Source organism: Miniopterus natalensis, chromosome 13 (assembly GCF_054644295.1).
Source record: "Miniopterus natalensis isolate mMinNat1 chromosome 13, mMinNat1.hap1, whole genome shotgun sequence".
NCBI lineage: Eukaryota > Metazoa > Chordata > Mammalia > Chiroptera > Miniopteridae > Miniopterus > Miniopterus natalensis.
The window spans coordinates 65,538,664-65,819,062 of NC_142093.1; positions in this window are offsets into that span (position 1 = coordinate 65,538,664).

The following is a 280,399-nucleotide window of genomic DNA, read 5'->3' on the forward strand; positions in this document are numbered from 1 at the left end:
GGACCTAGGGTTAGTGTTATGTTGAGGGCTAGGGTTTGAGATCCGGTTAGGGTTCCGAATCGACTTAGGGTTACGGTTATATTGAGCGCTAGGGTTAGAGATCCGGATAGGGTTCCGATTGGACGTAGAGTTAGGGTTATGTGTAGGGCTAGGGTTAGAGATCCGGTTAGGGTTCCGATTGGACCTAAGGTTAGGGTTATGTTGAGGGGTAGGGTTAGAGATCCGGTTACGGTTCCGATTGGCCCTAGGCTGAGGGTTATGTTGAGGGCTAATGTTAGAGATCCGGTTGGGTTTCCGATTGGACCTAGGGTTAGGGTTATGTTGAGGGCTAGGGTTAGAGATCCGGTTACGGTTCCGATTGGACGTAGGGTTAGGGCTATGTTGAGGCCTAGGGTTAGAGATCCGGTTAGGGTTCCGATTGGACCTAGGGTTAGGTTTATGTGTAGGGCTAGGGTTCGAGATCCGGTTAGGATTACGACTAGACCTAGGGTTAGAGTTTTGTTGAGGTCTAGGTTTAGAGATCCGGTTAGGGATACGATTGGACCTAGGGTTAGGGTTATGTGTAGGGCTAGGGTTAGAGATCCAGTTAGGGTTCCGATTGCACCTAGGGTTAGGGTTATTTTGAGGGCTAGGTTTAGAGATCCGGTTAGGGTTCCGATTGGACCTAGGGTTAGGGTTATGTTGAGGGCTAGGGTTAGAGATCCGGTTGGGGTTCCGATTGGAGCTAGGGTTAGGGTTATGTTGAGGGCTAGGGTTAGAGATCTGGATAGGGTTCCGATTGGACCTAGGGTTAGGGTTATATTGAGGGCTAGGGTTAGAGATCCGGTTGGGTTTCCGATTGGACCTAGGGTTAGGGTTATGATCAGAGCTAGGGTTAGAGATCCGGATAGGGTTCCGATTGGACCTAGGTTTAGGGTTATGTTGAGGGCAAGGGTTTGAGATCCGGTTAGGGTTCCGAATCGACCTAGGGTTACGGTTATGTGGAGGGCTAGGGTTAGAGATCCGGTTAGTGTTCCGATTGGACCTAGGGTTAGGGTTATGTGTAGGGCTAGGGTTAGAGATCCAGTTAGGGTTCCGATTGCACCTAGGGTTAGGGTTATGTTGAGGGGTAGGGTTAGAGATCCGGTTAGGGTTCCGATTGGAGCTAGGGTTAGGGTTATGTTGAGGGCTAGGGTTAGAGATCCGGTTAGGGTTCCGATTGGACCTAGGGTTAGGGTTATGTTGAGGGCTAGGGTTAGATATCCGGTTAGGGTTCGGATTGGAGCTAGGGTTAGGGTTATGTTGAGGGCTAGGGTTAGAGATCCTGTTAGGGTTCCGATTGGAGCTAGGGTTAGGGTTATGTTGAGGGCTAGGGTTAGAGCTACGGTTAGGGTTACGATTGGACCTAGGGTTAGGGTTATGATGAGGGCTACGGTTAGAGATCCGGTTAGGGTTACGATTGGACCTAGGGTTAGGGTTATGTTGAGGGCTAGGGTTAGAGAACCGGTTAGGGTTCCGAATCGACCTAGGGTTAGGGATATGTTGAGGGTTAGGTTTAGAGATCTGGTTAGGGTTCCGATTGGACCTAGGGTTAGGGTTATGTGTAGGGCTAGGGTTAGAGATTCGGTTAGGGTTCTTATTGGACCTAGGGTTAGGGTTATGTTGAGGGCTAGGGTTAGAGATCCGGTTAGGGTTCCGATTGGACCTAGGGTTAGGGTTATATTGAGGGCTAGGGTTAGAAATCCGGTTAGGGTTCAGATTGGACCTAGGGTTAGGGTTATGTTGAGGGCTTGGGTTAAAGATCCGGTTATGGTTCCGATTGGAGCTAGGGTTAGGGTTATGTTGAGGGTTACGGTTAGAGATCCGGTTAGGGTTACGATTGGACCTAGGGTTAGGGTTATGATGAGGGCTAGGGTTAGAGATCCGGATAGGGTTCCAATTGGACCTAGGGTTAGGGTTATGTTGAGGGCTAGGGTTTGAGATCCGGTTAGGGTTCCGAATCGACCTAGGGTTACGGTTATGTTGAGGGCTAGGGTTAGAGATCCGGTTAGGGTTCCGATTAGACCTAGGGTTAGGGTTATGTGTAGGGCTAGGGTTAGAGATCCTGTTAGGGTTCCGATTGCACCTAGGGTTAGGGTTATGTTGAGGGGTAGGGTAAGAGATCCGGTTAGGGTTCCGTTTGGACCTAGGGTTAGGGTTATGTCGAGGGCTAGGGTTAGAGATCTGGTTTGGGTTCCGATTGGAGCTAGGGTTATGGTTATGTTGAGAGCTAGGATTAGAGATCCGGTTAGGGTTCCGATTGGACCTAGGGTTAGGGTTATGTTGAGGGCTAGGGTTAGAGAACCAGTTAGGGTTCCGATTGGAACTAGAGTTAGGGCTATGTTGAGGGCTAGGTTTAGAGATCCGGTTAGGGTTCCGAATCGACCTAGGGTTAGGGATATGTTGAGGGTTGGGTTTAGAGATCTGGTTAGGGTTCCGATTGGACCTAGGGTTAGGGTTATGTTGAAGGCTGGTTAGAGAACCGGTTAGGGTTCCGAATCGACCTAGGGTTAGGGATATGTTGAGGGTTAGGTTTAGAGATCTGGTTAGGGTTCCGATTGGACCTAGGGTTAGGGTTATGTGTAGGGCTAGGGTTAGAGATTCGGTTAGGGTTCCGATTGGACCTAGGGTTAGGGTTATGTTGATGGCTAGGGTTAGAGATCCGGTTAGGTTTCCGATTGGACCTAGGGTTAGGGTTATATTGAGGGCTAGGGTTAGAGATCCGGTTAGGGTTCCGATTGGACCTAGGGTTAGGGTTATGTTCAGGGCTAGGGTTAGAGATCCGGTTATGGTTCCGATTGGAGCTAGGGTTAGAGTTATGATGAGGGCTAGGGTTAGAGATCCGGATAGGGTTCCGATTGGACCTAGGGTTAGTGTTATGTTGAGGGCTAGGGTTTGAGATCCGGTTAGGGTTCCGAATCGACCTAGGGTTACGGTTATGTTGAGGGCTAGGGTTAGAGATCCGTTTAGGGTTCCGATTGGACCTAGGGTTAGGGTTATGTTCAGGGCTAGGGTTAGAGATCCGGTTAGGGTTACGATTGGACCTAGGGTTAGGATTATGATGAGGGCTAGGGTTAGAGATCCGGTTAGGGTTACGATTGGACCTAGGGTTAGGGTTATGTTCAGGGCTAGGGTTAGAGATCCAGATACGGTTCCGATTTGACGTAGGGTTAGGGTTAGGTGGAGGGCTAGGGTTAGAGATCCGGTTAGTGTTCCGATTGGACCTAGGGTTAGGGTTATGTGTAGGGCTAGGGTTAGAGATCCAGTTAGGGTTCCGATTGCACCTAGGGTTAGGGTTATGTTGAGGGGTAGGGTAAGAGATCTGGTTAGGGTTCCGATTGGACCTAGGGTTAGGGTTATTTTGAGGGCTAGGGTTAGAGATCCGGTTAGGGTTCCGATTGGACCTAGGGTTAGGGTTATGTTGAGGGCTAGGGTTAGAGATCCGGTTAGGGTTCCGATTGGAGCTAGGGTTAGGGTTATGTTGAGGGCTAGGGTTAGAGATCCGGTTAGGGTTACGATTGGACCTAGGGTTAGGGTTATGTGTAGGGCTAGGTTTAGAGATTCGCTTAGGGTTCCGATTGGACCTAGGGTTAGGGTTATGTATAGGGCTAGGTTTAGAGATCCGGTTAGGGTTACGATTAGACCTATTGTTAGGGTTATGTTCAGGGCTAGGTTTAGAGATCCGGTTAGGGTTACGATTGGACCTAGGGTTAGGGGTATGTTGAGGGCTAGGGTTAGAGAACCGGTTAGGGTTCCTATTGGACCTAGGGTTAGGGCTATGTTGAGGGCTAGGGTTACAGATCCGGTTAGGGTTCCGATTGGACCTAGGGTTAGGGTTATGTTGAGGGCTAGGGTTAGAGATCCGGTTAGGGTTACGATTGGACCCAGGGTTAGGGTTATGATGAGGGCTAGGGTTAGAGATCCGGATAGGGTTCCGATTGGACCTAGGGTTAGTGTTATGTTGAGGGCTAGGGTTTGAGATCCGGTTAAGGTTCCGAATCGACTTAGGGTTACGGTTATATTGAGCGCTAGGGTTAGAGATCCGGATAGGGTTCCGATTGGACGTAGAGTTAGGGTTATGTGTAGGGCTAGGGTTAGAGATCCGGTTAGGGTTCCGATTGGACCTAGGGTTAGGGTTATGTTGAGGGGTAGGGTTAGAGATCCGGTTACGGTTCCGATTGGCCCTAGGCTTAGGGTTATGTTGAGGGCTAATGTTAGAGATCCGGTTGGGTTTCCGATTGGACCTAGGTTTAGGGTTATGTTGAGGGCTAGGGTTAGAGATCCGGTTACGGTTCCGATTGGACGTAGGGTTAGGGCTATGTTGAGGCCTAGGGTTAGAGATCCGGTTAGGGTTCCGATTGGACCTAGGGTTAGGGTTATGTGTAGGGCTAGGGTTCGAGATCCGGTTAGGATTACGACTAGACCTAGGGTTAGAGTTTTGTTGAGGTCTAGGTTTAGAGATCCGGTTAGGGATACGATTGGACCTAGGGTTAGGGTTATGTGTAGGGCTAGGGTTAGAGATCCAGTTAGGGTTCCGATTGCACCTAGGGTTAGGGTTATTTTGAGGGCTAGGTTTAGAGATCCGGTTAGGGTTCCGATTGGACCTAGGGTTAGGGTTATGTTGAGGGCTAGGGTTAGAGATCCGGTTGGGGTTCCGATTGGAGCTAGGGTTAGGGTTATGTTGAGGGTTAGGGTTAGAGATCTGGATAGGGTTCCGATTGGACCTAGGGTTAGGGTTATATTGAGGGCTAGGGTTAGAGATCCGGTTGGGTTTCCGATTGGACCTAGGTTTAGGGTTATGTTGAGGGCAAGGGTTTGAGATCCGGTTAGGGTTCCGAATCGACCTAGGGTTACGGTTATGTGGAGGGCTAGGGTTAGAGATCCGGTTAGTGTTCCGATTGGACCTAGGGTTAGGGTTATGTGTAGGGCTAGGGTTAGAGATCCAGTTAGGGTTCCGATTGCACCTAGGGTTAGGGTTATGTTGAGGGGTAGGGTTAGAGATCCGGTTAGGGTTCCGATTGGAGCTAGGGTTAGGGTTATGTTGAGGGCTAGGGTTAGAGATCCGGTTAGGGTTCCGATTGGACCTAGGGTTAGGGTTATGTTGAGGGCTAGGGTTAGAGATCCGGTTAGGGTTCGGATTGGAGCTAGGGTTAGGGTTATGTTGAGGGCTAGGGTTAGAGATCCTGTTAGGGTTCCGATTGGAGCTAGGGTTAGGGTTATGTTGAGGGCTAGGGTTAGAGCTACGGTTAGGGTTACGATTGGACCTAGGGTTAGGGTTATGATGAGGGCTACGGTTAGAGATCCGGTTAGGGTTACGATTGGACCTAGGGTTAGGGTTATGTTGAGGGCTAGGGTTAGAGAACCGGTTAGGGTTCCGAATCGACCTAGGGTTAGGGATATGTTGAGGGTTAGGTTTAGAGATCTGGTTAGGGTTCCGATTGGACCTAGGGTTAGGGTTATGTGTAGGGCTAGGGTTAGAGATTCGCTTAGGGTTCCGATTGGACCTAGGGTTAGGGTTATGTATAGGGCTAGGTTTAGAGATCCGGTTAGGGTTACGATTAGACCTATTGTTAGGGTTATGTTCAGGGCTAGGGCTAGAGATCCTGTTAGGGTTACGATTGGACCTAGGGTTAGGGTTATGTTGAGGGCTAGGGTTAGAGATACGGTTAGGGTTACGATTGGACCTAGGGTTAGGGTTATGTTGAGGGCTAGGGTTAGAGAACCGGTTAGGGTTCCTATTGGACCTAGGGTTAGGGCTATGTTGAGGGCTAGGGTTAGAGATCCGGTTAGGGTTCCGATTGGACCTAGGGTTACGGTTATGTTGAGGGCTAGGGTTAGAGATCCGGTTAGGGTTACGATTGGACCTAGGGTTAGGGTTATGTTGAGGGCTAGGGTTAGAGAACCGGTTAGGGTTCCGAATCGACCTAGGGTTAGGGATATGATGAGGGTTAGGTTTAGAGATCTGGTTCGGGTTCCAATTGGACCTAGCGTTAGGGTTATGTGTAGGGCTAGGGTTAGAGATTCGGTTAGGGTTCTTATTGGACCTAGGGTTAGGGTTATGTTGAGGGCTAGGGTTAGAGATCCGGTTAGGGTTCCGATTGGACCTAGGGTTAGTGTTATATTGAGGGCTAGGGTTAGAGATCCGGTTAGGGTTCAGATTGGACCTAGGGTTAGCGTTATGTTGAGGGCTTGGGTTAGAGATCCGGTTATGGTTCCGATTGGAGCTAGGGTTAGGGTTATGTTGAGGGTTACGGTTAGAGATCCGGTTAGGGTTACGATTGGACCTAGGGTTAGGGTTATGATGAGGGCTAGGGTTAGAGATCCGGATAGGGTTCCGATTGGACCTAGGGTTAGGGTTATGTTGAGGGCTAGGGTTTGAGATCCGGTTAGGGTTCCGAATCGACCTAGGGTTACGGTTATGTTGAGGGCTAGGGTTAGAGTTCCGGTTAGGGTTCCGATTAGACCTAGGGTTAGGGTTATGTGTAGGGCTAGGGTTAGAGATCCTGTTAGGGTCCCGATTGCACCTAGGGTTAGGGTTATGTTGAGGGGTAGGGTAAGAGATCCGGTTAGGGTTCCGATTGGACCTAGGGTTAGGGTTATGTTGAGGGCTAGGGTTAGAGATCCGGTTAGGGTTCCGATTGGACCTAGGGTTAGGGTTATGTTGAGGGCTAGGGTTAGAGAACCAGTTAGAGTTCCGATTGGAACTAGGGTTAGGGCTATGTTGAGGGCTAGGGTTAGAGATCCGGTTAGGGTTCCGATTGGACCTAGGGTTAGGGTTATGTGTAGGGCTAGGGTTAGAGAACCAGTTAGGGTTCCGATTGCACCTAGGGTTAGGGTTATGTTGAGGGGTAGGGTAAGAGATCCGGTTAGGGTTCCGATTGGACCTAGGGTTAGGGTTATGTTGAGGGCTAGGGTTAGAGATCCGGATAGGGTTCGATTGGACCTAGGGTTAGGGTTATGATGAGGTCTAGGGTTAGAGATCCGGATAGGGTTCCGATTGGACCTAGGGTTAGGGTTATGTTGAGGGCTAGGGTTTGAGATCCGGTTAGGGTTCCGAATCGACCTAGAGTTACGGTTATGTGGAGGGCTAGGGTTAGACATCCGGTTAGTGTTCCGATTGGACCTAGGGTTAGGGTTATGTGTAGGGCTAGGGTTAGAGATCCAGTTAGGGTTCCGATTGCACCTAGGGTTAGGGTTATGTGTAGGGCTAGGGTTAGAGATCCGGTTAGGGTTCCGATTGGAGCTAGGGTTAGGGTTATGTTGAGGGCTAGGGTTAGAGATCCGGTTAGGGTTACGATTGGACCTAGGGTTAGGGTTATGTGTAGGGCTAGGGTTAGAGATTCGCTTAGGGTTCCGATTGGACCTAGGGTTAGGGTTATGTATAGGGCTAGGTTTAGAGATACGGTTAGGGTTACGATTAGACCTATTGTTAGGGTTATGTTCAGGGCTAGGTTTAGAGATCCGGTTAGGGTTACGATTGGACCTAGGGTTAGGGGTATGTTGAGGGCTAGGGTTAGAGAACCGGTTAGGGTTCCTATTGGACCTAGGGTTAGGGCTATGTTGAGGGCTAGGATTACAGATCAGGTTAGGGTTCCGATTGGACCTAGGGTTAGGGTTATGTTGAGGGCTAGGGTTAGAGATCCGGTTAGGGTTACGATTGGACCCAGGGTTAGGGTTATGATGAGGGCTAGGGTTAGAGATCCGGATAGGGTTCCGATTGGACCTAGGGTTAGTGTTATGTTGAGGGCTAGGGTTTGAGATCCGGTTAGGGTTCCGAATCGACTTAGGGTTACGGTTATATTGAGCGCTAGGGTTAGAGATCCGGATAGGGTTCCGATTGGACGTAGAGTTAGGGTTATGTGTAGGGCTAGGGTTAGAGATCCGGTTAGGGTTCCGATTGGACCTAGGGTTAGGGTTATGTTGAGGGGTAGGGTTAGAGATCCGGTTACGGTTCCGATTGGCCCTAGGCTTAGGGTTATGTTGAGGGCTAATGTTAGAGATCCGGTTGGGTTTCCGATTGGACCTAGGGTTAGGGTTATGTTGAGGGCTAGGGTTAGAGATCCGGTTACGGTTCCGATTGGACCTAGGGTTAGGGTTATGTGTAGGGCTAGGGTTCGAGATCCGGTTAGGATTACGACTAGACCTAGGGTTAGAGTTTTGTTGAGGTCTAGGTTTAGAGATCCGGTTAGGGATACGATTGGACCTAGGGTTAGGGTTATGTGTAGGGCTAGGGTTAGAGATCCAGTTAGGGTTCCGATTGCACCTAGGGTTAGGGTTATTTTGAGGGCTAGGTTTAGAGATCCGGTTAGGGTTCCGATTGGACCTAGGGTTAGGGTTATGTGGAGGGCTAGGGTTAGAGATCCGGTTGGGGTTCCGATTGGAGCTAGGGTTAGGGTTATGTTGAGGGCTAGGGTTAGAGATCTAGATAGGGTTCCGATTGGACCTAGGGTTAGGGTTATATTGAGGGCTAGGGTTAGAGATCCGGTTGGGTTTCCGATTGGACCTAGGGTTAGGGTTATGATCAGAGCTAGGGTTAGAGATCTGGATAGGGTTCCGATTGGACCTAGGTTTAGGGTTATGTTGAGGGCAAGGGTTTGAGATCCGGTTAGGGTTCCGATTGGACCTAGGGTTAGGGTTATGTTGAGGGCTAGGGTTAGAGATCCGGATAGGGTTCGATTGGACCTAGGGTTAGGGTTATGATGAGGTCTAGGATTAGAGATCCGGATAGGGTTCCGATTGGACCTAGGGTTAGGGTTATTTTGAGGGCTAGGGTTTGAGATCCGGTTAGGGTTCCGAATCGACCTAGAGTTACGGTTATGTGGAGGGCTAGGGTTAGAGATCCTGTTAGTGTTCCGATTGGACCTAGGGTTAGGGTTATGTGTAGGGCTAGGGTTAGAGATCCAGTTAGGGTTCCGATTGCACCTAGGGTTAGGGTTATGTTGAGGGCTAGGGTTAGAGATCCGGTTGGGTTTCCGATTGGACCTAGGGTTAGGGTTATGATGAGGGCTAGCGTTCGAGATCCGGATAGGGTTCCGATTGGACCTAGGGTTAGGGTTATGTTGAGGGCAAGGGTTTGAGATCCGGTTAGGGTTCCGATTGGAGCTAGGGTTAGGGTTATGTTGAGGGCTAGGGTTAGAGCTACGGTTAGGGTTACGATTGGACCTAGGGTGAGGGTTATGATGAGGGCTACGGTTAGAGATCCGGTTAGGGTTACGATTGGACCTAGGGTTAGGATTATGTGTAGGGCTAGGTTTAGCGATTCGCTTAGGGTTCCGATTGGACCTAGGGTTAGGGTTATGTGTAGGGCTAGGGTTAGAGATTCGCTTAGGGTTCCGATTGGACCTAGGGTTAGGGTTATGTATAGGGCTAGGTTTAGAGATCCGGTTAGGGTTACGATTAGACCTATTGTTAGGGTTATGTTCAGGGCTAGGGCTAGAGATCCTGTTAGGGTTACGATTGGACCTAGGGTTAGGGTTATGTTGAGGGCTAGGGTTAGAGATACGGTTAGGGTTACGATTGGACCTAGGGTTAGGGTTATGTTGAGGGCTAGGGTTAGAGAACCGGTTAGGGTTCCTATTGGACCTAGGGTTAGGGCTATGTTGAGGGCTAGGGTTAGAGATCCGGTTAGGGTTCCGATTGGACCTAGGGTTACGGTTATGTTGAGGGCTAGGGTTAGAGATCCGGTTAGGGTTACGATTGGACCTAGGGTTAGGGTTATGTTGAGGGCTAGGGTTAGAGAACCGGTTAGGGTTCCGAATCGACCTAGGGTTAGGGATATGTTGAGGGTTAGGTTTAGAGATCTGGTTCGGGTTCCAATTGGACCTAGCGTTAGGGTTATGTGTAGGGCTAGGGTTAGAGATTCGGTTAGGGTTCTTATTGGACCTAGGGTTAGGGTTATGTTGAGGGCTAGGGTTAGAGATCCGGTTAGGGTTCCGATTGGACCTAGGGTTAGTGTTATATTGAGGGCTAGGGTTAGAGATCCGGTTAGGGTTCAGATTGGACCTAGGGTTAGGGTTATGTTGAGGGCTTGGGTTAGAGATCCGGTTATGGTTCCGATTGGAGCTAGGGTTAGGGTTATGTTGAGGGTTACGGTTAGAGATCCGGTTAGGGTTACGATTGGACCTAGGGTTAGGGTTATGATGAGGGCTAGGGTTAGAGATCCGGATAGGGTTCCGATTGGACCTAGGGTTAGGGTTATGTTGAGGGCTAGGGTTTGAGATCCGGTTAGGGTTCCGAATCGACCTAGGGTTACGGTTATGTTGAGGGCTAGGGTTAGAGATCTGGTTAGGGTTCCGATTAGACCTAGGGTTAGGGTTATGTGTAGGGCTAGGGTTAGAGATCCTGTTAGGGTCCCGATTGCACCTAGGGTTAGGGTTATGTTGAGGGGTAGGGTAAGAGATCCGGTTAGGGTTCCGTTCGGACCTAGGGTTAGGGTTATGTTGAGGGCTAGGGTTAGAGATCCGGTTAGGGTTCCGATTGGACCTAGGGTTAGGGTTATGTTGAGGGCTAGGGTTAGAGAACCAGTTAGGGTTCCGATTGGAAATAGGGTTAGGGCTATGTTGAGGGCTAGGGTTAGAGATCCGGTTAGGGTTCCGATTGGACCTAGGGTTAGGGTTATGTGTAGGGCTAGGGTTAGAGAACCAGTTAGGGTTCCGATTGCACCTAGGGTTAGGGTTATGTTGAGGGGTAGGGTAAGAGATCCGGTTAGGGTTCCGATTGGACCTAGGGTTAGGGTTATGTTGACGGCTAGGGTTAGAGATCCGGATAGGGTTCGATTGGACCTAGGGTTAGGGTTATGATGAGGTCTAGGGTTAGAGATCCGGATAGGGTTCCGATTGGACCTAGGGTTAGGGTTATGTTGAGGGCTAGGGTTTGAGATCCGGTTAGGGTTCCGAATCGACCTAGAGTTACGGTTATGTGGAGGGCTAGGGTTAGACATCCGGTTAGTGTTCCGATTGGACCTAGGGTTAGGGTTATGTGTAGGGCTAGGGTTAGAGATCCAGTTAGGGTTCCGATTGCACCTAGGGTTAGGGTTATGTTGAGGGCTAGGGTTAGAGATCCGGTTGGCTTTCCGATTGGACCTAGGGTTAGGGTTATGATGAGGGCTAGCGTTAGAGATCCGGATAGGGTTCCGATTGGACCTAGGGTTAGGGTTATGTTGAGGGCAAGGGTTTGAGATCCGGTTAGGGTTCCGAATCGACCTAGGGTTACGGTTATGTGGAGGGCTAGGGTTAGAGATCCGGTTAGTGTTCCGATTGGACCTAGGGTTAGGGTTATGTGTAGGGCTAGGGTTAGAGATCCATTTAGGGTTCCGATTGCACCTAGGGTTAGGGTTATGTTGAGGGGTAGGGTAAGAGATCCGGTTAGGGTTCCGATTGGACCTAGGGTTAGGGTTATGTTGAGGGCTAGGGTTAGAGATCCGGTTAGGGTTCCGATTGGACCTAGGGTTAGGGTTATGTTGAGGGCTAGGGTTAGAGCTACGGTTAGGGTTACGATTGGACCTAGGGTTAGGGTTATGATGAGGGCTACGGTTAGAGATCCGGTTAGGGTTACGATTGGACCTAGGGTTAGGGTTATGTGTAGGGCTAGGTTTAGCGATTCGCTTAGGGTTCCGATTGGACCTAGGGTTAGGGTATGTGTAGGGCTAGGGTTAGAGATTCGCTTAGGGTTCCGATTGGACCTAGGGTTAGGGTTATGTATAGGGCTAGGTTTAGAGATCCGGTTAGGGTTACGATTAGACCTATTGTTAGGGTTATGTTCAGGGCTAGGGTTAGAGATCCTGTTAGGGTTACGATTGGACCTAGGGTTAGGGTTATGTTGAGGGCAAGGGTTAGAGATACGGTTAGGGTTACGATTGGACCTAGGGTTAGGGTTATGTTGAGGGCTAGGGTTAGAGAACCGGTTAGGGTTCCTATTGGACCTAGGGTTAGGGCTATGTTGAGGGCTAGGGTTAGAGATCCGGTTAGGGTTCAGATTGGACCTAGGGTTAGGGTTATGTTGAGGGCTAGGGTTAGAGATCCGGTTAGGGTTACGATTGGACCTAGGGTTAGGGTTATGTTGAGGGCTAGGGTTAGAGAACCGGTTAGGTTTCCGATCGACCTAGGGTTAGGGATATGTTGAGGGTTAGGTTTAGAGATCTGGTTCGGGTTCCGATTGGACCTAGGGTTAGGGTTATGTGTAGGGCTAGGGTTAGAGATTCGGTTAGGGTTCTCATTGGACCTAGGGTTAGGGTTATGTTGAGGGCTAGGGTTAGAGATCCGGTTAGGGTTCCGATTGGACCTAGGGTTAGGGTTATATTGAGAGCTAGGGTTAGAGATCCGGTTAGGGTTCCGATTGGACCTAGGGTTAGGGTTATGTTGAGGGCTAGGGTTAGAGATCCGGTTAGGGTTCCGATTGGACCTAGGGTTAGGGTTATGTTGAGGGCTAGGGTTAGAGATCCGGTTAGGGTTCCGATTGGAGCTAGGGTTAGGGTTATGTTGAGGGCTAGGGTTAGAGCTTCGGTTAGGGTTACGATTGGACCTAGGGTTAGGGTTATGATGAGGGCTACGGTTAGAGATCCGGTTAGGGTTACGATTGGACCTAGGGTTAGGGTTATGTTGAGGGCTAGGGTTAGAGATCCGGCTATGGTTCCAATTGGACCTAGGGTTAGGGTTATGTGTAGGGCTAGGGTTCGAGATCCGGTTAGGGTTACGATTAGACCTAGGGTTAGAGTTATGTTGAGGTCTAGGTTTAGAGATCCGGTTAGGGATACGATTGGACCTAGGGTTAGGGTTATGTTGAGGGCTAGGGTTAGAGATCTGGATAGGGTTCCGATTGGACCTAGGGTTAGGGTTATATTGAGGGCTACTGTTAGAGATCCTGTTAGGGTTACGATTGGACCTAGGGTTAGGGTTATGTTGAGGGCAAGGGTTAGAGATACGGTTAGGGTTACGATTGGACCTAGGGTTAGGGTTATGTTGAGGGCTAGGGTTAGAGAACCGGTTAGGGTTCCTATTGGACCTAGGGTTAGGGCTATGTTGAGGGCTAGGGTTAGAGATCCGGTTAGGGTTCCGATTGGACCTAGGGTTAGGGTTATGTTGAGGGCTAGGGTTAGAGATCCGGTTAGGGTTACGATTGGACCTAGGGTTAGGGTTATGTTGAGGGCTAGGGTTAGAGAACCGGTTAGGGTTCCGAATCGACCTAGGGTTAGGGATATGTTGAGGGTTAGGTTTAGAGATCTGGTTCGGGTTCCGATTGGACCTAGGGTTAGGGTTATGTGTAGGGCTAGGGTTAGAGATTCGGTTAGGGTTCTTATTGGACCTAGGGTTAGGGTTATGTTGAGGGCTAGGGTTAGAGATCCGGTTAGGGTTCCGATTGGACCTAGGGTTAGGGTTATATTGAGAGCTAGGGTTAGAGATCCGGTTAGGGTTCCGATTGGACCTAGGGTTAGGGTTATGTTGAGGGCTAGGGTTAGAGATCCGGTTAGGGTTCCGATTGGACCTAGGGTTAGGGTTATGTTGAGGGCTAGGGTTAGAGATCCGGTTAGGGTTCCGATTGGAGCTAGGGTTAGGGTTATGTTGAGGGCTAGGGTTAGAGCTACGGTTAGGGTTACGATTGGACCTAGGGTTAGGGTTATGATGAGGGCTACGGTTAGAGATCCGGTTAGGGTTACGATTGGACCTAGGGTTAGGGTTATGTTGAGGGCTGGGGTTAGAGATCCGGCTATGGTTCCGATTGGACCTAGGGTTAGGGTTATGTGTAGGGCTAGGGTTCGAGATCCGGTTAGGGTTACGATTAGACCTAGGGTTAGAGTTATGTTGAGGTCTAGGTTTAGAGATACGGTTAGGGATACGATTGGACCTAGGGTTAGGGTTATGTTGAGGGCTAGGGTTAGAGATCTGGATAGGGTTCCGATTGGACCTAGGGTTAGGGTTATATTGAGGGCTAGCGTTAGAGATCCGGTTAGGGTTCCGATTGGACCTAGGGTTAGGGTTATGTTGAGGGCTAGGGTTAGAGATCCGGTTATGGTTCCGATTGGACCTAGGGTTAGGGTTATGATGAGGGCTAGGGTTAGAGATCCGGATAGGGTTCCGATTGGACCTAGGGTTAGGGTTATGTTGAGGGCTAGGGTTTGAGATCCTGTTAGGGTTCCGAATCGACCTAGAGTTAGGGTTATGTTGAGGGCTAGGGTTAGAGATCCGGTTGGGGTTCCGATTGGAGCTAGGGTTAGGGTTATGTATAGGGCTAGGTTTAGAGATCCGTTTAGGGTTACGATTAGACCTATTGTTAGGGTTATGTTCAGGGCTAGGGTTAGAGATCTGTTTACGGTTACGATTGGACCTAGGGTTAGGGTTATGTTGAGGGCTAGGGTTAGAGATACGGTTAGGGTTACGATTGGACCTAGGGTTAGGGTTATGTTGTGGGCTAGGGTTAGAGAACTGGTTAGGGTTCCTATTGGACCTAGGGTTAGGGCTATGTTGAGTTCTAGGATTAGAGATCCGGTTAGTGTTCCGATTGGACCTAGGGTTAGGGTTATGTTGAGGGCTAGGGTTAGAGATCCGGTTAGGGTTCCGATTGGACCTAGGGTTAGGGTTATGTTCAGGGCTAGGGTTAGAGATCCGGGTGGGTTTCCGATTGGACCTAGGGTTAGGGTTATGATGAGGGCTAGGGTTAGAGATCCGGATAGGGTTCCGATTGGACCTAGGGTTAGGGTTATGTTGAGGGCAAGGGTTTGAGATCCGGTTAGGGTTCCGAATCGACCTAGGGTTACGGTTATGTGGAGGGCTAGGGTTAGAGATCCGGTTAGTGTTCCGATTGGACCTAGGGTTAGGGTTATGTGTAGGGCTAGGGTTAGAGATCCAGTTAGGGTTCCGATTGCACCTAGGGTTAGGGTTATGTTGAGGGGTAGGGTAAGAGATCCGGTTAGGGTTCCGATTGGACCTAGGGTTAGGGTTATGTTGAGGGCTAGGGTTAGAGATCCGGTTAGGGTTCCGATTGGACCTAGGGTTAGGGTTATGTTGAGGGCTAGGGTTAGAGATCCGGTTAGGGTTCCGATTGGAGCTAGGGTTAGGGTTATGTTGAGGGCTAGGGTTAGAGCTACGGTTAGGGTTTCGATTGGACCTAGGGTTAGGGTTATGATGAGGGCTACGGTTAGAGATCCGGTTAGGGTTCCGATTGGACCTAGGGTTAGGGTTATGTGTAGGGCTAGGGTTAGAGATTCGCTTAGGGTTCCGATTGGACCTAGGGTTAGGGTTATGTATAGGGCTAGGTTTAGAGATCCGGTTAGGGTTACGATTAGACCTATTGTTAGGGTTATGTTCAGGGCTAGGGCTAGAGATCCTGTTAGGGTTACGATTGGACCTAGGGTTAGGGTTATGTTGAGGGCTAGGGTTAGAGATACGGTTAGGGTTACGATTGGACCTAGGGTTAGGGTTATGTTGAGGGCTAGGGTTAGAGAACCGGTTAGGGTTCCTATTGGACCTAGGGTTAGGGCTATGTTGAGGGCTAGGGTTAGAGATCCGGTTAGGGTTCCGATTGGACCTAGGGTTAGGGTTATGTTGAGGGCTAGGGTTAGAGATCCGGTTAGGGTTACGATTGGACCTAGGGTTAGGGTTATGATGAGGGCTACGGTTAGAGATCCGGTTAGGGTTACGATTGGACCTAGGGTTAGGGTTATGTTGAGGGCTGGGGTTAGAGATCCGGCTATGGTTCCGATTGGACCTAGGGTTAGGGTTATGTGTAGGGCTAGGGTTCGAGATCCGGTTAGGGTTACGATTAGACCTAGGGTTAGAGTTATGTTGAGGTCTAGGTTTAGAGATACGGTTAGGGATACGATTGGACCTAGGGTTAGGGTTATGTTGAGGGCTAGGGTTAGAGATCTGGATAGGGTTCCAATTGGACCTAGGGTTAGGGTTATATTGAGGGCTAGCGTTAGAGATCCGGTTAGGGTTCCGATTGGACCTAGGGTTAGGGTTATGTTGAGGGCTAGGGTTAGAGATCCGGTTATGGTTCCGATTGGACCTAGGGTTAGGGTTATGATGAGGGCTAGGGTTAGAGATCCGGATAGGGTTCCGATTGGACCTAGGGTTAGGGTTATGTTGAGGGCTAGGGTTTGAGATCCTGTTAGGGTTCCGAATCGACCTAGAGTTAGGGTTATGTTGAGGGCTAGGGTTAGAGATCCGGTTGGGGTTCCGATTGGAGCTAGGGTTAGGGTTATGTATAGGGCTAGGTTTAGAGATCCGTTTAGGGTTACGATTAGACCTATTGTTAGGGTTATGTTCAGGGCTAGGGTTAGAGATCTGTTTACGGTTACGATTGGACATAGGGTTAGGGTTATGTTGAGGGCTAGGGTTAGAGATACGGTTAGGGTTACGATTGGACCTAGGGTTAGGGTTATGTTGTGGGCTAGGGTTAGAGAACTGGTTAGGGTTCCTATTGGACCTAGGGTTAGGGCTATGTTGAGTTCTAGGATTAGAGATCCGGTTAGTGTTCCGATTGGACCTAGGGTTAGGGTTATGTTGAGGGCTAGGGTTAGAGATCCGGTTAGGGTTCCGATTGGACCTAGGGTTAGGGTTATGTTCAGGGCTAGGGTTAGAGATCCGGGTGGGTTTCCGATTGGACCTAGGGTTAGGGTTATGATGAGGGCTAGGGTTAGAGATCCGGATAGGGTTCCGATTGGACCTAGGGTTAGGGTTATGTTGAGGGCAAGGGTTTGAGATCCGGTTAGGGTTCCGAATCGACCTAGGGTTACGGTTATGTGGAGGGCTAGGGTTAGAGATCCGGTTAGTGTTCCGATTGGACCTAGGGTTAGGGTTATGTGTAGGGCTAGGGTTAGAGATCCAGTTAGGGTTCCGATTGCACCTAGGGTTAGGGTTATGTTGAGGGGTAGGGTAAGAGATCCGGTTAGGGTTCCGATTGGACCTAGGGTTAGGGTTATGTTGAGGGCTAGGGTTAGAGATCCGGTTAGGGTTCCGATTGGACCTAGGGTTAGGGTTATGTTGAGGGCTAGGGTTAGAGATCCGGTTAGGGTTCCGATTGGAGCTAGGGTTAGGGTTATGTTGAGGGCTAGGGTTAGAGCTACGGTTAGGGTTTCGATTGGACCTAGGGTTAGGGTTATGATGAGGGCTACGGTTAGAGATCCGGTTAGGGTTCCGATTGGACCTAGGGTTAGGGTTATGTGTAGGGCTAGGGTTAGAGATTCGCTTAGGGTTCCGATTGGACCTAGGGTTAGGGTTATGTTGAGGGCTAGGGTTAGAGAACCGGTTAGGGTTCCGAATCGACCTAGGGTTAGGGATATGTTGAGGGTTAGGTTTAGAGATCTGGTTCGGGTTCCAATTGGACCTAGGGTTAGGGTTATGTGTAGGGCTAGGGTTAGAGATTCTGTTAGGGTTCTTATTGGACCTAGGGTTAGGGTTATGTTGAGGGCTAGGGTTAGAGATCCGGTTAGGGTTCCGATTGGACCTAGGGTTAGTGTTATATTGAGGGCTAGGGTTAGAGATCCGGTTAGGGTTCCGATTGGACCTAGGGTTACGGTTATGATGAGGGCTAGGGTTAGAGATCCGGATAGGGTTCCGATTGGACCTAGGGTTAGGGTTATGTTGAGGGCTAGGGTTTGAGATCCGGTTAGGGTTCCGAATCGACCTAGGGTTACGGTTATGTTGAGGGCTAGGGTTAGAGATCCGGTTAGGGTTCCGATTAGACCTAGGGTTAGGGTTATGTGTAGGGCTAGGGTTAGAGATCCTGTTAGGGTTCCGATTGCACCTAGGGTTAGGGTTATGTTGAGGGGTAGGGTAAGAGATCCGGTTAGGGTTCCGTTTGGACCTAGGGTTAGGGTTATGTTGAGGGCTAGGGTTAGAGGTCCGGTTAGGGTTCCGATTGGACCTAGGGTTAGGGTTATGTTGAGGGCTAGGATTAGAGAACCAGTTAGGGTTCCGATTGGAACTAGGGTTAGGGCTATGTTGAGGGCTAGGGTTAGAGATCCGGTTAGGGTTCCGATTGGACCTAGGGTTAGGGTTATGTGTAGGGCTAGGGTTAGAGATCCAGTTAGGGTTCCGATTGCACCTAGGGTTAGGGTTATGTTGAGGGGTAGGGTAAGAGATCCGGTTAGGGTTCCGATTGGACCTAGGGTTAGGGTGATGTTGAATGCTAGGGTTAGAGATCCGGATAGGGTTCGATTGGACCTAGGGTTAGGGTTATGATGAGGTCTAGGGTTAGAGATCCGGATAGGGTTCCGATTGGACCTAGGGTTAGGGTTATGTTGAGGGCTAGGGTTTGAGATCCGGTTAGGGTTCCGAATCGACCTAGAGTTACGGTTATGTGGAGGGCTAGGGTTAGAGATCCGGTTAGTGTTCCGATTGGACCTAGGGTTAGGGTTATGTGTAGGGCTAGGGTTAGAGATCCAGTTAGGGTTCCGATTGCACCTAGGGTTAGGGTTATGTTGAGGGCTAGGGTTAGAGATCCGGTTGGGTTTCCGATTGGACCTAGGGTTAGGGTTATGATGAGGGCTAGCGTTAGAGATCCGGATAGGGTTCCGATTGGACCTAGGGTTAGGGTTATGTTGAGGGCAAGGGTTTGAGATCCGGTTAGGGTTCCGAATCGACCTAGGGTTACGGTTATGTGGAGGGCTAGGGTTAGAGATCCGGTTAGTGTTCCGATTGGACCTAGGGTTAGGGTTATGTGTAGGGCTAGGGTTAGAGATCCATTTAGGGTTCCGATTGCACCTAGGGTTAGGGTTATGTTGAGGGGTAGGGTAAGAGATCCGGTTAGGGTTCCGATTGGACCTAGGGTTAGGGTTATGTTGAGGGCTAGGGTTAGAGATCCGGCTAGGGTTCCGATTGGACCTTGGGTTAGGGTTATGTTGAGGGCTAGGGTTAGAGATCCGGTTAGGGTTCCGATTGGAGCTAGGGTTAGGGTTATGTTGAGGGCTAGGGTTAGAGCTACGGTTAGGGTTACGATTGGACCTAGGGTGAAGGTTATGATGAGGGCTACGGTTAGAGATCCGGTTAGGGTTACGATTGGACCTAGGGTTAGGGTTATGTGTAGGGCTAGGTTTAGCGATTCGCTTAGGGTTCCGATTGGACCTAGGGTTAGGGTTATGTGTAGGGCTAGGGTTAGAGATTCGCTTAGGGTTCCGATTGGACCTAGGGTTAGGGTTATGTATAATGCTAGGTTTAGAGATCCGGTTAGGGTTACGATTAGACCTATTGTTAGGGTTATGTTCAGGGCTAGGGCTAGAGATCCTGTTAGGGTTACGATTGGACCTAGGGTTAGGGTTATGTTGAGGGCAAGGGTTAGAGATACGGTTAGGGTTACGATTGGACCTAGGGTTAGGGTTATGTTGAGGGCTAGGGTTAGAGAACCGGTTAGGGTTCCTATTGGACCTAGGGTTAGGGCTATGTTGAGGGCTAGGGTTAGAGATCCGGTTAGGGTTCCGATTGGACCTAGGGTTACGGTTATGTTGAGGGCTAGGGTTAGAGATCCGGTTAGGGTTACGATTGGACCTAGGGTTAGGGTTATGTTGAGGGCTAGGGTTAGAGAACCGGTTAGGGTTCCGAATCGACCTAGGGTTAGGGATATGTTGAGGGTTAGGTTTAGAGATCTGGTTCGGGTTCCAATTGGACCTAGGGTTAGGGTTATGTGTAGGGCTAGGGTTAGAGATTCGGTTAGGGTTCTTATTGGACCTAGGGTTAGGGTTATGTTGAGGGCTAGGGTTAGAGATCCGGTTAGGGTTCCGATTGGACCTAGGGTTAGTGTTATATTGAGGGCTAGGGTTAGAGATCCGGTTGGGGTTCCGATTGGACCTAGGGTTAGGGTTATGTTGAGGGCTTGGGTTAGAGATCCGGTTATGGTTCCGATTGGAGCTAGGGTTAGGGTTATGTTGAGGGTTACGGTTAGAGATCCGGTTAGGGTTACGATTGGACCTAGGGTTAGGGTTATGATGAGGGCTAGGGTTAGAGATCCGGATAGGGTTCCGATTGGACCTAGGGTTAGGGTTATGTGTAGGGCTAGGGTTAGAGATCCTGTTAGGGTTCCGATTGCACCTAGGGTTAGGGTTATGTTGAGGGGTAGGGTAAGAGATCCGGTTAGGGTTCCGTTTGGACCTAGGGTTAGGGTTATGTTGAGGGCTAGGGTTAGAGATCCGGTTAGGGTTCCGATTGGACCTAGGGTTAGGGTTATGTTGAGGGCTAGGGTTAGAGAACCAGTTAGGGTTCCGATTGGAACTAGGGTTAGGGCTATGTTGAGGGCTAGGGTTAGAGATCCGGTTAGGGTTCCGATTGGACCTAGGGTTAGGGTTATGTGTAGGGCTAGGGTTAGAGATCCAGTTAGGGTTCCGATTGCATTTAGGGTTAGGGTTATGTTGAGGGGTAGGGTAAGAGATCCGGTTAGGGTTCCGATTGGACCTAGGGTTAAGGTTATGTTGAGGGCTAGGGTTAGAGATCCGGATAGGGTTCGATTGGACCTAGGGTTAGGGTTATGTTGAGGGCTAGGGTTTGAGATCCGGTTAGGGTTCCGAATCGACCTAGAGTTACGGTTATGTGGAGGGCTAGGGTTAGACATCCGGTTAGTGTTCCGATTGGACCTAGGGTTAGGGTTATGTGTAGGGCTAGGGTTAGAGATCCAGTTAGGGTTCCGATTGCACCTAGGGTTAGGGTTATGTTGAGGGCTAGGGTTAGAGATCCGGTTGGGTTTCCGATTGGACCTAGGGTTAGGGTTATGATGAGGGCTAGCGTTAGAGATCCGTATAGGGTTCCGATTGGACCTAGGGTTAGGGTTATGTTGAGGGCAAGGGTTTGAGATCCGGTTAGGGTTCCGAATCGACCTAGGGTTACGGTTATGTGGAGGGCTAAGGTTAGAGATCCGGTTAGTGTTCCGATTGGACCTAGGGTTAGGGTTATGTGTAGGGCTAGGGTTAGAGATCCATTTAGGGTTCCGATTGCACCTAGGGTTAGGGTTATGTTGAGGGGTAGGGTAAGAGATCCGGTTAGGGTTCCGATTGGACCTAGGGTTAGGGTTATGTTGAGGGCTAGGGTTAGAGATCCGGTTAGGGTTCCGATTGGACCTAGGGTTAGGGTTATGTTGAGGGCTAGGGTTAGAGATCCGGTTAGGGTTCCGATTGGAGCTAGGGTTAGGGTTATGTTGAGGGCTAGGGTTAGAGCTACGGTTAGGGTTACGATTGGACCTAGGGTTAGGGTTATGATGAGGGCTACGGTTAGAGATCCGGTTAGGGTTACGATTGGACCTAGGGTTAGGGTTATGTGTAGGGCTAGGTTTAGCGATTCGCTTAGGGTTCCGATTGGACCTAGGGTTAGGGTTATGTGTAGGGCTAGAGTTAGAGATTCGCTTAGGGTTCCGATTGGACCTAGGGTTAGGGTTATGTATAGGGCTAGGTTTAGAGATTCGGTTAGGGTTACGATTAGACCTATTGTTAGGGTTATGTTCAGGGCTAGGGTTAGAGATCCTGTTATGGTTCCGATTGGACCTAGGGTTAGGGTTATGATGAGGGCTAGGGTTAGAGATCCGGATAGGGTTCCGATTGGACCTAGGGTTAGGGTTATGTTGAGGGCTAGGGTTAGAGATCCGGTTAGGGTTCCGATTGGACCTAGGGTTAGGGTTATGTTGAGGGCTAGGGTTAGAGATCCGGTTAGGGTTACGATTGGACCTAGGGTTAGGGTTATGTTGAGGGCTAGGGTTAGAGATCCGGTTAGGGTTCCGATTGGACCTAGGGTTAGGGTTATGTTGAGGGCTAGGGTTAGAGATCCGGATAGGGTTCGATTGGACCTAGGGTTAGGGTTATGATGAGGTCTAGGGTTAGAGATCCGGATAGGGTTCCGATTGGACCTAGGGTTAGGGTTATGTTGAGGGCTAGGGGTTGAGATCCGGTTAGGGTTCCGAATCGACCTAGAGTTACGGTTATGTGGAGGGCTAGGGTTAGACATCCGGTTAGTGTTCCGATTGGACCTAGGGTTAGGGTTATGTGTAGGGCTAGGGTTAGAGATCCAGTTAGGGTTCCGATTGCACCTAGGGTTAGGGTTATGTTGAGGGCTAGGGTTAGAGATCCGGTTGGGTTTCCGATTGGACCTAGGGTTAGGGTTATGATGAGGGCTAGCGTTAGAGATCCGTATAGGGTTCCGATTGGACCTAGGGTTAGGGTTATGTTGAGGGCAAGGGTTTGAGATCCGGTTAGGGTTCCGATTGGACCTAGGGTTTGCGTTATGTGTAGGGCTAATGTTAGAGATTCGCTTAGGGTTCCGATTGGACCTAGGGTTAGGGTTATGTATAGGGCTAGGTTTAGAGATCCGGTTAGGGTTACGATTAGACCTATTGTTAGGGTTATGTTCAGGGCTAGGGTTAGAGATCCGTTTACGGTTACGATTGGACCTAGGGTTAGGGTTATGTTGAGGGCTAGGGTTAGAGATACGGTTAGGGTTACGATTGGACCTCGGGTTAGGGTTATGTTGTGGGCTAGGGTTAGAGAACTGGTTAGGGTCCTATTGGACCTAGGGTTAGGGCTATGTTGAGTTCTAGGATTAGAGATCCGGTTAGGGTTCCGATTGGACCTAGGGTTAGGGTTATGTTGAGGGCTAGGGTTAGAGATCCGGTTAGGGTTCCGATTGGACCTAGGGTTAGGGTTATGTTCAGGGCTAGGGTTAGAGATCCGGTTAGGGTTACGATTGGACCTAGGGTTAGGATTATGATGAGGGCTAGGGTTAGAGATCCGGTTAGGGTTACGATTGGACCTAGGGTTAGGCTTATGTTCAGGGCTAGGGTTAGAGATCCGGATAGGGTTCCGATTTGACCTAGGGTTAGGGTTATGTGTAGGGCTAGGGTTAGAGATTCGGTTAGGGTTCCGATTGGACCTAGGGTTAGGGTTATGTTGAGGGCTAGGGTTAGAGATCCGGTTAGGTTTCCGATTGGACCTAGGGTTAGGGTTATATTGAGGGCTAGGGTTAGAGATCCGGTTAGGGTTCCGATTGGACCTAGGGTTAGGGTTATGTTGAGGGCTAGGTTTAGAGATACGGTTAGGGTTCCGAATCGACCTAGGGTTAGGGATATGTTGAGGGTTAGGTTTAGAGATCTGGTTAGGGTTCCGATTGGACCTAGGGTTAGGGTTATGTTGAAGGCTAGGGTTAGAGAACCGGTTAGGGTTCCGAATCGACCTAGGGTTAGGGATATGTTGAGGGTTAGGTTTAGAGATCTGGTTAGGGTTCCGATTGGACCTAGGGTTAGGGTTATGTTGAGGGCTAGGGTTAGACATCCGGTAAGGGTTACGATTGGACCTGGGGTTAGGGTTATGTTGAGGGCTAGGGTTAGAGATCCAGTTAGGTTTCCGATTGGAAATAGGGTTATGGTTATGTTGAGGGCAAGGGTTAGAGATCCGGTTAGGGTTACGATTGGACCTAGGGTTAGGGTTATGTTGAGGGCTAGGGTGAGAGAACCGGTTAGGGTTCCGATTGGACCTAGGGTTAGGGCTATGTTGAGGGCTAGGATTAGAGATCCGGTTAGGGTTCCGATTGGACCTAGGGTTAGGGTTATGTTGAGGGCTAGGGTTAGAGATCCGGTTAGGGTTACGATTGGTCCTAGGGTTAGGGATATGTTGAGGGCTAGTGTTAGAGAACCGGTTAGGGTTCCGATTGGACCTAGGGTTAGGACTATGTTGAGGGCTAGGATTAGAGATCCGGTTAGGGTTCCGATTGGACCTAGGGTTAGGGTTATGTTGAGGGCTAGGGTTAGAGATCCGGTTAGGGTTACGATTGGACCTAGAGTTAGGGTTATGTTGAGGGCTAGGGTTAGAGAACCGGTTAGGGTTCCGAATCGACCTAGGGTTAGGGGTACGTTGAGGGTTAGGTTTAGAGATCTGGTTAGGGTTCCGATTGGACCTAGGGTTAGGGTTATGTGTAGGGCTAGGGTTAGAGATCCGGTTAGGGTTCCAATTGGACCTAGGGTTAGGGTTATATTGAGGGCTAGGGTTAGAGTTCCGGTTAGTGATCCGATTGGACCTAGGGTTAGGGTTATGTTGAGGGCTAGGGTTAGAGATCCGGTTAGGGTTCCGATTGGAGCTAGGGTTAGGGTTATGTTGAGGGCTAGGGTGAGAGATCCGGTTAGGGTTACGATTGGACCTATGGTTAGGGTTATGATGAGGGCTAGGGTTAGAGATCCGGATAGGGTTCCGATTGGACCTAGGGTTAGGGTTATGTTGAGGGCTAGGGTTTGAGATCCGCTTAGGTTTCCGAATCGACCTAGGGTTACGGTTATGCTGAGGGCTAGGGTTAGAGATCCGGTTAGGCGTCCGATTGGACCTAGGGTTAGGGTTATGTGTAGGGCTAGGGTTAGAGATCCGGTTAGGGTTACGATTGGACCTAGGGTTAGGGTTATGTTGAGGGCAAGGTTTAGAGAACCAGTTAGGGTTCCGATTCGACCTAGGGTTAAGGTTATGTTGAGGGCTAGGTTTAGAGATCCGGTTAGGGTTCCGATTGGACCTAGGGTTAGGGTTATGTTGAGGGATAGGGTTAGAGATCCGGTTAAGGTTACGATGGGACCTAGGGTTAGGGTTATGTTTAGGGCTAGGGTTAGAGAACCGGTTAGGGTTTCGAATCGACCTAGGGTTAGTGATATGTTGAGGGTTAGGTTTAGAGATCTGGTTAGGGTTCCGATTGGACCTAGGGTTAGGGTTATTTGTAGGGCTAGGGGTAGAGATTCGCTTAGGGTTCCGATTGGACCTAGGGTTATTGTTATGTTGAGGGGTCGGGTAAGTGATCCGGTTAGGGTTCCGATTGGACCTAGGGTTAGGGTTATGTTGAGGGCTAGGGTTAGAGATCCGGTTAGGGTTCCGATTGGACCTAGGGTTAGGGTTATATTGAGGGCTAGGGTTAGAGATCCGGTTAGGGTTCCAATTGGACCTAGGGTTAGGGTTATGTTGAGGGCTAGGGTTAGAGATCCGGTTAGGATTACGACTAGACCTAGGGTTAGAGTTTTGTTGAGGTCTAGGTTTAGAGATCCGGTTAGGGATACGATTGGACCTAGGGTTAGGGTTATGTGTAGGGCTAGGGTTAGAGATCCAGTTAGGGTTCCGATTGCACCTAGGGTTAGGGTTATTTTGAGGGCTAGGTTTAGAGATCCGGTTAGGGTTCCGATTGGACCTAGGGTTAGGGTTATGTTGAGGGCTAGGGTTAGCGATCCGGTTGGGGTTCCGATTGGAGCTAGGGTTAGGGTTATGTTGAGGGCTAGGGTTAGAGATCTAGATAGGGTTCCGATTGGACCTAGGGTTAGGGTTATATTGAGGGCTAGGGTTAGAGATCCGGTTGGGTTTCCGATTGGACCTAGGGTTAGGGTTATGATCAGAGCTAGGGTTAGAGATCCGGATAGGGTTCCGATTGGACCTAGGTTTAGGGTTATGTTGAGGGCAAGGGTTTGAGATCCGGTTAGGGTTCCGATTGGACCTAGGGTTAGGGTTATGTTGAGGGCTAGGGTTAGAGATCCGGATAGGGTTCGATTGGACCTAGGGTTAGGGTTATGATGAGGTCTAGGATTAGAGATCCGGATAGGGTTCCGATTGGACCTAGGGTTAGGGTTATGTTGAGGGCTAGGGTTTGAGATCCGGTTAGGGTTCCGAATCGACCTAGAGTTACGGTTATGTGGAGGGCTAGGGTTAGAGATCCTGTTAGTGTTCCGATTGGACCTAGGGTTAGGGTTATGTGTAGGGCTAGGGTTAGAGATCCAGTTAGGGTTCCGATTGCACCTAGGGTTAGGGTTATGTTGAGGGCTAGGGTTAGAGATCCGGTTGGGTTTCCGATTGGACCTAGGGTTAGGGTTATGATGAGGGCTAGCGTTCGAGATCCGGATAGGGTTCCGATTGGACCTAGGGTTAGGGTTATGTTGAGGGCAAGGGTTTGAGATCCGGTTAGGGTTCCGATTGGAGCTAGGGTTAGGGTTATGTTGAGGGCTAGGGTTAGAGCTACGGTTAGGGTTACGATTGGACCTAGGGTGAGGGTTATGATGAGGGCTACGGTTAGAGATCCGGTTAGGGTTACGATTGGACCTAGGGTTAGGATTATGTGTAGGGCTAGGTTTAGCGATTCGCTTAGGGTTCCGATTGGACCTAGGGTTAGGGTTATGTGTAGGGCTAGGGTTAGAGATTCGCTTAGGGTTCCGATTGGACCTAGGGTTAGGGTTATGTATAGGGCTAGGTTTAGAGATCCGGTTAGGGTTACGATTAGACCTATTGTTAGGGTTATGTTCAGGGCTAGGGCTAGAGATCCTGTTAGGGTTACGATTGGACCTAAGGTTAGGGTTATGTTGAGGGCTAGGGTTAGAGATACGGTTAGGGTTACGATTGGACCTAGGGTTAGGGTTATGTTGAGGGCTAGGGTTAGAGAACCGGTTAGGGTTCCTATTGGACCTAGGGTTAGGGCTATGTTGAGGGCTAGGGTTAGAGATCCGGTTAGGGTTCCGATTGGACCTAGGGTTACGGTTATGTTGAGGGCTAGGGTTAGAGATCCGGTTAGGGTTACGATTGGACCTAGGGTTAGGGTTATGTTGAGGGCTAGGGTTAGAGAACCGGTTAGGGTTCCGAATCGACCTAGGGTTAGGGATATGTTGAGGGTTAGGTTTAGAGATCTGGTTCGGGTTCCAATTGGACCTAGCGTTAGGGTTATGTGTAGGGCTAGGGTTAGAGATTCGGTTAGGGTTCTTATTGGACCTAGGGTTAGGGTTATGTTGAGGGCTAGGGTTAGAGATCCGGTTAGGGTTCCGATTGGACCTAGGGTTAGGGTTTTGTTGAGGGCTAGGGTTAGAGATCCGGTTAGGGTTCCGATTGGACCTAGGGTTAGGGTTATGTTGAGGGCGAGGGGTAGAGATCCGGTTAAAGGACCGATTGGACCTAGGGTTAGGGTTATGTTGAGGGCTAGCGTTAGAGATCCGGTTAGGGTTCCGATTGAACCTTGGGTTAGGGTTATTATGAGGGCTAGGGTTAGAGATCCGGTTAGGGTTCCGATTGGACCCAGGGTTAGGGTTATTTTGAGGGCTAGGGTTAGAGATCCGGTTAGGGTTCCGTTAGGACCTCGGGTTACGGTTATGTTGAGGGCTAGGGTTAGAGATCCGGTTACCGTTCCGATTGGACCTAGGGTTAGGGTTTTGTTGAGGGCTAGGGTTAGATATCCGCTTAGGGTTCCGATTGGAGCTAGGGTTAGGGTTATGTTGAGGGCTAGTGTTAGATATCCGGTTTGGGTTCCGATTGCACCTAGGGTTAGGGTTATGTTGAGGGCTAGGGTTAGAGATCCGGTTAGGGTTCCGATTGGACCTAGGGTTAGGGTTATGTTGAGGGCGAGGGGTAGAGATCCTGATAGGGTTCCGATTGGACCTAGGGTTATGGTTTTGTTGAGGGTTAGGGTTAGATATCCGGTTAGGGTTCCGATTGGACCTAGGGTTAGGGTTATGTTGAGTGCTAGGGTTTGATATCCGGTTAGGGTTCCGATTGGACCTAGGGTTAGGGTTTTGTTGAGGGCTAGGGTTAGAGATCCGGTTAGGGTTCCGATTGGACCTAGGTTTAGGGTTATGTTGAGGGCTAGGGTTAGAGATCCGGTTAGGGTTCCGATTGGACCTAGGGTTAGGGTTATGTTGAGGGCTAGGGTTAGAGATCCGGTTAGGGTTCTGATTGAACCTAGGGTTAAGGTTATGTTGAGGGCTAGGGTTAGAGATCCAGTTAGGGTTCCGTTTGGACCTAGGGTTAGGGTTATGTTGAGGGCTAGGGTTAGAGATCCGGTTAGGGTTCCGATTGGACCTAGGGTTAGGGTTATGTTGAGGGCTAGGTATACAGACCGGTTAGGGTTCCGATTGGACCTAGGGTTAGGGTTATGTTGAGGGCTAGGGTTAGAGATCCGGTTAGGGTTCCGATTGGACCTCAGGTTAGGGTTATGTTGAGCGCTAGGGTTAGAATTCCGCTTACGGTACCGATTGGACCTAGGGATAGGGTTATGTTGAGGGCTAGGTATACAGGTCCGGTTAGGGTTCCGATTGGACCTAGGGTTAGGGTTATGTTGAGGGCTAGGGTTAGAGATCCGGTAGGGATCCGATTGGACCTAGGGTTAGGGTTATGTTGAGGGACAGGGTTAGATATCCATTTAGGGTTCCGATTGGAACTAGGGTTAGTGATATGTTGAGGGCTAGGTTTAGAGATCCGGTTAGGGTTCCGATTGTACCTAGTGTTAGGGTTATGTTGAGGGCTAGGGTTAGAGATCCGGTTAGGGTTCCGATTGGACCTCAGGTTAGGGTTATGTTGAGCGCTAGGGTTAGAAATCCGCTTACGGTACCGATTGGACCTAGGGATAGGGTTATGTTGAGGGCTAGGTATACAGATCGGTTAGGGTTCCGATTGGACCTAGGGTTAGGGTCATGTTGAGGGCTAGGGTTAGAGATCCGGTTACGGTTCCGATTGGACCTAGGGTTAGGGTTATGTTGAGGGCTAGGGTTAGAGATCCGATTACGGTTCCGATTGGACCTAGGGTTAGGGTTCTGTTGACGGCGAGGGTTAGAGATCCTCTTAGGGTTCCGATTGGAACTAGGGTTAGTGATATGTTGAGGGCTAGGGTTAGAGATCCGGTTAGGGTTCCGATTGGACCTAGGGTTAGGATTATGTTGAGGGCGAGGGGTAGAGATCCCGTTAGGGGACCGATTGGACTTAGGGTTAGGGTTATGTTGAGGGCTAGCGTTAGAGATCCGGTTAGGGTTCCGATTGAACCTAGGGTTAGGGTTATTATGAGGGCTACGGTTAGAGATCCGGTTAGGGTTCCGATTGGACCTAGGGTTAGGGTTATGTTGAGGGCTAGGGTTAGATATCCGGTTAGGGTTCCGATTGGACCTAGGGTTAGGATTATGTTGAGGTCTAGCGTTAGAGATCCGGTTAGGGCTCCGATTGGTCCTAGGGTTAGGGTTATGTTGAGGGCTGGGGTTAGACATCTGGTTAGGGTTCCGATTGGACCCAGGGTTAGGGTTATGTTGAGGGCTAGGGTTAGAGATCCGGTTAGGGTTCCGATTGGACCTAGGGTTAGGGTTATGTTGAGGGCTAGGATTAGAGATCCTGTTCGGGTTCCGATTGGACCTAGGGTTAGGGTTATATTGAGGGCTAGGATTAGAGATCCTGTTAGGGTTCCGATTGGACCTAGGGTTAGGGTTATGTTGAGGGCGAGGGTTAGAGATCCGGTTAGGGTTCCGATTTGACCTAGGGTTAGCGTTATGTTGAGGGACAGGGTTAGATATCCGTTTAGGGTTCCGATTGTTACTAGGGTTAGTGATATGTTGAGGGCTAGGGTTAGAGATCCGGTTAGGTTTCCGATCGGATCTAGGGTTAAGGTTATGTTGAGGGCTAGGGTTAGAGATCCAGTTAGGGTTCCGGTTCGACCTAGGGTTAGGGTTATGTTGAGGGCTAGGATTAGAGATCCGGTTAGGGCTCCGGTTGGACCTAGGGTTAGGGTTATGTTGAGGGCTAGGTATAGATATCCTCTTAGGGTTCCGATTGGACCTAGGGTTAGGGTTATGTTGAGGGCTAGGGTTAGAGATCCGTTTAGGGTTCCGATTGGACCTAGGGTTAGGGTTATGTTGAGGGCGAGGGGTAGAGATCCGGTTAGGGTACCGATTGGACCTAGGGTTAGGGTTATGTTGAGGGCTAGTTATACAGATCCGGTTAGGGTTCCGATTGGACCTAGGGTTAGGGTTATGTTGAGGGCTAGGGTTAGAGATCCGGTTAGGGTTCCGATTGGACCTAGGGTTAGGGTTATGTTGAGGGCGAGGGGTAGAAATCCGGTTAGGGTACCGATTGGACCTAGGGTTAGGGTTATGTTGAGGACTAGGGTTCGAGATCCGGTTAGGGTTCCGATTGGACCTAGGGTTAGCCTTATGTTGAGGGACAGGGTTAGATATCCGTTTAGGGTTCTGATTGGAACTAGGGTTAGTGATATGTTGAGGGCTAGGGTTAGAGATCCGGTTAGGGTTCCGGTTGGACCTAGGGTTAGGGTTATGTTGAGGGCTAGGGATAGATATCCTCTTAGGGTTCCGATTGGACCTGGGGTTAGGTTTATGTTGAGGGCGAGGGTTAGAGATCCGGTTAGGGTTCCGATTGAACCTCGGGTTAGGGTTATGTTGAGGGCGAGGGTTAGAGATCCGGTTAGGGTTCCGATTGGACCTAGGGTTAGGGTTATGTTGAGGGCTAGGGTTAGAGATCCGGTTACGGTTCCGATTGGACCTAGGGTTAGGGTTCTGTTGAGGGCGAGGGTTAGAGATCCTGTTAGGGTTCCGGTTGGACCTAGGGTTAGGGTTATGTTGAGGGCTAGGGTTAGAGATCCGGTTAGGGTTCCGATTGGACCTAGGGTTAGCGTTATGTTGAGGGACAGGGTTAGATATCCGTTTAGGGTTCCGATTGGAACTAGGGTTAGTGATATGTTGAGGGCTAGGTTTAGAGATACGGTTAGGGTTCCGATTGGACCTAGGGTTAGGGTTATGTTGAGGGCTAGGGTTAGAGATCCGGTTAGGGTTCCGGTTGAACCTAGGGTTAGGGTTATGTTGAGGGCTAGGATTAGAGATCCGGTTATGGTTCCGGTTGGACCTAGGGTTAGGGTTATGTCGAGGGCGAGGGTTAGAGATCCGGATAGGGTTCCGATTGAACCTCGGGTTAGGGTTATGTTGAGGGCTAAGGTTAGAGATCGGGTTAGGGTTCCGATTGAACCTAGGGTTAGGGTTATGTTGAGGGCTAGGGTTAGAGATCTGGTTAGGGTTCCGATTGGACCTAGGGTTACGGTTATGTTGAGGGCTAGGGTTAGAGATCCGTTTAGGTTTCCGATTGGACCTAGGGTTAGGGTTATGTTGAGGGCTAGGGTTAGAGCTCCGGTTAGGGTACCGATTGTACCTAGGGTTAGGGTTATGTTGAGGGCTAGGTATACAGATCCGGTTAGGGTTCCGATTGGACCTAGGGTTAGGGTTATGTTGAGGGCTAGGGTTAGAGATCCGCTTACGGTTCCGATTGGACCTAGGGTTAGGGTTATGTTGAGGGCTAGGGTTAGAGATCCGATTACGGTTCCGATTGGACCTAGGGTTAGGGTTCTGTTGACGGCGAGGGTTAGAGATCATCTTAGGGTTCCGATTGGAACTAGGGTTAGTGATATGTTGAGGGCTAGGGTTAGAGATCCGGTTAGGGTTCCGATTGGACCTAGGGTTAGGATTATGTTGAGGGCGAGGGGTAGAGATCCCGTTAGTGGACCGATTGGACTTAGGGTTAGGGTTATGTTGAGGGCTAGCGTTAGAGATCCGGTTAGGGTTCCGATTGAACCTAGGGTTAGGGTTATTATGAGGGCTAGGGTTAGAGATCCGGTTAGGGTTCCGATTGGACCTACGGTTAGGGTTATGTTGAGAGCTAGGGTTAGATATCCGGTTAGGGTTCCGATTGGACCTAGGGTTAGGATTATGTTGAGGGCTAGCGTTAGAGATCCGGTTAGGGCTCCGATTGGTCCTAGGGTTAGGGTTATGTTGAGGGCTGGGGTTAGACATCTGGTTAGGGTTCCGATTGGACCCAGGGTTAGGGTTATGTTGAGGGCTAGGGTTAGAGATCCGGTTAGGGTTCCGATTGGACCTAGGGTTAGGGTTATGTTGAGGGCTAGGATTAGAGATCCTGTTAGGGTTCCGATTGGACCTAGGGTTAGGGTTATATTGAGGGCTAGGATTAGAGATCCTGTTAGGGTTCCGATTGGACCTAGGGTTAGGGTTATGTTGAGGGCGAGGGTTAGAGATCCGGTTAGGGTTCCGATTTGACCTAGGGTTAGCGTTATGTTGAGGGACAGGGTTAGATATCCGGTTAGGGTTCCGATTGGAGCTAGGGTTAGGGTTATGTTGAGGGCTACTGTTAGATATCCGGTTAGGGTTCCGATTGCACCTAGGGTTAGGGTTATGTTGAGGGCTAGGGTTAGAGATCCGGTTAGGGTTCCGATTGGACCTAGGGTTAGGGTTATGTTGAGGGCGAGGGGTAGAGATCCTGTTAGGGTTCCGATTGGACCTAGTGTTAGGGTTTGGTTGAGGGTTAGGGTTAGATATCCGGTTAGGGTTCCGATTGGACCTAGGGTTAGGGTTATGTGGAGTGCTAGGGTTTGATATCCGGTTAGGGTTCCGATTGGACCTAGGGTTAGGGTTTTGTTGAGTGCTAGGGTTAGAGATCCGGTTAGGGTTCCGATTGGACCTAGGTTTAGGGTTATGTTGAGGGCTAGGGTTAGAGATCCGGTTAGGGTTCCGATTGGACCTAGGGTTAGGGTTATGTTGAGGGCTAGGGTTAGAGATCCGGTTAGGGTTCTGATTGAACCTAGGGTTACGGTTATGTTGAGGGCTAGGGTTAGAGATCCGGTTAGGGTTCCGTTTGGACCTAGGGTTAGGGTTATGTTGAGGGCTAGGGTTAGAGATACGGTAACGGTTCCGATTGGACCTAGGGTTAGGGTTATGTTGAGGGCTAGGGTTAGAGATCCGGTTAGGGATCCGATTGGACCTAGGGTTAGGGTTATGTTGAGGGCTAGGGTTAGAGATCCGGTTAGGGTTCCGATTGGACCTAGGGTTAGGGTTATGTTGAGGGCTAGGGTGAGAGATCCGATTACGGTTCCGATTGGACCTAGGGTTAGGGTTCTGTTGACGGCGAGGGTTAGAGATCCTGTTAGGGTTCCGATTGGACCTAGGGTTAGCGTTATGTTGAGGGACAGCGTTAGATATCCGTTTAGGGTTCCGATTGGAACTAGGGTTAGTGATATGTTGAGGGCTAGGGTTAGAGATCCGGTTAGGGTTCCGCTTGGACCTAGGGTTAGGGTTATGTTGAGGGCGAGGGGTAGAGATCCGGTTAGGGTTCCGATTGAACCTAGGGTTAGGGTTATTATGAGGGCTAGGGTTAGAGATCCGGTTAGGGTTCCGATTGGACCTAGGGTTAGGTTTATGTTGAGGGCTAGGGTTAGATATCCGGTTAGGGTTCCGATTGGACCTAGGGTTAGGATTATGTTGAGGGCTAGCGTTAGAGATCCGGTTAGGGTTCCGATTGGTCCTAGGGTTAGGGTTATTTTGAGGGCTGGGGTTAGACATCTGGTTAGGGTTCCGATTGGACCCAGGGTTAGGGTTATGTTGAGTGCTAGGGTTAGATATCCGGTTAGAGTTCCGATTGGACCTAGGGTTAGGGTTTTGTTGAGGGCTAGGGTTAGAGATCCGGTTAGGGTTCCGATTGGAGCTAGGGTTAGGGTTATGTTCAGGGCTAGTGTTAGATATCCGGTTAGGGTTCCGATTGCACCCAGGGTTAGGGTTATGTTGAGGGCTAGGGTTAGAGATCCGGTTAGGGTTCCGATTGGACCTAGGGTTAGGGTTATGTTGAGGGCGAGGGGTAGAGATCCTGTTAGGGTTCCGATTGGACCTAGGGTTAGGGTTTTGTTGAGGGTTAGGGTTAGATATCCGGTTAGGGTTCCGATTGGACCTAGGGTTAGGGTTATGTTGAGTGCTAGGGTTAGATATCCGGTTAGCGTTCCGATTGGACCTAGGGTTAGGGTTTTGTTGTGGGCTAGGGTTAGAGATCCGGTTAGGGTTCCGTTTGGACCTAGGGTTAGGGTTATGTTGAGGGCTAGGGTTAGAGATCCGGTTAGTGTTCCGATTGGACCTAGGGTTAGCGTTATGTTGAGGGACAGGGTTAGATATCCGTTTAGGGTTCCGATTGGAACTAGGGTTAGTGATATGTTGAGGGCTAGGTTTAGAGATCCGGTTAGGGTTCCGATTGGACCTAGGGTTAGGGTTATGTTGAGGGCTGGGGTTAGAGATCTGGTTAGGGTTCCGATTGGACCCAGGGTTAGGGTTATGTTGACGGCTAGGGTTAGAGATCCGGTTAGGGTTCCGATTGGACCCAGGGTTAGGGTTATGTTGAGGGCTAGGGTTAGAGATCCGGTTAAGGTTCCGTCAGGACCTAGGGTTACGGTTATGTTGAGGGCTAGGGTTAGAGATCCGGTTACCGTTCCGATTGGACCTAGGGTTAGGGTTCTGTTGAGGGCTAGGCTTAGATATCCGGTTAGGGTTCCGATTGGAGCTAGGGTTAAGGTTATGTTGAGGGCTACTGTTAGATATCCGGTTAGGGTTCCGATTGCACCTAGGGTTAGGGTTATGTTGAGGGCTAGGGTTAGAGATCCGGTTAGGGTTCCGATTGGACCTAGGGTTAGGGTTATGTTGAGGGCGAGGGGTAGAGATCCTGTTAGGGTTCCGATTGGACCTAGGGTTAGGGTTTGGTTGAGGGTTAGGGTTAGATATCCGGTTAGGGTTCCGATTGGACCTAGGGTTAGGGTTATGTTGAGTGCTAGGGTTTGATATCCGGTTAGGGTTCCGATTGGACCTAGGGTTAGGGTTTTGTTGAGGGCTAGGGTTAGAGATCCGGTTAGGGTTCCGATTGGACCTAGGTTTAGGGTTATGTTGAGGGCTAGGGTTAGAGATCCGGTTAGGGTTCCGATTGGACCTAGGGTTAGGGTTATGTTGAGGGCTAGGGTTAGAGATCCGGTTAGGGTTCTGATTGAACCTAGGGTTACGGTTATGTTGAGGGCTAGGGTTAGAGATCCGGTTAGGGTTCCGTTTGGACCTAGGGTTAGGGTTATGTTGAGGGCTAGGGTTAGAGATCCGGTTAGGGATCCGATTGGACCTAGGGTTAGGGTTATGTTGAGGGCTAGGGTTAGAGATCCGGTTAGGGTTCCGATTGGACCTAGGGTTAGGGTTATGTTGAGGGCTAGGGTGAGAGATCCTGTTAGGGTTCCGATTGGACCTAGGGTTAGGGTTCTGTTGACGGCGAGGGTTAGAGATCCTGTTAGGGTTCCGATTGGACCTAGGGTTAGGGTTATGTTGAGTGCTAGGGTTTGATATCCGGTTAGGGTTCCGATTGGACCTAAGGTTAGGGTTTTGTTGAGGGCTAGGGTTAGAGATCCGGTTAGGGTTCCGATTGGACCTAGGTTTAGGGTTATGTTGAGGGCTAGGGTTAGAGATCCGGTTAGGGTTCCGATTGGACCTAGGGTTAGGGTTATGTTGAGGGCTAGGGTTAGAGATCCGGTTAGGGTTCTGATTGAACCTAGGGTTACGGTTATGTTGAGGGCTAGGGTTAGAGATCCGGTTAGGGTTCCGTTTGGACCTAGGGTTAGGGTTATGTTGAGGGCTAGGGTTAGAGATCCGGTTACGGTTCCGATTGGACCTAGGGTTAGGGTTATGTTGAGGGCTAGGGTTAGAGATCCGGTTAGGGATCCGATTGGACCTAGGGTTAGGGTTATGTTGAGGGCTAGGTTTAGAGATCCGGTTAGGGTTCCGATTGGACCTAGGGTTAGGGTTATGTTGAGGGCTAGGGTGAGAGATCCTCTTAGGGTTCCGATTGGACCTAGGGTTAGGGTTCTGTTGACGGCGAGGGTTAGAGATCCTGTTAGGGTTCCGATTGGACCTAGGGTTAGCGTTATGTTGAGGGACAGGGTTAGATATCCGTTTAGGGTTCCGATTGGAACTAGGGTTAGTGATATGTTGAGGGCTAGGGTTAGAGATCCGGTTAGGGTTCCGCTTGGACCTAGGGTTAGGGTTATGTTGAGGGCGAGGGGTAGAGATCCGGTTAGGGTTCCGATTGAACCTAGGGTTAGGGTTATTATGAGGGCTAGGGTTAGAGATCCGGTTAGGGTTCCGATTGGACCTAGGGTTAGGGTTATGTTGAGGGCTAGGGTTAGATATCCGGTTAGTGTTCCGATTGGACCTAGGGTTAGGATTATGTTGAGGGCTTGCGTTAGAGATCCGGTTAGGGCTCCGGTTGGACCTAGGGTTAGGGTTATGTTGAGGGCTAGGGATAGATATCCTCTTAGGGTTCCGATTGGACCTAGGGTTAGGGTTATGTTGAGGGCTAGGGTTAGAGATCCGTTTAGGGTTCCGATTGGACCTAGGGTTAGGGTTATGTTGAGGGCGAGTGGTAGAGATCCGGTTAGGGTACCGATTGGACCTAGGGTTAGGGTTATGTTGAGAGCTAGGTATACAGATCAGGTTAGGGTTCCGATTGGACCTAGGGTTAGGGTTATGTTGAGGGCTAGGGTTAGAGATCCGGTTAGGGTTCCGATTGGACTTCAGGTTAGGTTTATGTTGAGCGCTAGGGATAGAGATCCGGTTAGGGTTCTGGTTGGACCTAGGGTTAGGGTAATGTTGAGGGCTACTGTTAGAGATCCGGTTACGGTTCCGATTGAACCTAGGGTTAGGTTTATGTTGAGGGCTAGGGTTAGAGATCCGGTTAGGGTTCTGGTTGGACCTAGGTTTAGGGTAATGTTGAGGGCTAGGATTAGAGATCCGGTTAGGATTCCGGTTGGACCTAGGGTTAGGGTTATGCTGAGGGATAGGGATAGATATCCTCTTAGGGTTCCGATTGGACCTAGGGTTAGGGTTATGTTGAGGGCTAGGGTTAGAGATCCGTTTAGGGTTCCGATTGGACCTAGGGTTGGGGTTATGTTGAGGGTGAGCGGTAGAGATCCGGTTAGGGTACCGATTGGACCTAGGGTTAGGGTTATGTTGAGGGCTAGATATACAGATCCGGTTAGGGTTCCGATTGGACCTCGGGTTAGGGTTATGTTGAGGGCTAGGGTTAGAGATCCAGTTAGGGTTCCGATTGAACCTAGGCTTAGGTTTATGTTGAGGGCTAGGGTTAGATATCTGGTTAGGGTTCCTATTGGACCTAGGGTTACCGTTAAGTTGAGGGCTAGGGTTAGAGATCCGTTTAGGTTTCTGAGTGGACCTAGGGTTAGGGTTATGTTGTGGGCTAGAGTTAGAGATCCGGTTAGGGTACCGATTGGACCTAGGTTTAGGGTTAAGTTGAGGGCTAGGGTTAGAGATCCGGATAGGGTTCCGATTGGACCTAGGGTTAGGGTTATGTTGAGGGCTAGGGTTAGAGATCCGGTTAGGGTTCCGTTTGGACCTGGGGTTACGGTTATGTTGAGGGCTAGGGTTAGAGCTCCGGTTACGGTTCCGATTGGACCTAGGGTTAGGGTTCTGTTGAGGGCTAGGGTTAGATATCCGGTTAGGGTTCCGATTGGAGCTAGGGTTAGGGTTATGTTGAGGGCTAGTGTTAGATATCCGGTTAGGGTTCCGATTGCACCCAGGGTTAGGGTTATTTTTAGGGCTAGGGTTAGAGATCCGGTTAGGGTTCCGATTGGACCTAGGGTTAGGGTTTTGTTGAGGGCGAGGGGTAGAGATCCTGTTAGGGTTCCGATTGGACCTAGGGTTAGGGTTCTGTTGAGGGCTAGGGTTAGATATCCGGTTAGGGTTCCGATTGGAGCTAGGGTTAGGGTTATGTTGAGGGCTAGGGTTAGATATCCGGTTAGGGTTCCGATTGGAGCTAGGGTTAGGGTTATGTTGAGGGCTAGGGTTAGAGATCCGGTTAGGGTTCCGATTGGACCTAGGGTTAGTGATATGTTGAGGGCTAGGTTAGGAGATCCGGTTAGGGTTCCGATTGGACCTAGGGTTAGGGTTATGTTGAGGGCTAGGGTTAGAGATCCGGTTAGGGTTCCGATTGGACCTCAGGTTAGGGTTATGTTGAGCGCTAGGGTTAGAAATCCGCTTACGGTACCAATTGGACCTAGGGATAGGGTTATGTTGAGGGCTAGGTATACAGATCCGGTTAGGGTTCCGATTGGACCTAGGGTTAGGGTTATGTTGAGGGCTAGGGTTAGAGATCCGGTAGGGATCCGATTGGACCTAGGGTTAGGGTTATGTTGAGGGCTAGGGTTAGAGATCCGGTTAGGGTTCCGATTGGACCTAGGGTTAGGGTTATGTTGAGGGCGAGGGGTAGACAACCTGTTAGGGTTCCGATTGGACCTAGGGTTAGGGTTTTGTTGAGGGTTAGGGTTAGATATCCGGTTAGGGTTCCGATTGGACCTAGGGTTAGGGTTATGTTGAGTGCTAGGGTTAGATATCCGGTTAGGGTTCCGATTGGACTTAGGGTTAGGGTTTTGTTGAGGGCTAGGGTTAGAGATCCGGTTAGGGTTCCGATTGGACCTAGGGTTAGGGTTATGTTGAGGGCGAGGGGTAGAGATCCGGTTAGGGGACCGATTGGACCTAGGGTTAGGGTTATGTTGAGGGCTAGCGTTAGAGATCCGGTTAGGGTTCCGATTGAACCTCGGGTTAGGGTTATTATGAGGGCTAGGGTTAGAGATCCGGTTAGGGTTCCGATTGGACCTAGGGTTAGGGTTATGTTTAGGGCTAGGGTTAGATGTCCGGTTAGGGTTCCGATTGGACCTAGGGTTAGCATTATGTTGAGGGCTAGCGTTAGAGATCCGGTTAGGGTTCCGATTGGTCCTAGGGTTAGGGTTATGTTGAGGGCTGGGGTTAGACATCTGGTTAGGGTTCCGATTGGACCCAGGGTTAGGGTTATGTTGAGGGCTAGGGTTAGAGATCCGGTTAGGGTTCCGATTGGACCCAGGGTTAGGGTTATGTTGAGGGCTAGGGTTAGAGATCCGGTTAGGGTTCCGTTAGGACCTAGGGTTACGGTTATGTTGAGGGCTAGGGTTAGAGATCCAGTTACCGTTCCGATTGGACCTAGGGTTAGGGTTCTGTTGAGGGCTAGGGTTAGATATCCGCTTAGGGTTCCGATTGGAGCTAGGGTTAGGGTTATGTTGAGGGCTAGTGTTAGATATCCGGTTAGGGTTCCGATTGCACCTAGGGTTAGGGTTATGTTGAGGGCTAGGGTTAGAGATCCGGTTAGGGTTCCGATTGGACCTAGGGTTAGGGTTATGTTGAGAGCTAGGGTTAGAGATCCGGTTAGGGTTCTGATTGAACCTAGGGTTAAGGTTATGTTGAGGGCTAGGGTTAGAGATCCGGTTAGGGTTCCGTTTGGACCTAGGGTTAGGGTTATGTTGAGGGCTAGGGTTAGAGATCCGGTTACGGTTCCGATTGGACCTAGGGTTAGGGTTCTGTTGAGGGGGAAGATTAGAGATCCTGTTAGGTTTCCGATTGGACCTAGGGTTAGGGTTATGTTGAGGGCTAGGGTTAGAGATCCGGTTAGGGTTCCGATTGGACCTAGGGTTAGGGTTATGTTGAGGGCTAGGTATACAGACCGGTTAGGGTTCCGATTGGACCTAGGGTTAGGGTTATGTTGAGGGCTAGGGTTAGAGATCCGGTTAGGGTTCCGATTGGACCTCAGGTTAGGGTTATGTTGAGCGCTAGGGTTAGAAATCCGCTTACGGTACCGATTGGACCTAGGGATAGGGTTATGTTGAGGGCTAGGTATATAGATCCGGTTAGGGTTCCGATTGGACCTAGGGTTAGGGTTATGTTGAGGGCTAGGGTTAGAGATCCGGTAGGGATCCGATTGGACCTAGGGTTAGGGTTATGTTGAGGGACAGGGTTAGATATCCATTTAGGGTTCCAATTGGAACTAGGGTTAGTGATATGTTGAGGGCTAGGTTTAGAGATCCGGTTAGGGTTCCGATTGGACCTAGTGTTAGGGTTATGTTGAGGGCTAGGGTTAGAGATACGGTTAGGGTTCCGATTGGACCTCAGGTTAGGGTTATGTTGAGCGCTAGGGTTAGAAATCCGCTTACGGTACCGATTGCACCTAGGGATAGGGTTATGTTGAGGGCTAGGTATACAGATCCGGTTAGGGTTCCGATTGGACCTAGGGTTAGGGTTATGTTGAGGGCTAGGGTTAGAGATCCGGTTACGGTTCCGATTGGACCTAGGGTTAGGGTTATGTTGAGGGCTAGGGTTAGAGATCCTCTTAGGGTTCCGATTAGAACTAGGGTTAGTGATATGTTGAGGGCTAGGGTTAGAGATCCGGTTAGGGTTCCGATTGGACCTAGGGTTAGGATTATGTTGAGGGCGAGGGGTCGAGATCCCGTTAGGGGACCGATTGGACTTAGGGTTAGGGTTATGTTGAGGGCTAGCGTTAGAGATCCGGTTAGGGTTCCGATTGAACCTAGGGTTAGGGTTATTATGAGGGCTAGGGTTAGAGATCCGGTTAGGGTTCCGATTGGACCTAGGGTTAGGGTTATGTTGAGTGCTAGGGTTAGATATCCGGTTAGGGTTCCGATTGGACCTAGGGTTAGGGTTATGTTGAGGGCTAGCGTTAGAGATCCGGTTAGGGCTCCGATTGGTCCTAGGGTTAGGGTTATGTTGAGGGCTGGGGTTAGACATCTGGTTAGGGTTCCGATTGGACCCAGGGTTACGGTTATGTTGAGGGGTAGGGTTAGAGATCCGGTTAGGGTTCCGATTGGACCTAGGGTTAGGGTTATGTTGAGGGCTAGGATTAGAGATCCTGTTAGGGTTCCGATTGGACCTAGGGTTAGGGTTCTGTTGAGGGCTAGGGTTAGATATCCGGTTAGGGTTCCGATTGGAGCTAGGGTTAGGGTTATGTTGAGGGCTAGGGTTAGATATCCGGTTAGGGTTCCGATTGGAGCTAGGGTTAGGGTTATGTTGAGGGCTAGGGTTAGAGATCCGGTTAGGGTTCCGATTGGACCTAGGGTTAGCGTTATGTTGAGGGACAGGGTTAGATATCCGTTTAGGGTTCCGATTGGAACTAGGGTTAGTGATATGTTGAGGGCTAGGTTGAGAGATCCGGTTAGGGTTCCGATTGGACCTAGGGTTAGGGTTATGTTGAGGGCTAGGGTTAGAGATCCGGTTAGGGTTCCGATTGGACCTCAGGTTAGGGTTATGTTGAGCGCTAGGGTTAGAAATCCGCTTACGGTACCAATTGGACCTAGGGATAGGGTTATGTTGAGGGCTAGGTATACAGATCCGGTTAGGGTTCCGATTGGACCTAGGGTTAGGGTTATGTTGAAGGCTAGGGTTAGAGATCCGGTAGGGATCCGATTGGACCTAGGGTTAGGGTTATGTTGAGGGCTAGGGTTAGATTTCCGGTTAGGGTTCCGATTGGACCTAGGGTTAGGGTTATGTTGAGGGCGAGGGGTAGACAACCTGTTAGGGTTCCGATTGGACCTAGGGTTAGGGTTTTGTTGAGGGTTAGGGTTAGATATCCGGTTAGGGTTCCGAATGGACCTAGGGTTAGGGTTATGTTGAGTGCTAGGGTTAGATATCCGGTTAGGGTTCCGATTGGACCTAGGGTTAGGGTTTTGTTGAGGGCTAGGGTTAGAGATCCGGTTAGGGTTCCGATTGGACCTAGGGTTAGGGTTATGTTGAGGGCGAGGGGTAGAGATCCGGTTAGGGGACCGATTGGACCTAGGGTTAGGGTTATGTTGAGGGCTAGCGTTAGAGATCCGGTTAGGGTTCCGATTGAACCTCGGGTTAGGGTTATTATGAGGGCTAGGGTTAGAGATCCGGTTAGGGTTCCGATTGGACCTAGGGTTAGGATTATGTTGAGGGCTAGCGTTAGAGATCCGGTTAGGGTTCCGATTGGTCCTAGGGTTAGGGTTATGTTGAGGGCTGGGGTTAGACATCTGGTTAGGGTTCCGATTGGACCCAGGGTTAGGGTTATGTTGAGGGCTAGGGTTAGAGATCCGGTTAGGGTTCCGATTGGACCCAGGGTTAGGGTTATGTTGAGGGCTAGGGTTAGAGATCCGGTTAGGGTTCCGTTAGGACCTAGGGTTACGGTTATGTTGAGGGCTAGGGTTAGAGATCCGGTTACCGTTCCGATTGGACCTAGGGTTAGGGTTCTGTTGAGGGCTAGGGTTAGATATCCGCTTAGGGTTCCGATTGGAGCTAGGGTTAGGGTTATGTTGAGGGTTAGTGTTAGATATCCGGTTAGGGTTCCGATTGCACCTAGGGTTAGGGTTATGTTGAGGGCTAGGGTTAGAGATCCGGTTAGGGTTCCGATTGGACCTAGGGTTAGGGTTATGTTGAGGGCTAGGGTTAGAGATCCGGTTAGGGTTCTGATTGAACCTAGGGTTAAGGTTATGTTGAGGGCTAGGGTTAGAGATCCGGTTAGGGTTCCGTTTGGACCTAGGGTTAGGGTTATGTTGAGGGCTAGGGTTAGAGATCCGGTTACGGTTCCGATTGGACCTAGGGTTAGGGTTCTGTTGAGGGGGAAGATTAGAGATCCTGTTAGGTTTCCGATTGGACCTAGGGTTAGGGTTATGTTGAGGGCTAGGGTTAGAGATCCGGTTAGGGTTCCGATTGGACCTAGGGTTAGGGTTATGTTGAGGGCTAGGTATACAGACCGGTTAGGGTTCCGATTGGACCTAGGGTTAGGGTTATGTTGAGGGCTAGGGTTAGAGATCCGGTTAGGGTTCCGATTGGACCTCAGGTTAGGGTTATGTTGAGCGCTAGGGTTAGAAATCCGCTTACGGTACCGATTGGACCTAGGGATAGGGTTATGTTGAGGGCTAGGTATACAGATCCGGTTAGGGTTCCGATTGGACCTAGGGTTAGGGTTATGTTGAGGGCTCGGGTTAGAGATCCGGTAGGGATCCGATTGGACCTAGGGTTAGGGTTATGTTGAGGGACAGGGTTAGATATCCATTTAGGGTTCCGATTGGAACTAGGGTTAGTGATATGTTGAGGGCTAGGTTTAGAGATCCGGTTAGGTTTCCGATTGGACCTAGTGTTAGGGTTATGTTGAGGGCTAGGGTTAGAGATCCGGTTAGGGTTCCGATTGGACCTCAGGTTAGGGTTATGTTGAGCGCTAGGGTTAGAAATCCGCTTACGGTACCGATTGGACCTAGGGATAGGGTTATGTTGAGGGCTAGGTATACAGATCCGGTTAGGGTTCCGATTGGACCTAGGGTTAGGGTTATGTTGAGGGCTAGGGTTAGAGATCCGGTTACGGTTCCGATTGGACCTAGGGTTAGGGTTATGTTGAGGGCTAGGTTTAGAGATCCTCTTAGGGTTCCGATTGGAACTAGGGTTAGTGATATGTTGAGGGCTAGGGTTAGAGATCCGGTTAGGGTTCCGATTGGACCTAGGGTTAGGATTATGTTGAGGGCGAGGGGTAAAGATCCCGTTAGGGGACCGATTGGACTTAGGGTTAGGGTTATGTTGAGGGCTAGCGTTAGAGATCCGGTTAGGGTTCCGATTGAACCTAGGGTTAGGGTTATTATGAGGGCTAGGGTTAGAGATCCGGTTAGGGTTCCGATTGGACCTAGGGTTAGGGTTATGTTGAGAGCTAGGGTTAGATATCCGGTTAGGGTTCCGATTGGACCTAGGGTTAGGATTATGTTGAGGGCTAGCGTTAGAGATCCGGTTAGGGCTCCGATTGGTCCTAGGGTTAGGGTTATGTTGAGGGCTGGGGTTAGACATCTGGTTAGGGTTCCGATTGGACCCAGGGTTAGGGTTATGTTGAGGGCTAGGGTTAGAGATCCGGTTAGGGTTCCGATTGGACCTAGGGTTAGGGTTATGTTGAGGGCTAGGATTAGAGATCCTGTTAGGGTTCCGATTGGACCTAGGGTTAGGGTTATATTGAGGGCTAGGATTAGAGATCCTGTTAGGGTTCCGATTGGACCTAGGGTTAGGGTTATGTTGAGGGCGAGGGTTAGAGATCCGGTTAGGGTTCCGATTTGACTTAGGGTTAGCGTTATGTTGAGGGACAGGGTTAGATATCCGTTTAGGGTTCCGATTGGAACTAGGGTTAGTGATATGTTGAGGGCTAGGCTTAGAGATCCGGTTAGGGTTCGAATCGGATCTAGGGTTAAGTTATGTTGAGGGCTAGGGTTAGAGATCCAGTTAGGGTTCCGGTTCGACCTAGGGTTAGGGTTATGTTGAGGGCTAGGATTAGAGATCCGGTTAGGGCTCCGGTTGGACCTAGGGTTAGGGTTATGTTGAGGGCTAGGGATAGATATCCTCTTAGGGTTCCGATTGGACCTAGGGTTAGGGTTATGTTGAGGGCTAGGGTTAGAGATCCGTTTAGGGTTCCGATTGGACCTAGGGTTAGGGTTATGTTGAGGGCGAGGGGTAGAGATCCGGTTAGGGTACCGACTGGACCTAGGGTTAGGGTTATGTTGAGGGCTAGATATACAGATCAGGTTAGGGTTCCGATTGGACCTAGGGATAGGGTTATGTTGAGGGCTACTGTTAGAGATCCGGTTACGGTTCCGATTGAACCTAGGGTTAGGTTTATGATGAGGGCTAGGGTTAGAGATCCGGTTAGGGTTCTGGTTGGACCTAGGGTTAGGGTAATGTTGAGGGCTAGGATTAGAGATCCGGTTAGGATTCCGGTTGGACCTAGGGTTAGGGTTATGCTGAGGGATAGGGATAGATATCCTCTTAGGGTTCCGATTGGACCTAGGGTTAGGATTATGTTGAGGGCTAGGGTTAGAGATCCGTTTAGGGTTCCGATTGGACCTAGGGTTGGGGTTATGTTGAGGGTGAGCGGTAGAGATCCGGTTAGGGTACCGATTGGACCTAGGGTTAGGTTTATGTTGAGGGCTAGGTATACAGATCCGGTTAGGGTTCCGATTGGACCTCGGGTTAGGGTTATGTTGAGGGCTAGGGTTAGAGATCCGGTTAGGGTTCCGATTGAATCTAGGGTTAGGTTTATGTTGAGGGCTAGGGTTAGATATCTGGTTAGGGTTCCGATTGGACCTAGGGTTAGGGTTATGTTGAGGGCGAGGGGTAGAAATCCGGTTAGGGTACCGATTGGACCTAGGGTTAGGGTTATGTTGAGGACTAGGGTTCGAGATCCGGTTAGGGTTCCGATTGGACCTAGGGTTAGCCTTATGTTGAGGGACAGGGTTAGATATCCGTTTAGGGTTCTGATTAGAACTAGGGTTAGTGATATGTTGAGGGCTAGGGTTAGAGATCCGGTTAGGGTTCCGATTGGACCTAGGGTTAGGGTTATGTTGAGGGCTAGGATTAGAGATCCGGTTAGGGTTCCGGTTGGACCTAAGGTTAGGGTTATGTTGAGGGCTAGGGATAGATATCCTCTTAGGGTTCCGATTGGACCTGGGGTTAGGGTTATGTTGAGGGCGAGGGTTAGAGATCCGGTTAGGGTTCCGATTGGACCTCGGGTTAGGGTTATGTTGAGGGCGAGGGTTAGAGATCCGGTTAGGGTTCCGATTGGACCTAGGGTTAGGGTTATGTTGAGGGCTAGGGTTAGAGATCCGGTTACGGTTCCGATTGGACCTAGGGTTAGGGTTCTGTTGAGGGCGAGGGTTAGAGATCCTGTTAGGGTTCCGGTTGGACCTAGGGTTAGGGTTATGTTGAGGGCTAGGGTTAGAGATCCGGTTAGGGTTCCGATTGGACCTAGGGTTAGCGTTATGTTGAGGGACAGGGTTAGATATCCGTTTAGGGTTCCGATTGGAACTAGGGTTAGTGATATGTTGAGGGCTAGGTTTAGAGATCCGGTTAGGGTTCCGATTGGACCTAGGGTTAGGGTTATGTTGAGGGCTAGGGTTAGAGATCCGGTTAGGGTTCCGGTTGAACCTAGGGTTAGGGTTATGTTGAGGGCTAGGATTAGAGATCCGGTTAGGGTTCCGGTTGGACCTAGGGTTAGGGTTATGTTGAGGGCTAGGAATAGATATCCTCTTAGGGTTCCGATTGGACCTAGGGTTAGGGTTATGTTGAGGGCGAGGGTTAGAGATCCGGTTAGGGTTCCGATTGAACCTCGGGTTAGGGTTATGTTGAGGGCTAAGGTTAGAGATCGGGTTAGGGTTCCGATTGAACCTAGGGTTAGGGTTATGTTGAGGGCTAGGGTTAGAGATCTGGTTAGGGTTCCGATTGGACCTAGGGTTACGGTTATGTTGAGGGCTAGGGTTAGAGATCCGTTTAGGTTTCCGATTGGACCTAGGGTTAGGGTTATGTTGAGGGCTAGGGTTAGAGCTCCGGTTAGGGTACCGATTGTACCTAGGGTTAGGGTTATGTTGAGGGCTAGGTATACAGATCCGGTTAGGGTTCCGATTGGACCTAGGGTTAGGGTTATGTTGAGGGCTAGGGTTAGAGATCTGGTTAGGGTTCCGATTGGACCTAGGGTTACGGTTATGTTGAGGGCTAGGGTTAGAGATCCGTTTAGGTTTCCGATTGGACCTAGGGTTAGGGTTATGTTGAGGGCTAGGGTTAGAGCTCCGGTTAGGGTACCGATTGTACCTAGGGTTAGGGTTATGTTGAGGGCTAGGTATACAGATCCGGTTAGGGTTCCGATTGGACCTAGGGTTAGGGTTATGTTGAGGGCTAGGGTTAGAGATCCGATTACGGTACCGATTGGACCTAGGGTTAGGGTTCTGTTGACGGCGAGGGTTAGAGATCCTCTTAGGGTTCCGATTGGAACTAGGGTTAGTGATATGTTGAGGGCTAGGGTTAGAGATCCGGTTAGGGTTCCGATTGGACCTAGGGTTAGGATTATGTTGAGGGCGAGGGGTAGAGATCCCGTTAGGGGACCGATTGGACTTAGGGTTAGGGTTATGTTGAGGGCTAGCGTTAGAGATCCGGTTAGGGTTCCGATTGAACCTAGGGTTAGGGTTATTATGAGGGCTAGGGTTAGAGATCCGGTTAGGGTTCCGATTGGACCTAGGGTTAGGGTTATGTTGAGGGCTAGGGGTAGATATCCGGTTAGGGTTCCGATTGGACCTAGGGTTAGGATTATGTTAAGGGCTAGCGTTAGAGATCCGGTTAGGGCTCCGATTGGTCCTAGGGTTAGGGTTATGTTGAGGGCTGGGGTTAGACATCTGGTTAGGGTTCCGATTGGACCCATGGTTAGGGTTATGTTGAGGGCTAGGGTTAGAGATCCGGTTAGGGTTCCGATTGGACCTAGGGTTAGGGTTATGTTGAGGGCTAGGATTAGAGATCCTGTTAGGGTTCCGATTGGACCTAGGGTTAGGGTTATATTGAGGGCTAGGATTAGAGATCCTGTTAGGGTTCCGATTGGACCTAGGGTTAGGGTTATGTTGAGGGCGAGGCTTAGAGATCCGGTTAGGGTTCCGATTTGACCTAGGGTTAGCGTTATGTTGAGGGACAGGGTTAGATATCCGGTTAGGTTTCCGATTGGAGCTAGGGTTAGGGTTATGTTGAGGGCTACTGTTAGATATCCGGTTAGGGTTCCGATTGGACCTAGGGTTAGGGTTCTGTTGAGGGCTAGGGTTAGAGATCCGGTTAGGGTTCCGATTGGACCTAGGGTTAGGGTTATGTTGAGGGCGAGGGGTAGAGATTCTGTTAGGGTTCCGATTGGACCTAGGGTTAGGGTTTGGTTGAGGGTTAGGGTTAGATATCCGGTTAGGGTTCCGATTGGACCTAGGGTTAGGGTTATGTGGAGTGCTAGGGTTTGATATCCGGTTAGGGTTCCGATTGGACCTAGGGTTAGGGTTTTGTTGAGGGCTGGGGTTAGAGATCCGGTTAGGGTTCCGATTGGACCTAGGTTTAGGGTTATGTTGAGGGCTAGGGTTAGAGATCCGGTTAGGGTTCCGATTGGACCTAGGGTTAGGGTTATGTTGAGGGCTAGGGTTAGAGATCCGGTTAGGGTTCTGATTGAACCTAGGGTTACGGTTATGTTGAGGGCTAGGGTTAGAGATCCGGTTAGGGTTCCGTTTGGACCTAGGGTTAGGGTTATGTTGAGGGCTAGGGTTAGAGATCCGGTTACGGTTCCGATTGGACCTAGGTTTAGGGTTATGTTGAGGGCTAGGGTTAGAGATCCGGTTAGGGATCCGATTGGACCTAGGGTTAGGGTTATGTTGAGGGCTAGGGTTAGAGATCCGGTTAGGGTTCCGATTGGACCTAGGGTTAGGGTTATGTTGAGGGCTAGGGTGAGAGATCCGATTACGGTTCCGATTGGACCTAGGGTTAGGGTTCTGTTGACGGCGAGGGTTAGAGATCCTGTTAGGGTTCCGATTGGACCTAGGGTTAGCGTTATGTTGAGGGACAGGGTTAGATATCCGTTTAGGGTTCCGATTGGAACTAGGGTTAGTGATATGTTGAGGGCTAGGGTTAGAGATCCGGTTAGGGTTCTCTTGGACCTAGGGTTAGGGTTATGTTGAGGGCGAGGGGTAGAGATCCGGTTAGGGTTCCGATTGAACCTAGGGTTAGGGTTATTATGAGGGCTAGGGTTAGAGATCCGGTTAGGGTTCCGATTGGACCTAGGGTTAGGTTTATGTTGAGGGCTAGGGTTAGATATCCGGTTAGGGTTCCGATTGGACCTAGGGTTAGGATTATGTTGAGGGCTAGGGTTAGAGATACGGTTAGGGTTTTGATTGGTCCTAGGGTTAGGGTTATTTTGAGGGCTGGGGTTAGACATCTGGTTAGGGTTCCGATTGGACCCAGGGTTAGGGTTATGTTGAGTGCTAGGGTTAGATATCCGGTTAGGGTTCCGATTGGACCTAGGGTTAGGGTTTTGTTGAGGGCTAGGGTTGGAGATCCGGTTAGGGTTCCGATTGGAGCTAGGGTTAGGGTTATGTTCAGGGCTAGTGTTAGATATCCGGTTAGGGTTCCGATTGCACCCAGGGTTAGGGTTATGTTGAGGGCTAGGGTTAGAGATCCGGTTAGGGTTCCGATTGGACCTAGGGTTAGGGTTATGTTGAGGGCGAGGGGTAGAGATCCTGTTAGGGTTCCGATTGGACCTAGGGTTAGGGTTTTGTTGAGGGTTAGGGTTAGATATCCGGTTAGGGTTCCGATTGGACCTAGGGTTAGGGTTATGTTGAGTGCTAGGGTTAGATATCCGGTTAGGGTTCCGATTGGACCTAGGGTTAGGGTTTTGTTGTGGGCTAGGGTTAGAGATCCGGTTAGGGTTCCGTTTGGACCTAGGGTTAGGGTTATTTTGAGGGCTAGGGTTAGAGATCCGGTTACGGTTCCGATTGGACCTAGGGTTAGGGTTCTGTTGAGGGCGAAGATTAGAGATCCTGATAGGTTTCCGATTGGACCTAGGGTTAGGGTTATGTTGAGGGCTAGGGTTAGAGATCCGGTTAGTGTTCCGATTGGACCTAAGGTTAGCGTTATGTTGAGGGACAGGGTTAGATATCCGTTTAGGGTTCCGATTGGAACTAGGGTTAGTGATATGTTGAGGGCTAGGTTTAGAGATCCGGTTAGGGTTCCGATTGGACCTAGGGTTAGGGTTATGTTGAGGGCTAGGGTTAGAGATCCGGTTACGGTTCCGATTGGACCTAGGGTTAGGGTTCTGTTGAGGGCGAGGGTTAGAGATCCTGTTAGGGTTCCGGTTGGACCTAGGGTTAGGGTTATGTTGAGGGCTAGGGTTAGAGATCCGGTTAGGGTTCCGATTGGACCTAGGGTTAGCGTTATGTTGAGGGACAGGGTTAGATATCCGTTTAGGGTTCCGATTGGAACTAGGGTTAGTGATATGTTGAGGGCTAGGTTTAGAGATCCGGTTAGGGTTCCGATTGGACCTAGGGTTAGGGTTATGTTGAGGGCTAGGGTTAGAGATCCGGTTAGGGTTCCGGTTGAACCTAGGGTTAGGGTTATGTTGAGGGCTAGGATTAGAGATCCGGTTAGGGTTCCGGTTGGACCTAGGGTTAGGGTTATGTTGAGGGCTAGGAATAGATATCCTCTTAGGGTTCCGATTGGACCTAGGGTTAGGGTTATGTTGAGGGCGAGGGTTAGAGATCCGGTTAGGGTTCCGATTGAACCTCGGGTTAGGGTTATGTTGAGGGCTAAGGTTAGAGATCGGGTTAGGGTTCCGATTGAACCTAGGGTTAGGGTTATGTTGAGGGCTAGGGTTAGAGATCTGGTTAGGGTTCCGATTGGACCTAGGGTTACGGTTATGTTGAGGGCTAGGGTTAGAGATCCGTTTAGGTTTCCGATTGGACCTAGGGTTAGGGTTATGTTGAGGGCTAGGGTTAGAGCTCCGGTTAGGGTACCGATTGTACCTAGGGTTAGGGTTATGTTGAGGGCTAGGTATACAGATCCGGTTAGGGTTCCGATTGGACCTAGGGTTAGGGTTATGTTGAGGGCTAGGGTTAGAGATCTGGTTAGGGTTCCGATTGGACCTAGGGTTACGGTTATGTTGAGGGCTAGGGTTAGAGATCCGTTTAGGTTTCCGATTGGACCTAGGGTTAGGGTTATGTTGAGGGCTAGGGTTAGAGCTCCGGTTAGGGTACCGATTGTACCTAGGGTTAGGGTTATGTTGAGGGCTAGGTATACAGATCCGGTTAGGGTTCCGATTGGACCTAGGGTTAGGGTTATGTTGAGGGCTAGGGTTAGAGATCCGATTACGGTACCGATTGGACCTAGGGTTAGGGTTCTGTTGACGGCGAGGGTTAGAGATCCTCTTAGGGTTCCGATTGGAACTAGGGTTAGTGATATGTTGAGGGCTAGGGTTAGAGATCCGGTTAGGGTTCCGATTGGACCTAGGGTTAGGATTATGTTGAGGGCGAGGGGTAGAGATCCCGTTAGGGGACCGATTGGACTTAGGGTTAGGGTTATGTTGAGGGCTAGCGTTAGAGATCCGGTTAGGGTTCCGATTGAACCTAGGGTTAGGGTTATTATGAGGGCTAGGGTTAGAGATCCGGTTAGGGTTCCGATTGGACCTAGGGTTAGGGTTATGTTGAGGGCTAGGGGTAGATATCCGGTTAGGGTTCCGATTGGACCTAGGGTTAGGATTATGTTGAGGGCTAGCGTTAGAGATCCGGTTAGGGTTCCGATTGGTCCTAGGGTTAGGGTTATTTTGAGGGCTGGGGTTAGACATCTGGTTAGGGTTCCGATTTGACCCAGGGTTAGGGTTATGTTGAGTGCTAGGGTTAGATATCCGGTTAGGGTTCCGATTGGACCTAGGGTTAGGGTTTTGTTGAGGGCTAGGGTTGGAGATCCGGTTAGGGTTCCGATTGGAGCTAGGGTTAGGGTTATGTTCAGGGCTAGTGTTAGATATCCGGTTAGGGTTCCGATTGCACCCAGGGTTAGGGTTATGTTGAGGCCTAGGGTTAGAGATCCGGTTAGGGTTCCGATTGGACCTAGGGTTAGGGTTATGTTGAGGGCGAGGGGTAGAGATCCTGTTAGGGTTCCGATTGGACCTAGGGTTAGGGTTTTGTTGAGGGTTAGGGTTAGATATCCGGTTAGGGTTCCGATTGGACCTAGGGTTAGGGTTATGTTGAGTGCTAGGGTTAGATATCCGGTTAGGGTTCCGATTGGACCTAGGGTTAGGGTTTTGTTGTGGGCTAGGGTTAGAGATCCGGTTAGGGTTCCGTTTGGACCTAGGGTTAGGGTTATTTTGAGGGCTAGGGTTAGAGATCCGGTTACGGTTCCGATTGGACCTAGGGTTAGGGTTCTGTTGAGGGCGAAGATTAGAGATCCTGATAGGTTTCCGATTGGACCTAGGGTTAGGGTTATGTTGAGGGCTAGGGTTAGAGATCCGGTTAGTGTTCCGATTGGACCTAGGGTTAGCGTTATGTTGAGGGACAGGGTTAGATATCCGTTTAGGGTTCCGATTGGAACTAGGGTTAGTGATATGTTGAGGGCTAGGTTTAGAGATCCGGTTAGGGTTCCGATTGGACCTAGGGTTAGGGTTATGTTGAGGGCTAGGGTTAGAGATCCGGTTACGGTTCCGATTGGACCTAGGGTTAGGGTTCTGTTGAGGGCGAGGGTTAGAGATCCTGTTAGGGTTCCGGTTGGACCTAGGGTTAGGGTTATGTTGAGGGCTAGGGTTAGAGATCCGGTTAGGGTTCCGATTGGACCTAGGGTTAGCGTTATGTTGAGAGACAGGGTTAAATATCCGTTTAGGGTTCCGATTGGAACTAGGGTTAGTGATATGTTGAGGGCTAGGTTTAGAGATCCGGTTAGGGTTCCGATTGGACCTAGGGTTAGGGTTATGTTGAGGGCTAGGGTTAGAGATCCGGTTAGGGTTCCGGTTGAACCTAGGGTTAGGGTTATGTTGAGGGCTAGGATTAGAGATCCGGTTAGGGTTCCGGTTGGACCTAGGGTTAGGGTTATGTTGAGGGCTAGGAATAGATATCCTCTTAGGGTTCCGATTGGACCTAGGGTTAGGGTTATGTTGAGGGCGAGGGTTAGAGATCCGGTTAGGGTTCCGATTGAACCTCGGGTTAGGGTTATGTTGAGGGCTAAGGTTAGAGATCGGGTTAGGGTTCCGATTGAACCTAGGGTTAGGGTTATGTTGAGGGCTAGGGTTAGAGATCTGGTTAGGGTTCCGATTGGACCTAGGGTTACGGTTATGTTGAGGGCTAGGGTTAGAGATCCGTTTAGGTTTCCGATTGGACCTAGGGTTAGGGTTATGTTGAGGGCTAGGGTTAGAGCTCCGGTTAGGGTACCGATTGTACCTAGGGTTAGGGTTATGTTGAGGGCTAGGTATACAGATCCGGTTAGGGTTCCGATTGGACCTAGGGTTAGGGTTATGTTGAGGGCTAGGGTTAGAGATCTGGTTAGGGTTCCGATTGGACCTAGGGTTACGGTTATGTTGAGGGCTAGGGTTAGAGATCCGTTTAGGTTTCCGATTGGACCTAGGGTTAGGGTTATGTTGAGGGCTAGGTATAGATATCCTCTTAGGGTTCCGATTGGACCTAGGGTTAGGGTTATGTTGAGGGCTAGGGTTAGAGATCCGTTTAGGGTTCCGATTGGACCTAGGGTTAGGGTTATGTTGAGGGCGAGGGGTAGAGATCCGGTTAGGGTACCGATTGGACCTAGGGTTAGGGTTATGTTGAGGGCTAGTTATACAGATCCGGTTAGGGTTCCGATTGGACCTAGGGTTAGGGTTATGTTGAGGGCTAGGGTTAGAGATCCGGTTAGGGTTCCGATTGGACCTAGGGTTAGGGTTATGTTGAGGGCGAGGGGTAGAAATCCGGTTAGGGTACCGATTGGACCTAGGGTTAGCGTTATGTTGAGGACTAGGGTTCGAGATCCGGTTAGGGTTCCGATTGGACCTAGGGTTAGCCTTATGTTGAGGGACAGGGTTAGATATCCGTTTAGGGTTCTGATTGGAACTAGGGTTAGTGATATGTTGAGGGCTAGGGTTAGAGATCCGGTTAGGGTTCCGGTTGGACCTAGGGTTAGGGTTATGTTGAGGGCTAGGGATAGATATCCTCTTAGGGTTCCGATTGGACCTGGGGTTAGGTTTATGTTGAGGGCGAGGGTTAGAGATCCGGTTAGGGTTCCGATTGAACCTCGGGTTAGGGTTATGTTGAGGGCGAGGGTTAGAGATCCGGTTAGGGTTCCGATTGGACCTAGGGTTAGGGTTATGTTGAGGGCTAGGGTTAGAGATCCGGTTACGGTTCCGATTGGACCTAGGGTTAGGGTTCTGTTGAGGGCGAGGGTTAGAGATCCTGTTAGGGTTCCGGTTGGACCTAGGGTTAGGGTTATGTTGAGGGCTAGGGTTAGAGATCCGGTTAGGGTTCCGATTGGACCTAGGGTTAGCGTTATGTTGAGGGACAGGGTTAGATATCCGTTTAGGGTTCCGATTGGAACTAGGGTTAGTGATATGTTGAGGGCTAGGTTTAGAGATCCGGTTAGGGTTCCGATTGGACCTAGGGTTAGGGTTATGTTGAGGGCTAGGGTTAGAGATCCGGTTAGGGTTCCGGTTGAACCTAGGGTTAGGGTTATGTTGAGGGCTAGGATTAGAGATCCGGTTAGGGTTCCGGTTGGACCTAGGGTTAGGGTTATGTCGAGGGCGAGGGTTAGAGATCCGGATAGGGTTCCGATTGAACCTCGGGTTAGGGTTATGTTGAGGGCTAAGGTTAGAGATCGGGTTAGGGTTCCGATTGAACCTAGGGTTAGGGTTATGTTGAGGGCTAGGGTTAGAGATCTGGTTAGGGTTCCGATTGGACCTAGGGTTACGGTTATGTTGAGGGCTAGGGTTAGAGATCCGTTTAGGTTTCCGATTGGACCTAGGGTTAGGGTTATGTTGAGGGCTAGGGTTAGAGCTCCGGTTAGGGTACCGATTGTACCTAGGGTTAGGGTTATGTTGAGGGCTAGGTATACAGATCCGGTTAGGGTTCCGATTGGACCTAGGGTTAGGGTTATGTTGAGGGCTAGGGTTAGAGATCCGCTTACGGTTCCGATTGGACCTAGGGTTAGGGTTATGTTGAGGGCTAGGGTTAGAGATCCGATTACGGTTCCGATTGGACCTAGGGTTAGGGTTCTGTTGACGGCGAGGGTTAGAGATCATCTTAGGGTTCCGATTGGAACTAGGGTTAGTGATATGTTGAGGGCTAGGGTTAGAGATCCGGTTAGGGTTCCGATTGGACCTAGGGTTAGGATTATGTTGAGGGCGAGGGGTAGAGATCCCGTTAGGGGACCGATTGGACTTAGGGTTAGGGTTATGTTGAGGGCTAGCGTTAGAGATCCGGTTAGGGTTCCGATTGAACCTAGGGTTAGGGTTATTATGAGGGCTAGGGTTAGAGATCCGGTTAGGGTTCCGATTGGACCTACGGTTAGGGTTATGTTGAGAGCTAGGGTTAGATATCCGGTTAGGGTTCCGATTGGACCTAGGGTTAGGATTATGTTGAGGGCTAGCGTTAGAGATCCGGTTAGGGCTCCGATTGGTCCTAGGGTTAGGGTTATGTTGAGGGCTGGGGTTAGACATCTGGTTAGGGTTCCGATTGGACCCAGGGTTAGGGTTATGTTGAGGGCTAGGGTTAGAGATCCGGTTAGGGTTCCGATTGGACCTAGGGTTAGGGTTATGTTGAGGGCTAGGATTAGAGATCCTGTTAGGGTTCCGATTGGACCTAGGGTTAGGGTTATATTGAGGGCTAGGATTAGAGATCCTGTTAGGGTTCCGATTGGACCTAGGGTTAGGGTTATGTTGAGGGCGAGGGTTAGAGATCCGGTTAGGGTTCCGATTTGACCTAGGGTTAGCGTTATGTTGAGGGACAGGGTTAGATATCCGGTTAGGGTTCCGATTGGAGCTAGGGTTAGGGTTATGTTGAGGGCTACTGTTAGATATCCGGTTAGGGTTCCGATTGCACCTAGGGTTAGGGTTATGTTGAGGGCTAGGGTTAGAGATCCGGTTAGGGTTCCGATTGGACCTAGGGTTAGGGTTATGTTGAGGGCGAGGGGTAGAGATCCTGTTAGGGTTCCGATTGGACCTAGTGTTAGGGTTTGGTTGAGGGTTAGGGTTAGATATCCGGTTAGGGTTCCGATTGGACCTAGGGTTAGGGTTATGTGGAGTGCTAGGGTTTGATATCCGGTTAGGGTTCCGATTGGACCTAGGGTTAGGGTTTTGTTGAGTGCTAGGGTTAGAGATCCGGTTAGGGTTCCAATTGGACCTAGGTTTAGGGTTATGTTGAGGGCTAGGGTTAGAGATCCGGTTAGGGTTCCGATTGGACCTAGGGTTAGGGTTATGTTGAGGGCTAGGGTTAGAGATCCGGTTAGGGTTCTGATTGAACCTAGGGTTACGGTTATGTTGAGGGCTAGGGTTAGAGATCCGGTTAGGGTTCCGTTTGGACCTAGGGTTAGGGTTATGTTGAGGGCTAGGGTTAGAGATACGGTAACGGTTCCGATTGGACCTAGGGTTAGGGTTATGTTGAGGGCTAGGGTTAGAGATCCGGTTAGGGATCCGATTGGACCTAGGGTTAGGGTTATGTTGAGGGCTAGGGTTAGAGATCCGGTTAGGGTTCCGATTGGACCTAGGGTTAGGGTTATGTTGAGGGCTAGGGTGAGAGATCCGATTACGGTTCCGATTGGACCTAGGGTTAGGGTTCTGTTGACGGCGAGGGTTAGAGATCCTGTTAGGGTTCCGATTGGACCTAGGGTTAGCGTTATGTTGAGGGACAGCGTTAGATATCCGTTTAGGGTTCCGATTGGAACTAGGGTTAGTGATATGTTGAGGGCTAGGGTTAGAGATCCGGTTAGGGTTCCGCTTGGACCTAGGGTTAGGGTTATGTTGAGGGCGAGGGGTAGAGATCCGGTTAGGGTTCCGATTGAACCTAGGGTTAGGGTTATTATGAGGGCTAGGGTTAGAGATCCGGTTAGGGTTCCGATTGGACCTAGGGTTAGGTTTATGTTGAGGGCTAGGGTTAGATATCCGGTTAGGGTTCCGATTGGACCTAGGGTTAGGATTATGTTGAGGGCTAGCGTTAGAGATCCGGTTAGGGTTCCGATTGGTCCTAGGTTTAGGGTTATTTTGAGGGCTGGGGTTAGACATCTGGTTAGGGTTCCGATTGGACCCAGGGTTAGGGTTATGTTGAGTGCTAGGGTTAGATATCCGGTTAGAGTTCCGATTGGACCTAGGGTTAGGGTTTTGTTGAGGGCTAGGGTTAGAGATCCGGTTAGGGTTCCGATTGGAGCTAGGGTTAGGGTTATGTTCAGGGCTAGTGTTAGATATCCGGTTAGGGTTCCGATTGCACCCAGGGTTAGGGTTATGTTGAGGGCTAGGGTTAGAGATCCGGTTAGGGTTCCGATTGGACCTAGGGTTAGGGTTATGTTGAGGGCGAGGGGTAGAGATCCTGTTAGGGTTCCGATTGGACCTAGGGTTAGGGTTTTGTTGAGGGTTAGGGTTAGATATCCGGTTAGGGTTCCGATTGGACCTAGGGTTAGGGTTATGTTGAGGGACAGGGTTAGATATCCGGTTAGGGTTCCGATTGGAACTAGGGTTAGTGATATGTTGAGGGCTAGGTTTAGAGATCCGGTTAGGGTTCCGATTGGACCTAGGGTTAGGGTTATGTTGAGGGCTGGGGTTAGAGATCTGGTTAGGGTTCCGATTGGACCCAGGGTTAGGGTTATGTTGACGGCTAGGGTTAGAGATCCGGTTAGGGTTCCGATTGGACCCAGGGTTAGGGTTATGTTGAGGGCTAGGGTTAGAGATCCGGTTAAGGTTCCGTCAGGACCTAGGGTTACGGTTATATTGAGGGCTAGGGTTAGAGATCCGGTTACCGTTCCGATTGGACCTAGGGTTAGGGTTCTGTTGAGGGCTAGGGTTAGATATCCGGTTAGGGTTCCGATTGGAGCTAGGGTTAAGGTTATGTTGAGGGCTACTGTTAGATATCCGGTTAGGGTTCCGATTGCACCTAGGGTTAGGGTTATGTTGAGGGCTAGGGTTAGAGATCCGGTTAGGGTTCCGATAGGACCTAGGGTTAGGGTTATGTTGAGGGCGAGGGGTAGAGATCCTGTTAGGGTTCCGATTGGACCTAGGGTTAGGGTTTGGTTGAGGGTTAGGGTTAGATATCCGGTTAGGGTTCCGATTGGACCTAGGGTTAGGGTTATGTTGAGTGCTAGGGTTTGATATCCGGTTAGGGTTCCGATTGGACCTAGGGTTAGGGTTTTGTTGAGGGCTAGGGTTAGAGATCCGGTTAGGGTTCCGATTGGACCTAGGTTTAGGGTTATGTTGAGGGCTAGGGTTAGAGATCCGGTTAGGGTTCCGATTGGACCTAGGGTTAGGGTTATGTTGAGGGCTAGGGTTAGAGATCCGGTTAGGGTTCTGATTGAACCTAGGGTTACGGTTATGTTGAGGGCTAGGGTTAGAGATCCGGTTAGGGTTCCGTTTGGACCTAGGGTTAGGGTTATGTTGAGGGCTAGGGTTAGAGATCCGGTTAGGGATCCGATTGGACCTAGGGTTAGGGTTATGTTGAGGGCTAGGGTTAGAGATCCGGTTAGGGTTCCGATTGGACCTAGGGTTAGGGTTATGTTGAGGGCTAGGGTGAGAGATCCTGTTAGGGTTCCGATTGGACCTAGGGTTAGGGTTCTGTTGACGGCGAGGGTTAGAGATCCTGTTAGGGTTCCGATTGGACCTAGGGTTAGGGTTATGTTGAGTGCTAGGGTTTGATATCCGGTTAGGGTTCCGATTGGACCTAGGGTTAGGGTTTTGTTGAGGGCTAGGGTTAGAGATCCGGTTAGGGTTCCGATTGGACCTAGGTTTAGGGTTATGTTGAGGGCTAGGGTTAGAGATCCGGTTAGGGTTCCGATTGGACCTAGGGTTAGGGTTATGTTGAGGGCTAGGGTTAGAGATCCGGTTAGGGTTCTGATTGAACCTAGGGTTACGGTTATGTTGAGGGCTAGGGTTAGAGATCCGGTTAGGGTTCCGTTTGGACCTAGGGTTAGGGTTATGTTGAGGGCTAGGGTTAGAGATCCGGTTACGGTTCCGATTGGACCTAGGGTTAGGGTTATGTTGAGGGCTAGGGTTAGAGATCCGGTTAGGGATCCGATTGGACCTAGGGTTAGGGTTATGTTGAGGGCTAGGTTTAGAGATCCGGTTAGGGTTCCGATTGGACCTAGGGTTAGGGTTATGTTGAGGGCTAGGGTGAGAGATCCTGTTAGGGTTCCGATTGGACCTAGGGTTAGGGTTCTGTTGACGGCGAGGGTTAGAGATCCTGTTAGGGTTCCGATTGGACCTAGGGTTAGCGTTATGTTGAGGGACAGGGTTAGATATCCGTTTAGGGTTCCGATTGGAACTAGGGTTAGTGATATGTTGAGGGCTAGGGTTAGAGATCCGGTTAGGGTTCCGCTTGGACCTAGGGTTAGGGTTATGTTGAGGGCGAGGGGTAGAGATCCGGTTAGGGTTCCGATTGAACCTAGGGTTAGGGTTATTATGAGGGCTAGGGTTAGAGATCCGGTTAGGGTTCCGATTGGACCTAGGGTTAGGGTTATGTTGAGGGCTAGGGTTAGATATCCGGTTAGTGTTCCGATTGGACCTAGGGTTAGGATTATGTTGAGGGCTTGCGTTAGAGATCCGGTTAGGGCTCCGGTTGGACCTAGGGTTAGGGTTATGTTGAGGGCTAGGGATAGATATCCTCTTAGGGTTCCGATTGGACCTAGGGTTAGGGTTATGTTGAGGGCTAGGGTTAGAGATCCGTTTAGGGTTCCGATTGGACCTAGGGTTAGGGTTATGTTGAGGGCGAGTGGTAGAGATCCGGTTAGGGTACCGATTGGACCTAGGGTTAGGGTTATGTTGAGAGCTAGGTATACAGATCAGGTTAGGGTTCCGATTGGACCTAGGGTTAGGGTTATGTTGAGGGCTAGGGTTAGAGATCCGGTTAGGGTTCCGATTGGACTTCAGGTTAGGTTTATGTTGAGCGCTAGGGATAGAGATCCGGTTAGGGTTCTGGTTGGACCTAGGGTTAGGGTAATGTTGAGGGCTACTGTTAGAGATCCGGTTACGGTTCCGATTGAACCTAGGGTTAGGTTTATGTTGAGGGCTAGGGTTAGAGATCCGGTTAGGGTTCTGGTTGGACCTAGGTTTAGGGTAATGTTGAGGGCTAGGATTAGAGATCCGGTTAGGATTCCGGTTGGACCTAGGGTTAGGGTTATGCTGAGGGATAGGGATAGATATCCTCTTAGGGTTCCGATTGGACCTAGGGTTAGGGTTATGTTGAGGGCTAGGGTAAGAGATCCGTTTAGGGTTCCGATTGGACCTAGGGTTGGGGTTATGTTGAGGGTGAGCGGTAGAGATCCGGTTAGGGTACCGATTGGACCTAGGGTTAGGGTTATGTTGAGGGCTAGATATACAGATCCGGTTAGGGTTCCGATTGGACCTCGGGTTAGGGTTATGTTGAGGGCTAGGGTTAGAGATCCAGTTAGGGTTCCGATTGAACCTAGGCTTAGGTTTATGTTGAGGGCTAGGGTTAGATATCTGGTTAGGGTTCCTATTGGACCTAGGGTTACCGTTAAGTTGAGGGCTAGGGTTAGAGATCCGTTTAGGTTTCTGAGTGGACCTAGGGTTAGGGTTATGTTGTGGGCTAGAGTTAGAGATCCGGTTAGGGTACCGATTGGACCTAGGTTTAGGGTTAAGTTGAGGGCTAGGGTTAGAGATCCGGATAGGGTTCCGATTGGACCTAGGGTTAGGGTTATGTTGAGGGCTAGGGTTAGAGATCCGGTTAGGGTTCCGTTTGGACCTAGGGTTACGGTTATGTTGAGGGCTAGGGTTAGAGCTCCGGTTACGGTTCCGATTGGACCTAGGGTTAGGGTTCTGTTGAGGGCTAGGGTTAGATATCCGGTTAGGGTTCCGATTGGAGCTAGGGTTAGGGTTATGTTGAGGGCTAGTGTTAGATATCCGGTTAGGGTTCCGATTGCACCCAGGGTTAGGGTTATTTTTAGGGCTAGGGTTAGAGATCCGGTTAGGGTTCCGATTGGACCTAGGGTTAGGGTTTTGTTGAGGGCGAGGGGTAGAGATCCTGTTAGGGTTCCGATTGGACCTAGGGTTAGGGTTCTGTTGAGGGCTAGGGTTAGATATCCGGTTAGGGTTCCGATTGGAGCTAGGGTTAGGGTTATGTTGAGGGCTAGGGTTAGATATCCGGTTAGGGTTCCGATTGGAGCTAGGGTTAGGGTTATGTTGAGGGCTAGGGTTAGAGATCCGGTTAGGGTTCCGATTGGACCTAGGGTTAGTGATATGTTGAGGGCTAGGTTAGGAGATCCGGTTAGGGTTCCGATTGGACCTAGGGTTAGGGTTATGTTGAGGGCTAGGGTTAGAGATCCGGTTAGGGTTCCGATTGGACCTCAGGTTAGGGTTATGTTGAGCGCTAGGGTTAGAAATCCGCTTACGGTACCAATTGGACCTAGGGATAGGGTTATGTTGAGGGCTAGGTATACAGATCCGGTTAGGGTTCCGATTGGACCTAGGGTTAGGGTTATGTTGAGGGCTAGGGTTAGAGATCCGGTAGGGATCCGATTGGACCTAGGGTTAGGGTTATGTTGAGGGCTAGGGTTAGAGATCCGGTTAGGGTTCCGATTGGACCTAGGGTTAGGGTTATGTTGAGGGCGAGGGGTAGACAACCTGTTAGGGTTCCGATTGGACCTAGGGTTAGGGTTTTGTTGAGGGTTAGGGTTAGATATCCGGTTAGGGTTCCGATTGGACCTAGGGTTAGGGTTATGTTGAGTGCTAGGGTTAGATATCCGGTTAGGGTTCCGATTGGACTTAGGGTTAGGGTTTTGTTGAGGGCTAGGGTTAGAGATCCGGTTAGGGTTCCGATTGGACCTAGGGTTAGGGTTATGTTGAGGGCGAGGGGTAGAGATCCGGTTAGGGGACCGATTGGACCTAGGGTTAGGGTTATGTTGAGGGCTAGCGTTAGAGATCCGGTTAGGGTTCCGATTGAACCTCGGGTTAGGGTTATTATGAGGGCTAGGGTTAGAGATCCGGTTAGGGTTCCGATTGGACCTAGGGTTAGGGTTATGTTTAGGGCTAGGGTTAGATGTCCGGTTAGGGTTCCGATTGGACCTAGGGTTAGCATTATGTTGAGGGCTAGCGTTAGAGATCCGGTTAGGGTTCCGATTGGTCCTAGGGTTAGGGTTATGTTGAGGGCTGGGGTTAGACATCTGGTTAGGGTTCCGATTGGACCCAGGGTTAGGGTTATGTTGAGGGCTAGGGTTAGAGATCCGGTTAGGGTTCCGATTGGACCCAGGGTTAGGGTTATGTTGAGGGCTAGGGTTAGAGATCCGGTTAGGGTTCCGTTAGGACCTAGGGTTACGGTTATGTTGAGGGCTAGGGTTAGAGTTCCAGTTACCGTTCCGATTGGACCTAGGGTTAGGGTTCTGTTGAGGGCTAGGGTTAGATATCCGCTTAGGGTTCCGATTGGAGCTAGGGTTAGGGTTATGTTGAGGGCTAGTGTTAGATATCCGGTTAGGGTTCCGATTGCACCTAGGGTTAGGGTTATGTTGAGGGCTAGGGTTAGAGATCCGGTTAGGGTTCCGATTGGACCTAGGGTTAGGGTTATGTTGAGAGCTAGGGTTAGAGATCCGGTTAGGGTTCTGATTGAACCTAGGGTTAAGGTTATGTTGAGGGCTAGGGTTAGAGATCCGGTTAGGGTTCCGTTTGGACCTAGGGTTAGGGTTATGTTGAGGGCTAGGGTTAGAGATCCGGTTACGGTTCCGATTGGACCTAGGGTTAGGGTTCTGTTGAGGGGGAAGATTAGAGATCCTGTTAGGTTTCCGATTGGACCTAGGGTTAGGGTTATGTTGAGGGCTAGGGTTAGAGATCCGGTTAGGGTTCCGATTGGACCTAGGGTTAGGGTTATGTTGAGGGCTAGGTATACAGACCGGTTAGGGTTCCGATTGGACCTAGGGTTAGGGTTATGTTGAGGGCTAGGGTTAGAGATCCGGTTAGGGTTCCGATTGGACCTCAGGTTAGGGTTATGTTGAGCGCTAGGGTTAGAAATCCGCTTACGGTACCGATTGGACCTAGGGATAGGGTTATGTTGAGGGCTAGGTATATAGATCCGGTTAGGGTTCCGATTGGACCTAGGGTTAGGGTTATGTTGAGGGCTAGGGTTAGAGATCCGGTAGGGATCCGATTGGACCTAGGGTTAGGGTTATGTTGAGGGACAGGGTTAGATATCCATTTAGGGTTCCAATTGGAACTAGGGTTAGTGATATGTTGAGGGCTAGGTTTAGAGATCCGGTTAGGGTTCCGATTGGACCTAGTGTTAGGGTTATGTTGAGGGCTAGGGTTAGAGATACGGTTAGGGTTCCGATTGGACCTCAGGTTAGGGTTATGTTGAGCGCTAGGGTTAGAAATCCGCTTACGGTACCGATTGCACCTAGGGATAGGGTTATGTTGAGGGCTAGGTATACAGATCCGGTTAGGGTTCCGATTGGACCTAGGGTTAGGGTTATGTTGAGGGCTAGGGTTAGAGATCCGGTTACGGTTCCGATTGGACCTAGGGTTAGGGTTATGTTGAGGGCTAGGGTTAGAGATCCTCTTAGGGTTCCGATTAGAACTAGGGTTAGTGATATGTTGAGGGCTAGGGTTAGAGATCCGGTTAGGGTTCCGATTGGACCTAGGGTTAGGATTATGTTGAGGGCGAGGGGTCGAGATCCCGTTAGGGGACCGATTGGACTTAGGGTTAGGGTTATGTTGAGGGCTAGCGTTAGAGATCCGGTTAGGGTTCCGATTGAACCTAGGGTTAGGGTTATTATGAGGGCTAGGGTTAGAGATCCGGTTAGGGTTCCGATTGGACCTAGGGTTAGGGTTATGTTGAGTGCTAGGGTTAGATATCCGGTTAGGGTTCCGATTGGACCTAGGGTTAGGGTTATGTTGAGGGCTAGCGTTAGAGATCCGGTTAGGGCTCCGATTGGTCCTAGGGTTAGGGTTATGTTGAGGGCTGGGGTTAGACATCTGGTTAGGGTTCCGATTGGACCCAGGGTTACGGTTATGTTGAGGGGTAGGGTTAGAGATCCGGTTAGGGTTCCGATTGGACCTAGGGTTAGGGTTATGTTGAGGGCTAGGATTAGAGATCCTGTTAGGGTTCCGATTGGACCTAGGGTTAGGGTTATATTGAGGGCTAGGATTAGAGATCCTGTTAGGGTTCCGATTGGACCTAGGGTTAGGGTTCTGTTGAGGGCTAGGGTTAGATATCCGGTTAGGGTTCCGATTGGAGCTAGGGTTAGGGTTATGTTGAGGGCTAGTGTTAGATATCCGGTTAGGGTTCCGATTGCACCCAGGGTTAGGGTTATTTTTAGGGCTAGGGTTAGAGATCCGGTTAGGGTTCCGATTGGACCTAGGGTTAGGGTTTTGTTGAGGGCGAGGGGTAGAGATCCTGTTAGGGTTCCGATTGGACCTAGGGTTAGGGTTCTGTTGAGGGCTAGGGTTAGATATCCGGTTAGGGTTCCGATTGGAGCTAGGGTTAGGGTTATGTTGAGGGCTAGGGTTAGATATCCGGTTAGGGTTCCGATTGGAGCTAGGGTTAGGGTTATGTTGAGGGCTAGGGTTAGAGATCCGGTTAGGGTTCCGATTGGACCTAGGGTTAGCGTTATGTTGAGGGACAGGGTTAGATATCCGTTTAGGGTTCCGATTGGAACTAGGGTTAGTGATATGTTGAGGGCTAGGTTGAGAGATCCGGTTAGGGTTCCGATTGGACCTAGGGTTAGGGTTATGTTGAGGGCTAGGGTTAGAGATCCGGTTAGGGTTCCGATTGGACCTCAGGTTAGGGTTATGTTGAGCGCTAGGGTTAGAAATCCGCTTACGGTACCAATTGGACCTAGGGATAGGGTTATGTTGAGGGCTAGGTATACAGATCCGGTTAGGGTTCCGATTGGACCTAGGGTTAGGGTTATGTTGAAGGCTAGGGTTAGAGATCCGGTAGGGATCCGATTGGACCTAGGGTTAGGGTTATGTTGAGGGCTAGGGTTAGATTTCCGGTTAGGGTTCCGATTGGACCTAGGGTTAGGGTTATGTTGAGGGCGAGGGGTAGACAACCTGTTAGGGTTCCGATTGGACCTAGGGTTAGGGTTTTGTTGAGGGTTAGGGTTAGATATCCGGTTAGGGTTCCGAATGGACCTAGGGTTAGGGTTATGTTGAGTGCTAGGGTTAGATATCCGGTTAGGGTTCCGATTGGACCTAGGGTTAGGGTTTTGTTGAGGGCTAGGGTTAGAGATCCGGTTAGGGTTCCGATTGGACCTAGGGTTAGGGTTATGTTGAGGGCGAGGGGTAGAGATCCGGTTAGGGGACCGATTGGACCTAGGGTTAGGGTTATGTTGAGGGCTAGCGTTAGAGATCCGGTTAGGGTTCCGATTGAACCTCGGGTTAGGGTTATTATGAGGGCTAGGGTTAGAGATCCGGTTAGGGTTCCGATTGGACCTAGGGTTAGGATTATGTTGAGGGCTAGCGTTAGAGATCCGGTTAGGGTTCCGATTGGTCCTAGGGTTAGGGTTATGTTGAGGGCTGGGGTTAGACATCTGGTTAGGGTTCCGATTGGACCCAGGGTTAGGGTTATGTTGAGGGCTAGGGTTAGAGATCCGGTTAGGGTTCCGATTGGACCCAGGGTTAGGGTTATGTTGAGGGCTAGGGTTAGAGATCCGGTTAGGGTTCCGTTAGGACCTAGGGTTACGGTTATGTTGAGGGCTAGGGTTAGAGATCCGGTTACCGTTCCGATTGGACCTAGGGTTAGGGTTCTGTTGAGGGCTAGGGTTAGATATCCGCTTAGGGTTCCGATTGGAGCTAGGGTTAGGGTTATGTTGAGGGTTAGTGTTAGATATCCGGTTAGGGTTCCGATTGCACCTAGGGTTAGGGTTATGTTGAGGGCTAGGGTTAGAGATCCGGTTAGGGTTCCGATTGGACCTAGGGTTAGGGTTATGTTGACGGCTAGGGTTAGAGATCCGGTTAGGGTTCTGATTGAACCTAGGGTTAAGGTTATGTTGAGGGCTAGGGTTAGAGATCCGGTTAGGGTTCCGTTTGGACCTAGGGTTAGGGTTATGTTGAGGGCTAGGGTTAGAGATCCGGTTACGGTTCCGATTGGACCTAGGGTTAGGGTTCTGTTGAGGGGGAAGATTAGAGATCCTGTTAGGTTTCCGATTGGACCTAGGGTTAGGGTTATGTTGAGGGCTAGGGTTAGAGATCCGGTTAGGGTTCCGATTGGACCTAGGGTTAGGGTTATGTTGAGGGCTAGGTATACAGACCGGTTAGGGTTCCGATTGGACCTAGGGTTAGGGTTATGTTGAGGGCTAGGGTTAGAGATCCGGTTAGGGTTCCGATTGGACCTCAGGTTAGGGTTATGTTGAGCGCTAGGGTTAGAAATCCGCTTACGGTACCGATTGGACCTAGGGATAGGGTTATGTTGAGGGCTAGGTATACAGATCCGGTTAGGGTTCCGATTGGACCTAGGGTTAGGGTTATGTTGAGGGCTCGGGTTAGAGATCCGGTAGGGATCCGATTGGACCTAGGGTTAGGGTTATGTTGAGGGACAGGGTTAGATATCCATTTAGGGTTCCGATTGGAACTAGGGTTAGTGATATGTTGAGGGCTAGGTTTAGAGATCCGGTTAGGTTTCCGATTGGACCTAGTGTTAGGGTTATGTTGAGGGCTAGGGTTAGAGATCCGGTTAGGGTTCCGATTGGACCTCAGGTTAGGGTTATGTTGAGCGCTAGGGTTAGAAATCCGCTTACGGTACCGATTGGACCTAGGGATAGGGTTATGTTGAGGGCTAGGTATACAGATCCGGTTAGGGTTCCGATTGGACCTAGGGTTAGGGTTATGTTGAGGGCTAGGGTTAGAGATCCGGTTACGGTTCCGATTGGACCTAGGGTTAGGGTTATGTTGAGGGCTAGGTTTAGAGATCCTCTTAGGGTTCCGATTGGAACTAGGGTTAGTGATATGTTGAGGGCTAGGGTTAGAGATCCGGTTAGGGTTCCGATTGGACCTAGGGTTAGGATTATGTTGAGGGCGAGGGGTAAAGATCCCGTTAGGGGACCGATTGGACTTAGGGTTAGGGTTATGTTGAGGGCTAGCGTTAGAGATCCGGTTAGGGTTCCGATTGAACCTAGGGTTAGGGTTATTATGAGGGCTAGGGTTAGAGATCCGGTTAGGGTTCCGATTGGACCTAGGGTTAGGGTTATGTTGAGAGCTAGGGTTAGATATCCGGTTAGGGTTCCGATTGGACCTAGGGTTAGGATTATGTTGAGGGCTAGCGTTAGAGATCCGGTTAGGGCTCCGATTGGTCCTAGGGTTAGGGTTATGTTGAGGGCTGGGGTTAGACATCTGGTTAGGGTTCCGATTGGACCCAGGGTTAGGGTTATGTTGAGGGCTAGGGTTAGAGATCCGGTTAGGGTTCCGATTGGACCTAGGGTTAGGGTTATGTTGAGGGCTAGGATTAGAGATCCTGTTAGGGTTCCGATTGGACCTAGGGTTAGGGTTATATTGAGGGCTAGGATTAGAGATCCTGTTAGGGTTCCGATTGGACCTAGGGTTAGGGTTATGTTGAGGGCGAGGGTTAGAGATCCGGTTAGGGTTCCGATTGGACCTAGGGTTAGCGTTATGTTGAGGGACAGGGTTAGATATCCGTTTAGGGTTCCGATTGGAACTAGGGTTAGTGATATGTTGAGGGCTAGGCTTAGAGATCCGGTTAGGGTTCGAATCGGATCTAGGGTTAAGTTATGTTGAGGGCTAGGGTTAGAGATCCAGTTAGGGTTCCGGTTCGACCTAGGGTTAGGGTTATGTTGAGGGCTAGGATTAGAGATCCGGTTAGGGCTCCGGTTGGACCTAGGGTTAGGGTTATGTTGAGGGCTAGGGATAGATATCCTCTTAGGGTTCCGATTGGACCTAGGGTTAGGGTTATGTTGAGGGCTAGGGTTAGAGATCCGTTTAGGGTTCCGATTGGACCTAGGGTTAGGGTTATGTTGAGGGCGAGGGGTAGAGATCCGGTTAGGGTACCGACTGGACCTAGGGTTAGGGTTATGTTGAGGGCTAGATATACAGATCAGGTTAGGGTTCCGATTGGACCTAGGGATAGGGTTATGTTGAGGGCTACTGTTAGAGATCCGGTTACGGTTCCGATTGAACCTAGGGTTAGGTTTATGATGAGGGCTAGGGTTAGAGATCCGGTTAGGGTTCTGGTTGGACCTAGGGTTAGGGTAATGTTGAGGGCTAGGATTAGAGATCCGGTTAGGATTCCGGTTGGACCTAGGGTTAGGGTTATGCTGAGGGATAGGGATAGATATCCTCTTAGGGTTCCGATTGGACCTAGGGTTAGGATTATGTTGAGGGCTAGGGTTAGAGATCCGTTTAGGGTTCCGATTGGACCTAGGGTTGGGGTTATGTTGAGGGTGAGCGGTAGAGATCCGGTTAGGGTACCGATTGGACCTAGGGTTAGGTTTATGTTGAGGGCTAGGTATACAGATCCGGTTAGGGTTCCGATTGGACCTCGGGTTAGGGTTATGTTGAGGGCTAGGGTTAGAGATCCGGTTAGGGTTCCGATTGAATCTAGGGTTAGGTTTATGTTGAGGGCTAGGGTTAGATATCTGGTTAGGGTTCCGATTGGACCTAGGGTTAGGGTTATGTTGAGGGCGAGGGGTAGAAATCCGGTTAGGGTACCGATTGGACCTAGGGTTAGGGTTATGTTGAGGACTAGGGTTCGAGATCCGGTTAGGGTTCCGATTGGACCTAGGGTTAGCCTTATGTTGAGGGACAGGGTTAGATATCCGTTTAGGGTTCTGATTAGAACTAGGGTTAGTGATATGTTGAGGGCTAGGGTTAGAGATCCGGTTAGGGTTCCGATTGGACCTAGGGTTAGGGTTATGTTGAGGGCTAGGATTAGAGATCCGGTTAGGGTTCCGGTTGGACCTAAGGTTAGGGTTATGTTGAGGGCTAGGGATAGATATCCTCTTAGGGTTCCGATTGGACCTGGGGTTAGGGTTATGTTGAGGGCGAGGGTTAGAGATCCGGTTAGGGTTCCGATTGGACCTCGGGTTAGGGTTATGTTGAGGGCGAGGGTTAGAGATCCGGTTAGGGTTCCGATTGGACCTAGGGTTAGGGTTATGTTGAGGGCTAGGGTTAGAGATCCGGTTACGGTTCCGATTGGACCTAGGGTTAGGGTTCTGTTGAGGGCGAGGGTTAGAGATCCTGTTAGGGTTCCGGTTGGACCTAGGGTTAGGGTTATGTTGAGGGCTAGGGTTAGAGATCCGGTTAGGGTTCCGATTGGACCTAGGGTTAGCGTTATGTTGAGGGACAGGGTTAGATATCCGTTTAGGGTTCCGATTGGAACTAGGGTTAGTGATATGTTGAGGGCTAGGTTTAGAGATCCGGTTAGGGTTCCGATTGGACCTAGGGTTAGGGTTATGTTGAGGGCTAGGGTTAGAGATCCGGTTAGGGTTCCGGTTGAACCTAGGGTTAGGGTTATGTTGAGGGCTAGGATTAGAGATCCGGTTAGGGTTCCGGTTGGACCTAGGGTTAGGGTTATGTTGAGGGCTAGGAATAGATATCCTCTTAGGGTTCCGATTGGACCTAGGGTTAGGGTTATGTTGAGGGCGAGGGTTAGAGATCCGGTTAGGGTTCCGATTGAACCTCGGGTTAGGGTTATGTTGAGGGCTAAGGTTAGAGATCGGGTTAGGGTTCCGATTGAACCTAGGGTTAGGGTTATGTTGAGGGCTAGGGTTAGAGATCTGGTTAGGGTTCCGATTGGACCTAGGGTTACGGTTATGTTGAGGGCTAGGGTTAGAGATCCGTTTAGGTTTCCGATTGGACCTAGGGTTAGGGTTATGTTGAGGGCTAGGGTTAGAGCTCCGGTTAGGGTACCGATTGTACCTAGGGTTAGGGTTATGTTGAGGGCTAGGTATACAGATCCGGTTAGGGTTCCGATTGGACCTAGGGTTAGGGTTATGTTGAGGGCTAGGGTTAGAGATCTGGTTAGGGTTCCGATTGGACCTAGGGTTACGGTTATGTTGAGGGCTAGGGTTAGAGATCCGTTTAGGTTTCCGATTGGACCTAGGGTTAGGGTTATGTTGAGGGCTAGGGTTAGAGCTCCGGTTAGGGTACCGATTGTACCTAGGGTTAGGGTTATGTTGAGGGCTAGGTATACAGATCCGGTTAGGGTTCCGATTGGACCTAGGGTTAGGGTTATGTTGAGGGCTAGGGTTAGAGATCCGATTACGGTACCGATTGGACCTAGGGTTAGGGTTCTGTTGACGGCGAGGGTTAGAGATCCTCTTAGGGTTCCGATTGGAACTAGGGTTAGTGATATGTTGAGGGCTAGGGTTAGAGATCCGGTTAGGGTTCCGATTGGACCTAGGGTTAGGATTATGTTGAGGGCGAGGGGTAGAGATCCCGTTAGGGGACCGATTGGACTTAGGGTTAGGGTTATGTTGAGGGCTAGCGTTAGAGATCCGGTTAGGGTTCCGATTGAACCTAGGGTTAGGGTTATTATGAGGGCTAGGGTTAGAGATCCGGTTAGGGTTCCGATTGGACCTAGGGTTAGGGTTATGTTGAGGGCTAGGGGTAGATATCCGGTTAGGGTTCCGATTGGACCTAGGGTTAGGATTATGTTAAGGGCTAGCGTTAGAGATCCGGTTAGGGCTCCGATTGGTCCTAGGGTTAGGGTTATGTTGAGGGCTGGGGTTAGACATCTGGTTAGGGTTCCGATTGGACCCATGGTTAGGGTTATGTTGAGGGCTAGGGTTAGAGATCCGGTTAGGGTTCCGATTGGACCTAGGGTTAGGGTTATGTTGAGGGCTAGGATTAGAGATCCTGTTAGGGTTCCGATTGGACCTAGGGTTAGGGTTATATTGAGGGCTAGGATTAGAGATCCTGTTAGGGTTCCGATTGGACCTAGGGTTAGGGTTATGTTGAGGGCGAGGCTTAGAGATCCGGTTAGGGTTCCGATTTGACCTAGGGTTAGCGTTATGTTGAGGGACAGGGTTAGATATCCGGTTAGGTTTCCGATTGGAGCTAGGGTTAGGGTTATGTTGAGGGCTACTGTTAGATATCCGGTTAGGGTTCCGATTGGACCTAGGGTTAGGGTTCTGTTGAGGGCTAGGGTTAGAGATCCGGTTAGGGTTCCGATTGGACCTAGGGTTAGGGTTATGTTGAGGGCGAGGGGTAGAGATTGTGTTAGGGTTCCGATTGGACCTAGGGTTAGGGTTTGGTTGAGGGTTAGGGTTAGATATCCGGTTAGGGTTCCGATTGGACCTAGGGTTAGGGTTATGTGGAGTGCTAGGGTTTGATATCCGGTTAGGGTTCCGATTGGACCTAGGGTTAGGGTTTTGTTGAGGGCTGGGGTTAGAGATCCGGTTAGGGTTCCGATTGGACCTAGGTTTAGGGTTATGTTGAGGGCTAGGGTTAGAGATCCGGTTAGGGTTCCGATTGGACCTAAGGTTAGGGTTATGTTGAGGGCTAGGGTTAGAGATCCGGTTAGGGTTCTGATTGAACCTAGGGTTACGGTTATGTTGAGGGCTAGGGTTAGAGATCCGGTTAGGGTTCCGTTTGGACCTAGGGTTAGGGTTATGTTGAGGGCTAGGGTTAGAGATCCGGTTACGGTTCCGATTGGACCTAGGTTTAGGGTTATGTTGAGGGCTAGGGTTAGAGATCCGGTTAGGGATCCGATTGGACCTAGGGTTAGGGTTATGTTGAGGGCTAGGGTTAGAGATCCGGTTAGGGTTCCGATTGGACCTAGGGTTAGGGTTATGTTGAGGGCTAGGGTGAGAGATCCGATTACGGTTCCGATTGGACCTAGGGTTAGGGTTCTGTTGACGGCGAGGGTTAGAGATCCTGTTAGGGTTCCGATTGGACCTAGGGTTAGCGTTATGTTGAGGGACAGGGTTAGATATCCGTTTAGGGTTCCGATTGGAACTAGGGTTAGTGATATGTTGAGGGCTAGGGTTAGAGATCCGGTTAGGGTTCCGCTTGGACCTAGGGTTAGGGTTATGTTGAGGGCGAGGGGTAGAGATCCGGTTAGGGTTCCGATTGAACCTAGGGTTAGGGTTATTATGAGGGCTAGGGTTAGAGATCCGGTTAGGGTTCCGATTGGACCTAGGGTTAGGTTTATGTTGAGGGCTAGGGTTAGATATCCGGTTAGGGTTCCGATTGTACCTAGGGTTAGGATTATGTTGAGGGCTAGCGTTAGAGATCCGGTTAGGGTTCCGATTGGTCCTAGGGTTAGGGTTATTTTGAGGGCTGGGGTTAGACATCTGGTTAGGGTTCCGATTGGACCCAGGGTTAGGGTTATGTTGAGTGCTAGGGTTAGATATCCGGTTAGGGTTCCGATTGGACCTAGGGTTAGGGTTTTGTTGAGGGCTAGGGTTGGAGATCCGGTTAGGGTTCCGATTGGAGCTAGGGTTAGGGTTATGTTCAGGGCTAGTGTTAGATATCCGGTTAGGGTTCCGATTGCACCCAGGGTTAGGGTTATGTTGAGGGCTAGGGTTAGAGATCCGGTTAGGGTTCCGATTGGACCTAGGGTTAGGGTTATGTTGAGGGCGAGGGGTAGAGATCCTGTTAGGGTTCCGATTGGACCTAGGGTTAGGGTTTTGTTGAGGGTTAGGGTTAGATATCCGGTTAGGGTTCCGATTGGACCTAGGGTTAGGGTTATGTTGAGTGCTAGGGTTAGATATCCGGTTAGGGTTCCGATTGGACCTAGGGTTAGGGTTTTGTTGTGGGCTAGGGTTAGAGATCCGGTTAGGGTTCCGTTTGGACCTAGGGTTAGGGTTATTTTGAGGGCTAGGGTTAGAGATCCGGTTACGGTTCCGATTGGACCTAGGGTTAGGGTTCTGTTGAGGGCGAAGATTAGAGATCCTGATAGGTTTCCGATTGGACCTAGGGTTAGGGTTATGTTGAGGGCTAGGGTTAGAGATCCGGTTAGTGTTCCGATTGGACCTAAGGTTAGCGTTATGTTGAGGGAAAGGGTTAGATATCCGTTTAGGGTTCCGATTGGAACTAGGGTTAGTGATATGTTGAGGGCTAGGTTTAGAGATCCGGTTAGGGTTCCGATTGGACCTAGGGTTAGGGTTATGTTGAGGGCTAGGGTTAGAGATCCGGTTACGGTTCCGATTGGACCTAGGGTTAGGGTTCTGTTGAGGGCGAGGGTTAGAGATCCTGTTAGGGTTCCGGTTGGACCTAGGGTTAGGGTTATGTTGAGGGCTAGGGTTAGAGATCCGGTTAGGGTTCCGATTGGACCTAGGGTTAGCGTTATGTTGAGGGACAGGGTTAGATATCCGTTTAGGGTTCCGATTGGAACTAGGGTTAGTGATATGTTGAGGGCTAGGTTTAGAGATCCGGTTAGGGTTCCGATTGGACCTAGGGTTAGGGTTATGTTGAGGGCTAGGGTTAGAGATCCGGTTAGGGTTCCGGTTGAACCTAGGGTTAGGGTTATGTTGAGGGCTAGGATTAGAGATCCGGTTAGGGTTCCGGTTGGACCTAGGGTTAGGGTTATGTTGAGGGCTAGGAATAGATATCCTCTTAGGGTTCCGATTGGACCTAGGGTTAGGGTTATGTTGAGGGCGAGGGTTAGAGATCCGGTTAGGGTTCCGATTGAACCTCGGGTTAGGGTTATGTTGAGGGCTAAGGTTAGAGATCGGGTTAGGGTTCCGATTGAACCTAGGGTTAGGGTTATGTTGAGGGCTAGGGTTAGAGATCTGGTTAGGGTTCCGATTGGACCTAGGGTTACGGTTATGTTGAGGGCTAGGGTTAGAGATCCGTTTAGGTTTCCGATTGGACCTAGGGTTAGGGTTATGTTGAGGGCTAGGGTTAGAGCTCCGGTTAGGGTACCGATTGTACCTAGGGTTAGGGTTATGTTGAGGGCTAGGTATACAGATCCGGTTAGGGTTCCGATTGGACCTAGGGTTAGGGTTATGTTGAGGGCTAGGGTTAGAGATCTGGTTAGGGTTCCGATTGGACCTAGGGTTACGGTTATGTTGAGGGCTAGGGTTAGAGATCCGTTTAGGTTTCCGATTGGACCTAGGGTTAGGGTTATGTTGAGGGCTAGGGTTAGAGCTCCGGTTAGGGTACCGATTGTACCTAGGGTTAGGGTTATGTTGAGGGCTAGGTATACAGATCCGGTTAGGGTTCCGATTGGACCTAGGGTTAGGGTTATGTTGAGGGCTAGGGTTAGAGATCCGATTACGGTACCGATTGGACCTAGGGTTAGGGTTCTGTTGACGGCGAGGGTTAGAGATCCTCTTAGGGTTCCGATTGGAACTAGGGTTAGTGATATGTTGAGGGCTAGGGTTAGAGATCCGGTTAGGGTTCCGATTGGACCTAGGGTTAGGATTATGTTGAGGGCGAGGGGTAGAGATCCCGTTAGGGGACCGATTGGACTTAGGGTTAGGGTTATGTTGAGGGCTAGCGTTAGAGATCCGGTTAGGGTTCCGATTGAACCTAGGGTTAGGGTTATTATGAGGGCTAGGGTTAGAGATCCGGTTAGGGTTCCGATTGGACCTAGGGTTAGGGTTATGTTGAGGGCTAGGGGTAGATATCCGGTTAGGGTTCCGATTGGACCTAGGGTTAGGATTATGTTGAGGGCTAGCGTTAGAGATCCGGTTAGGGTTCCGATTGGTCCTAGGGTTAGGGTTATTTTGAGGGCTGGGGTTAGACATCTGGTTAGGGTTCCGATTGGTCCCAGGGTTAGGGTTATGTTGAGTGCTAGGGTTAGATATCCGGTTAGGGTTCCGATTGGACCTAGGGTTAGGGTTTTGTTGAGGGCTAGGGTTGGAGATCCGGTTAGGGTTCCGATTGGAGCTAGGGTTAGGGTTATGTTCAGGGCTAGTGTTAGATATCCGGTTAGGGTTCCGATTGCACCCAGGGTTAGGGTTATGTTGAGGGCTAGGGTTAGAGATCCGGTTAGGGTTCCGATTGGACCTAGGGTTAGGGTTATGTTGAGGGCGAGGGGTAGAGATCCTGTTAGGGTTCCGATTGGACCTAGGGTTAGGGTTTTGTTGAGGGTTAGGGTTAGATATCCGGTTAGGGTTCCGATTGGACCTAGGGTTAGGGTTATGTTGAGTGCTAGGGTTAGATATCCGGTTAGGGTTCCGATTGGACCTAGGGTTAGGGTTTTGTTGTGGGCTAGGGTTAGAGATCCGGTTAGGGTTCCGTTTGGACCTAGGGTTAGGGTTATTTTGAGGGCTAGGGTTAGAGATCCGGTTACGGTTCCGATTGGACCTAGGGTTAGGGTTCTGTTGAGGGCGAAGATTAGAGATCCTGATAGGTTTCCGATTGGACCTAGGGTTAGGGTTATGTTGAGGGCTAGGGTTAGAGATCCGGTTAGTGTTCCGATTGGACCTAGGGTTAGCGTTATGTTGAGGGACAGGGTTAGATATCCGTTTAGGGTTCCGATTGGAACTAGGGTTAGTGATATGTTGAGGGCTAGGTTTAGAGATCCGGTTAGGGTTCCGATTGGACCTAGGGTTAGGGTTATGTTGAGGGCTAGGGTTAGAGATCCGGTTACGGTTCCGATTGGACCTAGGGTTAGGGTTCTGTTGAGGGCGAGGGTTAGAGATCCTGTTAGGGTTCCGGTTGGACCTAGGGTTAGGGTTATGTTGAGGGCTAGGGTTAGAGATCCGGTTAGGGTTCCGATTGGACCTAGGGTTAGCGTTATGTTGAGGGACAGGGTTAAATATCCGTTTAGGGTTCCGATTGGAACTAGGGTTAGTGATATGTTGAGGGCTAGGTTTAGAGATCCGGTTAGGGTTCCGATTGGACCTAGGGTTAGGGTTATGTTGAGGGCTAGGGTTAGAGATCCGGTTAGGGTTCCGGTTGAACCTAGGGTTAGGGTTATGTTGAGGGCTAGGATTAGAGATCCGGTTAGGGTTCCGGTTGGACCTAGGGTTAGGGTTATGTTGAGGGCTAGGAATAGATATCCTCTTAGGGTTCCGATTGGACCTAGGGTTAGGGTTATGTTGAGGGCGAGGGTTAGAGATCCGGTTAGGGTTCCGATTGAACCTCGGGTTAGGGTTATGTTGAGGGCTAAGGTTAGAGATCGGGTTAGGGTTCCGAATGAACCTAGGGTTAGGGTTATGTTGAGGGCTAGGGTTAGAGATCTGGTTAGGGTTCCGATTGGACCTAGGGTTACGGTTATGTTGAGGGCTAGGGTTAGAGATCCGTTTAGGTTTCCGATTGGACCTAGGGTTAGGGTTATGTTGAGGGCTAGGGTTAGAGCTCCGGTTAGGGTACCGATTGTACCTAGGGTTAGGGTTATGTTGAGGGCTAGGTATACAGATCCGGTTAGGGTTCCGATTGGACCTAGGGTTAGGGTTATGTTGAGGGCTAGGGTTAGAGATCTGGTTAGGGTTCCGATTGGACCTAGGGTTACGGTTATGTTGAGGGCTAGGGTTAGAGATCCGTTTAGGTTTCCGATTGGACCTAGGGTTAGGGTTATGTTGAGGGCTAGGGTTAGAGCTCCGGTTAGGGTACCGATTGTACCTAGGGTTAGGGTTATGTTGAGGGCTAGGTATACAGATCCGGTTAGGGTTCCGATTGGACCTAGGGTTAGGGTTATGTTGAGGGCTAGGGTTAGAGATCCGATTACGGTACCGATTGGACCTAGGGTTAGGGTTCTGTTGACGGCGAGGGTTAGAGATCCTCTTAGGGTTCCGATTGGAACTAGGGTTAGTGATATGTTGAGGGCTAGGGTTAGAGATCCGGTTAGGGTTCCGATTGGACCTAGGGTTAGGATTATGTTGAGGGCGAGGGGTAGAGATCCCGTTAGGGGACCGATTGGACTTAGGGTTAGGGTTATGTTGAGGGCTAGCGTTAGAGATCCGGTTAGGGTTCCGATTGAACCTAGGGTTAGGGTTATTATGAGGGCTAGGGTTAGAGATCCGGTTAGGGTTCCGATTGGACCTAGGGTTAGGGTTATGTTGAGGGCTAGGGGTAGATATCCGGTTAGGGTTCCGATTGGACCTAGGGTTAGGATTATGTTAAGGGCTAGCGTTAGAGATCCGGTTAGGGCTCCGATTGGTCCTAGGGTTAGGGTTATGTTGAGGGCTGGGGTTAGACATCTGGTTAGGGTTCCGATTGGACCCATGGTTAGGGTTATGTTGAGGGCTAGGGTTAGAGATCCGGTTAGGGTTCCGATTGGACCTAGGGTTAGGGTTATGTTGAGGGCTAGGATTAGAGATCCTGTTAGGGTTCCGATTGGACCTAGGGTTAGGGTTATATTGAGGGCTAGGATTAGAGATCCTGTTAGGGTTCCGATTGGACCTAGGGTTAGGGTTATGTTGAGGGCGAGGCTTAGAGATCCGGTTAGGGTTCCGATTTGACCTAGGGTTAGCGTTATGTTGAGGGACAGGGTTAGATATCCGGTTAGGTTTCCGATTGGAGCTAGGGTTAGGGTTATGTTGAGGGCTACTGTTAGATATCCGGTTAGGGTTCCGATTGGACCTAGGGTTAGGGTTCTGTTGAGGGCTAGGGTTAGAGATCCGGTTAGGGTTCCGATTGGACCTAGGGTTAGGGTTATGTTGAGGGCGAGGGGTAGAGATTCTGTTAGGGTTCCGATTGGACCTAGGGTTAGGGTTTGGTTGAGGGTTAGGGTTAGATATCCGGTTAGGGTTCCGATTGGACCTAGGGTTAGGGTTATGTGGAGTGCTAGGGTTTGATATCCGGTTAGGGTTCCGATTGGACCTAGGGTTAGGGTTTTGTTGAGGGCTGGGGTTAGAGATCCGGTTAGGGTTCCGATTGGACCTAGGTTTAGGGTTATGTTGAGGGCTAGGGTTAGAGATCCGGTTAGGGTTCCGATTGGACCTAGGGTTAGGGTTATGTTGAGGGCTAGGGTTAGAGATCCGGTTAGGGTTCTGATTGAACCTAGGGTTACGGTTATGTTGAGGGCTAGGGTTAGAGATCCGGTTAGGGTTCCGTTTGGACCTAGGGTTAGGGTTATGTTGAGGGCTAGGGTTAGAGATCCGGTTACGGTTCCGATTGGACCTAGGTTTAGGGTTATGTTGAGGGCTAGGGTTAGAGATCCGGTTAGGGATCCGATTGGACCTAGGGTTAGGGTTATGTTGAGGGCTAGGGTTAGAGATCCGGTTAGGGTTCCGATTGGACCTAGGGTTAGGGTTATGTTGAGGGCTAGGGTGAGAGATCCGATTACGGTTCCGATTGGACCTAGGGTTAGGGTTCTGTTGACGGCGAGGGTTAGAGATCCTGTTAGGGTTCCGATTGGACCTAGGGTTAGCGTTATGTTGAGGGACAGGGTTAGATATCCGTTTAGGGTTCCGATTGGAACTAGGGTTAGTGATATGTTGAGGGCTAGGGTTAGAGATCCGGTTAGGGTTCCGCTTGGACCTAGGGTTAGGGTTATGTTGAGGGCGAGGGGTAGAGATCCGGTTAGGGTTCCGATTGAACCTAGGGTTAGGGTTATTATGAGGGCTAGGGTTAGAGATCCGGTTAGGGTTCCGATTGGACCTAGGGTTAGGTTTATGTTGAGGGCTGGGGTAGATACCCGGTTAGGGTTCCGATTGGACCTAGGGTTAGGATTATGTTGAGGGCTAGCGTTAGAGATCCGGTTAGGGTTCCGATTGGTCCTAGGGTTAGGGTTATTTTCAGGGCTGGGGTTAGACATCTGGTTAGGGTTCCGATTGGACCCAGGGTTAGGGTTATGTTGAGTGCTAGGGTTAGATATCCGGTTAGGGTTCCGATTGGACCTAGGGTTAGGGTTTTGTTGAGGGCTAGGGTTGGAGATCCGGTTAGGGTTCCGATTGGAGCTAGGGTTAGGGTTATGTTCAGGGCTAGTGTTAGATATCCGGTTAGGGTTCCGATTGCACCCAGGGTTAGGGTTATGTTGAGGGCTAGGGTTAGAGATCCGGTTAGGGTTCCGATTGGACCTAGGGTTAGGGTTATGTTGAGGGCGAGGGGTAGAGATCCTGTTAGGGTTCCGATTGGACCTAGGGTTAGGGTTTTGTTGAGGGTTAGGGTTAGATATCCGGTTAGGGTTCCGATTGGACCTAGGGTTAGGGTTATGTTGAGTGCTAGGGTTAGATATCCGGTTAGGGTTCCGATTGGACCTAGGGTTAGGGTTTTGTTGTGGGCTAGGGTTAGAGATCCGGTTAGGGTTCCGTTTGGACCTAGGGTTAGGGTTATTTTGAGGGCTAGGGTTAGAGATCCGGTTACGGTTCCGATTGGACCTAGGGTTAGGGTTCTGTTGAGGGCGAAGATTAGAGATCCTGATAGGTTTCCGATTGGACCTAGGGTTAGGGTTATGTTGAGGGCTAGGGTTAGAGATCCGGTTAGTGTTCCGATTGGACCTAGGGTTAGCGTTATGTTGAGGGACAGGGTTAGATATCCGTTTAGGGTTCCGATTGGAACTAGGGTTAGTGATATGTTGAGGGCTAGGTTTAGAGATCCGGTTAGGGTTCCGATTGGACCTAGGGTTAGGGTTATGTTGAGGGCTAGGGTTAGAGATCCGGTTAAGGTTCCGATTGGACCTCAGGTTAGGGTTATGTTGAGCGCTAGGGTTAGAAATCCCCTTACGGTACCGATTGGACCTAGGGATAGGGTTATGTTGAGGGCTAGGTATACAGATCACGTTAGGGTTCCGATTGGACCTAGGGTTAGGGTTATGTTGAGGGCTAGGGTTAGAGATCCGGTTAGGGATCCGATTGGACCTAGGGTTAGGGTTATGTTGAGGGCTAGGGTTAGAGATCCGGTTAGGGTTCCGATTGGACCTAGGGTTAGGGTTATGTTGAGGGCGAGGGGTAGACATCCTGTTAGGGTTCCGATTGGACCTAGGGTTAGGGTTTTGTTGAGGGTTAGGGTTAGATATCCGGTTAGGGTTCCGATTGGACCTAGGGTTAGGGTTATGTTGAGTGCTAGGGTTAGATATCCGGTTAGGGTTCTGATTGGACCTAGGGTTAGGGTTTTGTTGAGGGCTAGGGTTACAGATCCGGTTAGGGTTCTGATTGGACCTAGGGTTAGGGTTATGTTGAGGGCGAGGGGTAGAGATCTGGGTAGGGGACCGATTGGACCTAGGGTTAGGGTTATGTTGAGGGCTAGCGTTAGAGATCCGGTTAGGGTTCGGATTGAACCTAGGGTTAGGGTTATTATGAGGGCTAGGGTTAGAGATCGGGTTAGGGTTCCGATTGGACCTAGGGTTAGGGTTATTTTTACGGCTAGAGTTAGATATCCGGTTAGGGTTCCGATTGGACCTAGGGTTAGGATTATGTTGAGGGCTAGCGTTCGAGATCCGGTTAGGGTTCCGATTGGTCCTAGGGTTAGGGTTATGTTGAGGGCTGGGGTTAGACATCTGGTTAGGGTTCCGATTGGACCCAGGGTTAGGGTTATGTTGACGGCTAGGGTTAGAGATCCGGTTAGGGTTCCGATTGGACCCAGGGTTAGGGTTATGTTGAGGGCTAGGGTTAGAGATCCGGTTAGGGTTCCGTCAGGACCTAGGGTTACGGTTATGTTGAGGGCTAGGGTTAGAGATCCGGTTATCGTTCCGATTGGACCTAGGGTTAGGGTTCTGTTGAGGGCTAGGGTTAGATATCCGGTTAGGGTTCCGATTGGAGCTAGGGTTAAGGTTATGTTGAGGGCTACTGTTAGATATCCGGTTAGGGTTCCGATTGCACCTAGGGTTAGGGTTATGTTGAGGGCTAGGGTTAGAGATCCGGTTAGGGTTCCGATTGGACCTAGGGTTAGGGTTATGTTGAGGGCGAGGGGTAGAGATCCTGTTAGGGTTCGGATTGGACCTAGGGTTAGGGTTTGGTTGAGGGTTAGGGTTAGATATCCGGTTAGGGTTCCGATTGGACCTAGGGTTAGGGTTATGTTGAGTGCTAGGGTTTGATATCCGGTTAGGGTTCCGATTGGACCTAGGGTTAGGGTTTTGTTGAGGGCTAGGGTTAGAGATCCGGTTAGGGTTCCGATTGGACCTAGGTTTAGGGTTATGTTGAGGGCTAGGGTTAGAGATCCGGTTAGGGATCCGATTGGACCTAGGGTTAGGGTTATGTTGAGGGCTAGGGTGAGAGATCCGATTACGGTTCCGATTGGACCTAGGGTTAGGGTTCTGTTGACGGCGAGGGTTAGAGATCCTGTTAGGGTTCCGATTGGACCTAGGGTTAGCGTTATGTTGAGGGACAGGGTTAGATATCCGTTTAGGGTTCCGATTGGAACTAGGGTTAGGGTTATGTTGAGGGCTAGGGTTAGAGATCCGGTTAGGGATCCGATTGGACCTAGGGTTAGGGTTATGTTGAGGGCTAGGGTTAGAGATCCGGTTAGGGTTCCGATTGGACCTAGGGTTAGGGTTATGTTGAGGGCTAGGGTGAGAGATCCTGTTAGGGTTCCGATTGGACCTAGGGTTAGGGTTCTGTTGACGGCGAGGGTTAGAGATCCTGTTAGGGTTCCGATTGGACCTAGGGTTAGCGTTATGTTGAGGGACAGGGTTAGATATCCGTTTAGGGTTCCGATTGGAACTAGGGTTAGTGATATGTTGAGGGCTAGGGTTAGAGATCCGGTTAGGGTTCCGCTTGGACCTAGGGTTAGGGTTATGTTGAGGGCGAGGGGTAGAGATCCGGTTAGGGTTCCGATTGAACCTAGGGTTAGGGTTATTATGAGGGCTAGGGTTAGAGATCCGGTTAGGGTTCCGATTGGACCTAGGGTTAGGGTTATGTTGAGGGCTAGGGTTAGATATCCGGTTAGGGTTCCGATTGGACCTAGGGTTAGGATTATGTTGAGGGCTTGCGTTAGAGATCCGGTTAGGGCTCTGGTTGGACCTAGGGTTAGGGTTATGTTGAGGGCTAGGGATAGATATCCTCTTAGGGTTCCGATTGGACCTAGGGTTAGGGTTATGTTGAGGGCTAGGGTTAGAGATCCGTTTAGGGTTCCGATTGGACCTAGGGTTAGGGTTATGTTGAGGGCGAGTGGTAGATATCCGGTTAGGGTACCGATTGTACCTAGGGTTAGGGTTATGTTGAGAGCTAGGTATACAGATCAGGTTAGGGTTCCGATTGGACCTAGGGTTAGGGTTATGTTGAGGGCTAGGGTTAGAGATCCGGTTAGGGTTCCGATTGGACTTCAGGTTAGGTTTATGTTGAGCGCTAAGGATAGAGATCCGGTTAGGGTACCGATTGGACCTAGGTATAGGGTTATGTTGAGGGCTAGGTATACAGATCCGGTTAGGGTTCCGATTGGACCTAGTGTTAGGGTTATGTTGAGGGCTACTGTTAGAGATCCGGTTACGGTTCCGATTGAACCTAGGGTTAGGTTTATGTTGAGGGCTAGGGTTAGAGATCCGGTTAGGGTTCTGGTTGGACCTAGGGTTAGGGTAATGTTGAGGGCTAGGATTAGAGATCCGGTTAGGATTCCGGTTGGACCTAGGGTTAGGGTTATGCTGAGGGATAGGGATAGATATCCTCTTAGGGTTCCGATTGGACCTAGGGTTAGGGTTATGTTGAGGGCTAGGGTTAGAGATCCCTTTAGGGTTCCGATTGGACCTCGGGTTAGGGTTATGTTGAGGGCTAGGGTTAGATATCCGGTTAGGGTACCGATTGGACCTAGGTTTAGGGTTAAGTTGAGGGCTAGGGTTAGAGATCCGGATAGGGTTCCGATTGGACCTAGGGTTAGGGTTATGTTGAGGGCTAGGGTTAGAGATCCGGTTACGGTTCCGATTGGACCTAGGGTTAGGGTTCTGTTGAGGGCTAGGGTTAGATATCCGGTTAGGGTTCCGATTGGAGCTAGGGTTAGGGTTATGTTGAGGGCTAGTGTTAGATATCCGCTTAGGGTTCCGATTGCACCCAGGGTTAGGGTTATTTTTAGGGCTAGGGTTAGAGATCCGGTTAGGGTTCCGATTGGACCTAGGGTTAGGGTTTTGTTGAGGGCGAGGGGTAGAGATCCTGTTAGGGTTCCGATTGGACCTAGGGTTAGGGTTCTGTTGAGGGCTAGGGTTAGATATCCGGTTAGGGTTCCGATTGGAGCTAGGGTTAGGGTTATGTTGAGGGCTAGGGTTAGATATCCGGTTAGGGTTCCGATTGGAGCTAGGGTTAGGGTTATGTTGAGGGCTAGGGTTAGAGATCCGGTTAGGGTTCCGATTGGACCTAGGGTTAGCGTTATGTTGAGGGACAGGGTTAGATATCCGTTTAGGGTTCCGATTGGAACTAGGGTTAGTGATATGTTGAGGGCTAGGTTTAGAGATCCGGTTAGGGTTCCGATTGGACCTAGGGTTAGGGTTATGTTGAGGGCTAGGGTTAGAGATCCGGTTAAGGTTCCGATTGGACCTCAGGTTAGGGTTATGTTGAGCGCTAGGGTTAGAAATCCCCTTACGGTACCGATTGGACCTAGGGATAGGGTTATGTTGAGGGCTAGGTATACAGATCACGTTAGGGTTCCGATTGGAGCTAGGGTTAGGGTTATGTTGAGGGCTAGGGTTAGAGATCCGGTTAGGGATCCGATTGGTGCTAGGGTTAGGGTTATGTTGAGCGCTAGGGTTAGAGATCCGGTTAGGGTTCCGATTGGACCTAGGGTTAGGGTTATGTTGAGTGCTAGGGTTAGATATCCGGTTAGGGTTCTGATTGGACCTAGGGTTAGGGTTTTGTTGAGGGCTAGGGTTACAGATCCGGTTAGGGTTCTGATTGGACCTAGGGTTAGGGTTATGTTGAGGGCGAGGGGTAGAGATCCGGTTAGGGGACCGATTGGACCTAGGGTTAGGGTTATGTTGAGGGCTAGCGTTAGAGATCCGGTTAGGGTTCGGATTGAACCTAGGGTTAGGGTTATTATGAGGGCTAGGATTAGAGATCCGGTTAGGGTTCCGATTGGACCTAGGGTTAGGGTTATTTTTAGGGCTAGAGTTAGATATCCGGTTAGGGTTTCGATTGGACCTAGGGTTAGGATTATGTTGAGGGCTAGCGTTCGGGATCCGGTTAGGGTTCCGATTGGTCCTAGGGTTAGGGTTATGTTGAGGGCTGGGGTTAGACATCTGGTTAGGGTTCCGATTGGACCCAGGGTTAGGGTTATGTTGACGGCTAGGGTTAGAGATCCGGTTAGGGTTCCGATTGGACCCAGGGTTAGGGTTATGTTGAGGGCTAGGGTTAGAGATCCGTTTAGGGTTCCGTCAGGACCTAGGGTTACGGTTATGTTGAGGGCGAGGGGTAGAGATCCTGTTAGGGTTCCGATTGGAATTAGGGTTAGGGTTTGGTTGAGGGTTAGGGTTAGATATCCGGTTAGGGTTCCGATTGGACCTAGGGTTAGGGTTATGTTGAGTGCTAGGGTTTGATATCCTGTTAGGGTTCCGATTGGACCTAGGGTTAGGGTTTTGTTGAGGGCTAGGGTTAGAGATCCGGTTAGGGTTCCGATTGGACCTAGGTTTAGGGTTATGTTGAGGGCTAGGGTTAGAGAACCGGTTAGGGTTCCGATTGGACCTAGGGTTAGGGTTATGTTGAGGGCTAGGGTTAGAGATCCGGTTAGGGTTCTGATTGAACCTAGGGTTACGGTTATGTTGAGGGCTAGGGTTAGAGATCCGGTTAGGGTTCCGTTTGGACCTAGGGTTAGGGTTATGTTGAGGGCTAGGGTTAGAGATCCGGTTACGGTTCCGATTGGACATAGGTTTAGGGTTATGTTGAGGGCTAGGGTTAGAGATCCGGTTAGGGATCCGATTGGACCTAGGGTTAGGGTTATGTTGAGGGCTAGGGTTAGAGATCCGGTTAGGGTTCCGATTGGACCTAGGGTTAGGGTTATGTTGAGGGCTAGGGTGAGAGATCCTGTTAGGGTTCCGATTGGACCTAGGGTTAGGGTTCTGTTGACGGCGAGGTTTAGAGATCCTGTTAGGGTTCCGATTGGACCTAGGGTTAGCGTTATGTTGAGGGACAGGGTTAGATATCCGTTTAGGGTTCCGATTGGAACTAGGGTGAGTGATATGTTGAGGGCTAGGGTTAGAGATCCGGTTAGGGTTCCGCTTGGACCTAGGGTTAGGGTTATGTTGAGGGCGAGGGGTAGAGATCCGGTTAGGGTTCCGATTGAACCTAGGGTTAGGGTTATTACGAGGGCTAGGGTTAGAGATCCGGTTAGGGTTCCGATTGGACCTAGGGTTAGGGTTATGTTGAGGGCTAGGGTTAGATATCCGGTTAGGGTTCCGATTGGACCTAGGGTTAGGATTATGTTGAGGGCTTGCGTTAGAGATCCGGTTAGGGCTCCGGTTGGACCTAGGGTTAGGGTTATGTTGAGGGCTAGGGATAGATATCCTCTTAGGGTTCCTATTGGACCTAGGGTTAGGGTTATGTTGAGGGCTAGGGTTAGAGATCCGTTTAGGGTTCCGATTGGACCTAGGGTTAGGGTTATGTTGAGGGCGAGTGGTAGAGATCCGGTTAGGGTACCGATTGTACCTAGGGTTAGGGTTATGTTGAGAGCTAGGTATACAGATCAGGTTAGGGTTCCGATTGGACCTAGGGTTAGGGTTATGTTGAGGGCTAGGGTTAGAGATCCGGTTAGTTTTCCGATTGGACTTCAGGTTATGTTTATGTTGAGCGCTAGGGATAGAGATCCGGTTAGGGTACCGATTGGACCTAGGTATAGGGTTATGTTGAGGGCTAGGTATACAGATCCGGTTAGGGTACCGATTGGACCTAGTGTTAGGGTTATGTTGAGGGCTTCTGTTAGAGATCCGGTTACGGTTCCGATTGAACCTAGGGTTAGGTTTATGTTGAGGGCTAGGGTTAGAGATCCGGTTAGGGTTCTGGTTGGACCTAGGGTTAGGGTAATGTTGAGGGCTAGGATTAGAGATCCGGTTAGGATTCCGTTTGGACCTAGGGTTAGGGTTATGCTGAGGGATAGGGATAGATATCCTCTTAGGGTTCCGATTGGACCTAGGGTTAGGGTTATGTTGAGGGCTAGGGTTAGAGATCCGTTTAGGGTTCCGATTGGACCTAGGGTTGGGGTTATGTTGAGGGTGAGCGGTAGAGATCCGGTTAGGGTACCGATTGGACCTAGGGTTAGGGTTATGTTGAGGGCTAGATATACAGATCCGGTTAGGGTTCCGATTGGACCTCGGGTTATGGTTATGTTGAGGGCTAGGGTTAGAGATCCAGTTAGGGTTCCGATTGAACCTAGGCTTAGGTTTATGTTGAGGGCTAGGGTTAGATATCTGGTTAGGGTTCCTATTGGACCTAGGGTTACCGTTAAGTTGAGGGCTAGGGTTAGAGATCCGTTTAGGTTTCCGAGTGGACCTAGGGTTAGGGTTATGTTGTGGGCTAGAGTTAGAGATCCGGTTAGGGTACCGATTGGACCTAGGTTTAGGGTTAAGTTGAGGGCTAGGGTTAGAGATCCGGATAGGGTTCCGATTGGACCTAGGGTTAGGGTTATGTTGAGGGCTAGGGTTAGAGATCCGGTTAGGGTTCCGATTGGAGCTAGGGTTAGGGTTATGTTGAGGGCTAGGGTTAGAGATCCGGTTAGGGTTCCGATTGGACCTAGGGTTAGCGTTATGTTGAGGGACAGGGTTAGATATCCGTTTAGGGTTCCGATTCGAACTAGGGTTAGTGATATGTTGAGGGCTAGGTTGAGAGATCCGGTTAGGGTTCCGATTGGACCTAGGGTTAGGGTTATTTTGAGGGCTAGGGTTAGAGATTCGGTTAGGGTTCCGATTGGACCTCAGGTTAGGGTTATGTTGAGCGCTACGGTTAGAAATCCGCTTACGGTACCAATTGGACCTAGGGATAGGGTTATGTTGAGGGCTAGGTATACAGATCCGGTTAGGGTTTCGATTGGACCTAGGGTTAGGGTTATGTTGAGGGCTAGGGTTAGAGATCCGGTAGGAATCCGATTGGACCTAGGGTTAGGGTTATGTTGAGGGCTAGGGTTAGAGATCCGGTTAGGGTTCCGATTGGACCTAGGGTTAGGGTTATGTTGAGGGCGAGGGGTAGACAACCTGTTAGGGTTCCGATTGGACCTAGGGTTAGGGTTTTGTTGAGGGCTAGGGTTAGAGATCCGGTTAGGGGACCGATTGGACCTAGGGTTAGGGTTATGTTGAGGGCTAGCGTTAGAGATCCGGTTAGGGTTCCGATTGAACCTCGGGTTAGGGTTATTATGAGGGCTAGGGTTAGAGATCCGGTTAGGGTTCCGATTGGACCTAGGGTTAGGGTTATGTTTAGGGCTAGGGTTAGATATCCGGTTAGGGTTCCGATTGGACCTAGGGTTAGGATTATGTTGAGGGCTAGCGTTAGAGATCCGGTTAGGGTTCCGATTGGACCTAGGGTTAGGATTATGTTGAGGGCTAGCGTTAGAGATCCGGTTAGGGTTCCGATTGGTCCTAGGGTTAGGGTTATGTTGAGGGCTAGGGTTAGAGATCCGGTTACCGTTCCGATTGGACCTAGGGTTAGGGTTCTGTTGAGGGCTAGGGTTAGATATCCGCTTAGGGTTCCGATTGGAGCTAGGGTTAGGGTTATGTTGAGGGCTAGTGTTAGATATCCTGTTAGGGTTCCGATTGCACCTAGGGTTAGGGTTATGTTGAGGGCTAGGGTTAGAGATCCGGTTAGGGTTCCGATTGGACCTAGGGTTAGGGTTATGTTGAGGGCTAGGGTTAGAGATCCTGTTAGGGTTCTGATTGAACCTAGGGTTAAGGTTATGTTGAGGGCTAGGGTTAGAGATCCGGTTAGGGTTCCGTTTGGACCTAGGGTTAGGGTTATGTTGAGGGCTAGGGTTAGAGATCCGGTTACGGTTCCGATTGGACCTAGGGTTAGGGTTCTGTTGAGGGGGAAGATTAGAGATCCTGTTAGGTTTCCGATTGGACCTAGGGTTAGGGTTATGTTGAGGGCTAGGGTTAGAGATCCGGTTAGGGTTCCGATTGGACCTAGGGTTAGGGTTATGTTGAGGGCTAGGTATACAGACCGGTTAGGGTTCCGATTGGACCTAGGGTTAGGGTTATGTTGAGGGCTAGGGTTAGAGATCCGGTTAGGGTTCCGATTGGACCTCAGGTTAGGGTTATGTTGAGCGCTAGGGTTAGAAATCCGCTTACGGTACCGATTGGACCTAGGGATAGGGTTATGTTGAGGGCTAGGTATACAGATCCGGTTAGGGTTCCGATTGGACCTAGGGTTAGGGTTATGTTGAGGGCTAGGGTTAGAGATCCGGTAGGGATCCGATTGGACCTAGGGTTAGGGTTATGTTGAGGGACAGGGTTAGATATCCATTTAGGGTTCCGATTGGAACTAGGGTTAGTGATATGTTGAGGGCTAGGTTTAGAGATCCGGTTAGGGTTCCGATTGGACCCCGTGTTAGGGTTATGTTGAGAGCTAGGGTTAGAGATCCGGTTAGGGTTCCGATTGGACCTCAGGTTAGGGTTATGTGGAGCGCTAGGGTTAGAAATCCGCTTACGGTACCGATTGGACCTAGGGATAGGGTTATGTTGAGGGCTAGGTATACAGATCCGGTTAGGGTTCCGATTGGACCTAGGGTTAGGGTTATGTTGAGGGCTAGGGTTAGAGATCCGGTTACGGTTCCGATTGCACCTAGGGTTAGGGTTATGTTGAGGGCTAGGGTTAGAGATCCTCTTAAGGTTCCGATTGGAACTAGGGTTAGTGATATGTTGAGGGCTAGGGTTAGAGATCCGGTTAGGGTTCCGATTGGACCTAGGGTTAGGATTATGTTGAGGGCGAGGGGTAGAGATCCCGTTAGGGGACCGATTGGACTTAGGGTTAGGGTTATGTTGAGGGCTAGCGTTAGAGATCCGGTTAGGGTTCCGATTGAACCTAGGGTTAGGGTTATTATGAGGGCTAGGGTTAGAGATCCGGTTGGGGTTCCGATTGGACCTAGGGTTAGGGTTATGTTGAGGGCTAGGGTTAGATATCCGGTTAGGGTTCCGATTGGACCTAGGGTTAGGATTATGTTGAGGGCTAGCGTTAGAGATCCGGTTAGGGCTCCGATTGGTCCTAGGGTTAGGGTTATGTTGAGGGCTGGGGTTAGACATCTGGTTAGGGTTCCGATTGGACCCAGGGTTAGGGTTATGTTGAGGGCTAGGGTTAGAGATCCGGTTAGGGTTCCGATTGGACCTAGGGTTAGGGTTATGTTGAGGGCTAGGATTAGAGATCCTGTTAGGGTTCCGATTGGACCTAGGGTTAGGGTTATGTTGAGGGCTAGGATTAGAGATCCGGTTAGGGTTCCGATTGGACCTAGGGTTAGGGTTATGTTGAGGGCGAGTGGTAGAGATCCGGTTAGGGTACCGATTGTACCTAGGGTTAGGGTTATGTTGAGAGCTAGGTATACAGATCAGGTTAGGGTTCCGATTGGACCTAGGGTTAGGGTTATGTTGAGGGCTAGGGTTAGAGATCCGGTTAGGGTTCCGATTGGACTTCAGGTTAGGTTTATGTTGAGCGCTAGGGATAGAGATCCGGTTAGGGTACCGATTGGACCTAGGTATAGGGTTATGTTGAGGGCTAGGTATACAGATCCGGTTAGGGTTCCGATTGGAGCTAGTGTTAGGGTTATGTTGAGGGCTACTGTTAGAGATCCGGTTACGGTTCCGATTGAACCTAGGGTTAGGTTTATGTTGAGGGCTAGGGTTAGAGATCCGGTTAGGGTTCTGGTTGGACCTAGGGTTAGGGTAATGTTGAGGGCTAGGATTAGAGATCCGGTTAGGTTTCCGGTTGGACCTAGGGTTAGGGTTATGCTGAGGGATAGGGATAGATATCCTCTTAGGGTTCCGATTGGACCTAGGGTTAGGGTTATGTTGAGGGCTAGGGTTAGAGATCCCTTTAGGGTTCCGATTGGACCTCGGGTTAGGGTTATGTTGAGGGCTAGGGTTAGATATCCGGTTAGGGTACCGATTGGACTAGGTTTAGGGTTAAGTTGAGGGCTAGGGTTAGAGATCCGGATAGGGTTCCGATTGGACCTAGGGTTAGGGTTATGTTGAGGGCTAGGGTTAGAGATCCGGTTAGGGTTCCGTTTGGACCTAGGGTTACGGTTATGTTGAGGGCTAGGGTTAGAGATCCGGTTACGGTTCCGATTGGACCTAGGGTTAGGGTTCTGTTGAGGGCTAGGGTTAGATATCCGGTTAGGGTTCCGATTGGAGCTAGGGTTAGGGTTATGTTGAGGGCTAGTGTTAGATATCCGGTTAGGGTTCCGATTGCACCCAGGGTTAGGGTTATTTTTAGGGCTAGGGTTAGAGATCCGGTTAGGGTTCCGATTGGACCTAGGGTTAGGGTTTTGTTGAGGGCGAGGGGTAGAGATCCTGTTAGGGTTCCGATTGGACCTAGGGTTAGGGTTCTGTTGAGGGCTAGGGTTAGATATCCGGTTAGGGTTCCGATTGGAGCTAGGGTTAGGGTTATGTTGAGGGCTAGGGTTAGATATCCGGTTAGGGTTCCGATTGGAGCTAGGGTTAGGGTTATGTTGAGGGCTAGGGTTAGAGATCCGGTTAGGGTTCCGATTGGACCTAGGGTTAGCGTTATGTTGAGGGACAGGGTTAGATATCCGTTTAGGGTTCCGATTGGAACTAGGGTTAGTGATATGTTGAGGGCTAGGTTTAGAGATCCGGTTAGGGTTCCGATTGGACCTAGGGTTAGGGTTATGTTGAGGGCTAGGGTTAGAGATCCGGTTAAGGTTCCGATTGGACCTCAGGTTAGGGTTATGTTGAGCGCTAGGGTTAGAAATCCCCTTACGGTACCGATTGGACCTAGGGATAGGGTTATGTTGAGGGCTAGGTATACAGATCACGTTAGGGTTCCGATTGGACCTAGGGTTAGGGTTATGTTGAGGGCTAGGGTTAGAGATCCGGTTAGGGATCCGATTGGAGCTAGGGTTAGGGTTATGTTGAGCGCTAGGGTTAGAGATCCGGTTAGGGTTCCGATTGGACCTAGGGTTAGGGTTATGTTGAGTGCTAGGGTTAGATATCCGGTTAGGGTTCTGATTGGACCTAGGGTTAGGGTTTTGTTGAGGGCTAGGGTTACAGATCCGGTTAGGGTTCTGATTGGACCTAGGGTTAGGGTTATGTTGAGGGCGAGGGGTAGAGATCCGGTTAGGGGACCGATTGGACCTAGGGTTAGGGTTATGTTGAGGGCTAGCGTTAGAGATCCGGTTAGGGTTCGGATTGAACCTAGGGTTAGGGTTATTATGAGGGCTAGGATTAGAGATCCGGTTAGGGTTCCGATTGGACCTAGGGTTAGGGTTATGTTGAGGGCTAGGGTTAGAGATCCGGTTAGGGTTCCGTTTGGACCTAGGGTTAGGGTTATGTTGAGGGCTAGGGTTAGAGATCCGGTTACGGTTCCGATTGGACCTAGGGTTAGGGTTATGTTGAGGGCTAGGGTTAGAGATCCGGTTAGGGATCCGATTGGACCTAGGGTTAGGGTTATGTTGAGGGCTAGGGTTAGAGATCCGGTTACGGTTCCGATTGGACCTAGGGTTAGGGTTATGTTGAGGGCTAGGGTGAGAGATCCTGTTAGGGTTCCGATTGGACCTATGGTTAGGGTTCTGTTGACGGCGAGGGTTAGAGATCCTGTTAGGGTTCCGATTGGACCTAGGGTTAGCGTTATGTTGAGGGACAGGGTTAGATATCCGTTTAGGGTTCCGATTGGAACTAGGGTTAGTGATATGTTGAGGGCTAGGGTTAGAGATCCGGTTAGGGTTCCGCTTGGACCTAGGGTTAGGGTTATGTTGAGGGCGAGGGGTAGAGATCCAGTTAGGGTTCCGATTGAACCTAGGGTTAGGGTTATTATGAGGGCTAGGGTTAGAGATCCGGTTAGGGTTCCGATTGGACCTAGGGTTAGGGTTATGTTGAGGGCTAGGGTTAGATATCCGGTTAGGGTTCCGATTGGACCTAGGGTTAGGATTATGTTGAGGGCTTGCGTTAGAGATCCGGTTAGGGCTCCGGTTGGACCTAGGGTTAGGGTTATGTTGAGGGCTAGGGATAGATATCCTCTTAGGGTTCCGATTGGACCTAGGGTTAGGGTTATGTTGAGGGCTAGGGTTAGAGATCCGGTTACGGTTCCGATTGGACCTAGGGTTAGGGTTATGTTGAGGGCTAGGGTTAGAGATCCTCTTAAGGTTCCGATTGGAACTAGGGTTAGTGATATGTTGAGGGCTAGGGTTAGAGATCCGGTTAGGGTTCCGATTGGACCTAGGGTTAGGATTATGTTGAGGGCGAGGGGTAGAGATCCCGTTAGGGGACCGATTGGACTTAGGGTTAGGGTTATGTTGAGGGCTAGCGTTAGAGATCCGGTTAGGGTTCCGATTGAACCTAGGGTTAGGGTTATTATGAGGGCTAGGGTTAGAGATCCGGTTAGGGTTCCGATTGGACCTAGGGTTAGGGTTATGTTGAGGGCTAGGGTTAGATATCCGGTTAGGGTTCCGATTGGACCTAGGGTTAGGATTATGTTGAGGGCTAGCGTTAGAGATCCGGTTAGGGCTCCGATTGGTCCTAGGGTTAGGGTTATGTTGAGGGCTGGGGTTAGACATCTGGTTAGGGTTCCGATTGGACCCAGGGTTAGGGTTATGTTGAGGGCTAGGGTTAGAGATCCGGTTAGGGTTCCGATTGGACCTAGGGTTAGGGTTATGTTGAGGGCTAGGATTAGAGATCCTGTTAGGGTTCCGATTGGACCTAGGGTTAGGGTTATGTTGAGGGCTAGGATTAGAGATCCGGTTAGGGTTCCGATTGGACCTAGGGTTAGGGTTATGTTGAGAGCGAGTGGTAGAGATCCGGTTAGGGTACCGATTGTACCTAGGGTTAGGGTTATGTTGAGAGCTAGGTATACAGATCAGGTTAGGGTTCCGATTGGACCTAGGGTTAGGGTTATGTTGAGGGCTAGGGTTAGAGATCCGGTTAGGGTTCCGATTGGACTTCAGGTTAGGTTTATGTTGAGCGCTAGGGATAGAGATCCGGTTAGGGTACCGATTGGACCTAGGTATAGGGTTATGTTGAGAGCTAGGTATACAGATCCGGTTAGGGTTCCGATTGGACCTAGTGTTAGGGTTATGTTGAGGGCTACTGTTAGAGATCCGGTTACGGTTCCGATTGAACCTAGGGTTAGGTTTATGTTGAGGGCTAGGGTTAGAGATCCGGTTAGGGTTCTGGTTGGACCTAGGGTTAGGGTAATGTTGAGGGCTAGGATTAGAGATCCGGTTAGGATTCCGGTTGGACCTAGGGTTAGGGTTATGCTGAGGGATAGGGATAGATATCCTCTTAGGGTTCCGATTGGACCTAGGGTTAGGGTTATGTTGAGGGCTAGGGTTAGAGATCCCTTTAGGGTTCCGATTGGACCTCGGGTTAGGGTTATGTTGAGGGCTAGGGTTAGATATACGGTTAGGGTACCGATTGGACTAGGTTTAGGGTTAAGTTGAGGGCTAGGGTTAGAGATCCGGATAGGGTTCCGATTGGACCTAGGGTTAGGGTTATGTTGAGGGCTAGGGTTAGAGATCCGGTTAGGGTTCCGTTTGGACCTAGGGTTACGGTTATGTTGAGGGGTAGGGTTAGAGATCCGGTTACGGTTCCGATTGGACCTAGGGTTAGGGTTCTGTTGAGGGCTAGGGTTAGATATCCGGTTAGGGTTCCGATTGGAGCTAGGGTTAGGGTTATGTTGAGGGCTAGTGTTAGATATCCGGTTAGGGTTCCGATTGCACCCAGGGTTAGGGTTATTTTTAGGGCTAGGGTTAGAGATCCGGTTAGGGTTCCGATTGGACCTAGGGTTAGGGTTTTGTTGAGGGCGAGGGGTAGAGATCCTGTTAGCGTTCCGATTGGACCTAGGGTTAGGGTTCTGTTGAGGGCTAGGGTTAGATATCCGGTTAGGGTTCCGATTGGAGCTAGGGTTAGGGTTATGTTGAGGGCTAGGGTGAGATATCCGGTTAGGGTTCCGATTGGAGCTAGGGTTAGGGTTATGTTGAGGGCTAGGGTTAGAGATCCGGTTAGGGTTCCGATTGGACCTAGGGTTAGCGTTATGTTGAGGGACAGGGTTAGATATCCGTTTAGGGTTCCGATTGGAACTAGGGTTAGTGATATGTTGAGGGCTAGGTTTAGAGATCCGGTTAGGGTTCCGATTGGACCTAGGGTTAGGGTTATGTTGAGGGCTAGGGTTAGAGATCCGGTTAAGGTTCAGATTGGACCTCAGGTTAGGGTTATGTTGAGCGCTAGGGTTAGAAATCCCCTTACGGTACCGATTGGACCTAGGGATAGGGTTATGTTGAGGGCTAGGTATACAGATCACGTTAGGGTTCCGATTGGACCTAGGTTTAGGGTTATGTTGAGGGCTAGGGTTAGAGATCCGGTTAGGGATCCGATTGGAGCTAGGGTTAGGGTTATGTTGAGCGCTAGGGTTAGAGATCCGGTTAGGGTTCCGATTGGACCTAGGGTTAGGGTTATGTTGAGTGCTAGGGTTAGATATCCGGTTAGGGTTCTGATTGGACCTAGGGTTAGGGTTTTGTTGAGGGCTAGGGTTACAGATCCGGTTAGGGTTCTGATTGGACCTAGGGTTAGGGTTATGTTGAGGGCGAGGGGTAGAGATCCGGTTAGGGGACCGATTGGACCTAGGGTTAGGGTTATGTTGAGGGCTAGCGTTAGAGATCCGGTTAGGGTTCGGATTGAACCTAGGGTTAGGGTTATTATGAGGGCTAGGATTAGAGATCCGGTTAGGGTTCCGATTGGACCTAGGGTTAGGGTTATGTTGAGGGCTAGGGTTAGAGATCCGGTTAGGGTTCCGTTTGGACCTAGGGTTAGGGTTATGTTGAGGGCTAGGGTTAGAGATCCGGTTAGGGTTCCGTTTGGACCTAGGGTTAGGGTTATGTTGAGGGCTAGGGTTAGAGATCCGGTTAGGTTTCCGTTTGGACCTAGGGTTAGGGTTATGTTGAGGGCTAGGGTTAGAGATCCGGTTACGGTTCCGATTGGACCTAGGGTTAGGGTTATGTTGAGGGCTAGGGTGAGAGATCCTGTTAGGGTTCCGATTGGACCTAGGGTTAGGGTTCTGTTGACGGCGAGGGTTAGAGATCCTGTTAGGGTTCCGATTGGACCTAGGGTTAGCGTTATGTTGAGGGACAGGGTTAGATATCCGTTTAGGGTTCCGATTGGAACTAGGGTTAGTGATATGTTGAGGGCTAGGGTTAGAGATCCGGTTAGGGTTCCGCTTGGACCTAGGGTTAGGGTTATGTTGAGGGCGAGGGGTAGAGATCCGGTTAGGGTTCCGATTGAACCTAGGGTTAGGGTTATTATGAGGGCTAGGGTTAGAGATCCGGTTAGGGTTCCGATTGGACCTAGGGTTAGGGTTATGTTGAGGGCTAGGGTTAGATATCCGGTTAGGGTTCCGATTGGACCTAGGGTTAGGATTATGTTGAGGGCTTGCGTTAGAGATCCGGTTAGGGCTCCGGTTGGACCTAGGGTTAGGGTTATGTTGAGGGCTAGGGATAGATATCCTCTTAGGGTTCCGATTGGACCTAGGGTTAGGGTTATGTTGAGGGCTAGGGTTAGAGATCCGTTTAGGGTTCCGATTGGACCTAGGGTTAGGGTTATGTTGAGGGCGAGTGGTAGAGATCCGGTTAGGGTACCGATTGTACCTAGGGTTAGGGTTATGTTGAGAGCTAGGTATACAGATCAGGTTAGGGTTCCGATTGGACCTAGGGTTAGGGTTATGTTGAGGGCTAGGGTTAGAGATCCGGTTAGGGTACCGATTGGACCTAGGTATAGGGTTATGTTGAGGGCTAGGTATACAGATCCGGTTAGGGTTCCGATTGGACCTAGTGTTAGGGTTATGTTGAGGGCTTCTGTTAGAGATCCGGTTACGGTTCCGATTGAACCTAGGGTTAGGTTTATGTTGAGGGCTAGGGTTAGAGATCCGGTTAGGGTTCTGGTTGGACCTAGGGTTAGGGTAATGTTGAGGGCTAGGATTAGAGATCCGGTTAGGATTCCGGTTGGACCTAGGGTTAGGGTTATGCTGAGGGATAGGGATAGATATCCTCTTAGGGTTCCGATTGGACCTAGGGTTAGGGTTATGTTGAGGGCTAGGGTTAGAGATCCGTTTAGGGTTCCGATTGGACCTAGGGTTGGGGTTATGTTGAGGGTGAGCGGTAGAGATCCGGTTAGGGTACCGATTGGACCTAGGGTTAGGGTTATGTTGAGGGCTAGATATACAGATCCGGTTAGGGTTCCGATTGGACCTCGGGTTAGGGTTATGTTGAGGGCTAGGGTTAGAGATCCAGTTAGGGTTCCGATTGAACCTAGGCTTAGGTTTATGTTGAGGGCTAGGGTTAGATATCTGGTTAGGGTTCCTATTGGACCTAGGGTTACCGTTAAGTTGAGGGCTAGGGTTAGAGATCCGTTTAGGTTTCCGAGTGGACCTAGGGTTAGGGTTATGTTGTGGGCTAGAGTTAGAGATCCGGTTAGGGTACCGATTGGACCTAGGTTTAGGGTTAAGTTGAGGGCTAGGGTTAGAGATCCGGATAGGGTTCCGATTGGACCTAGGGTTAGGGTTATGTTGAGGGCTAGGGTTAGAGATCCGGTTAGGGTGCCGTTTGGACCTAGGGTTACGGTTATGTTGAGGGCTAGGGTTAGAGATCCGGTTACGGTTCCGATTGGACCTAGGGTTAGGGTTCTGTTGAGGGCTAGGGTTAGATATCCGGTTAGGGTTCCGATTGGAGCTAGGGTTAGGTTTATGTTGAGGGCTAGTGTTAGATATCCGGTTAGGGTTCCGATTGCACCCAGGGTTAGGGTTATTTTTAGGGCTAGGGTTAGAGATCCGGTTAGGGTTCCGATTGGACCTAGGGTTAGGGTTTTGTTGAGGGCGAGGGGTAGAGATCCTGTTAGGGTTCCGATTGGACCTAGGGTTAGGGTTCTGTTGAGGGCTAGGGTTAGATATCCGGTTAGGGTTCCGATTGGAGCTTGGGTTAGGGTTATGTTGAGGGCTAGGGTTATATACGGTTAGGGTTCCGATTGGAGCTAGGGTTAGGGTTATGTTGAGGGCTAGGGTTAGAGATCCGGTTAGGGTTCCGATTGGACCTAGGGTTAGCGTTATGTTGAGGGACAGGGTTAGATATCCGTTTAGGGTTCCGATTGGAACTAGGGTTAGTGATATGTTGAGGGCTAGGTTGAGAGATCCGGTTAGGGTTCCGATTGGACCTAGGGTTAGGGTTATGTTGAGGGCTAGGGTTAGAGATCCGGTTAGGGTTCCGATTGGACCTCAGGTTAGGGTTATGTTGAGCGCTACGGTTAGAAATCCGCTTACGGTACCAATTGGACCTAGGGATAGGGTTATGTTGAGGGCTAGGTATACAGATCCGGTTAGGGTTTCGATTGGACCTAGGGTTAGGGTTATGTTGAGGGCTAGGGTTAGAGATCCGGTAGGGATCCGATTGGACCTAGGGTTAGGGTTATGTTGAGGGCTAGGGTTAGAGATCCGGTTAGGGTTCCGATTGGACCTAGGGTTAGGGTTATGTTGAGGGCGAGGGGTAGACAACCTGTTAGGGTTCCGATTGGACCTAGGGTTAGGGTTTTGTTGAGGGCTAGGGTTAGAGATCCGGTTAGGGGACCGATTGGACCTAGGGTTAGGGTTATGTTGAGGGCTAGCGTTAGAGATCCGGTTAGGGTTCCGATTGAACCTCGGGTTAGGGTTATTATGAGGGCTAGGGTTAGAGATCCGGTTAGGGTTCCGATTGGACCTAGGGTTAGGGTTATGTTTAGGGCTAGGGTTAGATATCCGGTTAGGGTTCCGATTGGACCTAGGGTTAGGATTATGTTGAGGGCTAGCGTTAGAGATCCGGTTAGGGTTCCGATTGGACCTAGGGTTAGGATTATGTTGAGGGCTAGCGTTAGAGATCCGATTAGGGTTCCGATTGGTCCTAGGGTTAGGGTTATGTTGAGGGCTAGGGTTAGAGATCCGGTTACCGTTCCGATTGGACCTAGGGTTAGGGTTCTGTTGAGGGCTAGGGTTAGAGATCCGCTTAGGGTTCCGATTGGAGCTAGGGTTAGGGTTATGTTGAGGGCTAGTGTTAGATATCCGGTTAGGGTTCCGATTGCACCTAGGGTTAGGGTTATGTTGAGGGCTAGGTTTAGAGATCCGGTTAGGGTTCCGATTGGACCTAGGGTTAGGGTTATGTTGAGGGCTAGGGTTAGAGATCCTGTTAGGGTTCTAATTGAACCTAGGGTTAAGGTTATGTTGAGGGCTAGGGTTAGAGATCCGGTTAGGGTTCCGTTTGGACCTAGGGTTAGGGTTATGTTGAGGGCTAGGGTTAGAGATCCGGTTACGGTTCCGATTGGACCTAGGGTTAGGGTTCTGTTGAGGGGGAAGATTAGAGATCCTGTTAGGTTTCCGATTGGACCTAGGGTTAGGGTTATGTTGAGGGCTAGGGTTAGAGATCCGGTTAGGGTTCCGATTGGACCTAGGGTTAGGGTTATGTTGAGGGCTAGGTATACAGACCGGTTAGGGTTCCGATTGGACCTAGGGTTAGGGTTATGTTGAGGGCTAGGGTTAGAGATCCGGTTAGGGTTCCGATTGGACCTCAGGTTAGGGTTATGTTGAGCGCTAGGGTTAGAAATCCGCTTACGGTACCGATTGGACCTAGGGATAGGGTTATGTTGAGGGCTAGGTATACAGATCCGGTTAGGGTTCCGATTGGACCTAGGGTTAGGGTTATGTTGAGGGCTAGGGTTAGAGATCCGGTAGGGATCCGATTGGACCTAGGGTTAGGGTTATGTTGAGGGACAGGGTTAGATATCCATTTAGGGTTCCGATTGGAACTAGGGTTAGTGATATGTTGAGGGCTAGGTTTAGAGATCCGGTTAGGGTTCCGATTGGACCCCGTGTTAGGGTTATGTTGAGGGCTAGGGTTAGAGATCCGGTTAGGGTTCCGATTGGACCTCAGGTTAGGGTTATGTTGAGCGCTAGGGTTAGAAATCCGCTTACGGTACCGATTGGACCTAGGGATAGGGTTATGTTGAGGGCTAGGTATACAGATCCGGTTAGGGTTCCGATTGGACCTAGGGTTAGGGTTATGTTGAGGGCTAGGGTTAGAGATCCTCTTAGGGTTCCGATTGGAACTAGGGTTAGTGATATGTTGAGGGCTAGGGTTAGAGATCCGGTTAGGGTTCCGATTGGACCTAGGGTTAGGATTATGTTGAGGGCGAGGGGTAGAGATCCCGTTAGGGGACCGATTGGACTTAGGGTTAGGGTTATGTTGAGGGCTAGCGTTAGAGATCCGGTTAGGGTTCCGATTGAACCTAGGGTTAGGGTTATTATGAGGGCTAGGGTTAGAGATCCGGTTAGGGTTCCGATTGGAACTAGGGTTAGGGTTATGTTGAGGGCTAGGGTTAGATATCCGGTTAGGGTTCCGATTGGACCTAGGGTTAGGATTATGTTGAGGGCTAGCGTTAGAGATCCGGTTAGGGCTCCGATTGGTCCTAGGGTTAGGGTTATGTTGAGGGCTGGGGTTAGACATCTGGTTAGGGTTCCGATTGGACCCAGGGTTAGGGTTATGTTGAGGGCTAGGGTTAGAGATCCGGTTAGGGTTCCGATTGGACCTAGGGTTAGGGTTATGTTGAGGGCTAGGATTAGAGATCCTGTTAGGGTTCCGATTGGACCTAGGGTTAGGGTTATATTGAGGGCTAGGATTAGAGATCCTGTTAGGGTTCCGATTGGACCTAGGGTTAGGGTTCTGTTGAGGGCTAGGGTTATATATCCGGTTAGGGTTCCGATTGGAGCTAGGGTTAGGGTTATGTTGAGGGCTAGTGTTAGATATCCGGTTAGGGTTCCGATTGCACCCAGGGTTAGGGTTATTTTTAGGGCTAGGGTTAGAGATCCGGTTAGGGTTCCGATTGGACCTAGGGTTAGGGTTTTGTTGAGGGCGAGGGGTAGAGATCCTGTTAGGGTTCCGATTGGACCTAGGGTTAGGGTTCTGTTGAGGGCTTGGGTTAGATATCCGGTTAGGGTTCCGATTGGAGCTAGGGTTAGGGTTATGTTGAGGGCTAGGGTTAGATATCCGTTTAGGGTTCCGATTGGAGCTAGGGTTAGGGTTATGTTGAGGGCTAGGGTTAGAGATCCGGTTAGGGTTCCGATTGGACCTAGGGTTAGCGTTATGTTGAGGGATAGGGTTAGATATCCGTTTAGGGTTCCGATTGGAACTAGGGTTAGTGATATGTTGAGGGCTAGGTTGAGAGATCCAGTTAGGGTTCCGATTGGACCTAGGGTTAGGGTTATGTTGAGGGCTAGGGTTAGAGATCCGGTTAGGGTTCCGATTGGACCTAGGGTTAGGGTTATGTTGAGCGCTAGGGTTAGAAATCCGCTTACGGTACCAATTGGACCTAGGGATAGGGTTATGTTGAGGGCTAGGTATACAGATCCGGTTAGGGTTCCGATTGGACCTAGGGTTAGGGTTATGTTGAGGGCTAGGGTTAGAGATCCGGTAGGGATCCGATTGGACCTAGGGTTAGGGTTATGTTGAGGGCTAGGGTTAGAGATCCGGTTAGGGTTCCGATTGGACCTAGGGTTAGGGTTATGTTGAGGGCGAGGGGTAGACAACCTGTTAGGGTTCCGATTGGACCTAGGGTTAGGGTTTTGTTGAGGGTTAGGGTTAGATATCTGGTTAGGGTTCCGATTGGACCTAGGGTTAGGGTTATGTTGAGTGCTAGGGTTAGATATCCGGTTAGGGTTCCGATTGGACCTAGGGTTAGGGTTATGTTGAGTGCTAGGGTTAGAGATCCGGTTAGGGTTCCGATTGGACCTAGGGTTAGGGTTATGTTGAGGGCGAGGGGTAGAGATCCGGTTAGGGGACCGATTGGACCTAGGGTTAGGGTTATGTTGAGGGCTAGCGTTAGAGATCCGGTTAGGGTTCCGATTGAACCTCGGGTTAGGGTTACTATGAGGGCTAGGGTTAGAGATCCGGTTAGGGTTCCGATTGGACCTAGGGTTAGGGTTATGTTTAGGGCTAGGGTTAGATATCCGGTTAGGGTTCCGATTGGACCTAGGGTTAGGATTATGTTGAGGGCTAGTGTTAGAGATCCGGTTAGGGTTCCGATTGGTCCTAGGGTTAGGGTTATGTTGAGGGCTGGGGTTAGACATCTGGTTAGGGTTCCGATTGGACCCAGGGTTAGGGTTATGTTGAGGGCTAGGGTTAGAGATCCGGTTAGGGTTCCGATTGGACCCAGGGTTAGGGTTATGTTGAGGGCTAGGGTTAGAGATCCGGTTAGGGTTCCGTTAGGACCTAGGGTTACGGTTATGTTGAGGGCTAGGGTTAGAGATCCGGTTACCGTTCCGATTGGACCTAGGGTTAGGGTTCTGTTGAGGGCTAGGGTTAGATATCCGCTTAGGGTTCCGATTGGAGCTAGGGTTAGGGTTATGTTGAGGGCTAGTGTTAGATATCCGGTTAGGGTTCCGATTGCACCTAGGGTTAGGGTTATGTTGAGGGCTAGGGTTAGAGATCCGGTTAGGGTTCCGATTGGACCTAGGGTTAGGGTTATGTTGAGGGCTAGGGTTAGAGATCCGGTTAGGGTTCTGATTGAACCTAGGGTTAAGGTTATGTTGAGGGCTAGGGTTAGAGATCCGGTTAGGGTTCCGTTTGGACGTAGGGTTAGGGTTATGTTGAGGGCTAGGGTTAGAGATCCGGTTACGGTTCCGATTGGACCTAGGGTTAGGGTTCTGTTGAGGGGGAAGATTAGAGATCCTGTTAGGTTTCCGATTGGACCTAGGGTTAGGGTTATGTTGAGGGCTAGGGTTAGAGATCCGGTTAGGGTTCCGATTGGACCTAGGGTTAGGGTTATGTTGAGGGCTAGGTATACAGACCGGTTAGGGTTCCGATTGGACCTAGGGTTAGGGTTATGTTGAGGGCTAGGGTTAGAGATCCGGTTAGGGTTCCGATTGGACCTCAGGTTAGGGTTATGTTGAGCGCTAGGGTTAGAAATCCGCTTACGGTACCGATTGGACCTAGGGATAGGGTTATGTTGAGGGCTAGGTATACAGATCCGGTTAGGGTTCCGATTGTACCTAGGGTTAGGGTTATGTTGAGGGCTAGGGTTAGAGATCCGGTAGGGATCCGATTGGACCTAGGGTTAGGGTTATGTTGAGGGACAGGGTTAGATATCCATTTAGGGTTCCGATTGGAACTAGGGTTAGTGATATGTTGAGGGCTAGGGTTAGATATCCGGTCAGGGTTCCGATTGGAGCTAGGGTTAGGGTTATGTTGAGGGCTAGGGTTAGAGATCCGGTTAGGGTTCCGATTGGACCTCAGGTTAGGGTTATGTTGAGCGCTAGGGTTAGAAATCCGCTTACGGTACCGATTGGACCTAGGGATAGGGTTATGTTGAGGGCTAGGAATACAGATCCGGTTAGGGTTCCGATTGGACCTAGGGTTAGGGTTATGTTGAGGGCTAGGGTTAGAGATCCGGTTACGGTTCCGATTGGACCTAGGGTTAGGGTTATGTTGAGGGCTAGGGTTAGAGATCCTCTTAGGGTTCCGATTGGAACTAGGGTTAGTGATATGTTGAGGGCTAGGGTTAGAGATCCGGTTAGGGTTCCGATTGGACCTAGGGTTAGGATTATGTTGAGGGCGAGGGGTAGAGATCCCGTTAGGGGACCGATTGGACTTAGGGTTAGGGTTATGTTGAGGGCTAGCGTTAGAGATCCGATTAGGGTTCCGATTGAGCCTAGGGTTAGGGTTATTATGAGGGCTAGGGTTAGAGATCCGGTTAGGGTTCCTATTGGACCTAGGGTTAGGGTTATGTTGAGAGCTAGGGTTAGATATCCGGTTAGGGCTCCGATTGGTCCTAGGGTTAGGGTTATGTTGAGGGCTGGGGTTAGACATCTGGTTAGGGTTCCGATTGGACCCAGGGTTAGGGTTATGTTGAGGGCTAGGGTTAGAGATCCGGTTAGGGTTCCGATTGGACCTACGGTTAGGGTTATGTTGAGGGCTAGGATTAGAGATCCTGTTAGGGTTCCAATTGGACCTAGGGTTAGGGTTATATTGAGGGCTAGGATTAGAGATCCTGTTAGGGTTCCGATTGGACCTAGGGTTAGGGTTATGTTGAGGGCGAGGGTTAGAGATCCGGTTAGGGTTCCGATTTGACCTAGGGTTAGCTTTATGTTGAGGGACAGGGTTAGATATCCGTTTAGGGTTCCGATTGGAACTAGGGTTAGTGATATGTTGAGGGCTAGGGTTAGAGATCCGGTTAGGGTTCGAATCGGATCTAGGGTTAAGGTTATGTTGAGGGCTAGGGTTAGAGATCCAGTTAGGGTTCCGGTTCGACCTAGGGTTAGGGTTATGTTGAGGGCTAGGATTAGAGATCCGGTTAGGGCTCCGGTTGGACCTAGGGTTAGGGTTATGTTGAGGGCTAGGGATAGATATCCTCTTAGGGTTCCGATTGGACCTAGGGTTAGGGTTATGTTGAGGGCTAGGGTTAGAGATCCGTTTAGGGTTCCGATTGGACCTAGGGTTAGGGTTATGTTGAGGGCTAGGTATACAGATCAGGATAGGGTTCCGATTGGACCTAGGGTTAGGGTTATGTTGAGGGCTAGGGTTAGAGATCCTGTTAGGGTTCCGATTGGACTTCAGGTTAGGTTTATGTTGAGCGCTAGGGATAGAGATCCGGTTAGGGCACCGATTGGACCTAGGGATAGGGTTATGTTGAGGGCTAGGTATACAGATCCGGTTAGGGTTCCGATTGGACCTAGTGTTAGGGTTATGTTGAGGGCTACTGTTAGAGATCCGGTTACGGTTCCGATTGAACCTAGGGTTAGGTTTATGATGCAGGCTAGGGTTAGAGATCCGGTTAGGGTTCTGGTTGGACCTAGGGTTAGGGTAATGTTGAGGGCTAGGATTAGAGATCCGGTTAGGATTCCGGTTGGACCTAGGGTTAGGGTTATGCTGAGGGATAGGGATAGATATCCTCTTAGGGTTCCGATTGGACCTAGGGTTAGGATTATGTTGAGGGCTAGGGTTAGAGATCCGTTTAGGGTTCCGATTGGACCTAGGGTTGGGGTTATGTTGAGGGTGAGCGGTAGAGATCCGGTTAGGGTACCGATTGGACCTAGGGTTAGGGTTATGTTGAGGGCTAGGTATATAGATCCGGTTAGGGTTCCGATTGGACCTCGGGTTAGGGTTATGTTGAGGGCTAGGGTTAGAGATCCGGTTAGGGTTCCGATTGAACCTAGGGTTAGGTTTATGTTGAGGGCTAGGGTTAGATATCTGGTTAGGGTTCCGATTGGACCTAGGGTTACCGTTAAGTTGAGGGCTAGGGTTAGAGTTCCGTTTAGGTTTCCGATTGGACCTAGGGTTAGGGTTATGTTGTGGTCTAGAGTTAGAGATCCGGTTAGGGTACCGATTGGACCTAGGGTTAGGGTTATATTGAGGGCTAGGGTTAGAGATCCGGTTAGGGTTCCGTTTGGACGTAGGGTTAGGGTTATGTTGAGGGCTAGGGTTAGAGATCCGGTTACGGTTCCGATTGGACCTAGGGTTAGGGTTCTGTTGAGGGGGAAGATTAGAGATCCTGTTAGGTTTCCGATTGGACCTAGGGTTAGGGTTATGTTGAGGGCTAGGGTTAGAGATCCGGTTAGGGTTCCGATTGGACCTAGGGTTAGGGTTATGTTGAGGGCTAGGTATACAGACCGGTTAGGGTTCCGATTGGACCTAGGGTTAGGGTTATGTTGAGGGCTAGGGTTAGAGATCCGGTTAGGGTTCCGATTGGACCTCAGGTTAGGGTTATGTTGAGCGCTAGGGTTAGAAATCCGCTTACGGTACCGATTGGACCTAGGGATAGGGTTATGTTGAGGGCTAGGTATACAGATCCGGTTAGGGTTCCGATTGGACCTAGGGTTAGGGTTATGTTGAGGGCTAGGGTTAGAGATCCGGTAGGGATCCGATTGGACCTAGGGTTAGGGTTATGTTGAGGGACAGGGTTAGACATCCATTTAGGGTTCCGATTGGAACTAGGGTTAGTGATATGTTGAGGGCTAGGTTTAGAGATCCGGTTAGGGTTCCGATTGGACCTAGTGTTAGGGTTATGTTGAGGGCTAGGGTTAGAGATCCGGTTAGGGTTCCGATTGGACCTCAGGTTAGGGTTATGTTGAGCGCTAGGGTTAGAAATCCGCTTACGGTACCGATTGGACCTAGGGATAGGGTTATGTTGAGGGCTAGGAATACAGATCCGGTTAGGGTTCCGATTGGACCTAGGGTTAGGGTTATGTTGAGGGCTAGGGTTAGAGATCCGGTTACGGTTCCGATTGGACCTAGGGTTAGGGTTATGTTGAGGGCTAGGGTTAGAGATCCTCTTAGGGTTCCGATTGGAACTAGGGTTAGTGATATGTTGAGGGCTAGGGTTAGAGATCCGGTTAGTGTTCCGATTGGACCTAGGGTTAGGATTATGTTGAGGGCGAGGGGTAGAGATCCCGTTAGGGGACCGATTGGACTTAGGGTTAGGGTTATGTTGAGGGCTAGCGTTAGAGATCCGATTAGGGTTCCGATTGAGCCTAGGGTTAGGGTTATTATGAGGGCTAGGGTTAGAGATCCGGTTAGGGTTCCTATTGGACCTAGGGTTAGGGTTATGTTGAGAGCTAGGGTTAGATATCCGGTTAGGGCTCCGATTGGTCCTAGGGTTAGGGTTATGTTGAGGGCTGGGGTTAGACATCTGGTTAGGGTTCCGATTGGACCCAGGGTTAGGGTTATGTTGAGGGCTAGGGTTAGAGATCCGGTTAGGGTTCCGATTGGACCTAGGGTTAGGGTTATGTTGAGGGCTAGGATTAGAGATCCTGTTAGGGTTCCAATTGGACCTAGGGTTAGGGTTATATTGAGGGCTAGGATTAGAGATCCTGTTAGGGTTCCGATTGGACCTAGGGTTAGGGTTATGTTGAGGGCGAGGGTTAGAGATCCGGTTAGGGTTCCGATTTGACCTAGGGTTAGCTTTATGTTGAGGGACAGGGTTAGATATCCGTTTAGGGTTCCGATTGGAACTAGGGTTAGTGATATGTTGAGGGCTAGGGTTAGAGATCCGGTTAGGGTTCGAATCGGATCTAGGGTTAAGGTTATGTTGAGGGCTAGGGTTAGAGATCCAGTTAGGGTTCCGGTTCGACCTAGGGTTAGGGTTATGTTGAGGGCTAGGATTAGAGATCCGGTTAGGGCTCCGGTTGGACCTAGGGTTAGGGTTATGTTGAGGGCTAGGGATAGATATCCTCTTAGGGTTCCGATTGGACCTAGGGTTAGGGTTATGTTGAGGGCTAGGGTTAGAGATCCGTTTAGGGTTCCGATTGGACCTAGGGTTAGGGTTATGTTGAGGGCGAGGGGTAGAGATCCGGTTAGGGTACCGACTGGACCTAGGGTTAGGGTTATGTTGAGGGCTAGGCATACAGATCAGGATAGGGTTCCGATTGGACCTAGGGTTAGGGTTATGTTGAGGGCTAGGGTTAGAGGTCCTGTTAGGGTTCCGATTGGACTTCAGGTTAGGTTTATGTTGAGCGCTAGGGATAGAGATCCGGTTAGGGCACCGATTGGACCTAGGGATAGGGTTATGTTGAGGGCTAGGTATACAGATCCGGTTAGGGTTCCGATTGGACCTAGTGTTAGGGTTATGTTGAGGGCTACTGTTAGAGATCCGGTTACGGTTCCGATTGAACCTAGGGTTAGGTTTATGATGCAGGCTAGGGTTAGAGATCCGGTTAGGGTTCTGGTTGGACCTAGGGTTAGGGTAATGTTGAGGGCTAGGATTAGAGATCCGGTTAGGATTCCGGTTGGACCTAGGGTTAGGGTTATGCTGAGGGATAGGGATAGATATCCTCTTAGGGTTCCGATTGGACCTAGGGTTAGGATTATGTTGAGGGCTAGGGTTAGAGATCCGTTTAGGGTTCCGATTGGACCTAGGGTTGGGGTTATGTTGAGGGTGAGCGGTAGAGATCCGGTTAGGGTACCGATTGGACCTAGGGTTAGGGTTATGTTGAGGGCTAGGTATATAGATCCGGTTAGGGTTCCGATTGGACCTCGGGTTAGGGTTATGTTGAGGGCTAGGGTTAGAGATCCGGTTAGGGTTCCGATTGAACCTAGGGTTAGGTTTATGTTGAGGGCTAGGGTTAGATATCTGGTTAGGGTTCCGATTGGACCTAGGGTTACCGTTAAGTTGAGGGCTAGGGTTAGAGTTCCGTTTAGGTTTCCGATTGGACCTAGGGTTAGGGTTATGTTGTGGGCTAGAGTTAGAGATCCGGTTAGGGTACCGATTGGACCTAGGGTTAGGGTTATGTTGAGGGCTAGTTATACAGATCCGGTTATGGTTCCGATTGGACCTATTGTTAGGGTTATGTTGAGGGCTAGGATTAGAGATCCGGTTAGGGTTCCGATTGGACCTAGGGTTAGGGTTATGTTGAGGGCGAGGGGTAGAAATCCGGTTAGGGTACCGATTGGACCTAGGGTTAGGGTTATGTTGAGGACTAGGGTTCGAGATCCGGTTAGGGTTCCGATTGGACCTAGGGTTAGCCTTATGTTGAGGGACAGGGTTAGATATCCGTTTAGGGTTCTGATTGGAACTAGGGTTAGTGATATGTTGAGGGCTAGGGTTAGAGATACGGTTAGGGTTCCGATTGGACCTAGGGTTAGGGTTATGTTGAGGGCTAGGATTAGAGATCCGGTTAGGTTTCCGGTTGGACCTAGGGTTAGGGTTATGTTGAGGGCTAGGGATAGATATCCTCTTAGGGTTCCGATTGGACCTGGGGTTAGGGTTATGTTGAGGGCGAGGGTTAGAGATCCGGTTAGGGTTCCAATTGAACCTCGGGTTAGGGTTATGTTGAGGGCGAGGGTTAGAGATCCGGTTAGGGTTCCGATTGGACCTAGGGTTAGGGTTATGTTGAGGGCTAGGGTTAGAGATCCGGTTACGGTTCCGATTGGACCTAGGGTTAGGGTTCTGTTGAGGGCGAGGGTTAGAGATCCTGTTAGGGTTCCGGTTGGACCTAGGGTTAGGGTTATGTTGAGGGCTAGGGTTAGAGATCCGGTTAGGGTTCCGATTGGACCTAGGGTTAGCGTTATGTTGAGGGACAGGGTTAGATATCCGTTTAGGGTTCCGATTGGAACTAGGGTTAGTGATATGTTGAGGGCTAGGTTTAGAGATCCGGTTAGGGTTCCGATTGGACCTAGGGTTAGGGTTATGTTGAGGGCTAGGGTTAGAGATCCGGTTAGGGTTCCGGTTGAACCTAGGGTTAGGGTTATGTTGAGGGCTAGGATTAGAGATCCGGTTAGGGTTCCGGTTGGACCTAGGGTTAGGGTTATGTTGAGGGCTAGGAATAGATATCCTCTTAGGGTTCCGATTGGACCTAGGGTTAGGGTTATGTTGAGGGCGAGGGTTAGAGATCCGGTTAGGGTTCCGATTGAACCTCGGGTTAGGGTTATGTTGAGGGCTAAGGTTAGAGATCGGTTTAGGGTTCCGATTGAACCTTGGGTTAGGGTTATGTTGAGGGCTAGGGTTAGAGATCTGGTTAGGGTTCCGATTGGACCTAGGGTTACGGTTATGTTGAGGGCTAGGGTTAGAGATCCGTTTAGGTTTCCGATTGGACCTAGGGTTAGGGTTATGTTGAGGGCTAGGGTTAGAGCTCCGGTTAGGGTACCGATTGTACCTAGGGTTAGGGTTATGTTGAGGGCTAGGTATACAGATCCGGTTAGGGTTCCGATTGGACCTAGGGTTAGGGTTATGTTGAGGGCTAGGGTTAGAGATCCGGTTACGGTTCCGATTGGACCTAGGGTTAGGGTTATGTTGAGGGCTAGGGTTAGAGATCCGATTACGGTTCCGATTGGACCTAGGGTTAGGGTTCTGTTGACGGCGAAGGTTAGAGATCCTCTTAGGGTTCCGATTGGAACTAGGGTTAGTGATAAGTTGAGGGCTAGGGTTAGAGATCCGGTTAGGGTTCAGATTGGACCTAGGGTTAGGGTTATGTTGAGGGCGAGGGGTAGAGATCCCGTTAGGGGACCGATTGGACTTAGGGTTAGGGTTATGTTGAGGGCTAGCGTTAGAGATCCGGTTAGGGTTCCGATTGAACCTAGGGTTAGGGTTATTATGAGGGCTAGGGTTAGAGATCCGGTTAGGGTTCCGATTGGACCTAGGGTTAGGGTTATGTTGAGGGCTAGGGTTAGATATCCGGTTAGGGTTCCGATTGGACCTAGGGTTAGGATTATGTTGAGGGCTAGCGTTAGAGATCCGGTTAGGGCTCCGATTGGTCCTAGGGTTAGGGTTATGTTGAGGGCTGGGGTTAGACATCTGGTTAGGGTTCCGATTGGACCCAGGGTTAGGGTTATGTTGAGGGCTAGTGTTAGAGATCCGGTTAGGGTTCCGATTGGACCTAGGGTTAGGGTTATGTTGAGGGCTAGGATTAGAGATCCTGTTAGGGTTCCGATTGGACCTAGGGTTAGGGTTATATTGAGGGCTAGGATTAGAGATCCTGTTAGGGTTCCGATTGGACCTAGGGTTAGGGTTATGTTGAGGGCGAGGGTTAGAGATCCGGTTAGGGTTCCGATTTGACCTAGGGTTAGCGTTATGTTGAGGGACAGGGTTAGATATCCGTTTAGGGTTCCGATTGGAACTAGGGTTAGTGATATGTTGACGCTAGGGTTAGAGATCCGGTTAGGGTTCCGATCGGATCTAGGGTTAAGGTTATGTTGAGGGCTAGGGTTAGAGATCCAGTTAGGGTTCCGGTTCGACCTAGGGTTAGGGTTATGTTGAGGGCTAGGATTAGAGATCCGGTTAGGGCTCCGGTTGGACCTAGGGTTAGGGTTATGTTGAGGGCTAGGGATAGATATCCTCTTAGGGTTCCGATTCGACCTAGGGTTAGGGTTATGTTGAGGGCTAGGGTTAGAGATCCGTTTAGGGTTCCGATTGGACCTAGGGTTAGGGTTATGTTGAGGGCGAGGGGTAGAGATCCGGTTAGGGTACCGACTGGACCTAGGGTTAGGGTTATGTTGAGGGCTAGGTATACAGATCAGTTTAGGGTTCCGATTGGACCTAGGGTTAGGGTTATGTTGAGGGCTAGGGTTAGAGATCCGGTTAGGGTTCCGATTGGACTTCAGGTTAGGTTTATGTTGAGCGCTAGGGATAGAGAGACGGTTAGGGCACCGATTGGACCTAGGGATAGGGTTATGTTGAGGGCTAGGTATACAGATCCGGTTAGGGTTCCGATTGGACCTAGTGTTAGGGTTATGTTGAGGGCTACTGTTAGAGATCCGCTTACGGTTCCGATTGAACCTAGGGTTAGGTTTATGATGAGGGCTAGGGTTAGAGATCCGGTTAGGGTTCTGGTTGGACCTAGGGTTAGGGTAATGTTGAGGGCTAGGATTAGAGATCCGGTTAGGATTCCGGTTGGACCTAGGGTTAGGGTTATGCTGAGGGATAGGGATAGATATCCTCTTAGGGTTCCGATTGGACCTAGGGTTGGGGTTATGTTGAGGGTGAGCGGTAGAGATCCGGTTAGGGTACCGATTGGACCTAGGGTTAGGGTTATGTTGAGGGCTAGGTATACAGATCCGGTTAGGGTTCCGATTGGACCTCGGGTTAGGGTTATGTTGAGGGCTAGGGTTAGAGATCCGGTTAGGGATCCGATTGAACCTAGGGTTAGGTTTATGTTGAGGGCTAGGGTTAGATATCTGGTTAGGGTTCCGATTGGACCTAGGGTTACCGTTAAGTTGAGGGCTAGGGTTAGAGATCCGTTTAGGTTTCCGATTGGACCTAGGGTTAGGGTTATGTTGTGGGCTAGAGTTAGAGATCCGGTTAGGGTACCGATTGGACCTAGGGTTAGGGTTATGTTGAGGGCTAGTTATACAGATCCGGTTAGGGTTCCGATTGGACCTAGGGTTAGGGTTATGTTGAGGGCTAGGGTTAGAGATCCGGTTAGGGTTCCGATTGGACCTAGGGTTAGGGTTATGTTGAGGGCGAGGGGTAGAAATCCGTTTAGGGTACCTATTGGACCTAGGGTTAGGGTTATGTTGAGGACTAGGGTTCGAGATCCGGTTAGGGTTCCGATTGGACCTAGGGTTAGCCTTATGTTGAGGGACAGGGTTAGATATCCGTTTAGGGTTCTGATTGGAACTAGGGTTAGTGATATGTTGAGGGCTAGGGTTAGAGATACGGTTAGGGTTCCGATGGGACCTAGGGTTAGGGTTATGTTGAGGGCTAGGATTAGAGATCCGGTTAGGGTTCCGGTTGGACCTAGGGTTAGGGTTATGTTGAGGGCTAGGGATAGATATCCTCTTAGGGTTCCGATTGGACCTGGGGTTAGGGTTATGTTGAGGGCGAGGGTTAGAGATCCGGTTAGGGTTCAGATTGAACCTCGGGTTAGGGTTATGTTGAGGGCGAGGGTTAGAGATCCGGTTAGGGTTCCGATTGGACCTAGGGTTAGGGTTATGTTGAGGGCTAGGGTTAGAGATCCGGTTACGGTTCCGATTGGACCTAGGGTTAGGGTTCTGTTGGGGGCGAGGGTTAGAGATCCTGTTAGGGTTCCGGTTGGACCTAGGGTTAGGGTTATGTTGAGGGCTAGGGTTAGAGATCCGGTTAGGGTTCCGATTGGACCTAGGGTTAGCGTTATGTTGAGGGACAGGGTTAGATATCCGTTTAGGGTTCCGATTGGAACTAGGGTTAGGGTTATGTTGAGGGCTAGGAATAGATATCCTCTTAGGGTTCCGATTGGACGTAGGGTTAGGGTTATGTTGAGGGCGAGGGTTAGAGATCCGGTTAGGGTTCCGATTGAACCTCGGGTTAGGGTTATGTTGAGGGCTAAGGTTAGAGATCGGGTTAGGGTTCCGATTGAACCTAGGGTTAGGGTTATGTTGAGGGCTAGGGTTAGAGATCTGGTTAGGGTTCCGATTGGACCTAGGGTTACGGTTATGTTGAGGGCTAGGGTTAGAGATCCGTTTAGGTTTCCGATTGGACCTAGGGTTATGGTTATGTTGAGGGCTAGGGTTAGAGCTCCGGTTAGGGTACCGATTGTACCTAGGGTTAGGGTTATGTTGAGGGCTAGGTATACAGATCCGGTTAGGTTTCCGATTGGACCTAGGGTTAGGGTTATGTTGAGGGCTAGGGTTAGAGATCCGGTTAGGGTTCCGATTGAACCTAGGGTTAGGGTTATGTTGAGGGCTAGGGTTAGAGATCCGGTTATGGTTCCGATTGAACCTAGGGTTAGGGTTATGTTGAGGACTAGGGTTCGAGATCCGGTTAGGGTTCCGATTGGACCTAGGGTTAGCCTTATGTTGAGGGACAGGGTTAGATATCCGTTTAGGGTTCTGATTGGAACTAGGGTTAGTGATATGTTGAGGGCTAGGGTTAGAGATCCGGTTAGGGTTCCGATTGGACCTAGGGTTAGGGTTATATTGAGGGCTAGGGTTAGAGATCCCGTTAGGGTTCCTGTTGGACCTAGGGTTAGGGTTATGTTGAGGGCTAGGATTAGAGATCCGGTTAGGGTTCCGGTTGGACCTAGGGTTAGGGTTATGTTGAGGGCTAGGGATAGATATCCTCTTAGGGTTCCGATTGGACCTAGGGTTAGGGTTATGTTGAGGGCGAGGGTTAGAGATCCGGTTAGGGTTCCGATTGAACCTCGGGTTAGGGTTATGTTGAGGGCTAGGGTTAGAGATCGGGTTAGGGTTCCGATTGGTCCTAGGGTTAGGGTTATGTTGAGGGCTGGGGTTAGACATCTGGTTAGGGTTCCGATTGGACCCAGGGTTAGGGTTATGTTGAGGGCTAGGGTTAGAGATCCGGTTAGGGTTCCGCTTGGACCCAGGGTTAGGGTTATGTTGAGGGCTAGGGTTAGAGATCCGGTTAGGGTTCCGATTGGACCTAGGGTTTGGGTTATGTTGAGGGCTAGGATTAGAGATCCTGTTAGGGTTCTGATTGGACCTAGGGTTAGGGTTATATTGAGGGCTAGGATTAGAGATCCTGTTAGGGTTCCGATTGGACCTAGGGTTAGGGTTATGTTGAGGGCGAGGGTTAGAGATCCGGTTAGGGTTACGATTGGACCTAGGGTTAGAGTTATGTTGAGGGACAGGGTTAGATATCCGTTTAGGGTTCCGATTGGAACTAGGGTTAGTGATATGTTGAGGGCTAGGGTTAGAGATCCGGTTAGGGTTCCGATTGGACCTAGGGTTAAGGTTATGTTGAGGGCTAGGGTTAGAGATCCAGATAGGGTTCCGGTTGGACCTAGGGTTAGGGTTATGTTGAGGGCTAGGATTAGAGATCCGGTTAGGGCTCCTGTTGGACCTAGGGTTAGGGTTATGTTGAGGGCTAGGGATAGATATCCTCTTAGGGTTCCGATTGGACCTAGGGTTAGGGTTATGTTGAGGGCTAGGGTTAGAGATCCGTTTAGGGTTCCGATTGGACCTAGGGTTAGGGTTATGTTGAGGGCGAGGGGTAGAGGTCCGGTTAGGGTACCGATTGGACCTAGGGTTAGGGTTATGTTGAGGGCTAGGTATACAGATCAGGTTAGGGTTCCGATTGGACCTAGGGTTAGGGTTATGTTGAGGGCTATGGTTAGAGATCCGGTTAGGGTTCCGATTGGACTTCAGGTTAGGTTTATGTTGAGCGCTAGGGATAGAGATCCGGTTAGGGTACCGATTGGACCTAGGGATAGGGTTATGTTGAGGGCTAGGTATACAGATCCGGTTAGGGTTCCGATTGGACCTAGTGTTAGGGTTATGTTGAGGGCTACTGTTAGAGATCCGGTTACGGTTCCGATTGAACCTAGGGTTAGGTTTATGTTGAGGGCTAGGGTTAGAGATCCGGTTAGGGTTCTGGTTGGACCTAGGGTTAGGGTAATGTTGAGGGCTAGGATTAGACATCCGGTTAGGATTCCGGTTGGACCTAGGGTTAGGTTTATGCTGAGGGATAGGGATAGATATCCTCTTAGGGTTCCGATTGGACCTAGGGTTAGGGTTATGTTGAGGGCTAGGGTTCGAGATCCGGTTAGGGTTCCGATTGTAGCTAGGGTTACTGTTATGTTGAGGGCTAGTGTTAGATATCCGGTTAGGGTTCCGATTGCACCCAGGGTTAGGGTTATGTTGAGGGCTAGGGTTAGAGATTCGGTTAGGGTTCCGATTGGACCTAGGGTTAGGGTTATGTTGAGGGCGAGGGGTAGAGATCCTGTTAGGGTTCCGATTGGACCTAGGGTTAGGGTTTTGTTGAGGGTTAGGGTTAGATATCCGGTTAGGGTTCAGATTGGACCTAGGGTTAGGGTTATGTTGAGTGCTAGGGTTAGATATCCGGTTAGGGTTCCGATTGGACCTAGGGTTAGTGTTTTGTTGAGGGCTAGGTTTAGAGATCCGGTTAGGGTTCCGTTTGGACCTAGGTTTAGGGTTATGTTGAGGGCTAGGGTTAGAGATCCGGTTAGGGTTCCGATTTGACCTAGGGTTAGGGTTATGTTGAGGGCTAGGGATAGAGATCCGGTTAGGGTTCCGATTGAACCTAGGGTTACGGTTATGTTGAGGGCTAGGGTTAGAGATCCGGTTAGGGTTCCGTTTGGATCTAGGGTTAGGGTTATGTTGAGGGCTAGGGTTAGAGATCCGGTTACGGTTCCGATTGGACCTAGGGTTAGGGTTCTGTTGAGGGCTAGGGTTAGAGATCCGGTTAGGGTTCCGATTGGACCTAGGGTTAGCGTTATGTTGAGGGACTGGGTTAGATATCCGTTTAGGGTTCCGATTGGAACTAGGGTTAGTGATATGTTGAGGGCTAGGTTTAGAGATCCGGTTAGGGTTCCGATTGGACATAGGGTTAGGGTTATGTTGAGGGCTAGGGTTAGAGATCCGGTTAGGGTTCCGATTGGACCTCAGGTTAGGGTTATGTTGAGCGCTAGGTTTAGAAATCCGCTTACGGTACCGATTGGACCTAGGGATAGGGTTATGTTGAGGGCTAGGTATACAGATCCGGTTAGGGTTCCGATTGGACCTAGGGTTAGGGTTATGTTGAGGGCTAGGGTTCGAGATCCGGTTAGGGATCCGATTGGACCTAGGGTTAGGGTTATGTTGAGGGCTAGGGTTAGAGATCCGGTTAGGGTTCCGTTTGGACCTAGGGTTAGGGTTATGTTGAGGGCGAGGGGTAGAGATCCTGTTAGGGTTCCGATTGGACCTAGGGTTAGGGTTTTGTTGAGTGTTATGGTTAGATATCCGGTTAGGGTTCCGATTGGACCTAGGGTTAGGGTTATGTTGAGTGCTAGGGTTAGATATCCGGTTAGGGTTCCGATTGGACCTAGGGTTAGGGTTTTGTTGAGGGCTAGGGTTAGACATCCGGTTAGGGTTCCGATTGGACCTAGGGTTAGGGTTATGTTGAGGGCGAGGGGTAGAGATCCGGTTAGGGGACCGATTGGACCTAGGGTTAGGGTTATGTTGAGGGCTAGCGTTAGAGATCCGGTTAGGGTTCCGATTGAACCTAGGGTTAGGGTTATTATGAGGGCTAGGGTTAGAGATCCGGTTAGGGTTCCGATTGGACCTAGGGTTAGGGTTATGTTTAGGGCTAGGGTTAGATATCCGGTTAGGGTTCCGATTGGACCTAGGGTTAGGATTATGTTGAGGGCTAGCGTTAGAGATCCGGTTAGGTTCCGATTGGTCCTAGGGTTAGGGTTATGTTGAGGGCTGGGGTTAGACATCTGGTTAGGGTTCCGATTGGACCCAGGGTTAGGGTTATGTTGAGGGCTAGGGTTAGAGATCCAATTAGGGTTCCGATTGGAGCTAGGGTTAGGGTTATGTTGAGGGCTAGTGTTAGATATCCGGTTAGGGTTCCGATTGCACCTAGGGTTAGGGTTATGTTGAGGGCTAGGGTTAGAGATCCGGTTAGGGTTCCGATTGGACCTAGGGTTAGGGTTATGTTGAGTGCTAGGGTTTGATATCCGGTTAGGGTTCCGATTGGACCTAGGGTTAGGTTTTTGTTGAGGGCTAGGGTTAGAGATCCGGTTAGGGTTCCGATTGGACCTAGGGTTAGCGTTATGTTGAGGGCTAGGGTTAGAGATCCGTTTAGGGTTCCGATTGGACCTAGGGTTGGGGTTATGTTGAGGATGAGCGGTAGAGATCCGGTTAGGGTACCGATTGGGCCTAGGGTTAGGGTTATGTTGAGGGCTAGGTATACAGATCCGGTTAGGGTTCCGATTGGACTTCAGGTTAGGTTTATGTTGAGCGCTAGGGATAGAGATCCGGTTAGGGTACCGATTGGACCTAGGGATAGGGTTATGTTGAGGTCTAGGTATACAGATCCGGTTAGGGTTCCGATTGGACCTAGTGTTAGGGTTATGTTGAGGGCTAGTGTTAGAGATCCGATTATGGTTCCGATTGAACCTAGGGTTAGGTTTATGTTGAGGGCTAGGGTTAGAGATCCGGTTAGGGTTCTGGTTGGACCTCGGGTTAGGGTTATGTTGAGGGCTAGGGTTAGAGATCCAGTTAGGGTTCCGATTGAACCTAGGGTTAGGTTTATGTTGAGGGCTAGGGTTAGATATCTGGTTAGGGTTCCGATTGGACCTAGGGTTACCGTTAACTTGAGGGCTAGGGTTAGAGATCCGTTTAGGTTTCCGATTGGAACTAGGGTTAGGGTTATGTTGTGGGCTAGAGTTAGAGATCCGGTTAGGGTACCGATTGGACCTAGGTTTAGGGTTATGTTGAGGGCTAGGGTTAGAGATCCGGTTAGGGTTCCGATTGGACCTAGGGTTACGGTTATGTTGAGGGCTAGGGTTAGATATCCGGTTAGGGTTCCGATTGTAGCTAGGGTTAGGGTTATGTTGAGGGCTAGTGTTAGATATCCGGTTAGGGTTCCGATTACACCCAGGGTTAGGGTTATGTTGAGGGCTAGGGTTAGAGATCCGGTTAGGGTTCCGATTGGACCTAGGGTTAGGGTTATGTTGAGGGCGAGGGATAGAGATCCTGTTAGGGTTCCGATTGGACCTAGGGTTAGGGTTTTGTTGAGGGTTAGGGTTAGATATCCGGTTAGGGTTCAGATTGGACCTAGGGTTAGGGTTATGTTGAGTGCTAGGGTTAGATATCCGGTTAGGGTTCCGATTGGACCTAGGGTTAGGGTTTTTTTGAGGGCTAGGGTTAGAGATCCGGTTAGGGTTCCGTTTGGACCTAGGTTTAGGGTTATGTTGAGCTCTAGGGTTAGACATCCGGTTAGGGTTCCGATTTGACCTAGGGTTAGGGTTATGTTGAGGGCTAGGGATAGAGATCCGGTTAGGGTTCCGATTGAACCTAGGGTTACGGTTATGTTGAGGGCTAGGGTTAGAGATCCGGTTAGGGTTCCGTTTGGACCTAGGGTTAGGGTTATATTGAGGGCTAGGGTTAGAGATCCGGTTACGGCTCCGATTGGACCTAGGGTTAGGGTTCTGTTGAGGGCGAAGATTAGAGATCCTGTTAGGTTTCCGATTGGACCTAGGGTTAGGGTTATGTTGAAGGCTAGGGTTAGAGATCCGGTTAGGGTTCCGATTGGACCTAGGGTTAGCGTTATGTTGAGGGACTGGGTTAGATATCCGTTTAGGGTTCCGATTGGAACTAGGGTTAGTGATATGTTGAGGGCTAGGTTTAGAGATCCGGTTAGGGTTCCGATTGGACCTAGGGTTAGGGTTATGTTGAGGGCTAGGTTTAGCGATCCGGTTAGGGTTCCGATTGGACCTCAGGTTAGGGTTATGTTGAGCGCTAGGGTTAGAAATACGCTTACGGTACCGATTGGACCTAGGGATAGGGTTATGTTGAGGGCTAGGTATACAGATTCGGTTAGGGTTCCGATTGGACCTAGGGTTAGGGTTATGTTGAGGGCTAGGGTTCGAGATCCGGTTAGGGATCCGATTGGACCCAGGGTTAGGGTTATGTTGAGGGCTAGGGTTAGAGATCCGGTTAGGGTTCCGATTGGACCTAGGGTTAGGGTTATGTTGAGGGCGAGGGGTAGAGATCCTGTTAGGGTTCCGATTGGACCTAGGGTTAGGGTTTTGTTGAGGGTTAGGGTTAGATATCCGGTTAGGGTTCCGATTGGACCTAGGGTTAGGGTTATGTTGAGTGCTAGGGTTAGATATCCGGTTAGGGTTCCGATTGGACCTAGGGTTAGGACTTTGTTGAGGGCTAGGGTTAGACATCCGGTTAGGGTTCCGATTGGACCTAGGGTTAGGGTTATGTTGAGGGCGAGGGGTAGAGATCCGGTTAGGGGACCGATTGGACCTAGGGTTAGGGTTATGTTGAGGGCTAGGGTTAGAGATCCGGTTAGGGTTCCGATTGGACCTAGGGTTAGGGTTATGTTTAGGGCTAGGGTTAGATATCCGGTTAGGGTTCCGATTGGACCTAGGGTTAGGATTATGTTGAGGGCTAGCGTTAGAGATCCGGTTAGGGTTCCGATTGGTCCTAGGGTTAGGGTTATGTTGAGGGCTGGGGTTAGACATCTGGTTAGGGTTCCGATTGACCCAGGGTTAGGGTTCTGTTGAGGGCTAGGGTTAGAGATCCAGTTAGGGTTCCGATTGGAGCTAGGGTTAGGGTTATGTTGAGGGCTAGTGTTAGATATCCGGTTAGGGTTCCGATTGCATCTAGGGTTAGGGTTATGTTGAGGGCTAGGGTTAGAGATCCGGTTAGGGTTCCGATTGGACCTAGGGTTAGGGTTATGTTGCGGGCGAGGGGTAGAGATCCTGTTAGGGTTCCGATTGGACCTAGGGTTAGTGTTTTGTTGAGGGTTAGGGTTAGATATCCGGTTAGGGTTCCGATTGGACCTAGGGTTAGGGTTATGTTGAGTGCTAGGGTTTGATATCCGGTTAGGGTTCCGATTGGACCTAGGGTTAGGTTTTTGTTGAGGGCTAGGGTAGAGATCCGGTTAGGGTTCCGATTGGACCTAGGGTTAGCGTTATGTTGAGGGCTAGGGTTAGAGATCCGTTTAGGGTTCCGATTGGACCTAGGGTTGGGGTTATGTTGAGGATGAGCGGTAGAGATCCGGTTTGGGTACCGATTGGACCTAGGGTTAGGGTTATGTTGAGGGCTAGGTATACAGATCCGGTTAGGGTTCCGATTGGACTTCAGGTTAGGTTTATGTTGAGCGCTAGGTATAGAGATCCGGTTAGGGTACCGATTGGACCTAGGGATAGGGTTATGTTGAGGTCTAGGTATACAGATCCGGTTAGGGTTCCGATTGGACCTAGTGTTAGGGTTATGTTGAGGGCTAGTGTTAGAGATCCGGTTATGGTTCCGATTGAACCTAGGGTTAGGTTTATGTTGAGGCTAGGTTTAGAGATCCGGTTAGGGTTCTGGTTGGACCTCGGGTTAGGGTTATGTTGAGGGCTAGGGTTAGAGATCCAGTTAGGGTTCCGATTGAACCTAGGGTTAGGTTTATGTTGAGGGCTAGGGTTAGATATCTGGTTAGGGTTCCGATTGGACCTAGGGTTACCGTTAACTTGAGGGCTAGGGTTAGAGATCCGTTTAGGTTTCCGATTGGAACTAGGGTTAGGGTTATGTTGTGGGCTAGAGTTAGAGATACGGTTAGGGTACCGATTGGACCTAGCTTTAGGGTTATGTTGAGGGCTACGGTTAGAGATCCGGTTAGGGTTCCGATTGGACCTAGGGTTACGGTTATGTTGAGGGCTAGGGTTCGAGATCCGGTTAGGGTTCCGTTTCACCTAGGGTTACGGTTATGTTGAGGGCGAGGGTTCGAGATCCTGTTAGGGTTCCGATTGGACCTAGGGTTAGGGTTATGTTGAGGGCGAGGGTTAGAGATCCGGTTAGGGTTCCGATTGGACCTAGGGTTAGCGTTATGTTGAGGGACAGGGTTAGATATCCGTTTAGGGTTCTGATTGGAACTAGGGTTAGTGATATGTTGAGGGTTAGGGTTAGAGATCCGGTTAGGGTTCCGATTGGAACTAGGGTTAGGGTTATGTTGAGGGCGAGGGTTAGAGATCCTGTTAGGGTTCCGATTGGACCTAGGGTTAGGGTTATGTTGAGGGCTAGGGTTAGAGATCCGGTTAGGGTTCCGGTTGGACCTAGGGTTAGGGTTATGTTGAGGGCTAGGAATAGATATCCTCTTAGGGTTCCGTTGGACCTAGGGTTAGGGTTATGTTGAGGGCGAGGGTTAGAGATCCGGTTAGGGTTCCGATTGAACCTCGGGTTAGGATTATGTTGAGGGCTAAGGTTAGAGATCGGGTTAGGGTTCCGATTGAACCTAGGGTTAGGGTTATGTTGAGGGCTAGGGTTAGAGATCTGGTTAGGGTTCCGATTGGACCTAGGGTTACGGTTATGTTGAGGGCTAGGGTTAGAGATCCGTTTAGGTTTCCGATTGGACCTAGGGTTAGGGTTATGTTGAGGGCTAGGGTTAGAGCTCCGGTTAGGGTACCGATTGTACCTAGGGTTAGGGTTATGTTGAGGGCTAGGTATACAGATCCGGTTAGGGTTCCGATTGGACCTAGGGTTAGGGTTATGTTGAGGGCTAGGGTTAGAGATCCGGTTAGGGTTCCGATTGAACCTAGGGTTAGGGTTATGTTGAGGGCTATGGTTAGAGATCCGGTTAGGGTTCCGATTGAACCTAGGGTTAGGGTTATGTTGAGGACTAGGGTTCGAGATCCGGTTAGGGTTCCGATTGGACCTAGGGTTAGCCTTATGTTGAGGGACAGGGTTAGATATCCGTTTAGGGTTGTGATTGGAACTAGGGTTAGTGATATGTTGAGGGCTAGGGTTAGAGATCCGGTTAGGGTTCCGATTGGACCTAGGGTTACGGTTATGCTGAGGGCTAGGGTTCGAGATCCGGTTAGGGTTCCGATTGGACCTAGGGTTAGGGTTATGTTGAGGGCTAGGGTTAGAGATCCGGTTAGGGTTCCTATTGGACCTAGGGTTAGGGTTCTGTTGAGGGTTAGGGTTAGAGATCCGGTTAGGGTTCCGATTGGACCTAGGGTTAGGGTTCTGTTGAGGGTTAGGGTTAGAGATCCGGTTAGGGTTCCGATTGGACCTAGGGTTAGGGTTATGTTGAGGGCGAGGGTTAGAGATCCTGTTAGGGTTCCGATTGGACCTAGGGTTAGGGTTATGTTGAGGGCGAGGGTTAGAGATCCGGTTAGGGTTCCGATTCGACCTAGGGTTAGCGTTATGTTGAGGGACAGGGTTAGATATCCGTTTAGGGTTCTGATTGGAACTAGGGTTAGTGATATGTTGAGGGTTAGGGTTAGAAATCCGGTTAGGGTTCCGATTTGACCTAGGGTTAGGGTTATGTTGAGGGCGAGGGTTAGAGATCCTGTTAGGGTTCCGATTGGACCTAGGGTTAGGGTTATGTTGAGGGCTAGGGTTAGAGATCCGGTTAGGTTTCCGGTTGGACCTAGGGTTAGGGTTATGTTGAGGGCTAGGGATAGATATCCTCTTAGGGTTCCGATTGGACCTAGGGTTAGGGTTATGTTGAGGGCGAGGGTTAGAGATCCGGTTAGGGTTCCGGTTGGACCTAGGGTTAGGGTTATGTTGAGGGCTAGGGATAGATATCCTCTTAGGGTTCCGATTGGACCTAGGGTTAGGGTTATGTTGAGGGCGAGGGTTAGAGATCCGTTTAGGTTTCCGATTGGACCTAGGGTTAGGGTTATGTTGAGAGCTAGGGTTAGAGATCCGGTTAGGGTACCGATTGTACCTAGGGTTAGGGTTATGTTGAGGGCTAAGTACACAGATCCGGTTAGGGTTCCGATTGGACCTAGGGTTAGGGTTATGTTGAGGGCTAGGGTTAGAGATCCGGTTAGGGTACCGATTGTACCTAGGGTTAGGGTTATGTTGAGGGCTAGGTACACAGATCCGGTTAGGGTTCCGATTGGACTTAGGGTTAGGGTTATGTTGAGGGCTAGGGTTAGAGATCCGGTTAGGGTTCCGATTGAACCTAGGGTTAGGGTTATGTTGAGGGCTAGGGATAGATATCCTCTTAGGGTTCCGATTGGACCTAGGGTTAGGGTTATGTTTAGGGCGAGGGTTAGAGATTCGGTTAGGGTTCCGATTGAACCTCGGGTTAGGGTTATGTTGAGGGCTAGGGTTAGAGATCGGGTTAGGGTTCCGATTGAACCTAGGGTTAGGGTTATGTTGAGGGCTAGGGTTAGAGATCCGGTTAGGGTTCCGATTGAACCTAAGGTTAGGGTTATGCTGAGGGCTAGGGTTAGAGATCCGGTTAGGGTTCCGATTGGACCTAGGGTTAGGGTTATGTTTAGGGCGAGGGTTAGAGATTCGGTTAGGGTTCCGATTGAACCTTGGGTTAGGGTTATGTTGAGGGCTAGGGTTAGAGATTGGGTTAGGGTTCCGATTGAACCTAGGGTTAGGGTTATGTTGAGGGCTAGGGATAGATATCCTCTTAGGGTTCCGATTGGACCTAGGGTTAGGGTTATGTTTAGGGCGAGGGTTAGAGATTCGGTTAGGGTTCCGATTGAACCTCGGGTTAGGGTTATGTTGAGGGCTAGGGTTAGAGATTGGGTTAGGGTTCCGATTGAACCTAGGGTTAGGGTTATGTTGAGGGCTAGGGTTAGAGATCCGGTTAGGGTTCCGATTGAACCTAGGGTTAGGGTTATGCTGAGGGCTAGGGTTAGAGATCCGGTTAGGGTTCCGATTGGACCTAGGGTTAGGGTTATGTTGAGGGCTAGGGTTAGAGATCCGGTTAGGGTTCCGATTGAACCTAGGGTTAGGGTTATGTTGAGGGCTAGGGTTCGAGATCCGGTTAGGGTTCCGATTGAACCTAGGGTTAGGGTTATGTTGAGGGCTAGGGTTAGAGATCCGGTTAGGGTTCCGATTGGACCTAGGGCTGGGGTTCTTTTGAGGGTTAGGGTTAGAGATCCGGTTAGGGTTCCGATTGGACCTAGGGTTAGGGTTATGTTGAGGGCGAAGGTTAGAGTTCCTGTTAGGGTTCCGATTGGACCTAGCGTTAGGGTTATGTTGAGGGCGAGGGTTAGAGATCCGGTTAGGGTTCCGATTGGACCTAGGGTTAGCGTTATGTTGAGGGACAGGGTTAGATATCCGTTTAGGGTTCTGATTGGAACTAGGGTTAGTGATATGCTGAGGGTTAGGGTTAGAGATCCGGTTAGGGTTCCGATTGGACCTAGGGTTAGGGTTATGTTGAGGGCGAGGGTTAGAGATCCTGTTAGGGTTCCGATTGGACCTAGGGTTAGGATTATGTTGAGGGCGAGGGTTGGAGATCCGGTTAGGGTTCCGGTTGGACCTAGGGTTAGGGTTATGTTGAGGGCGAGGGTTAGAGATCCGGTTAGGGTTCCGGTTGGACCTAGGGTTAGGGTTATGTTGAGGGCTAGGGATAGATATCCTCTTAGGGTTCCGATTGGACCTAGGGTTAGGGTTATGTTGAGGGCGAGGGTTAGAGATCCGGTTAGGGTTCCGATTGAACCTCGGGTTAGGGTTATGTTGAGGGCTAGGGTTAGAGATCGGGTTAGGGTTCCGATTGAACCTAGGGTTAGGGTTATGTTGAGGGCTAGGGTTAGAGATCTGATTAGGGTTCCGATTGGACCTAGGGTTACGGTTATGTTGAGGGCTAGGGTTAGAGATCCGGTTAGGGTACCGATTGTACCAAGGGTTAGGGTTATGTTGAGGGCTAGGTACACAGATCCGGTTAGGGTTCCGATTGGACCTAGGGTTAGGGTTATGTTGAGGGCCAGGGTTAGAGATCCGGTTAGGATTCCGATTGAACCTAGGGTTAGGGTTATGTTGAGGGCTAGGGTTAGAGATCCTGTTAGGGTTCCGATTGGACCTAGGGTTACGGTTATGTTGAGGGCTAGGGTTAGAGATCCGGTTAGGGTTCCGATTGGACCTAGGGTTAGGGTTATGTTGAGGGCTAGGGTTAGAGATCCGGTTAGGGTTCCGATTGAACCTAGGGTTAGGGTTATGTTGAGGGCTAGGGTTAGAAATCCGGTTCGGGTTCCGATTGAACCTAGGGTTAGGATTATGTTGACGGCTAGGGTTAGAGATCCGGCTAGGGTTCCGATTGGACCGAGGGTTAGGGTTCTGTTGAGGGCGAGGGTTAGAGATCCTGTTAGGGTTCCGATTGGACCTAGGGTTAGGGTTATTTTGAGGGCTAGGGTTAGATATCCGTTTAGGGTTCCGATTGGACCTAGGGTTAGGGTTATGTTGAGGGCTAGGTATACAGATCCGGTTAGGGTTCCGATTGGACCTCGGGTTAGGGTTATGTTGAGGGCTACTGTTAGAGATCCGGTTACGGTTCCGATTGAACCTAGGGTTAGGTTTATGTTGAGGGCTAGGGTTAGAGATCCGGTTAGGGTTCTGGTTGGACCTAGGGTTAGGGTAATGTTGAGGGCTAGGATTAGAGATCCGGTTAGGATTCCGGTTGGACCTAGGGGTAGGGTTATGCTGAGGGATAGGGATAGATATCCTCTTAGGGTTCCGATTGGACCTAGGGTTAGGGTTATGTTGAGGGCTAGGGTTATAGATCCGTTTAGGGTTCCGATTGGACCTAGGGTTGGCTTATGTTGAGGGTGAGCGGTAGAGATCCGGTTAGGGTACCGATTGGACCTAGGGTTAGGGTTATGTTGAGGGCTAGGTATACAGATCCGGTTAGGGTTCCGATTGGACCTCGGGTTAGGGTTATGTTGAGGGCGAGGGTTAGAGATCCAGTTAGTGTTCCGATTGAACCTAGGGTTAGGTTTATGTCGAGGGCTAGGGTTAGATATCTGGTTAGGGTTCCGATTGGAGCTAGGGTTAGGGTTATGTTGAGGGCTAGGGTTAGATATCCGGTTAGGGTTCCGATTGAACCTAGGGTTAGGGTTCTGTTGAAGGTTAGGGTTAGAGATCCGGTTAGGGTTCCGATTGGACCTAGGGTTAGTGTTATGTTGAGGGCGAGGGTTAGAGATCCGGTTAGGGTTCCGATTGAACCTCGGGTTAGGGTTATGTTGAGGGCCAAGGTTAGAGATCGGGTTAGGGTTCCGATTGAACCTAGGGTTAGGGTTATGTTGAGGGCTAGGGTTAGAGATCTGGTTAGGGTTCCGATTGGACCTAGGGTTACGGTTATGTTGAGGGCTAGGGTTAGAGATCCGTTTAGGTTTCCGATTGGACCTAGGGTTAGGGTTATGTTGAGGGCTAGGGTTAGAGCTGCTGTTAGGGTACCGATTGTACCTAGGGTTAGGGTTATGTTGAGGGCTAGGTATACAGATCCGGTTAGGGTTCCGATTGGACCTAGGGTTAGGGTTATGTTGAGGGCTAGGGTTAGAGATCCGGTTAGGGTTCCGATTGAACCTAGGGTTAGGGTTATGTTGAGGGCTAGGGTTAGAGATCCGGTTAGGGTTCCGATTGAACCTAGGGTTAGGGTTATGTTGAGGACTAGGGTTCGAGATCCGGTTAGGGTTCCGATTGGACCTAGGGTTAGCCTTATGTTGAGGGACAGGGTTAGATATCCGTTTAGGGTTGTGATTGGAACTAGGGTTAGTGATATGTTGAGGGCTAGGGTTAGAGATCCGGTTAGGGTTCCGATTGGACCTAGGGTTACGGTTATGCTGAGGGCTAGGGTTCGAGATCCGGTTAGGGTTCCGATTGGACCTAGGGTTAGGGTTATGTTGAGGGCTAGGGTTAGAGATCCGGTTAGGGTTCCGATTGGACCTAGGGTTAGGGTTCTGTTGAGGGTTAGGGTTAGAGATCCGGTTAGGGTTCCGATTGGACCTAGGGTTAGGGTTCTGTTGAGGGTTAGGGTTAGAGATCCGGTTAGGGTTCCGATTGGACCTAGGGTTAGGGTTATGTTGAGGGCGAGGGTTAGAGATCCTGTTAGGGTTCCGATTGGACCTAGGGTTAGGGTTATGTTGAGGGCGAGAGTTAGAGATCCGGTTAGGGTTCCGATTGGACCTAGGGTTAGCGTTATGTTGAGGGACAGGGTTAGATATCCGTTTAGGGTTCTGATTGGAACTAGGGTTAGTGATATGTTGAGGGTTAGGGTTAGAAATCCGGTTAGGGTTCCGATTTGACCTAGGGTTAAGGTTATGTTGAGGGCGAGGGTTAGAGATCCTGTTAGGGTTCCGATTGGACCTAGGGTTAGGGTTATGTTGAGGGCTAGGGTTAGAGATCCGGTTAGGGTTCCGGTTGGACCTAGGGTTAGGGTTATGTTGAGGGCTAGGGATAGATATCCTCTTAGGGTTCCGATTGGACCTAGGGTTAGGGTTATGTTGAGGGCGAGGGTTAGAGATCCGGTTAGGGTTCCGGTTGGACCTAGGGTTAGGGTTATGTTGAGGGCTAGGGATAGATATCCTCTTAGGGTTCCGATTGGACCTAGGGTTAGGGTTATGTTGAGGGCGAGGGTTAGAGATCCGGTTAGGGTTCCGATTGAACCTCGGGTTAGGATTATGTTGAGGGCTAGGGTTAGAAATCGGGTTAGGGTTCCGATTGAACCTAGGGTTAGGGTTATGTTGAGGGCTAGGGTTACAGATCTGATTAGGGTTCCGATTGGACCTAGGGTTACGGTTATGTTGAGGGCTAGGGTTAGAGATCCGTTTAGGTTTCCGATTGGACCTAGGGTTAGGGTTATGTTGAGGGCTAGGGTTAGAGATCCGGTTAGGGTACCGATTGTACCTAGGGTTAGGGTTATGTTGAGGGCTAAGTACACAGATCCGGTTAGGGTTCCGATTGGACCTAGGGTTAGGGTTATGTTGAGGGCTAGGGTTAGAGATCCGGTTAGGGTACCGATTGTACCTAGGGTTAGGGTTATGTTGAGGGCTAGGTACACAGATCCGGTTAGGGTTCCGATTGGACTTAGGGTTAGGGTTATGTTGAGGGCTAGGGTTAGAGATCCGGTTAGGGTTCCGATTGAACCTAGGGTTAGGGTTATGTTGAGGGCTAGGGATAGATATCCTCTTAGGGTTCCGATTGGACCTAGGGTTAGGGTTATGTTTAGGGCGAGGGTTAGAGATTCGGTTAGGGTTCCGATTGAACCTCGGGTTAGGGTTTTGTTGAGGGCTAGGGTTAGAGATCCGGTTAGGGTTCCGATTGAACCTAGGGTTAGGGTTATGCTGAGGGCTAGGGTTAGAGATCCGGTTAGGGTTCCGATTGGACCTAGGGTTAGGGTTATGTTGAGGGCTAGGGTTAGAGATCCGGTTAGGGTTCCGATTGAACCTCGGGTTAGGGTTATGTTGAGGGCTAGGGTTAGAGATCCGGTTAGGGTTCCGATTGAACCTAGGGTTAGGGTTATGCTGAGGGCTAGGGTTAGAGATCCGGTTAGGGTTCCGATTGGACCTAGGGTTAGGGTTATGTTGAGGGCTAGGGTTAGAGATCCGGTTAGGGTTCCGATTGAACCTAGGGTTAGGGTTATGTTGAGGGCTAGGGTTAGAAATCCGGTTCGGGTTCCGATTGAACCTAGGGTTAGGATTATGTTGACGGCTAGGGTTAGAGATCCGGCTAGGGTTCCGATTGGACCGAGGGTTAGGGTTCTGTTGAGGGCGAGGGTTAGAGATCCTGTTAGGGTTCCGATTGGACCTAGGGTTAGGGTTATTTTGAGGGCTAGGGTTAGATATCCGTTTAGGGTTCCGATTGGACCTAGGGTTAGGGTTATGTTGAGGGCTAGGTATACAGATCCGGTTAGGGTTCCGATTGGACCTCGGGTTAGGGTTATGTTGAGGGCTACTGTTAGAGATCCGGTTACGGTTCCGATTGAACCTAGGGTTAGGTTTATGTTGAGGGCTAGGGTTAGAGATCCGGTTAGGGTTCTGGTTGGACCTAGGGTTAGGGTAATGTTGAGGGCTAGGATTAGAGATCCGGTTAGGATTCCGGTTGGACCTAGGGGTAGGGTTATGCTGAGGGATAGGGATAGATATCCTCTTAGGGTTCCGATTGGACCTAGGGTTAGGGTTATGTTGAGGGCTAGGGTTATAGATCCGTTTAGGGTTCCGATTGGACCTAGGGTTGGCTTATGTTGAGGGTGAGCGGTAGAGATCCGGTTAGGGTACCGATTGGACCTAGGGTTAGGGTTATGTTGAGGGCTAGGTATACAGATCCGGTTAGGGTTCCGATTGGACCTCGGGTTAGGGTTATGTTGAGGGCGAGGGTTAGAGATCCAGTTAGTGTTCCGTTTGAACCTAGGGTTAGGTTTATGTCGAGGGCTAGGGTTAGATATCTGGTTAGGGTTCCGATTGGAGCTAGGGTTAGGGTTATGTTGAGGGCTAGGGTTAGATATCCGGTTAGGGTTCCGATTGAACCTAGGGTTAGGGTTCTGTTGAAGGTTAGGGTTAGAGATCCGGTTAGGGTTCCGATTGGACCTAGGGTTAGTGTTATGTTGAGGGCGAGGGTTAGAGATCCGGTTAGGGTTCCGATTGAACCTCGGGTTAGGGTTATGTTGAGGGCCAAGGTTAGAGATCGGGTTAGGGTTCCGATTGAACCTAGGGTTAGGGTTATGTTGAGGGCTAGGGTTAGAGATCTGGTTAGGGTTCCGATTGGACCTAGGGTTACGGTTATGTTGAGGGCTAGGGTTAGAGATCCGTTTAGGTTTCCGATTGGACCTAGGGTTAGGGTTATGTTGAGGGCTAGGGTTAGAGCTGCTGTTAGGGTACCGATTGTACCTAGGGTTAGGGTTATGTTGAGGGCTAGGTATACAGATCCGGTTAGGGTTCCGATTGGACCTAGGGTTAGGGTTATGTTGAGGGCTAGGGTTAGAGATCCGGTTAGGGTTCCGATTGAACCTAGGGTTAGGGTTATGTTGAGGGCTAGGGTTAGAGATCCGGTTAGGGTTCCGATTGAACCTAGGGTTAGGGTTATGTTGAGGACTAGGGTTCGAGATCCGGTTAGGGTTCCGATTGGACCTAGGGTTAGCCTTATGTTGAGGGACAGGGTTAGATATCCGTTTAGGGTTGTGATTGGAACTAGGGTTAGTGATATGTTGAGGGCTAGGGTTAGAGATCCGGTTAGGGTTCCGATTGGACCTAGGGTTACGGTTATGCTGAGGGCTAGGGTTCGAGATCCGGTTAGGGTTCCGATTGGACCTAGGGTTAGGGTTATGTTGAGGGCTAGGGTTAGAGATCCGGTTAGGGTTCCGATTGGACCTAGGGTTAGGGTTCTGTTGAGGGTTAGGGTTAGAGATCCGGTTAGGGTTCCGATTGGACCTAGGGTTAGGGTTCTGTTGAGGGTTAGGGTTAGAGATCCGGTTAGGGTTCCGATTGGACCTAGGGTTAGGGTTATGTTGAGGGCGAGGGTTAGAGATCCTGTTAGGGTTCCGATTGGACCTAGGGTTAGGGTTATGTTGAGGGCGAGAGTTAGAGATCCGGTTAGGGTTCCGATTGGACCTAGGGTTAGCGTTATGTTGAGGGACAGGGTTAGATATCCGTTTAGGGTTCTGATTGGAACTAGGGTTAGTGATATGTTGAGGGTTAGGGTTAGAAATCCGGTTAGGGTTCCGATTTGACCTAGGGTTAAGGTTATGTTGAGGGCGAGGGTTAGAGATCCTGTTAGGGTTCCGATTGGACCTAGGGTTAGGGTTATGTTGAGGGCTAGGGTTAGAGATCCGGTTAGGGTTCCGGTTGGACCTAGGGTTAGGGTTATGTTGAGGGCTAGGGATAGATATCCTCTTAGGGTTCCGATTGGACCTAGGGTTAGGGTTATGTTGAGGGCGAGGGTTAGAGATCCGGTTAGGGTTCCGGTTGGACCTAGGGTTAGGGTTATGTTGAGGGCTAGGGATAGATATCCTCTTAGGGTTCCGATTGGACCTAGGGTTAGGGTTATGTTGAGGGCGAGGGTTAGAGATCCGGTTAGGGTTCCGATTGAACCTCGGGTTAGGATTATGTTGAGGGCTAGGGTTAGAAATCGGGTTAGGGTTCCGATTGAACCTAGGGTTAGGGTTATGTTGAGGGCTAGGGTTACAGATCTGATTAGGGTTCCGATTGGACCTAGGGTTACGGTTATGTTGAGGGCTAGGGTTAGAGATCCGTTTAGGTTTCCGATTGGACCTAGGGTTAGGGTTATGTTGAGGGCTAGGGTTAGAGATCCGGTTAGGGTACCGATTGTACCTAGGGTTAGGGTTATGTTGAGGGCTAAGTACACAGATCCGGTTAGGGTTCCGATTGGACCTAGGGTTAGGGTTATGTTGAGGGCTAGGGTTAGAGATCCGGTTAGGGTACCGATTGTACCTAGGGTTAGGGTTATGTTGAGGGCTAGGTACACAGATCCGGTTAGGGTTCCGATTGGACTTAGGGTTAGGGTTATGTTGAGGGCTAGGGTTAGAGATCCGGTTAGGGTTCCGATTGAACCTAGGGTTAGGGTTATGTTGAGGGCTAGGGATAGATATCCTCTTAGGGTTCCGATTGGACCTAGGGTTAGGGTTATGTTTAGGGCGAGGGTTAGAGATTCGGTTAGGGTTCCGATTGAACCTCGGGTTAGGGTTTTGTTGAGGGCTAGGGTTAGAGATCCGGTTAGGGTTCCGATTGAACCTAGGGTTAGGGTTATGCTGAGGGCTAGGGTTAGAGATCCGGTTAGGGTTCCGATTGGACCTAGGGTTAGGGTTATGTTGAGGGCTAGGGTTAGAGATCCGGTTAGGGTTCCGATTGAACCTCGGGTTAGGGTTATGTTGAGGGCTAGGGTTAGAGATCCGGTTAGGGTTCCGATTGAACCTAGGGTTAGGGTTATGCTGAGGGCTAGGGTTAGAGATCCGGTTAGGGTTCCGATTGGACCTAGGGTTAGGGTTATGTTGAGGGCTAGGGTTAGAGATCCGGTTAGGGTTCCGATTGAACCTAGGGTTAGGGTTATGTTGAGGGCTAGGGTTAAAGATCCGGTTAGGTTTCCGATTGGACCTAGGGTTAGGGTTATGTTGAGCGCTAGGGTTAGAGATCCGGTTAGGGTACCGATTGTACCTAGGGTTAGGGTTATGTTGAGGGCTAGGTACACAGATCCGGTTAGGGTTCCGATTGGACTTAGGGTTAGGGTTATGTTGAGGACTAGGGTTAGAGATCCGGTTAGGGTTCCGATTGAACCTAGGGTTAGGGTTATGTTGAGGGCTAGGGATAGATATCCTCTTAGGGTTCCGATTGGACCTAGGGTTAGGGTTATGTTTAGGGCGAGGGTTAGAGATTCGGTTAGGGTTCCGATTGAACCTCGGGTTAGGGTTATGTTGAGGGCTAGGGTTAGAGATCGGGTTAGGGTTCCGATTGAACCTAGCGTTAGGGTTATGTTGAGGGCTAGGGTTAGAGATCCGGTTAGGGTTCCGATTGAACCTAGGGTTAGGGTTATGCTGAGGGCTAGGGTTAGAGATCCGGTTAGGGTTCCGTTTGGACCTAGGGTTAGGGTTATGTTGAGGGCTAGGGTTAGAGATCCGGTTAGGGTTCCGATTGAACCTAGGGTTAGGGTTATGTTGAGGGCTAGGGTTCGAGATCCGGTTAGGGTTCCGATTGAACCTAGGGTTAGGGTTATGTTGAGGGCTAGGGTTAGAGATCCGGTTAGGGTTCCGATTGGACCTAGGGTTGGTGTTCTTTTGAGGGTTAGGGTTAGAGATCCGGTTAGGGTTCCGATTGGACCTAGGGTTAGGGTTATGTTGAGGGCGAAGGTTAGAGTTCCTGTTAGGGTTCCGATTGGACCTAGGGTTAGGGTTATGTTGAGGGCGAGGGTTAGAGATCCGGTGAGGGTTCCGATTGGACCTAGGGTTAGCGTTATGTTGAGGGACAGGGTTAGATATCCGTTTAGGGTTCTGATTGGAACTAGGGTTAGTGATATGTTGAGGGTTAGGGTTAGAGATCCGGTTAGGGTTCCGATTGGACCTAGGGTTAGGGTTCTGTTGAGGGCGAGGGTTAGAGATCCTGTTAGGGTTCCGATTGGACCTTGGGTTAGGATTATGTTGAGGGCGAGGGTTGGAGATCCGGTTAGGGTTACGGTTGGACCTAGGGTTAGGGTTATGTTGAGGGCGAGGGTTAGAGATCCGGTTAGGGTTCCGGTTGGACCTAGGGTTAGGGTTATGTTGAGGGCTAGGGATAGATATCCTCTTAGGGTTCCGATTGGACCTAGGGTTAGGGTTATGTTGAGGGCGAGGGTTAGAGATCCGGTTAGGGTTCCGATTGAACCTCGGGTTAGGGTTATGTTGAGGGCTAGGGTTAGAGATCGGGTTAGGGTTCCGATTGAACCTAGGGTTAGGGTTATGTTGAGGGCTAGGGTTAGAGATCTGATTAGGGTTCCGATTGGACCTAGGGTTACGGTTATGTTGAGGGCTAGGGTTAGAGATCCGGTTAGGGTACCGATTGTACCAAGGGTTAGGGTTATGTTGAGGGCTAGGTACACAGATCCGGTTAGGGTTCCGATTGGACCTAGGGTTAGGGTTATGTTGAGGGCCAGGGTTAGAGATCCGGTTAGGATTCCGATTGAACCTAGGGTTAGGGTTATGTTGAGGGCTAGGGTTAGAGATCCTGTTAGGGTTCCGATTGGACCTAGGGTTAGGGTTATGTTGAGGGCGAGGGGTAGAGAACCGGTTAGGGTACCGATTGGACCTAGGGTTAGGGTTATGTTGAGGGCTAGGGTTAGAGATCTGGTTAGGGTTCCGATTGGACCTAGGGTTAGGTTTATGTTGAGGGCTAGGGTTAGAGATCCGGTTAGGGTTCCGATTGGACCTAGGGTTAGGGTTCTGTTGAGGGCTACGGTTAGATATCCGGTTAGAGTTACGATTGGACCTAGGGTTAGGGTTCTGTTGAGGGCTAGGGTTAGATATCCCGTTAGGGTTCCGATTGGAGCTAGGGTAAGGGTTATGTTGAGGGCTAGTGTTAGATATCCGGTTAGGGTACCGATTGGACCTAGGGTTAGGCTTATGTTGAGGGCTAGGATTAGAGATCCGGTTAGGGTTCCGATTGAACCTAGGGTTAGGGTTATGCTGAGGGCTAGGGTTAGAGATCCGGTTAGGGTTCCGATTGGACCTAGGGTTAGGGTTATGTTGAGGGCTAGGGTTAGAGATCCGGTTAGGGTTCCGGGTGGACCTAGGGTTAGGGTTATGTTGAGGGCTAGGGATAGATATCCTCTTAGGGTTCCGATTGGACCTAGGGTTCGGGTTATGTTGAGGGCGAGGGTTAGAGATCCGGTTACGGTTCCGGTTGGACCTAGGGTTAGGGTTATGTTGAGGGCTAGGGATAGATATCCTCTTAGGATTCCGATTGGACCTAGGGTTAGGGTTATGTTGAGGGCGAGAGTTAGAGATCCGGTTACGGTTCCGATTCAACCTCGGGTTAGGGTTATGTTGAGGGCTAGGGTTAGAGATCGGGTTAGAGTTCCGATTGAACCTAGGGTTAGGGTTATGTTGAGGGCTAGGGTTAGAGATCTGATTAGGGTTCCGATTGGACCTAGGGTTACGGTTATGTTGAGGGCTAGGGTTAGAGATTCGTTTAGGTTTCCGATTGGACCTAGGGTTAGGGTTATGTTGAGGGCTAGGGTTAGAGATCCGGTTAGGGTACCAATTGTACCTAGGGTTAGGGTTATGTTGAGCTCTAGGGTTAGACATCCGGTTAGGGTTCCGATTTGACCTAGGGTTAGGGTTATGTTGAGGGCTAGGGATAGAGATCCGGTTAGGGTTCCGATTGAACCTAGGGTTACGGTTATGTTGAGGGCTAGGGTTAGAGATCCGGTTAGGGTTCCGTTTGGACCTAGGGTTAGGGTTATGTTGAGGGCTAGGGTTAGAGATCCGGTTACTGTTCCGATTGGACCTAGGGTTAGGGTTCTGTTGAGGGCGAAGATTAGAGATCCTGTTAGGTTTCCGATTGGACCTAGGGTTAGGGTTATGTTGAGGGCTAGGGTTAGAGATCCGGTTAGGGTTCCGATTGGACCTAGGGTTAGCGTTATGTTGAGGGACTGGGTTAGATATCCGTTTAGGGTTCCGATTGGAACTAGGGTTAGTGATATGTTGAGGGCTAGGTTTAGAGATCCGGTTAGGGTTCCGATTGGACCTAGGGTTAGGGTTATGTTGAGGGCTAGGGTTAGCGATCCAGTTAGGGTTCCGATTGGACCTCAGGTTAGGGTTATGTTGAGCGCTAGGGTTAGAAATACGCTTACGGTACCGATTGGACCTAGGGATAGGGTTATGTTGAGGGCTAGGTATACAGATCCGGTTAGGGTTCCGATTGGACCTAGGGTTAGGGTTATGTTGAGGGCTAGGGTTCGAGATCCGGTTAGGGATCCGATTGAACCTTGGGTTAGGGTTATGTTGAGGGCTAGGGTTAGAGATCCGGTTAGGGTTCCGATTGGACCTAGGGTTAGGGTTATGTTGAGGGCGAGGGGTAGAGATCCTGTTAGGGTTCCGATTGGACCTAGGGTTAGGGTTTTGTTGAGGGTTAGGGTTAGATATCCGGTTAGGGTTCCGATTGGACCTAGGGTTAGGGTTATGTTGAGTGCTATGGTTAGATATCCGGTTAGGGTTCCGATTGGACCTAGGGTTAGGGTTTTGTTGAGGGCTAGGGTTAGACATCCGGTTAGGGTTCCGATTGGACCTAGGGTTAGGGTTATGTTGAGGGCGAGGGGTAGAGATCCGGTTAGGGGACCGATTGGACCTAGGGTTAGGGTTATGTTGAGGGCTAGCGTTAGAGATCCGGTTAGGGTTCCGATTGAACCTAGGGTTAGGGTTATTATGAGGGCTAGGGTTAGAGATCCGGTTAGGGTTCCGATTGGTCCTAGGGTTAGGGTTATGTTGAGGGCTGGGGTTAGACATCTGGTTAGGGTTCCGATTGGACCCAGGGTTAGGGTTATGTTGAGGGCTAGGGTTAGAGATCCGGTTAGGGTTCCGATTGGACCCAGGGTTAGGGTTATGTTGAGGGCTAGGGTTAGAGATCCAGTTAGGGTTCCGTTAGGACCTAGCGTTACGGTTATTTTGAGGGCTAGGGTTAGAGATCCGGTTACCGTTCCGATTGGACCTAGGGTTAGGGTTCTGTTGAGGGCTAGGGTTAGATATCCGGTTAGGGTTCCGATTGGAGCTAGGGTTAGGGTTATGTTGAGGGCTAGTGTTAGATATCCGGTTAGGGTTCCGATTGCACCTAGGGTTAGGGTTATGTTGAGGGCTAGGGTTAGAGATCCGGTTAGGGTTCCGATTGGACCTAGGGTTAGGGTTATGTTGCGGGCGAGGGGTAGAGATCCTGTTAGGGTTCCGATTGGACCTAGGGTTAGGGTTTTGTTGAGGGTTAGGGTTAGATATCCGGTTAGGGTTCCGATTGGACCTAGGGTTAGGGTTATGTTGAGTGCTAGGGTTTGATATCCGGTTAGGGTTCCGATTGGACCTAGGGTTAGGTTTTTGTTGAGGGCTAGGGTTAGAGATCCGGTTAGGGTTCCGATTGGACCTCAGGTTAGGGTTATGTTGAGCGCTAGGGTTAGTAATCCGCTTACGGTACCGATTGGACCTAGGGATAGGGGTATGTTGAGGGCTAGGTATACAGATCCGGTTAGGGTTCCGATTGGACCTAGGGTTAGGGTTATGTTGAGGGCTAGGGTTTAAGATCCGGTTAGGGATCCGATTGGACCTAGGGTTAGGGTTATGTTGAAGGCTAGGGTTAGAGATCCGGTTAGGGTTCCGATTGGACCTAGGGTTAGGGTTATGTTGAGGGCTAGGATTAGAGATCCGATTACGGTTCCGATTGGACCTAGGGTTAGGGTTCTGTTGACGGCGAGGGTTAGAGATCCTGTTAGGGTTCCGATTGGACCTAGGGTTAGCGTTATGTTGAGGGACAGGGTTAGATATCCGTTTAGGGTTCCGATTGGAACGAGGGTTAGTGATATGTTGAGGGCTAGGGTTAGAGATCCGGTTAGGGGACCGATTGGACCTAGGGTTAGGGTTATGTTGAGGGCTAGCGTTAGAGATCCGGTTAGGGTTCCGATTGGACCTAGGGTTAGGGTTATGTTGAGGGCTAGGGTTAGATATCCGGTTAGGGTTCCGATTGGACCTAGGGTTAGGATTATGTTGAGGGCTAGCGTTAGAGATCCGGTTAGGGTTCCGATTGGTCCTAGGGTTAGGGTTATGTTGAGGGCTGGGGTTAGACATCTGGTTAGGGTTCCGATTGGACCCAGGGTTAGGGTTATGTTGAGGGCTAGGGTTAGAGATCCGGTTAGGGTTCCGATTGGACCCAGGGTTAGGGTTATGTTGAGGGCTAGGGTTAGAGATCCGGTTAGGGTTCCGATTGGACCTAGGGTTAGGGTTATGTTGAGGGCTAGGATTAGAGATCCTGTTAGGGTTCCGATTGGACCTAGGGTTAGGGTTATATTGAGGGCTAGGATTAGAGATCCTGTTAGGGTTCCGATTGGACCTAGGGTTAGGGTTATTTTGAGGGCGAGGTTTAGAGATCCGGTTAGGGTTCCGATTGGACGTAGGGTTAGCGTTATGTTGAGGGACAGGGTTAGATATCCGTTTAGGGTTCCGATTGGAACTAGGGTTAGTGATATGTTGAGGGCTAGGGTTAGAGATCCGGTTAGGGTTCCGATTGGACTTAGGGTTAAGGTTATGTTGAGGGCTAGGGTTAGAGATCCAGTTAGGGTTCCGGTTTGCCCTAGGGTTAGGGTTATGTTGAGGGCTAGGATTAGAGATCCGGTTAGGGCTCCGGTTGGACCTAGGGTTAGGGTTATGTTGAGGGCTGGGGTTAGACATCTGGTTAGGGTTCCGATTGGACCCAGGGTTAGGGTTATGTTGAGGGCTAGGGTTAGAGATCCGGTTAGGATTCCGATTGGACCCAGGGTTAGGGTTATGTCGAGGGCTAGGGTTAGAGATCCGGTTAGGGTTCCGTTAGGACCTAGGGTTACGGTTATGTTGAGGGCTAGGGTTAGAGATCCGGTTACCGTTCCGATTGGACCTAGGGTTAGGGTTCTGTTGAGGGCTAGGGTTAGATATCCGGTTAGGGTTCCGATTGGAGCTAGGGTTAGGGTTATGTTGAGGGCTAGTGTTAGATATCCGGTTAGGGTTCCGATTGGAGCTAGGGTTAGGGTTATGTTGAGGGCTAGGGTTAATGATCCGGTTAGGGATCCGATTGGACCTAGGGTTAGGTTTATGTTGAGGGCTAGGGTTAGAGATCCGGTTAGGGTTCCGATTGGACCTAGGGTTAGGGTTATGTTGAGGGCTAGGGTTAGAGACCCCGTTAGGGTTCCTGTTGGACCTAGGGTTAGGGTTATGTTGAGGGCTAGGATTAGAGATCCGGTTAGGGTTCCGGTTGGACCTAGGGTTAGGGTTATGTTGAGGGCTAGGGATAGATATCCTCTTAGGGTTCCGATTGGACCTAGGGTTAGGGTTATGTTGAGGTCGAGGGTTAGAGATCCGGTTAGGGTTACGATTGGACCTAGGGTTAGGGTTATGTTGAGGGCTAGGATTAGAGATCCGATTACGGTTCCGATTGGACCTAGGGTTAGGGTTCTATTGACGGCGAGGGTTAGAGATCCTGTTAGGGTTCCGATTGGACCTAGGGTTAGCGTTATGTTGAGGGACAGGGTTAGATATCCGTTTAGGGTTCCGATTGGAACGAGGGTTAGTGATATGTTGAGGGCTAGGGTTAGAGATCCGGTTAGGGTTCCGACTGGACCTAGGGTTAGGATTATGTTGAGGGCGAGGTGTAGAGATCCGGTTAGGGGACCGATTGGACCTAGGGTTAGGGTTATGTTGAGGGCTAGCGTTAGAGATCCGGTTAGGGTTCCGATTGGACCTAGGGTTAGGGTTATGTTGAGGGCTAGGGTTAGATATCCGGTTAGGGTTCCGATTGGACCTAGGGTTAGGATTATGTTGAGGGCTAGCGTTAGAGATCCGGTTAGGGTTCCGATTGGTCCTAGGGTTAGGGTTATGTTGAGGGCTGGGGTTAGACATCTGGTTAGGGTTCCGATTGGACCCAGGGTTAGGGTTATGTTGAGGGCTAGGGTTAGAGATCCGGTTAGGGTTCCGATTGGACCCAGGGTTAGGGTTATGTTGAGGGCTAGGGTTAGAGATCCGGTTAGGGTTCCGATTGGACCTAGGGTTAGGGTTATGTTGAGGGCTAGGATTAGAGATCCTGTTAGGGTTCCGATTGAACCTAGGGTTAGGGTTATATTGAGGGCTAGGATTAGAGATCCTGTTAGGGTTCCGATTGGACCTAGGGTTAGGGTTATGTTGAGGGCGAGGTTTAGAGATCCGGTTAGGGTTCCGATTGGACGTAGGGTTAGCGTTATGTTGAGGGACAGGGTTAGATATCCGTTTAGGGTTCCGATTGGAACTAGGGTTAGTGATATGTTGAGGGCTAGGGTTAGAGATCCGGTTAGGGTTCCGATTGGACCTAGGGTTAAGGTTATGTTGAGGGCTAGGGTTAGAGATCCAGTTAGGGTTCCGGTTTGCCCTAGGGTTAGGGTTATGTTGAGGGCTAGGATTAGAGATCCGGTTAGGGCTCCGGTTGGACCTAGGGTTAGGGTTATGTTGAGGGCTAGGGATAGATATCCTCTTAGGGTTCCGATTGGACCTAGGGTTAGGGTTATGTTGAGGGCGAGGGTTAGAGATCCGGTTAGGGTACCGATTGGACCTAGGGTTAGGGTTATGTTGAGGGCTAGGTATACAGATCAGGTTAGGGTTCCGATTGGACCTAGGGTTAGGGTTATGTTGAGGGCTAGGGTTAGAGATCCGGTTAGGGTTCCGATTGGACTTCAGGTTAGATTTATGTTGAGCGCTAGGGATAGAGATCCGGTTAGGGTACCGATTGGACCTAGGGATAGGGTTATGTTGAGGTCTAGGTATACAGATCCGGTTAGGGTTCCGATTGGACCTAGTGTTAGGGTTATGTTGAGGGCTACTGTTAGAGATCCGGTTACGGTTCCGATTGAACCTAGGGTTAGGTTTATGTTGAGGGCTAGGGTTAGAGATCCGGTTAGGGTTCTGGTTGGACCTAGGGTTAGGGTAATGTTGAGGGCTAGGATTAGATCCGGTTAGGATTCCGGTTGGACCTAGGGTTAGGGTTATGCTGAGGGATAGGGATAGATATCCTCTTAGGGTTCCGATTGGACCTAGGGTTAGGGTTATGTTGAGGGCTAGGGTTAGAGATCCGTTTAGGGTTCCGATTGGACCTAGGGTTGGGGTTATGTTGAGGGTGAGCGGTAGAGATCCGGTTAGGGTACCGATTGGACCTAGGGTTAGGGTTATGTTGAGGGCTAGGTATACAGATCCGGTTAGGGTTCCGATTGGACCTCGGGTTAGGGTTATGTTGAGGGCCAGGGTTAGAGATCCGGTTAGGGTTCCGATTGAACCTAGGGTTAGGTTTATGTTGAGGGCTAGGGTTAGATATCTGGTTAGGGTTCCGATTGGACCTAGGGTTACCGTTAAGTTGAGGGCTAGGGTTAGAGATCCGTTTAGGTTTCCGATTGGACCTAGGGTTAGGGTTATGTTGAGGGCTAGTTATACAGATCCGGTTAGGGTTCCGATTGGACCTAGGGTTAGGGTTATGTTGAGGGCTAGGGTTAGAGATCCGGTTAGGGTTCCGATTGGACCTAGGGTTAGGGTTATGTTGAGGGCGAGGGGTAGAGATCCGGTTAGGGTACCGATTGGACCTAGGGTTAGGGTTATGTTGAGGACTAGGGTTCGAGATCCGGTTAGGGTTCCGATTGGACCTAGGGTTAGCCTTATGTTGAGGGACAGGGTTAGATATCCGTTTAGGATTCTGATTGGAACTAGGGTTAGTGATATGTTGAGGGCTAGGGTTAGAGATCCGGTTAGGGTTCCGATTGGACCTAGGGTTAGGGTTATGTTGAGGGCTAGGGTTAGAGACCCCGTTAGGGTTCCTGTTGGACCTAGGGTTAGGGTTATGTTGAGGGCTAGGATTAGAGATCCGGTTAGGGTTCCGGTTGGACCTAGGGTTAGGGTTATGTTGAGGGCTAGGGATAGATATCCTCTTAGGGTTCCGATTGGACCTAGGGTTAGGGTTATGTTGAGGTCGAGGGTTAGAGATCCGGTTAGGGTTCCGATTGAACCTCGGGTTAGGGTTATGTTGAGGGCTAGGGTTAGAGATCTGGTTAGGGTTCCATTTGGACCTAGGGTTAGGGTTATGTTGAGGGCTAGGGTTAGAGATCCGGTTAGGGTACCGATTGTACCTAGTGTTAGGGTTATGTTGAGGGCTAGGATTAGAGATCCGATTACGGTTCCGATTGGACCTAGGGTTAGGGTTCTGTTGACGGCGAGGGTTAGAGATCCTGTTAGGTTTCCGATTGGACCTAGGGTTAGGGTTATGTTGAGGTCGAGGGTTAGAGATCCGGTTAGGGTTCCGATTGAACCTCGGGTTAGGGTTATGTTGAGGGCTAGGGTTAGAGATCTGGTTAGGGTTCCATTTGGACCTAGGGTTAGGGTTATGTTGAGGGCTAGGGTTAGAGATCCGGTTAGGGTACCGATTGTACCTAGTGTTAGGGTTATGTTGAGGGCTAGGATTAGAGATCCGATTACGGTTCCGATTGGACCTAGGGTTAGGGTTCTGTTGACGGCGAGGGTTAGAGATCCTGTTAGGTTTCCGATTGGACCTAGGGTTAGCGTTATGTTGAGGGACAGGGTTAGATATCCGTTTAGGGTTCCGATTGGAACTAGGGTTAGTGATATGTTGAGGGCTAGGGTTAGAGATCCGGTTAGGGTTCCGATTGGACCTAGGGTTAGGATTATGTTGAGGGCGAGGTGTAGAGATCCGGTTAGGGGACCGATGGGACCTAGGGTTAGGGTTATGTTGAGGGCTAGCGTTAGAGATCCGGTTAGGGTTCCGATTGGACCTAGGGTTAGGGTTATGTTGAGGGCTAGGGTTAGATATCCGGTTAGGGTTCCGATTGGTCCTAGGGTTAGGGTTATGTTGAGGGCTGGGGTTAGACATCTGGTTAGGGTTCCGATTGGACCCAGGCTTAGGGTTATGTTGAGGGCTAGGGTTAGAGATCCGGTTAGGGTTCCGATTGGACCCAGGGTTAGGGTTATGTTGAGGGCTAGGGTTAGAGATCCGGTTAGGGTTCCGATTGGACCTAGGGTTAGGGTTATGTTGAGGGCTAGGATTAGAGATCCTGTTAGGGTTCCGATTGGACCTAGGGTTAGGGTTATATTGAGGGCTAGGATTAGAGATCCTGTTAGGGTTCCGATTGGACCTAGGGTTAGGGTTATGTTGAGTGCGAGGGTTAGAGATCCGGTTAGGGTTCCGATTGGACCGAGGGTTAGCGTTATGTTGAGGGACAGGGTTAGATATCCGTTTAGGGTTCCGATTGGAACTAGGGTTAGTGATATGTTGAGGGCTATGGTTAGAGATCCAGTTAGGGTTCCGGTTTGCCCTAGGGTTAGGGTTATGTTGAGGGCTAGGATTAGAGATCCGGTTAGGGCTCCGGTTGGACCTAGGGTTAGGGTTATGTTGAGGGCTAGGGTTAGAGATCCGGTTAGGGTTCCGATTGGACCTAGGGTTAGGGTTATGTTGAGGGCTAGGATTAGAGATCCTGTTAGGGTTCCGATTGGACCTAGGGTTAGGGTTATATTGAGGGCTAGGATTAGAGATCCTGTTAGGGTTCCGATTGGACCTAGGGTTAGGGTTATTTTGAGGGCGAGGTTTAGAGATCCGGTTAGGGTTCCGATTGGACGTAGGGTTAGCGTTATGTTGAGGGACAGGGTTAGATATCCGTTTAGGGTTCCGATTGGAACTAGGGTTAGTGATATGTTGAGGGCTAGGGTTAGAGATCCGGTTAGGGTTCCGATTGGACTTAGGGTTAAGGTTATGTTGAGGGCTAGGGTTAGAGATCCAGTTAGGGTTCCGGTTTGCCCTAGGGTTAGGGTTATGTTGAGGGCTAGGATTAGAGATCCGGTTAGGGCTCCGGTTGGACCTAGGGTTAGGGTTATGTTGAGGGCTGGGGTTAGACATCTGGTTAGGGTTCCGATTGGACCCAGGGTTAGGGTTATGTTGAGGGCTAGGGTTAGAGATCCGGTTAGGATTCCGATTGGACCCAGGGTTAGGGTTATGTCGAGGGCTAGGGTTAGAGATCCGGTTAGGGTTCCGTTAGGACCTAGGGTTACGGTTATGTTGAGGGCTAGGGTTAGAGATCCGGTTACCGTTCCGATTGGACCTAGGGTTAGGGTTCTGTTGAGGGCTAGGGTTAGATATCCGGTTAGGGTTCCGATTGGAGCTAGGGTTAGGGTTATGTTGAGGGCTAGTGTTAGATATCCGGTTAGGGTTCCGATTGGAGCTAGGGTTAGGGTTATGTTGAGGGCTAGGGTTAATGATCCGGTTAGGGATCCGATTGGACCTAGGGTTAGGTTTATGTTGAGGGCTAGGGTTAGAGATCCGGTTAGGGTTCCGATTGGACCTAGGGTTAGGGTTATGTTGAGGGCTAGGGTTAGAGACCCCGTTAGGGTTCCTGTTGGACCTAGGGTTAGGGTTATGTTGAGGGCTAGGATTAGAGATCCGGTTAGGGTTCCGGTTGGACCTAGGGTTAGGGTTATGTTGAGGGCTAGGGATAGATATCCTCTTAGGGTTCCGATTGGACCTAGGGTTAGGGTTATGTTGAGGTCGAGGGTTAGAGATCCGGTTAGGGTTACGATTGGACCTAGGGTTAGGGTTATGTTGAGGGCTAGGATTAGAGATCCGATTACGGTTCCGATTGGACCTAGGGTTAGGGTTCTATTGACGGCGAGGGTTAGAGATCCTGTTAGGGTTCCGATTGGACCTAGGGTTAGCGTTATGTTGAGGGACAGGGTTAGATATCCGTTTAGGGTTCCGATTGGAACGAGGGTTAGTGATATGTTGAGGGCTAGGGTTAGAGATCCGGTTAGGGTTCCGACTGGACCTAGGGTTAGGATTATGTTGAGGGCGAGGTGTAGAGATCCGGTTAGGGGACCGATTGGACCTAGGGTTAGGGTTATGTTGAGGGCTAGCGTTAGAGATCCGGTTAGGGTTCCGATTGGACCTAGGGTTAGGGTTATGTTGAGGGCTAGGGTTAGATATCCGGTTAGGGTTCCGATTGGACCTAGGGTTAGGATTATGTTGAGGGCTAGCGTTAGAGATCCGGTTAGGGTTCCGATTGGTCCTAGGGTTAGGGTTATGTTGAGGGCTGGGGTTAGACATCTGGTTAGGGTTCCGATTGGACCCAGGGTTAGGGTTATGTTGAGGGCTAGGGTTAGAGATCCGGTTAGGGTTCCGATTGGACCCAGGGTTAGGGTTATGTTGAGGGCTAGGGTTAGAGATCCGGTTAGGGTTCCGATTGGACCTAGGGTTAGGGTTATGTTGAGGGCTAGGATTAGAGATCCTGTTAGGGTTCCGATTGAACCTAGGGTTAGGGTTATATTGAGGGCTAGGATTAGAGATCCTGTTAGGGTTCCGATTGGACCTAGGGTTAGGGTTATGTTGAGGGCGAGGTTTAGAGATCCGGTTAGGGTTCCGATTGGACGTAGGGTTAGCGTTATGTTGAGGGACAGGGTTAGATATCCGTTTAGGGTTCCGATTGGAACTAGGGTTAGTGATATGTTGAGGGCTAGGGTTAGAGATCCGGTTAGGGTTCCGATTGGACCTAGGGTTAAGGTTATGTTGAGGGCTAGGGTTAGAGATCCAGTTAGGGTTCCGGTTTGCCCTAGGGTTAGGGTTATGTTGAGGGCTAGGATTAGAGATCCGGTTAGGGCTCCGGTTGGACCTAGGGTTAGGGTTATGTTGAGGGCTAGGGATAGATATCCTCTTAGGGTTCCGATTGGACCTAGGGTTAGGGTTATGTTGAGGGCTAGGGTTAGAGATCCGTTTAGGGTTCCGATTGGACCTAGGGTTAGGGTTATGTTGAGGGCGAGGGTTAGAGATCCGGTTAGGGTACCGATTGGACCTAGGGTTAGGGTTATGTTGAGGGCTAGGTATACAGATCAGGTTAGGGTTCCGATTGGACCTAGGGTTAGGGTTATGTTGAGGGCTAGGGTTAGAGATCCGGTTAGGGTTCCGATTGGACTTCAGGTTAGATTTATGTTGAGCGCTAGGGATAGAGATCCGGTTAGGGTACCGATTGGACCTAGGGATAGGGTTATGTTGAGGTCTAGGTATACAGATCCGGTTAGGGTTCCGATTGGACCTAGTGTTAGGGTTATGTTGAGGGCTACTGTTAGAGATCCGGTTACGGTTCCGATTGAACCTAGGGTTAGGTTTATGTTGAGGGCTAGGGTTAGAGATCCGGTTAGGGTTCTGGTTGGACCTAGGGTTAGGGTAATGTTGAGGGCTAGGATTAGATCCGGTTAGGATTCCGGTTGGACCTAGGGTTAGGGTTATGCTGAGGGATAGGGATAGATATCCTCTTAGGGTTCCGATTGGACCTAGGGTTAGGGTTATGTTGAGGGCTAGGGTTAGAGATCCGTTTAGGGTTCCGATTGGACCTAGGGTTGGGGTTATGTTGAGGGTGAGCGGTAGAGATCCGGTTAGGGTACCGATTGGACCTAGGGTTAGGGTTATGTTGAGGGCTAGGTATACAGATCCGGTTAGGGTTCCGATTGGACCTCGGGTTAGGGTTATGTTGAGGGCCAGGGTTAGAGATCCGGTTAGGGTTCCGATTGAACCTAGGGTTAGGTTTATGTTGAGGGCTAGGGTTAGATATCTGGTTAGGGTTCCGATTGGACCTAGGGTTACCGTTAAGTTGAGGGCTAGGGTTAGAGATCCGTTTAGGTTTCCGATTGGACCTAGGGTTAGGGTTATGTTGAGGGCTAGTTATACAGATCCGGTTAGGGTTCCGATTGGACCTAGGGTTAGGGTTATGTTGAGGGCTAGGGTTAGAGATCCGGTTAGGGTTCCGATTGGACCTAGGGTTAGGGTTATGTTGAGGGCGAGGGGTAGAGATCCGGTTAGGGTACCGATTGGACCTAGGGTTAGGGTTATGTTGAGGACTAGGGTTCGAGATCCGGTTAGGGTTCCGATTGGACCTAGGGTTAGCCTTATGTTGAGGGACAGGGTTAGATATCCGTTTAGGATTCTGATTGGAACTAGGGTTAGTGATATGTTGAGGGCTAGGGTTAGAGATCCGGTTAGGGTTCCGATTGGACCTAGGGTTAGGGTTATGTTGAGGGCTAGGGTTAGAGACCCCGTTAGGGTTCCTGTTGGACCTAGGGTTAGGGTTATGTTGAGGGCTAGGATTAGAGATCCGGTTAGGGTTCCGGTTGGACCTAGGGTTAGGGTTATGTTGAGGGCTAGGGATAGATATCCTCTTAGGGTTCCGATTGGACCTAGGGTTAGGGTTATGTTGAGGTCGAGGGTTAGAGATCCGGTTAGGGTTCCGATTGAACCTCGGGTTAGGGTTATGTTGAGGGCTAGGGTTAGAGATCTGGTTAGGGTTCCATTTGGACCTAGGGTTAGGGTTATGTTGAGGGCTAGGGTTAGAGATCCGGTTAGGGTACCGATTGTACCTAGTGTTAGGGTTATGTTGAGGGCTAGGATTAGAGATCCGATTACGGTTCCGATTGGACCTAGGGTTAGGGTTCTGTTGACGGCGAGGGTTAGAGATCCTGTTAGGTTTCCGATTGGACCTAGGGTTAGCGTTATGTTGAGGGACAGGGTTAGATATCCGTTTAGGGTTCCGATTGGAACTAGGGTTAGTGATATGTTGAGGGCTAGGGTTAGAGATCCGGTTAGGGTTCCGATTGGACCTAGGGTTAGGATTATGTTGAGGGCGAGGTGTAGAGATCCGGTTAGGGGACCGATGGGACCTAGGGTTAGGGTTATGTTGAGGGCTAGCGTTAGAGATCCGGTTAGGGTTCCGATTGGACCTAGGGTTAGGGTTATGTTGAGGGCTAGGGTTAGATATCCGGTTAGGGTTCCGATTGGTCCTAGGGTTAGGGTTATGTTGAGGGCTGGGGTTAGACATCTGGTTAGGGTTCCGATTGGACCCAGGCTTAGGGTTATGTTGAGGGCTAGGGTTAGAGATCCGGTTAGGGTTCCGATTGGACCCAGGGTTAGGGTTATGTTGAGGGCTAGGGTTAGAGATCCGGTTAGGGTTCCGATTGGACCTAGGGTTAGGGTTATGTTGAGGGCTAGGATTAGAGATCCTGTTAGGGTTCCGATTGGACCTAGGGTTAGGGTTATATTGAGGGCTAGGATTAGAGATCCTGTTAGGGTTCCGATTGGACCTAGGGTTAGGGTTATGTTGAGTGCGAGGGTTAGAGATCCGGTTAGGGTTCCGATTGGACCGAGGGTTAGCGTTATGTTGAGGGACAGGGTTAGATATCCGTTTAGGGTTCCGATTGGAACTAGGGTTAGTGATATGTTGAGGGCTATGGTTAGAGATCCAGTTAGGGTTCCGGTTTGCCCTAGGGTTAGGGTTATGTTGAGGGCTAGGATTAGAGATCCGGTTAGGGCTCCGGTTGGACCTAGGGTTAGGGTTATGTTGAGGGCTAGGGATAGATATCCTCTTAGGGTTCCGATTGGACCTAGGGTTAGGGTTATGTTGAGGTCGAGGGTTAGAGATCCGGTTAGGGTTCCGATTGTACCTAGTGTTAGGGTTATGTTGAGGGCTAGGATTAGAGATCCGATTACGGTTCCGATTGGACCTAGGGTTAGGGTTCTGTTGACGGCGAGGGTTAGAGATCCTGTTAGGTTTCCGATTGGACCTAGGGTTAGCGTTATGTTGAGGGACAGGGTTAGATATCCGTTTAGGGTTCCGATTGGAACTAGGGTTAGTGATATGCTGAGGGCTAGGGTTAGAGATCCGGTTAGGGTTCCGATTGGACCTAGGGTTAGGATTATGTTGAGGGCGAGGTGTAGAGATCCGGTTAGGGGACCGATGGGACCTAGGGTTAGGGTTATGTTGAGGGCTAGCGTTAGAGATCCGGTTAGGGTTCCGATTGGACCTAGGGTTAGGGTTATGTTGAGGGCTAGGGTTAGATATCCGGTTAGGGTTCCGATTGGTCCTAGGGTTAGGGTTATGTTGAGGGCTGGGGTTAGACATCTGGTTAGGGTTCCGATTGGACCCAGGGTTAGGGTTATGTTGAGGGCTGGGGTTAGACATCTGGTTAGGGTTCCGATTGGACCCAGGGTTAGGGTTATGTTGAGGGCTAGGATTAGAGATCCTGTTAGGGTTCCGATTGGACCTAGGGTTAGGGTTATGTTGAGGGCGAGGGTTAGAGATCCGGTTAGGGTTCCGATTGGACCGAGGGTTAGCGTTATGTTGAGGGACAGGGTTAGATATCCGTTTAGGGTTCCGATTGGAACTAGGGTTAGTGATATGTTGAGGGCTATGGTTAGAGATCCAGTTAGGTTTCCGGTTTGCCCTAGGGTTAGGGTTATGTTGAGGGCTAGGATTAGAGATCCGGTTAGGGCTCCGGTTGGACCTAGGGTTAGGGTTATGTTGAGGGCTAGGGATAGATATCCTCTTAGGGTTCCGATTGGACCTAGGGTTAGGGTTATGTTGAGGGCTAGGGTTAGAGATACGTTTAGGGTTCCGATTGGACCTAGGGTTAGGGTTATGTTGAGGGCGAGGGTTAGAGATCCGGTTAGGGTACCGATTGGACCTAGGGTTAGGGTTATGTTGAGGGCTAGGTATACAGATCAGGTTAGGGTTCCGATTGGACCTAGGGTTAGGGTTATGTTGAGGGCTAGGGTTAGAGATCCGGTTAGGGTTCCGATTGGACCTAGGGTTAGGGTTATGTTGAGGGCGAGGGTTAGAGATCCGGTTAGGGTTCCGATTGGACCTAGGGTTAGCGTTATGTTGAGGGACAGGGTTAGATATCCGTTTAGGGTTCTGATTGGAACTAGGGTTAGTGATATGTTGAGGGTTAGGGTTAGAGATCCGGTTAGGGTTCCGATTGGACCTAAGGTTAGGGTTATGTTGAGGGCGAGGGTTAGAGATCCTGTTAGGGTTCCGATTGGACCTAGGGTTAGGGTTATGTTGAGGGCTAGGGTTAGAGATCCGGTTAGGGTTCCGGTTGGACCTAGGGTTAGGGTTATGTTGAGGGCTAAGAATAGATATCCTCCTAGAGTTCCGATTGGACCTAGGGTTAGGGTTATGTTGAGGGCGAGGGTTAGAGATCCGTTTAGGGTTCCGATTGAACCTCGGGTTACGGTTATGTTGAGGGCTAAGGTTAGAGATCGGGTTAGGGTTCCGATTGAACCTAGGGTTAGGGTTATGTTGAGGGCTAGGGTTAGAGATCTGGTTAGGGTTCCGATTGGACCTAGGGTTACGGTTATGTTGAGGCCTAGGGTTAGAGATCCGTTTAGGTTTCCGATTGGACCTAGGGTTAGGGTTATGTTGAGGGCTAGGGTTAGAGCTCCGGTTAGGGTACCGATTGTACCTAGGGTTAGGGTTATGTTGAGGGCTAGGTATACAGATACGGTTAGGGTTCCGATTGGACCTAGGGTTAGGGTTATGTTGAGGGCGAGGGTTAGAGATCCCGTTAGGGTTCCGATTGAACCTCGGGTTAGGGTTATGTTGAGGGCTAGGGTTAGAGATCGGTTTAGGGTTCCGATTGGTCCTAGGGTTAGGGTTATGTTTAGGGCTGGGGTTAGACATCTGGTTAGGGTTCCGATTGGACCCAGGGTTAGGGTTATGTTGAGGGCTAGGGTTAGAGATCCGGTTAGGGTTCCGATTGGACCCAGGGTTAGGGTTATGTTGAGGGCTAGGGTTAGAGATCCGGTTAGGGTTCCGATTGGACCTAGAGTTAGGGTTATGTTGAGGGCTACTGTTAGAGATCCGGTTACGGTTCCGATTGAACCTAGGGTTAGGTTTATGTTGAGGGCTAGGGTTAGAGATCCGGTTAGGGTTCTGGTTGGACCTAGGGTTAGGGTAATGTTGAGGGCTAGGATTAGAGATCCGGTTAGGATTCCGGTTGGACCTAGGGTTAGGTTTATGCTGAGGGATAGGGATAGATATCCTCTTAGGGTTCCGATTGGACCTAGGGTTAGGGTTATGTTGAGGGATAGGGTTAGAGATACGTTTAGGGTTCCGATTGGACCTAGGCTTGGGGTTATGTTGAGGGTGAGCGGTAGAGATCCGGTTAGGGTACCGATTGGACCTAGGGTTAGGGTTATGTTGAGGGCTAGGTATACAGATATGGTTAGGGTTCCGATTGGACCTCGGGTTAGGGTTATGTTGAGGGCTAGGGTTAGAGATCCAGTTAGGGTTCCGATTGAACCTAGGGTTAGGTTTATGTTGAGGGCTAGGGTTAGATATCTGGTTAGGGTTCCGATTGGACCTAGGGTTACCGTTAAGTTGAGGGCTAGGGTTAGAGATCCGTTTAGGTTTCCGATTGGACCTAGGGTTAGGGTTATGTTGTGGGCTAGAGTTAGAGATCCGGTTAGGGTACCGATTGGACCTAGGTTGAGGGTTATATTGAGGGCTAGGGTTAGAGATCCGGTTAGGGTTCCAATTGGACCTAGGGTTACGGTTATGTTGAGGGCTAGGGTTAGAGATCCGGTTAGGGTTCCGTTTGGACCTAGGGTTACGGTTATGTTGAGGGCGAGGGGTAGAGATCCTGTTAGGGTTCCGATTGGACCTAGGTTTAGGGTTTTGTTGAGGGTTAGGGTTAGATATCCGGTTAGGGTTCAGATTGGACCTAGGGTTAGGGTTATGTTGAGTGCTAGGGTTAGATATCCGTTTAGGGTTCCGATTGGACCTAGGGTTAGGGTTTTGTTGAGGGCTAGGGTTAGAGATCTGGTTAGGGTTCCGTTTGGACCTAGGTTTAGGGTTATGTTGAGGGCTAGGGTTAGAGATCCGGTTAGGGTTCCGATTTGACCTAGGGTTAGGGTTATGTTGAGGGGTAGGGTTAGAGATCCGGTTAGGGTTCCGATTGAACCTAGGGTTACGGTTATGTTGAGGGCTAGGGTTAGAGATCCGGTTAGGGTTCCGTTTGGACCTAGGGTTAGGGTTATGTTGAGGGCTAGGGTTAGAGATCCGGTTAGGGTTCCGATTGGACCTAGGGTTAGGGTTATGTTGAGGGCTAGGGTTAGAGATCCCGTTAGGGTTCCTGTTGGACCTAGGGTTAGGGTTATGTTGAGGGCTAGGATTAGAGATCCGGTTAGGGTTCCGGTTGGACCTAGGGTTAGGGTTATGTTTAGGGCTAGGGATAGATATCCTCTTAGGGTTCCGATTGGACCTAGGGTTAGGGTTATGTTGAGGTCGAGGGTTAGAGATCCGGTTAGGGTTCCGATTGAACCTCGGGTTAGGGTTATGTTGAGGGCTAGGTTTAGAGATCGGGTTAGGGTTCCGATTGAACCTAGGGTTAGGGTTATGTTGAGGGCTAGGGTTAGAGATCTGGTTAGGGTTCCGATTGGACCTAGGGTTAGGGTTATGTTGAGGGCTAGGGTTAGAGATCCGTTTAGGTTTCCGATTGGACCTAGGGTTAGGGTTATGTTGAGGGCTAGGGTTAGAGATCCGGTTAGGGTACCGATTGTACCTAGGGTTAGGGTTATGTTGAGGGCTAGGGTTAGATATCCGTTTAGGGTTCCGATTGGACCTAGGGTTAGGGTTATGTTGAGGGCTAGGGTTAGAGATCCGGTTAGGGTTCCGATTGGACCTAGGGTTAGGGTTATGTTGAGCGCTAGAGTTAGAAATCCGCTTACGGTACCGATTGGACCTAGGGAAAGGGTTATGTTGAGGGCTAGGTATACAGATCCGGTTAGGGTTCCGATTGGACCTAGGGTTAGGGTTATGTTGAGGGCTAGGTACACAGATCCGGTTAGGGTTCCGATTGGACTTAGGGTTAGGGTTATGTTGAGGACTAGGGTTAGAGATCCGGTTAGGGTTCCGATTGAACCTAGGGTTAGGGTTATGTTGAGGGCTAGGGATAGATATCCTCTTAGGGTTCCGATTGGACCTAGGGTTAGGGTTATGTTTAGGGCGAGGGTTAGAGATTCGGTTAGGGTTCCGATTGAACCTCGGGTTAGGGTTATGTTGAGGGCTAGGGTTAGAGATCGGGTTAGGGTTCCGATTGAACGTAGGGTTAGGGTTATGTTGAGGGCTAGGGTTAGAGATCCGGTTAGGGTTCCGATTGAACCTAGGGTTAGGGTTATGCTGAGGGCTAGGGTTAGAGATCCGGTTAGGGTTCCGATTGGACCTAGGGTTAGGGTTATGTTGAGGGCTAGGGTTAGAGATCCGGTTAGGGTTCCGATTGAACCTAGGGTTAGGGTTATGTTGAGGGCTAGGGTTCGAGATCCGGTTAGGGTTCCGATTGGACCTAGGGTTAGGGTTATGTTGAGGGCTAGGGTTAGAGATCCGGTTAGGGTACCGATTGTACCTAGTGTTAGGGTTATGTTGAGGGCTAGGATTAGAGATCCGATTACGGTTCCGATTGGACCTAGGGTTAGGGTTCTGTTGACGGCGAGGGTTAGAGATCCTGTTAGGTTTCCGATTGGACCTAGGGTTAGCGTTATGTTGAGGGACAGGGTTAGATATCCGTTTAGGGTTCCGATTGGAACTAGGGTTAGTGATATGCTGAGGGCTAGGGTTAGAGATCCGGTTAGGGTTCCGATTGGACCTAGGGTTAGGATTATGTTGAGGGCGAGGTGTAGAGATCCGGTTAGGGGACCGATGGGACCTAGGGTTAGGGTTATGTTGAGGGCTAGCGTTAGAGATCCGGTTAGGGTTCCGATTGGACCTAGGGTTAGGGTTATGTTGAGGGCTAGGGTTAGATATCCGGTTAGGGTTCCGATTGGTCCTAGGGTTAGGGTTATGTTGAGGGCTGGGGTTAGACATCTGGTTAGGGTTCCGATTGGACCCAGGGTTAGGGTTATGTTGAGGGCTGGGGTTAGACATCTGGTTAGGGTTCCGATTGGACCCAGGGTTAGGGTTATGTTGAGGGCTAGGATTAGAGATCCTGTTAGGGTTCCGATTGGACCTAGGGTTAGGGTTATGTTGAGGGCTGGGGTTAGACATCTGGTTAGGGTTCCGATTGGACCCAGGGTTAGGGTTATGTTGAGGGCTAGGATTAGAGATCCTGTTAGGGTTCCGATTGGACCTAGGGTTAGCGTTATGTTGAGGGACAGGGTTAGATATCCGTTTAGGGTTCCGATTGGAACTAGGGTTAGTGATATGTTGAGGGCTATGGTTAGAGATCCAGTTAGGGTTCCGGTTTGCCCTAGGGTTAGGGTTATGTTGAGGGCTAGGATTAGAGATCCGGTTAGGGCTCCGGTTGGACCTAGGGTTAGGGTTATGTTGAGGGCTAGGGATAGATATCCTCTTAGGGTTCCGATTGGACCTAGGGTTAGGGTTATGTTGAGGGCTAGGGTTAGAGATACGTTTAGGGTTCCGATTGGACCTAGGGTTAGGGTTATGTTGAGGGCGAGGGTTAGAGATCCGGTTAGGGTACCGATTGGACCTAGGGTTAGGGTTATGTTGAGGGCTAGGTATACAGATCAGGTTAGGGTTCCGATTGGACCTAGGGTTAGGGTTATGTTGAGGGCTAGGGTTAGAGATCCGGTTAGGGTTCCGATTGGACCTAGGGTTAGGGTTATGTTGAGGGCGAGGGTTAGAGATCCGGTTAGGGTTCCGATTGGACCTAGGGTTAGCGTTATGTTGAGGGACAGGGTTAGATATCCGTTTAGGGTTCTGATTGGAACTAGGGTTAGTGATATGTTGAGGGTTAGGGTTAGAGATCCGGTTAGGGTTCCGATTGGACCTAGGGTTAGGGTTATGTTGAGGGCGAGGGTTAGAGATCCTGTTAGGGTTCCGATTGGACCTAGGGTTAGGGTTATGTTGAGGGCTAGGGTTAGAGATCCGGTTAGGGTTCCGGTTGGACCTAGGGTTAGGGTTATGTTGAGGGCTAAGAATAGATATCCTCCTAGGGTTCCGATTGGACCTAGGGTTAGGGTTATGTTGAGGGCGAGGGTTAGAGATCCGGTTAGGGTTCCGATTGAACCTCGGGTTACGGTTATGTTGAGGGCTAGGGTTAGAGATCGGGTTAGGGTTCCGATTGAACCTCGGGTTACGGTTATGTTGAGGGCTAAGGTTAGAGATCGGGTTAGGGTTCCGATTGAACCTAGGGTTAGGGTTATGTTGAGGGCTAGGGTTAGAGATCTGGTTAGGGTTCCGATTGGACCTAGGGTTACGGTTATGTTGAGGCCTAGGGTTAGAGATCCGTTTAGGTTTCCGATTGGACCTAGGGTTAGGGTTATGTTGAGGGCTAGGGTTAGAGCTCCGGTTAGGGTACCGATTGTACCTAGGGTTAGGGTTATGTTGAGGGCTAGGTATACAGATCCGGTTAGGGTTCCGATTGGACCTAGGGTTAGGGTTATGTTGAGGGCTAGGGTTAGAGATCCCGTTAGGGTTCCGATTGAACCTCGGGTTAGGGTTATGTTGAGGGCTAGGGTTAGAGATCGGTTTAGGGTTCCGATTGGTCCTAGGGTTAGGGTTATGTTTAGGGCTGGGGTTAGACATCTGGTTAGGGTTCCGATTGGACCCAGGGTTAGGGTTATGTTGAGGGCTAGGGTTAGAGATCCGGTTAGGGTTCCGATTGGACCCAGGGTTAGGGTTATGTTGAGGGCTAGGGTTAGAGATCCGGTTAGGGTTCCGATTGGACCTAGAGTTAGGGTTATGTTGGGGGCTACTGTTAGAGATCCGGTTACGGTTCCGATTGAACCTAGGGTTAGGTTTATGTTGAGGGCTAGGGTTAGAGATCCGGTTAGGGTTCTGGTTGGACCTAGGGTTAGGGTAATGTTGAGGGCTAGGATTAGAGATCCGGTTAGGATTCCGGTTGGACCTAGGGTTAGGTTTATGCTGAGGGATAGGGATAGATATCCTCTTAGGGTTCCGATTGGACCTAGGGTTAGGGTTATGTTGAGGGATAGGGTTAGAGATACGTTTAGGGTTCCGATTGGACCTAGGCTTGGGGTTATGTTGAGGGTGAGCGGTAGAGATCCGGTTAGGGTACCGATTGGACCTAGGGTTAGGGTTATGTTGAGGGCTAGGTATACAGATCCGGTTAGGGTTCCGATTGGACCTCGGGTTAGGGTTATGTTGAGGGCTAGGGTTAGAGATCCAGTTAGGGTTCCGATTGAACCTAGGGTTAGGTTTATGTTGAGGGCTAGGGTTAGATATCTGGTTAGGGTTCCGATTGGACCTAGGGTTACCGTTAAGTTGAGGGCTAGGGTTAGAGATCCGTTTAGGTTTCCGATTGGACCTAGGGTTAGGGTTATGTTGTGGGCTAGAGTTAGAGATCCGGTTAGGGTACCGATTGGACCTAGGTTGAGGGTTATATTGAGGGCTAGGGTTAGAGATCCGGTTAGGGTTCCAATTGGACCTAGGGTTACGGTTATGTTGAGGGCTAGGGTTAGAGATCCGGTTAGGGTTCCGTTTGGACCTAGGGTTACGGTTATGTTGAGGGCGAGGGGTAGAGATCCTGTTAGGGTTCCGATTGGACCTAGGTTTAGGGTTTTGTTGAGGGTTAGGGTTAGATATCCGGTTAGGGTTCAGATTGGACCTAGGGTTAGGGTTATGTTGAGTGCTAGGGTTAGATATCCGGTTAGGGTTCCGATTGGACCTAGGGTTAGTGTTTTGTTGAGGGCTAGGGTTAGAGATCCGGTTAGGGTTCCGTTTGGACCTAGGTTTAGGGTTATGTTGAGGGCTAGGGTTAGAGATCCGGTTAGGGTTCCGATTTGACCTAGGGTTAGGGTTATGTTGAGGGGTAGGGTTAGAGATCCGGTTAGGGTTCCGATTGAACCTAGGGTTACGGTTATGTTGAGGGCTAGGGTTAGAGATCCGGTTAGGGTTCCGTTTGGACCTAGGGTTAGGGTTATGTTGAGGGCTAGGGTTAGAGATCCGGTTAGGGTTCCGATTGGACCTAGGGTTAGGGTTATGTTGAGGGCTAGGGTTAGAGATCCCGTTAGGGTTCCTGTTGGACCTAGGGTTAGGGTTATGTTGAGGGCTAGGATTAGAGATCCGGTTAGGGTTCCGGTTGGACCTAGGGTTAGGGTTATGTTTAGGGCTAGGGATAGATATCCTCTTAGGGTTCCGATTGGACCTAGGGTTAGGGTTATGTTGAGGTCGAGGGTTAGAGATCCGGTTAGGGTTCCGATTGAACCTCGGGTTAGGGTTATGTTGAGGGCTAGGTTTAGAGATCGGGTTAGGGTTCCGATTGAACCTAGGGTTAGGGTTATGTTGAGGGCTAGGGTTAGAGATCTGGTTAGGGTTCCGATTGGACCTAGGGTTAGGGTTATGTTGAGGGCTAGGGTTAGAGATCCGTTTAGGTTTCCGATTGGACCTAGGGTTAGGGTTATGTTGAGGGCTAGGGTTAGAGATCCGGTTAGGGTACCGATTGTACCTAGGGTTAGGGTTATGTTGAGGGCTAGGGTTAGATATCCGTTTAGGGTTCCGATTGGACCTAGGGTTAGGGTTATGTTGAGGGCTAGGGTTAGAGATCCGGTTAGGGTTCCGATTGGACCTAGGGTTAGGGTTATGTTGAGCGCTAGGGTTAGAAATCCGCTTACGGTACCGATTGGACCTAGGGAAAGGGTTATGTTGAGGGCTAGGTATACAGATCCGGTTAGGGTTCCGATTGGACCTAGGGTTAGGGTTATGTTGAGGGCTAGGTACACAGATCCGGTTAGGGTTCCGATTGGACTTAGGGTTAGGGTTATGTTGAGGACTAGGGTTAGAGATCCGGTTAGGGTTCCGATTGAACCTAGGGTTAGGGTTATGTTGAGGGCTAGGGATAGATATCATCTTAGGGTTCCGATTGGACCTAGGGTTAGGGTTATGTTTAGGGCGAGGGTTAGAGATTCGGTTAGGGTTCCGATTGAACCTCGGGTTAGGGTTATGTTGAGGGCTAGGGTTAGAGATCGGGTTAGGGTTCCGATTGAACGTAGGGTTAGGGTTATGTTGAGGGCTAGGGTTAGAGATCCGGTTAGGGTTCCGATTGAACCTAGGGTTAGGGTTATGCTGAGGGCTAGGGTTAGAGATCCGGTTAGGGTTCCGATTGGACCTAGGGTTAGGGTTATGTTGAGGGCTAGGGTTAGAGATCCGGTTAGGGTTCCGATTGAACCTAGGGTTAGGGTTATGTTGAGGGCTAGGGTTCGAGATCCGGTTAGGGTTCCGATTGGACCTAGGGTTAGGGTTATGTTGAGGGCTAGGGTTAGAGATCCGGTTAGGGTTCCGATTGGACCTAGGGTTAGGGTTCTGTTGAGGGTTAGGGTTAGAGATCCGGTTAGGGTTCCGATTGGACCTAGGGTTATGGTTATGTTGAGGGCGAAGGTTAGAGTTCCTGTTAGGGTTCCGATTGGACCTAGGGTTAGGGTTATGTTGAGGGCGAGGGTTAGAGATCCGGTTAGGGTTCCGATTGGACCTAGGGTTGCGTTATATTGAGGGACAGGGTTAGATATCCGTTTAGGGTTCTGATTGGAACTAGGGTTAGTGATATGTTGAGGGTTAGGGTTAGAGATCCGGTTAGGGTTCCGATTGGACCTAGGGTTAGGGTTATGTTGAGGGCGAGGGTTAGAGATCCTGTTAGGGTTCCGATTGGACCTAGGGTTAGGATTATGTTGAGGGCGAGGGTTAGAGATCCGGTTAGGGTTCCGGTTGGTCCTAGGGTTAGGGTTATGTTGAGGGCGAGGGTTAGAGATACCGTTAGGGTTCCGGTTGGACCTAGGGTTAGGGTTATGTTGAGGGCTAGGGATAGATATCCTCTTAGGGTTCCGATTGGACCTAGGGTTAGGGTTATGTTGAGGGCGAGGGTTAGAGATCCGGTTAGGGTTCCGATTGAACCTCGGGTTAGGGTTATGTTGAGGGCTAGGGTTAGAGATCGGGTTAGGGTTCCGATTGAACCTAGGGTTAGGGTTATGTTGAGGGCTAGGGTTAGAGATCTGATTAGGGTTCCGATTGGACCTAGGGTTACGGTTATGTTGAGGGCTAGGGTTAGAGATCCGGTTAGGGTACCGATTGTACCAAGGGTTAGGGTTATGTTGAGGGCTAGGTACACAGATCCGGTTAGGGTTCCGATTGGACCTAGGGTTAGGGTTATGTTGAGGGCCAGGGTTAGAGATCCGGTTAGGATTCCGATTGAACCTAGGGTTAGGGTTATGTTGAGGGCTAGGGTTAGAGATCCTGTTAGGGTTCCGATTGGACCTAGGGTTAGGGTTATGTTGAGGGCGAGGGGTAGAGAACCGGTTAGGGTACCGATTGGACCTAGGGTTAGGGTTATGTTGAGGGCTAGGGTTAGAGATCCGGTTAGGGTTCCGATTGGACCTAGGGTTAGGTTTATGTTGAGGGCTAGGGTTAGAGATCCGGTTAGGGTTCCGATTGGACCTAGGGTTAGGGTTCTGTTGAGGGCTACGGTTAGATATCCGGTTAGAGTTACGATTGGACCTAGGGTTAGGGTTCTGTTGAGGGCTAGGGTTAGATATCCCGTTAGGGTTCCGATTGGAGCTAGGGTAAGGGTTATGTTGAGGGCTAGTGTTAGATATCCGGTTAGGGTTCCGATTGCACCTAGGGTTAGGGTTATGTTGAGGGCTAGGATTAGAGATCCGGTTAGGGTTCCGATTGAACCTAGGGTTAGGGTTATGCTGAGGGCTAGGGTTTGAGATCCGGTTAGGGTTCCGATTGGACCTAGGGTTAGGGTTATGTTGAGGGCTAGGGTTAGAGATCCGGTTAGGGTTCCGATTGAACCTAGGGTTAGGGTTATATTGAGGGCTAGGGTTCGAGATCCGGTTAGGGTTCCGATTGGACCTAGGGTTAGGGTTATGTTGAGGGCTAGGGTTAGAGATCCGGTTAGGGTTCCGATTGGACCTAGGGTTAGGGTTCTGTTGAGGGTTATGGTTAGAGATCCGGTTAGGGTTCCGATTGGACCTAGGGTTAGGGTTATGTTGAGGGCGAGGTTTAGAGATCCTGTTAGGGTTCCGATTGGACCTAGGGTTAGGGTTATGTTGAGGGCGAGGGTTAGAGATCCGGTTAGGGTTCCTATTGGACCTAGGGTTAGCGTTATGTTGAGGGACAGGGTTAGATATCCGTTTAGGGTTCTGATTGGAACTAGGGTTAGTGATATGTTGAGGGCTAGGGTTAGAGATCCGGTTAGGGTTCCGATTGGACCTAGGGTTAGGGTTATGTTGAGGGCTAGGGTTAGAGATCCGGTTAGTGTTCCGGGTGGACCTAGGGTTAGGGTTATGTTGAGGGCTAGGGATAGATATCCTCTTAGGGTTCCGATTGGACCTAGGGTTCGGGTTATGATGAGGGCGAAGGTTAGAGATCCGGTTAAGGTTCCGGTTGGACCTAGGGTTAGGGTTATGTTGAGGGCTAGGTATACAGATCAGGTTAGGGTTCCGATTGGACCTAGGGTTAGGGTTATGTTGAGGGCTAGGGTTAGAGATCCGGTTAGGGTTCCGATTGGACTTCAGGTTAGGTTTATGTTGAGCGCTAGGGATAGAGATCCGGTTAGGGTACCGATTGGGCCTAGGGATAGGGTTATGTTGAGGGCTAGGTATACAGATCCGGTTAGGGTTCCGATTGGACCTAGAGTTAGGGTTATGTTGAGGGCTACTGTTAGAGATCCGGTTACGGTTCCGATTGAACCTAGGGTTAGGTTTATGTTGAGGGCTAGGGTTAGAGATCCGGTTAGGGTTCTGGTTGGACCTAGGGTTAGGGTAATGTTGAGGGCTAGGATTAGAGATCCGGTTAGGATTCCGGTTGGACCTAGGGTTAGGTTTATGCGGATGATAGGGATAGATATCCTCTTAGGGTTCCGATTGGACCTAGGGTTAGGGTTATGTTGAGGGATAGGGTTAGAGATACGTTTAGGGTTCCGATTGGACCTAGGCTTGGGGTTATGTTGAGGGTGAGCGGTAGAGATCCGGTTAGGGTTCCAATTGGACCTAGGGTTACGGTTATGTTGAGGGCTAGGGTTAGAGATCCGGTTAGGGTTCCGTTTGGACCTAGGGTTACGGTTATGTTGAGGGCGAGGGGTAGAGATCCTGTTAGGGTTCCGATTGGACCTAGGTTTAGGGTTTTGTTGAGGGTTAGGGTTAGATATCCGGTTAGGGTTCAGATTGGACCTAGGGTTAGGGTTATGTTGAGTGCTAGGGTTAGATATCCGGTTAGGGTTCCGATTGGACCTAGGGTTAGGGTTTTGTTGAGGGCTAGGGTTAGAGATCCGGTTAGGGTTCCGTTTGGACCTAGGTTTAGGGTTATGTTGAGGGCTAGGGTTAGAGATCCGGTTAGGGTTCCGATTTGACCTAGGGTTAGGGTTATGTTGAGGGGTAGGGTTAGAGATCCGGTTAGGGTTCCGATTGAACCTAGGGTTACGGTTATGTTGAGGGCTAGGGTTAGAGATCCGGTTAGGGTTCCGTTTGGACCTAGGGTTAGGGTTATGTCGAGGGCTAGGGTTAGAGATCCGGTTAGGGTTCCGATTGGACCTAGGGTTAGGGTTATGTTGAGGGCTAGGGTTAGAGATCCCGTTAGGGTTCCTGTTGGACCTAGGGTTAGGGTTATGTTGAGGGCTAGGATTAGAGATCCGGTTAGGGTTCCGGTTGGACCTAGGGTTAGGGTTATGTTGAGGGCTAGGGATAGATATCCTCTTAGGGTTCCGATTGGACCTAGGGTTAGGGTTATGTTGAGGTCGAGGGTTAGAGATCCGGTTAGGGTTCCGATTGAACCTCGGGTTAGGGTTATGTTGAGGGCTAGGTTTAGAGATCGGGTTAGGGTTCCGATTGAACCTAGGGTTAGGGTTATGTTGAGGACTAGGGTTAGAGATCTGGTTAGGGTTCCGATTGGACCTAGGGTTAGGGTTATGTTGAGGGCTAGGGTTAGAGATCCGGTTAGGGTACCGATTGTACCTAGGGTTAGGGTTATGTTGAGGGCTAGGGTTAGATATCCGTTTAGGGTTCCGATTGGACCTAGGGTTAGGGTTATGTTGAGGGCTAGGGTTAGAGATCAGGTTAGGGTTCCGATTGGACCTAGGGTTAGGGTTATGTTGAGCGCTAGGGTTAGAAATCCGCTTACGGTACCGATTGGTCCTAGGGAAAGGGTTATGTTGAGGGCTAGGTATACAGATCCGGTTAGGGTTCCGATTGGACCTAGGGTTAGGGTTATGCTGAGGGCTAGGGTTCGAGATCCGGTTAGGGTTCCGATTGGACCTAGGGTTAGGGTTATGTTGAGGGCTAGGGTTAGAGATCCGGTTAGGGTTCCGATTGGACCTAGGGTTAGGGTTCTGTTGAGTGTTAGGGTTAGAGATCCGGTTAGGGTTCCGATTGGACCTAGGGTTAGGGTTATGTTGAGGGCGAGGGTTAGAGATCCTGTTAGGGTTCCGATTGGACCTAGGGTTAGGGTTATGTTGAGGGCGAGGGTTAGAGATCCGGTTAGGGTTCCGATTGGACCTAGGGTTAGCGTTATGTTGAGGGACAGGGTTAGATATCCGTTTAGGGTTCTGATTGGAACTAGGGTTAGTGATATGTTGAGGGTTAGGGTTAGAAATCCGGTTAGGGTTCCGATTTGACCTAGGGTTATGGTTATGTTGAGGGCGAGGGTTAGAGATCCTGTTAGGGTTCCGATTGGACCTAGGGTTAGGGTTATGTTGAGGGCTAGGGTTAGAGATCCGGTTAGGGTTCCGGTTGGACCTAGGGTTAGGGTTATGTTGAGGGCTAGGGATAGATATCCTCTTAGGGTTCCGATTGGACCTAGGTTTAGGATTATGTTGAGGGCGAGGGTTAGAGATCCGTTTAGGGTTCCGGTTGGACCTAGGGTTAGGGTTATGTTGAGGGCTAGGGATAGATATCCTCTTAGGGTTCCGATTGGACCTAGGGTTAGGGTTATTTTGAGGGCGAGGGTTAGAGATCCGGTTAGGGTTCCGATTGAACCTCGGGTTAGGGTTATGTTGAGGGCTAGGGTTAGAAATCGGGTTAGGGTTCCGATTGAACCTAGGGTTAGGGTTATGTTGAGGGCTAGGGTTACAGATCTGATTAGGGTTCCGATTGGACCTAGGGTTACGGTTATGTTGAGGGCTAGGGTTAGAGATCCGTTTAGGTTTCCGATTGGACCTAGGGTTAGGGTTATGTTGAGGGCTAGGGTTAGAGATCCGGTTAGGGTACCGATTGTACCTAGGGTTAGGGTTATGTTGAGGGCTAAGTACACAGATCCGGTTAGGGTTCCGATTGGACCTAGGGTTAGGGTTATGTTGAGGGCTAGGGTTAGAGATCCGGTTAGGGTACCGATTGTACCTAGGGTTAGGGTTATGTTGAGGGCTAGGTACACAGATCCGGTTAGGGTTCCGATTGGACTTAGGGTTAGGGTTATGTTGAGGGCTAGGGTTAGAGATCCGGTTAGGGTTCCGATTGAACCTAGGGTTAGGGTTATGTTGAGGGCTAGGGATAGATATCCTCTTAGGGTTCCGATTGGACCTAGGGTTAGGGTTATGTTTAGGGCGAGGGTTAGAGATTCGGTTAGGGTTCCGATTGAACCTCGGGTTAGGGTTATGTTGAGGGCTAGGGTTAGAGATCGGGTTAGGGTTCCGATTGAACCTAGGGTTAGGGTTATGTTGAGGACTAGGGTTAGAGATCTGGTTAGGGTTCCGATTGGACCTAGGGTTAGGGTTATGTTGAGGGCTAGGGTTAGAGATCCGGTTAGGGTACCGATTGTACCTAGGGTTAGGGTTATGTTGAGGGCTAGGGTTAGATATCCTTTTAGGGTTCCGATTGGACCTAGGGTTAGGGTTATGTTGAGGGCTAGGGTTAGAGATCAGGTTAGGGTTCCGATTGGACCTAGGGTTAGGGTTATGTTGAGCGCTAGGGTTAGAAATCCGCTTACGGTACCGATTGGACCTAGGGAAAGGGTTATGTTGAGGGCTAGGTATACAGATCCGGTTAGGGTTCCGATTGGACCTAGGGTTAGGGTTATGCTGAGGGCTAGGGTTCGAGATCCGGTTAGGGTTCCGATTGGACCTAGGGTTAGGGTTATGTGAGGGCTAGGGTTAGAGATCCGGTTAGGGTTCCGATTGGACCTAGGGTTAGGGTTCTGTTGAGGGTTAGGGTTAGAGATCCGGTTAGGGTTCCGATTGGACCTAGGGTTAGGGTTATGTTGAGGGCGAGAGTTAGAGATCCTGTTAGGGTTCCGATTGGACCTAGGGTTAGGGTTATGTTGAGGGCGAGGGTTAGAGATCCGGTTAGGGTTCCGATTGGACCTAGGGTTAGCGTTATGTTGAGGGACAGGGTTAGATATCCGTTTAGGGTTCTGATTGGAACTAGGGTTAGTGATATGTTGAGGGTTAGGGTTAGAAATCCGGTTAGGGTTCCGATTTGACCTAGGGTTAGGGTTATGTTGAGGGCGAGGGTTAGAGATCCTGTTAGGGTTCCGATTGGACCTAGGGTTAGGGTTATGTTGAGGGCTAGGGTTAGAGATCCGGTTAGGGTTCCGGTTGGCCCTAGGGTTAGGGTTATGTTGAGGGCTAGGGATAGATATCCTCTTAGGGTTCCGATTGGACCTAGGTTTAGGATTATGTTGAGGGCGAGGGTTAGAGATCCGTTTAGGGTTCCGGTTGGACCTACGGTTAGGGTTATGTTGAGGGCTAGGGATAGATATCCTCTTAGGGTTCCGATTGGACCTAGGGTTAGGGTTATGTTGAGGGCGAGGGTTAGAGATCCGGTTAGGGATCCGATTGAACCTCGGGTTAGGGTTATGTTGAGGGCTAGGGTTAGAAATCGGGTTAGGGTTCCGATTGAACCTAGGGTTAGGGTTATGTTGAGGGCTAGGGTTACAGATCTGATTAGGGTTCCGATTGGACCTAGGGTTACGGTTATGTTGAGGGCTAGGGTTAGAGATCCGTTTAGGTTTCCGATTGGACCTAGGGTTAGGGTTATGTTGAGGGCTAGGGTTAGAGATCCGGTTAGGGTACCGATTGTACCTAGGGTTAGGGTTATGTTGAGGGCTAAGTACACAGATCCGGTTAGGGTTCCGATTGGACCTAGGGTTAGGGTTATGTTGAGGGCTAGGGTTAGAGATCCGGTTAGGGTACCGATTGTACCTAGGGTTAGGGTTATGTTGAGGGCTAGGTACACAGATCCGGTTAGGGTTCCGATTGGACTTAGGGTTAGGGTTATGTTGAGGGCTAGGTTTAGAGATCCGGTTAGGGTTCCGATTGAACCTAGGGTTAGGGTTATGTTGAGGGCTAGGGATAGATATCCTCTTAGGGTTCCGATTGGACCTAGGGTTAGGGTTATGTTTAGGGCGAGGGTTAGAGATTCGGTTAGGGATCCGATTGAACCTCGGGTTAGGGTTATGTTGAGGGCTAGGGTTAGAGATCGGGTTAGGGTTCCGATTGAACCTAGGGTTAGGGTTATGTTGAGGGCTAGGGTTAGAGGCCCGGTTAGGGTTCCGATTGAACCTAGGGTTAGGGTTATGCTGAGGGCTAGGGTTAGAGATCCGGTTAGGGTTCCGATTGGACCTAGGGTTAGGGTTATGTTGAGGGCTAGGGTTAGAGATCCGGTTAGGGTTCCGATTGAACCTAGGGTTAGGGTTATGTTGAGGGCTAGGGTTAAAGATCCGGTTAGGTTTCCGATTGGACCTAGGGTTAGGGTTATGTTGAGGGCTAGGGTTAGAGATCCGGTTAGGGTACCGATTGTACCTAGGGTTAGGGTTATGTTGAGGGCTAGGTACACAGATCCGGTTAGGGTTCCGATTGGACTTAGGGTTAGGGTTATGTTGAGGACTAGGGTTAGAGATCCGGTTAGGGTTCCGATTGAACATAGGGTTAGGGTTATGTTGAGGGCTAGGGATAGATATCCTCTTAGGTTTCCGATTGGACCTAGGGTTAGGGTTATGTTGTGGGCTAGAGTTAGAGATCCGGTTATGGTACCGATTGGACCTAGGTTTAGGGTTATATTGAGGGCTAGGGTTAGAGATCAGGTTAGGGTTCCAATTGGACCTAGGGTTACGGTTATGTTGAGGGCTAGGGTTAGAGATCCGGTTAGGGTTCCGTTTGGACCTAGGGTTACGGTTATGTTGAGGGCGAGGGGTAGAGATCCTGTTAGGGTTCCGATTGGACCTAGGTTTAGGGTTTTGTTGAGGGTTAGGGTTAGATATCCGGTTAGGGTTCAGATTGGACCTAGGGTTAGGGTTATGTTGAGTGCTAGGGTTAGATATCCGGTTAGGGTTCCGATTGGACCTAGGGTTAGGGTTTTGTTGAGGGCTAGGGTTAGAGATCCGGTTAGGGTTCCGTTTGGACCTAGGTTTAGGGTTATGTTGAGGGCTAGGGTTAGAGATCCGGTTAGGGTTCCGATTTGACCTAGGGTTAGGGTTATGTTGAGGGGTAGGGTTAGAGATCCGGTTAGGGTTCCGATTGAACCTAGGGTTACGGTTATGTTGAGGGCTAGGGTTAGAGATCCGGTTAGGGTTCCGTTTGGACCTAGGGTTAGGGTTATGTTGAGGGCTAGGGTTAGAGATCCGGTTAGGGTTCCGATTGGACCTAGGGTTAGGGTTATGTTGAGGGCTAGGGTTAGAGATCCCGTTAGGGTTCCTGTTGGACCTAGGGTTAGGGTTATGTTGAGGGCTAGGATTAGAGATCCGGTTAGGGTTCCGGTTGGACCTAGGGTTAGGGTTATGTTGAGGGCTAGGGATAGATATCCTCTTAGGGTTCCGATTGGACCTAGGGTTAGGGTTATGTTGAGGTCGAGGGTTAGAGATCCGGTTAGGGTTCCGATTGAACCTCGGGTTAGGGTTATGTTGAGGGCTAGGTTTAGAGATCGGGTTAGGGTTCCGATTGAACCTAGGGTTAGGGTTATGTTGAGGACTAGGGTTAGAGATCTGGTTAGGGTTCCGATTGGACCTAGGGTTAGGGTTATGTTGAGGGCTAGGGTTAGAGATCCGGTTAGGGTACCGATTGTACCTAGGGTTAGGGTTATGTTGAGGGCTAGGGTTAGATATCCGTTTAGGGTTCCGATTGGACCTAGGGTTAGGGTTATGTTGAGGGCTAGGGTTAGAGATCAGGTTAGGGTTCCGATTGGACCTAGGGTTAGGGTTATGTTGAGCGCTAGGGTTAGAAATCCGCTTACGGTACCGATTGGTCCTAGGGAAAGGGTTATGTTGAGGGCTAGGTATACAGATCCGGTTAGGGTTCCGATTGGACCTAGGGTTAGGGTTATGCTGAGGGCTAGGGTTCGAGATCCGGTTAGGGTTCCGATTGGACCTAGGGTTAGGGTTATGTTGAGGGCTAGGGTTAGAGATCCGGTTAGGGTTCCGATTGGACCTAGGGTTAGGGTTCTGTTGAGGGTTAGGGTTAGAGATCCGGTTAGGGTTCCGATTGGACCTAGGGTTAGGGTTATGTTGAGGGCGAGGGTTAGAGATCCTGTTAGGGTTCCGATTGGACCTAGGGTTAGGGTTATGTTGAGGGCGAGGGTTAGAGATCCGGTTAGGGTTCCGATTGGACCTAGGGTTAGCGTTATGTTGAGGGACAGGGTTAGATATCCGTTTAGGGTTCTGATTGGAACTAGGGTTAGTGATATGTTGAGGGTTAGGGTTAGAAATCCGGTTAGGGTTCCGATTTGACCTAGGGTTAGGGTTATGTTGAGGGCGAGGGTTAGAGATCCTGTTAGGGTTCCTATTGGACCTAGGGTTAGGGTTATGTTGAGGGCTAGGGTTAGAGATCCGGTTAGGGTTCCGGTTGGACCTAGGGTTAGGGTTATGTTGAGGGCTAGGGATAGATATCCTCTTAGGGTTCCGATTGGACCTAGGTTTAGGATTATGTTGAGGGCGAGGGTTAGAGATCCGTTTAGGGTTCCGGTTGGACCTAGGGTTAGGGTTATGTTGAGGGCTAGGGATAGATATCCTCTTAGGGTTCCGATTGGACCTAGGGTTAGGGTTATTTTGAGGGCGAGGGTTAGAGATCCGGTTAGGGTTCCGATTGAACCTCGGGTTAGGGTTATGTTGAGGGCTAGGGTTAGAAATCGGGTTAGGGTTCCGATTGAACCTAGGGTTAGGGTTATGTTGAGGGCTAGGGTTACAGATCTGATTAGGGTTCCGATTGGACCTAGGGTTACGGTTATGTTGAGGGCTAGGGTTAGAGATCCGTTTAGGTTTCCGATTGGACCTAGGGTTAGGGTTATGTTGAGGGCTAGGGTTAGAGATCCGGTTAGGGTACCGATTGTACCTAGGGTTAGGGTTATGTTGAGGGCTAAGTACACAGATCCGGTTAGGGTTCCGATTGGACCTAGGGTTAGGGTTATGTTGAGGGCTAGGGTTAGAGATCCGGTTAGGGTACCGATTGTACCTAGGGTTAGGGTTATGTTGAGGGCTAGGTACACAGATCCGGTTAGGGTTCCGATTGGACTTAGGGTTAGGGTTATGTTGAGGGCTAGGGTTAGAGATCGGGTTAGGGTTCCGATTGAACCTAGGGTTAGGGTTATGTTGAGGGCTAGGGTTAGAGATCCGTTTAGGTTTCCGATTGAACCTCGGGTTAGGGTTATGTTGAGGGCTAGGGTTAGAGATCGGGTTAGGGTTCCGATTGAACCTAGGGTTAGGGTTATGTTGAGGACTAGGGTTAGAGATCTGGTTAGGGTTCCGATTGGACCTAGGGTTAGGGTTATGTTGAGGGCTAGGGTTAGAGATCCGGTTAGGGTACCGATTGTACCTAGGGTTAGGGTTATGTTGAGGGCTAGGGTTAGATATCCTTTTAGGGTTCCGATTGGACCTAGGGTTAGGGTTATGTTGAGGGCTAGGGTTAGAGATCAGGTTAGGGTTCCGATTGGACGTAGGGTTAGGGTTATGTTGAGGGCGAGGGTTAGAGATCCGGTTAGGGTTCCGATTGGACCTAGGGTTAGCGTTATGTTGAGGGACAGGGTTAGATATCCGTTTAGGGTTCTGATTGGAACTAGGGTTAGTGATATGTTGAGGGTTAGGGTTAGAAATCCGGTTAGGGTTCCGATTTGACCTAGGGTTAGGGTTATGTTGAGGGCGAGGGTTAGAGATCCTGTTAGGGTTCCGATTGGACCTAGGGTTAGGGTTATGTTGAGGGCTAGGGTTAGAGATCCGGTTAGGGTTCCGGTTGGACCTAGGGTTAGGGTTATGTTGAGGGCTAGGGATAGATATCCTCTTAGGGTTCCGATTGGACCTAGGTTTAGGATTATGTTGAGGGCGAGGGTTAGAGATCCGTTTAGGGTTCCGGTTGGACCTAGGGTTAGGGTTATGTTGAGGGCTAGGGATAGATATCCTCTTAGGGTTCCGATTGGACCTAGGGTTAGGGTTATGTTGAGGGCGAGGGTTAGAGATCCGGTTAGGGTTCCGATTGAACCTCGGGTTAGGGTTATGTTGAGGGCTAGGGTTAGAAATCGGGTTAGGGTTCCGATTGAACCTAGGGTTAGGGTTATGTTGAGGGCTAGGGTTACAGATCTGATTAGGGTTCCGATTGGACCTAGGGTTACGGTTATGTTGAGGGCTAGGGTTAGAGATCCGTTTAGGTTTCCGATTGGACCTAGGGTTAGGGTTATGTTGAGGGCTAGGGTTAGAGATCCGGTTAGGGTACCGATTGTACCTAGGGTTAGGGTTATGTTGAGGGCTAAGTACACAGATCCGGTTAGGGTTCCGATTGGACCTAGGGTTAGGGTTATGTTGAGGGCTAGGGTTAGAGATCCGGTTAGGGTACCGATTGTACCTAGGGTTAGGGTTATGTTGAGGGCTAGGTACACAGATCCGGTTAGGGTTCCGATTGGACTTAGGGTTAGGGTTATGTTGAGGGCTAGGGTTAGAGATCCGGTTAGGGTTCCGATTGAACCTAGGGTTAGGGTTATGTTGAGGGCTAGGGATAGATATCCTCTTAGGGTTCCGATTGGACCTAGGGTTAGGGTTATGTTTAGGGCGAGGGTTAGAGATTCGGTTAGGGATCCGATTGAACCTCGGGTTAGGGTTATGTTGAGGGCTAGGGTTAGAGATCGGGTTAGGGTTCCGATTGAACCTAGGGTTAGGGTTATGTTGAGGGCTAGGGTTAGAGGCCCGGTTAGGGTTCCGATTGAACCTAGGGTTAGGGTTATGCTGAGGGCTAGGGTTAGAGATCCGGTTAGGGTTCCGATTGGACCTAGGGTTAGGGTTATGTTGAGGGCTAGGGTTAGAGATCCGGTTAGGGTTCCGATTGAACCTAGGGTTAGGGTTATGTTGAGGGCTAGGGTTAAAGATCCGGTTAGGTTTCCGATTGGACCTAGGGTTAGGGTTATGTTGAGGGCTAGGGTTAGAGATCCGGTTAGGGTACCGATTGTACCTAGGGTTAGGGTTATGTTGAGGGCTAGGTACACAGATCCGGTTAGGGTTCCGATTGGACTTAGGGTTAGGGTTATGTTGAGGACTAGGGTTAGAGATCCGGTTAGGGTTCCGATTGAACATAGGGTTAGGGTTATGTTGAGGGCTAGGGATAGATATCCTCTTAGGTTTCCGATTGGACCTAGGGTTAGGGTTATGTTGTGGGCTAGAGTTAGAGATCCGGTTATGGTACCGATTGGACCTAGGTTTAGGGTTATATTGAGGGCTAGGGTTAGAGATCAGGTTAGGGTTCCAATTGGACCTAGGGTTACGGTTATGTTGAGGGCTAGGGTTAGAGATCCGGTTAGGGTTCCGTTTGGACCTAGGGTTACGGTTATGTTGAGGGCGAGGGGTAGAGATCCTGTTAGGGTTCCGATTGGACCTAGGTTTAGGGTTTTGTTGAGGGTTAGGGTTAGATATCCGGTTAGGGTTCAGATTGGACCTAGGGTTAGGGTTATGTTGAGTGCTAGGGTTAGATATCCGGTTAGGGTTCCGATTGGACCTAGGGTTAGGGTTTTGTTGAGGGCTAGGGTTAGAGATCCGGTTAGGGTTCCGATTTGACCTAGGGTTAGGGTTATGTTGAGGGGTAGGGTTAGAGATCCGGTTAGGGTTCCGATTGAACCTAGGGTTACGGTTATGTTGAGGGCTAGGGTTAGAGATCCGGTTAGGGTTCCGTTTGGACCTAGGGTTAGGGTTATGTTGAGGGCTAGGGTTAGAGATCCGGTTAGGGTTCCGATTGGACCTAGGGTTAGGGTTATGTTGAGGGCTAGGGTTAGAGATCCCGTTAGGGTTCCTGTTGGACCTAGGGTTAGGGTTATGTTGAGGGCTAGGATTAGAGATCCGGTTAGGGTTCCGGTTGGACCTAGGGTTAGGGTTATGTTGAGGGCTAGGGATAGATATCCTCTTAGGGTTCCGATTGGACCTAGGGTTAGGGTTATGTTGAGGTCGAGGGTTAGAGATCCGGTTAGGGTTCCGATTGAACCTCGGGTTAGGGTTATGTTGAGGGCTAGGTTTAGAGATCGGGTTAGGGTTCCGATTGAACCTAGGGTTAGGGTTATGTTGAGGACTAGGGTTAGAGATCTGGTTAGGGTTCCGATTGGACCTAGGGTTAGGGTTATGTTGAGGGCTAGGGTTAGAGATCCGGTTAGGGTACCGATTGTACCTAGGGTTAGGGTTATGTTGAGGGCTAGGGTTAGATATCCGTTTAGGGTTCCGATTGGACCTAGGGTTAGGGTTATGTTGAGGGCTAGGGTTAGAGATCAGGTTAGGGTTCCGATTGGACCTAGGGTTAGGGTTATGTTGAGCGCTAGGGTTAGAAATCCGCTTACGGTACCGATTGGTCCTAGGGAAAGGGTTATGTTGAGGGCTAGGTATACAGATCCGGTTAGGGTTCCGATTGGACCTAGGGTTAGGGTTATGCTGAGGGCTAGGGTTCGAGATCCGGTTAGGGTTCCGATTGGACCTAGGGTTAGGGTTATGTTGAGGGCTAGGGTTAGAGATCCGGTTAGGGTTCCGATTGGACCTAGGGTTAGGGTTCTGTTGAGGGTTAGGGTTAGAGATCCGGTTAGGGTTCCGATTGGACCTAGGGTTAGGGTTATGTTGAGGGCGAGGGTTAGAGATCCTGTTAGGGTTCCGATTGGACCTAGGGTTAGGGTTATGTTGAGGGCGAGGGTTAGAGATCCGGTTAGGGTTCCGATTGGACCTAGGGTTAGCGTTATGTTGAGGGACAGGGTTAGATATCCGTTTAGGGTTCTGATTGGAACTAGGGTTAGTGATATGTTGAGGGTTAGGGTTAGAAATCCGGTTAGGGTTCCGATTTGACCTAGGGTTAGGGTTATGTTGAGGGCGAGGGTTAGAGATCCTGTTAGGGTTCCGATTGGACCTAGGGTTAGGGTTATGTTGAGGGCTAGGGTTAGAGATCCGGTTAGGGTTCCGGTTGGACCTAGGGTTAGGGTTATGTTGAGGGCTAGGGATAGATATCCTCTTAGGGTTCCGATTGGACCTAGGTTTAGGATTATGTTGAGGGCGAGGGTTAGAGATCCGTTTAGGGTTCCGGTTGGACCTAGGGTTAGGGTTATGTTGAGGGCTAGGGATAGATATCCTCTTAGGGTTCCGATTGGACCTAGGGTTAGGGTTATTTTGAGGGCGAGGGTTAGAGATCCGGTTAGGGTTCCGATTGAACCTCGGGTTAGGGTTATGTTGAGGGCTAGGGTTAGAAATCGGGTTAGGGTTCCGATTGAACCTAGGGTTAGGGTTATGTTGAGGGCTAGGGTTACAGATCTGATTAGGGTTCCGATTGGAACTAGGGTTACGGTTATGTTGAGGGCTAGGGTTAGAGATCCGTTTAGGTTTCCGATTGGACCTAGGGTTAGGGTTATGTTGAGGGCTAGGGTTAGAGATCCGGTTAGGGTACCGATTGTACCTAGGGTTAGGGTTATGTTGGGGGCTAAGTACACAGATCCGGTTAGGGTTCCGATTGGACCTAGGGTTAGGGTTATGTTGAGGGCTAGGGTTAGAGATCCGGTTAGGGTACCGATTGTACCTAGGGTTAGGGTTATGTTGAGGGCTAGGTACACAGATCCGGTTAGGGTTCCGATTGGACTTAGGGTTAGGGTTATGTTGAGGGCTAGGGTTAGAGATCCGGTTAGGGTTCCGATTGAACCTAGGGTTAGGGTTATGTTGAGGGCTAGGGATAGATATCCTCTTAGGGTTCCGATTGGACCTAGGGTTAGGGTTATGTTTAGGGCGAGGGTTAGAGATTCGGTTAGGGTTCCGATTGAACCTCGGGTTAGGGTTATGTTGAGGGCTAGGGTTAGAGATCGGGTTAGGGTTCCGATTGAACCTAGGGTTAGGGTTATGTTGAGGACTAGGGTTAGAGATCTGGTTAGGGTTCCGATTGGACCTAGGGTTAGGGTTATGTTGAGGGCTAGGGTTAGAGATCCGGTTAGGGTACCGATTGTACCTAGGGTTAGGGTTATGTTGAGGGCTAGGGTTAGATATCCTTTTAGGGTTCCGATTGGACCTAGGGTTAGGGTTATGTTGAGGGCTAGGGTTAGAGATCAGGTTAGGGTTCCGATTGGACCTAGGGTTAGGGTTATGTTGAGCGCTAGGGTTAGAAATCCGCTTACGGTACCGATTGGACCTAGGGAAAGGGTTATGTTGAGGGCTAGGTATACAGATCCGGTTAGGGTTCCGATTGGACCTAGGGTTAGGGTTATGCTGAGGGCTAGGGTTCGAGATCCGGTTAGGGTTCCGATTGGACCTAGGGTTAGGGTTATGTTGAGGGCTAGGGTTAGAGATCCGGTTAGGGTTCCGATTGGACCTAGGGTTAGGGTTCTGTTGAGGGTTAGGGTTAGAGATCCGGTTAGGGTTCCGATTGGACCTAGGGTTAGGGTTATGTTGAGGGCGAGAGTTAGAGATCCTGTTAGGGTTCCGATTGGACCTAGGGTTAGGGTTATGTTGAGGGCGAGGGTTAGAGATCCGGTTAGGGTTCCGATTGGACCTAGGGTTAGCGTTATGTTGAGGGACAGGGTTAGATATCCCTTTAGGGTTCTGATTGGAACTAGGGTTAGTGATATGTTGAGGGTTAGGGTTAGAAATCCGGTTAGGGTTCCGATTTGACCTAGGGTTAGGGTTATGTTGAGGGCGAGGGTTAGAGATCCTGTTAGGGTTCCGATTGGACCTAGGGTTAGGGTTATGTTGAGGGCTAGGGTTAGAGATCCGGTTAGGGTTCCGGTTGGACCTAGGGTTAGGGTTATGTTGAGGGCTAGGGATAGATATCCTCTTAGGGTTCCGATTGGACCTAGGTTTAGGATTATGTTGAGGGCGAGGGTTAGAGATCCGTTTAGGGTTCCGGTTGGACCTAGGGTTAGGGTTATGTTGAGGGCTAGGGATAGATATCCTCTTAGGGTTCCGATTGGACCTAGGGTTAGGGTTGTGTTGAGGGCGAGGGTTAGAGATCCGGTTAGGGTTCCGATTGAACCTCGGGTTAGGGTTATGTTGAGGGCTAGGGTTAGAAATCGGGTTAGGGTTCCGATTGAACCTAGGGTTAGGGTTATGTTGAGGGCTAGGGTTACAGATCTGATTAGGGTTCCGATTGGACCTAGGGTTACGGTTATGTTGAGGGCTAGGGTTAGAGATCCGTTTAGGTTTCCGATTGGACCTAGGGTTAGGGTTATGTTGAGGGCTAGGGTTAGAGATCCGGTTAGGGTACCGATTGTACCTAGGGTTAGGGTTATGTTGAGGGCTAAGTACACAGATCCGGTTAGGGTTCCGATTGGACCTAGGGTTAGGGTTATGTTGAGGGCTAGGGTTAGAGATCCGGTTAGGGTACCGATTGTACCTAGGGTTAGGGTTATGTTGAGGGCTAGGTACACAGATCCGGTTAGGGTTCCGATTGGACTTAGGGTTAGGGTTATGTTGAGGGCTAGGGTTAGAGATCCGGTTAGGGTTCAGATTGGACCTAGGGTTAGGGTTATGTTGAGGGCTAGGGATAGATATCCTCTTAGGGTTCCGATTGGACCTAGGGTTAGGGTTATGTTTAGGGCGAGGGTTAGAGATTCGGTTAGGGTTCCGATTGAACCTCGGGTTAGGGTTATGTTGAGGGCTAGGGTTAGAGATCGGGTTAGGGTTCCGATTGAACCTAGGGTTAGGGTTATGTTGAGGGCTAGGGTTAGAGGCCCGGTTAGGGTTCCGATTGAACCTAGGGTTAGGGTTATGCTGAGGGCTAGGGTTAGAGATCCGGTTAGGGTTCCGATTGGACCTAGGGTTAGGGTTATGTTGAGGGCTAGGGTTAGAGATCCGGTTAGGGTTCCGATTGAACCTAGGGTTAGGGTTATGTTGAGGGCTAGGGTTAAAGATCCGGTTAGGTTTCCGATTGGACCTAGGGTTAGGGTTATGTTGAGGGCTAGGGTTAGAGATCCGGTTAGGGTACCGATTGTACCTAGGGTTAGGGTTATGTTGAGGGCTAGGTACACAGATCCGGTTAGGGTTCCGATTGGACTTAGGGTTAGGGTTATGTTGAGGACTAGGGTTAGAGATCCGGTTAGGGTTCCGATTGAACATAGGGTTAGGGTTATGTTGAGGGCTAGGGATAGATATCCTCTTAGGGTTCCGATTGGACCTAGGGTTAGGGTTATGTTTAGGGCGAGGGTTAGAGATTCGGTTAGGGTTCCGATTGAACCTCGGGTTAGGGTTATGTTGAGGGCTAGGGTTAGAGATCGGGTTAGGGTTCCGATTGAACCTAGGGTTAGGGTTATGTTGAGGGCTAGGGTTAGAGATCCGGTTAGGGTTCCGATTGAACCTAGGGTTAGAGTTATGCTGAGGGCTAGGGTTAGAGATCCGGCTAGGGTTCCGATTGGACCTAGGGTTAGGGTTATGTTGAGGGCTAGGGTTAGAGTTCCGGTTAGGGTTCCGATTGAACCTAGGGTTAGGGTTATGTTGAGGGCTAGGGTTCGAGATCCGGTTAGGGTTCCGATTGGACCTAGGGTTAGGGTTATGTTGAGGGCTAGGGTTAGAGATCCGGTTAGGGTTCCGATTGGACCTAGGGTTAGGGTTCTGTTGAGGGTTAGGGTTAGAGATCCGGTTAGGGTTCCGATTGGACCTAGGGTTAAGGTTATGTTGAGGGCGAAGGTTAGAGTTCCTGTTAGGGTTCCGATTGGACCTAGGGTTAGGGTTATGTTGAGGGCGAGGGTTAGGGATCCGGTTAGGGTTCCGATTGGACATAGGGTTAGCGTTATGTTGAGGGACAGGGTTAGATATCCGTTTAGGGTTCTGATTGGAACTAGGGTTAGTGATATGTTGAGGGTTAGGGTTAGAGATCCGGTTAGGGTTCCGATTGGACCTAGGGTTAGGGTTATGTTGAGGGCGAGGGTTAGAGATCCTGTTAGGGTTCCGATTGGACCTAGGGTTAGGATTATGTTGAGGGCGAGGGTTAGAGATCCGGTTAGGGTTCCGGTTGGACCTAGGGTTAGGGTTATGTTGAGGGCGAGGGTTAGAGATCCCGTTAGGGTTCCGGTTGGACCTAGGGTTAGGGTTATGTTGAGGGCTAGGGATAGATATCCTCTTAGGGTTCCGATTGGACCTAGGGTTAGGGTTATGTTGAGGGCTAGGGTTAGAGATCGGGTTAGGGTTCCGATTGAACCTAGGGTTAGGGTTATGTTGAGGGCTAGGGTTAGAGATCCGGTTAGGGTTCCGATTGAACCTCGGGTTAGGGTTATGTTGAGGGCTAGGGTTAGAGATCGGGTTAGGGTTCCGATTGAACCTAGGGTTAGGGTTATGTTGAGGGCTAGGGTTAGAGATCTGATTAGGGTTCCGATTGGACCTAGGGTTACGGTTATGTTGAGGGCTAGGGTTAGAGATCCGGTTAGGGTACCGATTGTACCAAGGGTTAGGGTTATGTTGAGGGCTAGGTACACAGATCCGGTTAGGGTTCCGATTGGACCTAGGGTTAGGGTTATGTTGAGGGCCAGGGTTAGAGATCCGGTTAGAATTCCGATTGAACCTAGGGTTAGGGTTATGTTGAAGGCTAGGGTTAGAGATCCTGTTAGGGTTCCGATTGGACCTAGGGTTAGGGTTATGTTGAGGGCGAGGGGTAGAGAACCGGTTAGGGTACCGATTGGACCTAGGGTTAGGGTTATGTTGAGGGCTAGGGTTAGAGATCCGGTTAGGGTTCCGATTGGACCTAGGGTTAGGTTTATGTTGAGGGCTAGGGTTAGAGATCCGGTTAGGGTTCTGATTGGACCTAGGGTTAGGGTTCTGTTGAGGACTACGGTTAGATATCCGGTTAGAGTTACGATTGGACCTAGGGTTAGGGTTCTGTTGAGGGCTAGGGTTAGATATCCCGTTAGGGTTCCGATTGGAGCTAGGGTAAGGGTTATGTTGAGGGCTAGTGTTAGATATCCGGTTAGGGTTCCGATTGCACTTAGGGTTAGGGTTATGTTGAGGGCTAGGATTAGAGATCCGGTTAGGGTTCCGAGTGAACCTAGGGTTAGGGTTATTCTGAGGGCTAGGGTTAGAGATCCGGTTAGGGTTCCGATTGGACCTAGGGTTAGGGTTATGTTGAGGGCTAGGGTTAGAGATCCGGTTAGGGTTCGGATTGAACCTAGGGTTACGGTTATATTGAGGGCTAGGGTTCGAGATCCGGTTAGGGTTCCGATTGGACCTAGGGTTAGGGTTATGTTGAGGGCTAGGGTTAGAGATCCGGTTAGGGTTCCGATTGGACCTAGGGTTAGGGTTCTGTTGAGGGTTATGGTTAGAGATCCGGTTAGGGTTCCGATTGGACCTAGGGTTAGGGTTATGTTGAGGGCGAGGGTTAGAGATCCTGTTAGGGTTCCGATTGGACCTAGGGTTAGGGTTATGTTGAGGGCGAGGGTTAGAGATCCGGTTAGGGTTCCGATTGGACCTAGGGTTAGCGTTATGTTGAGGGACAGGGTTAGATATCCGTTTAGGGTTCTGATTGGAACTAGGGTTAGTGATATGTTGAGGGCTAGGGTTAGAGATCCGGTTAGGGTTCCGATTGGACCTAGGGTTAGGGTTATGTTGAGGGCTAGGGTTAGAGATCCGGTTAGGGTTCCGGGTGGACCTAGGGTTAGGGTTATGTTGAGGGCTAGGGATAGATATCCTCTTAGGGTTCCGATTGGACCTAGGGTTCGGGTTATGTTGAGGGCGAGGTTTAGAGATCCGGTTAAGGTTCCGGTTGGACCTAGGGTTAGGGTTATGTTGAGGGCTAGGGATAGATATCCTCTTAGGATTCCGATTGGACCTAGGGTTAGGGTTATGTTGAGGGCGAGAGTTAGAGATCCGGTTAGGGTTCCGATTCAACCTCGGGTTAGGGTTATGTTGAGGGCTAGGGTTAGAGATCGGGTTAGGGTTCCGATTGAACCTAGGGTTAGGGTTATGTTGAGGGCTAGGGTTAGAGATCTGATTAGGGTTCCGATTGGACCTAGGGTTACGGTTATGTTGAGGGCTACGGTTAGAGATTCGTTTAGGTTTCCGATTGGACCTAGGGTTAGGGTTATGTTGAGGGCTAGGGTTAGAGATCCGGTTAGGGTACCGATTGTACCTAGGGTTAGGGTTATGTTGAGGGCTAGGTACACAGATCCGGTTAGGGTTCCAATTGGACCTAGGGTTAGGGTTATGTTGAGGGCTAGGGTTAGAGATCCGGTTAGGGTTCCGATTGAACCTAGGGTTAGGGTTATGTTGAGGGCTAGGGTTAGAGATCCGGTTAGGGTTCCGATTGGGCCTAGGGTTAGGGTTATGTTGAGGGCGAGGGGTAGAGATCCGGTTAGGGTACCGATTGGACCTAGGGTTAGGGTTATGTTGAGGGCTAGGGTTAGAGATCCGGTTAGGGTTCCGATTGAACCTAGGGTTAGGGTTATGTTGAGGGCTAGGGTTAGAGATCCGGTTAGGGTTCCGATTGAACCTAGGGTTAGGGTTATGTTGAGGGCTAGGGTTAGAGATAAGGTTAGGGTTCCGATTGGACCTAGGGTTAGGGTTATGCTGAGGGTTAGGGTTAGAGTTCCGGTTAGGGTACCGATTGGACCTAGGGTTAGGGTTATGTTGAGGGCTAGGTATACAGATCCGGTTAGGGTTCCGATTGGACCTAGGGTTAGGGTTATGTTGAGGGCTAGGGTTAGAGATCCGGTTAGGGTTCCGATTGAACCTAGGGTTAGGGTTATGTTGAGGGCTAGGGATAGATATCCTCTTAGGGTTCCGATTGGACCTAGGGTTAGGGTTATGTTTAGGGCGAGGGTTAGAGATTCGGTTAGGGTTCCGATTGAACCTCGGGTTAGGGTTATGTTGAGGGCTAGGGTTAGAGATCGGGTTAGGGTTTCGATTGAACCTAGGGTTAGGGTTATGTTGAGGGCTAGGGTTAGAGATCCGGTTAGGGTTCCGATTGAACCTAGGGTTAGGGTTATGCTGAGGGCTAGGGTTAGAGATCCGGTTAGGGTTCCGATTGGACCTAGGGTTAGGGTTATGTTGAGGGCTAGGGTTAGAGATCCGGTTAGGGTTCCGATTGAACCTAGGGTTAGGGTTATGTTGAGGGCTAGGGTTCGAGATCCGGTTAGGGTTCCGATTGGACCTAGGGTTAGGGTTATGTTGAGGGCTAGGGTTAGAGATCCGGTTAGGGTTCCGATTGGACCTAGGGTTAGGGTTCTGTTGAGGTTTAGGGTTAGAGATCCGGTTAGGGTTCCGATTGAACCTAGGGTTAGGGTTATGCTGAGGGCTAGGGTTAGAGATCCGGTTAGGGTTCCGATTGGACCTAGGGTTAGGGTTATGCTGAGGGCTAGGGTTAGAGATCCGGTTAGGGTTCCGATTGGACCTAGGGTTAGGGTTATGTTGAGGGCTAGGGTTAGAGATCCGGTTAGGGTTCCGATTGAACCTAGGGTTAGGGTTATGTTGAGGGCTAGGGTTCGAGATCCGGTTAGGCTTCCGATTGGACCTAGGGTTAGGGTTATGTTGAGGGCTAGGGTTAGAGATCCGGTTAGGGTTCCGATTGGACCTAGGGTTAGGGTTATGTTGAGGGCGAAGGTTAGAGTTCCTGTTAGGGTTCCGATTGGACCTAGGGTTAGGGTTATGTTGAGGGCGAGGGTTAGAGATCCGGTTAGGGTTCCGATTGGACCTAGGGTTAGCGTTATGTTGAGGGACAGGGTTAGATATCCGTTTAGGGTTCTGATTGGAACTAGGGTTAGTGATATGTTGAGGGTTAGGGTTAGAGATCCGGTTAGGTTTCCGATTGGACCTAGGGTTAGGGTTATGTTGAGGGCGAGGGTTAGAGATCCTGTTAGGGTTCCGATTGGACCTAGGGTTAGGATTATGTTGAGGGCGAGGGTTAGAGATCCGGTTAGGGTTCCGGTTGGACCTAGGGTTAGGGTTATGTTGAGGGCGAGGGTTAGAGATCCGGTTAGGGTTCCGGTTGGACCTAGGGTTAGGGTTATGTTGAGGGCTAGGGATAGATATCCTCTTAGGGTTCCGATTGGACCTAGGGTTAGGGTTATGTTGAGGGCTAGGGTTAGAGATCCGGTTAGGGTTCCGATTGAACCTAGGGTTAGGGTTATGTTGAGGGCTAGGGTTCGAGATCCGGTTAGGGTTCCGATTGGACCTAGGGTTAGGGTTATGTTGAGGGCTAGGGTTAGAGATCCGGTTAGGGTTCCGATTGGACCTAGGGTTAGGGTTCTGTTGAGGGTTAGGGTTAGAGATCCGGTTAGGGTTCCGATTGAATCTAGGGTTAGGGTTATGCTGAGGGCTAGGGTTAGAGATCCGGTTAGGGTTCCGATTGGACCTAGGGTTAGGGTTATGCTGAGGGCTAGGGTTAGAGATCCGGTTAGGGTTCCGATTGGACCTAGGGTTAGGGTTATGTTGAGGGCTAGGGTTAGAGATCCGGTTAGGGTTCCGATTGAACCTAGGGTTAGGGTTATGTTGAGGGCTAGGGTTCGAGATCCGGTTAGGGTTCCGATTGGACCTAGGGTTAGGGTTATGTTGAGGGCTAGGGTGAGAGATCCGGTTAGGGTTCCGATTGGACCTAGGGTTAGGGTTATGTTGAGGGCGAAGGTTAGAGTTCCTGTTAGGGTTCCGATTGGACCTAGGGTTAGGGTTATGTTGAGGGCGAGGGTTAGAGATCCGGTTAGGGTTCCGATTGGACCTAGGGTTAGCGTTATGTTGAGGGACAGGGTTAGATATCCGTTTAGGGTTCTGATTGGAACTAGGGTTAGTGATATGTTGAGGGTTAGGGTTAGAGATCCGGTTAGGGTTCCGATTGGACCTAGGGTTAGGGTTATGTTGAGGGCGAGGGTTAGAGATCCTGTTAGGGTTCCGATTGGACCTAGGGTTAGGATTATGTTGAGGGCGAGGGTTAGAGATCCGGTTAGGGTTCCGGTTGGACCTAGGGTTAGGGTTATGTTGAGGGCGAGGTTTAGAGATCCGGTTAGGGTTCCGGTTGGACCTAGGGTTAGGGTTATGTTGAGGGCTAGGGTTTGAGATCTGATTAGGGTTCCGATTGGACCTAGGGTTACGGTTATGTTGAGGGCTAGGGTTAGAGATTCGGTTAGGGTACCGATTGTACCAAGGGTTAGGGTTATGTTGAGGGCTAGGTACACAGATCCGGTTAGGGTTCCGATTGGACCTAGGGTTAGCGTTATGTTGAGGGCCAGGGTTAGAGATCCGGTTAGGATTCCGATTGAACCTAGGGTTAGGGTTATGTTGAGGGCTAGGGTTAGAGATCCTGTTAGGGTTCCGATTGGACCTAGGGTTAGGGTTATGTTGAGGGCGAGGGGTAGAGAACCGGTTAGGGTACCGATTGGACCTAGGGTTAGGGTTATGTTGAGGGCTAGGGTTAGAGATCCGGTTAGGGTTCCGATTGGACCTAGGGTTAGGTTTATGTTGAGGGCTAGGGTTAGAGATCCGGTTAGGGTTCCGATTGGACCTAGGGTTAGGGTTCTGTTGAGGGCTGCGGTTAGATATGCGGTTAGAGTTACGATTGGACCTAGGGTTAGGGTTCTGTTGAGGGCTAGGGTTAGATATCCCGTTAGGGTTCCGATTGGAGCTAGGGTAAGGGTTATGTTGAGGGCTAGTGTTAGATATCCGGTTAGGGTTCCGATTGCACCTAGGGTTAGGGTTATGTTGAGGGCTAGGATTAGAGATCCGGTTAGGGTTCCGATTGAACCTAAGGTTAGGGTTATGCTCAGGGCTAGGGTTAGAGATCCGGTTAGGGTTCCGATTGGACCTAGGGTTAGGGTTATGTTGAGGGCTAGCGTTAGAGATCCGGTTAGGGTTCCGATTGAACCTAGGGTTAGGGTTATATTGAGGGCTAGGGTTCGAGATCCGGTTAGGGTTCCGATTGGACCTAGGGTTAGGGTTATGTTGAGGGCTAGGGTTAGAGATCCGGTTAGGGTTCCGATTGGACCTAGGGTTAGGGTTCTGTTGAGGGTTATGGTTAGAGATCCGGTTAGGGTTCCGATTGGTCCTAGGGTTAGGGTTATGTTGAGGGCGAGGGTTAGAGATCCGGTTAGGGTTCCGATTGGACCTAGGGTTAGCGTTATGTTGAGGGACAGGGTTAGATATCCGTTTAGGGTTCTGATTGGAACTAGGGTTAGTGATATGTTGAGGGCTAGGGTTAGAGATCCGGTTAGGGTTCCGATTGGACCTAGGGTTAGGGTTATGTTGAGGGCTAGGGTTAGAGATCCGGTTAGGGTTCCGGGTGGACCTAGGGTTAGGGTTATGTTGAGGGCTAGGGATAGATATCCTCTTAGGGTTCCGATTGGACCTAGGGTTCGGGTTATGTTGAGGGCGAGGGTTAGAGATCCGGTTAAGGTTCCGGTTGGACCTAGGGTTAGGGTTATGTTGAGGGCTAGGGATAGATATCCTCTTAGGATTCCGATTGGACCTAGGGTTAGGGTTATGTTGAGGGCGAGAGTTAGAGATCCGGTTAGGGTTCCGATTCAACCTCGGGTTAGGGTTATGTTGAGGGCTAGGGTTAGAGATCGGGTTAGGGTTCCGATTGAACCTAGGGTTAGGGTTATGTTGAGGGCTAGGGTTAGAGATCTGATTAGGGTTCCGATTGGACCTAGGGTTACGGTTATGTTGAGGGCTAGGGTTGGAGATTGGTTTAGGTTTCCGATTGGACCTAGGGTTAGGGTTATGTTGAGGGCTAGGGTTAGAGATCCGGTTAGGGTACCGATTGTACCTAGGGTTAGGGTTATGTTGAGGGCTAGGTACACAGATCCGGTTAGGGTTCCGATTGGACCTAGGGTTAGGGTTATGTTGAGGGCTAGGGTTAGAGATCCGGTTAGGGTTCCGATTGAACCTAGGGTTAGGGTTATGTTGAGGGCTAGGGTTAGAGATCCGGTTAGGGTTCCGATTGGGCCTAGGGTTAGGGTTATGTTGAGGGCGAGGGGTAGAGATCCGGTTAGGGTACCGATTGGACCTAGGGTTAGGGTTATGTTGAGGGCTAGGGTTAGAGATCCGGTTAGGGTTCCGATTGAACCTAGGGTTAGGGTTATGTTGAGGGCTAGGGTTAGAGATCCGGTTAGGGTTCCGATTGAACCTAGGGTTAGGGTTATGTTGAGGGCTAGGGTTAGAGATCCGGTTAGGGTTCCGATTGGACCTAGGGTTAGAGTTATGTTGAGGGCAAGGAGTAGAGATCAGGTTAGGGGACCGATTGGACCTAGGGTTAGGGTTATGTTGAGGGCTAGGGTTAGGGATCCGGTTAGGGTTTCGATTGGACCTAGGGTTAGGTTTATGTTGAGGGCTAGGGTTAGAGATCCGGTTAGGGTTCCGATTGGACCTAGGGTTAGGGTTCTGTTGAGGGCTAGGTTTAGATATCCGGTTAGGGTTCCGATTGGACCTAGGGTTAGGGTTATGTTGAGGGCTAGGGTTAGAGATCCGGTTCGGGTTCCGATTGGACCTAGGGTTAGGGTTATGTTGAGGGCGAGGGGTAGAGATCCGGTTAGGGTACCGATTGGACCTAGGGTTAGGGTTATGTTGAGGGCTAGGGTTAGAGATCCGGTTAGGGTTCCGATTGGACCTAGGGTTAGGGTTCTGTTGAGGACGAGGGGTAGAGTTCCTGATAGGGTTCCGATTGGTCCTAGGGTTAAGGTTATGTTGAGGGCTAGGGTTAGATATCCGGTTAGGGTTCCGATTGGAGCTAGGGTTAGGGTTATGTTGAGGGCTAGGGTTAGATATCCTGTTAGGGTTCCGATTGGACCTAGGGTTAGGGTTATGTTGACGGCTAGCGTTAGAGATCCGGTTAGGGTTCCGATTGGACCTAGGGTTAGGGTTATGTTGAGGGCTAGGGTTAGAGATCTGGTTAGGGTTCCGATTGGACCCAGGGTTAGGGTTATGTTGAGGGCTAGGGTTAGAGATCCGGTTAGGGTTCCGATTGGACCTAGGGTTAGGGTTATGTTGAGGGCTAGGATTAGAGATCCGGTTAGGGTTCCGATTGGACCTAGGGTTAGGGTAATGTTGAGGGCGAGGGGTAGAGATCCTGTTAGGGTTCCGATTAGACCTAGGGTTAGGGTTTTGTTGAGGGTTAGGGTTAGATATCCAGTTAGGGTTCCGATTGGACCTAGGGTTAGGGTTATGTTGAGGGCTAGGGTTAGATATCCGGTTAGGGTTCTGATTGGACCTCGGGTTAGGTTCATGTTGAGCGCTAGGTTTAGAGATCCGGTTAGGGTACCGATTGGACCTAGGGTTAGGGTTATGTTGAGGGCTAGGTATACAGATCCTGTTAGGGTTCCGATTGGACCTAGGGTTCGGGTTATGTTGAGGGCTAGGGTTAGAGATCCGGTTAGGGTTCCGAATGAACCTAGGGTTAGGGTTATGTTGATGGCTAGGGTTAGAGATCCGGTTAGGGTTCCGATTGGACCTAGGGTTAGGGTTATGTTGAGGGCTAGGGTTAGAGATCCGGTTAGGGTTCCGATTGGACCCAGGGTTAGGGTTATGTTGAGGGCTAGGGTTAGAGATCCGGTTAGGGTTCCGATTGGACCCAGGGTTAGGATTATGTTGAGGGCTAGGGTTAGAGATCCGGTTAGGGTTCCGATTGGACCTAGGGTTAGGGTTATGTTGAGGGCAAGGGGTAGAGTTCCGCTTAGGGTACCGATTGGACCTAGGGTTAGGGTTATGTTGAGGGCTAGGTATACAGATCCGGTTAGGGTTCCGATTGGACCTAGGGTTAGGGTTATGTTGAGGGCTAGGGTTAGAGATCCGGTTAGGGTTCCGATTGAACCTAGGGTTAGGGTTATGTTGAGGGCTAGGGTTAGAGATCCGGTTAGGGTTCCGATTGGACCTAGGGTTAGGGTTATGTTGAGGGCTAGGGTTAGAGATCCGGTTAGGGTACCGATTGGACCTAGGGTTAGGGTTATGTTGAGGGCAAGGGGTAGAGATCCGGTTAGGGGACAGATTGGACCTAGGGTTAGGGTTATGTTGAGGGCTAGGGTTAGGGATCCGGTTAGGGTTTCGATTGCACCTAGGGTTAAGGTTATGTTGAGGGCTAGGGTTAGAGATCCGGTTAGGGTTCCAATTGGACCTAGGGTTAGGGTTATGTTGAGGGCGAGGGTTAGAAATCCGGTTAGGGGACCGATTGGACCTAGGGTTAGGGTTATGTTGAGGGCTATGGTTAGAGATCCGGTTAGGGTTCCGATTGGACTTAGGGTTAGGGTTATGTTGAGGGCTAGGGTTAGATATCTGGTTAGGGTTCCGATTGGACCTAGGGTTACAGTTAAGTTGAGGGCTAGGGTTAGAGATCCGTTTAGGATTCCGATTGGACCTAGGGTTAGCGTTATGTTGTGGGCTAGGGTTAGAGATCCGGTTAGGGTACCGATTGGACCTAGGGTTAGGGTTATTTTGAGGGCTAGGTATACAGATCCGGTTAGGGTTCCGATTGGACCTAGGGATAGGGTTATATTGAGGGCTAGGGTTAGAGATCCGGTTAGGGTTCCGATTGAACCTAGGGTTAGGGTTATGTTGAGGGCTAGGGTTAGAGATCCGGTTAGGGTTCCGATTGGACCTAGGGTTAGGGTTATGTTGAGGGCGAGGGGTAGAGATCCGGTTAGGGTACCGATTGGACCTAGGGTTAGGGTTATGTTGAGGGCTAGGGTTAGAGATCCGGTTAGGGTTCCGATTGGACCTAGGGTTAGGGTTCTGTTGAGGGCAAGGGGTAGAGATCCGGTTAGGGGACCGATTGGACCTAGGGTTAGGGTTATGTTGAGGGCTAGGGTTAGGGATCCGGTTAGGGGTTCGATTGGACCTAGGGTTAGGTTTATGTTGAGGGCTAGGGTTAGAGATCCGGTTAGGGTTCCGATTGGACCTAGGGTTAGGGTTCTCTTGAGGGCTAGGGTTAGATATCCGGTTAGGGTTCCGATTGGACCTAGGGTTAGGGTTATGTTGAGGGCTAGGGTTAGACATCCGGTTAGGGTTCCGATTGGACCTAGGGTTAAAATTATGTTGAGGGCTAGCGTTAGAGATCCGGTTAGGGTTCCGATTGGACCTAGGGTTAGGGTTATGTTGAGGGCTAGGGTTAGATATCTGGTTAGGGTTCCGATTGGACCCAGGGTTAGGGTTATGTTGAGGGCTAGGGTTAGAGTTCCGGTTAGGGTACCGATTGGACCTAGGGTTAGGGTTATGTCGAGGGCTAGGTATACAGATCCGGTTAGGTTTCCGATTGGACCTAGGGTTAGCGTTATGTTGTGGGCTAGGGTTAGAGATCCGGTTAGGGTACCGATTGGACCTAGGGTTAGGGTTATGTTGAGGGCTAGGTATACAGATCCGGTTAGGGTTCCGATTGGACCTAGGGTTAGGGTTATATTGAGGGCTAGGGTTAGAGATCCGGTTAGGGTTCCGATTGAACCTAGGGTTAGGGTTATGTTGAGGGCTAGGGTTAGAGATCCGGTTAGGGTTCCGATTGGACCTAGGGTTAGGGTTATGTTGAGGGCGAGGGGTAGAGATCCGGTTAGGGTACCGATTGGACCTAGGGTTAGGGTTATGTTGAGGGCTAGGGTTAGAGATCCGGTTAGGGTTCCGATTGGACCTAGGGTTAGGGTTCTGTTGAGGACGAGGGGTAGAGTTCCTGATAGGGTTCCGATTGGTCCTAGGGTTAAGGTTATGTTGAGGGCTAGGGTTAGATATCCGGTTAGGGTTCCGATTGGAGCTAGGGTTAGGGTTATGTTGAGGGCTAGGGTTAGATATCCTGTTAGGGTTCCGATTGGACCTAGGGTTAGGGTTATGTTGAGGGCTAGCGTTAGAGATCCGGTTAGGGTTCCGATTGGACCTAGGGTTAGGGTTATGTTGAGGGCTAGGGTTAGAGATCTGGTTAGGGTTCCGATTGGACCCAGGGTTAGGGTTATGTTGAGGGCTAGGGTTAGAGATCCGGTTAGGGTTCCGATTGGACCTAGGGTTAGGGTTATGTTGAGGGCTAGGATTAGAGATCCGGTTAGGGTTCCGATTGGACCTAGGGTTAGGGTAATGTTGAGGGCGAGTGGTAGAGATCCTGTTAGGGTTCCGATTAGACCTAGGGTTAGGGTTTTGTTGAGGGTTAGGGTTAGATATCCAGTTAGGGTTCCGATTGGACCTATGGTTAGGGTTATGTTGAGGGCTAGGGTTAGATATCCGGTTAGGGTTCCGATTGGACCTCGGGTTAGGTTCATGTTGAGCGCTAGGTTTAGAGATCCGGTTAGGGTACCGATTGGACCTAGGGTTAGGGTTATGTTGAGGGCTAGGTATACAGATCCTGTTAGGGTTCCGATTGGACCTAGGGTTAGGGTTATGTTGAGGGCTAGGGTTAGAGATCCGGTTAGGGTTCCGAATGAACCTAGGGTTAGGGTTATGTTGATGGCTAGGGTTAGAGATCCGGTTAGGGTTCCGATTGGACCTAGGGTTAGGGTTATGTTGAGGGCTAGGGTTAGAGATCCGGTTAGGGTTCCGATTGGACCCAGGGTTAGGGTTATGTTGAGGGCTAGGGTAAGAGATCCTGTTAGGGTTCCGATTGGACCTAGGGTTAGGCTTATGTTGAGGGCTAGGGTTAGAGATCCGGTTACGGTTCCGATTGGACCTAGGGTTAGGGTTATGTTGAGGGCTAGGTTTAGAGATCCGGTTACTGTTCCGATTGGACCTAGGGTTAGGGTTATGTTGAGGGCTACGGTTAGAGATCCGGTTAGGGTTCCGATTGGACCTAGGGTTACGGTTATGTTGAGGGCTAGGGTTAGAGATCCGTTTAGGTTTCCGATTGGACCTAGGGTTAGGGTTATGTTGAGGGCTAGGGTTAGAGATCCGGTTAGCGTACCGATTGTACCTAGGGTTAGGGTTATGTTAAGGGCTAGGTATACAGACCGGTTAGGTTTCCGATTGGACCTAGGGTTAGGGTTATGTTGAGGGCTAGGGTTAGAGATCCGGTTAGGGTTCCGATTGAACCTAGGGTTAGGGTTATGTTGAGGGCTAGGGTTAGAGATCCGGTTAGGGTTCCGATTGGACCTAGGGTTAGGGTTATGTTGAGGGCGAGGGGTAGAGATCCGGTTAGTGTACCGATTGGACCTAGGGTTAGGGTTCTGTTGAGGGCTAGGGTTAGAGATCCGGTTAGGGTTCCGATTGGACCTAGGGTTAGGGTTCTGTTGAGGGCGAGGGGTAGAGTTCCTGATAGGGTTCCGATTGGTCCTAGGGTTAAGGTTATGTTGAGGGCTAGGGTTAGATATCCGGTTAGGGTTCCGATTGGAGGTAGGGTTAGGGTTATGTTGAGGGCTAGGGTTAGATATCCTGTTAGGGTTCCGATTGGACCTAGGGTTAGGGTTATGTTGAGGGCTAGCGTTAGAGATCCGGTTAGGGTTCCGATTGGACCTAGGGTTAGGGTTATGTTGAGGGCTAGGGTTAGAGATCTGGTTAGGGTTCCGATTGGACCCAGGGTTAGGGTTATGTTGAGGGCTAGGGTTAGAGATCCGGTTAGGGTTCCGATTGGACCTAGGGTTAGGGTTATGTTGAGGGTTCGGATTAGAGATCCGGTTAGGGTTCCGATTGGACCTAGGGTTAGGGTAATGTTGAGGGCGAGGGGTAGAGATCCTGTTAGGGTTCCGATTGGACCTAGGGTTAGGGTTTTGTTGAGGGTTAGGGTTAGATATCCAGTTAGGGTTCCGATTGGACCTAGGGTTAGGGTTATGTTGAGGGCTAGGGTTAGATATCCGGTTAGGGTTCCGATTGGACCTCGGGTTAGGTTCATGTTGAGCGCTAGGTTTAGAGATCCGGTTAGGGTACCGATTGGACCTAGGGTTAGGGTTATGTTGAGGGCTAGGGTTAGAGATCCGGTTAGGGTTCCGAATGAACCTAGGGTTAGGTTTATGTTGATGGCTAGGGTTAGAGATCCGGTTAGGGTTCCGATTGGACCTAGGGTTAGGATTATGTTGAGGGCTAGGGTTAGAGATCCGGTTACGGTTCCGATTGTACCTAGGGTTAGGGGTATGTTGAGGGCTAGGGTTAGAGATCCGGTTAGGGTTCCGATTGGACCTAGGGTTAGGGTTATGTTGAGGGCTAGGGTTAGAGATCCGGTTACGGTTCCGATTGGACCTAGGGTTAGGGTTATGTTGAGGGCTAGGGTTAGAGATCCGGTTACTGTTCCGATTGGACCTAGGGTTAGGGTTATGTTGAGGGCTACGGTTAGAGATCCGGTTAGGGTTCCTATTGGACCTAGGGTTACGGTTATGTTGAGGGCTAGGGTTAGAGATCCGTTTAGGTTTCCGATTGGACCTAGGGTCAGGGTTATGTTGAGGGCTAGGGTTAGAGATCCGGTTAGCGTACCGATTGTACCTAGGGTTAGGGTTATGTTAAGGGTTAGGTATACAGACCGGTTAGGGTTCCGATTGGACCTAGGGTTAGGGTTATGTTGAGGGCTAGGGTTAGAGATCCGGTTAGGCTTCCGATTGAACCTAGGGTTAGGGTTATGTTGAGGGCTAGGGTTAGAGATCCGGTTAGGGTTCCGATTGGTCCTAGGGTTAGGGTTATGTTGAGGGCGAGGGGTAGAGATCCGGTTAGGGTACCGATTGGACCTAGGGTTAGGGTTATGTTGAGGGCTAGGGTTAGAGATCCGGTTAGGGTTCCGATTGAACCTAGGGTTAGGGTTATGTTGAGGGCTAGGGTTAGAGATCCGGTTAGGGTTCCGATTGAACCTAGGGTTAGAGTTATGTTGAGGGCTAGGGTTAGAGATCCTGTTAGGGTTCCAATTGAACCTAGGGTTAGGGTTATGTTGAGGGCTAGGGTTAGAGATCCGGTTAGGGTTCCGATTGGACCGAGGGTTAGGGTTCTGTTGAGTGCGAGGGTTAGAGATCCTGTTAGGGTTCCGATTGGACTTAGGGTTAGGGTTATGTTGAGGGCTAGGGTTAGAGATCCGTTTAGGGTTCCGATTGGACCTAGGGTTAGGGTTATGTTGAGGGCTAGGTATACAGATCCGGTTAGGGTTCCGATTTGACCTCGGGTTAGGGTTATGTTGAGGGCTAGGTTTCGAGATCCGGTTAGGTTTCCGATTGAACCTAGGGTTAGGGTTATGTTGAGAGCTAGGGTTAGAGATCCGGTTAGGGTTCCGATTGGACCTAGGATTAGGGTTATGTTGAGGGCTAGGTATACAGATCAGGTTAGGGTTCCGATTGGACCTAGGGTTAGGGTTATGTTGAGGGCTAGGGTTAGAGACCTGGTTAGGGTTCCGATTGAACCTAGGGTTAGGGTTATGTTGAGGGCTAGGGTTAGAGATCCGGTTAGGGTTCCGATTGGACCTAGGGTTAGGGTTATGTTGAGGGCGAGGGGTAGAGATCCGGTTAGGGTACCGATTGGACCTAGGGTTAGGCTTATGTTGAGGGCTAGGGTTAGAGATCCGGTTAGGGTTCCGATTGGACCTAGGGTTAGGGTTCTGTTGAGGACGAGGGGTAGAGTTCCTGATAGGGTTCCGATTGGTCCTAGGGTTAAGGTTATGTTGAGGGCTAGGGTTAGATATCCGGTTAGGGTTCCGATTGGAGGTAGGGTTAGGGTTATGTTGAGGGCTAGGGTTAGATATCCTGTTAGGGTTCCGATTGGACCTAGGGTTAGGGTTATGTTGAGGGCTAGCGTTAGAGATCCGGTTAGGGTTCCGATTGGACATAGGGTTAGGGTTATGTTGAGGGCTAGGGTTAGAGATCTGGTTAGGGTTCCGATTGGACCCAGCGTTAGGGTTATGTTGAGGGCTAGGGTTAGAGATCCGGTTAGGGTTCCGATTGGACCTAGGGTTAGGGTTATGTTGAGGGCTAGGATTAGAGATTCGGTTAGGGTTCCGATGGACCTAGGGTTAGGGTAATGTTGAGGGCGAGGAGTAGAGATCCTGTTAGGGTTCCGATTGGACCTAGGGTTAGGGTTTTGTTGAGGGTTAGAGTTAGATATCCAGTTAGGGTTCCGATTGGACCTAGGGTTAGGGTTATGTTGAGGGCTAGGGTTAGATATCCGGTTAGGGTTCCGATTGGACCTCGGGTTAGGTTCATGTTGAGCGCTAGGTTTAGAGATCCGGTTAGGGTACCGATTGGACCTAGGGTTAGGGTTATGTTGAGGGCTAGGGTTAGAGATCCGGTTAGGGTTCCGAATGAACCTAGGGTTAGGGCTATGTTGATGGCTAGGGTTAGAGATCCGGTTAGGGTTCCGATTGGACCCAGGGTTAGGGTTATGTTGAGGGCTAGGGTTAGAGATCCGGTTAGGGTTCCGATTGGACCTAGGGTTAGGGTTATGTTGAGGGGTAGGGTTAGAGATCCGGTTACGGTTCCGATTGGACCTAGGGTTAGGGTTATGTTGAGGGCTAGGGTTAGAGATCCGTTTAGGTTTCCGATTGGACCTAGGGTTAGGGTTATGTTGAGGGCTAGGGTTAGAGATCCGGTTAGCGTACCGATTGTACCTAGGGTTAGGGTTATGTTAAGGGCTAGGTATACAGACCGGTTAGGGTTCCGATTGGACCTAGGGTTAGGGTTATGTTGAGGGCTAGGGTTAGAGATCCGGTTAGGCTTCCGATTGAACCTAGGGTTAGGGTTATGTTGAGGGCTAGGGTTAGAGATCCGGTTAGGGTTCCGATTGAACCTAGGGTTAGGGTTATGTTGAGGGCTAGGGTTAGAGATCCGGTTAGGGTTCCGATTGGACCTAGGGTTAGGGTTATGTTGAGGGCTAGGATTAGAGATCCGGTTAGGGTTCCGATTGGACCTAGGGTTAGGGTAATGTTGAGGGCGAGGGGTAGAGATCCTGTTAGGGTTCCGATTAGACCTAGGGTTAGGGTTTTGTTGAGGGTTAGGGTTAGATATCCAGTTAGGGTTCCGATTGGACCTATGGTTAGGGTTATGTTGAGGGCTAGGGTTAGATATCCGGTTAGGGTTCCGATTGGACCTCGGGTTAGGTTCATGTTGAGCGCTAGGTTTAGAGATCCGTTTAGGGTACCGATTGGACCTAGGGTTAGGGTTATGTTGAGGGCTAGGGTTAGAGATCCGGTTAGGGTTCCGAATGAACCTAGGGTTAGGGTTATGTTGATGGCTAGGGTTAGAGATCCGGTTAGGGTTCCGATTGGACCTAGGGTTAGGGTTATGTTGAGGGCTAGGGTTAGAGATCCGGTTAGGGTTCCGATTGGACCCAGGGTTAGGGTTATGTTGAGGGCTAGGGTAAGAGATCCGGTTAGGGTTCCGATTGGACCTAGGGTTAGGCTTATGTTGAGGGCTAGGGTTAGAGATCCGGTTACGGTTCCGATTGGACCTAGGGTTAGGGTTATGTTGAGGGCTAGGGTTAGAGATCCGGTTACGGTTCCGATTGGACCTAGGGTTAGGGTTATGTTGAGGGCGAGGGGTAGAGATCCGGTTAGTGTACCGATTGGACCTAGGGTTAGGGTTCTGTTGAGGGCTAGGGTTAGAGATCCGGTTAGGGTTCCGATTGGACCTAGGGTTAGGGTTCTGTTGAGGGCGAGGGGTAGAGTTCCTGATAGGGTTCCGATTGGTCCTAGGGTTAAGGTTATGTTGAGGGCTAGGGTTAGATATCCGGTTAGGGTTCCGATTGGAGGTAGGGTTAGGGTTATGTTGAGGGCTAGGGTTAGATATCCTGTTAGGGTTCCGATTGGACCTAGGGTTAGGGTTATGTTGAGGGCTAGCGTTAGAGATCCGGTTAGGGTTCCGATTGGACCTAGGGTTAGGGTTATGTTGAGGGCTAGGGTTAGAGATCTGGTTAGGATTCCGATTGGACCCAGGGTTAGGGTTATGTTGAGGGCTAGGGTTAGAGATCCGGTTAGGGTTCCGATTGGACCTATGGTTAGGGTTATGTTGAGGGTTAGGATTAGAGATCCGGTTAGGGTTCCGATTGGACCTAGGGTTAGGGTAATGTTGAGGGCGAGGGGTAGAGATCCTGTTAGGGTTCCGATTGGACCTAGGGTTAGGGTTTTGTTGAGGGTTAGTGTTAGATATCCAGTTAGGGTTCCGATTGGACCTAGGGTTAGGGTTATGTTGAGGGCTAGGGTTAGATATCCGGTTAGGGTTCCGATTGGACCTCGGGTTAGGTTCATGTTGAGCGCTAGGTTTAGAGATCCGGTTAGGGTACCGATTGGACCTAGGGTTAGGGTTATGTTGAGGGCTAGGGTTAGAGATCCGGTTAGGGTTCCGAATGAACCTAGGGTTAGGGTTATGTTGATGGCTAGGGTTAGAGATCCGGTTAGGGTTCCGATTGGACCTAGGGTTAGGATTATGTTGAGGGCTAGGGTTAGAGATCCGGTTACGGTTCCGATTGGACCTAGGGTTAGGGTTATGTTGAGGGCTAGGGTTAGAGATCCGGTTAGGGTTCCGATTGGACCTAGGGTTAGGGTTATGTTGAGGGCTAGGGTTAGAGATCCGGTTACGGTTCCGATTGGACCTAGGGTTAGGGTTATGTTGAGGGCTAGGGTTAGAGATCCGGTTACTGTTCCGATTGGACCTAGGGTTAGGGTTATGTTGAGGGCTACGGTTAGAGATCCGGTTAGGGTTCCTATTGGACCTAGGGTTACGGTTATGTTGAGGGCTAGGGTTAGAGATCCGTTTAGGTTTCCGATTGGACCTAGGGTCAGGGTTATGTTGAGGGCTAGGGTTAGAGATCCGGTTAGCGTACCGATTGTACCTAGGGTTAGGGTTATGTTAAGGGTTAGGTATACAGACCGGTTAGGGTTCCGATTGGACCTAGGGTTAGGGTTATGTTGAGGGCTAGGGTTAGAGATCCGGTTAGGCTTCCGATTGAAGCTAGGGTTAGGGTTATGTTGAGGGCTAGGGTTAGAGATCCGGTTAGGGTTCCGATTGGTCCTAGGGTTAGGGTTATGTTGAGGGCGAGGGGTAGAGATCCGGTTAGGGTACCGATTGGACCTAGGGTTAGGGTTATGTTGAGGGCTAGGGTTAGAGATCCGGTTAGGGTTCCGATTGAACCTAGGGTTAGGGTTATGTTGAGGGCTAGGGTTAGAGATCCGGTTAGGGTTCCGATTGAACCTAGGGTTAGAGTTATGTTGAGGGCTAGGGTTAGAGATCCTGTTAGGGTTCCAATTGAACCTAGGGTTAGGGTTATGTTGAGGGCTAGGGTTAGAGATCCGGTTAGGGTTCCGATTGGACCGAGGGTTAGGGTTCTGTTGAGGGCGAGGGTTAGAGATCCTGTTAGGGTTCCGATTGGACTTAGGGTTAGGGTTATGTTGAGGGCTAGGGTTAGAGATCCGTTTAGGGTTCCGATTGGACCTAGGGTTAGGGTTATGTTGAGGGCTAGGTATACAGATCCGGTTAGGGTTCCGATTTGACCTCGGGTTAGGGTTATGTTGAGGGCTAGGTTTCGAGATCCGGTTAGGTTTCCGATTGAACCTAGGGTTAGGGTTATGTTGAGAGCTAGGGTTAGAGATCCGGTTAGGGTTCCGATTGGACCTAGGATTAGGGTTATGTTGAGGGCTAGGTATACAGATCAGGTTAGGGTTCCGATTGGACCTAGGGTTAGGGTTATGTTGAGGGCTAGGGTTAGAGATCTGGTTAGGGTTCCGATTGAACCTAGGGTTAGGGTTATGTTGAGGGCTAGGGTTAGAGATCCGGTTAGGGTTCCGATTGGACCTAGGGTTAGGGTTATGTTGAGGGCGAGGGGTAGAGATCCGGTTAGGGTACCGATTGGACCTAGGGTTAGGCTTATGTTGAGGGCTAGGGTTAGAGATCCGGTTAGGATTCCGATTGGACCTAGGGTTAGGGTTCTGTTGAGGACGAGGGGTAGAGTTCCTGATAGGGTTCCGATTGGTCCTAGGGTTAAGGTTATGTTGAGGGCTAGGGTTAGATATCCGGTTAGGGTTCCGATTGGAGGTAGGGTTAGGGTTATGTTGAGGGCTAGGGTTAGATATCCTGTTAGGGTTCCGATTGGACCTAGGGTTAGGGTTATGTTGAGGGCTAGCGTTAGAGATCCGGTTAGGGTTCCGATTGGACCTAGGGTTAGGGTTATGTTGAGGGCTAGGGTTAGAGATCTGGTTAGGGTTCCGATTGGACCCAGCGTTAGGGTTATGTTGAGGGCTAGGGTTAGAGATCCGGTTAGGGTTCCGATTGGAGCTAGGGTTAGGGTTATGTTGAGGGCTAGGATTAGAGATCCGGTTAGGGTTCCGATTGGACCTAGGGTTAGGGTAATGTTGAGGGCGAGGAGTAGAGATCCTGTTAGGGTTCCGATTGGACCTAGGGTTAGGGTTTTGTTGAGGGTTAGAGTTAGATATCCAGTTAGGGTTCCGATTGGACCTAGGGTTAGGGTTATGTTGAGGGCTAGGGTTAGATATCCGGTTAGGGTTCCGATTGGACCTCGGGTTAGGTTCATGTTGAGCGCTAGGTTTAGAGATCCGGTTAGGGTACCGATTGGACCTAGGGTTAGGGTTATGTTGAGGGCTAGGGTTAGAGATCCGGTTAGGGTTCCGAATGAACCTAGGGTTAGGGTTATGTTGATGGCTAGGGTTAGAGATCCGGTTAGGGTTCCGATTGGACCCAGGGTTAGGGTTATGTTGAGGGCTAGGGTTAGAGATCCGGTTAGGGTTCCGATTGGACCTAGGGTTAGGGTTATGTTGAGGGGTAGGGTTAGAGATCCGGTTACGGTTCCGATTGGACCTAGGGTTAGGGTTATGTTGAGGGCTAGGGTTAGAGATCCGTTTAGGTTTCCGATTGGACCTAGGGTTAGGGTTATGTTGAGGGCTAGGGTTAGAGATCCGGTTAGCGTACCGATTGTACCTAGGGTTAGGGTTATGTTAAGGGCTAGGTATACAGACCGGTTAGGGTTCCGATTGGACCTAGGGTTAGGGTTATGTTGAGGGCTAGGGTTAGAGATCCGGTTAGGGTTCCGATTGAACCTAGGGTTAGAGTTATGTTGAGGGCTAGGGTTAGAGATCCTGTTAGGGTTCCAATTGAACCTAGGGTTAGGGTTATGTTGAGGGCTAGGGTTAGAGATCCGGTTAGGGTTCCGATTGGACCGAGGGTTAGGGTTCTGTTGAGGGCGAGGGTTAGAGATCCTGTTAGGGTTCCGATTGGACTTAGGGTTAGGGTTATGTTGAGGGCTAGGGTAAGAGATCCGGTTAGGGTTCCGATTGGACCTAGGGTTAGGCTTATGTTGAGGGCTAGGGTTAGAGATCCGGTTACGGTTCCGATTGGACCTAGGGTTAGGGTTATGTTGAGGGCTAGGTTTAGAGATCCGGTTACTGTTCCGATTGGACCTAGGGTTAGGGTTATGTTGAGGGCTACGGTTAGAGATCCGGTTAGGGTTCCGATTGGACCTAGGGTTACGGTTATGTTGAGGGCTAGGGTTAGAGATCCGTTTAGGTTTCCGATTGGACCTAGGGTTAGGGTTATGTTGAGGGCTAGGGTTAGAGATCCGGTTAGCGTACCGATTGTACCTAGGGTTAGGGTTATGTTAAGGGCTAGGTATACAGACCGGTTAGGGTTCCGATTGGACCTAGGGTTAGGGTTATGTTGAGGGCTAGGGTTAGAGATCCGGTTAGGGTTCCGATTGAACCTAGGGTTAGGGTTATGTTGAGGGCTAGGGTTAGAGATCCGGTTAGGGTTCCGATTGGACCTAGGGTTAGGGTTATGTTGAGGGCGAGGGGTAGAGATCCGGTTAGTGTACCGATTGGACCTAGGGTTAGGGTTCTGTTGAGGGCTAGGGTTAGAGATCCGGTTAGGGTTCCGATTGGACCTAGGGTTAGGGTTCTGTTGAGGGCGAGGGGTAGAGTTCCTGATAGGGTTCCGATTGGTCCTAGGGTTAAGGTTATGTTGAGGGCTAGGGTTAGATATCCGGTTAGGGTTCCGATTGGAGGTAGGGTTAGGGTTATGTTGAGGGCTAGGGTTAGATATCCTGTTAGGGTTCCGATTGGACCTAGGGTTAGGGTTATGTTGAGGGCTAGCGTTAGAGATCCGGTTAGGGTTCCGATTGGACCTAGGGTTAGGGTTATGTTGAGGGCTAGGGTTAGAGATCTGGTTAGGGTTCCGATTGGACCCAGGGTTAGGGATATGTTGAGGGCTAGGGTTAGAGATCCGGTTAGGGTTCCGATTGGACCTAGGGTTAGGGTTATGTTGAGGGTTAGGATTAGAGATCCGGTTAGGGTTCCGATTGGACCTAGGGTTAGGGTAATGTTGAGGGCGAGGGGTAGAGATCCTGTTAGGGTTCCGATTGGACCTAGGGTTAGGGTTTTGTTGAGGGTTAGGGTTAGATATCCAGTTAGGGTTCCGATTGGACCTAGGGTTAGGGTTATGTTGAGGGCTAGGGTTAGATATCCGGTTAGGGTTCCGATTGGACCTCGGGTTAGGTTCATGTTGAGCGCTAGGTTTAGAGATCCGGTTAGGGTACCGATTGGACCTAGGGTTAGGGTTATGTTGAGGGCTAGGGTTAGAGATCCGGTTAGGGTTCCGAATGAACCTAGGGTTAGGGTTATGTTGATGGCTAGGGTTAGAGATCCGGTTAGGGTTCCGATTGGACCTAGGGTTAGGATTATGTTGAGGGCTAGGGTTAGAGATCCGGTTACGGTTCCGATTGGACCTAGGGTTAGGGTTATGTTGAGGGCTAGGGTTAGAGATCCGGTTAGGGTTCCGATTGGACCTAGGGTTAGGGTTATGTTGAGGGCTAGGGTTAGAGATCCGGTTACGGTTCCGATTGGACCTAGGGTTAGGGTTATGTTGAGGGCTAGGGTTAGAGATCCGGTTACTGTTCCGATTGGACCTAGGGTTAGGGTTATGTTGAGGGCTACGGTTAGAGATCCGGTTAGGGTTCCTATTGGACCTAGGGTTACGGTTATGTTGAGGGCTAGGGTTAGAGATCCGTTTAGGTTTCCGATTGGACCTAGGGTCAGGGTTATGTTGAGGGCTAGGGTTAGAGATCCGGTTAGCGTACCGATTGTACCTAGGGTTAGGGTTATGTTAAGGGTTAGGTATACAGACCGGTTAGGGTTCCGATTGGACCTAGGGTTAGGGTTATGTTGAGGGCTAGGGTTAGAGATCCGGTTAGGCTTCCGATTGAACCTAGGGTTAGGGTTATGTTGAGGGCTAGGGTTAGAGATCCGGTTAGGGTTCCGATTGGTCCTAGGGTTAGGGTTATGTTGAGGGCGAGGGGTAGAGATCCGGTTAGGGTACCGATTGGACCTAGGGTTAGGGTTATGTTGAGGGCTAGGGTTAGAGATCCGGTTAGGGTTCCGATTGAACCTAGGGTTAGGGTTATGTTGAGGGCTAGGGTTAGAGATCCGGTTAGGGTTCCGATTGAACCTAGGGTTAGAGTTATGTTGAGGGCTAGGGTTAGAGATCCTGTTAGGGTTCCAATTGAACCTAGGGTTAGGGTTATGTTGAGGGCTAGGGTTAGAGATCCGGTTAGGGTTCCGATTGGACCGAGGGTTAGGGTTCTGTTGAGGGCGAGGGTTAGAGATCCTGTTAGGGTTCCGATTGGACTTAGGGTTAGGGTTATGTTGAGGGCTAGGGTTAGAGATCCGTTTAGGGTTCCGATTGGACCTAGGGTTAGGGTTATGTTGAGGGCTAGGTATACAGATCCGGTTAGGGTTCCGATTTGACCTCGGGTTAGGGTTATGTTGAGGGCTAGGTTTCGAGATCCGGTTAGGTTTCCGATTGAACCTAGGGTTAGGGTTATGTTGAGAGCTAGGGTTAGAGATCCGGTTAGGGTTCCGATTGGACCTAGGATTAGGGTTATGTTGAGGGCTAGGTATACAGATCAGGTTAGGGTTCCGATTGGACCTAGGGTTAGAGTTATGTTGAGGGCTAGGGTTAGAGATCTGGTTAGGGTTCCGATTGAACCTAGGGTTTGGGTTATGTTGAGGGCTAGGGTTAGAGATCCGGTTAGGGTTCCGATTGGACCTAGGGTTAGGGTTATGTTGAGGGCGAGGGGTAGAGATCCGGTTAGGGTACCGATTGGACCTAGGGTTAGGCTTATGTTGAGGGCTAGGGTTAGAGATCCGGTTAGGGTTCCGATTGGACCGAGGATTAGGGTTGTGTTGAGGACGAGGGGTAGAGTTCCTGATAGGGTTCCGATTGGTCCTAGGGTTAAGGTTATGTTGAGGGCTAGGGTTAGATATCCGGTTAGGGTTCCGATTGGAGGTAGGGTTAGGGTTATGTTGAGGGCTAGGGTTAGATATCCTGTTAGGGTTCCGATTGGACCTAGGGTTAGGGTTATGTTGAGGGCTAGCGTTAGAGATCCGGTTAGGGTTCCGATTGGACCTAGGGTTAGGGTTATGTTGAGGGCTAGGGTTAGAGATCTGGTTAGGGTTCCGATTGGACCCAGCGTTAGGGTTATGTTGAGGGCTAGGGTTAGAGATCCGGTTAGGGTTCCGATTGGACCTAGGGTTAGGGTTATGTTGAGGGCTAGGATTAGAGATCCGGTTAGGGTTCCGATTGGACCTAGGGTTAGGGTAATGTTGAGGGCGAGGAGTAGAGATCCTGTTAGGGTTCCGATTGGACCTAGGGTTAGGGTTTTGTTGAGGGTTAGAGTTAGATATCCAGTTTGGGTTCCGATTGGACCTAGGGTTAGGGTTATGTTGAGGGCTAGGGTTAGATATCCGGTTAGGGTTCCGATTGGACCTCGGGTTAGGTTCATGTTGAGCGCTAGGTTTAGAGATCCGGTTAGGGTACCGATTGGACCTAGGGTTAGGGTTATGTTGAGGGCTAGGGTTAGAGATCCGGTTAGGGTTCCGAATGAACCTAGGGTTAGGGTTATGTTGATGGCTAGGGTTAGAGATCCGGTTAGGGTTCCGATTGGACCCAGGGTTAGGGTTATGTTGAGGGCTAGGGTTAGAGATCCGGTTAGGGTTCCGATTGGACCTAGGGTTAGGGTTATGTTGAGGGGTAGGGTTAGAGATCCGGTTACGGTTCCGATTGGACCTAGGGTTAGGGTTATGTTGAGGGCTAGGGTTAGAGATCCGTTTAGGTTTCCGATTGGACCTAGGGTTAGGGTTATGTTGAGGGCTAGGGTTAGAGATCCGGTTAGCGTACCGATTGTACCTAGGGTTAGGGTTATGTTAAGGGCTAGGTATACAGACCGGTTAGGGTTCCGATTGGACCTAGGGTTAGGGTTATGTTGAGGGCTAGGGTTAGAGATCCGGTTAGGGTTCCGATTGAACCTAGGGTTAGAGTTATGTTGAGGGCTAGGGTTAGAGATCCTGTTAGGGTTCCAATTGAACCTAGGGTTAGGGTTATGTTGAGGGCTAGGGTTAGAGATCCGGTTAGGGTTCCGATTGGACCGAGGGTTAGGGTTCTGTTGAGGGCGAGGGTTAGAGATCCTGTTAGGGTTCCGATTGGACTTAGGGTTAGGGTTATGTTGAGGGCTAGGGTTAGAGATCCGTTTAGGGTTCCGATTGGACCTAGGGTTAGGGTTATGTTGAGGGCTAGGTATACAGATCCGGTTAGGGTTCCTATTTGACCTCGGGTTAGGGTTATGTTGAGGGCTAGGTTTCGAGATCCGGTTAGGTTTCCGATTGAACCTAGGGTTAGGGTTATGTTGAGAGCTAGGGTTAGAGATCCGGTTAGGGTTCCGATTGGACCTAGGATTAGGGTTATGTTGAGGGCTAGGTATACAGATCAGGTTAGGGTTCCGATTGGACCTAGGGTTAGGGTTATGTTGAGGGCTAGGGTTAGAGATCCGGTTAGGGTACCGATTGGACCTAGGGTTAGGGTTATGTTGAGGGCTAGGTATACAGATCAGGTTAGGGTTCCGATTGGACCTAGGGTTAGGGTTATGTTGAGGGCTAGGTTTAGAGATCCGGTTAGGGTTCCGATTGGACCTCAGGTTAGGGTTATGTTTTGCGCTAGGGTTAGAGATCCGGTTAGGGTACCGATTGGACCTAGGGATAGGGTTATGTTGAGGGCTAGGTATAGAGATCCGGTTAGGGTTCCGATTGGACCTCCGGTTAGGGTTATGTTGAGGGCTAGGATTAGAGATCCGGTTAGGGTTCCGATTGAAGCTAGGGTTAGGGTTATGTTGAGGGCTAGGGTTAGATATCTGGTTAGGGTTCCGATTGGACCTAGGGTTACGGTTAAGTTGAGGGCTAGGGTTAGAGATCCGTTTAGGTTTCCGATTGGACCTAGGGTTAGGGTTATGTTGTGGGCTAGGGTTAGAGGTCGGGTTAGGGTACCGATTGGACCTAGGGTTAGGGTAATGTTGAGGGCGAGGGGTAGAGATCCTGTTAGGGTTGCGATTGGACCTAGGGTTAGGGTTTTGTTGAGGGTTAGGGTTAGATATCCAGTTAGGGTTCCGATTGGACCTAGGGTTAGTGTTATGTTGAGGGCTAGGGTTGGAGATCCGGTTAGGGTACCGATTGGACCTAGGGTTAGGGTTATGTTGAGGGCTAGGTATACAGATCCGGTTAGGGTTCCGATTGGACCTAGGGTTAGGGTTATGTTGAGGGCTAGGGTTAGAGATCCGGTTAGGGTTCCGAATGAACCTAGGGTTAGGGTTATGTTGATGGCTAGGGTTAGAGATCCGGTTAGGGTTCCGATTGGACCTAGGGTTAGGGTTATGTTGAGGGCTAGGGTTAGAGATCCGGTTACGGTTCCGATTGGACCTAGGGTTAGGGTTATGTTGAGGGCTAGGGTTAGAGATCCGGTTAGGGTTCCGATTGGACCCAGGGTTAGGGTTATGTTGAGGGCTAGGGTTAGAGATCCGGTTAGGGTTCCGATTGGACCTAGGGTTAGGGTTATGTTGAGGGCTAGGGTTAGAGATCCGGTTACGGTTCCGATTGGACCTAGGGTTAGGGTTATGTTGAGGGCTAGGGTTAGAGATCCGGTTACTGTTCCGATTGGACCTAGGGTTAGGGTTATGTTGAGGACTAGTTTTAGAGATCCGTTTAGGTTTCCGATTGGACCTAGGGTTAGGGTTATGTTGAGGGCTAGGGTTAGAGATCCGGTTAGCGTACCGATTGTACCTAGGGTTAGGGTTATGTTAAGGGCTAGGTATACAGACCGGTTAGGGTTCCGATTGGACCTAGGGTTAGGGTCATGTTGAGGGCTAGGGTTAGAGATCCGGTTAGGGTTCCGATTGAACCTAGGGTTAGGGTTATGTTGAGGGCTAGGGTTAGAGATCCGGTTAGGGTTCCGATTGGTCCTAAGGTTAGGGTTATGTTGAGGGCGAGGGGTAGAGATTCGGTTAGGGTACCGATTGGACCTAGGGTTAGGGTTATGTTGAGGGCTAGGGTTAGAGATCCGGTTAGCGTTCCGATTGAACCTAGGGTTAGGGTTATGTTGAGGGCTAGGGTTAGAGATCCGGTTAGGGTTCCGATTGAACCTAGTGTTAGAGTTATGTTGAGGGCTAGGGTTAGAGATCCGGTTAGGGTTCCAATTGAACCTAGGGTTAGGGTTATGTTGAGGGCTACGGTTAGAGATCCGGTTAGGGTTCCGATTGGACCTAGGGTTAGGGTTATGTTGAGGGCTAGCGTTAGAGATCCGGTTAGGGTTCCGATTGGACCTAGGGTTAGGGTTATGTTGAGGGCTAGGGTTAGAGATCTGGTTAGGGTTCCGATTGGACCCAGGGTTATGGTTATGTTGAGGGCTAGGGTTAGAGATCCGGTTAGGGTTCCGATTGGACCTAGGGTTAGGGTTATGTTGAGGGCTAGGGTTAGAGATCCGGTTAGGGTTCCGATTGGACCTAGGGTTAGGGTAATGTTGAGGGCTAGGATTAGAGATCCGGTTAGGGTTCCGATTGGACCTAGGGTTAGGGTAATGTTGAGGGCGAGGGGTAGAGATCCTGTTAGGGTTCCGATTGGACCTAGGGTTAGGGTTTTGTTGAGGGTTAGGGTTAGATATCCAGTTAGGGTTCCGATTGGACCTAGGGTTAGGGTTATGTTGAGGGCTAGGGTTAGATATCCGGTTAGGGTTCCGAATGGACCTCGGGTTAGGTTCATGTTGAGCGCTAGGTTTAGAGATCCGGTTAGGGTACTGATTGGACCTAGGGTTAGGGTTATGTTGAGGGCTAGGTATACAGATCCGGTTAGGGTTCCGATTGGACCTAGGGTTAGGGTTATGTTGAGGGGTAGGGTTAGAGATCCGGTTAGGGTTCCGAATGAACCTAGGGTTAGGGTTATGTTGATGGCTAGGGTTAGAGATCCGGTTAGGGTTCCGATTGGACCTAGGGTTAGGGTTATGTTGAGGGCTAGGGTTAGAGATCCGGTTACGGTTCCGATTGGACCTAGGGTTAGGGTTATGTTGAGGGGTAGGGTTAGAGATCCGGTTAGGGTTCCGATTGGACCCAAGGTTAGGGTTATGTTGAGGGCTAGGGTTAGAGATCCGGTTAGGGTTCCGATTGGACCTAGGGTTAGGGTTATGTTGAGGGCTAGGGTTAGAGATACGGTTAGGGTTCCGATTGGACCGAGGGTTAGGGTTCTGTTGAGGGCGAGGGTTAGAGATCCTGTTAGGGTTCCGATTGGACTTAGGGTTAGGGTTATTTTGAGGGCTAGGGTTAGAGATCCGTTTAGGGTTCCGATTGGACCTAGGGTTAGGGTTATGTTGAGGGCTAGGTATACAGATCCGGTTAGGGTTTCGATTTGACCTCGGGTTAGGGTTATGTTGAGGGCTAGGTTTCGAGATCCGGTTAGGTTTCCGATTGAACCTAGGGTTAGAGTTATGTTGAGGGCTAGGGTTAGAGATCCGGTTAGGGTTCCAATTGAACCTAGGGTTAGGGTTATGTTGAGGGCTACGGTTAGAGATCCGGTTAGGGTTCCGATTGGACCTAGGGTTAGGGTTATGTTGAGGGCTAGCGTTAGAGATCCGGTTAGGGTTCCGATTGGACCTAGGGTTAGGGTTATGTTGAGGGCTAGGGTTAGAGATCTGGTTAGGGTTCCGATTGGACCCAGGGTTATGGTTATGTTGAGGGCTAGGGTTAGAGATCCGGTTAGGGTTCCGATTGGACCTAGGGTTAGGGTTATGTTGAGGGCTAGGATTAGAGATCCGGTTAGGGTTCCGATTGGACCTAGGGTTAGGGTAATGTTGAGGGCGAGGGGTAGAGATCCTGTTAGGGTTCCGATTGGACCTAGGGTTAGGGTTTTGTTGAGGGTTAGGGTTAGATATCCAGTTAGGGTTCCGATTGGACCTAGGGTTAGGGTTATGTTGAGGGCTAGGGTTAGATATCCGGTTAGGGTTCCGAATGGACCTCGGGTTAGGTTCATGTTGAGCGCTAGGTTTAGAGATCCGGTTAGGGTACTGATTGGACCTAGGGTTAGGGTTATGTTGAGGGCTAGGTATACAGATCCGGTTAGGGTTCCGATTGGACCTAGGGTTAGGGTTATGTTGAGGGGTAGGGTTAGAGATCCGGTTAGGGTTCCGAATGAACCTAGGGTTAGGGTTATGTTGATGGCTAGGGTTAGAGATCCGGTTAGGGTTCCGATTGGACCTAGGGTTAGGGTTATGTTGAGGGCTAGGGTTAGAGATCCGGTTACGGTTCCGATTGGACCTAGGGTTAGGGTTATGTTGAGGGGTAGGGTTAGAGATCCGGTTAGGGTTCCGATTGGACCCAAGGTTAGGGTTATGTTGAGGGCTAGGGTTAGAGATCCGGTTAGGGTTCCGATTGGACCTAGGGTTAGGGTTATGTTGAGGGCTAGGGTTAGAGATCCGGTTAGGGTTCCGATTGGACCTAGGGTTAGGGTTATGTTGAGGGCTAGGATTAGAGATCCGGTTAGGGTTCCGATTGGACCTAGGGTTAGGGTAATGTTGAGGGCGAGGGGTAGAGATCCTGTTAGGGTTCCGATTAGACCTAGGGTTAGGGTTTTGTTGAGGGTTAGGGTTAGATATCCAGTTAGGGTTCCGATTGGACCTATGGTTAGGGTTATGTTGAGGGCTAGGGTTAGATATCCGGTTAGGGTTCCGATTGGACCTCGGGTTAGGTTCATGTTGAGCGCTAGGTTTAGAGATCCGTTTAGGGTACCGATTGGACCTAGGGTTAGGGTTATGTTGAGGGCTAGGGTTAGAGATCCGGTTAGGGTTCCGAATGAACCTAGGGTTAGGGTTATGTTGATGGCTAGGGTTAGAGATCCGGTTAGGGTTCCGATTGGACCTAGGGTTAGGGTTATGTTGAGGGCTAGGGTTAGAGATCCGGTTAGGGTTCCGATTGGACCCAGGGTTAGGGTTATGTTGAGGGCTAGGGTAAGAGATCCGGTTAGGGTTCCGATTGGACCTAGGGTTAGGCTTATGTTGAGGGCTAGGGTTAGAGATCCGGTTACGGTTCCGATTGGACCTAGGGTTAGGGTTATGTTGAGGGCTAGGGTTAGAGATCCGGTTACGGTTCCGATTGGACCTAGGGTTAGGGTTATGTTGAGGGCGAGGGGTAGAGATCCGGTTAGTGTACCGATTGGACCTAGGGTTAGGGTTCTGTTGAGGGCTAGGGTTAGAGATCCGGTTAGGGTTCCGATTGGACCTAGGGTTAGGGTTCTGTTGAGGGCGAGGGGTAGAGTTCCTGATAGGGTTCCGATTGGTCCTAGGGTTAAGGTTATGTTGAGGGCTAGGGTTAGATATCCGGTTAGGGTTCCGATTGGAGGTAGGGTTAGGGTTATGTTGAGGGCTAGGGTTAGATATCCTGTTAGGGTTCCGATTGGACCTAGGGTTAGGGTTATGTTGAGGGCTAGCGTTAGAGATCCGGTTAGGGTTCCGATTGGACCTAGGGTTAGGGTTATGTTGAGGGCTAGGGTTAGAGATCTGGTTAGGATTCCGATTGGACCCAGGGTTAGGGTTATGTTGAGGGCTAGGGTTAGAGATCCGGTTAGGGTTCCGATTGGACCTATGGTTAGGGTTATGTTGAGGGTTAGGATTAGAGATCCGGTTAGGGTTCCGATTGGACCTAGGGTTAGGGTAATGTTGAGGGCGAGGGGTAGAGATCCTGTTAGGGTTCCGATTGGACCTAGGGTTAGGGTTTTGTTGAGGGTTAGTGTTAGATATCCAGTTAGGGTTCCGATTGGACCTAGGGTTAGGGTTATGTTGAGGGCTAGGGTTAGATATCCGGTTAGGGTTCCGATTGGACCTCGGGTTAGGTTCATGTTGAGCGCTAGGTTTAGAGATCCGGTTAGGGTACCGATTGGACCTAGGGTTAGGGTTATGTTGAGGGCTAGGGTTAGAGATCCGGTTAGGGTTCCGAATGAACCTAGGGTTAGGGTTATGTTGATGGCTAGGGTTAGAGATCCGGTTAGGGTTCCGATTGGACCTAGGGTTAGGATTATGTTGAGGGCTAGGGTTAGAGATCCGGTTACGGTTCCGATTGGACCTAGGGTTAGGGTTATGTTGAGGGCTAGGGTTAGAGATCCGGTTAGGGTTCCGATTGGACCTAGGGTTAGGGTTATGTTGAGGGCTAGGGTTAGAGATCCGGTTACGGTTCCGATTGGACCTAGGGTTAGGGTTATGTTGAGGGCTAGGGTTAGAGATCCGGTTACTGTTCCGATTGGACCTAGGGTTAGGGTTATGTTGAGGGCTACGGTTAGAGATCCGGTTAGGGTTCCTATTGGACCTAGGGTTACGGTTATGTTGAGGGCTAGGGTTAGAGATCCGTTTAGGTTTCCGATTGGACCTAGGGTCAGGGTTATGTTGAGGGCTAGGGTTAGAGATCCGGTTAGCGTACCGATTGTACCTAGGGTTAGGGTTATGTTAAGGGTTAGGTATACAGACCGGTTAGGGTTCCGATTGGACCTAGGGTTAGGGTTATGTTGAGGGCTAGGGTTAGAGATCCGGTTAGGCTTCCGATTGAAGCTAGGGTTAGGGTTATGTTGAGGGCTAGGGTTAGAGATCCGGTTAGGGTTCCGATTGGTCCTAGGGTTAGGGTTATGTTGAGGGCGAGGGGTAGAGATCCGGTTAGGGTACCGATTGGACCTAGGGTTAGGGTTATGTTGAGGGCTAGGGTTAGAGATCCGGTTAGGGTTCCGATTGAACCTAGGGTTAGGGTTATGTTGAGGGCTAGGGTTAGAGATCCGGTTAGGGTTCCGATTGAACCTAGGGTTAGAGTTATGTTGAGGGCTAGGGTTAGAGATCCTGTTAGGGTTCCAATTGAACCTAGGGTTAGGGTTATGTTGAGGGCTAGGGTTAGAGATCCGGTTAGGGTTCCGATTGGACCGAGGGTTAGGGTTCTGTTGAGGGCGAGGGTTAGAGATCCTGTTAGGGTTCCGATTGGACTTAGGGTTAGGGTTATGTTGAGGGCTAGGGTTAGAGATCCGTTTAGGGTTCCGATTGGACCTAGGGTTAGGGTTATGTTGAGGGCTAGGTATACAGATCCGGTTAGGGTTCCGATTTGACCTCGGGTTAGGGTTATGTTGAGGGCTAGGTTTCGAGATCCGGTTAGGTTTCCGATTGAACCTAGGGTTAGGGTTATGTTGAGAGCTAGGGTTAGAGATCCGGTTAGGGTTCCGATTGGACCTAGGATTAGGGTTATGTTGAGGGCTAGGTATACAGATCAGGTTAGGGTTCCGATTGGACCTAGGGTTAGGGTTATGTTGAGGGCTAGGGTTAGAGATCTGGTTAGGGTTCCGATTGAACCTAGGGTTAGGGTTATGTTGAGGGCTAGGGTTAGAGATCCGGTTAGGGTTCCGATTGGACCTAGGGTTAGGGTTATGTTGAGGGCGAGGGGTAGAGATCCGGTTAGGGTACCGATTGGACCTAGGGTTAGGCTTATGTTGAGGGCTAGGGTTAGAGATCCGGTTAGGATTCCGATTGGACCTAGGGTTAGGGTTCTGTTGAGGACGAGGGGTAGAGTTCCTGATAGGGTTCCGATTGGTCCTAGGGTTAAGGTTATGTTGAGGGCTAGGGTTAGATATCCGGTTAGGGTTCCGATTGGAGGTAGGGTTAGGGTTATGTTGAGGGCTAGGGTTAGATATCCTGTTAGGGTTCCGATTGGACCTAGGGTTAGGGTTATGTTGAGGGCTAGCGTTAGAGATCCGGTTAGGGTTCCGATTGGACCTAGGGTTAGGGTTATGTTGAGGGCTAGGGTTAGAGATCTGGTTAGGGTTCCGATTGGACCCAGCGTTAGGGTTATGTTGAGGGCTAGGGTTAGAGATCCGGTTAGGGTTCCGATTGGAGCTAGGGTTAGGGTTATGTTGAGGGCTAGGATTAGAGATCCGGTTAGGGTTCCGATTGGACCTAGGGTTAGGGTAATGTTGAGGGCGAGGAGTAGAGATCCTGTTAGGGTTCCGATTGGACCTAGGGTTAGGGTTTTGTTGAGGGTTAGAGTTAGATATCCAGTTAGGGTTCCGATTGGACCTAGGGTTAGGGTTATGTTGAGGGCTAGGGTTAGATATCCGGTTAGGGTTCCGATTGGACCTCGGGTTAGGTTCATGTTGAGCGCTAGGTTTAGAGATCCGGTTAGGGTACCGATTGGACCTAGGGTTAGGGTTATGTTGAGGGCTAGGGTTAGAGATCCGGTTAGGGTTCCGAATGAACCTAGGGTTAGGGTTATGTTGATGGCTAGGGTTAGAGATCCGGTTAGGGTTCCGATTGGACCCAGGGTTAGGGTTATGTTGAGGGCTAGGGTTAGAGATCCGGTTAGGGTTCCGATTGGACCTAGGGTTAGGGTTATGTTGAGGGGTAGGGTTAGAGATCCGGTTACGGTTCCGATTGGACCTAGGGTTAGGGTTATGTTGAGGGCTAGGGTTAGAGATCCGTTTAGGTTTCCGATTGGACCTAGGGTTAGGGTTATGTTGAGGGCTAGGGTTAGAGATCCGGTTAGCGTACCGATTGTACCTAGGGTTAGGGTTATGTTAAGGGCTAGGTATACAGACCGGTTAGGGTTCCGATTGGACCTAGGGTTAGGGTTATGTTGAGGGCTAGGGTTAGAGATCCGGTTAGGGTTCCGATTGAACCTAGGGTTAGAGTTATGTTGAGGGCTAGGGTTAGAGATCCTGTTAGGGTTCCAATTGAACCTAGGGTTAGGGTTATGTTGAGGGCTAGGGTTAGAGATCCGGTTAGGGTTCCGATTGGACCGAGGGTTAGGGTTCTGTTGAGGGCGAGGGTTAGAGATCCTGTTAGGGTTCCGATTGGACTTAGGGTTAGGGTTATGTTGAGGGCTAGGGTAAGAGATCCGGTTAGGGTTCCGATTGGACCTAGGGTTAGGCTTATGTTGAGGGCTAGGGTTAGAGATCCGGTTACGGTTCCGATTGGACCTAGGGTTAGGGTTATGTTGAGGGCTAGGTTTAGAGATCCGGTTACTGTTCCGATTGGACCTAGGGTTAGGGTTATGTTGAGGGCTACGGTTAGAGATCCGGTTAGGGTTCCGATTGGACCTAGGGTTACGGTTATGTTGAGGGCTAGGGTTAGAGATCCGTTTAGGTTTCCGATTGGACCTAGGGTTAGGGTTATGTTGAGGGCTAGGGTTAGAGATCCGGTTAGCGTACCGATTGTACCTAGGGTTAGGGTTATGTTAAGGGCTAGGTATACAGACCGGTTAGGGTTCCGATTGGACCTAGGGTTAGGGTTATGTTGAGGGCTAGGGTTAGAGATCCGGTTAGGGTTCCGATTGAACCTAGGGTTAGGGTTATGTTGAGGGCTAGGGTTAGAGATCCGGTTAGGGTTCCGATTGGACCTAGGGTTAGGGTTATGTTGAGGGCGAGGGGTAGAGATCCGGTTAGTGTACCGATTGGACCTAGGGTTAGGGTTCTGTTGAGGGCTAGGGTTAGAGATCCGGTTAGGGTTCCGATTGGACCTAGGGTTAGGGTTCTGTTGAGGGCGAGGGGTAGAGTTCCTGATAGGGTTCCGATTGGTCCTAGGGTTAAGGTTATGTTGAGGGCTAGGGTTAGATATCCGGTTAGGGTTCCGATTGGAGGTAGGGTTAGGGTTATGTTGAGGGCTAGGGTTAGATATCCTGTTAGGGTTCCGATTGGACCTAGGGTTAGGGTTATGTTGAGGGCTAGCGTTAGAGATCCGGTTAGGGTTCCGATTGGACCTAGGGTTAGGGTTATGTTGAGGGCTAGGGTTAGAGATCTGGTTAGGGTTCCGATTGGACCCAGGGTTAGGGATATGTTGAGGGCTAGGGTTAGAGATCCGGTTAGGGTTCCGATTGGACCTAGGGTTAGGGTTATGTTGAGGGTTAGGATTAGAGATCCGGTTAGGGTTCCGATTGGACCTAGGGTTAGGGTAATGTTGAGGGCGAGGGGTAGAGATCCTGTTAGGGTTCCGATTGGACCTAGGGTTAGGGTTTTGTTGAGGGTTAGGGTTAGATATCCAGTTAGGGTTCCGATTGGACCTAGGGTTAGGGTTATGTTGAGGGCTAGGGTTAGATATCCGGTTAGGGTTCCGATTGGACCTCGGGTTAGGTTCATGTTGAGCGCTAGGTTTAGAGATCCGGTTAGGGTACCGATTGGACCTAGGGTTAGGGTTATGTTGAGGGCTAGGGTTAGAGATCCGGTTAGGGTTCCGAATGAACCTAGGGTTAGGGTTATGTTGATGGCTAGGGTTAGAGATCCGGTTAGGGTTCCGATTGGACCTAGGGTTAGGATTATGTTGAGGGCTAGGGTTAGAGATCCGGTTACGGTTCCGATTGGACCTAGGGTTAGGGTTATGTTGAGGGCTAGGGTTAGAGATCCGGTTAGGGTTCCGATTGGACCTAGGGTTAGGGTTATGTTGAGGGCTAGGGTTAGAGATCCGGTTACGGTTCCGATTGGACCTAGGGTTAGGGTTATGTTGAGGGCTAGGGTTAGAGATCCGGTTACTGTTCCGATTGGACCTAGGGTTAGGGTTATGTTGAGGGCTACGGTTAGAGATCCGGTTAGGGTTCCTATTGGACCTAGGGTTACGGTTATGTTGAGGGCTAGGGTTAGAGATCCGTTTAGGTTTCCGATTGGACCTAGGGTCAGGGTTATGTTGAGGGCTAGGGTTAGAGATCCGGTTAGCGTACCGATTGTACCTAGGGTTAGGGTTATGTTAAGGGTTAGGTATACAGACCGGTTAGGGTTCCGATTGGACCTAGGGTTAGGGTTATGTTGAGGGCTAGGGTTAGAGATCCGGTTAGGCTTCCGATTGAACCTAGGGTTAGGGTTATGTTGAGGGCTAGGGTTAGAGATCCGGTTAGGGTTCCGATTGGTCCTAGGGTTAGGGTTATGTTGAGGGCGAGGGGTAGAGATCCGGTTAGGGTACCGATTGGACCTAGGGTTAGGGTTATGTTGAGGGCTAGGGTTAGAGATCCGGTTAGGGTTCCGATTGAACCTAGGGTTAGGGTTATGTTGAGGGCTAGGGTTAGAGATCCGGTTAGGGTTCCGATTGAACCTAGGGTTAGAGTTATGTTGAGGGCTAGGGTTAGAGATCCTGTTAGGGTTCCAATTGAACCTAGGGTTAGGGTTATGTTGAGGGCTAGGGTTAGAGATCCGGTTAGGGTTCCGATTGGACCGAGGGTTAGGGTTCTGTTGAGGGCGAGGGTTAGAGATCCTGTTAGGGTTCCGATTGGACTTAGGGTTAGGGTTATGTTGAGGGCTAGGGTTAGAGATCCGTTTAGGGTTCCGATTGGACCTAGGGTTAGGGTTATGTTGAGGGCTAGGTATACAGATCCGGTTAGGGTTCCGATTTGACCTCGGGTTAGGGTTATGTTGAGGGCTAGGTTTCGAGATCCGGTTAGGTTTCCGATTGAACCTAGGGTTAGGGTTATGTTGAGAGCTAGGGTTAGAGATCCGGTTAGGGTTCCGATTGGACCTAGGATTAGGGTTATGTTGAGGGCTAGGTATACAGATCAGGTTAGGGTTCCGATTGGACCTAGGGTTAGAGTTATGTTGAGGGCTAGGGTTAGAGATCTGGTTAGGGTTCCGATTGAACCTAGGGTTTGGGTTATGTTGAGGGCTAGGGTTAGAGATCCGGTTAGGGTTCCGATTGGACCTAGGGTTAGGGTTATGTTGAGGGCGAGGGGTAGAGATCCGGTTAGGGTACCGATTGGACCTAGGGTTAGGCTTATGTTGAGGGCTAGGGTTAGAGATCCGGTTAGGGTTCCGATTGGACCGAGGATTAGGGTTGTGTTGAGGACGAGGGGTAGAGTTCCTGATAGGGTTCCGATTGGTCCTAGGGTTAAGGTTATGTTGAGGGCTAGGGTTAGATATCCGGTTAGGGTTCCGATTGGAGGTAGGGTTAGGGTTATGTTGAGGGCTAGGGTTAGATATCCTGTTAGGGTTCCGATTGGACCTAGGGTTAGGGTTATGTTGAGGGCTAGCGTTAGAGATCCGGTTAGGGTTCCGATTGGACCTAGGGTTAGGGTTATGTTGAGGGCTAGGGTTAGAGATCTGGTTAGGGTTCCGATTGGACCCAGCGTTAGGGTTATGTTGAGGGCTAGGGTTAGAGATCCGGTTAGGGTTCCGATTGGACCTAGGGTTAGGGTTATGTTGAGGGCTAGGATTAGAGATCCGGTTAGGGTTCCGATTGGACCTAGGGTTAGGGTAATGTTGAGGGCGAGGAGTAGAGATCCTGTTAGGGTTCCGATTGGACCTAGGGTTAGGGTTTTGTTGAGGGTTAGAGTTAGATATCCAGTTTGGGTTCCGATTGGACCTAGGGTTAGGGTTATGTTGAGGGCTAGGGTTAGATATCCGGTTAGGGTTCCGATTGGACCTCGGGTTAGGTTCATGTTGAGCGCTAGGTTTAGAGATCCGGTTAGGGTACCGATTGGACCTAGGGTTAGGGTTATGTTGAGGGCTAGGGTTAGAGATCCGGTTAGGGTTCCGAATGAACCTAGGGTTAGGGTTATGTTGATGGCTAGGGTTAGAGATCCGGTTAGGGTTCCGATTGGACCCAGGGTTAGGGTTATGTTGAGGGCTAGGGTTAGAGATCCGGTTAGGGTTCCGATTGGACCTAGGGTTAGGGTTATGTTGAGGGGTAGGGTTAGAGATCCGGTTACGGTTCCGATTGGACCTAGGGTTAGGGTTATGTTGAGGGCTAGGGTTAGAGATCCGTTTAGGTTTCCGATTGGACCTAGGGTTAGGGTTATGTTGAGGGCTAGGGTTAGAGATCCGGTTAGCGTACCGATTGTACCTAGGGTTAGGGTTATGTTAAGGGCTAGGTATACAGACCGGTTAGGGTTCCGATTGGACCTAGGGTTAGGGTTATGTTGAGGGCTAGGGTTAGAGATCCGGTTAGGGTTCCGATTGAACCTAGGGTTAGAGTTATGTTGAGGGCTAGGGTTAGAGATCCTGTTAGGGTTCCAATTGAACCTAGGGTTAGGGTTATGTTGAGGGCTAGGGTTAGAGATCCGGTTAGGGTTCCGATTGGACCGAGGGTTAGGGTTCTGTTGAGGGCGAGGGTTAGAGATCCTGTTAGGGTTCCGATTGGACTTAGGGTTAGGGTTATGTTGAGGGCTAGGGTTAGAGATCCGTTTAGGGTTCCGATTGGACCTAGGGTTAGGGTTATGTTGAGGGCTAGGTATACAGATCCGGTTAGGGTTCCTATTTGACCTCGGGTTAGGGTTATGTTGAGGGCTAGGTTTCGAGATCCGGTTAGGTTTCCGATTGAACCTAGGGTTAGGGTTATGTTGAGAGCTAGGGTTAGAGATCCGGTTAGGGTTCCGATTGGACCTAGGATTAGGGTTATGTTGAGGGCTAGGTATACAGATCAGGTTAGGGTTCCGATTGGACCTAGGGTTAGGGTTATGTTGAGGGCTAGGGTTAGAGATCCGGTTAGGGTACCGATTGGACCTAGGGTTAGGGTTATGTTGAGGGCTAGGTATACAGATCAGGTTAGGGTTCCGATTGGACCTAGGGTTAGGGTTATGTTGAGGGCTAGGTTTAGAGATCCGGTTAGGGTTCCGATTGGACCTCAGGTTAGGGTTATGTTTTGCGCTAGGGTTAGAGATCCGGTTAGGGTACCGATTGGACCTAGGGATAGGGTTATGTTGAGGGCTAGGTATAGAGATCCGGTTAGGGTTCCGATTGGACCTCCGGTTAGGGTTATGTTGAGGGCTAGGATTAGAGATCCGGTTAGGGTTCCGATTGAAGCTAGGGTTAGGGTTATGTTGAGGGCTAGGGTTAGATATCTGGTTAGGGTTCCGATTGGACCTAGGGTTACGGTTAAGTTGAGGGCTAGGGTTAGAGATCCGTTTAGGTTTCCGATTGGACCTAGGGTTAGGGTTATGTTGTGGGCTAGGGTTAGAGGTCGGGTTAGGGTACCGATTGGACCTAGGGTTAGGGTAATGTTGAGGGCGAGGGGTAGAGATCCTGTTAGGGTTGCGATTGGACCTAGGGTTAGGGTTTTGTTGAGGGTTAGGGTTAGATATCCAGTTAGGGTTCCGATTGGACCTAGGGTTAGTGTTATGTTGAGGGCTAGGGTTGGAGATCCGGTTAGGGTACCGATTGGACCTAGGGTTAGGGTTATGTTGAGGGCTAGGTATACAGATCCGGTTAGGGTTCCGATTGGACCTAGGGTTAGGGTTATGTTGAGGGCTAGGGTTAGAGATCCGGTTAGGGTTCCGAATGAACCTAGGGTTAGGGTTATGTTGATGGCTAGGGTTAGAGATCCGGTTAGGGTTCCGATTGGACCTAGGGTTAGGGTTATGTTGAGGGCTAGGGTTAGAGATCCGGTTACGGTTCCGATTGGACCTAGGGTTAGGGTTATGTTGAGGGCTAGGGTTAGAGATCCGGTTAGGGTTCCGATTGGACCCAGGGTTAGGGTTATGTTGAGGGCTAGGGTTAGAGATCCGGTTAGGGTTCCGATTGGACCTAGGGTTAGGGTTATGTTGAGGGCTAGGGTTAGAGATCCGGTTACGGTTCCGATTGGACCTAGGGTTAGGGTTATGTTGAGGGCTAGGGTTAGAGATCCGGTTACTGTTCCGATTGGACCTAGGGTTAGGGTTATGTTGAGGACTAGTTTTAGAGATCCGTTTAGGTTTCCGATTGGACCTAGGGTTAGGGTTATGTTGAGGGCTAGGGTTAGAGATCCGGTTAGCGTACCGATTGTACCTAGGGTTAGGGTTATGTTAAGGGCTAGGTATACAGACCGGTTAGGGTTCCGATTGGACCTAGGGTTAGGGTCATGTTGAGGGCTAGGGTTAGAGATCCGGTTAGGGTTCCGATTGAACCTAGGGTTAGGGTTATGTTGAGGGCTAGGGTTAGAGATCCGGTTAGGGTTCCGATTGGTCCTAAGGTTAGGGTTATGTTGAGGGCGAGGGGTAGAGATTCGGTTAGGGTACCGATTGGACCTAGGGTTAGGGTTATGTTGAGGGCTAGGGTTAGAGATCCGGTTAGCGTTCCGATTGAACCTAGGGTTAGGGTTATGTTGAGGGCTAGGGTTAGAGATCCGGTTAGGGTTCCGATTGAACCTAGTGTTAGAGTTATGTTGAGGGCTAGGGTTAGAGATCCGGTTAGGGTTCCAATTGAACCTAGGGTTAGGGTTATGTTGAGGGCTACGGTTAGAGATCCGGTTAGGGTTCCGATTGGACCTAGGGTTAGGGTTATGTTGAGGGCTAGCGTTAGAGATCCGGTTAGGGTTCCGATTGGACCTAGGGTTAGGGTTATGTTGAGGGCTAGGGTTAGAGATCTGGTTAGGGTTCCGATTGGACCCAGGGTTATGGTTATGTTGAGGGCTAGGGTTAGAGATCCGGTTAGGGTTCCGATTGGACCTAGGGTTAGGGTTATGTTGAGGGCTAGGGTTAGAGATCCGGTTAGGGTTCCGATTGGACCTAGGGTTAGGGTAATGTTGAGGGCTAGGATTAGAGATCCGGTTAGGGTTCCGATTGGACCTAGGGTTAGGGTAATGTTGAGGGCGAGGGGTAGAGATCCTGTTAGGGTTCCGATTGGACCTAGGGTTAGGGTTTTGTTGAGGGTTAGGGTTAGATATCCAGTTAGGGTTCCGATTGGACCTAGGGTTAGGGTTATGTTGAGGGCTAGGGTTAGATATCCGGTTAGGGTTCCGAATGGACCTCGGGTTAGGTTCATGTTGAGCGCTAGGTTTAGAGATCCGGTTAGGGTACTGATTGGACCTAGGGTTAGGGTTATGTTGAGGGCTAGGTATACAGATCCGGTTAGGGTTCCGATTGGACCTAGGGTTAGGGTTATGTTGAGGGGTAGGGTTAGAGATCCGGTTAGGGTTCCGAATGAACCTAGGGTTAGGGTTATGTTGATGGCTAGGGTTAGAGATCCGGTTAGGGTTCCGATTGGACCTAGGGTTAGGGTTATGTTGAGGGCTAGGGTTAGAGATCCGGTTACGGTTCCGATTGGACCTAGGGTTAGGGTTATGTTGAGGGGTAGGGTTAGAGATCCGGTTAGGGTTCCGATTGGACCCAAGGTTAGGGTTATGTTGAGGGCTAGGGTTAGAGATCCGGTTAGGGTTCCGATTGGACCTAGGGTTAGGGTTATGTTGAGGGCTAGGGTTAGAGATACGGTTAGGGTTCCGATTGGACCGAGGGTTAGGGTTCTGTTGAGGGCGAGGGTTAGAGATCCTGTTAGGGTTCCGATTGGACTTAGGGTTAGGGTTATTTTGAGGGCTAGGGTTAGAGATCCGTTTAGGGTTCCGATTGGACCTAGGGTTAGGGTTATGTTGAGGGCTAGGTATACAGATCCGGTTAGGGTTTCGATTTGACCTCGGGTTAGGGTTATGTTGAGGGCTAGGTTTCGAGATCCGGTTAGGTTTCCGATTGAACCTAGGGTTAGAGTTATGTTGAGGGCTAGGGTTAGAGATCCGGTTAGGGTTCCAATTGAACCTAGGGTTAGGGTTATGTTGAGGGCTACGGTTAGAGATCCGGTTAGGGTTCCGATTGGACCTAGGGTTAGGGTTATGTTGAGGGCTAGCGTTAGAGATCCGGTTAGGGTTCCGATTGGACCTAGGGTTAGGGTTATGTTGAGGGCTAGGGTTAGAGATCTGGTTAGGGTTCCGATTGGACCCAGGGTTATGGTTATGTTGAGGGCTAGGGTTAGAGATCCGGTTAGGGTTCCGATTGGACCTAGGGTTAGGGTTATGTTGAGGGCTAGGATTAGAGATCCGGTTAGGGTTCCGATTGGACCTAGGGTTAGGGTAATGTTGAGGGCGAGGGGTAGAGATCCTGTTAGGGTTCCGATTGGACCTAGGGTTAGGGTTTTGTTGAGGGTTAGGGTTAGATATCCAGTTAGGGTTCCGATTGGACCTAGGGTTAGGGTTATGTTGAGGGCTAGGGTTAGATATCCGGTTAGGGTTCCGAATGGACCTCGGGTTAGGTTCATGTTGAGCGCTAGGTTTAGAGATCCGGTTAGGGTACTGATTGGACCTAGGGTTAGGGTTATGTTGAGGGCTAGGTATACAGATCCGGTTAGGGTTCCGATTGGACCTAGGGTTAGGGTTATGTTGAGGGGTAGGGTTAGAGATCCGGTTAGGGTTCCGAATGAACCTAGGGTTAGGGTTATGTTGATGGCTAGGGTTAGAGATCCGGTTAGGGTTCCGATTGGACCTAGGGTTAGGGTTATGTTGAGGGCTAGGGTTAGAGATCCGGTTACGGTTCCGATTGGACCTAGGGTTAGGGTTATGTTGAGGGGTAGGGTTAGAGATCCGGTTAGGGTTCCGATTGGACCCAAGGTTAGGGTTATGTTGAGGGCTAGGGTTAGAGATCCGGTTAGGGTTCCGATTGGACCTAGGGTTAGGGTTATGTTGAGGGCTAGGGTTAGAGATCCGGTTAGGGTTCCGATTGGACCGAGGGTTAGGGTTCTGTTGAGGGCGAGGGTTAGAGATCCTGTTAGGGTTCCGATTGGACTTAGGGTTAGGGTTATTTTGAGGGCTAGGGTTAGAGATCCGTTTAGGGTTCCGATTGGACCTAGGGTTAGGGTTATGTTGAGGGCTAGGTATACAGATCCGGTTAGGGTTTCGATTTGACCTCGGGTTAGGGTTATGTTGAGGGCTAGGTTTCGAGATCCGGTTAGGTTTCCGATTGAACCTAGGGTTAGGGTTATGTTGAGAGCTAGGGTTAGAGATCCGGTTAGGGTTCCGATTGGACCTAGGATTAGGGTTACGTTGAGGGCTAGGTATACAGATCAGGTTAGGGTTCCGATTGGACCTAGGGTTAGGGTTATGTTGAGGGCTAGGGTTAGAGATCCGGTTAGGGTACCGATTGGACCTAGGGTTAGGGTTATGTTGAGGGCTAGGTATACAGATCAGGTTAGGGTTCCGATTGGACCTAGGGTTAGGGTTATGTTGAGGGCTAGGGTTAGAGATCCGGTTAGGGTTCCGATTGGACCTCAGGTTAGGGTTATGTTTTGCGCTAGGGTTAGAGATCCGGTTAGGGTACCGATTGGACCTAGGGATAGGGTTATGTTGAGGGCTAGGTATACAGATCCGGTTAGGGTTCCGATTGGACCTAGTGTAAGGGTTATGTTGAGGGCTACTGTTAGAGATCCGGTTAGGGTTCCGATTGAACCTAGGCTTAGGTTTATGCTGAGGGCTAGGGTTAGAGATCCGGTTAGGGTTCCGGTTGGACCTAGGGTTAGGGTAATGTTGAGGGCTGGGATTAGAGATCCGGTTAGGGTTCCGGTTGGACCTAGGGTTAGGGTTATGCTGAGGGATAGGGATAGATATCCTCTTAGGGTTCCGATTGGACCTAGGGTTAGGGTTATGTTGAGGGCTAGGGTTAGAGATTCGTTTAGGGTTCCGATTGGACCTAGGGTAAGGGTTATGTTGAGGGCGAGCGGTAGAGATCCGGTTAGGGTACCGATTGGACCTAGGGTTAGGGTTATGTTGAGGGCTAGGTATACAGATCCGGTTAGGGTTCCGATTGGACCTCCGGTTAGGGTTATGTTGAGGGCTAGGGTTAGAGATCCGGTTAGGGTTCCGAGTGAAGCTAGGGTTAGGGTTATGTTGAGGGCTAGGGTTAGATATCTGGTTAGGGTTCCGATTGGACCTAGGGTTACGGTTAAGTTGAGGGCTAGGGTTAGAGATCCGTTTAGGTTTCCGATTGGACCTAGGGTTAGGGTTATGTTGTGGGCTAGGGTTAGAGATCGGGTTAGGGTACCGATTGGACCTACGGTTAGGGTTATGTTGAGGGCTAGGTATACAGATACGGTTAGGGTTCCGATTGGATCTAGGGTTAGGGTTATGTTGATAGCTAGGGTTAGAGATCCGGTTAGGGTTCCGATTGAACCTAGGGTTAGGGTTATGTTGAGGGCTAGGGTTAGAGATCCGGTTAGGGTTCCGATTGGACCTAGGGTTAGGGTTATGTTGAGGGCGAGGGGTAGAGATCCGGTTAGGGTACCGATTGGAACTAGGGTTAGGGTTATGTTGAGGGCTAGGGTTAGAGATCCGGTTAGGGTTCCGGTTGGACTTAGGGTTAGGGTTATGTTGAGGGCTAGGATTAGAGATCCGGTTAAGGTTCCGGTTGGACTTAGGGTTAGGGTTATGTTGAGGGCTAGGGATAGATATCCTCTTAGGGTTCCGATTGGACCTAGGGTTAGGGTTATGTTGAAGGCGAGGGTTAGAGATCCGGTTAGGGTTCCGATTGAACCTCGGGTTAGGGTTATGTTGAGGGCTAGGGTTAGAGATCGGGTTAGGGTTCCGATTGAACCTAGGGTTAGGGTTATGTTGAGGGCTAGGTTTAGAGATCTGGTTAGGGTTCCGATTGGACCTAGGGTTACGGTTATGTTGAGGGCTAGGGTTAGAAATCCGTTTAGGTTTCCGATTGGACCTAGGGTTAGGGTTATGTTGAGGGCTAGGGTTAGAGATCCGGTTAGGGTACCGATTGTACCTAGGGTTAGGGTTATGTTGAGGGCTAGGGTTAGATATCAGTTTAGGGTTTCGATTTGACCTAGGGTTAGGGTTATATTGAGGGCTAGGGTTAGAGATCCGGTTAGGGTTCCGATTGGACCTAGGGTTAGGGTTATATTGTGGGCTAGGGTTAGAGATCCGGTTAGGGTACCGATTGGACCTAGGGTTAGGGTTATGTTGAGGGCTAGGTATACAGATCCGGTTAGTGTTCCGATTGGACCTAGGGTTAGGGTTATGTTGAGGGCTAGGGTTAGAGATCCGGTTAGGGTTCCGATTGAACCTAGGGTTAGGTTTATGTTGAGAGCGAGGGGTAGAGATCCGGTTAGGGTACCGATTGGACCTAGGGTTAGGGTTATGTTGAGGGCTAGGGTTAGAGATCCTGTTAGGGTTCCGATTGAACCTAGGGTTAGGGTTATGTTGAGGGCTAGGGATAGATATCCTCTTAGGGTTCCGATTGGACCTAGGGTTATGGTTATGTTGAGGGCTAGGGTTAGAGATCCGGTTAGGGTTCCGATTGGACCTAGGGTTAGGGTTATGTTGAGGGCTAGGGTTAGATATCTGGTTAGGGTTCCGATTGGACCTAGGGTTACGGTTAAGTTGAGGGCTATGGTTAGAGATCCGTTTAGGTTTCCGATTGGACCTAGGGTTAGGGTTATGTTGTGGGCTAGGGTTAGAGATCCGGTTAGGGTACCGATTGGACCTAGGGTTAGGGTTATGTTGAGGGCTAGGTATACAGATCCGGTTAGGGTTCCGATTGGACCTAGGGTTAGGGTTATGTTGAGGGCTAGGGTTAGAGATCCGGTTAGGGTTCCGATTGAACCTAGGGTTGTGGTTATGTTGAGGGCTAGGGTTAGAGATCCGGTTAGGGTTCCGATTGGACCTAGGGTTAGGGTTATGTTGAGTGCGAGGGGTAGAGATCCGGTTAGGGTACCGATTGGACCTAGGGTTAGGGTTATGTTGAGGGCTAGGGTTAGAGATCCGGTTAGGGTTCCGATTGAACCTAGGGTTAGGGTTATGTTGAGGGCTAGGGTTCGAGATCCGGTTAGGGTTCCGATTGGACCTAGGGTTAGGGTTATGTTGAGGGCTAGGGTTAGAGATCCGGTTAGGGTTCCGATTGGACCTAGGGTTAGGGTTCTGTTGAGGCTTAGGGTTAGAGATCCGGTTAGGGTTCCGATTGGACCTAGGGTTAGGGTTATGTTGAGGGCGAGGGTTAGAGATCCTGTTAGGGTTCCGATTGGACCTAGGGTTAGGGTTATGTTGAGGGCAGGGTTAGAGATCCGGTTAGGGTTCCGATTGGACCTAGGGTTACCGTTATGTTGAGGGACAGGGTTAGATATCCGTTTAGGGTTCTGATTGGAACTAGGGTTAGTGATATGTTGAGGGCTAGGGTTAGAGATCCGGTTAGGGTTCCGATTGGACCTAGGGTTAGGGTTATGTTGAGGGCTAGGGTTAGAGATCCGGTTAGGGTTCCGGTTGGACCTAGGGTTAGGGTTATGTTGAGGGCTAGGATTAGAGATCCGGTTAAGGTTCCGGTTGGACCTAGTGTTAGGGTTATGTTGAGGGCTAGGGTTAGAGATCCGGTTAGGGTTCCGATTGAACCTCGGGTTAGGGTTATGTTGAGGGCTAGGGATAGAGATCCGGTTAGGGTTCCGATTGGACCCAGGGTTAGGGTTATGTTGAGGGCTAGGGTTAGAGATCCGGTTAGGGTACCGATTGGACCCAGGGTTAGGGTTATGTTGAGGGCTAGGGTTAGAGATCCGGTTACGGTTCCGATTGGACCTAGGGTTAGGGTTATGTTGAGGGCTAGGGTTAGAGATCCGGTTACTGTTCCGATTGGACCTAGGGTTAGGGTTAGGTTGAGGGCTAGGTATACAGATCCGGTTAGGGTTCCGATTGGACCTCCGGTTATGGTTATGTTGAGGGCTAGGGTTAGAGATCCGGTTAGGGTTCCGATTGAAGCTAGGGTTAGGGTTATGTTGAGGGCTAGGGTTAGATATCTGGTTAGGGTTCCGATTGGACCTAGGGTTACGGTTAAGTTGAGGGCTAGGGTTAGAGATCCGTTTAGGTTTCCGATTGGACCTAGGGTTAGGGTTATGTTGTGGGCTAGGGTTAGAGATCGGGTTAGGGTACCGATTGGACCTAGGGTTAGGGTTATGTTGAGGGCTAGGTATACAGATCCGGTTAGGGTTCCGATTGGACCTAGGGTTAGGGTTATGTTGAGGGCTAGGGTTAGAGATCCGGTTAGGGTTCCGATTGAACCTAGGGTTAGGGTTATGTTGAGGGCTAGGGTTAGAGATCCGGTTAGGGTTCCGATTGGACCTAGGGTTAGGGTTATGTTGAGGGCGAGGGGTAGAGATCCGGTTAGGGTACCGATTGGACCTAGGGTAGGGTTATGTTGAGGGTTAGTGTTAGAGATCCGGTTAGGGTTCCGATTGAACCTAGGGTTAGGGTTATGTTGAGGGCTAGGGTTCGAGATCCGGTTAGGGTTCCGATTGGACCTAGGGTTAGGGTTATGTTGAGGGCTAGGGTTAGAGATCCGGTTAGGGTTCCGGTTGGACTTAGGGTTAGGGTTATGTTGAGGGCTAGGATTAGAGATCCGGTTAAGGTTCCGGTTGGACTTAGGGTTAGGGTTATGTTGAGGGCTAGGGATAGATATCCTCTTAGGGTTCCGATTGGACCTAGGGTTAGGGTTATGTTGAAGGCGAGCGTTAGAGATCCGGTTAGTGTTCCGATTGAACCTCGGGTTAGGGTTATGTTGAGGGCTAGGGTTAGAGATCGGGTTAGGGTTCCGATTGAACCTAGGGTTAGGGTTATGTTGAGGGCTAGGTTTAGAGATCTGGTTAGGGTTCCGATTGGACCTAGGGTTACGGTTATGTTGAGGGCTAGGGTTAGAGATCCGTTTAGGTTTCCGATTGGACCTAGGGTTAGGGTTATGTTGAGGGCTAGGGTTAGAGATCCGGTTAGGGTACCGATTGTACCTAGGGTTAGGGTTATGTTGAGGGCTAGGGTTAGATATCCGTTTAGGGTTCCGATTTGACCTAGGGTTAGGGTTATGTTGAGGGCTAGGGTTAGATATCCGTTTAGGGTTCCGATTTGACCTAGGGTTAGGGTTATGTTGAGGCCTAGGGTTAGAGATCCGGTTAGGGTTCCGATTGGACCTAGGGTTAGGGTTATGTTGAGGGCTAGGGTTAGAGATCCGGTTAGGGTACCGATTGGACCTAGGGTTAGGGTTATGTTGAGGGCTAGGTATACAGATCCGGTTAGTGTTCCGATTGAACCTAGGGTTAGGGTTATGTTGAGGGCTATGGTTAGAGATCCGGTTAGGGTTCCGATTGGACCTAGGGTTAGGTTTATGTTGAGGGCTAGGGTTAGAGATCCTGTTAGGGTTCCGATTGAACCTAGGGTTAGGGTTATGTTGAGGGCTAGGGTTCGAGATCCGGTTAGGGTTCCGATTGGACCTAGGGTTAGGGTTATGTTGAGGGCTAGGGTTAGAGATCCGGTTAGGGTTCCGATTGGACCTAGGGTTAGGGTTATGTTGAGGGCTAGGGTTAGATATCTGGTTAGGGTTCCGATTGGACCTAGGGTTACGGTTAAGTTGAGGGCTATGGTTAGAGATCCGTTTAGGTTTCCGATTGGACCTAGGGTTAGGGTTATGTTGAGGGCTAGGGTTAGAGATCCGGTTAGGGTACCGATTGGACCTAGGGTTAGGGTTATGTTGAGGGCTAGGTATAGAGATCCGGTTAGGGTTCCGATTGGACCTAGGGTTAGGGTTATGTTGAGGGCTAGGGTTAGAGATCCGGTTAGGGTTCCGATTGAACCTAGGGTTAGGGTTATGTTGAGGGCTAGGGTTAGAGATCCGGTTAGGGTTCCGATTGGACCTAGGGTTAGGGTTATGTTGAGTGCGAGGGGTAGAGATCCGGTTAGGGTACCGATTGGACCTAGGGTTAGGGTTATGTTGAGGGCTAGGGTTAGAAATCCGGTTAGGGTTCCGATTGAACCTAGGGTTAGGGTTATGTTGAGGGCTAGGGTTCGAGATCCGGTTAGGGTTCCGATTGGACCTAGGGTTAGGGTTATGTTGAGGGCTAGGGTTAGAGATCCGGTTAGGGTTCCGATTGGACCTAGGGTTAGGGTTCTGTTGAGGCTTAGGGTTAGAGAACCGGTTAGGGTTCCGATTGGACCTAGGGTTAGGGTTATGTTGAGGGCGAAGGTTAGAGATCCTGTTAGGGTTCCGATTGGACCTAGGGTTAGGGTTATGTTGAGGGCGAGGGTTAGAGATCCGGTTAGGGTTCCGATTGGACCTAGGGTTACCGTTATGTTGAGGGACAGGGTTAGATATCCGTTTAGGGTTCTGATTGGAACTAGGGTTAGTGATATGTTGAGGGCTAAGGTTAGAGATCCGGTTAGGGTTCCGATTGGACCTAGGGTTAGGGTTATGTTGAGGGCGAGGGGTAGAGATCCGGTTAGGGTACCGATTGGACCTAGGGTAGGGTTATGTTGAGGGTTAGTGTTAGAGATCCGGTTAGGGTTCCGATTGAACCTAGGGTTAGGGTTATGTTGAGGGCTAGGGTTCGAGATCCGGTTAGGGTTCCGATTGGACCTAGGGTTAGGGTTATGTTGAGGGCTAGGGTTAGAGATCCGGTTAGGGTTCCGGTTGGACTTAGGGTTAGGGTTATGTTGAGGGCTAGGATTAGAGATCCGGTTAAGGTTCCGGTTGGACTTAGGGTTAGGGTTATGTTGAGGGCTAGGGATAGATATCCTCTTAGGGTTCCGATTGGACCTAGGGTTAGGGTTATGTTGAAGGCGAGCGTTAGAGATCCGGTTAGTGTTCCGATTGAACCTCGGGTTAGGGTTATGTTGAGGGCTAGGGTTAGAGATCGGGTTAGGGTTCCGATTGAACCTAGGGTTAGGGTTATGTTGAGGGCTAGGTTTAGAGATCTGGTTAGGGTTCCGATAGGACCTAGGGTTACGGTTATGTTGAGGGCTAGGGTTAGAGATCCGTTTAGGTTTCCGATTGGACCTAGGGTTAGGGTTATGTTGAGGGCTAGGGTTAGAGATCCGGTTAGGGTACCGATTGTACCTAGGGTTAGGGTTATGTTGAGGGCTAGGGTTAGATATCCGTTTAGGGTTCCGATTTGACCTAGGGTTAGGGTTATGTTGAGGGCTAGGGTTAGATATCCGTTTAGGGTTCCGATTTGACCTAGGGTTAGGGTTATGTTGAGGCCTAGGGTTAGAGATCCGGTTAGGGTTCCGATTGGACCTAGGGTTAGGGTTATGTTGAGGGCTAGGGTTAGAGATCCGGTTAGGGTACCGATTGGACCTAGGGTTAGGGTTATGTTGAGGGCTAGGTATACAGATCCGGTTAGTGTTCCGATTGAACCTAGGGTTAGGGTTATGTTGAGGGCTATGGTTAGAGATCCGGTTAGGGTTCCGATTGGACCTAGGGTTAGGTTTATGTTGAGGGCTAGGGTTAGAGATCCTGTTAGGGTTCCGATTGAACCTAGGGTTAGGGTTATGTTGAGGGCTATGGTTAGAGATCCGGTTAGGGTTCCGATTGGACCTAGGGTTAGGGTTATGTTGAGGGCTAGGGTTAGAGATCCGGTTAGGGTTCCGATTGGACCTAGGGTTAGGGTTATGTTGAGGGCTAGGGTTAGATATCTGGTTAGGGTTCCGATTGGACCTAGGGATACGGTTAAGTTGAGGGCTATGGTTAGAGATCCGTTTAGGTTTCCGATTGGACCTAGGGTTAGGGTTATGTTGTGGGCTAGGGTTAGAGATCCGGTTAGGGTACCGATTGGACCTAGGGTTAGGGTTATGTTGAGGGCTAGGTATAGAGATCCGGTTAGGGTTCCGATTGGACCTAGGGTTAGGGTTATGTTGAGGGCTAGGGTTAGAGATCCGGTTAGGGTTCCGATTGAACCTAGGGTTAGGGTTATGTTGAGGGCTAGGGTTAGAGATCCGGTTAGGGTTCCGATTGGACCTAGGGTTAGGGTTATGTTGAGTGCGAGGGGTAGAGATCCGGTTAGGGTACCGATTGGACCTAGGGTTAGGGTTATGTTGAGGGCTAGGGTTAGAAATCCGGTTAGGGTTCCGATTGAACCTAGGGTTAGGGTTATGTTGAGGGCTAGGGTTCGAGATCCGGTTAGGGTTCCGATTGGACCTAGGGTTAGGGTTATGTTGAGGGCTAGGGTTAGAGATCCGGTTAGGGTTCCGATTGGACCTAGGGTTAGGGTTCTGTTGAGGCTTAGGGTTAGAGAACCGGTTAGGGTTCCGATTGGACCTAGGGTTAGGGTTATGTTGAGGGCGAAGGTTAGAGATCCTGTTAGGGTTCCGATTGGACCTAGGGTTAGGGTTATGTTGAGGGCGAGGGTTAGAGATCCGGTTAGGGTTCCGATTGGACCTAGGGTTACCGTTATGTTGAGGGACAGGGTTAGATATCCGTTTAGGGTTCTGATTGGAACTAGGGTTAGTGATATGTTGAGGGCTAGGGTTAGAGATCCGGTTAGGGTTCCGATTGGACCTAGGGTTAGGGTTATGTTGAGGGCTAGGGTTAGAGATCCGGTTAGGGTTCCGGTTGGACCTAGGGTTAGGGTTATGTTGAGGGCTAGGATTAGAGATCCGGTTAAGGTTCCGGTTGGACCTAGGGTTAGGGTTATGTTGAGGGCTAGGGATAGATATCCTCTTAGGGTTCCGATTGGACCTAGGGTTAGGGTTATGTTGAGGGCGAGGGTTAGAGTTCCGGTTAGGGTTCCGATTGAACCTCGGGTTAGGGTTATGTTGAGGGCTAGGGTTAGAGTCGGGTTAGGGTTCCGAATGAACCTAGGGTTAGGGTTATGTTGAGGGCTAGGGTTAGAGATCTAGTTAGGGTTCCGATTGGACCTAGGGTTACGGTTATGTTGAGGGCTAGGGTTAGAGATCCGTTTAGGTTTCCGATTGGACCTAGGGTTAGGGTTATGTTAAGGGCTAGGGTTAGAGATCCGGTTAGGGTTCCGATTGAACCTCGGGTTAGGGTTATGTTGAGGGCTAGGGTGAGAGATCCGGTTAGGGTTCCGATTGGACCTAGGGTTAGGGTTATGTTGAGGGCTAGGGTTAGAGATCCGGTTAGGGTTCCGATTGGACCCAGGGTTAGGGTTATGTTGAGGGCTAGGGTTAGAGATCCGGTTAGGGTACCGATTGGACCCAGTGTTAGGGTTATGTTGAGGGCTAGGGTTAGAGATCCGGTTAGGGTACCGATTGGACCCAGTGTTAGGGTTATGTTGAGGGCTAGGGTTAGAGATCCGGTTACGGTTCCGATTGGACCTAGGGTTAGGGTTATGTTGAGGGCTAGGGTTAGAGATCCGGTTACTGTTGCGATTGGACCTAGGGTTAGGGTTATGTTGAGGGCTACGGTTAGAGATCCGGTTAGGGTTCCGATTGGACCTAGGGTTACAGTTATGTTGAGGGCTAGGGTTAGAGATCCGTTTAGGTTTCCGATTGGACCTAGGGTTAGGGTTATGTTGAGGGCTAGGGTTAGAGATCCGGTTAGCGTACCGATTGTACCTAGGGTTAGGGTTATGTTAAGGGCTAGGTATACAGACCGGTTAGGCTTCCGATTGGACCTAGGGTTAGGGTTATGTTGAGGGCTACGGTTAGAGATCCGGTTAGGGTTCCGATTGAACCTAGGGTTAGGGTTATGTTGAGGGCTAGGGTTAGAGATCCGGTTAGGGTTCCGATTGGACCTAGGGTTAGTGTTATGTTGAGGGCGAGGGGTAGAGATCCGGTTAGGGTACCGATTGGACCTAGGGTTACGGTTATGTTGAGGGCTAGGGTTAGAGATCCGTTTAGGTTTCCGATTGGACCTAGGGTTAGGGTTATGTTGAGGGCTAGGGTTAGAGATCCGGTTAGGGTACCGATTGTACCTAGGGTTAGGGTTATGTTGAGGGCTAGGGTTAGATATCCGTTTAGGGTTCCGATTTGACTTAGGGATAGGGTTATGTTGAGGGCTAGGGTTAGAGATCCGGTTAGGGTTCCGATTGGACCTAGGGTTAGGGTTATGTTGTGGGCTAGGGTTAGAGATCCGGTTAGGGTACCGATTGGACCTAGGGTTAGGTTTATGTTGAGGGCTAGGTATACAGATCCGGTTAGTGTTCCGATTGGACCTAGGGTTAGAGTTATGTTGAGGGCTAGGGTTCGAGATCCGGTTAGGGTTCCGATTGGACCTAGGGTTAGGGTTATGTTGAGGGCTAGGGTTAGAGATCCGGTTAGGGTTCCGATTGGACCTAGGGTTAGGGTTATGTTGAGGGCTAGGGTTAGATATCTGGTTAGGGTTCCGATTGGACCTAGGGTTACGGTTAAGTTGAGGGCTATGGTTAGAGATCCGTTTAGGTTTCCGATTGGACCTAGGGTTAGGGTTATGTTGTGGGCTAGGGTTAGAGATCCGGTTAGGGTACCGATTGGACCTAGGGTTAGGGTTATGTTGAGGGCTAGGTATAAGATCCGGTTAGGGTTCCGATTGGACCTAGGGTTAGGGTTATGTTGAGGGCTAGGGTTAGAGATCCGGTTAGGGTTCCGATTGAACCTAGGGTTAGGGTTATGTTGAGGGCTAGGGTTAGAGATCCGGTTAGGGTTCCGATTGGACCTAGGGTTAGGGTTATGTTGAGTGCGAGGGGTAGAGATCCGGTTAGGGTACCGATTGGACCTAGGGTTAGGGTTATGTTGAGGGCTAGGGTTAGAGATCCGATTACGGTTCCGATTGGACCTAGGGTTAGGGTTATGTTGAGGGCTAGGGTTAGAGATCCGGTTAGGGTTCCGATTGGACCTAGGGTTAGGGTTATGTTGAGGGCTAGGGTTGGAGATCCGGTTAGGGTTCCGATTGGACCTAGGGTTAGGGTTATGTTGAGGGCGAGGGTTAGAAATCCGGTTAGGGGACCGATTGGACCTAGGGTTAGGGTTATGTTGAGGGCTATGCTTAGGGATCCGGTTAGGGTTTCGATTGGACCTAGGGTTAGGTTTATGTTGAGGGCTAGGGTTAGAGATCCGGTTAGGGTTCCGATTGGACCTAGGGTTAGGGTTCTGTTGAGGGCTAGGGTTAGATATCCGGTTAGGGTTCCGATTGGACCTAGGGTTAGGGTTATGTTGAGGGCTAGGGTTAGAGATCCGGTTAGGGTTCCGATTTTACCTAGGGTTAAGATTATGTTGAGGGCTAGCGTTAGAGATCCGGTTAGGGTTCCGATTGGACCTAGGGTTAGGAGTATGTTGAGGGCTAGGGTTAGAGTTCCGGTTAGGGTACCGATTGGACCTAGGGTTAGGGTTATGTTGAGGGCTAGGTATACAGATCCGGTTAGGGTTCCGATTGGACCTAGGGTTAGGGTTATGTTGAGGGCTAGGGTTAGAGATCCGGTTAGGGTTCCGATTGAACCTAGGGTTAGGGTTATGTTGAGGGCTAGGGTTAGAGATCCGGTTAGGGTTCCGATTGGACCTAGGGTTAGGGTTATGTTGAGGGCTAGGGTTAGAGATCCGGTTAGGGTTCCGATTGGACCTAGGGTTAGGGTTATGTTGAGGGCAAGGGGTAGAGTTCCGGTTAGGGTACCGATTGGACCTAGGGTTAGGGTTATGTTGAGGGCTAGGTATACAGATCCGGTTAGGGTTCCGATTGGACCTAGGGTTAGGGTTATGTTGAGGGCTAGGGTTAGAGATCCGGTTAGGGTTCCGATTGAACCTAGGGTTAGGGTTATGTTGAGGGCTAGGGTTAGAGATCCGGTTAGGATTCCGATTGGACCTAGGGTTAGGGTTATGTTGAGGGCTAGGGTTAGAGATCCGGTTAGGGTACCGATTGGACCTAGGGTTAGGGTTATGTTGAGGGCAAGGGGTAGAGATCCGGTTAGGGGACCGATTGGACCTAGGGTTAGGGTTATGTTGAGGGCTAGGGTTAGGGATCCGGTTAGGGTTTCGATTGCACCTTGGGTTAGGTTTATGTTGAGGGTTAGGGTTAGAGATCCGGTTAGGGTTCCGATTGGACCTAGGGTTAGGGTTCTGTTGAGGGCTAGGGTTAGATATCCGGTTAGGGTTCCGATTGGACCTAGGGTTAGGGTTATGTTGAGGGCTAGGATTAGAGATCCGGTTAGGGTTCCGATTGGACCTAGGGTTAAGATTATGTTGAGGGCTAGCGTTAGAGATCCAGTTAGGGTTCCGATTGGACCTAGGGTTAGGGTTATGTTGAGGGCTAGGGTTAGACATCTGGTTAGGGTTCCGATTGGACCCACGGTTAGGGTTATGTTGAGGGCTAGGGTTAGAGATCCGGTTAGGGTTACGATTGGACCTAGGGTTAGGGTTATGTTGAGGGCTAGGGTTAGAGATCCGGTTAGGGTTCCAATTGGACCTAGGGTTAGGGTTATGTTGAGGGCGAGGGTTAGAAATCCGGTTAGGGGACCGATTGGACCTAGGGTTAGGGTTATGTTGAGGGCTATGGTTAGAGATCCGGTTAGGGTTCCGATTGGACTTAGGGTTAGGGTTATGTTGAGGGCTAGGGTTAGATATCTGGTTAGGGTTCCGATTGGACCTAGGGTTACAGTTAAGTTGAGGGCTAGGGTTAGAGATCCGTTTAGGATTCCGATTGGACCTAGGGTTAGCGTTATGTTGTGGGCTAGGGTTAGAGATCCGGTTAGGGTACCGATTGGACCTAGGGTTAGGGTTATTTTGAGGGCTAGGTATACAGATCCGGTTAGGGTTCCGATTGGACCTAGGGTTAGGGTATATTGAGGGCTAGGGTTAGAGATCCGGTTAGGGTTCCGATTGAACCTAGGGTTAGGGTTATGTTGAGGGCTAGGGTTAGAGATCCGGTTAGGGTTCCGATTGGACCTAGGGTTAGGGTTATGTTGAGGGCGAGGGGTAGAGATCCGGTTAGGGTACCGATTGGACCTAGGGTTAGGGTTATGTTGAGGGCTAGGGTTAGAGATCCGGTTAGGGTTCCGATTGGACCTAGGGTTAGGGTTCTGTTGAGGGCAAGGGGTAGAGATCCGGTTAGGGGACCGATTGGACCTAGGGTTAGGGTTATGTTGAGGGCTAGGGTTAGGGATCCGGTTAGGGTTTCGATTGGACCTAGGGTTAGGTTTATGTTGAGGGCTAGGGTTAGAGATCCGGTTAGGGTTCCGATTGGACCTAGGGTTAGGGTTCTGTTGAGGGCTAGGGTTAGATATCCGGTTAGGGTTCCGATTGGACCTAGGGTTAGGGTTATGTTGAGGGCTAGGGTTAGAGATCCGGTTAGGGTTCCGATTGGACCTAGGGTTAAAATTATGTTGAGGGCTAGCGTTAGAGATCCGGTTAGGGTTCCGATTGGACCTAGGGTTAGGGTTATGTTGAGGGCTAGGGTTAGATATCTGGTTAGGGTTCCGATTGGACCCAGGGTTAGGGTTATGTTGAGGGCTAGGGTTAGAGTTCCGGTTAGGGTACCGATTGGACCTAGGGTTAGGGTTATGTCGAGGGCTAGGTATACAGATCCGGTTAGGTTTCCAATTGGACCTAGGGTTAGCGTTATGTTGTGGGCTAGGGTTAGAAATCCGGTTAGGGTACCGATTGGACCTAGGGTTAGGGTTATGTTGAGGGCTAGGTATACAGATCCGGTTAGGGTTCCGATTGGACCTAGGGTTAGGGTTATATTGAGGGCTAGGGTTAGAGATCCGGTTAGGGTTCCGATTGAACCTAGGGTTAGGGTTATGTTGAGGGCTAGGGTTAGAGATCCGGTTAGGGTTCCGATTGGACCTAGGGTTAGGGTTATGTTGAGGGAGAGGGGTAGAGATCCGGTTAGGGTACCGATTGGACCTAGGGTTAGGGTTATGTTGAGGGCTAGGGTTAGAGATCCGGTTAGGGTTCCGATTGGACCTAGGGTTAGGGTTCTGTTGAGGACGAGGGGTAGAGTTCCTGATAGGGTTCCGATTGGTCCTAGGGTTAAGGTTATGTTGAGGGCTAGGGTTAGATATCCGGTTAGGGTTCCGATTGGAGCTAGGGTTAGGGTTATGTTGAGGGCTAGGGTTAGATATCCTGTTAGGGTTCCGATTGGACCTAGGGTTAGGGTTATGTTGAGGGCTAGCGTTAGAGATCCGGTTAGGGTTCCGATTGGACCTAGGGTTAGGGTTATGTTGAGGGCTAGGGTTAGAGATCTGGTTAGGGTTCCGATTGGACCCAGGGTTAGGGTTATGTTGAGGGCTAGGGTTAGAGATCCGGTTAGGGTTCCGATTGGACCTAGGGTTAGGGTTATGTTGAGGGCTAGGATTAGAGATCCGGTTAGGGTTCCAATTGGACCTAGGGTTAGGGTAATGTTGAGGGCGAGGGGTAGAGATCCTGTTAGGGTTCCGATTAGACCTAGGGTTAGGGTTTTGTTGAGGGTTAGGGTTAGATATCCAGTTAGGGTTCCGATTGGACCTAGGGTTAGGGTTATGTTGAGGGCTAGGGTTAGATATCCGGTTAGGGTTCCGATTGGACCTCGGGTTAGGTTCATGTTGAGCGCTAGGTTTAGAGATCCGGTTAGGGTACCGATTGGACCTAGGGTTAGGGTTATGTTGAGGGCTAGGTATACAGATCCTGTTAGGGTTCCGATTGGACCTAGGGTTAGGGTTATGTTGAGGGCTAGGGTTAGAGATCCGGTTAGGGTTCCGAATGAACCTAGGGTTAGGGTTATGTTGATGGCTAGGGATAGAGATCCGGTTAGGGTTCCGATTGGACCTAGGGTTAGGGTTATGTTGAGGGCTAGGGTTAGAGATCCGGTTAGGGTTCCGATTGGACCCAGGGTTAGGGTTATGTTGAGGGCTAGGGTAAGAGATCCGGTTAGGGTTCCGATTGGACCTAGGGTTAGGCTTATGTTGAGGGCTAGGGTTAGAGATCCGGTTACGGTTCCGATTGGACCTAGGGTTAGGGTTATGTTGAGGGCTAGGTTTAGAGATCCGGTTACTGTTCCGATTGGACCTAGGGTTAGGGTTATGTTGAGGGCTACGGTTAGAGATCCGGTTAGGGTTCCGATTGGACCTAGGTTTACGGTTATGTTGAGGGCTAGGGTTAGAGATCCGTTTAGGTTTCCGATTGGACCTAGGGTTAGGGTTATGTTGAGGGCTAGGGTTAGAGATCCGGTTAGCGTACCGATTGTACCTAGGGTTAGGGTTATGTTAAGGGCTAGGTATACAGACCGGTTAGGGTTCCGATTGGACCTAGGGTTAGGGTTATGTTGAGGGCTAGGGTTAGAGATCCGGTTAGGGTTCCGATTGAACCTAGGGTTAGGGTTATGTTGAGGGCTAGGGTTAGAGATCCGGTTAGGGTTCCGATTGGACCTAGGGTTAGGGTTATGTTGAGGGCGAGGGGTAGAGATCCGGTTAGTGTACCGATTGGACCTAGGGTTAGGGTTCTGTTGAGGGCTAGGGTTAGAGATCCGGTTAGGGTCCCGATTGGACCTAGGGTTAGGGTTCTGTTGAGGGCGAGGGGTAGAGTTCCTGATAGGGTTCCGATTGGTCCTAGGGTTAAGGTTATGTTGAGGGCTAGGGTTAGATATCCGGTTAGGGTTCCGATTGGACGTAGGGTTAGGGTTATGTTGAGGGCTAGGGTTAGATATCCTGTTAGGGTTCCGATTGGACCTAGGGTTAGGGTTATGTTGAGGGCTAGCGTTAGAGATCCGGTTAGGGTTCCGATTGGACCTAGGTTTAGGGTTATGTTGAGGGCTAGGGTTAGAGATCTGGTTAGGGTTCCGATTGGACCCAGGGTTAGGGTTATGTTGAGGGCTAGGGTTAGAGATCCGGTTAGGGTTCCGATTGGACCTAGGGTTAGGGTTATGTTGAGGGCTAGGATTAGAGATCCGGTTAGGGTTCCGATTGGACCTAGGGTTAGGGTAATGTTGAGGGCGAGGGGTAGAGATCCTGTTAGGGTTCCGATTGGACCTAGGGTTAGGGTTTTGTTGAGGGTTAGGGTTAGATATCCAGTTAGGGTTCCGATTGGACCTAGGGTTAGGGTTATGTTGAGGGCTAGGGTTAGATATCCGGTTAGGGTTCCGATTGGACCTCGGGTTAGGTTCATGTTGAGCGCTAGGTTTAGAGATCCGGTTAGGGTACCGATTGGACCTAGGGTTTGGGTTATGTTGAGGGCTAGGGTTAGAGATCCGGTTAGGGTTCCGAATGAACCTAGGGTTAGGGTTATGTTAATGGCTAGGGTTAGAGATCCGGTTAGGGTTCCGATTGGACCTAGGGTTAGGATTATGTTGAGGGCTAGGGTTAGAGATCCGGTTACGGTTCCGATTGGACCTAGGGTTAGGGTTATGTTGAGGGCTAGGGTTAGAGATCCGGTTACGGTTCCGATTGGACCTAGGGTTAGGGTTATGTTGAGGGCTAGGGTTAGAGATCCGGTTACTGTTCCGATTGGACCTAGGGTTAGGGTTATGTTGAGGGCTACGGTTAGAGATCCGGTTAGGGTTCCTATTGGACCTAGGGTTACGGTTATGTTGAGGGCTAGGGTTAGAGATCCGGTTAGGGTTCCGATTGGACCTAGGGTTAGGGTTATGTTGAGTGCGAGGGGTAGAGATCCGGTTAGGGTACCGATTGGACCTAGGGTTAGGGTTATGTTGAGGGCTAGGGTTAGAGATCCGATTACGGTTCCGATTGGACCTAGGGTTAGGGTTATGTTGAGGGCTAGGGTTAGAGATCCGGTTAGGGTTCCGATTGGACCTAGGGTTAGGGTTATGTTGAGGGCTAGGGTTGGAGATCCGGTTAGGGTTCCGATTGGACCTAGGGTTAGGGTTATGTTGAGGGCGAGGGTTAGAAATCCGGTTAGGGGACCGATTGGACCTAGGGTTAGGGTTATGTTGAGGGCTATGCTTAGGGATCCGGTTAGGGTTTCGATTGGACCTAGGGTTAGGTTTATGTTGAGGGCTAGGGTTAGAGATCCGGTTAGGGTTCCGATTGGACCTAGGGTTAGGGTTCTGTTGAGGGCTAGGGTTAGATATCCGGTTAGGGTTCCGATTGGACCTAGGGTTAGGGTTATGTTGAGGGCTAGGGTTAGAGATCCGGTTAGGGTTCCGATTTTACCTAGGGTTAAGATTATGTTGAGGGCTAGCGTTAGAGATCCGGTTAGGGTTCCGATTGGACCTAGGGTTAGGATTATGTTGAGGGCTAGGGTTAGAGTTCCGGTTAGGGTACCGATTGGACCTAGGGTTAGGGTTATGTTGAGGGCTAGGTATACAGATCCGGTTAGGGTTCCGATTGGACCTAGGGTTAGGGTTATGTTGAGGGCTAGGGTTAGAGATCCGGTTAGGGTTCCGATTGAACCTAGGGTTAGGGTTATGTTGAGGGCTAGGGTTAGAGATCCGGTTAGGGTTCCGATTGGACCTAGGGTTAGGGTTATGTTGAGGGCTAGGGTTAGAGATCCGGTTAGGGTTCCGATTGGACCTAGGGTTAGGGTTATGTTGAGGGCAAGGGGTAGAGTTCCGGTTAGGGTACCGATTGGACCTAGGGTTAGGGTTATGTTGAGGGCTAGGTATACAGATCCGGTTAGGGTTCCGATTGGACCTAGGGTTAGGGTTATGTTGAGGGCTAGGGTTAGAGATCCGGTTAGGGTTCCGATTGAACCTAGGGTTAGGGTTATGTTGAGGGCTAGGGTTAGAGATCCGGTTAGGATTCCGATTGGACCTAGGGTTAGGGTTATGTTGAGGGCTAGGGTTAGAGATCCGGTTAGGGTACCGATTGGACCTAGGGTTAGGGTTATGTTGAGGGCAAGGGGTAGAGATCCGGTTAGGGGACCGATTGGACCTAGGGTTAGGGTTATGTTGAGGGCTAGGGTTAGGGATCCGGTTAGGGTTTCGATTGCACCTTGGGTTAGGTTTATGTTGAGGGTTAGGGTTAGAGATCCGGTTAGGGTTCCGATTGGACCTAGGGTTAGGGTTCTGTTGAGGGCTAGGGTTAGATATCCGGTTAGGGTTCCGATTGGACCTAGGGTTAGGGTTATGTTGAGGGCTAGGATTAGAGATCCGGTTAGGGTTCCGATTGGACCTAGGGTTAAGATTATGTTGAGGGCTAGCGTTAGAGATCCAGTTAGGGTTCCGATTGGACCTAGGGTTAGGGTTATGTTGAGGGCTAGGGTTAGACATCTGGTTAGGGTTCCGATTGGACCCACGGTTAGGGTTATGTTGAGGGCTAGGGTTAGAGATCCGGTTAGGGTTACGATTGGACCTAGGGTTAGGGTTATGTTGAGGGCTAGGGTTAGAGATCCGGTTAGGGTTCCAATTGGACCTAGGGTTAGGGTTATGTTGAGGGCGAGGGTTAGAAATCCGGTTAGGGGACCGATTGGACCTAGGGTTAGGGTTATGTTGAGGGCTATGGTTAGAGATCCGGTTAGGGTTCCGATTGGACTTAGGGTTAGGGTTATGTTGAGGGCTAGGGTTAGATATCTGGTTAGGGTTCCGATTGGACCTAGGGTTACAGTTAAGTTGAGGGCTAGGGTTAGAGATCCGTTTAGGATTCCGATTGGACCTAGGGTTAGCGTTATGTTGTGGGCTAGGGTTAGAGATCCGGTTAGGGTACCGATTGGACCTAGGGTTAGGGTTATTTTGAGGGCTAGGTATACAGATCCGGTTAGGGTTCCGATTGGACCTAGGGTTAGGGTATATTGAGGGCTAGGGTTAGAGATCCGGTTAGGGTTCCGATTGAACCTAGGGTTAGGGTTATGTTGAGGGCTAGGGTTAGAGATCCGGTTAGGGTTCCGATTGGACCTAGGGTTAGGGTTATGTTGAGGGCGAGGGGTAGAGATCCGGTTAGGGTACCGATTGGACCTAGGGTTAGGGTTATGTTGAGGGCTAGGGTTAGAGATCCGGTTAGGGTTCCGATTGGACCTAGGGTTAGGGTTCTGTTGAGGGCAAGGGGTAGAGATCCGGTTAGGGGACCGATTGGACCTAGGGTTAGGGTTATGTTGAGGGCTAGGGTTAGGGATCCGGTTAGGGTTTCGATTGGACCTAGGGTTAGGTTTATGTTGAGGGCTAGGGTTAGAGATCCGGTTAGGGTTCCGATTGGACCTAGGGTTAGGGTTCTGTTGAGGGCTAGGGTTAGATATCCGGTTAGGGTTCCGATTGGACCTAGGGTTAGGGTTATGTTGAGGGCTAGGGTTAGAGATCCGGTTAGGGTTCCGATTGGACCTAGGGTTAAAATTATGTTGAGGGCTAGCGTTAGAGATCCGGTTAGGGTTCCGATTGGACCTAGGGTTAGGGTTATGTTGAGGGCTAGGGTTAGATATCTGGTTAGGGTTCCGATTGGACCCAGGGTTAGGGTTATGTTGAGGGCTAGGGTTAGAGTTCCGGTTAGGGTACCGATTGGACCTAGGGTTAGGGTTATGTCGAGGGCTAGGTATACAGATCCGGTTAGGTTTCCAATTGGACCTAGGGTTAGCGTTATGTTGTGGGCTAGGGTTAGAAATCCGGTTAGGGTACCGATTGGACCTAGGGTTAGGGTTATGTTGAGGGCTAGGTATACAGATCCGGTTAGGGTTCCGATTGGACCTAGGGTTAGGGTTATATTGAGGGCTAGGGTTAGAGATCCGGTTAGGGTTCCGATTGAACCTAGGGTTAGGGTTATGTTGAGGGCTAGGGTTAGAGATCCGGTTAGGGTTCCGATTGGACCTAGGGTTAGGGTTATGTTGAGGGAGAGGGGTAGAGATCCGGTTAGGGTACCGATTGGACCTAGGGTTAGGGTTATGTTGAGGGCTAGGGTTAGAGATCCGGTTAGGGTTCCGATTGGACCTAGGGTTAGGGTTCTGTTGAGGACGAGGGGTAGAGTTCCTGATAGGGTTCCGATTGGTCCTAGGGTTAAGGTTATGTTGAGGGCTAGGGTTAGATATCCGGTTAGGGTTCCGATTGGAGCTAGGGTTAGGGTTATGTTGAGGGCTAGGGTTAGATATCCTGTTAGGGTTCCGATTGGACCTAGGGTTAGGGTTATGTTGAGGGCTAGCGTTAGAGATCCGGTTAGGGTTCCGATTGGACCTAGGGTTAGGGTTATGTTGAGGGCTAGGGTTAGAGATCTGGTTAGGGTTCCGATTGGACCCAGGGTTAGGGTTATGTTGAGGGCTAGGGTTAGAGATCCGGTTAGGGTTCCGATTGGACCTAGGGTTAGGGTTATGTTGAGGGCTAGGATTAGAGATCCGGTTAGGGTTCCAATTGGACCTAGGGTTAGGGTAATGTTGAGGGCGAGGGGTAGAGATCCTGTTAGGGTTCCGATTAGACCTAGGGTTAGGGTTTTGTTGAGGGTTAGGGTTAGATATCCAGTTAGGGTTCCGATTGGACCTAGGGTTAGGGTTATGTTGAGGGCTAGGGTTAGATATCCGGTTAGGGTTCCGATTGGACCTCGGGTTAGGTTCATGTTGAGCGCTAGGTTTAGAGATCCGGTTAGGGTACCGATTGGACCTAGGGTTAGGGTTATGTTGAGGGCTAGGTATACAGATCCTGTTAGGGTTCCGATTGGACCTAGGGTTAGGGTTATGTTGAGGGCTAGGGTTAGAGATCCGGTTAGGGTTCCGAATGAACCTAGGGTTAGGGTTATGTTGATGGCTAGGGATAGAGATCCGGTTAGGGTTCCGATTGGACCTAGGGTTAGGGTTATGTTGAGGGCTAGGGTTAGAGATCCGGTTAGGGTTCCGATTGGACCCAGGGTTAGGGTTATGTTGAGGGCTAGGGTAAGAGATCCGGTTAGGGTTCCGATTGGACCTAGGGTTAGGCTTATGTTGAGGGCTAGGGTTAGAGATCCGGTTACGGTTCCGATTGGACCTAGGGTTAGGGTTATGTTGAGGGCTAGGTTTAGAGATCCGGTTACTGTTCCGATTGGACCTAGGGTTAGGGTTATGTTGAGGGCTACGGTTAGAGATCCGGTTAGGGTTCCGATTGGACCTAGGTTTACGGTTATGTTGAGGGCTAGGGTTAGAGATCCGTTTAGGTTTCCGATTGGACCTAGGGTTAGGGTTATGTTGAGGGCTAGGGTTAGAGATCCGGTTAGCGTACCGATTGTACCTAGGGTTAGGGTTATGTTAAGGGCTAGGTATACAGACCGGTTAGGGTTCCGATTGGACCTAGGGTTAGGGTTATGTTGAGGGCTAGGGTTAGAGATCCGGTTAGGGTTCCGATTGAACCTAGGGTTAGGGTTATGTTGAGGGCTAGGGTTAGAGATCCGGTTAGGGTTCCGATTGGACCTAGGGTTAGGGTTATGTTGAGGGCGAGGGGTAGAGATCCGGTTAGTGTACCGATTGGACCTAGGGTTAGGGTTCTGTTGAGGGCTAGGGTTAGAGATCCGGTTAGGGTCCCGATTGGACCTAGGGTTAGGGTTCTGTTGAGGGCGAGGGGTAGAGTTCCTGATAGGGTTCCGATTGGTCCTAGGGTTAAGGTTATGTTGAGGGCTAGGGTTAGATATCCGGTTAGGGTTCCGATTGGACGTAGGGTTAGGGTTATGTTGAGGGCTAGGGTTAGATATCCTGTTAGGGTTCCGATTGGACCTAGGGTTAGGGTTATGTTGAGGGCTAGCGTTAGAGATCCGGTTAGGGTTCCGATTGGACCTAGGTTTAGGGTTATGTTGAGGGCTAGGGTTAGAGATCTGGTTAGGGTTCCGATTGGACCCAGGGTTAGGGTTATGTTGAGGGCTAGGGTTAGAGATCCGGTTAGGGTTCCGATTGGACCTAGGGTTAGGGTTATGTTGAGGGCTAGGATTAGAGATCCGGTTAGGGTTCCGATTGGACCTAGGGTTAGGGTAATGTTGAGGGCGAGGGGTAGAGATCCTGTTAGGGTTCCGATTGGACCTAGGGTTAGGGTTTTGTTGAGGGTTAGGGTTAGATATCCAGTTAGGGTTCCGATTGGACCTAGGGTTAGGGTTATGTTGAGGGCTAGGGTTAGATATCCGGTTAGGGTTCCGATTGGACCTCGGGTTAGGTTCATGTTGAGCGCTAGGTTTAGAGATCCGGTTAGGGTACCGATTGGACCTAGGGTTTGGGTTATGTTGAGGGCTAGGGTTAGAGATCCGGTTAGGGTTCCGAATGAACCTAGGGTTAGGGTTATGTTAATGGCTAGGGTTAGAGATCCGGTTAGGGTTCCGATTGGACCTAGGGTTAGGATTATGTTGAGGGCTAGGGTTAGAGATCCGGTTACGGTTCCGATTGGACCTAGGGTTAGGGTTATGTTGAGGGCTAGGGTTAGAGATCCGGTTACGGTTCCGATTGGACCTAGGGTTAGGGTTATGTTGAGGGCTAGGGTTAGAGATCCGGTTACTGTTCCGATTGGACCTAGGGTTAGGGTTATGTTGAGGGCTACGGTTAGAGATCCGGTTAGGGTTCCTATTGGACCTAGGGTTACGGTTATGTTGAGGGCTAGGGTTAGAGATCCGGTTAGGGTTCCGATTGGACCTAGGGTTAGGATTATGTTGAGGGCTAGGTTTAGAGATCCGGTTACGGTTCCGATTGGACCTAGGGTTAGGGTTATGTTGAGGGCTAGGGTTAGAGATCCGGTTACGGTTCCGATTGGACCTAGGGTTAGGGTTATGTTGAGGGCTAGGGTTAGAGATCCGGTTACTGTTCCGATTGGACCTAGGGTTAGGGTTATGTTGAGGGCTACGGTTAGAGATCCGGTTAGGGTTCCTATTGGACCTAGGGTTACGGTTATGTTGAGGGCTAGGGTTAGAGATCCGTTTAGGTTTCCGATTGGACCTAGGGTCAGGGTTATGTTGAGGGCTAGGGTTAGAGATCCGGTTAGCGTACCGATTGTACCTAGGGTTAGGGTTATGTTAAGGGTTAGGTATACAGACCGGTTAGGGTTCCGATTGGACCTAGGGTTAGGGTTATGTTGAGGGCTAGGGTTAGAGATCCGGTTAGGCTTCCGATTGAACCTAGGGTTAGGGTTATGTTGAGGGCTAGGGTTAGAGATCTGGTTAGGGTTCCGATTGGTCCTAGGGTTAGGGTTATGTTGAGGGCGAGGGGTAGAGATCCGGTTAGGGTACCGATTGGACCTAGGGTTAGGGTTATGTTGAGGGCTAGGGTTAGAGATCCGGTTAGGGTTCCGATTGAACCTAGGGTTAGGGTTATGTTGAGGGCTAGGGTTAGAGATCCGGTTAGGGTTCCGATTGAACCTAGGGTTAGAGTTATGTTGAGGGCTAGGGTTAGAGATCCTGTTAGGGTTCCAATTGAACCTAGGGTTAGGGTTATGTTGAGGGCTAGGGTTAGAGATCCGGTTAGGGTTCCGATTGGACCTAGGATTAGGGTTATGTTGAGGGCTAGGTATACAGATCAGGTTAGGGTTCCGATTGGACCTAGGGTTAGGGTTATGTTGAGGGCTAGGGTTAGAGGTCTGGTTATGGTTCCGATTGAACCTAGGGTTAGGGTTATGTTGAGGGCTAGGGATAGAGATCCGGTTAGGGTTCCGATTGGACCTAGGGTTAGGGTTATGTTGAGGGCGAGGGGTAGAGATCCGGTTAGGGTACCGATTGGACCTAGGGTTAGGCTTATGTTGAGGGCTAGGGTTAGAGATCCGGTTAGGGTTCCGATTGGACCTAGGGTTAGGGTTCAGTTGAGGACGAGGGGTAGAGTTCCTGATAGGGTTCCGATTGGTCCTAGGGTTAAGGTTATGTTGAGGGCTAGGGTTAGATATCCGGTTAGGGTTCTGATTGGAGCTAGGGTTAGGGTTATGTTGAGGGCTAGGGTTAGATATCCTGTTAGGGTTCCGATTGGACCTAGGGTTAGGGTTATGTTGAGGGCTAGCGTTAGAGATCCGGTTAGGGTTCCGATTGGACCTAGGGTTAGGGTTATGTTGAGGGCTAGGGTTAGAGATCTGGTTAGGGTTCCGATTGGACCCAGCGTTAGGGTTATGTTGAGGGCTAGGGTTAGAGATCCGGTTAGGGTTCCGATTGGACCTAGGGTTAGGGTTATGTTGAGGGCTAGGATTAGAGATCCGGTTAGGGTTCCGATTGGACCTAGGGTTAGGGTAATGTTGAGGGCGAGGGGTAGAGATCCTGTTAGGGTTCCGATTGGACCTAGGGTTAGGGTTTTGTTGAGGGTTAGGGTTAGATATCCAGTTAGGGTTCCGATTGGACCTAGGGTTAGGGTTATGTTGAGGGCTAGGGTTAGATATCCGGTTAGGGTTCCGATTGGACCTCGGGTTAGGTTCATGTTGAGCGCTAGGTTTAGAGATCCGGTTAGGGTACCGATTGGACCTAGGGTTAGGGTTATGTTGAGGGCTAGGTATACAGATCCTGTTAGGGTTCCGATTGGACCTAGGGTTAGGGTTATGTTGAGGGCTAGGGTAAGAGATCCGGTTAGGGTTCCGAATGAACCTAGGGTTAGGGTTATGTTGATGGCTAGGGTTAGAGATCCGGTTAGGGTTCCGATTGGACCCAGGGTTAGGGTTATGTTGAGGGCTAGGGTTAGAGATCCGGTTAGGGTTCCGTTTGGACCCAGGGTTAGGGTTATGTTGAGGGCTAGGGTTAGAGATCCGGTTAGGGTTCCGATTGGACCCAGGGTTAGGGTTATGTTGAGGGCTAGGGTTAGAGATCCGGTTACGGTTCCGATTGGACCTAGGTTTAGGGTTATGTTGAGGGCTAGGGTTAGAGATCCGGTTACTGTTCCGATTGGACCTAGGGTTAGGGTTATGTTGAGGGCTACGGTTAGACATCCGGTTAGGGTTCCGATTGGACATAGGGTTACGGTTATGTTGAGGGCTAGGGTTAGAGATCGGTTTAGATTTCCGATTGGACCTAGGGTTAGGGTTATGTTGAGGGCTAGGGTTAGAGATCCGGTTAGCGTACCGATTGTACCTAGGGTTAGGGTTATGTTAAGGGCTAGGTATACAGACCGGTTAGGGTTCCGATTGGACCTAGGGTTAGGGTTATGTTGAGGGCTAGGGTTAGAGATCCGGTTAGGGCTCCGATTGGACCTAGGGTTAGGGTTATGTTGAGGGCTAGGGTTAGAGATCCGGTTAGGGTTCCGATTGGACCTAGGGTTAGGGTTATGTTGAGGGCGAGGGGTAGAGATCCGGTTAGGGTTCCGATTGGACCTAGGGTTAGGGTTCTGTTGAGGGCGAGGGGTAGAGTTCCTGATAGGGTTCCGATTGGTCCTAGGGTTAAGGTTATGTTGAGGGCTAGGGTTAGATATCCGGTTAGGGTTCCGATTGGAGGTAGGGTTAGGGTTATGTTGAGGGCTAGGGTTAGATATCCTGTTAGGGTTCCGATTGGACCTAGGGTTAGGGTTATGTTGAGGGCTAGCGTTAGAGATCCGGTTAGGGTTCCGATTGGACCTAGGGTTAGGGTTATGTTGAGGGCTAGGGTTAGAGATCTGGTTAGGGTTCCGATTGGACCCAGGGTTAGCGTTATGTTGAGGGCTAGGGTTAGAGATCCGGTTAGGGTTCCGATTGGACCTAGGGTTAGGGTTATGTTGAGGGCTAGGATTAGAGATCCGGTTAGGGTTCCGATTGGACCTAGGGTTAGGGTAATGTTGAGGGCGAGGGGTAGAGATCCTGTTAGGGTTCCGATTGGACCTAGGGTTAGGGTTTTGTTGAGGGTTAGGGTTAGATATCCAGTTAGGGTTCCGATTGGACCTAGGGTTAGGGTTATCTTGAGGGCTAGGGTTAGATATCCGGTTAGGGTTCCGATTGGACCTCGGGTTAGGTTCATGTTGAGCGCTAGGTTTAGAGATCCGGTTAGGGTACCGATTGGACCTAGGGTTAGGGTTATGTTGAGGGCTAGGGTTAGAGATCCGGTTAGGTTTCCGAATGAACCTAGGGTTAGGGTTATGTTGATGGCTAGGGTTAGAGATCTGGTTAGGGTTCCGATTGAACCTAGGGTTAGGGTTATGTTGAGGGCTAGGGTTAGAGATCCGGTTAGGGTTCCGATTGGACCTAGGGTTAGGGTTATGTTGAGGGCGAGGGGTAGAGATCCGGTTAGGGTACCGATTGGACCTAGGGTTAGGGTTATGTTGAGGGCTAGGGTTAGAGATCCGGTTAGGGTTCCGATTGGACCTAGGGTTAGGGTTCTGTTGAGGACGAGGGGTAGAGTTCCTGATAGGGTTCCGATTGGTCCTAGGGTTAAGGTTATGTTGAGGGCTAGGGTTAGATATCCGGTTAGGGTTCCGATTGGAGGTAGGGTTAGGGTTATGTTGAGGGCTAGGGTTAGATATCCTGTTAGGGTTCCGATTGGACCTAGGGTTAGGGTTATGTTGAGGGCTAGCGTTAGAGATCCGGTTAGGGTTCCGATTGGACCTAGGGTTAGGGTTATGTTGAGGGCTAGGGTTAGAGATCTGGTTAGGGTTCCGATTGGACCCAGGGTTAGGGTTATGTTGAGGGCTAGGGTTAGAGATCCGGTTAGGGTTCCGATTGGACCTAGGGTTAGGGTTATGTTGAGGGCTAGGATTAGAGATCCGGTTAGGGTTCCGATTGGACCTAGGGTTAGGCTAATGTTGAGGGCGAGGGGTAGAGACCCTGTTAGGGTTCCGATTGGACCTAGGGTTAGGGTTTTGTTGAGGGTTAGAGTTAGATATCCAGTTAGGGTTCCGATTGGACCTAGGGTTAGGGTTATGTTGAGGGCTAGGGTTAGATATCCGGTTAGGGTTCCGATTGGACCTCGGGTTAGGTTCATGTTGAGCGCTAGGTTTAGAGATCCGGTTAGGGTACCGATTGGACCTAGGGTTAGGGTTATGTTGAGGGCTAGGGTTAGAGATCCGGTTAGGGTTCCGAATGAACCTAGGGTTAGGGTTATGTTGATGGCTAGGGTTAGAGATCCGGTTAGGGTTCCGATTGGACCCAGGGTTAGGGTTATGTTGAGGGCTAGGGTTAGAGATCCGGTTAGGGTTCCGATTGGACCTAGGGTTAGGGTTATGTTGAGGGGTAGGGTTAGAGATCCGGTTACGGTTCCGATTGGACCTAGGGTTAGGGTTATGTTGAGGGCTAGGGTTAGAGATCCGTTTAGGTTTCCGATTGGACCTAGGGTTAGGGTTATGTTGAGGGCTAGGGTTAGAGATCCGGTTAGCGTACCGATTGTACCTAGGGTTAGGGTTATGTTAAGGGCTAGGTATACAGACTGGTTAGGGTTCCGATTGGACCTAGGGTTAGGGTTATGTTGAGGGCTAGGGTTAGAGATCCGGTTAGGCTTCCGATTGAACCTAGGGTTAGGGTTATGTTGAGGGCTAGGGTTAGAGATCCGGTTAGAGTTCCGATTGAACCTAGGGTTAGGGTTATGTTGAGGGCTAGGGTTAGAGATCCGGTTAGGGTTCCGATTGAACCTAGGGTTAGGGTTATGTTGAGGGCTAGGGTTAGAGATCCTGTTAGGGTTCCAATTGAACCTAGGGTTAGGGTTATGTTGAGGGCTAGGGTTAGAGATCCGGTTAGGGTTCCGATTGGACCGAGGGTTAGGGTTCTTTTGAGGGCGAGGGTTAGAGATCCTGTTAGGGTTCCGATTGGACTTAGGGTTAGGGTTATGTTGAGGGCTAGGGTTAGAGATCCGTTTAGGGTTCCGATTGGACCTAGGGTTAGGGTTATGTTGAGGGCTAGGTATACAGATCCGGTTAGGGTTCCGATTTGACCTCGGGTTAGGGTTATGTTGAGGGCTAGGTTTCGAGATCCGGTTAGGTTTCCGATTGAACCTAGGGTTAGGGTTATGTTGAGAGCTAGGGTTAGAGATCCGGTTAGGGTTCCGATTGGACCTAGGATTAGGGTTATGTTGAGTGCTAGGTATACAGATCAGGTTAGGGTTCCGATTGGACCTAGGGTTAGGGTTATGTTGAGGGCTAGGGTTAGAGATCCGGTTAGGGTACCGATTGGACCTAGGGTTAGGGTTATGTTTAGGGCTAGGTATACAGATCAGGTTAGGGTTCCGATTGGACCTAGGGTTAGGGTTATGTTGAGGGCTAGGGTTAGAGATCCGGTTAGGGTTCCGATTGGACCTCAGGTTAGGGTTATGTTTTGCGCTAGGGTTAGAGATCCGGTTAGGGTACCGATTGGACCTAGGGATAGGGTTATGTTGAGGGCTAGGTATACAGATCCGGTTAGGGTTCCGATTGGACCTAGTGTAAGGGTTATGTTGGGGGCTACTGTTAGTGATCCGGTTAGGGTTCCGATTGAACCTAGGCTTAGGTTTATGCTGAGGGCTAGGGTTAGAGATCCGGTTAGGGTTCCGGTTGGACCTAGGGTTAGGGTAATGTTGAGGGCTAGGATTAGAGATCCGGTTAGGGTTCCGGTTGGACCTAGGGTTAGGGTTATGCTGAGGGATAGGGATAGATATCCTCTTAGGGTTCCGATTGGACCTAGGGTTAGGGTTATGTTGAGGGCTAGGGTTAGAGATTCGTTTAGGGTTCCGATTGGACCTAGGGTTAGGGTTATGTTGAGGGCGAGCGGTAGAGATCCGGTTAGGGTACCGATTGGACCTAGGGTTAGGGTTATGTTGAAGGCTAGGTATACAGATCCGGTTAGGGTTCCGATTGGACCTCCGGTTAGGGTTATGTTGAGGGCTAGGGTTAGAGATCCGGTTAGGGTTCCGATTGAAGCTAGGGTTAGGGTTATGTTGAGGGCTAGGGTTAGATATCTGGTTAGGGTTCCGATTGGACCTAGGGTTACGGTTAAGTTGAGGGCTAGGGTTAGAGATCCGTTTAGGTTTCCGATTGGACCTAGGGTTAGGGGTATGTTGTGGGCTAGGGTTAGAGGTCGGGTTAGGGTACCGATTGGACCTAGGGTTAGGGTAATGTTGAGGGCGAGGGGTAGAGATCCTGTTAGGGTTGCGATTGGACCTAGGGTTAGGGTTTTGTTGAGGGTTAGGGTTAGATATCCAGTTAGGGTTCCGATTGGACCTAGGGTTAGGGTTATGTTGAGGGCTAGGGTTGGAGATCCGGTTAGGGTACCGATTGGACCTAGGGTTAGGGTTATGTTGAGGGCTAGGTATACAGATCCGGTTAGGGTTCCGATTGGACCTAGGGTTAGGGTTATGTTGAGGGCTAGAGTTAGAGATCCGGTTAGGGTTCCGAATGAACCTAGGGTTAGGGTTATGTTGATGGCTAGGGTTAGAGATCCGGTTAGGGTTCCGATTGGACCTAGGGTTAGGGTTATGTTGAGGGCTAGGGTTAGAGATCCGGTTACGGTTCCGATTGGACCTAGGGTTAGGGTTATGTTGAGGGCTAGGGTTAGAGATCCGGTTAGGGTTCCGATTGGACCCAGGGTTAGGGTTATGTTGAGGGCTAGGGTTAGAGATCCGGTTAGGGTTCCGATTGGACCTAGGGTTAGGGTTATGTTGAGGGCTAGGGTTAGAGATCCGGTTACGGTTCCGATTGGACCTAGGGTTAGGGTTATGTTGAGGGCTAGGGTTAGAGATCCGGTTACTGTTCCGATTGGACCTAGGGTTAGGGTTATGTTGAGGGCTAGGGTTAGAGATCCGTTTAGGTTTCCGATTGGACCTAGGGTTAGGGTTATGTTGAGGGCTAGGGTTAGAGATCCGGTTAGCGTACCGATTGTACCTAGGGTTAGGGTTATGTTAAGGGCTAGGTATACAGACCGGTTAGGGTTCCGATTGGACCTAGGGTTAGGGTCATGTTGAGGGTTAGGGTTAGAGATCCGGTTAGGGTTCCGATTGAACCTAGGGTTAGGGTTATGTTGAGGGCTAGGGTTAGAGATCCGGTTAGGGTTCCGATTGGTCCTAGGGTTAGGGTTATGTTGAGGGCGAGGGGTAGAGATTCGGTTAGGGTACCGATTGGACCTAGGGTTAGGGTTATGTTGAGGGCTAGGGTTAGAGATCCGGTTAGCGTTCCGATTGAACCTAGGGTTAGGGTTATGTTGAGGGCTAGGGTTAGAGATCCGGTTAGGGTTCCGATTGAACCTAGTGTTAGAGTTATGTTGAGGGCTAGGGTTAGAGATCCGGTTAGGGTTCCAATTGAACCTAGGGTTAGGGTTATGTTGAGGGCTACGGTTAGAGATCCGGTTAGGGTTCCGATTGGACCTAGGGTTAGGGTTATGTTGAGGGCTAGGGTTAGAGATCTGGTTAGGGTTCCGATTGGACCCAGGGTTAGGGTTATGTTGAGGGCTAGGGTTAGAGATCCGGTTAGGGTTCCGATTGGACCTAGGGTTAGGGTTATGTTGAGGGCTAGGATTAGAGATCCGGTTAGGGTTCCGATTGGACCTAGGGTTAGGGTAATGTTGAGGGGGAGGGGTAGAGATCCTGTTAGGGTTCCGATTGGACCTAGGGTTAGGGTTTTGTTGAGGGTTAGGGTTAGATATCCAGTTAGGGTTCCGATTGGACCTAGGGTTAGGGTTATGTTGAGGGCTAGGGTTAGATATCCCGTTAGGGTTCCGAATGGACCTCGGGTTAGGTTCATGTTGAGCGCTAGGTTTAGAGATCCGGTTAGGGTACTGATTGGACCTAGGGTTAGGGTTATGTTGAGGGCTAGGTATACAGATCCGGTTAGGGTTCCGATTGGACCTAGGGTTAGGGTTATGTTGAGGGGTAGGGTTAGAGATCCGGTTAGGGTTCCGAATGAACCTAGGGTTAGGGTTATGTTGATGGCTAGGGTTAGAGATCCGGTTAGGGTTCCGATTGGACCTAGGGTTAGGGTTATGTTGAGGGCTACGGTTAGAGATCCGGTTACGGTTCCGATTGGACCTAGGGTTAGGGTTATATTGAGGGGTAGGGTTAGAGATCCGGTTAGGGTTCCGATTGGACCCAGGGTTAGGGTTATGTTGAGGGCTAGGGTTAGAGATCCGGTTAGGGTTCCGATTGGACCTAGGGTTAGGGTTATGTTGAGGGCTAGGGTTAGAGATCCGGTTACGGTTCCGATTGGACCTAGGGTTAGGGTTATGTTGAGGGCTAGGGTTGGAGATCCGGTTACTGTTCCGATTGGACCTAGGGTTAGGGTTATGTTGAGGGCTACGGTTAGAGATCCGGTTAGCGTACCGATTGTACCTAGGGTTAGGGTTATGTTAAGGGCTAGGTATACAGACCGGTTAGGGTTCCGATTGGACCTAGGGTTAGGGTTATGTTGAGGGCTAGGGTTAGAGATCCGGTTAGGGTTCCGATTGAACCTAGGGTTAGGGTTATGTTGAGGGCTAGGGTTAGAGATCCGGTTAGGGTTCCGATTGGTCCTAGGGTTAGGGTTATGTTGAGGGCGAGGGGTAGAGATCCGGTTAGGGTACCGATTGGACCTAGGGTTAGGGTTATGTTGAGGGCTAGGGTTAGAGATCCGGTTAGGGTTCCGATTGAACCTAGGGTTAGGGTTATGTTGAGGGCTAGGGTTAGAAATCCGGTTAGGGTTCCGATTGAACCTAGGGTTAGAGTTATGTTGAGGGCTAGGGTTAGAGATCCGGTTAGGGTTCCAATTGAACCTAGGGTTAGGGTTATGTTGAGGGCTAGGGTTAGAGATCCGGTTAGGGTTCCGATTGGACCTAGGGTTAAGGTTCTGTTGAGGGCGAGGGTTAGAGATCCTGTTAGGGTTCCGATTGGACTTAGGGTTAGGGTTATGTTGAGGGCTAGGGTTAGAGATCCGTTTAGGGTTCCGATTGGACCTAGGGTTAGGGTTATGTTGAGGGCTAGGTATACAGATCTGGTTAGGGTTCCGATTTGACCTCGGGTTAGGGTTATGTTGAGGGCTAGGTTTCGAGATCCGGTTAGGTTTCCGATTGAACCTAGGGTTAGGGTTATGTTGAGAGCTAGGGTTAGAGATCCGGTTAGGGTTCCGATTGGACCTAGGATTAAGGTTACGTTGAGGGCTAGGTATACAGATCAGGTTAGGGTTCCGATTGGACCTAGGGTTAGGGTTATGTTGAGGGCTAGCGTTAGAGATCCGGTTAGGGTACCGATTGGACCTAGGGTTAGGGTTATGTTGAGGGCTAGGTATACAGATCAGGTTAGGATTCCGATTGGACCTAGGGTTAGGGTTATGTTGAGGGCTAGGGTTAGAGATCCGGTTAGGGTTCCGATTGGACCTCAGGTTAGGGTTATGTTTTGCGCTAGGGTTAGAGATCCGGTTAGGGTACCGATTGGACCTAGGGATAGGGTTATGTTGAGGGCTAGGTATACAGATCCGGTTAGGGTTCCGATTGGACCTAGTGTAAGGGTTATGTTGAGGGCTACTGTTAGAGATCCGGTTAGGGTTCCGATTGAACCTAGGCTTAGGTTTATGCTGAGGGCTAGGGTTAGAGATCCGGTTAGGGTTCCGGTTGGACCTAGGGTTAGGGTAATGTTGAGGGCTAGGATTAGAGATCCGGTTAGGGTTCCGGTTGGACCTACGGTTAGGGTTATGCTGAGGGATAGGGATAGATATCCTCTTAGGGTTCCGATTGGACCTAGGGTTAGGGTTATGTTGAGGGCTAGGGTTAGAGATTCGTTTAGGGTTCCGATTGGACCTAGGGTAAGGGTTATGTTGAGGGCGAGCGGTAGAGATCCGGTTAGGGTACCGATTGGACCTAGGGTTAGGGTTATGTTGAGGGCTAGGTATACAGATCCGGTTAGGGTTCCGATTGGACCTCCGGTTACGGTTATGTTGAGGGCTAGGGTTAGAGATCCGGTTAGGGTTCCGAGTGAAGCTAGGGTTAGGGTTATGTTGAGGGCTAGGGTTAGATATCTGGTTAGGGTTCCGATTGGACCTAGGGTTACGGTTAAGTTGAGGGCTAGGGTTAGAGATCCGTTTAGGTTTCCGATTGGACCTAGGGTTAGGGTTATGTTGTGGGCTAGGGTTAGAGATCGGGTTAGGGTACCGATTGGACCTACGGTTAGGGTTATGTTGAGGGCTAGGTATACAGATCCTGTTAGGGTTCCGATTGGATCTAGGGTTAGGGTTATGTTGAGGGCTAGGGTTAGAGATCCGGTTAGGGTTCCGATTGAACCTAGGGTTAGGGTTATGTTGAGGGCTAGGGTTAGAGATCCGGTTAGGGTTCCGATTGGACCTAGGGTTAGGGTTATGTTGAGGGCGAGGGGTAGAGATCCGGTTAGGGTACCGATTGGACCTAGGGTAGGGTTATGTTGAGGGCTAGGGTTAGAGATCCGGTTAGGGTTCCGATTGAACCTAGGGTTAGGGTTATGTTGAGGGCTAGGGTTCGAGATCCGGTTAGGGTTCCGATTGGACCTAGGGTTAGGGTTATGTTGAGGGCTAGGGTTAGAGATCCGGTTAGGGTTTTGGTTGGACTTAGGGTTAGGGTTATGTTGAGGGCTAGGATTAGAGATCCGGTTAAGGTTCCGGTTGGACTTAGGGTTAGGGTTATGTTGAGGGCTAGGGATAGATATCCTCTTAGGGTTCCGATTGGACCTAGGGTTAGGGTTATGTTGAAGGCGAGGGTTAGAGATCCGGTTAGGGTTCCGATTGAACCTCGGGTTAGGGTTATGTTGAGGGCTAGGGTTAGAGTTCGAGTTAGGGTTCCGATTGAACCTAGGGTTAGGGTTATGTTGAGGGCTAGGTTTAGAGATCTGGTTAGGGTTCCGATTGGACCTAGGGTTACGGTTATGTTGAGGGCTAGGGTTAGAGATCCGTTTAGGTTTCCGATTGGACCTAGGGTTAGGGTTATGTTGAGGGCTAGGGTTAGAGATCCGGTTAGGGTACCGATTGTACCTAGGGTTAGGGTTATGTTGAGGGCTAGGGTTAGATATCCGTTTAGGGTTCCGATTTGACCTAGGGTTAGGGTTATGTTGAGGGCTAGGGTTAGAGATCCGGTTAGGGTTCCGATTGGACCTAGGGTTAGGGTTATGTTGTGGGCTAGGGTTAGAGATCCGGTTAGGGTACCGATTGGACCTAGGGTTAGGGTTATGTTGAGGGCTATGTATACAGATCCGGTTAGTGTTCCGATTGGACCTAGGGTTAGGGTTATGTTGAGGGCTAGGGTTAGAGATCCGGTTAGGGTTCCGATTGGACCTACGGTTAGGTTTATGTTGAGAGCGAGGGGTAGAGATCCGGTTAGGGTACCGATTGGACCTAGGGTTAGGGTTATGTTGAGGGCTAGGGTTAGAGATCCTGTTAGGGTTCCGATTGAACCTAGGTTTAGGGTTATGTTGAGGGCTAGGGATAGATATCCTCTTAGGGTTCCGATTGGACCTAGGGTTATGGTTATGTTGAGGGCTAGGGTTAGAGATCCGGTTAGGGTTCCGATTGGACCTAGGGTTAGGGTTATGTTGAGGGCTAGGGTTAGATATCTGGTTAGGGTTCCGATTGGACCTAGGGTTACGGTTAAGTTGAGGGCTATGGTTAGAGATCCGTTTAGGTTTCCGATTGGACCTAGGGTTAGGGTTATGTTGTGGGCTAGGGTTAGAGATCCGGTTAGGGTACCGATTGGACCTAGGGTTAGGGTTATGTTGAGGGCTAGGTATACAGATCCGGTTAGGGTTCCGATTGGACCTAGGGTTAGGGTTATGTTGAGGGCTAGGGTTAGAGATCCGGTTAGGGTTCCGATTGAACCTAGGGTTGGGGTTATGTTGAGGGCTAGGGTTAGAGATCCGGTTAGGGTTCCGATTGGACCTAGGGTTAGGGTTATGTTGAGTGCGAGGGGTAGAGATCCGGTTAGGGTACGATTGGACCTAGGGTTAGGGTTATGTTGAGGGCTAGGGTTAGAGATCCGGTTAGGGTTCCGATTGAACCTAGGGTTAGGGTTATGTTGAGGGCTAGGGTTCGAGATCCGGTTAGGGTTTGGATATGACCTAGAGTTAGGGTTATGTTGAGGGCTAGGGTTAGAGATCCGGTTAGGGTTCCGATTGGACCTAGGGTTACGGTTATGTTGAGGGCTAGGGTTAGAGATCCGTTTAGGTTTCCGATTGGACCTAGGGTTAGGGTTATGTTGAGGGCTAGGGTTAGAGATCCGGTTAGGGTACCGATTGTACCTAGGGTTAGGGTTATGTTGAGGGCTAGGGTTAGATATCCGTTTAGGGTTCCGATTTGACCTAGGGTTAGGGTTATGTTGAGGGCTAGGGTTAGAGATCCGGTTAGGGTTCCGATTGGACCTAGGGTTAGGGTTATGTTGTGGGCTAGGGTTAGAGATCCGGTTAGGGTACCGATTGGACCTAGGGTTAGGGTTATGTTGAGGGCTATGTATACAGATCCGGTTAGTGTTCCGATTGGACCTAGGGTTAGGGTTATGTTGAGGGCTAGGGTTAGAGATCCGGTTAGGGTTCCGATTGGACCTACGGTTAGGTTTATGTTGAGAGCGAGGGGTAGAGATCCGGTTAGGGTACCGATTGGACCTAGGGTTAGGGTTATGTTGAGGGCTAGGGTTAGAGATCCTGTTAGGGTTCCGATTGAACCTAGGTTTAGGGTTATGTTGAGGGCTAGGGATAGATATCCTCTTAGGGTTCCGATTGGACCTAGGGTTATGGTTATGTTGAGGGCTAGGGTTAGAGATCCGGTTAGGGTTCCGATTGGACCTAGGGTTAGGGTTATGTTGAGGGCTAGGGTTAGATATCTGGTTAGGGTTCCGATTGGACCTAGGGTTACGGTTAAGTTGAGGGCTATGGTTAGAGATCCGTTTAGGTTTCCGATTGGACCTAGGGTTAGGGTTATGTTGTGGGCTAGGGTTAGAGATCCGGTTAGGGTACCGATTGGACCTAGGGTTAGGGTTATGTTGAGGGCTAGGTATACAGATCCGGTTAGGGTTCCGATTGGACCTAGGGTTAGGGTTATGTTGAGGGCTAGGGTTAGAGATCCGGTTAGGGTTCCGATTGAACCTAGGGTTGGGGTTATGTTGAGGGCTAGGGTTAGAGATCCGGTTAGGGTTCCGATTGGACCTAGGGTTAGGGTTATGTTGAGTGCGAGGGGTAGAGATCCGGTTAGGGTACCGATTGGACCTAGGGTTAGGGTTATGTTGAGGGCTAGGGTTAGAGATCCGGTTAGGGTTCCGATTGAACCTAGGGTTAGGGTTATGTTGAGGGCTAGGGTTCGAGATCCGGTTAGGGTTTGGATATGACCTAGAGTTAGGGTTATGTTGAGGGCTAGGGTTAGAGATCCGGTTAGGGTTCCGATTGGACCTAGGGTTAGGGTTCTCTTGAGGCTTAGGGTTAGAGATCCGGTTAGGGTTCCGATTGGACCTAGGGTTAGGGTTATGTTGAGGGCGAGGGTTAGAGATCCTGTTAGGGTTCCGATTGGACCTAGGGTTAGGGTTATGTTGAGGGCAGGGTTAGAGATCCGGTTAGGGTTCCGATTGGACCTAGGGTTACCGTTATGTTGAGGGACAGGGTTAGATATCCGTTTAGGGTTCTGATTGGAACTAGGGTTAGTGATATGTTGAGGGCTAGGGTTAGAGATCCGGTTAGGGTTCCGATTGGACCTAGGGTTAGGGTTATGTTGAGGGCTAGGGTTAGAGATCCGGTTAGGGTTCCGGTTGGACCTAGGGTTAGGGTTATGTTGAGGGCTAGGATTAGAGATCCGGTTAAGGTTCCGGTTGGACCTAGGGTTAGGGTTATGTTGAGGGCTAGGGTTAGAGATCCGGTTAGGGTTCCGATTGAACCTCGGGTTAGGGTTATGTTGAGGGCTAGGGTTAGAGATCCGGTTAGGGTTCCGATTGGACCTAGGGTTAGGGTTATGTTGAGTGCTAGGGTTAGAGATCCGGTTAGGATTCCGATTGGACCCAGGGTTAGGGTTATGTTGAGGGCTAGGGTTAGAGATCCGGTTAGGGTACCGATTGGACCCAGGTTTAGGGTTATGTTGAGGGCTAGGGTTAGAGATCCGGTTACGGTTCCGATTGGACCTAGGGTTAGGGTTATGTTGAGGGCTAGGGTTAGAGATCCGGTTACTGTTCCGATTGGACCTAGGGTTAGGGTTAGGTTGAGGGCTAGGTATACAGATCCGGTTAGGGTTCCGATTGGACCTCCGGTTAGGGTTATGTTGAGGGCTAGGGTTAGAGATCCGGTTAGGGTTCCGATTGAAGCTAGGGTTAGGGTTATGTTGAGGGCTAGGGTTAGATATCTGGTTACGGTTCCGATTGGACCTAGGGTTACGGTTAAGTTGAGGGCTAGGGTTAGAGATCCGTTTAGGTTTCCGATTGGACCTAGGGTTAGGGTTATGTTGTGGGCTAGGGTTAGAGATCGGGTTAGGGTACCGATTGGACCTAGGGTTAGGGTTATGTTGAGGGCTAGGTATACAGATCCGGTTAGGGTTCCGATTGGACCTAGGGTTAGGGTTATGTTGAGGGCTAGGGTTAGAGATCCGGTTAGGGTTCCGATTGAACCTAGGGTTAGGGTTATGTTGAGGGCTAGGGTTAGAGATCCGGTTAGGGTTCCGATTGGACCTAGGGTTAGGGTTATGTTGAGGGCGAGGGGTAGAGATCCGGTTAGGGTACCGATTGGACCTAGGGTAGGGTTATGTTGAGGGCTAGGGTTAGAGATCCGGTTAGGGTTCCGATTGAACCTAGGGTTAGGGTTATGTTGAGGGCTAGGGTTCGAGATCCGGTTAGGGTTCCGATTGGACCTAGGGTTAGGGTTATGTTGAGGGCTAGGGTTAGAGATCCGGTTAGGGTTCCGGTTGGACTTAGGGTTAGGGTTATGTTGAGGGCTAGGATTAGAGATCCGGTTAAGGTTCCGGTTGGACTTAGGGTTAGGGTTATGTTGAGGGCTAGGGATAGATATCCTCTTAGGGTTCCGATTGGACCTAGGGTTAGGGTTATGTTGAAGGCGAGGGTTAGAGATCCGGTTAGGGTTCCGATTGAACCTCGGGTTAGGGTTATGTTGAGGGCTAGGGTTAGAGATCGGGTTAGGGTTCCGATTGAACCTAGGGTTAGGGTTATGTTGAGGGCTAGGTTTAGAGATCTGGTTAGGGTTCCGATTGGACCTAGGGTTACGGTTATGTTGAGGGCTAGGGTTAGAGATCCGTTTAGGTTTCCGATTGGACCTAGGGTTAGGGTTATGTTGAGGGCTAGGGTTAGAGATCCGGTTAGGGTACCGATTGTACCTAGGGTTAGGGTTATGTTGAGGGCTAGGGTTAGATATCCGTTTAGGGTTCCGATTTGACCTAGGGTTAGGGTTATGTTGAGGGCTAGGGTTAGAGATCCGGTTAGGGTTCCGATTGGACCTAGGGTTAGGGTTATGTTGAGGGCTAGGGTTAGAGATCCGGTTAGGGTACCGATTGGACCTAGGGTTAGGGTTATGTTGAGGGCTAGGTATACAGATCCGGTTAGTGTTCCGATTGGACCTAGGGTTAGGGTTATGTTGAGGGCTAGGGTTAGAGTTCCGGTTAGGGTTCCGATTGAACCTAGGGTTAGGGTTATGTTGAGGGCTATGGTTAGAGATCCGGTTAGGGTTCCGATTGGACCTAGGGTTAGGTTTATGTTGAGGGCTAGGGTTAGAGATCCTGTTAGGGTTCCGATTGAACCTAGGGTTAGGGTTATGTTCAGGGCTAGGGTTCGAGATCCGGTTAGGGTTCCGATTGGACCTAGGGTTAGGGTTATGTTGAGGGCTAGGGTTAGATATCTCGTTAGGGTTCCGATTGGACCTAGGGTTACGGTTAAGTTGAGGGCTATGGTTAGAGATCCGTTTAGGTTTCCGATTGGACCTAGGGTTAGGGTTATGTTGTGGGCTAGGGTTAGAGATCCGGTTAGGGTACCGATTGGACCTAGGGTTAGGGTTATGTTGAGGGCTAGGTATAGAGATCCGGTTAGGGTTCCGATTGGACCTAGGGTTAGGGTTATGTTGAGGGCTAGGGTTAGAGATCCGGTTAGGGTTCCGATTGAACCTAGGGTTAGGGTTATGTTGAGGGCTAGGGTTAGAGATCCGGTTAGGGTTCCGATTGGACCTAGGGTTAGGGTTATGTTGAGTGCGAGGGGTAGAGATCCGGTTAGGGTACCGATTGGACCTAGGGTTAGGGTTATGTTGAGGGCTAGGGTTAGAAATCCGGTTAGGGTGCCGATTGAACCTAGGGTTAGGGTTATGTTGAGGGCTAGGGTTCGAGATCCGGTTAGGGTTCCGATTGGACCTAGGGTTAGGGTTATGTTGAGGGCTAGGGTTAGAGATCCGGTTAGGGTTCCGATTGGACCTAGGGTTAGGGTTCTGTTGAGGCTTAGGGTTAGAGAACCGGTTAGGGTTCCGATTGGACCTAGGGTTAGGGTTATGTTGAGGGCGAGGGTTAGAGATCCTGTTAGGGTTCCGATTGGACCTAGGGTTAGGGTTATGTTGAGGGCGAGGGTTAGAGATCCGGTTAGGGTTCCGATTGGACCTAGGGTTACCGTTATGTTGAGGGACAGGGTTAGATATCCGTTTAGGGTTCTGATTGGAACTAGGGTTAGTGATATGTTGAGGGCTAGGGTTAGAGATCCGGTTAGGGTTCCGATTGGACCTAGGGTTAGGGTTATGTTGAGGGCTAGGGTTAGAGATCCGGTTAGGGTTCCGGTTGGACCTAGGGTTAGGGTTATGTTGAGGGCTAGGATTAGAGATCCGGTTAAGGTTCCGGTTGGACCTAGGGTTAGGGTTATGTTGAGGGCTAGGGATAGATATCCTCTTAGGGTTCCGATTGGACCTAGGGTTAGGGTTATGTTGAGGGCGAGGGTTAGAGATCCGGTTAGGGTTCCGATTGAACCTCGGGTTAGGGTTATGTTGAGGGCTAGGGTTAGAGTCGGGTTAGGGTTCCGAATGAACCTAGGGTTAGGGTTATGTTGAGGGCTAGGGTTAGAGATCTAGTTAGGGTTCCGATTGGACCTAGGGTTACGGTTATGTTGAGGGCTAGGGATAGAGATCCGTTTAGGTTTCCGATTGGACCTAGGGTTAGGGTTATGTTAAGGGCTAGGGTTAGAGATCCGGTTAGGGTTCCGATTGAACCTCGGGTTAGGGTTATGTTGAGGGCTAGGGTTAGAGATCCGGTTAGGGTTCCGATTGGACCTAGGGTTAGGGTTATGTTGAGGGCTAGGGTTAGAGATCCGGTTAGGGTTCCGATTGGACCCAGGGTTAGGGTTTTGTTGAGGGCTAGGGTTAGAGATCCGGTTAGGGTACCGATTGGACCCAGTGTTAGGGTTATGTTGAGGGCTAGGGTTAGAGATCCGGTTACGGTTCCGATTGAACCTAGGGTTAGGGTTATGTTGAGGGCTAGGGTTAGAGATCCGGTTACTGTTCCGATTGGACCTAGGGTTAGGGTTATGTTGAGGGCTACGGTTAGAGATCCGGTTAGGGTTCCGATTGGACCTAGGGTTACAGTTATGTTGAGGGCTAGGGTTAGAGATCCGTTTAGGTTTCCGATTGGACCTAGGGTTAGGGTTATGTTGAGGGCTAGGGTTAGAGATCCGGTTAGCGTACCGATTGTACCTAGGGTTAGGGTTATGTTAAGGGCTAGGTATACAGACCGGTTAGGCTTCCGATTGGACCTAGGGTTAGGGTTATGTTGAGGGCCACGGTTAGAGATCCGGTTAGGGTTCCGATTGAACCTAGGGTTAGGGTTATGTTGAGGGCTAGGGTTAGAGATCCGGTTAGGGTTCCGATTGGACCTAGGGTTAGGGTTATGTTGAGGGCGAGGGGTAGAGATCCGGTTAGGGTACCGATTGGACCTAGGGTTACGGTTATGTTGAGGGCTAGGGTTAGAGATCCGTTTAGGTTTCCGATTGGACCTAGGGTTAGGGTTATGTTGAGGGCTAGGGTTAGAGATCCGGTTAGGGTACCGATTGTACCTAGGGTTAGGGTTATGTTGAGGGCTAGGGTTAGATATCCGTTTAGGGTTCCGATTTGACCTAGGGTTAGGGTTATGTTGAGGGCTAGGGTTAGAGATCCGGTTAGGGTTCCGAATGGACCTAGGGTTAGGGTTATGTTGAGGGCTAGGGTTAGATATCTGGTTAGGGTTCCGATTGGACCTAGGGTTACGGTTAAGTTGAGGGCTATGGTTAGAGATCCGTTTAGGTTTCCGATTGGACCTAGGGTTAGGGTTATGTTGTGGGCTAGGGTTAGAGATCCGGTTAGGGTACCGATTGGACCTAGGGTTAGGGTTATGTTGAGGGCTAGGTATAAGATCCGGTTAGGGTTCCGATTGGACCTAGGGTTAGGGTTATGTTGAGGGCTAGGGTTAGAGATCCGGTTAGGGTTCCGATTGAACCTAGGGTTAGGGTTATGTTGAGGGCTAGGGTTAGAGATCCGGTTAGGGTTCCGATTGGACCTAAGGTTAGGGTTATGTTGAGTGCGAGGGGTAGAGATCCGGTTAGGGTACCGATTGGACCTAGGGTTAGGGTTATGTTGAGGGCTAGGGTTAGAAATCCGGTTAGGGTTCCGATTGAACCTAGGGTTAGGGTTATGTTGAGGGCTAGGGTTCGAGATCCGGTTAGGGTTCCGATTGGACCTAGGGTTAGGGTTATGTTGAGGGCTAGGGTTAGAGATCCGGTTAGGGTTCCAATTGGACCTAGGGTTAGGGTTCTGTTGAGGCTTAGGGTTAGAGAACCGGTTAGGGTTCCAATTGGACCTAGGGTTAGGGTTATGTTGAGGGCGAGGGTTAGAGATCCGGTTAGGGTTCCGATTGGACCTAGGGTTACCGTTATGTTGAGGGACAGGGTTAGATATCCGTTTAGGGTTCTGATTGGAACTAGGGTTAGTGATATGTTGAGGGCTAGGGTTAGAGATCCGGTTAGGGTTCCGATTGGACCTAGGGTTAGGGTTATGTTGAGGGCTACGGTTAGAGATCCGGTTAGGGTTCCGGTTGGACCTAGGGTTAGGGTTATGTTGAGGGCTAGGATTAGAGATCCGGTTAAGGTTCCGGTTGGACCTAGGGTTAGGGTTATGTTGAGGGCTAGGGATAGATATTCTCTTAGGGTTCCGATTGGACCTAGGGTTAGGGTTATGTTGAGGGCGAGGGTTAGAGATCCGGTTAGGGTTCCGATTGAACCTCGGGTTAGGGTTATGTTGAGGGCTAGGGTTAGAGTCGGGTTAGGGTTCCGAATGAACCTAGGGTTAGGGTTATGTTGAGGGCTAGGGTTAGAGATCTAGTTAGGGTTCCGATTGGACCTAGGGTTACGGTTAAGTTGAGGGCTAGGGTTAGAGATCCGTTTAGGTTTCCGATTGGACCTAGGGTTAGGGTTATGTTAAGGGCTAGGGTTAGAGATCCGGTTAGGGTTCCGATTGAACCTCGGGTTAGGGTTATGTTGAGGGCTAGGGTTAGAGATCCGGTTAGGGTTCCGATTGGACCTAGGGTTAGGGTTATGTTGAGTGCGAGGGGTAGAGATCCGGTTAGGGTTCCGATTGAACCTCGGGTTAGGGTTATGTTGAGGGCTTGGGTTAGAGATCAGGGTAGGGTTCCGATTGAACCTAGGGTTAGGGTTATGTTGAGGGCTAGGGTTAGAGATCTGGTTAGGGTTCCGATTGGACCTAGGGTTACGGTTATGTTGAGGGCTAGGGTTAGAGATCCGTTTAGGTTTCCGATTGGACCTAGGGTTAGGGTTATGTTGAGGGCTAGGGTTAGAGATCCGGTTAGGGTGCCGATTGTACCTAGGGTTAGGGTTATGTTGAGGACTAGGGTTAGATATCCGTTTAGGGTTCCGATTTGACCTAGGGTTAGTGTTATGTTGAGGGCTAGGGTTAAGGATCCGGTTAGGGTTCCGATTGGACCTATGGTTAGGGTTATGTTGTGGGCTAGGGTTAGAGATCCGGTTAGGGTACCGATTGGACCTAGGGTTAGGGTTATGTTGAGGGCTAGGTATACAGATCCGGTTAGTGTTCCGATTGGACCTAGGGTTAGGGTTATGTTGAGGGCTAGGGTTAGAGATCCGGTTAGGGTTCCGATTGAACCTAGGGTTAGGGTTATGTTGAGGGCTAGGGTTAGAGATCCGGTTAGGGTTCCGATTGGACCTAGGGTTAGGTTTATGTTGAGGGCGAGGGGTAGAGTTCCGGTTAGGGTACCGATTGGACCTAGGGTTAGGGTTATGTTGAGGGCTAGGGTTAGAGATCCGGTTAGGGTTCCGATTGAACCTAGGGTTAGGGTTATGTTGAGGGGTAGGGTTCGAGATCCGGTTAGGGTTCCGATTGGACCTAGGGTTAGGGTTATGTTGAGGGCTAGGGTTAGAGATCCGGTTAGGGTTCCGATTGGACCTAGGGTTAGGGTTATGTTGAGGGCTAGGGTTTGAGTTCTGGTTCGGGTTCCGATTGGACCTAGGGTTACGGTTAAGTTGAGGGCTGTGGTTAGAGATCCGTTTAGGTTTCCGATTGGACCTAGGGTTAGGGTTATGTTGTGGGCTAGGGTTAGAGATCCGGTTAGGGTACCGATTGGACCTAGGGTTAGGGTTATGTTGAGGGCTAGGTATACAGATCCGGTTAGGGTTCCGATTGGACCTAGGGTTAGGGTTATGTTGAGGGCTAGGGTTAGAGATCCGGTTAGGGTTCCGATTGAACCTAGGGTTAGGGTTATGTTGAGGGCTAGGGTTAGAGATCCGGTTAGGGTTCCGATTGGACCTAGGGTTAGGGTTATGTTGAGGGCTAGGTATACAGATCAGGTTAGGGTTCCGATTGGACCTAGGGTTAGGGTTATGTTGAGGGCTAGGGTTAGAGATCCGGTTAGGGTACCGATTGGACCTAGGGTTAGGGTTATGTTGAGGGCTAGGTATACAGATCAGGTTAGGGTTCCGATTGGACCTAGGGTTAGGGTTATGTTGAGGGCTAGGGTTAGAGATCCGGTTAGGGTTCCGATTGGACCTCAGGTTAGGGTTATGTTTTGCGCTAGGGTTAGAGATCCGGTTAGGGTACCGATTGGACCTAGGGATAGGGTTATGTTGAGGGCTAGGTATACAGATCCGGTTAGGGTTCCGATTGGACCTAGTGTAAGGGTTATGTTGAGGGCTACTGTTAGAGATCCGGTTAGGGTTCCGATTGAACCTAGGCTTAGGTTTATGCTGAGGGCTAGGGTTAGAGATCCGGTTAGGGTTCCGGTTGGACCTAGGGTTAGGGTAATGTTGAGGGCTAGGATTAGAGATCCGGTTAGGGTTCCGGTTGGACCTAGGGTTAGGGTTATGTTGAGGGCTAGGGTTAGAGATTCGTTTAGGGTTCCGATTGGACCTAGGGTTAGGGTTATGTTGAGGGCGAGCGGTAGAGATCCGGTTAGGGTACCGATTGGACCTAGGGTTAGGGTTATGTTGAGGGCTAGGTATACAGATCCGGTTAGGGTTCCGATTGGACCTCCGGATAGGGTTATGTTGAGGGCTAGGGATAGAGATTTGGTTAGGGTTCCGATTGAAGCTAGGGTTAGGGTTATGTTGAGGTCTAGGGTTAGATATCTGGTTAGGGTTCCGATTGGACCTAGGGTTACGGTTAAGTTGAGGGCTAGGGTTAGAGATCCGTTTAGGTTTCCGATTGGACCTAGGGTTAGGGTTATGTTGTGGGCTAGGGTTAGAGATTGGGTTAGGGTACCGATTGGACCTAGGGTTAGGGTTATGTTGAGGGCTAGGTATACAGATCCGGTTAGGGTTCCGATTGGACCTAGGGTTAGGGTTATGTTGAGGGCTAGGGTTAGAGATCCGGTTAGGGTTCCGATTGAACCTAGGGTTAGGGTTATGTTGAGGGCTAGGGTTAGAGATCCGGTTAGGGTTCCGATTGGACCTAGGGTTAGGGTCATGTTGAGGGCGAGGGGTAGAGATCTGGTTAGGGTACCGATTGGACCTAGGGTAGGGTTATGTTGAGGGCTAGGGTTAGAGATCCGGTTAGGGTTCCGATTGAACCTAGGGTTAGGGTTATGTTGAGGGCTAGGGTTCGAGATCCGGTTAGGGTTCCGATTGGACCTAGGGTTAGGGTTATGTTGAGGGCTAGGGTTAGAGATCCGGTTAGGGTTCCGGTTGGACCTAGGGTTAGGGTTATGTTGAGGGCTAGGGATAGATATCCTCTTAGGGTTCCGAATGGACCTAGGGTTAGGGTTATGTTGAGGGGTAGGGTTCGAGATCCGGTTAGGGTTCCGATTGGACCTAGGGTTAGGGTTATGTTGAGGGCTAGGGTTAGAGATCCGGTTAGGGTTCCGATTGGACCTAGGGTTAGGGTTATGTTGAGGGCTAGGGTTTGAGTTCTGGTTAGGGTTCCGATTGGACCTAGGGTTACGGTTAAGTTGAGGGCTATGGTTAGAGATCCGTTTAGGTTTCCGATTGGACCTAGGGTTAGGGTTATGTTGTGGGCTAGGGTTAGAGATCCGGTTAGGGTACCGATTGGACCTAGGGTTAGGGTTATGTTGAGGGCTAGGTATACAGATCCGGTTAGGGTTCCGATTGGACCTAGGGTTAGGGTTATGTTGAGGGCTAGGGTTAGAGATCCGGTTAGGGTTCCGATTGAACCTAGGGTTAGGGTTATGTTGAGGGCTAGGGTTAGAGATCCGGTTAGGGTTCCGATTGGACCTAGGGTTAGGGTTATGTTGAGGGCTAGGTATACAGATCAGGTTAGGGTTCCGATTGGACCTAGGGTTAGGGTTATGTTGAGGGCTAGGGTTAGAGATCCGGTTAGGGTACCGATTGGACCTAGGGTTAGGGTTATGTTGAGGGCTAGGTATACAGATCAGGTTAGGGTTCCGATTGGACCTAGGGTTAGGGTTATGTGGAGGGCTAGGTTTAGAGATCCGGTTAGGGTTCCGATTGGACCTCAGGTTAGGGTTATGTTTTGCGCTAGGGTTAGAGATCCGGTTAGGGTACCGATTGGACCTAGGGATAGGGTTATGTTGAGGGCTAGGTATACAGATCCGGTTAGGGTTCCGATTGGACCTAGTGTAAGGGTTATGTTGAGGGCTACTGTTAGAGATCCGGTTAGGGTTCCGATTGAACCTAGGCTTAGGTTTATGCTGAGGGCTAGGGTTAGAGATCCGGTTAGGGTTCCGGTTGGACCTAGGGTTAGGGTAATGTTGAGGGCTAGGATTAGAGATCCGGTTAGGGTTCCGGTTGGACCTAGGGTTAGGGTTATGCTGAGGGATAGGGATAGATATCCTCTTAGGGTTCCGATTGGACCTAGGGTTAGGGTTATGTTGAGGGCTAGGGTTAGAGATTCGTTTAGGGTTCCGATTGGACCTAGGGTTAGGGTTATGTTGAGGGCGAGCGGTAGAGATCCGGTTAGGGTACCGATTGGACCTAGGGTTAGGGTTATGTTGAGGGCTAGGTATACAGATCCGGTTAGGGTTCCGATTGGACCTCCGGATAGGGTTATGTTGAGGGCTAGGGTTAGAGATCTGGTTAGGGTTCCGATTGAAGCTAGGGTTAGGGTTATGTTGAGGGCTAGGGTTAGATATCTGGTTAGGGTTCCGATTGGACCTAGGGTTACGGTTAAGTTGAGGGCTAGGGTTAGAGATCCGTTTAGGTTTCCGATTGGACCTAGGGTTAGGGTTATGTTGTGGGCTAGGGTTAGAGATCGGGTTAGGGTACCGATTGGACCTAGGGTTAGGGTTATGTTGAGGGCTAGGTATACAGATCCGGTTAGGGTTCCGATTGGACCTAGGGTTAGGGTTATGTTGAGGGCTAGGGTTAGAGATCCGGTTAGGGTTCCGATTGAATCTAGGGTTAGGGTTATGTTGAGGGCTAGGGTTAGAGATCCGGTTAGGGTTCCGATTGGACCTAGGGTTAGGGTCATGTTGAGGGCGAGGGGTAGAGATCCGGTTAGGGTACCGATTGGACCTAGGGTAGGGTTATGTTGAGGGCTAGGGTTAGAGATCCGGTTAGGGTTCCGATTGAACCTAGGGTTAGGGTTATGTTGAGGGCTAGGGTTCGAGATCCGGTTAGGGTTCCGATTGGACCTAGGGTTAGGGTTATGTTGAGGGCTAGGGTTAGAGATCCGGTTAGGGTTCCGGTTGGACCTAGGGTTAGGGTTATGTTGAGGGCTAGGGATAGATATCCTCTTAGGGTTCCGAATGGACCTAGGGTTAGGGTTATGTTGAAGGCGAGGGTTAGAGATCCGGTTAGGGTTCCGATTGAACCTCGGGTTAGGGTTATGTTGAGGGCTAGGGTTAGAGATCGGGTTAGGGTTCCGATTGAACCTAGGGTTAGGGTTATGTTGAGGGCTAGGGTTAGAGATCTGGTTAGGGTTCCGATTGGACCTAGGGTTACGGTTATGTTGAGGGCTAGGGTTAGAGATCCGTTTAGGTTTCCGATTGGACCTAGGGTTAGGGTTATGTTGAGGGCTAGGGTTAGAGATCCGGTTAGGGTGCCGATTGTACCTAGGGTTAGGGTTATGTTGAGAACTAGGGTTAGATATCCGTTTAGGGTTCCGATTTGACCTAGGGTTAGGGTTATGTTGAGGGCTAGGGTTAAGGATCCGGTTAGGGTTCCGATTGGACCTAGGGTTAGGGTTATGTTGTGGGCTAGGGCTAGAGATCCGGTTAGGGTACCGATTGGACCTAGGGTTAGGGTTATGTTGAGGGCTAGGTATACAGATCCGGTTAGTGTTCCGAATAGACCTAGGGTTAGGGTTATGTTGAGGGCTAGGGTTAGAGATCCGGTTAGGGTTCCGATTGAACCGAGGGTTAGGGTTATGTTGAGGGCTAGGGTTAGAGATCCGGTTAGGGTTCCGATTGGACCTAGGGTTAGGTTTATGTTGAGGGCGAGGGGTAGAGTTCCGGTTAGGGTACCGATTGGACCTAGGGTTAGGGTTATGTTGAGGGCTAGGGTTAGAGATCCGGTTAGGGTTCCGATTGAACCTAGTGTAAGGGTTATGTTGAGGGGTAGGGTTCGGGATCCGGTTAGGGTTCCGATTGGACCTAGGGTTAGGGTTATGTTGAGGGCTAGGGTTAGAGATCCGGTTAGGTTTCCGATTGGACCTAGGGTTAGGGTTATGATGAGGGCTAGGGTTAGATATCTGGTTAGGGTTCCGATTGGACCTAGGGTTACGGTTAAGTTGAGGGCTATGGTTAGAGATCTGTTTAGGTTTCCGATTGGACCTAGGGTTAGGGTTATGTTGTGGGCTAGGGTTAGAGATCCGGTTAGGGTACCGATTGGACCTAGGGTTAGGGTTATGTTGAGGGCTAGGTATACAGATCCGGTTAGGGTTCCGATTGGACCTAGGATTAGGGTTATGTTGAGGGCTAGGGTTAGAGATCCGGTTAGGGTTCCGATTGAACCTAGGGTTAGGGTTATGTTGAGGGCTAGGGTTAGAGATCCGGTTAGGGTTCCGATTGGACCTAGGGTTAGGGTTATGTTGAGTGCGAGGGGTAGAGATCCGGTTAGGGTACCGATTGGACCTAGGGTTAGGGTTATGTTGAGGGCTAGGGTTAGAGATCCGGTTAGGGTTCCGATTGAACCTAGGGTTAGGGTTATGTTGAGGGCTAGGGTTCGAGATCCGGTTAGGGTTCCGATTGGACCTAGGGTTAGGGTTATGTTGAGGGCGAGGGTTAGAGATCCTGTTAGGGTTCCGATTGGACCTAGGGTTAGGGTTATGTTGAGGGCGAGGGTTAGAGATCCGGTTAGGGTTCAGATTGGACCTAGGGTTACCCTTATGTTGAGGGACAGGGTTAGATATCCGTTTAAGGTTCTGATTGGAACTAGGGTTAGTGATATGTTGAGGGCTAGGGTTAGAGATCCGGTTAAGGTTCCGATTGGAACAAGGGTTAGGGTTATGTTGAGGGCTAGGGTTAGAGATCCGGTTAGGGTTCAGGTTGGACCTAGGGTTAGGGTTATGTTGAGGGCTATGATTAGAGATCCGGTTAAGGTTCCGGTTGGACCTAGGGTTAGGGTTATGTTGAGGGCTAGGGATAGATATCCTCTTAGGGTTCCGATTGGACCTAGGGTTAGGGTTATGTTGAGGGCGAGGGTTAGAGATCCGGTTAGGGTTCCGATTGAACCTCGGGTTAGGGTTATGTTGAGGGCTAGGGTTAGAGATCGGGTTAGGGTTCCGAATGAACCTAGGGTTAGGGTTATGTTGAGGGCTAGGGTTAGAGATCTAGTTAGGGTTCCGATTGGACCTAGGGTTACGGTTATGTTGAGGGCTAGGGTTAGAGATCCGTTTAGGTTTCCGATTGGACCTAGGGTTAGGGTTATGTTGAGGGCTAGAGGTAGAGATCCGGTTAGGGTACCGACTGTACCTAGGGTTAGGGTTATGTTGAGGGCTAGGCTTAGATATCCGTTTAGGGTTCCGATTTGACCTAGGGTTAGGGTTATGTTGAGGGCTAGGGTTAGAGATCCGGTTAGGGTTCCGATTGGACCTAGGGTTAGGGTTATGTTGTGGGCTAGGGTTAGAGATCCGGTTAGGGTACCGATTGGACCTAGGGTTAGGTTTATGTTGAGGGCTAGGTATACAGATCCGGTTAGTGTTCCGATTGGACCTAGGGTTAGGGTTATGTTGAGGGCTAGGGTTAGAGATCCGGTTAGGGTTCCGATTGAACCTAAGGTTAGGGTTATGTTGAGGGCTAGGGTTCGAGATCCGGTTAGGGTTCCGATTGGACCTAGGGTTAGGGTTATGTTGAGGGCTAGGGTTAGAGGTCCGGTTAGGGTTCCGATTGGACCTAGGGTTAGGGTTCTGTTGAGGGTTAGGGTTAGAGATCCGGTTAGGGTTCCGGTTGGACCTAGGGTTAGGGTTATGTTGAGGGCTAGGATTAGAGATCCGGTTAAGGTTCCGGTTGGACCTAGGGTTAGGGTTATGTTGAGGGCTAGGGATAGATATCCTCTTAGGGTTCCGAATGGACCTAGGGTTAGGGTTATGTTGAAGGCGAGGGTTAGAGATCCGGTTAGGGTTCCGATTGAACCTCGGGTTAGGGTTATGTTGAGGGCTAGGGTTAGAGATCGGGTTAGGGTTCCGATTGAACCTAGGGTTAGGGTTATGTTGAGGGCTAGGGTTAGAGATCTGGTTAGGGTTCCGATTGGACCTAGGGTTACGGTTATGTTGAGGGCTAGGGTTAGAGATCCGTTTAGGTTTCCGATTGGACCTAGGGTTAGGGTTATGTTGAGGGCTAGGGTTAGAGATCCGGTTAGGGTGCCGATTGTACCTAGGGTTAGGGTTATGTTGAGAACTAGGGTTAGATATCCGTTTAGGGTTCCGATTTGACCTAGGGTTAGGGTTATGTTGAGGGCGAGGGTTAGAGATCCGGTTAGGGTTCAGATTGGACCTAGGGTTACCCTTATGTTGAGGGACAGGGTTAGATATCCGTTTAAGGTTCTGATTGGAACTAGGGTTAGTGATATGTTGAGGGCTAGGGTTAGAGATCCGGTTAAGGTTCCGATTGGAACAAGGGTTAGGGTTATGTTGAGGGCTAGGGTTAGAGATCCGGTTAGGGTTCAGGTTGGACCTAGGGTTAGGGTTATGTTGAGGGCTATGATTAGAGATCCGGTTAAGGTTCCGGTTGGACCTAGGGTTAGGGTTATGTTGAGGGCTAGGGATAGATATCCTCTTAGGGTTCCGATTGGACCTAGGGTTAGGGTTATGTTGAGGGCGAGGGTTAGAGATCCGGTTAGGGTTCCGATTGAACCTCGGGTTAGGGTTATGTTGAGGGCTAGGGTTAGAGATCGGGTTAGGGTTCCGAATGAACCTAGGGTTAGGGTTATGTTGAGGGCTAGGGTTAGAGATCTAGTTAGGGTTCCGATTGGACCTAGGGTTACGGTTATGTTGAGGGCTAGGGTTAGAGATCCGTTTAGGTTTCCGATTGGACCTAGGGTTAGGGTTATGTTGAGGGCTAGAGGTAGAGATCCGGTTAGGGTACCGACTGTACCTAGGGTTAGGGTTATGTTGAGGGCTAGGCTTAGATATCCGTTTAGGGTTCCGATTTGACCTAGGGTTAGGGTTATGTTGAGGGCTAGGGTTAGAGATCCGGTTAGGGTTCCGATTGGACCTAGGGTTAGGGTTATGTTGTGGGCTAGGGTTAGAGATCCGGTTAGGGTACCGATTGGACCTAGGGTTAGGTTTATGTTGAGGGCTAGGTATACAGATCCGGTTAGTGTTCCGATTGGACCTAGGGTTAGGGTTATGTTGAGGGCTAGGGTTAGAGATCCGGTTAGGGTTCCGATTGAACCTAAGGTTAGGGTTATGTTGAGGGCTAGGGTTCGAGATCCGGTTAGGGTTCCGATTGGACCTAGGGTTAGGGTTATGTTGAGGGCTAGGGTTAGAGGTCCGGTTAGGGTTCCGATTGGACCTAGGGTTAGGGTTCTGTTGAGGGTTAGGGTTAGAGATCCGGTTAGGGTTCCGGTTGGACCTAGGGTTAGGGTTATGTTGAGGGCTAGGATTAGAGATCCGGTTAAGGTTCCGGTTGGACCTAGGGTTAGGGTTATGTTGAGGGCTAGGGATAGATATCCTCTTAGGGTTCCGAATGGACCTAGGGTTAGGGTTATGTTGAAGGCGAGGGTTAGAGATCCGGTTAGGGTTCCGATTGAACCTCGGGTTAGGGTTATGTTGAGGGCTAGGGTTAGAGATCGGGTTAGGGTTCCGATTGAACCTAGGGTTAGGGTTATGTTGAGGGCTAGGGTTAGAGATCTGGTTAGGGTTCCGATTGGACCTAGGGTTACGGTTATGTTGAGGGCTAGGGTTAGAGATCCGTTTAGGTTTCCGATTGGACCTAGGGTTAGGGTTATGTTGAGGGCTAGGGTTAGAGATCCGGTTAGGGTGCCGATTGTACCTAGGGTTAGGGTTATGTTGAGAACTAGGGTTAGATATCCGTTTAGGGTTCCGATTTGACCTAGGGTTAGGGTTATGTTGAGGGCTAGGGTTAAGGATCCGGTTAGGGTTCCGATTGGACCTAGGGTTAGGGTTATGTTGTGGGCTAGGGCTAGAGATCCGGTTAGGGTACCGATTGGACCTAGGGTTAGGGTTATGTTGAGGGCTAGGTATACAGATCCGGTTAGTGTTCCGATTGGACCTAGGGTTAGGGTTATGTTGAGGGCTAGGGTTAGAGATCCGGTTAGGGTTCCGATTGAACCTAGGGTTAGGGTTATGTTGAGGGCTAGGGTTAGAGATACGGTTAGGGTTCCGATTGGACCTAGGGTTAGGTTTATGTTGAGGGCGAGGGGTAGAGTTCCGGTTAGGGTACCGATTGGACCTAGGGTTAGGGTTATGTTGAGGGCTAGGGTTAGAGATCCGGTTAGGGTTCCGATTGAACCTAGTGTAAGGGTTATGTTGAGGGGTAGGGTTCGAGATCCGGTTAGGGTTCCGATTGGACCTAGGGTTAGGGTTATGTTGAGGGCTAGGGTTAGAGATCCGGTTAGGTTTCCTATTGGACCTAGGGTTAGGGTTATGATGAGGGCTAGGGTTAGATATCTGGTTAGGGTTCCGATTGGACCTAGGGTTACGGTTAAGTTGAGGGCTATGGTTAGAGATCTGTTTAGGTTTCCGATTGGACCTAGGGTTAGGGTTATGTTGTGGGCTAGGGTTAGAGATCCGGTTAGGGTACCGATTGGACCTAGGGTTAGGGTTATGTTGAGGGCTAGGTATACAGATCCGGTTAGGGTTCCGATTGGACCTAGGATTAGGGTTATGTTGAGGGCTAGGGTTAGAGATCCGGTTAGGGTTCCGATTGAACCTAGGGTTAGGGTTATGTTGAGGGCTAGGGTTAGAGATCCGGTTAGGGTTCCGATTGGACCTAGGGTTAGGGTTATGTTGAGTGCGAGGGGTAGAGATCCGGTTAGGGTACCGATTGGACCTAGGGTTAGGGTTATGTTGAGGGCTAGGGTTAGAGATCCGGTTAGGGTTCCGATTGAACCTAGGGTTAGGGTTATGTTGAGGGCTAGGTTTCGAGATCCGGTTAGGGTTCCGATTGGACCTAGGGTTAGGGTTATGTTGAGGGCGAGGGTTAGAGATCCTGTTAGGGTTCCGATTGGACCTAGGGTTAGGGTTATGTTGAGGGCGAGGGTTAGAGATCCGGTTAGGGTTCAGATTGGACCTAGGGTTACACTTATGTTGAGGGACAGGGTTAGATATCCGTTTAGGGTTCTGATTGGAACTAGGGTTAGTGATATGTTGAGGGCTAGGGTTAGAGATCCGGTTAAGGTTCCGATTGGAACAAGGGTTAGGGTTATGTTGAGGGCTAGGGTTAGAGATCCGGTTAGGGTTCAGGTTGGACCTAGGGTTAGGGTTATGTTGAGGGCTATGATTAGAGATCCGGTTAAGGTTCCGGTTGGACCTAGGGTTAGGGTTATGTTGAGGGCTAGGGATAGATATCCTCTTAGGGTTCCGATTGGACCTAGGGTTAGGGTTATGTTGAGGGCTAGGGTTAGAGATCGGGTTAGGGTTCCGAATGAACCTAGGGTTAGGGTTATGTTGAGGGCGAGGGTTAGAGATCCTGTTAGGGTTCCGATAGGACCTAGGGTTAGGGTTATGTTGAGGGCGAGGGTTAGAGATCCGGTTAGGGTTCAGATTGGACCTAGGGTTACCCTTATGTTGAGGGACAGGGTTAGATATCCGTTTAGGGTTCTGATTGGAACTAGGTTTAGTGATATGTTGAGGGCTAGGGTTAGAGATCCGGTTAAGGTTCCGATTGGAACAAGGGTTAGGGTTATGTTGAGGGCTAGGGTTAGAGGTCCGGTTAGGGTTCCGATTGGACCTAGGGTTAGGGTTCTGTTGAGGGTTAGGGTTAGAGATCCGGTTAGGGTTCCGGTTGGACCTAGGGTTAGGGTTATGTTGAGGGCTAGGATTAGAGATCCGGTTAAGGTTCCGGTTGGACCTAGGGTTAGGGTTATGTTGAGGGCTAGGGATAGATATCCTCTTAGGGTTCCGAATGGACCTAGGGTTAGGGTTATGTTGAAGGCGAGGGTTAGAGATCCGGTTAGGGTTCCGATTGAACCTCGGGTTAGGGTTATGTTGAGGGCTAGGGTTAGAGATCGGGTTAGGGTTCCGATTGAACCTAGGGTTAGGGTTATGTTGAGGGCTAGGGTTAGAGATCTGGTTAGGGTTCCGATTGGACCTAGGGTTACGGTTATGTTGAGGGCTAGGGTTAGAGATCCGTTTAGGTTTCCGATTGGACCTAGGGTTAGGGTTATGTTGAGGGCTAGGGTTAGAGATCCGGTTAGGGTGCCGATGTACCTAGGGTTAGGGTTATGTTGAGAACTAGGGTTAGATATCCGTTTAGGGTTCCGATTTGACCTAGGGTTAGGGTTATGTTGAGGGCTAGGGTTAAGGATCCGGTTAGGGTTCCGATTGGACCTAGGGTTAGGGTTATGTTGTGGGCTAGGGCTAGAGATCCGGTTAGGGTACCGATTGGACCTAGGGTTAGGGTTATGTTGAGGGCTAGGTATACAGATCCGGTTAGTGTTCCGATTGGACCTAGGGTTAGGGTTATGTTGAGGGCTAGGGTTAGAGATCCGGTTAGGGTTCCGATTGAACCTAGGGTTAGGGTTATGTTGAGGGCTAGGGTTAGAGATACGGTTAGGGTTCCGATTGGACCTAGGGTTAGGTTTATGTTGAGGGCGAGGGGTAGAGTTCCGGTTAGGGTACCGATTGGACCTAGGGTTAGGGTTATGTTGAGGGCTAGGGTTAGAGATCCGGTTAGGGTTCCGATTGAACCTAGTGTAAGGGTTTTGTTGAGGGGTAGGGTTCGAGATCCGGTTAGGGTTCCGATTGGACCTAGGGTTAGGGTTATGTTGAGGGCTAGGGTTAGAGATCCGGTTAGGTTTCCTATTGGACCTAGGGTTAGGGTTATGATGAGGGCTAGGGTTAGATATCTGGTTAGGGTTCCGATTGGACCTAGGGTTACGGTTAAGTTGAGGGCTATGGTTAGAGATCTGTTTAGGTTTCCGATTGGACCTAGGGTTAGGGTTATGTTGTGGGCTAGGGTTAGAGATCCGGTTAGGGTACCGATTGGACCTAGGGTTAGGGTTATGTTGAGGGCTAGGTATACAGATCCGGTTAGGGTTCCGATTGGACCTAGGATTAGGGTTATGTTGAGGGCTAGGGTTAGAGATCCGGTTAGGGTTCCGATTGAACCTAGGGTTAGGGTTATGTTGAGGGCTAGGGTTAGAGATCCGGTTAGGGTTCCGATTGGACCTAGGGTTAGGGTTATGTTGAGTGCGAGGGGTAGAGATCCGGTTAGGGTACCGATTGGACCTAGGGTTAGGGTTATGTTGAGGGCTAGGGTTAGAGATCCGGTTAGGGTTCCGATTGAACCTAGGGTTAGGGTTATGTTGAGGGCTAGGTTTCGAGATCCGGTTAGGGTTCCGATTGGACCTAGGGTTAGGGTTATGTTGAGGGCGAGGGTTAGAGATCCTGTTAGGGTTCCGATTGGACCTAGGGTTAGGGTTATGTTGAGGGCGAGGGTTAGAGATCCGGTTAGGGTTCAGATTGGACCTAGGGTTACACTTATGTTGAGGGACAGGGTTAGATATCCGTTTAGGGTTCTGATTGGAACTAGGGTTAGTGATATGTTGAGGGCTAGGGTTAGAGATCCGGTTAAGGTTCCGATTGGAACAAGGGTTAGGGTTATGTTGAGGGCTAGGGTTAGAGATCCGGTTAGGGTTCAGGTTGGACCTAGGGTTAGGGTTATGTTGAGGGCTATGATTAGAGATCCGGTTAAGGTTCCGGTTGGACCTAGGGTTAGGGTTATGTTGAGGGCTAGGGATAGATATCCTCTTAGGGTTCCGATTGGACCTAGGGTTAGGGTTATGTTGAGGGCTAGGGTTAGAGATCGGGTTAGGGTTCCGAATGAACCTAGGGTTAGGGTTATGTTGAGGGCGAGGGTTAGAGATCCTGTTAGGGTTCCGATTGGACCTAGGGTTAGGGTTATGTTGAGGGCGAGGGTTAGAGATCCGGTTAGGGTTCAGATTGGACCTAGGGTTACCCTTATGTTGAGGGACAGGGTTAGATATCCGTTTAGGGTTCTGATTGGAACTAGGTTTAGTGATATGTTGAGGGCTAGGGTTAGAGATCCGGTTAAGGTTCCGATTGGAACAAGGGTTAGGGTTATGTTGAGGGCTAGGGTTAGAGATCCGGTTAGGGTTCAGGTTGGACCTAGGGTTAGGGTTATGTTGTGGGCTAGGGTTAGAGATCCGGTTAGGGTACCGATTGGACCTAGGGTTAGGTTTATGTTGAGGGCTAGGTATACAGATCCGGTTAGTGTTCCGATTGGACCTAGGGTTAGGGTTATGTTGAGGGCTAGGGTTAGAGATCCGGTTAGGGTTCCGATTGAACCTAGGGTTAGGGTTATGTTGAGGGCTAGAGGTAGAGATCCGGTTAGGGTACCGACTGTACCTAGGGTTAGGGTTATGTTGAGGGCTAGGGTTAGATATCCGTTTAGGGTTCCGATTTGACCTAGGGTTAGGGTTATGTTGAGGGCTAGGGTTAGAGATCCGGTTAGGGTTCCGATTGGACCTAGGGTTAGGGTTATGTTGTGGGCTAGGGTTAGAGATCCGGTTAGGGTACCGATTGGACCTAGGGTTAGGTTTATGTTGAGGGCTAGGTATACAGATCCGGTTAGTGTTCCGATTGGACCTAGGGTTAGGGTTATGTTGAGGGCTAGGGTTAGAGATCCGGTTAGGGTTCCGATTGAACCTAGGGTTAGGGTTATGTTGAGGGCTAGGGTTCGAGATCCGGTTAGGGTTCCGATTGGACCTAGGGTTAGGGTTATGTTGAGGGCTAGGGTTAGAGGTCCGGTTAGGGTTCCGATTGGACCTAGGGTTAGGGTTCTGTTGAGGGTTAGGGTTAGAGATCCGGTTAGGGTTCCGATTGGACCTAGGGTTAGGGTTATGTTGAGGGCGAGGGTTAGAGATCCTGTTAGGGTTCCGATTGGACCTAGGGTTAGGGTTATGTTGAGGGCGAGGGTTAGAGATCCGGTTAGGGTTCCGATTGGACCTAGGGTTACCGTTATGTTGAGGGACAGGGTTAGATATCCGTTTAGGGTTCTGATTGGAACTAGGGTTAGTGATATGTTGAGGGCTAGGGTTAGAGATCCGGTTAGCGTTCCGATTGGACCTACGGTTATGGTTATGTTGATGTCTAGGGTTAGAGATCCGGTTAGGGTTCCGGTTGGACCTGGGGTTAGGGTTATGTTGAGGGCTAGGATTAGAGATCCGGTAAGGTTCCAGTTGGACCTAGGGATAGGGTTATGTTGAGGGCTAGGGATAGATATCCTCTTAGGGTTCCGATTGGACCTAGGGTTAGGGTTATGTTGAGGGCGAGGGTTAGAGATCCGGTTAGGGTTCCGATTGAACCTCGGGTTAGGGTTATGTTGAGGGCTAGGGTTAGAGATCGGGTTAGGGTTCCGATTGAACCTAGGGTTAGGGTTATGTTGAGGGCTAGGTTTAGAGATCTCGTTAGGGTTCCGATTGGACCTAGGGTTACGGTTATGTTGAGGGCTAGGGTTAGAGATCCGTTTAGGTTTCCGATTGGACCTAGGGTTAGAGTTATGTTGAGGGCTAGGGTTAGAGATCCGGTTAGGGTACCGATTGTACCTAGGGTTAGGGTTATGTTGAGGGCTACGGTTAGAGATCCGTTTAGGGTTCCGATTTGACGTAGGGTTAGGGTTATGTTGAGGGCTAGGGTTAGAGATCCGGTTAGGGTTCCGATTGGACCTAGGGTTAGGGTTATGTTCAGCGCTAGGGTTAGAAATCCGCTTACGGTACCGATTGGACCTAGGGATAGGGTTATGTTGAGGGCTAGGTATACAGATCCGGTTAGGGTTCCGATTGGACCTAGGTTTACGGTTATGTTGAGGGCTAGGGTTAGAGATCCGGTTAGGGTTCCGATTGGACCTAGGGTTAGGGTTATGTTGAGGGCTAGGGTTAGAGATCCGGTTAGGGTTCCGATTGGACCTAGGGTTAGGGTTATGTTGAGGGCTAGGGTTAGAGATCCGGTTAGGGTTCCGATTGGACCTAGGGTTAGGGTTATGTTGAGGGTTAGGGTTAGAGATCCGGTTACGGTTCCGATTGGACCTAGGGTTAGGGTTCTGTTGAGGGCGAGGGTTAGAGATCCTGTTAGGTTTCCGGTTGGACCTAGGGATAGGGTTATATTGAGGGCTAGGGTTAGAGATCCGGTTAGGGTTCCGATTGGACCTAGGGTTAGCGTTATGTTGAGGGACAGGGTTAGATATCCGTTTAGGGTTCCGATTGGAACTAGGGTTAGTGATATGTTGAGGGATAGGTTTAGAGATCCGGTTAGGGTTCCGATTGGACCTAGGGTTAGGGTTATGTTGAGGGCTAGGGTTAGAGATCCGGTTAGGGTTCCGGTTGGACCTAGGGTTAGGGTTATGTTGAGGGCTAGGATTAGAGATCCGGTTAGGATTCCGGTTGGACCTAGGGTTAGGGTTATGTTGAGGGCTAGGGATAGATATCCTCTTAGGGTTCCGATTGGACCTAGGGTAGGGTTATGTTGAGGGCGAGGGTCAGAGATCCGGTTAGGGTTCCGATTGAACCTCGGGTTAGGGTTATGTTGAGGGCTAAGGTTAGAGATCGGGTTAGGGTTCCGATTGAACCTAGGGTTAGGGTTATGTTGAGGGCTAGGGTTAGAGATCTGCTTAGGGTTCCGATTGGACCTAGGGTTACGGTTATGTTGAGGGCTAGGGTTAGAGATCTGTTTAGGTTTCCGATTGGACCTAGGGTTAGGGTTATGTTGAGGGCTAGGGTTAGAGATCCGGTTAGGGTACCGATTGTACCTAGGGTTAGGGTTATGTTGAGGGCTAGGGTTAGAGATCCGGTTAGGGTTCCGATTGGACCTAGGGTTAGGGTTATGTTGAGGGCGAGGGGTAGAGATCCGGTTAGGGTACCGAATGGACCTAGGGTTAGGGTTATGTTGAGGGCTAGGGTTAGAGATCCGGTTAGGGTTCCGATTGTACCTAGGGTTCGGGTTATGTTTAGGGCTAGGTTTAGAGATCCGGTTAGGGTTCCGATTGGACCTAGGGTTAGGGTTATGTTGAGGGCTAGGGTTAGAGATCCGGTTAGGGTTCCGATTGAACCTAGGGTTAGGGTTATGTTGAGGGCTACGGTTAGAGATCCGGTTCGGGTTCCGATTGAACCTAGGGTTAGGGTTATGTTGAGGGCTAGGGTTAGAGAGCCGGTTCGGGTTCCGATTGAACCTAGGGTTAGGGTTATGTTGAGGGCTAGGTTTAGAGATCTCGTTAGGGTTCCGATTGGACCTAGGGTTACGGTTATGTTGAGGGCTAGGGTTAGAGATCCGTTTAGGTTTCCGATTGGACCTAGGGTTAGAGTTATGTTGAGGGCTAGGGTTAGAGATCCGGTTAGGGTACCGATTGTACCTAGGGTTAGGGTTATGTTGAGGGCTAGGGTTAGAGATCCGTTTAGGGTTCCGATTTGACGTAGGGTTAGGGTTATGTTGAGGGCTAGGGTTAGAGATCCGGTTAGGGTTCCGATTGGACCTAGGGTTAGGGTTATGTTGAGCGCTAGGGTTAGAAATCCGCTTACGGTACCGATTGGACCTAGGGATAGGGTTATGTTGAGGGCTAGGTATACAGATCCGGTTAGGGTTCCGATTGGACCTAGGTTTACGGTTATGTTGAGGGCTAGGGTTAGAGATCCGGTTAGGGTTCCGATTGGACCTAGGGTTAGGGTTATGTTGAGGGCTAGGGTTAGAGATCCGGTTAGGGTTCCGATTGGACCTAGGGTTAGGGTTATGTTGAGGGCTAGGGTTAGAGATCCGGTTAGGGTTCCGATTGGACCTAGGGTTAGGGTTATGTTGAGGGTTAGGGTTAGAGATCCGGTTACGGTTCCGATTGGACCTAGGGTTAGGGTTCTGTTGAGGGCTTGGGTTAGAGATCCTGTTAGGTTTCCGGTTGGACCTAGGGTTAGGGTTATATTGAGGGCTAGGGTTAGAGATCCGGTTAGGGTTCCGATTGGACCTAGGGTTAGCGTTATGTTGAGGGACAGGGTTAGATATCCGTTTAGGGTTCCGATTGGAACTAGGGTTAGTGATATGTTGAGGGCTAGGTTTAGAGATCCGGTTAGGGTTCCGATTGGACCTAGGGTTAGGGTTATGTTGAGGGCTAGGGTTAGAGATCCGGTTAGGGTTCCGGTTGGACCTAGGGTTAGGGTTATGTTGAGGGCTAGGATTAGAGATCCGGTTAGGATTCCGGTTGGACCTAGGGTTAGGGTTATGTTGAGGGCTAGGGATAGATATCCTCTTAGGGTTCCGATTGGACCTAGGGTAGGGTTATGTTGAGGGTGAGGGTCAGAGATCCGGTTAGGGTTCCGATTGAACCTCGGGTTAGGGTTATGTTGAGGGCTAAGGTTAGAGATCGGGTTATGGTTCCGATTGAACCTAGGGTTAGGGTTATGTTGAGGGCTAGGGTTAGAGATCTGCTTAGGGTTCCGATTGGACCTAGGGTTAAGGTTATGTTGAGGGCTAGGGTTAGAGATCTGTTTAGGTTTCCGATTGGACCTAGGGTTAGGGTTATGTTGAGGGCTAGGGTTAGAGATCCGGTTAGGGTACCGATTGTACCTAGGGTTAGGGTTATGTTGAGGGCTAGGGTTAGAGATCCGGTTAGGGTTCCGATTGGACCTAGGGTTAGGGTTATGTTGAGGGCGAGGGGTAGAGATCCGGTTAGGGTACCGAATGGACCTAGGGTTAGGGTTATGTTGAGGGCTAGGGTTAGAGATCCGGTTAGGGTTCCGATTGTACCTAGGGTTAGGGTTATGTTTAGGGCTAGGGTTAGAGATCCGGTTAGGGTTCCGATTGGACCTAGGGTTAGGGTTATGTTGAGGGCTAGGGTTAGAGATCCGGTTAGGGTTCCGATTGAACCTAGGGTTAGGGTTATGTTGAGGGCTAGGGTTAGAGATCCGGTTCGGGTTCCGATTGAACCTAGGGTTAGGGTTATGTTGAGGGCTAGGGTTAGAGTTCCGGTTAGGGTTCCGATTGGACCGAGGGTTAGGGTTCTGTTGAGGGCGAGGGTTAGAAATCCTGTTAGGGTTCCGATTGGACCTAGGGTTAGGGTTATTTTGAGGGTTAGGGTTAGAGATCCGTTTAGGGTTCCGATTGGACCTAGGGTTAGGGTTATGTTGAGGTCTAGGTATACAGATCTGGTTAGGGTTCCGATTGGACGTCGGGTTAGTGTTATGTTCAGGGCTAGGGTTCGAGATCCGGTTAGGGTTCCGATTGAACCTAGGGTTAGGGTTATGTTGAGGGCTAGGGTTAGAGATCTAGTTAGGGTTCCGATTGGACCTAGGGTTACGGTTATGTTGAGGGCTAGGGTTAGAGATCCGTTTAGGTTTCCGATTGGACCTAGGGTTAGGGTTATGTTGAGGGTTAGGGTTAGAGTTCCGGTTAGGGTACCGATTGGACCTAGGATTAGGGTTATGTTGCGGGCTAGGTATACAGATCCGGTTAGGGTTCCGATTGGACCTAGGGTTAGGGTTATGTTGAGGGCTAGGGTTAGAGATCCGGTTAGGGTTCCGATTGAACCTAGGGTTACGGTTATGTTGAGGGCTAGGGTTAGAGATCCGGTTAGGTTTCCGATTGGACCTAGTGTTAGGGTTATGTTGAGGGCAAGGGGTAGAGATCCGGTTAGGGGACCGATTGGACCTAGGGTTAGGGTTATGTTGAGGGCTAGGGTTAGGGATCCGGTTAGGGTTTCGATTGGACCTAGGGTTAGGGTTATGTTGAGGGCGAGGGTTAGAGATCCTGTTAGGGTTCCGATTGGACCTAGGGTTAGGGTTATGTTGAGGGCGAGGGTTAGAGATCCGGTTAGGGTTCAGATTGGACCTAGGGTTACCCTTATGTTGAGGGACAGGGTTAGATATCCGTTTAGGGTTCTGATTGGAACTAGGTTTAGTGATATGTTGAGGGCTAGGGTTAGAGATCCGGTTAAGGTTCCGATTGGAACAAGGGTTAGGGTTATGTTGAGGGCTAGGGTTAGAGATCCGGTTAGGGTTCCGATTGAACCTAAGGTTAGGGTTATGTTGAGGGCTAGGGTTCGAGATCCGGTTAGGGTTCCGATTGGACCTAGGGTTAGGGTTATGTTGAGGGCTAGGGTTAGAGGTCCGGTTAGGGTTCCGATTGGACCTAGGGTTAGGGTTCTGTTGAGGGTTAGGGTTAGAGATCCGGTTAGGGTTCCGGTTGGACCTAGGGTTAGGGTTATGTTGAGGGCTAGGATTAGAGATCCGGTTAAGGTTCCGGTTGGACCTAGGGTTAGGGTTATGTTGAGGGCTAGGGATAGATATCCTCTTAGGGTTCCGAATGGACCTAGGGTTAGGGTTATGTTGAAGGCGAGGGTTAGAGATCCGGTTAGGGTTCCGATTGAACCTCAGGTTAGGGTTATGTTGAGGGCTAGGGTTAGAGATCGGGTTAGGGTTCAGATTGAACCTAGGGTTAGGGTTATGTTGAGGGCTAGGGTTAGAGATCTGGTTAGGGTTCCGATTGGACCTAGGGTTACGGTTATGTTGAGGGCTAGGGTTAGAGATCCGTTTAGGTTTCCGATTGGACCTAGGGTTAGGGTTATGTTGAGGGCTAGGGTTAGAGATCCGGTTAGGGTGCCGATTGTACCTAGGGTTAGGGTTATGTTGAGAACTAGGGTTAGATATCCGTTTAGGGTTCCGATTTGACCTAGGGTTAGGGTTATGTTGAGGGCTAGGGTTAAGGATCCGGTTAGGGTTCCGATTGGACCTAGGGTTAGGGTTATGTTGTGGGCTAGGGCTAGAGATCCGGTTAGGGTACCGATTGGACCTAGGGTTAGGGTTATGTTGAGGGCTAGGTATACAGATCCGGTTAGTGTTCCGATTGGACCTAGGGTTAGGGTTATGTTGAGGGCTAGGGTTAGAGATCCGGTTAGGGTTCCGATTGAACCTAGGGTTAGGGTTATGTTGAGGGCTAGGGTTAGAGATACGGTTAGGGTTCCGATTGGACCTAGGGTTAGGTTTATGTTGAGGGCGAGGGGTAGAGTTCCGGTTAGGGTACCGATTGGACCTAGGGTTAGGGTTATGTTGAGGGCTAGGGTTAGAGATCCGGTTAGGGTTCCGATTGAACCTAGTGTAAGGGTTATGTTGAGGGGTAGGGTTCGAGATCCGGTTAGGGTTCCGATTGGACCTAGGGTTAGGGTTATGTTGAGGGCTAGGGTTAGAGATCCGGTTAGGTTTCCTATTGGACCTAGGGTTAGGGTTATGATGAGGGCTAGGGTTAGATATCTGGTTAGGGTTCCGATTGGACCTAGGGTTACGGTTAAGTTGAGGGCTATGGTTAGAGATCTGTTTAGGTTTCCGATTGGACCTAGGGTTAGGGTTATGTTGTGGGCTAGGGTTAGAGATCCGGTTAGGGTACCGATTGGACCTAGGGTTAGGGTTATGTTGAGGGCTAGGTATACAGATCCGGTTAGGGTTCCGATTGGACCTAGGATTAGGGTTATGTTGAGGGCTAGGGTTAGAGATCCGTTTAGGGTTCCGATTGAACCTAGGGTTAGGGTTATGTTGAGGGCTAGGGTTAGAGATCCGGTTAGGGTTCCGATTGGACCTAGGGTTAGGGTTATGTTGAGTGCGAGGGGTAGAGATCCGGTTAGGGTACCGATTGGACCTAGGGTTAGGGTTATGTTGAGGGCTAGGGTTAGAGATCCGGTTAGGGTTCCGATTGGACCTAGGGTTAGGGTTATGTTGAGGGCGAGGGTTAGAGATCCTGTTAGGGTTCCGATTGGACCTAGGGTTAGGGTTATGTTGAGGGCGAGGGTTAGAGATCCGGTTAGGGTTCAGATTGGACCTAGGGTTACACTTATGTTGAGGGACAGGGTTAGATATCCGTTTAGGGTTCTGATTGGAACTAGGGTTAGTGATATGTTGAGGGCTAGGGTTAGAGATCCGGTTAAGGTTCCGATTGGAACAAGGGTTAGGGTTATGTTGAGGGCTAGGGTTAGAGATCCGGTTAGGGTTCAGGTTGGACCTAGGGTTAGGGTTATGTTGAGGGCTATGATTAGAGATCCGGTTAAGGTTCCGGTTGGACCTAGGGTTAGGGTTATGTTGAGGGCTAGGGATAGATATCCTCTTAGGGTTCCGATTGGACCTAGGGTTAGGGTTATGTTGAGGGCTAGGGTTAGAGATCGGGTTAGGGTTCCGAATGAACCTAGGGTTAGGGTTATGTTGAGGGCGAGGGTTAGAGATCCTGTTAGGGTTCCGATTGGACCTAGGGTTAGGGTTATGTTGAGGGCGAGGGTTAGAGATCCGGTTAGGGTTCAGATTGGACCTAGGGTTACCCTTATGTTGAGGGACAGGGTTAGATATCCGTTTAGGGTTCTGATTGGAACTAGGTTTAGTGATATGTTGAGGGCTAGGGTTAGAGATCCGGTTAAGGTTCCGATTGGAACAAGGGTTAGGGTTATGTTGAGGGCTAGGGTTAGAGATCCGGTTAGGGTTCAGGTTGGACCTAGGGTTAGGGTTATGTTGAGGGCTATGATTAGAGATCCGGTTAAGGTTCCGGTTGGACCTAGGGTTAGGGTTATGTTGAGGGCTAGGGATAGATATCCTCTTAGGGTTCCGATTGGACCTAGGGTTAGGGTTATGTTGAGGGCTAGGGTTAGAGATCGGGTTAGGGTTCCGAATGAACCTAGGGTTAGGGTTATGTTGAGGGCTAGGGTTAGAGATCTAGTTAGGGTTCCGATTGGACCTAGGGTTACGGTTATGTTGAGGGCTAGGGTTAGAGATCCGTTTAGGTTTCCGATTGGACCTAGGGTTAGGGTTATGTTGAGGGCTAGAGGTAGAGATCCGGTTAGGGTACCGACTGTACCTAGGGTTAGGGTTATGTTGAGGGCTAGGGTTAGATATCCGTTTAGGGTTCCGATTTGACCTAGGGTTAGGGTTATGTTGAGGGCTAGGGTTAGAGATCCGGTTAGGGTTCCGATTGGACCTAGGGTTAGGGTTATGTTGTGGGCTAGGGTTAGAGATCCGGTTAGGGTACCGATTGGACCTAGGGTTAGGTTTATGTTGAGGGCTAGGTATACAGATCCGGTTAGTGTTCCGATTGGACCTAGGGTTAGGGTTATGTTGAGGGCTAGGGTTAGAGATCCGGTTAGGGTTCCGATTGAACCTAGGGTTAGGGTTATGTTGAGGGCTAGGGTTCGAGATCCGGTTAGGGTTCCGATTGGACCTAGGGTTAGGGTTATGTTGAGGGCTAGGGTTAGAGGTCCGGTTAGGGTTCCGATTGGACCTAGGGTTAGGGTTCTGTTGAGGGTTAGGGTTAGAGATCCGGTTAGGGTTCCGATTGGACCTAGGGTTAGGGTTATGTTGAGGGCGAGGGTTAGAGATCCTGTTAGGGTTCCGATTGGACCTAGGGTTAGGGTTATGTTGAGGGCGAGGGTTAGAGATCCGGTTAGGGTTCCGATTGGACCTAGGGTTACCGTTATGTTGAGGGACAGGGTTAGATATCCGTTTAGGGTTCTGATTGGAACTAGGGTTAGTGATATGTTGAGGGCTAGGGTTAGAGATCCGGTTAGCGTTCCGATTGGACCTACGGTTATGGTTATGTTGATGTCTAGGGTTAGAGATCCGGTTAGGGTTCCGGTTGGACCTGGGGTTAGGGTTATGTTGAGGGCTAGGATTAGAGATCCGGTAAGGTTCCAGTTGGACCTAGGGATAGGGTTATGTTGAGGGCTAGGGATAGATATCCTCTTAGGGTTCCGATTGGACCTAGGGTTAGGGTTATGTTGAGGGCGAGGGTTAGAGATCCGGTTAGGGTTCCGATTGAACCTCGGGTTAGGGTTATGTTGAGGGCTAGGGTTAGAGATCGGGTTAGGGTTCCGATTGAACCTAGGGTTAGGGTTATGTTGAGGGCTAGGTTTAGAGATCTCGTTAGGGTTCCGATTGGACCTAGGGTTACGGTTATGTTGAGGGCTAGGGTTAGAGATCCGTTTAGGTTTCCGATTGGACCTAGGGTTAGAGTTATGTTGAGGGCTAGGGTTAGAGATCCGGTTAGGGTACCGATTGTACCTAGGGTTAGGGTTATGTTGAGGGCTAGGGTTAGAGATCCGTTTAGGGTTCCGATTTGACGTAGGGTTAGGGTTATGTTGAGGGCTAGGGTTAGAGATCCGGTTAGGGTTCCGATTGGACCTAGGGTTAGGGTTATGTTAAGCGCTAGGGTTAGAAATCCGCTTACGGTACCGATTGGACCTAGGGATAGGGTTATGTTGAGGGCTAGGTATACAGATCCGGTTAGGGTTCCGATTGGACCTAGGTTTACGGTTATGTTGAGGGCTAGGGTTAGAGATCCGGTTAGGGTTCCGATTGGACCTAGGGTTAGGGTTATGTTGAGGGCTAGGGTTAGAGATCCGGTTAGGGTTCCGATTGGACCTAGGGTTAGGGTTATGTTGAGGGCTAGGGTTAGAGATCCGGTTAGGGTTCCGATTGGACCTAGGGTTAGGGTTATGTTGAGGGTTAGGGTTAGAGATCCGGTTACGGTTCCGATTGGACCTA